At 40.6% G+C, this 274,944-nt stretch overlaps 8 protein-coding genes and 1 long non-coding RNA gene across 23 annotated transcripts; 5 read left to right on the forward strand and 4 right to left on the reverse strand.

The window, feature by feature from the left end:
- Positions 1–4,901: 4,901 nt before the first annotated feature.
- Positions 4,902–17,387, reverse strand: PSMA6 (proteasome 20S subunit alpha 6). 3 transcript variants are annotated; one of them, XM_061367596.1, is made up of 8 exons: positions 17,180–17,276; positions 16,755–16,875; positions 13,085–13,179; positions 11,744–11,825; positions 11,344–11,499; positions 9,338–9,516; positions 6,772–6,866; positions 4,902–5,093 (listed from the first exon to the last, which is right to left on the reverse strand). In XM_061367596.1, exons 4-8 carry the CDS (start codon positions 11,757–11,759, stop codon positions 5,036–5,038), a joined length of 504 nt encoding a protein of 167 aa, XP_061223580.1. In that variant the 5' UTR covers positions 11,760–11,825; positions 13,085–13,179; positions 16,755–16,875; positions 17,180–17,276; the 3' UTR covers positions 4,902–5,035. The 3 variants fall into 3 exon arrangements, with proteins under 3 accessions (XP_061223580.1, XP_061223578.1, XP_061223579.1); XM_061367594.1 differs by lacking the exon at positions 16,755–16,875 and having other exon boundaries at positions 17,180–17,386; XM_061367595.1 differs by lacking the exons at positions 4,902–5,093; positions 16,755–16,875 and adding an exon at positions 5,820–6,116 and having other exon boundaries at positions 17,180–17,387.
- Positions 17,388–21,269: 3,882 nt separating this feature from the next.
- On the reverse strand, positions 21,270–71,411 carry PRORP (protein only RNase P catalytic subunit). The gene is made up of 7 exons (XM_061367565.1): positions 69,864–71,411; positions 68,640–68,687; positions 63,453–63,585; positions 46,604–46,711; positions 25,017–25,165; positions 23,339–23,534; positions 21,270–21,681 (listed from the first exon to the last, which is right to left on the reverse strand). The coding sequence occupies exons 1-7, from the start codon at positions 70,859–70,861 to the stop codon at positions 21,553–21,555; spliced, it is 1,761 nt and encodes a 586-aa protein (XP_061223549.1). The 5' UTR covers positions 70,862–71,411; the 3' UTR covers positions 21,270–21,552.
- Positions 33,533–39,640, forward strand: LOC133219917 (uncharacterized). Its single transcript, XR_009727572.1, has 3 exons — positions 33,533–33,940; positions 35,487–38,759; positions 39,549–39,640. It is a non-coding gene; the product is annotated as an uncharacterized LOC133219917 (long non-coding RNA).
- Positions 71,412–71,925: 514 nt separating the features above from the next.
- Positions 71,926–87,956, forward strand: PPP2R3C (protein phosphatase 2 regulatory subunit B''gamma). The gene is made up of 13 exons (XM_061367591.1): positions 71,926–72,037; positions 72,811–72,938; positions 74,084–74,188; positions 74,736–74,848; positions 75,665–75,762; positions 78,517–78,587; positions 79,291–79,423; positions 80,600–80,655; positions 80,729–80,804; positions 81,427–81,563; positions 83,386–83,523; positions 86,810–86,869; positions 87,522–87,956. Exons 1-13 carry the CDS (start codon positions 71,926–71,928, stop codon positions 87,708–87,710), a joined length of 1,416 nt encoding a protein of 471 aa, XP_061223575.1. The 3' UTR covers positions 87,711–87,956.
- Positions 87,957–90,346: 2,390 nt separating this feature from the next.
- FAM177A1 (family with sequence similarity 177 member A1) lies at positions 90,347–105,162 on the reverse strand. 2 transcript variants are annotated; one of them, XM_061367597.1, is made up of 5 exons: positions 104,981–105,162; positions 100,762–100,938; positions 93,544–93,610; positions 91,848–91,945; positions 90,347–91,018 (listed from the first exon to the last, which is right to left on the reverse strand). In XM_061367597.1, exons 1-5 carry the CDS (start codon positions 105,065–105,067, stop codon positions 90,806–90,808), a joined length of 642 nt encoding a protein of 213 aa, XP_061223581.1. In that variant the 5' UTR covers positions 105,068–105,162; the 3' UTR covers positions 90,347–90,805. The 2 variants fall into 2 exon arrangements, with proteins under 2 accessions (XP_061223581.1, XP_061223582.1); XM_061367598.1 differs by lacking the exon at positions 104,981–105,162 and adding an exon at positions 103,007–103,113.
- A 2,559-nt stretch (positions 105,163–107,721) lies between these two features.
- Positions 107,722–119,397, reverse strand: SRP54 (signal recognition particle 54). 2 transcript variants are annotated; one of them, XM_061367588.1, is made up of 15 exons: positions 119,283–119,397; positions 117,722–117,813; positions 117,061–117,145; positions 116,023–116,127; positions 114,569–114,635; positions 114,428–114,485; positions 113,568–113,718; positions 112,592–112,740; positions 111,367–111,467; positions 111,177–111,263; positions 110,754–110,827; positions 110,404–110,512; positions 109,433–109,603; positions 108,840–108,935; positions 107,722–108,181 (listed from the first exon to the last, which is right to left on the reverse strand). In XM_061367588.1, the coding sequence occupies exons 1-15, from the start codon at positions 119,358–119,360 to the stop codon at positions 108,090–108,092; spliced, it is 1,515 nt and encodes a 504-aa protein (XP_061223572.1). In that variant the 5' UTR covers positions 119,361–119,397; the 3' UTR covers positions 107,722–108,089. The 2 variants fall into 2 exon arrangements, with proteins under 2 accessions (XP_061223572.1, XP_061223573.1); XM_061367589.1 differs by lacking the exon at positions 109,433–109,603.
- Positions 119,398–123,228: 3,831 nt separating this feature from the next.
- LOC133219918 (uncharacterized) lies at positions 123,229–146,667 on the forward strand. 10 transcript variants are annotated; one of them, XM_061367574.1, is made up of 9 exons: positions 123,250–123,348; positions 124,397–124,713; positions 134,019–134,140; positions 135,226–135,383; positions 136,232–136,353; positions 138,076–138,186; positions 142,354–142,460; positions 144,146–144,236; positions 145,267–146,667. In XM_061367574.1, the coding sequence occupies exons 3-9, from the start codon at positions 134,049–134,051 to the stop codon at positions 145,381–145,383; spliced, it is 798 nt and encodes a 265-aa protein (XP_061223558.1). In that variant the 5' UTR covers positions 123,250–123,348; positions 124,397–124,713; positions 134,019–134,048; the 3' UTR covers positions 145,384–146,667. The 10 variants fall into 10 exon arrangements, with proteins under 10 accessions (XP_061223556.1, XP_061223553.1, XP_061223558.1 ...); XM_061367568.1 differs by lacking the exons at positions 123,250–123,348; positions 124,397–124,713 and adding an exon at positions 123,412–123,619 and having other exon boundaries at positions 135,245–135,383; positions 145,267–145,402; positions 145,842–146,667; XM_061367572.1 differs by lacking the exon at positions 124,397–124,713 and having other exon boundaries at positions 123,229–123,348.
- Positions 146,668–178,822: 32,155 nt separating this feature from the next.
- BAZ1A (bromodomain adjacent to zinc finger domain 1A) lies at positions 178,823–241,458 on the forward strand. 2 transcript variants are annotated; one of them, XM_061367581.1, is made up of 27 exons: positions 178,823–178,966; positions 179,666–179,815; positions 187,420–187,698; positions 199,190–199,333; positions 206,966–207,067; positions 208,322–208,409; positions 208,998–209,132; positions 209,765–209,855; positions 211,925–212,091; positions 212,826–212,921; positions 214,732–214,870; positions 215,315–215,461; positions 217,853–217,948; positions 218,078–218,302; positions 218,952–219,117; positions 219,390–219,503; positions 220,664–220,788; positions 221,939–222,547; positions 224,945–225,108; positions 225,293–225,447; positions 227,838–227,986; positions 234,585–234,832; positions 234,939–235,165; positions 236,015–236,499; positions 237,595–237,740; positions 239,768–239,855; positions 240,406–241,458. In XM_061367581.1, the coding sequence occupies exons 2-27, from the start codon at positions 179,703–179,705 to the stop codon at positions 240,594–240,596; spliced, it is 4,689 nt and encodes a 1,562-aa protein (XP_061223565.1). In that variant the 5' UTR covers positions 178,823–178,966; positions 179,666–179,702; the 3' UTR covers positions 240,597–241,458. The 2 variants fall into 2 exon arrangements, with proteins under 2 accessions (XP_061223565.1, XP_061223566.1); XM_061367582.1 differs by lacking the exon at positions 217,853–217,948.
- Positions 241,459–254,102: 12,644 nt separating this feature from the next.
- CFL2 (cofilin 2) lies at positions 254,103–259,835 on the forward strand. Its single transcript, XM_061367578.1, has 4 exons — positions 254,103–254,241; positions 255,717–256,024; positions 256,125–256,201; positions 256,295–259,835. Exons 1-4 carry the CDS (start codon positions 254,239–254,241, stop codon positions 256,405–256,407), a joined length of 501 nt encoding a protein of 166 aa, XP_061223562.1. The 5' UTR covers positions 254,103–254,238; the 3' UTR covers positions 256,408–259,835.
- Positions 259,836–274,944: the final 15,109 nt, after the last annotated feature.

Raw genomic sequence — 274,944 nt, forward strand, 5'->3', positions numbered from 1 at the left:
TCCAACAGGATGGTAAAACATCAGCCTGCGCTAAACTGGGTCCTGCCCTCCCTGCTTCCACAAGATCTTACTCCTCTCCCTTCTACAAGCACTGGAGCATCCAAACTGAGGAAATGATTATTTCTCTGGATGGAATTTTAAATTCTGTTTTTTTTTTTTCTTTAAACATAGCTATTTCCAAATCAGGTTCCCTTGGGAATTTCTGAGCTGCACAATGGGTGTAAGAGCGGAGGAGACAGGGAGGAGCTGCTGGAACAGCACTGTCCCAGAGAAACCTTCTTCAGACTAGAAGAGTGCAGTCCTGCTGCTGCTCAAGTGTAGGCTTGTGCCACCTGATGACACAGGCAAATGCCACTTTGGTGGACCAGGTGTCATCACATTGGTTCAAGTCAAAGAGTAGTGAAGGGGATAACCAGCTACAGATACTCCTGTTCCTTTGGTGATGCTGGCTGTGGTTTCCACTGCAGCCTGTGCCAGAGGCAGTGCAATCCCATTTCCCTTTTCCCTCCTTTTCACCAGCACTACAGCTGCTTTTCAACCTGCAGTGAGCTGATTCAAGTCACTAATCAGAGAACTGAACCAAACAAAACAACGTTTTCCATCAGTTCAGTAAACAGAACAGCTCATTACAAATGTAAATGAGTAGAAGTGCTGGTTGCAGGAAGAGGGCGGGCATAGCTGGTATCAAAACAGGGAGCGTACCTGCAAACATCACAGCAACATCAGATGTCACTGAATGGCATCCTTAGTCCTGATCACGCATGCTATGTTCTTCTATCCACAACTACAAAGTTTTATTCTCTAACTTGGGAGAGGGTTGCTTTCTAGACTAAGAAATCCCATAAAGGATTAAATAGCTTATGTTCACAAGTCTCTTTGCCAGCGGGTGTCACAAGAGGCAGTTTCTGGGACAGAAACATAAAATTTGCCGATAAAAAAAACCACAGCCTGGCTTTGTGTCACCTGATCTGTCCTGCACACCATGCTTTAGCTAAAGCTTCACTAGAAAACTTTATTCCACAGGCTTGTGGTTCAATGTATGGATCAGCTAAGCTGCAATGAGTTGCACAGCAAAGCCATCTAGTGCATCTGCTGCACTTGAAAGCTTAGCTAGGGCTGTCAGATTCTAAAAAAAGGACCAGGAGAAAAATACCAACCCAAAAAAATGAAAACCCACACTTCTTTGTATATAACTCGATTCTGCCAGGTGCAGTTAGCTGGATATTGACTCGGTGATCTGCTGGGTCTGTTTATTTACCAGGTTTACTTTCAAGTATATTACAGTTTACATATCTAACACTGTAGCACAGAACATTCATAGTGAATGGTGACACAGGTAAGGCTGCTCCTAGAGAAAAGGTTATGTGCTAAAAAAAGCCTGGTGAACAGCAGTAAATACTGCTAATAGTTGGGGGTTTTATCAGTCATTTAAGAAATACAAGTTTACCCATACAGACATAGTACAAAGGACAGGATAAAGTGTTTTGGTGGTTTTCTTTTTTTTTTTTTTTTAGGGCTTTTGTTTTATAATGTGAAAATCCTGATAAACAAAAAATCCAGACACTATTTTCATTAGCTTGGCATAAGCGTAAGATGCTCCTTGGTTTAGTCTGGGCATGAAGAGGTTTAAGTTCACCGTTCCAACAAATCCTGAACTACAGGATGTCTTGCATTGTTTCCAAATAGTTTTGGTTATGGCAAAACAAGAGGACAGAACAAGCTGTTACTAGCAAGAACTGGCTGGAACAAGCTATGACAATTTAAGAACTTCCCATTTGAAAAAAAAAATTAAAAAAAAAATAATCACTGATTACAGAATGAAAAGCAATGCCCCCACCATTATTATCCCAGAACAAAACACGAATACTGCCATGGAAACACTTCAAAGAACTTGATCTCAAGAGCCAACAATGCTGCTGCTAGGAAGAACTCAAACCAGCGGGTTTTGCATCTGTGTAGGGGAAAAAATGGTGAAGTTGTTTGTTTTCAGGATCTAGTCCTTTTATCTCACTTCCCACAGTGTGCACTAAACAAAAATAATTTCTTATTAGGTACATCTGGACACTGGCTCAATGAAAAGCAAATCAGAGAAGGAAGAGAAAAATGCAGCATATTATTCCATGTGATTAAAATTGCTGTAATGTATCTACACACACTCACTCCACCTGAACTCCCCATCTGCCTCTCTGTACTGCTCAGACTGTCACCACTGGAGGCTTCACAGTGAAAAAAGATAGGGTCTAACGTTGTGCATTACAAGTCAATTCAAAAGAAGTCGATTCAAAGCACATGTTGCACTTGAGACATACTGGAAATCCTGGAGCAGTTCATTACTGCCCGCCTTAACATCTTTTGTTCCCAGGATGAATACACAGACAGCTCCTGATGACCCACAGACAATTTATGTTAAGATTCCCTATTAAGCTATTTCTGTCTGTAATACCTGCTGTTACTGCTTCTGAGACCCCCTTAGGGAGTGAGCAAGGCTGTTCAGAAGAAATCCAGATGCTTTGCAAATAATCCATCTGATTTACCTAAGCTGACAGCACGTCTGTGGCATTTGCATCCTTACACTCTACACCTCAAATAAAGAGCACTGGGAACATAACGTGGACAGAGTTACAAAGCTGTGCAGAGCCAGTCTGAGTTTAGTATGGTTAACACTGAACTGGGTCTATACGCAAATAAGACTTACTCCTATTCCTGCTTAATTACTTGTGCATTCACAACATAACTGCACCTACCAGAGTTTTCAACACTGGCAAACAAACCATGAATACATGGAGTGAGCCCAAGTCTGGTATCACTCCTGATAAGCTCTACCCGAACCAGAAGTGTGAGGATCACATCATGCATACTCTAGTTTCTCTGTCAGTGCCAGGTTTGGAACAGCAGGTGATATCAGGTACAGTTCAACACCAGTCATGGCTGCTACACAGTTGGGTTGCAGGTGCTATCTGCTCCAGGGCGTGAGGAATGCAATCATGTGTATGTGTAATACACGGGGTTTCCCCAGTAGGTCAGGTATCCCCATCTGCACAGCTGCCTTTATCTTAAATAACAAAAAGCTCTGACTGGAAAAGAAAAATCCCCATCATTAGTATGAAAAGAGAACCGTGAATTTCCACTACAGGACAATATACTAGCAAAAATGGCATTTCAGTTGCTGCAATTTTAACTTTTCTTATTAACACATGATGCAACATACCAAAGTAATATATTGTACACAGCTTATTTCATCATGTCTGAACACAAGGTATGACGTTCTGTATTGCAAAAGCGTAAGGTATGAACAAACATCAATTGCTCTCAGAACCACCATCTGAGTTATACAATCACATGCAAACTCCAAAATTTAGTATTACAGGTATTGCAGGGTGTTCAGCTACTAAAATACCATACAAACGTGCACTAGTCATACAGCTCCCTGATTGTCATCTTCCTTTTCATTTGTTTTGTTCAGTAAGTCATTACTGAAGTTTCATACACTTAAAGCTGATAGAGAACAAAGTATCAGTGGATTATATTTTATGGCAGAATAAATGATGACTTAAACCTACTAAAATTTCAAGTTATTATACAAGTGGAGTATTAGGAAGAAAGGTCCTGGGAGGTTTCAGAAACTCAGCCATCACTGACAGATGGAAAGACAGACCTTTCCAAATGTGCCGTTAGTCATGACAACTGTTGCACAAAAGCACACAGAATTCACAGATAACCAACCCAAAACCAGAAACAAGGGTGGCTTAACCTAGTCGCCTATACTACACATCTGACTACTACATCTGACATGAGGGAAGCTGAAATTTGGAGGCATTAATGGAAATTCAGGAAGCTTTGTAAAGTCAACAGTTCACAGTACATTTGAGTCTCCTCAACTCATTTATCACATAAGCTTAGCATTATCTTTTATTAAAGCCACTGAACACAGAATTACATCTCCTTTACTACAAGGAACTTGAAAAATACATGTTCAAGGGGCTTTAACTGTAAAGCAAGAATTTTGGAGTAATTAAAGCAAATACAGGACTAGCATGACAGAACTGAAGGTAAGGAGGTAGGTTGTATTAGCTTGGCATTCTTCCAAGATGACTCTCATGTCTACCCAGCAGCTAAAAATGCCTAGTATCTTCCCTTTCTCCTCAGTGTCTCCTTCCTCATAACTTCAAATCCCTTTTTGCTGAAACCTCTTCAGTTTCAGCAAAACAAAAGTACATTTTTCTTCACCTTGACTCTAATTTTGGCAGTATTCACTTTTCTCCTAACCTAGAACTTCAAAGGAGCAAGGGGAGTTGCTTCCCAGGCACATTCTTGTTAACGGACTTCGTCTATTGCCCCATCCAGCCCCAACATTGTTTTCTGCGCTGCTCAATGCTTCAAAACCAGGTAGGTGACAGGCAGCCAAAATCCCAAAGGATACTGCATATATAATCTGTTTCCCTAAATAAATGTTAGCTTCAAAGAGCTTAATAGCAGATGTCTGTTAAATTCATTACCTCCATCCCAAATAAATGAGTTTAAAGGAATGTACAGGGAACTGCAGCTCAAATTTTTTCCTTTAACATTTGTCCTATATCATCATACAAACCTGAGCAAATATTAGCCATCATCTTAATTTCCCCACAGTTAAACCAGTAATGTTACAAGCCTTTCTGTATCAGGGCAAGAAGAGAATACATGTAAATGTAAGAATTATCTCAAGACATACACACCACATAATCCGATATAAAACTTTATATCAGGAGCCAAATAGCTCAGATGAAAAATATCATGCAGAGTATAAAATTTCTCTTAAAATACAACTAAAAAGAAAAACCACAGAAACATTCAAAGTCATGAAGCATTTTGATGATTTCATAGAACTGAAAGTTAAAAAATTTACATTAAAAGGAGACACTAAGTATTTCAAAAACCTCTGTTTTATTTGTACAGAGTAAAATACATCATATAGTGAACATGGTTTTCCACCCATAATCTAAAGCCATTAATAAGTGTTTTCACCAAATATCCAGGCCAGAAGCACAGACAACGGAAATTAGTCTCTCTCTGCCAGAGCTACAAGATGCACATCAATCTCTGCTTCTGTAAGGATCCTGAAAGAACAAAATGAAATCTTAAATAGCTTAAATGATTCTTCACCTTAAACTCCAATATTATAACCTAGTACCTACACAAGTAAGTTACATACAATGCATCTTTAAGCCCTTTAAAGTCCTGCTGTTAGGGCCACAGGCCAACATTCCAATTCTTTTTGAAAAATAAAGGAAGAATCAAAGGCACAAAAAGCAAAGAGGTAACAAACGGTAAAACGACATTCCTCATTCCTTATGACTAATATATGTGCAAGCTGGGACCTTGTGAGAAGAATGGCTGTGGTAATTAGTATGATACTCCAAGGGAGACACAGGTTTTCATAGCCTTCTCCCTCTACTTGTTATCTATCCTTTCTGAAAAGGTCACAGAATGGTAAGTGAAGGTTGCCAGAAAGCTAGCACTTGACCCTTGAGCAGCAGCAGAAAAAAGGGGTAATGCAGCTCCTTGCATGCTTTCTCAAAAAAATCTATGCTATTCTGTTGTCCTCAACACACACCAAATGAAAAACCACCTGTCATCACCATGTCAACTTTAAACACATTAGACCCAAAGCTTTGAAGCCTCTCTCCAGTCCCCACCTACCAAGTAGCTAAACCAAAGCAGCAGAGGACCTTTCTTCCCTACTTAGCTGTCCCTCTCTTCTCAATTTTTAAAAAATAGTATATACTAAAATGTATATAATTAAAAGGAAAAAAAAAAAGGCTAAGGCAGAAATAATTGCACTCTTCTGCAGTAAGCCAGACTTACCTAAATTTTTGGTAACACATACCCAGAGGGTCTTTTTGCATTAACAAAAAAGCCCCAAAACTTATTGTCCCACATTTCATGCATACTTCCATAGATAAACATTGTGTTGTGCAAAGACCATCAGGGACACTGTATCTAATGCGAGGTACAGCCCTCAGCACAAGATTTCCAGGTGCTGTCTTAAAAGACTGACTAGTTTGTTGCACACAGTGCACTGCACTCAGATTCAGGCAGTACCAGGGGAGGGAGAAAATAGCAGGCGCCTTGTTTTCTTGCTAGGTGGGAATGCAGTGTACTCAGAAAGCAGAAGTTCAAGACAGTTTCATATCATTGCAGTGATTTTTAACCCCAGGATCTTTTAATCTTGCCAAATATATATAGCATTTCAAAGAATACAAATTCATAATGTGTTAACTATATACTGGAGACGTTAAAAATTGGTGCAATTACAAGATGAGCAAGAGTAATTCAAAGATCTCATTTAGAAGAAGATAAAAAACCTAAGTGATTTGCAAAATTTTCCCTAGTATAAAAACTTACACTTCACTGTGTTAGTTGTCCTAGCTATGATCCGGAAGTGGACTTCATATACTAGTACAAAGAAAAATCTTTACTCTTTTAAGTACGAAAAACCACCTATACCAGATGTAACTACATTTTAATCATCACATAAAGCAATACCCTTTTAAGAAACAAAAGATAACACTTTTGTTGACATCCTTTAACCTTGTCAAACGTTTTAAAGATGTGTTTTGTGTTTTTTAACAATGTTTTATACACCTACACATTTTGAAGAGTTACAAGGAAAAAAAACCTCAAAAACTTCAATTTCTAACATTTTTTTTCTTGACTTATCATGACAAAGAAGTTCAAACTAACTGCATATAACTAGAGAAACACACATCAAGTTTTATAACACTGATCACTTACCTGAATTTAGGATTTTCCACTGTAACTACACCAACTTCTATTTCTGAAGGTTTGAAATCAATGGATAGTACAGTAGACAGGCACGTTATTGCTGTCTGAAAGATGACAAAAACCCCTATCATTAAACAGCAGTAAGGTTTTGTTATTTTTTAAACAGACACAGCATTCACAGCTACCCTTCCTTCTAGTTTTATTTCCTTCCACCTCAAAACCTTAGCTGAAAAGTTTCAAATAGTTTCCCCTTGTTACAGAATAGAGTCCCGCCCCAGTCCTCTCCCTAAAAAGCCCAATCTACAAAAAACAAAGGGATATGTGGTTTTCATAGTACAAAGCCCCCACACAACAAAACCCAGACTTTGTCATGAGAAGATTAAAAGCCCAGGTCCCAGAAAGAGAACATGTTTCCTTAGTGGCAAATAATACGGACATCAGTATTACAGTCCAAAATTACCCAAAGCACATGTCACTTGTACAGCTTCCATCTCGCCTTTTTCTTCTGGTAACTAAAATTATGTTGTCTGTTTTTAAAAGCTGTATTTCATCATGGCTTAACTTATTTTTTGTTGCACCCTAATCATCAACTGTTTCAAAAGGTGTTCTTTGTAACCTCGCTCATACTTAACCCTGCAGTAGGGTCATAATAATGCTGTAGATGTATCCTTAAAATGATGACTGAGCACAAAAAGAAGTTTCATAGAACAGCTATATAGCTAGATGCTTATCAAATCACTTATTTTTACATGCTGCCATTTAATTCTGATCAGCAAAGTGTTAGTAAGTGTAGAACATCAGACAAGATAAAGTTTATTTTCAGTATGATAATATATCGATTCTGCAATAATTTCATAAGACTATATAGAAGATGTATTATCAGAAGACTGCTAAGTTGTAAAAAAACCCCACTAAAGTAAGAAAACCCAGAGTTCTTACCCTTGGAGCAGTACCTCTACTGCACCACAAGCTTTAAAGAAAAGAAAGGCAACGTATGTGCGTGTGCAAAGAGCACAACAAAAACATGATTCTTGTTTCTGCTTGAGACTTGCTTCTGTGTCACTGCCACCTTTTACAGTAACAGTGTCTAATTCACAATCTCAGCACTTTTAAAAAGACAACAAAAGGTACAGAAGCACATCCAGGATCTGACTGCCAGATTAATTACCAAGTACACATTTGCACCATATCATGGAGGTTTTATGAATTAAAAACAAGAAAATGAAAAGACTGTTTCATCTACCTCTCAACAAGAGGCATGCACAATGTAATCAAGCAGTGTAGAAAAATACATTTAATGTGAAAAATATTTAGCCAGGATAAGAAAGGCTCTCTGAAGTGATTGCAAATACATTCAATTTCAGTATGATATGATTATTTAACCCCCTCAGGACCAAGGAATTCACATACTAAGGAAATCAGTACTTACTAAGATATACACTTAAACCTTACAAATTTATGCTGAAGAACTTTCTGGTTAAATGGTACTTCCACAGCAATGTAGATTTCACAAGTAATTTAGCTGAAGGTCTAAATCTGCAAAGCACTCACAGGGATCTCAATACAACAATCTTACAATACAAAACTTACATCAGTTGTTAGGATGTTATTCTACATTTCAACTGCTCATCTTGTGATGCAGGAAATGTAACACAGAATCATAGAATAGTTAGGGTTGGAAAGGACCTTAAGATCATCAAGTTCCAACCCCCCTGCCAAGGGCAGGGACACCTCCCACTATACCATCTCACCCAAGGCTCTGTCCAACCTGGCCCTGAACACCGCCAGGGGTGGAGCATTCACAACCTCCCTGGGCAACCCATTCCAGGGCCTCACCACCCTTACAGGAAAGAATTTATTCCTTATATTCAATCTAAATTTCCCCCCCTTTAAGTTTGAACCCATTACCCCTTGTCCTGTCACTACAGTCCCTAATGAATAGTCCATCCCCAGAATCCCTATAGGCCCCCTTCAGATACTGGAAGGCTGCTATGATTATGAGAGAAGAACAAGGCCTGGCAGGGGAAATAGGTATACCACAAAAAAGGACTGCTTAGACAGATCTGTATAGCGCAAGTGAAAAATTAAGGATGATTTATAAACTAAGTTCATTGGCCTATTTTATACGTGGGATACATCTTTTTAATGGGCCCTGAACACCAGCTGTTATGCTTACTGTGAGAACTGTTATGTTTACTAAACTGACAGACAAGCACTACCATGTCCTGTTTGAAATGCTTTCTAACACAATGACCGTTTTAAGTGTAACTAAGTGGAAACTGCACTGGTATCCCCAGAATCAAACACTGTAGTAACCAATCACCCGCTACAGTGGAAGTGCTACAATTATAGATTCCGCTTCAGCTAAAGTAAAGCAGATTCGATGACCATTCAAACATTTGCAAAATACCTCCGAAAGATTCTCTGGTTAGAGCAGCTGTATTTGCTCTGGCAGCAATACAGAACTGTAAGAAAACAGGAAATGCCTAACTGCATTCCTCTACATCAAAAGCCTACACACAGCGTGTTCATTAAAAATACTTTAACAGATCTTTAATTCCTTCTGCTGGCCTACCTCTACTGTTTGTTCGTATGTCCAATCAAATTTCTTCTTTACTTTCTTTTCAAGGAAACTGGTTGACTCTGTCTGCTTAACTCCCGCAGCTGTGGCCTTGAATCCACAGTAGTAACCTGCTGGATCACACTTGTATACCTGAGGGCCATGTTCTTCATCGATACCAATCAAAATCATACCTTCAAGAGAAAATTTGTTAATTTATTTCTTACCCCAATTTTAGCAATTTCATTAAGATGAAGAACAGACTAGATACTCCCCCCTGCTGTGAAAATCGTGCATGCACAGCAGTACATTTTGGGAACCAGTCCCATACCAAGAGCTGCTATTTCCTCTTTATCTCCAATTTGCCTTTTGTTACCAGCATCTTCTGGACATGCATGCAACTCCATTTAGTGCAAACTAGATTTCCGTCATTATCAAAGAAGGCTCCTCATTAAACGTACAAACAGTTTTGTCATGTGTGTAGAGAACCACAAAGTCAGGAAATACAAGAATTCAGCCCCAATACAAAGTTAACCCAGCCACAGTTCACATCCTGCTTACCACATGGCATTTTTAAAAAGTGTAAACAATAGTTCTATTAACAGGTGCTTTCCGCCAGAAAGCAACTTTACAAATATGTTGAAATTAATGGAAATATTAAAAGATCAACTTTAAATTTCCCAACTGCAATCCTGAAAAGCTCTGCATTACACCCCTTTTCCTCTCCTCTTCATACTAAAAATAAATATAAAAATCTGGAAAAATAATAGAATGTGGAAATAACAGAACATAGAACTGAGCCTTTGAAGATCATCTGATTAAGTGCTTCAAGTTGGATGTGACAAACTGGTCACATCACTGAAATGCATCTACATTCACCCACACTTCTACATTTGTACAGACTCAATAGGCATATTAAAAATAACTCAAAAGCAAAACAACAACAAAAAAAAACAACCCAGAACAGGATTAAATTATTTTTACTTTACACTTGTGAAACTTTTAACTAGTGGTTACAGCTGATAAGCTGCTGAGCCACTATTACTACAATAGATAAACAATTTCCCAGCATCTTCTAAAAAAAACCTTAAAGAAAATTAAGATGTTTTCATTCATCTACTTAAAAAAACAAACAAAACAAAACAAAAAACCCAATACCAAAAATCACTTTCCAGTAGTATGAAGGCATGGGGAAATGCCAAGGGAAGAAAGAAACAATCATTCCTGAACATCACAAACATAGGAAAATTGCCCCATCATGGAAACTGTGGTGCAACCATGACTGTTATTTCTGTAGTGAGAAGTGCTGCTGCCTACTATGATTACGTGAAACGATTCACCAATTCTGAAACTATTCCACTTAGTGGAGAGAAGAGAAAAATAAAAAAAAACAACCAAAAAACAAAACCCACCCCCCCCCACAAAAAACCCAAACCCAAACCAAAACCCACCAAGCAAGCAAAAAGAAACCCAGACAGTCTAACAGTACAGTTATAATTTGCCCGCAGCCAAATGTAAGAGAGAAAACAAGTCAGAACCAACCTCAGACTACACAGATGACCAGGAATACCTACAAAAAACAACCCTGCACACATCTGTGTAATTTAAACTTCATCTACTGTTATTATACAAGACTGATGCAGAAATGCTTGCATGTGAAATATTTTTAAGCACTTCTCTACGCTACATATACCATGGTTAAGAGCAAAAATCATGCAGATTTTCATCCTTAATCTGCAGAAAATCTGCACAAGCACAGCCCCAGAAGCCAAGGTGAAATGGAACTGCACATTTTAAAGATGCTAAATCATTTACTCCAATTCAAACGCTGACTCAATGGCAAAATCATGGCTCCAATTCAAGACTTCCAACACTGCTCTCTCATTTGGCTGTTCATCTCTCTTACTTATTCAGTTACATCTGTATCTTGTACAACTTGAAAATGGGTGAGAATTTCTTATACTTTAAGTTGCAAGCTTAGACAAGAAACAGAAAAGATTAATTTAATACACTATACTTACAGCAACCAAGAGGCCTCATTTCAGCATTTTGCGTATAGACCTGAGAAATATCTGCAATCCTTTTACACAGCATATCCACAGGGATGTCATAGCCATACTTGTACTTCCAGTTAGCAGCCTCATAGCGAGCTCTCTGCACCTGAGATCTGCTGTCAGCTAGAGAGGAAGAACCAATATTAATTTCACTGAACATGTACCAGGTTTATTCCTAGCATCGCTTGAGAATGCAAATTCCAGGGTCAACCTTAAGTCACTTTTACATGCATACATCAGAACTAGACAAGTTTTCCAAAACCAGACTGAGTGGAACGAATCTCTTAGAGCACTCATTTGTTTTATGTGACACAAAGTTGGCAAACTACACGCTTCAGATACTTAAAAAAGATAGTGAAATAAATACCTGTCATTCCTGTCATCACACAGCCAATGTTTTCAGTAATTCTGAATAAATGAGTCACTGTGTTGGAATCCAGTAACTTGTCCTAGGGATGAAACAGAAATAAACTAATAGAAAACACTGTCCTTTGAGTAAAAAAAACCCCAACCCAGACTTGGAATACTCCTGTATCTACAGAAAAGCCAAAAAGGATCAACTAACAGCTAAAAATTGCCTTTCAGGCTCACCACTACTTACTGCTATAGGCATGAAAAGAAGAAACAGGAGAATAGGGAAGATAAAACTGCAGTATCTGGAAAAGGATGACAGCTAGAGATGACCAACATCAAAGTCCTTTTCCCTCTGAAAAAACTTAAAAACTTTGAAAACACAAAATACAAAAACTTGTGCTTGTGTCTTCAATTTGGTTGAGATAAATTTCTTCCTAGTAGCTGGTGCAGTGTTGCATTTTGGCTTTAGTCTGAGAACAATGCTGATAACACACCAATATTTTAGTTGTTGCTCAGCAGCGTTTACCTTGATCAAGGACTTTTCAGTGTCTCATGCTCTGCCAGTGAGGAGGGGCACAAGAAACCGGGAGAGAGCAGAGAGAGGACACCTGCCCCGAACTAGCCAAAGGGATAAGTCCTTACTACAGTCATGCTCAGTATATAGTTGAGTGGCTGATCGCTGCCTGGGAACAAGCTGGGCATCTTCCTTGGAGGGGGTGGGGTTTATTCCTTTCTCTCTCTATTTTCTATTATTATTATATTACATTTTACTTTTATTTTTCTATTATTAAACTGTTCTTACCTCAACCCGTGAGTTTTTACACTTTTTTACGAATTCTCTTCCCCATCCCACTAGGGGCTGGGGAGGGAATGAGGGTGAATGAGCAGCTGCATGGTACCTAGTTACTGTCTGGGCTCAAACCACAACACAGCTCTTATTGCATACTGCCCGTCAAACACAAGGTTTTCCCGCTTTGTCATCACCACTCTACTGAAACACTCATGGAATAGCTCTACTTGCTATTGGTACAACATTGAGTGGGGTTATGGAACTTACTGCCCTTACAAGCCAGAGAAATGCATGCATGCTAACATACAGCAGAACCAACTTTGTGTTTTAGCTTCATCCCTCCCACAACTACAGAGAAAACCAGTACTACAGTACTTAGTGAAGAAATGTACAACTGAGCACTAAATGGATCTAGAACTTGTAATAAGCAGAATGATAGTAAGATAATCAATCCAAGCAGCTATACAGGTCAGTGTTAATAAATACAATATCAAAGTCTCACCCCCCACACCTTTTTTCTCATCTCCTTCCAGTCTCCCCCACTCCCAAAACCAAGCTACTTACAGGTACTTTCTTCTGTGTTACAATTACTGCAGAATCTTTCCCACGAACAGCGACAGATGTAAGTCCACCTTGGTTTATGGCCTTAAACGCATATTCTAGAAAAACACGTAAATGTTAATACAATTACGTCTGACACCTTCCCCTAACACAGAAATCTCACCCAGTTCTGGCTTTTTTTAATACTTTAATGCTTCACAACACTTGGCGTCTTTAAGGTCTTTAATAAAATGCATGCAAGTTTCTGATGGGAATTGAAGTAATTGACTCTCTTCACAAAACCACTACCACTGCTTCCTTCAAATATTTCTAATAACTTGCCTTTTTGTTCGCTTGGAATGCTTAAAAGCAACAGGATTTGTTTTAAAACAGAGGTTGTTTTGTGCTTGACCAAAGTGGTCCAACCTTTACCTACAGTAACTGCAAATCCTCAGTTTCTTTTAACATGCAGTAGCTTAGTATTACAAGTGTTGCTATCAGTGCAAAGATCTAATTTTCTTATGTAGATTTTAACTGATACAGATGAAAAAAGAAATGATGGACCAGGCACAGAAGATGGGGTTTAACCTTACTATCACATTTTCAGACTTGACATTCAAACCCTGCAATGCTTTTGTTCACTTTTTAAAATGAAACCTATGCCCATGCCAACTAAACAGCATTATTCAGATAAATATAATGGATTATGATTTATTTTATGTGATCCATGAAATAAATTTCCCTTGATTAATGGTTTCAAAAGCCTCAGGAACAACAACTTTATAGATTGTTTATCCAGCAATATATGATAAACATACAAAACTTCCTACTATTTGGTTAGGAAACGCAAGTTTCAGGCTGTAGCTAAATGCAGATGAATTCTCTCTTAGCTATGTGAATGCAACTTGAATTTAGAATACGTCTAGATGCTAAAACTATCTTCTAAAATAAGGGAGGCAAGAAACTACTCATCTGTTTTAAAAGCTGCATTCAGATCTATGGAAGAGACTGCACAACAGACGAGGAGTAATCTGAAAATTATAACCTACTCTTGCAATACCAGGGTCTTGATGTTCAACCTGCTGAGTCAGTGCTGTGGAAGAGCTGACTGCCATGTATTCATGGCACTGTATTTATTACTTTCGGGCACCAGAGCATTTACTGGTTACCCAAACATGCCATAAGGAATGTTCTCCCTTTCTGCTAGATGCACAACTCCACTCACCTGCTCACTTGCCTTGCCCAGGATGATCAGTGCTAGCCTGCAGCAAAGCACAGAACCCAGTGAGACATGAACTAGCACTGCCCACAGACTAGTCATGTTTGAAGCCCCAGGCCAGGGCTCTGCAACACTTTTATATCTATGTGTACAAATACCTGAAGGGAGGGTGTGAAGATGGACAGAGCCAGGCTCTTTCCAGTGGTGCCCAGTGATATTACCAGAAACAATGTGCACAAACTGAAACACAGCAGAGTCCATCTGAACACGAGGAAACACTTTTTTACTGTGAAGGTGACCAAGCACTGGCATGGGTTGCTCAGGGAGGTTGTGGAGTCTCCCTCCTTGGAAACATTTAAAAGCTGTCTGGAGGTGGGCCTGGGCAATTGGCTCTATGTGGCTCTGCTTGAGCAGGGGTTTGGACCAGATGATCCCCAGAGTTCCCTTCCAACCTCAACCATTTTGTGGGAGCAGGAATAGGTGCCCTCACAAACTGGCTTTGCTCACAAGTAGTGGTAATCAGGGTTGTTGACTGAACCACAGTCCCCTCTTGCGCCATTCTTAGTATCATCTGCATTGCTCAGTTTTCAGAGGCAAGGCAAAAAGTGAAGTGGCTCTTAAAGTATAACCAGTGCAAATGGCTAGTGGTGTTTTAAGTATGTTTTCTGCTACTTTAAGTATTTCAGTAGCACTGCATGTTTTCTGAGAAGAGCCATCACTCGGTATTCCCTGAAAACATCACAAACACTCACAAATTTGACCATAATTATTTTCTTCACCTACCAAAATCCCATTTAGATGAAGCATCACACTTGAAGACAGGAACTAACAGGTGGCAAGATAACACTGATGCTCTGACGGATTTTAAGAAAAGCAATGAGAAATACATACAAAATAACTTATACTTTTCTAATACATCTATGTTGTGATAGACACTGGATCAGTGTACTGATAGGGGTAATGGGTTTAAACTTAAACAGAGGAAGTTCAGGTTAGATATTAGGAAGGAGTTCTTTACTGTGAGGGTGGTGAGGCACTGGAACTGGTTGCCCAAAGAAGTGGTAAATGCTCCATTCCTGGTGGGTTTCAAAGCCAGGCTGGACAGAGCCTTGGGTGACATCATCAGGGTAAGGCACTGCCCATAGCAGGGGGATTGGAACTAGATGATCTTAAGGTCCTTTCCAACCCTAACTATTCTATGATTCCATAATATGAGATCACTTTAAAGGCACGTGAGCTTCATAAGGGAAGGGAGGGAAGAAAGACAGGTAGCTAGATGATGATATCTGACCAAAAGCAAATGTGAGCTTTCTGCGCATGCAGTGGCTAGATGCTGACCAACAGAGATGCTAGCGTGGCACCATGCCAGAGTTACCAGCCTGGCACTGGGAAAAGTGAGCTTATTCTTCCTTGAGGTTAACTATGCACATCTATGTATTTTAATTCCCACAGCATATTAGTACTTAAAATATCTTTAAGACAGCTTCAGGCTGCGTGCAGAGGTTCTCAAATACACGTGCAGAGACTTGGTTCTACAAAGCTGGTAAAAGCTATGGAGGTAATGCACGTCCTTCATACATTAACTTAATTGCTGAATATACCTAGGAGGTAGAAAACTAAGGCTCGGTTTCCTCTGCTACAGGATGCAGAAACCATTCCCAACACAAAGTATGAAACAGAGAACAGCCAGAAAGGTGATGCAGACCACCCAGCCTGTTTTAAAGGCAACAGAAGGTCTGAACCACTGACATCCTCTATGAGGAAGTACTGTCCCTACCATTGATATGTATGAGGCTTACTATGCAAGTCGCACACAAGCCTTATGCAAACTCCAGCTACCTAATACAGGTAACTTTCTACCTGTGTATAGACACCAGAGGCACTTTCCTAGTTGCTCCTTGGAAAAAAGTCTGCTCAAGACTGGGCTGCCAGCCCATGAAGCCTATTTCACATAGCCTTCTTCCTGAGAAGAACTCAAGGGCAGACACAAAAGAAACTACTGACTACCATGGAGAATTCATGCAGCCTGGTCCTAGCAACATCCTTTGCTGGAGAACAGATGGCAGTATGGACATGCCACACAGTGAAGCCACTACAACTGGGGAAGAACCACTAAGCTCCAGATAAAAAAGGCATCAGGATGATGCCACCAGAACAGTTCATCTGGCCCTGTCACGAGGATCCTCCAGCTCCACCCTCAGTGAACTGCTGTTCGAGACTGCAAGTTGACTATGCTGGTATAAAGTATTCTGCAGAAGAAGCACCACGAGGCTCTTCTGCAGAACCTGGTGCACTGTAAAAGAATAGAAGGCTTAAGCCGACAGCAGCTACAGAAATAAGCAAGATGAACCTATGCTGCAGCTTAACTGCAGAATGCTCAAAGATGCCTGGAAATAAGGGATGCTTGCTGCTGTCTCAGGCCATGATGCACAGAACACATGGCACTCAGGTGTAACAGGAGAAAGAATGGGCTACCTCCAAAACCTGGCTTTGTTACTCTGGTATGCAGGATTTGAGGCAGCCCAAGTCCTAATTCAAACAGCTATGTAAGTTCATGGGTTCCAAAACACAATGCTCGTAAGTTTAGCAAGAAAAACTGCAAAAAAAAATAATAATAAAGACACTTCAGGGAGAGCAAACAGGCAGTTTCCCAGGCCCCCACGCTGGCACGGCCATGACCGCAGCTGCTCCCGGCTCCCACCGGGGGCCAGGCAGAGCGGGAACAGAGACACCTCGGCCGCGGGCAGCGCCACACTCCCACCTCCCCAGAAGCAGCCAGGCTCGGCGGAGGCAGGCTCTCCGGGCCGGTGCGGTCCCGCTCGGCGGGAAGCGGCGCGGGCAGGCCGAGCCCGTGACGGGGCAATTCAGCAGCAGCAGCATCCCCGTGTCCGGACACCCACCGACTTGGTAGAGGCGCCCCTCGGGCGAGAAGATGGTGATATGACGGTCGAAACCGGCGCTGGAGCCTCGGGACATGGCGGGCAGTGTGAGGAGAGCCGGCGCGACCGAGGGGCTCACAGCGTGCAGGGCCCCACCGACACCGCACACACTGCACCCGGCGGAGAGCTTCCGGGTCACACGAGCCGCGCAAACGCAGAGGCGCGCTCCACTCGCGCACCGTCACGCTCCACCACCCTCACCGCGCACGCGCATGCGGCTGAGGGCCGTCCTATGCCGATGTGTCATCTGTGTCGCGAGGGAAACGCGGCAGCTGTAAGGAGTTTAACCGGAGGGGCTGCGAGGGGGAGGGTGGTTAGGAATTGGCTGAAGTGTTTCTGATTTATCGAAAACGCCAAACGCGCTCTACGTGCGCTAGAGAACACGCACGGAAACGGCAGAAGACAGAGAAAAGAACCTTCAGGAGCCAGCCAGGAAAGCAGAACCGCGCTTTGTTTCCTAAGCACAGTATTTCTACGTCTCCTCCTCAATGAGTGTAGTGTTAAAGCACAGGGATACACTAACCTCAAAAAACGTTTTTAAGATACTCGTAATGAAGAATTGTTGCCGCAGCTGCATTATAATGGGGTGTTTGAAAGATTCTTTTTAATCGGTGGCCAGAACAACGGGAAATTCCCCAAATTTAAACTCGAGAATATACGCTCTTTTTGCCTTTCAGCGTCTTGGATTTCCCCTACTCCCTGTGGGAAGGCTGTTACAGTCGGTTATCAAAAGAGTTCAAAACTCCGTGTTTTGATATCCACACCTCTGTTTTTAAAGATGATAGTTAGATGAGCTTAGTCTTTGTTGGAACAGCTTGACTATTTCTATATATTTTACCTTGCTTTCTAATCTCCTTATTTATTACAGGACACGGAGTTTGACTCCTTTGTTAGGGAAGCACTTTGTGGGCAGACATGAAGTGTTTAAAACTGATGCTTCTCACTGGAACACGGAGAACATGAAAATGCAAGATGGTCTCTGCCGGGTCAGAGGCAAAGTCTCCATAGCCCTGTGCTCCATCTCCAGATATGAATGCCCAAGTATTAGGACTATATAGAGCCTTTAATGAGACACCAGCTGTCTGGAGGGACTTCCCAAGGCAGAGGTTGTATCTGGTTATTTAATAAGGTATGCTGGATTTCTCTTTCATGAACTTGCTGGTCTCCCCTTGAACTCACATGAACTCCTTGTATCCATAACATGCCATGGCAAAGAGTTGCTCAGCAGTTCTGTGTTGTCTGGTTTCATGTGAAACCTCACCTTTTATCTGAAACTTCTATCTACCATCACCATTTGGTGCTACTTTTGTACTGTAAGACACAGTAATTAAACAATCCCCATGCATCCCTTCCACAATACTCATGATTCTTATGGCCTCTACATCTCTCAAAGTTCTGTGTTTCTCCAGGCTGAGGATTTCTAGCCTTACATGCACAAAGTTCTCCCATTCTCTAACACTGGAGTTTAATGTCAAATTATTTTTTTTCCACTTGAAAAAAAGGGGATAGGAAAATGGATGTAATTATCTAACATTCAGCCTGATTGCCATAAAGTAGCCAAGCGAGAAAATTTGTGTTTGCATCCAGAGATTCCATATTTGACTTACACCAAGGAAAGACTAACAGTTGCTCAGTACCATGGACATGATGGAGTGGAAACCATGCTGCTCTCAGAATATGGCTTCCAGAAGTCTTCTCCATCTACATAGCAATTCCCTCAACTTGCAAAGTATGGGTTTGTTTCAGCAGAGCAATCACGTATATTTGGTTTACTGTTGATCACCTCTGATCCACCACAAGTCAAAGTCTGTGTTGCAGGATCCTGAGGCAGACTGTTCTCACCGATGTTTTTTAACAGTAAACAAGTCTGTGAGCTTGGAGAGGAAGCCGTTCACAAAACAGCTACAGTGCTGGCTGAATCAGTTCAGTCTGCCTCAAGGCTATCTTGCCAGTGAGTCTCCATCTTGATAGCACATGGCAGGCTAAGCTGAGCATTCTTCCTTCTGATTTCTGTTATCCTAACCCAGAGTACTTGCAAAGGGCCATCAGTGTCATTTGCCATAGTTTTGCTGCAACATTGGAGCACTTGCCTTTCCAGCATTCAGCATGGACCATTAATCTAATAAACTACTAGACAGATATTAAAAATCCTTAGATTTTTACTGGCCTACTGCATACAAAGTAACAGATACCAAGCAGATTCTGTTCTATCTTCTAAATACACTAAGAATGTGTATTGAGGAAGTATTACTATGTAGAAGGTATTATGGTCATTCTAAGAATAGTTTCTGAGATGAAGCCCAAATCATCAGTATGAGGCATGTTGTTCTCAGTCAAAAGGAAGTAGAGGATGCATTTATTCCAATTAGATGTTGATACTATGCATGTCTGTTAGTGACCAGCGTGAGGTAAAAACCAAACTTCAGTGGACGAACATGTCTGGCAATGAAGTAGATAAAATGCCAATTTCTGGTCAGCTAAAGTTGACCTAAGGCAGAGCTGCAGGGACCCATGTTCTGCAGCCTGACATTTCAGCCCCCCTCCTACACACGTACTTGTGCAATGGTGCTAGTTCAGTGAAACAACGCTAGTCTTGACCTAGCCAAACCCAGTTTTTCAAGTTTACATTCAGCAGACCCAGCTCTGAATTGCTTAGGACTGCATAAGCAAAGCACCAGAGCTAGTACCAAACTGTGACTGTAACATCACTGATTCACATCAGCTTATGCTATTATGGGGCTTCATATACAGGGTAAGTAACCCTCTTACAGAGCAACAGTTGCTAATTAAGCAGTTCTGTAGAGGAGCAGATGTTTACTTTAACAAAGCAGAATTTGCACTTTCAAGGAGATGTGGCAGTTCTCCAACTTACAGAACTGCAAACCCATCTTCTGACAAATTAGAATTAAATCAGTCTGATGAGTGAGAGAAGTAGATCCAATCTCTCTGCTTTCCCTGGTGGACTCCAGAAAGCAGGTGACTCATAGGAGCTGGCATGTTCTGTCAGAAAAGGGGTCTATGATGAATGCTGTCAAGATGATGAATTTAAAACCAAGGTTCCAGATTACCTGAAGGAGTTAATCAGCTCCTCTGCACTTTCTGCACAGTACCTGAAGGATATGAAAGTATGCAAATCACACCTGCTGGTTTACAAACTGATACCTGGAGTAGAACAGGTGACATTAAAAAAATAGCAGGGAACATGTTTGAATGCTAAGAGTCCTGAGGAAGCTTGTCATGGGATACTGCAAAAGCTCAGAACTGCAAGTACTATACAAAAAGATCTGTGTGGTTCAGCTCAGTTTCAAATAAAGGATTTTTCAGTGCACAAGATAAATGCAACAAACCCATGATATTTTATCTGAGATTAATGTGTAATCTGTGTTTTGGGGGAAGAAAGGCTTGCATTAAAATGGCAAGTGCAAGAAACGAACACATTCACTATATACTCACTTAGAAATAATGACTTGGAACACTTTTCCTGGAATATATACTTTTTTTCTTGCTTTATAACTTGGGATAGGTTTTACAGAAATCTGTGTTCAGAGTTCTGTTTTATCCTATTGTTGCCTGTAAAAATTTATAGTTATCATCAATTTTTGTTCCAAAAATTCATGCATTTCTTTAACGAAACTATTCCAGTGACATGAAATCCATCAGAACCAGCAAATTAGGAGTGTGAAAGAGCCACACAATATCCCACTGGTCATTTCCTTACTCTTCCAATCAAAATCTTAATCTATGTTGCTGTAACAAATCTCTTGCATTCTATGTGATCAAATTAATTATAATTAGCATTAGCCCTATTAGGGCTATATGTGTCTGGCAAACAGTATACGTATCATCTGGTCCCGTTAGTTTCCTTTACTGGTGGCAGACACTGTGTAACACTTGTGCAAGGTCAGCCCCACAGACTTTGAGGTATCTTGCAAGTCCTGCTTAGTTTATTTGAAGTACAGAGTTTATGCATTTCAGTGTAGGTGAAAATCTTGAGGGGGAAAAAAACCCCAAACCCAACAATAAAACCCAAAACCAAAACAAAAACCTTACATTGCAAGAGGAAAAATCAAGTTTTAATTCAGATCACTTTGAGAAGCCACAGAAATTACCCATAAAGCTGGAAGTAATGGATGTAATTCATCCCTGCTGGACCACCACTGATGTTAACAGATTTACTGCAGGCATGATTTTGACAAAATGCAGTTACTGAATTTTCTCCAGTTCTAGGCCTCACACATTAATCCCATAATTGTATTGCTGAGTCCTCCTGGTCAGCAACAGTGATAAAAAAGAAAAAAAAGAGGCATCTTCAGCGTGTGCAGTTACATTGTTCATCATTTCTGCTGGATGCAGAGCCATTTTCTTGGTACTTCATAGGAATATTTTTCCTCAAAAAAGTCTTTATAGGGGATATGCCATGTATCACCTGTAGTCTGTACCACACAGTCATAACGTAAAGCAGGCTGTTGAATAAAGACAGAGAAAAGAAGCATTTTTTTAGAGATTACCCAATATATGACTAAAATACCAGTTACAGGGAGTTATCCAGCATTTATCATATAAATCTCCATAGGTTCATCTCTTTAAAACTCTCATTTATTTCCTTAGAACAAACATTCTAAATTTTAGTACTGGAGGAAAAACTAAAATATCTTTTAGTATTCTGTGGTCTAGGAGTCATTATAAATGGTTAAAATTCTGTCTTCAATCTCTACCAGATAATAATGATTTGAACGTAATGCATTTAATTTCTAGAAATGGCAAAATTGTTGTTTTCCTGTGCAGTTAAATGAAATCATTTGGGAACTAATTCAGGATGTGGAGTTTATAGGCTTGAACTGATAGGATTTAATGATGTCTTGTATTTGTTCTTCCAGCGTACCTGTTTAAAGACTGTCTTGCTCTGGGCTGAGGAGGATGTAACACTTTCAAGAGAGTCTAGCCGAACAAATATAATAACCTATTTTTCTAGTCTCTTATGTTACAGGTGTACTGACTCAACATATATGACACAAATACAAAAGAAACATTATCAGTTGTCAGCTCTGGTTCTCAGAACATACTATATATGTATAGTTTTGGATGTCTACTTTCCCATGACAATGTCCAGAATAACCTATCAGACAGCTGTGGCTGGGAATGTCAATCATCTAAGTCATTTCTATAGGAATTAAGATGGAAAATTACCAGCCCTTTTGTACAAAAGAAAGGAACAAGGTGCAGCTAAAGCCGTGTTACTCAGGTAACCCTACATTCAGTATTTGGTTCCATAAAAGGAAAGGTATGTATGGCAACACGGAACAAAAGACTGTCATTCTTTTAAGATTGTATCTCAATGGTCTGTTTGTAATGATGAATATTATTTTACAATTTTAACCAGAGCAGCAAGAAAAATTAATCTGCATAGATGCAATATTCCTTTAAGCAGGCAATAACAGTGTAGACAGACCAGATAACAAAACCCTGCCTGATACGAAATACCACATGATGAATTTTTCCCTAAAAAAATCTTAAAGCAGTCTCACTCCTGTTAATGTACTGCTCATGGCTCACGAGGATACATGTCTCCTAGACAATACCAGTAGTATTCTACTATAATATGATACTATGCTTGGAAGACTGTAATCTCTGCCACTGAATACTGACTATAAACCTGACTGTTCTGGGCTTTCCTTCATGAAACTTCCTATGTATGTTAGGCTGATATTACAGTGGATACCGAAATAACTGTATTTTCCTGCTTCTTTAAAATAAATGTGAAAGAAATTCGATTAGTTATATTAGAATTTCTTTAGCATTAGAAGCACAATATTTTATAATAGTACTACAAAGGAGATAGTTCAAAGTTTAAAATAAATGAAAACATACTGGAACTTAGGTTTTACAGAAACAGAAATACACAAACTTGTATTTACATTGTAAACATTACAGCAGCATTTCTTGTCTTTTTGAGAGTTTTCATGCTTGTGGCATGCTTTGTGAACACAGTGAATTTTTGAGTCCATTGGTACAAATCCATTTCTTAGATAATTTCAAGAAGCGTTTTGCTTCCAGAGTTTGCAATTGTGTAGCTTTAATGAATGTGCTCTGTGTGCTTTCTGACTGCAGCAGAAAACTTACCAAAAAATGTATATGCTTTCCTTCTGCAGAAGGAGAAAATGCTATTTGGCATCCACGCTGCCACTTACGGAACAGATGACGTGTCAGGCTGTCGGAAAGGCAAGCCTTGTGATCCCGGAGGAAGTCTCTAGTGACAAACTTGCAATGCCTGCCTGATCGAAGAGTGGCATATAACAAGAAGGCATCATCTTCAGAGCTTAACAAAACAAATGGAAAAGACAGACGTCATTCACAAGGCAGTGAGTGGTTGCAGGAAATGAATCAAATGCAAATCTGCTATTTATTCATCAGCAACACTGATGAATATCCCATCACCATTCCAGTTCCCTGGTAAAATAAAGAACTGCTTACCAAAGGGCACCAGAAGTTAAGAGTGCAATAAACACTGACTACATGCTACACAGAGCATTCTTCCCTCTTAACACAATTTGATAACACAACAGTATAGTCTTTTGCCACAAAACTTAATGCAGTGCTATGTGGAACAGAACTGCTAAAACTCGTAAGCATATCCCCAAAGTGTTGCTGGAATACAATCACCACAACTGATAATAAAGTCTCATGTAGGAAACTTCACAGATCTGTGAGTCTTTGTCTTTACATGGGTAAATATACTTCCAAAAAGTACTATGGTTATTTGAAAAATATATTCAACAACTGGCTACTATTGAACTGAAACAGTTTTAGGGAAAAATCTCTAAAAATACATTGATAGTGGGCATGACTTGTCCTATACCTGGAGAAGCTAAGCAGAACTTTGCTTGCAACCATTTTTGATTGCTGTGGATTACTGTAATAGATGAGATTAGCGAGGATCTTCATCATGGGGTAACAGTGTCCCCTTTGCTGGTGCGCAGACAGCAGGGAAAAAAAAGCAAAGTAATTCAATAGCAAAGAGAACAAGAGCTAGAATTGGAATTGGGGGTGTGAAGGAGAACAGACTTGGAACAAGGAGGCAGACACAACAGACTTGGTCTGGCTGTTGGGACAAGGAATTTGGTTAGAAGTGCTGGAAACTAGGATGACAAAAGAAATGGCAAAGACAGGTTAAGGATTAACAAGGCCCAACTTGGAAACTTAGGTGAAGCTGAAACTGAAGGAAAACTGAGACTCATATTATAGGAGAAAAGCAGGGCATGGAGAGGGAACACTGGGCTAGATTCAATCACCTAGTTTAGAGACAAGGACAGCTTGACTGGACAAGAGCAAGGGGTCATGCTTCCTAAATTAGTGAGGCAGAGTGTCTATTTCCATCCACAGGAATAGCCTCGTCTGGGAGGAGCAAGGAAGTCAGCGCTCCAGACTCTCCATGCTCCTGGACTACCAAGCAATAGTAGCCAAGCACAGACTTCATCTCCTTGCAGGGCTTACACAGCTAACTACAACTGTACACTGATGCTATTAGGTACTCTGTAAGTTCAGGCTACTGTTTTTTTGGCAGTGGTTGTAATGGTTACAAATCCTAATAAACCATACGGTTTACATGATTCCAAGCGATGACATTCTTCATAATGCAACTTCTAATCTGTATTGATTTTTGAAGAAAGTATAGTAAGGGATATGATGTTTCTCTTTCACACACAGAATGCTGGAGATACTGGAAATGGTACTAAAAACTACAGGAAAAATTGACATAAATCAGGTGTTGATCTCTGTTACGTCATTTTCTTCAACTTACATATTTTCAGCAAAGAAGAAGTGTGCCTTATTCTGCATCTCCTCCATAATCTCTCTTTTCCAATTTGAAGAGTTTTTCAGCATGTGCTTGCGGCCCAGCACAAGCAACCGGGTATTCTTTTTTGCCAGGTAGTTGACAGCATTAAAGAGCTGCAGAAAACAAAGCAAACCCAAAGATTTTATTAACCGTAAAAACAGAGTGACAGGAAACAATTTCACATCTGTGTCTCAGTGAGTGGGACTTCTATCATACCCCCATTTCCCACAGTTCTTAACTGCAATACGAATGGAATAAATAACTAATTTAAATCCCTAATGACAAAGAAAAAAACAACAAACCATTGTAGGAAGCTGCTCTCAACCACACAGAAAATGCATTGCTATTATAAACTTTTCCCAGCTCTTACAGCTTAAATGACATGAATGAACTCAGGAAGAGTTGTATGGAGATTTCATAAATTCACAGTCAGCCAAGGGAACTGAATCATATTGGGATTTAGGTAATATCTACTTTTGGAAATGGTTCAGCACTGGAACCTTTGTTGGTATGAGAGGAGGACCAAGCTCTAAATCATCCTGCTTTTCCAGCCCCACCTGTTGTCGAAATCGGAGAACTACATGTGATCTGAGCTGCCCTGTGGGGAAGAAGCAAAGCAGTAGTGAAAGGGGAAATCTGCGGCCTCAGGATTAAGGGTTTATGAAAGCCACATCCACACCAGCCTCCCACTTATGAACCAACATCCTGAGGTGGCAAAGTCACTGCTGCGCCAGCTTCTCTTCAGAGGGACTTCTCACCAGACTCAGGGATATGCCTGTTTGGCAATAAATGCTTCTTAGGACCGGCACTTGTGCCTGCAGCATTCCCTCTCTGCTTCACCCAGTTTGGCTGGTATTCAGCTTCCAGGTTATTCCTGTGGATTATTCACAAAGCAATGACATTTCAATTCTGCCCAGAAAGAGAGAACTGGTTTTTGAGACTGAAGCATCATGTTTGAAGGCCAAGGACAGTGCTCAACCACCAGGGAAAGGCATTTCCTAATTTTTACCTGCATTTGCTGCTGTTATTTGTCAATACACAGCCTTCTGATTTTTCTCTAATCCCTCTTCCTACTTTTTCTAGCTACTTCCCTCTCCCCTATTTCCTTTCCTTACAATACCTCCAATTGTCTTTCTCCTTCTCTTGCTCTTTTCTCTCCTTCCCTCCTATTTGTGATCTTGATCATTATTTGACATCATTATCTTTTGTCTCAGTGACTACAAAGAATTGTTATTCTAGCTCTTGGGTCTAATTTACAATGCATTTAGTTTGATCTACCTGCGAGTATCCCTGGAGAGGGATGGTCCCACTCAACCCTCTCTCCAGCTGCACATTCCCACTACTTCTGTTGTGTTAATCTAACAATGTCACTAGGGAATTGAGTGTACTATCAGCAAGTTTGCTGATGACACTAAGCTGGGAGGGGTGGCCGACACGCCAGAAGGCTGTGCTGCCATCCAGAGGGACCTGGACAGGCTGGAGAGCTGGGCGGGGAATAACTCGATGAAATATAACAAGGGAAAGTGTAGAGTCCTGCATCTGGGCAGGAACAACCCCAGGTTCCAGTATAGGCTGGGGAACGACCTGTTAGAGAGCAGTGTAGGGGAGAGGGACCTGGGGGTCCTGGTGGACGACAGGGTAACCATGAGCCGACACTGTGCCCTTGTGGCCAAGAAGGCCAATGGCATCCTGGGGTGTATTAGAAGGGGGGTGGTTAGTAGGTCGAGAGAGGTCCTCCTTCCCCTCTACTCTGCCCTGGTGAGACCTCATCTGGAATATTGTGTCCAGTTCTGGGCCCCTCAGTTTAAAAAAGACAGGGACCTGCTGGAGAGAGTCCAGCGCAGGGCAACTAAGATGATTAAGGGAGTGGAGCATCTCCCTTATGAGGAAAGACTGAGGGAGCTGGGTCTCTATAGTTTGGAGAAGAGGAGATTGAGGGGTGACCTTATTAGTGTATATAAATATATAAAGGGGGAGTGTCACAAGGATGGAGCCAGGCTCTTCTCAGTGGCAAACAATGATAGGACAAGGGGTAATGGGTACAAATTGGAACACAAGAGGTTCCACTTAAACTTGAGAAGAAACTTCTTCTCAGTGAGGGTGACGGAACACTGGAACAGGCTGCCCAGGGAGGTTGTGGAATCTCCTTCTCTGGAGACATTCAAAACCCGCCTGGACACGTTCCTGTGTAACCTTATCTAGGTGTTCCTGCTCCGGCAGGGGGATTGGACTAGATGATCTTTTGAGGTCCCTTCCAATCTCTAACATACTGTGATACTGTGTGATACTGTGATACAACTACCCATGAGCTCACTGATCCAACAAAAGAAATATTTTTGAAGGGTTGAGCCTGCAGCCACACAACTGATAGACCTGAGTCAAAGGTGATGACTGACGTAAACATGTTGCTGGAGGCAGTGAGGAGAGGAAGCTTGGGACTACCCCTCTCTGCAAAGGACCTGGAGATGGATCAAATTAACTGTGAAGCTCGATCTGAGGATTTGAGAACAAGATATTTTCTACATTACTTTTAGCTGTTGACCTATACTCTGCTGTTGCCAGCCCTGACTTTGATGGACTGAAGCCTGTTTTCATGGAAACACAGGGTCTCAGTGCTAACGGGAAGTGCAAGAGCCTAACAGTACCTATCAGAATCAACTTCCTGCTTCTGGGAGATTGCACTGGACATCAGCTATTCATGCATGCACTCTACTTTTCCCTTGTTAAAACAAACAGGACATAATGTGAGCAGGAAAAGGTCAAATGCGCTAATTTCTGCCTATAAAACAGCACGTAAAAATAAAAACTGCATTGTCTCCAGTGCATGACCTGAATCTTTGGAGATACATTTCAGAATTCTCACTGGAATACAGAATTGAAAGATACAAACAAAAGCCACCATTTTTATGTTACTGGAAAGCTTTCAAGGTAACTATATTATGTAATAACATATCTCCTCATCTATGTCACATAATTTATTTGATTATTAAATGAGGTGGTTATTAAAAATTGAAAAACCAAATTTCAGTTTTTCAATATTGACATATCTTTTTGTAATGTCTCCTCTGGGCAGGGGATCATCAATTTTACTTGCTTACAGTCAATTTTATTTTCCAGTTCTCATGCACTGGCCCAGTCCTGCAAATAGTTGGGATATCAAAGGAGAATTAAGTTTGTTAAGCTGAATTCATTAAATTTAATAAAAGCTAGGAATGTACTACTGCATCCACACACATTTTCATGTAGAGAAGTCAACCACGAATAACTCAAGCAACCCCTTACAAATTCCAAATGAAAATACTTTCTCCTTTTGCCTAGTGTTTTGCTACATTAAGGGAAGGTTAGCATGTGAAAAAAAACCCAAAACACAAACTTGACAGCAAGAGCATCCTAATGGTACAACAAAAGAAACAAGTCCTAAAAGCACACTAGGATTCAATTAGTCTCAGGAATGTAGCTGCACTAGTGGTATTGCAATGTCAACAATGAATTGCCGGGATTTGAACTCCTGGAGTTTACCCCCAATAAAACCCATGGAAACACCTTTTAATTACACTTATGGTTCAACATAAAGGCAGCTGGATTTCCAGATACAGATTGGTCAGTTGGGGCTATTTCCAAGTTTATAAAAAAAATGACTGGCTTGCATCCAGATCCCTTAAGTCTTTCATTCTGAAGGGTGTAACCAGTGGTACTTTGTACCTGGTTGCTCATATGGACTTTCTTCTCCTACGTATCATCAGTGTATGAAGTCCTCTAGTATGAAGTGCTTCTGGGAGGTTGGCAGAAATTAGCTACAGTTTTGCAATGGAAAAACTCAAAATAAGCTTAAATCATAGTAAAATTAATGGGAATCACATTAAAAAATTCAGAAACTCCTGCTAGCATGCCAGCACACTGTCCCTCCTCTGCTTACCACAGAGATGAACCTTTACTTACACAACTAAAACACAGGAGATAGAAATTATTTTTGCTTTCACAAGTTAAACATAATTTTGTTCTGCACACTCCCTGGTCTGATGCAACTTTACTACAGAGCATTTAACCTCATTTTAGGCTTAACAGGGGTGGTCTAAGGGAGTCGCAGAAGTTACATGGGGGGTTTCCTAAGTGTGTCTACTCCCACACCTTGGCTGCTTCTCAAGAAAGGAAGACATGAGACACACAGTAACACTTGTTTTAGTCATAGAGGAAACTGAACATAATACTGCTAACAAAAACCCAGCAGTCGTGATTTCTCACTTAAAAAGCACAAGTATTTTATTCATCTGGTATTTCCAAAGGTTTCCTAAAAATTGTTGTCTGCCACTATGCAATGCAAACATACTATATGCCGTAAGCTCTATGTAGATGCACCCTTTAAATGTTCCCCATTATTTAGGCAGCAAACATCATCAGATGCTCAGTTGGATAATCTGTATAAAACATTAAAAAATACACAACATATACAAGATACACACATTCCCTATGCTATCGATCTTCCTGAGAAAGAGGATTACAAAATCAGCACAAAATTTCCCCCTCTCCGCCTGTTGTGCAGATACAATCCATTTATTGGGCCGTGTTGTCAACTAGATCATGGCACAATCACACACCAGGGCAGGAGCCTCTGGATCAGAGGAGCTGGAAATAAAAAGAGGTGGAGAGGCAGAGCATTCTCTGGCAGTAGGTCAGAGAATGCTTACTCCACAGGATCATGCCGATGTTGAATTCCTCATATCATATAAAAAGCCCAAGCTTTGCAAATATGAAATAAAGGAACTGAAAATGCTGTAACTGGGAGCATTTTAAAAATCAGCAAGTTATACCTTAAAGAACCACTCTTCAGTTGAGAATAATATTAACAGTTTTCCATCAGAAGGGAACTTTTCTATACAATTTCCTGGAAATTGTTTTGCAGTGACCCACATTCATAATTCTTCAGAATTTAATGGAGATCAAACACTGGGAGAAGCTGGGAGAGCAGGGAATACTATTCACACTGCAAGATTAATCCTCATTCTTCAAATTTCACAACAGCCTTATGAAGTAAATGCATCATTACATCTCCGTTTTACACAAGTGCATAATGGAGCACAAGGAAGACAGATTAATTACTCTACCTCATACAAGGAACTATGACCAGAACACAATACAAACTTCCTAGGTCTTCACTGCCCATCACCTGTTTGGATCACTAGATCATGCTGTGCCAACATGTCTCAGTTTTAAAGGTTAGTTAGTATGTTGTAGGACAGCTTTCTCCTTGAACACTACTAGTGGTTTCCCACTTGTTAGATGGGAAACCCCTAAACACTGCTGCTGGGAGACACACCATTCAGTGATTCAGCAAAAAGTGGCTCACCTGTATACAGGTATAGCATGGTGAAGTAATCACCCCCAGAGTTTAAATCAGATTTGTTATTAACAAATCATGTTTGCCATCCTCTAAACATCTGGTTTCACTAACTGCCATTTAAAAGCAAAATACGCCTACAATCAGATTATCTGCTAGTAACAGCAACAAACTCCTCTATCATTGTTATTTTCATCTTTTACTATTGCTGCCTCCCACCCAACACTGTAGCTGTGAAACTGTAGAGGAATCCCCAGTGCTGGCCACAGGTACAGAGCTGCCAGAAGTACACTGTCAGGTGGGGCTGAGCACGAGCTCCAAAGGTTAGCCAGGAGTCAATTCCCATCATCGCCACATTGATTTGATTTAAAGTGTCATCATTTTTAGTTCCCATGTTACATGTTGTAGCCAAAGAAACTCAAAAACCCAAGGGTGCTACTTGCAAGAAAGGCTGGCCCTTCTCACTGAGCCTGGTGATTTCACCAAAGCACCTTCAACACCATCATCACAACACCAAACACAACAAAAACGGCTTCTTACATTCTCTACATTATTACTGATAACACAGTGTAAATTAGTCTCAAAGTCTTTTTTACTCAAGTGCAGACACAGCATACACATTTCTTGACCTCCCTAAAGATTATCTGCCCATGACTAGTAAGGGGCAGCTACTTAGAAGGGAAAGAAAGAAAAAAAGAAGGGAAATGGATGAGTAAGTAACAGTGACTAAGCTTAATCAACCATGTTTACTTTACACTTTTGAGACAGCCAACAGCTAACTCTTGGGAATTATCCCTTACGACACTGGGGATCTCTCAATACTTCAGAAACAACATCTTTGAGAATGTTCATATCTTGTGTTACTGTAGAACTATTTAGATTGATGAACACCCATTATCATGCAACTTCATACACCAATGACAGTAATCATGCAATGTTTAACATGTTTTAACCTGTCGACACTGACCCCACACCTAGAATTGACTTATCCTCTCTTGACGCATTCACTAGAGATATTTCTTAACTCCCTACCTCAAAGGCAGATTATTGATTGAAAGGAAAACTAAACCACAGAAGTGAAGATACCTGAGCTGATTTAATATAGATTGAGGATGGTATGGTAGCTTCATTTTGCTCAGATGAGGTGGTGTCTAAATATAGCTCTGCTGCTTGCAAGCTAAGTTTGTATTCAGAGGCATCCTGAGGATGCTTTTGCAGCCAGCTCCAAACTGACTGTGTACTAAGGCATCTGGTGCTTCTTCACAGCCCAGTGCTCCCAACAACTGGAGGACCTGGCTCAAGTGTAGCAGTGGGTAAATGTAAACATATTACTTCCAGGTCAAAATAGATTCTGAGGATACTCCATGGACTGAGCTAATGGACAAGCTAAGGAGTCCTCTTGAATCCTCGATAGTGGGGAGAGTAAAGCAGAGTAACGGTAAGCAGATTTAGATCAGGTACAGGGAGGTTTGGAAAGATTCCTCTTCCATCTTCTTTCTTGCAACAAAAATACCAAGATCTTGACAATACACATGGACATCTTACATGGATTATTTTTTTTATCCAGGCCTCTCCAGAGTGCTTACTGGAGATCTGCAAAGTATTAAACAGAGTTACCAGTATCAACACTCCACCCCAAGGAGATGAGCTAGGGAAATGTTTCTTGCCATGTTTATACAGGAGTAGAAAATCAAACGTGTAAAAGCTCAAAGGACTTGAAGTGTTAACTATGCATTTCCACATATCAGTACTATCCTTTGTTCTTATCCTCAAATTCTTTCTGCCTGCACTTCAACAGTATTTTCTTAATGATCACCAACATTGCTTCATTGCAACAAGTACTACATATACATTATCTTATTTCCTTGAGGAAGCAAGTTACATGGAAATGAAAAGGTATGAGGTTTTACTTATTTTTGTATAGACTTCAGAAGTGAAATGTTACCTATCAGAGCCATTGACTAAATGGAAAAACTGTCCCAGCTGAAGTCACAGCTTCAGGGATCTGCCTTCTCTCACTGTAAATCCACTCTTTGCTATTAGATTTGTACTCTTGCATTTCTACTATTATTGTAGCAGCTGCATACAATAAGTTAAGGCCATAAGATAACTTCTTTTATCATTTCTTATTCCAGAAAGAATCACAGAATGGTTTGGGCTGGGAAACACCTTAAGATCACCTAGTTCCAACATGCCTGCAATGGGCAGGACACCTTCCACTGGACCAGGTTGCTCAAGGCCCCCTACAGCCTGTCCTCGAATGCTGCCAGGGATGGGGCATCCACAAATTCTCTGGGCAACCTGTGCCAGTGTCTCACGACCCTCACAGTAAGGAACTTCTTCCTTATGTAAAAAGTTAGCTAGAAGGGAACATTTGTGAATTAAATGCAGCAGTGCCAGTCTTAAGACTTTCACTGTGTGGGTCGGAAGTTATATTTAAGTACTGAAAATGCAAAATGTGAGCAGGATCCCTGGGTGGTGATGGCAGCAATGGTGATGGGATGTTATGAAAATGAAAGCACAAGCTTGACTGATCCTTTCCACAGATAGGAAATAACTTAGTGCAGGACTGAAAATGGCTTTGTAAGACTGAAACTGACAGTTTAAAAGATACCAATATTTTAGCTCTCACCACTGACCTATGCAGATGTCTGCACAGCGTCACTGACCTAAGTCTGATGTTAAGTGTTTTCCCACCTCTCCAACCTGTGGTTGAAAAAGCCCCAAGTGGTACTTTTATTATTTGAGAAAGGTGCTGCAGCAGCTGGGGAGATCACTGTTACAGAAGGCACAGGCATGGTGCTGTTCAAGGCACATTAAACCCATGCTTCTGCAGTGACATCGTGTTTTAATAAAATCTTGTCAGCTCCACAAAAACTTTAAAATAAAGACTATTTCTATGCTCACAGGTCAACAGACATATCATCCAGGTAGAATGACATGATAACCAAGGAAACCCATCAGTAAATCTTTTGCTTGCAGTTGAAAAAAATACCACATTAGACTACAACCTGCAGCAAACATTTATAACACAGTTTTCACACTGCTTTTCTTCTGTTTCTCATTAGTACTATTTTTCAGGTGCCTGCTATGGATTATTGTTCAGAGATAAAGAAGCTACCTTCAAAAACAACTGTTCCAGTAAGAACAATTTTGTATTTCTTAACACAAATTAATGCATTAATAAACACTACTTGAGTAGTGATTGCTCTTTGAAGGTCAGAAAGATGAAAAAAATGCTTAATATGAAAGAGAACACATAAAATGTTCTTCTTCAACAGGACAAAAGTCTGAAAGAAGCAAACTAAAGCACAAGGGTCTGAAGTGGAAAAGAAGCTGTGTGGTCAGTCAGGCCCACCTACCCCAGGTAGACCATGCACCAAGGCCTTCAGCAAGGAGGGACCAAGGAAGGTTAATACTGGTAAGAGCATAACTGGTATTCATCAGGCTAGAGAAAACTTAGGGGACTCTCACATACAGCAGTACACCTTCCCTGCCAGTCCCATGAGGCAGAGGTTCAACTGTCTTATTTGGATCAAGGCTTTATGCCCTGGTAAGCAACAATACTGTTCCTGCAAAACCAGCAAAAATCTGATGCAGACTGTACCTGTGATGTGTCACAACCGAATGCAAACTATGGGTCAGCATTATTTTTCTTAACACAATCATGATTGTACGTCACTGCAGACTCATGGCATTTTACTACTACCACTGCAGGCAGTATCTCAGCCTGGAGATCCTGGGCAGTGAATGTCTGAAAGCCCCCCACAATAGCTACAACCCACAAGACCTAATTTACTTTGATGCTTTTAATATAAGTTTATTGATAATGTCCCACAATACTCAATAGCTGGACACTGGGCAAAACACTCTTGTATTCGAAGTACTCTTCTTTCACTCAGAAGATACATCAATTTGACAAACAGATAATATCGTCAGCTCCTACAAATTAATTATGGATGATATCTGGCATTTAGCTAAAAGGTCCACCTCCTGGGAACAAGCATTTATATGAAAATCTTTGTCTACTTAGTCATTTTTTGACCCTGCAGTGAAGATAAATAAGCTTGAGAATATGAAAATATGAACACCAAAATGGCTTAGACAGCCAAAGCCAAATAAGAACCAACCATCCCCTATTTCATAAAAGGATCTATCTTTTTAAAGCAAATTCTGGGTTGGTGACTCAGCATTGCAGTTTCCAGATATCTGTGTATGACTATACTGACCAACATCTTGGAGGAATCCTTTTGTGTCTTTCCCTCCTTTTCCATTTCCATGAAAAGGATGCAGATACCCCCCTAACAACTCTTGGGGCACCCCCGACCAAACAGCAGTGCTTAAGTGCAAGAGAGAGCTATAGTTTCAGGAGTATTTTGTTTAAGGAATTTATCAGATAGCTAAGGGTTAAACCACTGTGTTGTGTTACTGGCTGTGTTAGCTAGGCTGCCAGAGTGAAAGAGCTTGTGGAAATGAGAGTGCGTGTGATGAGAACAAAGAAATCCCTAACCTCTAGCATTATTATTTCTGAAAGCCTGTCTGGGGACATCTGTTCAAAGGAAAGTCAGAGCTTTGCACTCTGCAAGGCATGAAATATGAAGATACATACAAATCAATGAGAACTGAAAAAGTCAAAAGCCTCCAATTCTTGTTTTTAAGCCACTTCATGTAACCATTGAGGCTTAGGGCCATCACACATAAATGGACTTAAACAGTACAGTGCAATGTTGTACAGGTATCAGGTAAATTACCTCAGATGCTGAGAGCAGCATAGTGACATTAACACTAGACAAGCCCAGGATAACTACTCCTAATAAGGAGCATGGTAAATCAACAGCATTAAGACTTGTTCAGCTCTATAATTACCTCTTGCAACCCCCTTACTACTCCTTCATTTTGTTTATTCAAATGTGTGGCAACTTAGGGCTGTGGTGGAATTCCAATCAATCAATCAGGTAGTAGTGTAGGTAGTATTCAAGGAATACCTATCTTTCACTGTGCTCTCCTCAAACTTGCACTGAATGTGGAAGTTCAGATTCCAGTGAAACACAGCTCTAACAAACACCTGCATTGTATTTCTACTACTTTCTTTTTTTCAGCATATAGTGTAAGCACTACCTCATTTACGCAAACATCACACAATCAGGAAATAAACAAGGAGAGAAGGCACCAGCAAGGTCCATCTTCCCACACTGGTGTATCACGTAAGTCAAGAACAACTCCACAGAACCAGTGGAGCTGAACAGGCTTTTAACTTCTGTTAGAGAGCTTATGGCACACCATGTACACAGCTTGCTCACGGAGCCATGTCAACACAACTCCTTAAAAGCTCAAGACTCAAAATATTAGAGGCAGAAGAAGTACTACTGCCAACTCACTGTTTCCTTTTTGGCAGTCACAGAAGCGAGTGGGTAAATGAATGAATGCTGGATAATGATGAGGACAGGCATAAGCATCACTAATATTTTCTGATTATGTAAAAGGTAAATTGTCATCATTAGTGTGACAGAAACACAGGTCCAGTTTTAACAGTCATTACAGGAAACACTGTGCAAGCATATGACAATGCAGCAGCTGGAAACGGTAGAAATTATTCGGAAATATTCAGAAGTATCAGTTAATACTTCACAAAATTGGTTGGAAAATAGAGTATATTATGTTTATATAATTTTGACAACCTCTTCAGCTTTTGACTCACCTGACTCATTATAACTTCAACACACTTCCAGCTAGAACTGTGAAATGAACTATTTGGATCATAATAGGACTGGTGAATAACAAATCAGTAAGAAACAGCACCACAAGCTAGTATCTCTGTGTGTAAAGGAAAAACCAGCAGACAGTTGTAAAGATTAGTATGAAATATGTAAATGATTTGAAGTAGAGAATTTCTCAGGAAGAAGGTTCCCTAACAATAAGGCACTAAGCACAATGCCGGAGATTAACATTCAAACTTACTTTATATCTATTTTGGGGACCATATTTAGAAAATAATTCTTATAGAGAATATAAAAGTTTATTTGATAAATGCATATAAAAAGGAGAACATAAATGATGCTTTTTCAATGACTAATTTTTAAGATCTTGAGGTAGGCATATTTCATGGAGGATGGGGAGTGGAAATGTCTACTTTATTACAGTTAGGACCATGGGTACTAAGAAGTAAATACATACAGTTTTAAATTTTTAGTTCATTATCATTTAGAAAATAGAAGCCAGATCTAAAAAGCTGTAAAATCATGTAAGCAACAGGGAAGATCAAATGGGAAAGCAAATAAGGAAGTGTTTAGAGATTTTCCGCGACTAAAAAGGAAATTACCTTGCTTTACAAATGAAGATAAGGATGACCTTACACACAAGATCAACCTCTGTAGCCACTGACCTGCTACATTAGCATGACATGCATATGAGATGACCCAGCAGATACGAGGCCCATTTTCAGGGAATCCTGCAACTCAGGACTTCCTCTGCAGTTTGTTTCAGCTTGGGTCATGTTATTATGACATTACTCCTAGAAGCATCCCCCAGATCCCCGTATTTCCCAGAGTTCATTCTATATGACAGAGGAAGAACCCATGTAGATTAGCACTGCCTGTGCCAGAAATCAGCCTATGGGTTGTACTTTTTTTTTTTCTTCTGAAAATTGGAAGGACAGCAGCAGCAAAGGTAGCCATAGCTTGTTTAGTATGTTCTTGGTGCTTACATTCTTACTGCATCGCTCCTGTTCCTCATATGGCAACAAGCAACACAATCATTTACAAGTCCCAGCATATATGATAATAGCTTAATTACATTTTGCATGGATAGATCAGGTCTGATTGTAACCATTAACAGACATGCTTGCAAAGCTTCTAGGCATTTCACATCTTGTACTACGCCAGATCACATTTCAATTGCATTGGTGGTGGGGAGTTAAGATAGATGATGCCAAATCACTGTTCCCTCATCCTGCTCTCTCTGTTGCTATGTTGTAATTTAACCACAGCAGAGGCCCACCACACAACATCCATGTAAGACTGCAATGGATTACTGCAGTGGCACACACAGCCTTTATGAGGTGCAGTTAATTTTTTATTTTATTTAAAATCTATTTTATATTTAAAGTCTATTTATCATTCCATCTCTACACTTAAATAAGGAAAAATAGTAAATTTATTAGGAATTTTCATTCTGTGACAAATAAGTGAAAAATTCTCATGAAACTTTGGCTTGTTATATTAAATACAGGTAACCTGCAAGACAAAGATACTTCAAACTGAGTTGCTCACAGTCAAACAGAAGATCAAGCATGGAATTTTAATTCTGGTGAAACCAGTCTCCTAGATTCAAATAGGAGTTCCTATTTCCATGTTCCAGACAACACAAAACAATCAGTTTATGAGGAAATTTAGATTAAAAGCTGTGGATAATTGTACTTGACCTTCAGTAAGTGTAAGATTACAAAAAATAAAATTACTTTAACTTTGTTTTTAAACTTCACTGCAGGTTACAGTAATTTTATAACCTCAATTTAAATGTTTAATTACCTATATATAAATGTCTTTTTCACTCTCGCTCTATAAAGCAGAATGCAACGAGAGGAAAAAAGCAACAAATGCAGACTAATAGACTGCCGAATCATTAATCAGCATGTCAATATACTGAAATCCCTGGGAATAACCTAATGGTCAAAAAATCTAGGCTTTCATAACTTCATAAATAAATCCAAATGCAGTTTAGGCTCCTTCAGACAACACAGCTTCCAAATATGTTTTCTTTCCTACTTTTACTGAAAACCAGCTTATCAGATGTAAAAGCAATGTGTGAACCAAAAATTTATTGCTTTTCAAAATACAGAAATAAATTCGGAAGTACATGAATGAATGCAGACATTGTTCTGAGGATCTTATCTATATTACCTTTAAGACAGCACTAAACCCCAGCATTTCTCAGGCTCAAATAAAATACTTATTCTTACATAAAATTGGCCTTCACATTTTTTAGTCTGCTTCCCGCATCTTGATAGCACTATAGTCTCTCACAGTTATGGAGACCTTTCCTAAGAGAATCACTTCTAAAGAAGCAGTTCAGTTCCCTAAGATCAGGTTTCCATTTTGGAGGCCCTGTACACCTCTTACTGCCACACTGATAACAGTTCCACGATTAGGTGAAATCAGTTGGGCTGCCCAAAGAAAACTCATCTTGTGGTTTTGAAGGGAGAAGTGAAAGACCAAGACTGAAACTCATCCAGTTCAGAAGATACCTTAATGTCATGTTATCATCCTGATTTTAGGAGGTCTTCTGTACAACACAAAACAAACAACCTGTTGCTACAGTTACCAAGTTCACTGGGACATGAATCATCAAGGCATGTTGAAACATGGAAAGTTCAGGTTAGATACAAGGAGGAAGTTCTTTACTGTGGGGGTGGTGAGGCACTGGAATGCGTTGGCCCAAAGTGGTAAATGATCCACCCCTGGCAGTGTTCAAGGCTAGGTGGAACAGAGCCTTGGGCGACACGGTCTAGGTTGAGGTGCCCCTGCCCATGGCAGGGGGGTTACAACTAGATGATCTTAAGGTCCTTTCCAACCCAAACCATTCTGTGATTCTATGATTCTGCTCTGCTGAATTTCAAGTTTATATTCCTAGAGATTAGAAGAGTTCTTGCTATGAAAGATACGATGCAATTCCCCTCATAAAAAAAGGAGCACTTCGGTGCTCCTGTCCTTACCTTTTGATTTACTGTTATTGCCAAATACAAAGGTAGAAATTAAAAATACCAGACAGAAACCAACAGAGATAGTCAACTGAATCACGCTGTGTTTATTCAGTTTTATAGCCCAAACCAGAGGTTACAAATAGTAATTAAGGGGAGGCAACCCCAGGAAGTGTCTAACTTCAGGAGAAAACAACAGGGAGTTGTCAAAATGCCTGACAGTCAGATTTTTTTAACCTGCTTAGTTACTGCAGCTCTATTCTCCTTACCAGGAAATGCAAAACCAGACTGGAAACCTCTGAAATGAAAAGTAGTAGCTTAGAGTCAACCATTGAAGCATTTAGTCAGGGAATCCTGCCAGCTTCCCCATTCCCCTATTTCAGAATGTTGGAGGTTAAAAGTTTTGATAAAGTTTCCCTGCTGTATTCACAGGTAGCCAGTCTGACTTTGTATTTCCTTTCTTAAGAAGTCCTATCTACCTTCGACTCTCTCCTCCCAGTGCTGCAGAAGCAGCAAAGGATGCTGGAGCATACCCTATGGGAAGAGCCAAACTTGGTGCTCAAGTTATGTAGTCAACATGTGTGTTTCTTTGATTGAAGCATACATGCCAACCACTTGCAGGAGTACCTCTAGAACACACCATTTGTATTGGTATACAAATCTGAATGTATTAGACGAGCTTTTATTTTTCTTTTAGCCACAAATGGAAGCTGGCAAGTTTCAGAAGAGAGCAGGCCAGGCATTTTCCCTAGGTTTCACAGGCAAGTGAGTCTAGTCTCCACCTCCCCTGAGAAGCTTAACACCCTTGCTTTTCTGGATCTAGTCACCGAAGTTTTTGAGCTTTATCTATTCTATTTTAGGATGCCCCAATATAGGAAAGGAGGGGGAAGATTTCAGCCTATCAGTATCAGTCTCTTAGATGTGGCTTCGCAGAACGTGCTTCACTCCACCTGCTGAAATATTCAAGGACCCTCAGAAATTAACTGATAAGAGATGAATACAATGCTGAATGTTCCAGTAACACATCTCTAAACCACTAAAAAATAGGTGAAGTTTCAAGGGTACCCCTTAGTGCTTGAGCATCTTTTTCTCCTAAAATATTACACAGAGGGTGAAGGTGATATTCAGTGAAAACACTAAAAATCTTCGTATTTATGATTTGTGCAATACTTAAAGGAAATGAAAGTACAGATCTGAAGAATGAAACACACATTGCAAAGATAGAAACCTCTCCAATCTTGGGCAAATGCTTCATTACTGTGGAAATGCAAACTTGGACTACCGTTAGAAAACAGAATAATAAAAAAACCAGAGATGAAAAGGCTAGGAGCAAATGAGCAAACATGCCTGACTGCTTTGTTGAGTGGAAAGACAAGAATTGGTGGGAGGAAGAATTGATGAATTGTCACAGTATGACAAATAAGACCTTTGGTGGATGTATTGATTCTGAACAGAGAATGACTCATGGATCTACTTAATTCTTGCTTCATTTACAGACAGTAAAGTACTTGAACAAATCACAGATGCTGCCAAATGAGCCAAAGAAGAAAAAAATTCTTTTCCAAGAATGACTTTTTTGGGTTCAAATTTATTGATACCTGCTTGTTTTTGCAGGACAGCTCATACAGCAGAGCTCATATTTTGTATCGCTGATTGTGCAGTTGATCTCTCATAGGCATGGGCACGTTGCACAGTTAAGACAGACTTGAAGACTGGAAAAAATTACCACATGAAAACCTGAGCATGTTACTACATGTATTTGTCAACTACATACATATGAACAGGAGTTGATTTCTTTGTTTCATCACCTCAAAATAATTTTCAATAAGCAGGAAAGTTTTATTTTTACTCTAATACTTTTTTCCCCCTTTTTCATCACAGAAGATTTATAGGCACAGAAAAAAAATTTCGAAGAAACAAAATTATGCTTCAAAATTGATTTGGGTTACTAACCCAAGAGAACGATGGGTCATAGGTACCTTCTTTGCTTGGAGTCTTTTGTTTGTTTCTCCTCTTTTTTAACTTTAACCTTATTTGAAGAATTATTTCTGTCCTGATATTTGGAAAATGAGCCTTGAAAATGTGAATAAAGTACATACCAAAGCAACAGTTCTGAACTGAACTTTCATGGCAGCAACCTCTCTCTACCCACTCTTTTCCATACTGCTAAAGTAGGCATGGAGTCCAAGAATAATTATTACAGAACCACTAGAATAACTAAAACTGCAATATTAGTTTGAAACTTTAAATCACCTTGACAAATATTATTTTTAAAATAATTAATATTTGGAAAACCAAAAGGCAATAATGTGTTCACGTGATTACTATGCTAGTTGGGACCACGTAATTTCTTTAGTCAGCTCTTCCCCAATTCAGAGCAGCCTTCACTCAACAGGTCTGCTGCTGTTTCCCTGGAAGAGAAAAGGAACAGTTGCAAGGCAAGTCCTGTCCCCTCTGCCTGTCACAAAGCATCCCAAGTACAACAGGCACAGCCCGTTTTTTTGTGGCAGCCTGTGAGAGGTGTGGGAAGGCAAGTCTGGTGGCTTTGCTGGCAGGGCTGGCTGCTGCTGCATGCAGGAAGTGCAGTAGGGGTGGCATGCCTGATGCTGTCACCAGACTGGGATGGGATGGGAGCGGAACAACAAGGATCTGGCTCTGTCAGCTGTTGTACAGGCATACTGCAACTTACAGGGGAATTATATGAACTTATGTAGTCCATTTATAGAGATGCTGATTAAGTTTGGGAAGCAACCACTTTGAACAATCTGCCAAGAGCAAAAACTACTCCTTTTGTCAGCCTTATGAAACTCAATCTGGAACTATTTCACCAGTCTTTCAGATGTCTGAGTTTAATATAGAGATCAGAGAGGGTAAAGTTAGGGCAAAGCTGACCCCAACTGCCAAACTATTTGAAGAAGGGAATTGTGAGTTAGCTTTGATCCAACACACATTTGAAATGCATATTCAGTTACGTCTAGCACCAGATGGGTACCAGCTAAAAAAGGAGCTGACTGATACCTCATTTGCAATGAACTAACCTCAGTGTAAATTAAAAACAGCTAAGTATTTTCTAAATGGCACTTGCTGATTGTGCTCTCTTACCCTTCCCTCATCCCCTACCTAGGCCCTTCAAATTCTAGGGGTAGCTGGAGCACAGCTCCTCGTAGTCCCTTCACTCCTCACCCACAAGCAAAGTGAACTGCTCCAGAGCCTAGATATCCTGCTTGCATCTGGATTCCCCCTCACTTCCAAGGAATACTTCTACAGAAAATTGTGATATCCAGGAAAAAAAACCGCACTTAATAATTATGTAACAGTTTGTGTATAGTAAGAGAACTGAACAATTTGTGTATGGAAATTCCCACTCTTGACCTTTGCAAGGTGAAAGGTGGGGGCACTACAGGGAGTTACGGCAGCAGAGGACAGGGAGTTCCAAATGCCATTGTGCTGGCTAGGGATTTACGTAACTAGGTACTTCTGGAAGAAAGGATTAACTCAGAGTCATGATACAGCCTGAATCAACTCTGCTTAGTTAAACTTCAAGAATTCCTCAGTTTATAAACTACCATTTCTGCAGTACAGTGACTAACTCATCAAGGCAAACACACATCAGGTACAGTTTTGGACAGCATCAGAATGCAAAATACCCCAAAACTGAAGAAAAACAATATTTAATGATTTTAGACTTTATGGGAGTTTGTTTCTATTGTCTGGATTATATAGCAAAACCAATTCCCAGTCTATAATACTTTTAATTGGTAGTTAACTTTCATGTCTAATTTAAAATGCTGCAGTAAGGAGGCAAATTGCTGACACAAGGTGCTGGCTAATACCCAGTGTTACAGTTTTACAGTGCCTTCAAATCAGATGCTCTCACCATTCCCTAGCCCTCAAAAATCTTTGTTCCCACCCTCATGCTACCTCCTCTTTTTGTCAGTAATTGATGCTGTCACATGGTGATTTGTACCAGGAAGCAGACCTAGTATAAAACCAACCTGGAAAAAAAGGGACTGTAATTACAAACTGACAGTCTCATGTACCAGAGAAACTACCACAGGATGTTCCTGTAAATCTGCCAAGTCAATAATATTCATGATGATCTGCTAAGTGCTGGCTGTGAGGACTGAGGTTGCCTGGGGCTACTGGAAGTCACATATCTAGTTTTCCAGAATGTCAGAATACTCTGGGAATTGAATGAGCAAAAATCATTCCTTCAACTTCTGCTTTTTTAACTTCTCCTCATCCCTCAAGGTACTTGTGCCTTGTCCACACAGCCCAGCCCCTCTCCAAGATGCCTAAGGAATGCCTAAATGGAACTACAAATGTTAGGATGTTTGAGAACAGAAAGGCATATTTTATCAATTTTTTCTTGTTTTAATCATATGACTAAGAGTTAGCTAGAGTTGGTCTTCAGCAAAACAGTTACAGTTCTTAAAGCTAAATCACAAAGTGGAACAGTACTTTCTGTTAAATTGTCACATAATCTTAGGCCTTCTGTGTTTAACAATGCCCTTTATTTTGCTGTTCACTCTAAATCATATAAGGGACACAATCAAAAAAAGCCCTACCAAATTGCAAATAATAATGCTTACAGTGTGTTATAAATGGAGAACAGTCTCATTTTTTTTACTCTTTCAACCATTGCTTCATATTAACTATACACTGGAGCAGAAAAGTATAAAACAATATCCTGACTGGGTCTGACAGCTGCAGTAATGAAGCCTTGGAAAGAGCACAGACTGACTCCCACCTGGAGACTTAATTTAGCTTTTAGCCAAGTAAAACATGGCTTGGGCAGCTTTTAACACAGATCCTTGGAAATCCTGCTCCATTATTATCTCTCAAGTCGAACAGAAGAGGTCACTAAAGAGTCACAGCGTGCCCCTTTCAAAATGGGGCGGTCATGTTATCCTAGCCGGCAAGTTTGACTGCAGCAGCCTTCACTCTTGGCTTTTCCCATCCTTTGTGCTTTGTCGCCAAATTCTATTGCGTTTATTTGCCCTGTCCATCCTCTCAGTTCTGCACTATGTTTCCCTGTGTACATTGAAGAGTTTTATTAAAGGCTGTGAGTGTCCCAGACCTGGCACTCCACATTTTTCATTCAGCTGCCACTGGTGTGAGGACAGCAGCCTCCAAAAGAGGATGTTTTGTGGCAGTCAGCCCCTTAAAGGGCATACGACAGCATTCCGCAAGGTCAACAGTGGCATATAGGAGATTACTTGGCAGCAACACCAGTAACCAGGGAAGGCAACACATGCAAAGATTCCCGTGGCCTTCCCTCCCTCATCTGGAAGAATAGTTTAGAGACAGAAGAAGGGATTGCTCTGCTTTGTTGGTCTAGGGTTTTTTTTTTCCTTTCTGTTTTTAGCAGTCTTGAAAAAAGAGCAAGAAAACACGAATGCATGCTTGTTGTCAAAAGTATCCGAAATAAGAACAAAGACACAGTCCTTTCCTGACATGTTACAACACAGGAGTTCAGCCATGAAGAAAAAAAAACCAACCCAGATTCGCTAGTATCCAGCATGATCTTACGTTTAAACAATGTTTCCAGTTGGAAAAACAGTTAACTCCATAGTTAACACTGTAATTGTGTATCAAAACTTCTATCATGAAAACAATTAAAAAGTTATTTCAAGTAACAGAAAGGCTCAATACAGGAAAAAATCTTCAGTAGTTCATGTGTTTAGAGGAGTATTACTTTTGGGCAGGGAAGGAACTCATTTGTTGCTCAAAGTGCAAATACACATTTCCCATGCCAAAAAAGGTACTATCAGCCAGTGAATATCTACAGGTATAAGGCAAGAGTAATGAGCACGTCCGTCCTAGCTCAAGTAATGACTTCACACTCTTAAAGACAGAATACAGGTAACTGGAGCAGCAAAAGATCCACTGGCAGAAACTCCAATAATTAACATATTTTGTGCATGACAAAATGCAGTAGTAATTAACAGCAACACAGCTCATAAAACAAACTTTAGCTAAGAGAATCTTATTCTGGAGGTAAGATGAGGTGAGGCCATGTTTCTGTTCTGTTGTGCAGGAAGGAAAGGCAGATTTTCCTAAAAACCCTCTTCACCTGTAAATAAATGGGATTCAAGAGGGATCTGACCTGTATGTGTATGGAACAATCTAAATGGAAAGTTGATGTCTCCATACAGTCCTTCTGGAGCTCCATGGCAACATTGATGCCGGAGTCCTTCCAATATAGCATAAACTAAGGGGGAACTCAAAGGCAGATTATGCTGCTCAGCATACTGATACCTCCTAGTAAGATTTCTGGTCAGAAACCAGCAGTAATTATCTGTCAAAACCAGGCTGTCTCTTTGTTCCGCTGCATACAGCTTTTAGAGACCATTCAGGATCCTGTTCAAAGCCCCACACTGGGAACAGGCATGCACTGAGGAAGGACATTCATTTCTTCTCCCCTTCTTTGGCGACATAGATCTATCTTTCTAGATCTTAAAACACTGTGCCACTACATGCTGCCTGGGATTTGTCCCAGATAATCAGCACTTCCTCCCTGATCCCATCCAAACAACTTGTAAACTTCCTTTTCTATTTTCATAGTAAGGAAAGTACCCTCTTCATGAGCCAGTACCTCATGAAACTTCTCTGCCTCTCTCAAACAAGCATCTTCCAGCAAGTTTATCTAACCTCCCTAGCTCAGCTGCATTTATCTACATATATGAAAGCACATCCTGCTTAAGATCAGTTTTAAAGCAAAACTTAGAACAAAAACTTATTTCTTTTATCAAGTTAAAACTTATTCCTTTGTTATCAAGTTCATTTATAACTTAGTTTGAATTACAAAAGCATGAAAATTTAAATTCTGCCTTTGGAATTTGAGCAGCTACTTTGTTGCTCCTAATTTAAAGTAAATATTTGATTGACCAAAAAAACCCCATCCTTAAGCCCCTTCTTAGTGAAATGACAATATGCAGTACCAAGAATTCTCAAAAATAAGTATTGGTAAAAAAGCAGGATTATTCTTCTACAAATCACCAAGTGAACAGAACTGAAGCCAGCCTGAGCTGCCCTTCTAAGCACAGAACTCCAGAGCTTAAGGCAATAGGAAGTGAAATAAGTTTAAACTTGTACAGGATGTGGTTTGAAGTCAGAAAGGTGTTATTTTGAGAACTCTTCCCAGCATAACTATATTAGACTAAATTTTCTATATGGTAGATTAAGTCTATTCCCTAAAATCCTTATTACTATGAAAACACACATAGAGTGCATATCCTACTAACACTTACCTCAGCTCTAACTATGAGCACTGGATACATGAGGAAATTTAGGTATGATTTTTTTTTATGGGTAATGCAGTTAAATATGTAAGAAAAAACATCTTCCCATGGATAATTTTTAATTTATGAAATTTAGATAACTTTGAACTTCATTGTAACATGTGCTACAAATTGCCTCATCAGTTCCTCAAGAGGATAAGTAATAATGAGGCACTCACTGGTTTACAATACAATCAGCATACACAAAACTCTTGATGAATATTTAACCAGCACTTACATTTTCACACTGCATCTTTCTGGTGTTTATGTGGGAAACATTGAGTCCATCAATAACAATATCAAATGGAAGTCGATTTTCCACAAATTTTTGAAAGGCTTCAAATTCCTGAAACAAAAAAAGAAAGAAACACATACAGGGGAAGACTATGTTAACAGAAAGAGGCCTCATTCATTTTGTAGTAAAAGAAAAGAAACAAAGCCTAATCTCTCACTTTCCCTTTGCTGGTTACACCTTACATGTTTACTTGCATATTTAGTAAATCAACTGCATACACAAAAAAATCTTTAAAAGCCGTGTTACAGTAGGTACTTCCAATATAATTTTAAATTACAACTAAGACCCAAAAGTTTACAGTCATCCAGATTTTCAGAATTATAATCCAAACTGTACACTTTTATAAGGATACATGCTATAGTTACTGTTACACAACAGCTGCAAAACAAAGCAACTTTACAAACTAGTAGTGTAATTCTATTACTCTTAACATTTCCAAATGTAAAATAAGCATCATACTTAGTTTGTCTGTAAGAATTCTGAGATCTCTGAATGCCATCCAATATTTATATAAACATACATTTTATAAACATACATTTAGACACACAGCATTCCATTTGTGAGAAATATGCAGCTTTAAGGCTAGCAAAACAATGGACTTTCTTACTAGGTCAGAAACATAAGGCAGTGATTGAGCAAACCAACAGCATCTATCTAGAACTTCCAATGGAAGGAAAACCGCAATTGCTTAGGCTTGAGACCCCCACAGGAGGAGTACAGAATATGAAGTTTTAATAAAATCTTCAGGAATTTCTCCCTTGATTTGAGGAAAGATTTAGTGTTTTTAGCAGACCCTTGTGTAAGATTTCTACTTCCTGCTTCTGACTGTTTTTAATAGGCATAGGAACCCTAAGCCATCCTGGTGGGCAGTGACTGATTTCATAAATGACCTTTTTACTAACAAGAAAGACTTATTTATTGGTAACAGAGGTCTCAGAGCCCCAGGCTATAAATGAATTTTTATAGGAACTCAAAACAATTGCAATTTCATGCCTTCTGCTCTAAATTGAAGAAGCACTCTTCTAATCCTGTTTTCTCTGATGTAGCCATATGGCAACATGTAAGTCTAAATAAAAAACATCCCCTCAGCATCCAAACAATATATTTAATTCCTCCTCAGAGAAAGGAATGAAAGAAAGAATTTATTTGTCCAGAAAATACATTGCTGTCAGGCAGTAACAAATGATCACTGATTTCGAATTTAGTCAGAATGCTTAAGACAAACTATACCAGGAGAAGAGTGACTTGTATTAAAAGCACAAACCACCAAGTAAGATAAGGATGTCTCACTCAGATGTTAAAATTCCAGGCATAATTTCCAAGTGAACAGAAGCGTACTGGTCAAAAGCACACTGATGAGAACACAGACAACACAGGGCTCAGTCTAGCACCACCAGAATCAACTGCTTTTTATGTTGTCTTTCATTTTTTCATGGCTTAAATGTTATTATTGAGAAAGTATAAAAAGCTGGGCAAGAAAATTATCATCTCAAACAAAAAGAAATTGTTGGCACTTGTGAAGTGTTTCCTCTTAACCCCCCAGCCCCAATCTTAATGTATTTATATAGATGAATATTCTTATTGCCGCCTGATAGAGACACCAAGACACAGAAAGTCACTAGCAAAGGCAGTGGCAGGGAGGGGAAGTATAAACAAATGCAAACCCAAATAACAAGGATTCCTGACTTCAGACTTGTGCCATTCAGTAGACTTCCCCATGGTTCAAAATCAGAATACTGGGTGGCTATCTGAAACATGGGAAAGATAAAAGGATGGAAAATTCACAAAGACTGAATGAAGGTAAAATAGAGCTTTGAGACAAAGATGAGTGAAGATAGAAAAGTCAGAAGGAAGTAGAAGCAGACAAAAAACACACAGTAAACAGTAACAGAACACTGTTTTCCTAATGTCAACAAATGCCAGTATTATTTGAAGTAACATAGTTACAGTCAAGTAGCCATTTTTATAAAGTATAGTGTACATGTAATCTTGTTTTTAAGGGCTTGGTTCAATACAAAACAAACATTTTGTGGAGAACTTTTAAAGTGGTATTTTATTTCAAGTGACAATAGTTCTAAAGCAGTTCCTGAAGGGGTGAGTTTTCTCTGATGTGCAGAGTGGAGTGCTTTGTCAAGGGAACACTACAGTACGAGCTGGGGGAGCATCAGAGGAGCTTGGTGGGTCAGCCCTCCCTTCTGCCCACTCTGCTTGGCTCCCTCTCTCCCAGCAGGGCAGATGGAGCAGGAGCTGCCAGGATTGTCCTGCTGAGAGGCACCAGGAGAGTCTCAGCACCTCTGAGAAACCAGCTCCTGCTTCTCTCGGGTTTACTTTTAGAGGTGGGGAGATGCTGCAGCTTTTTCAGCATTGTAACCTTGGCCACCCTGCTTTTTCCTGCCATCTCCTCCTGTTCATGTCTCCTATTCCATTCTCAACAGGTACTTGGCAGTGTGTTCCTGTCAGCTTCCCAGATCTGCTCAATTGCTTTGCCTCATTACCAGTAAACTGTTCAGTACACAGGGAGAGATGGTTTGCTGGTATAGGAGATGCTTATCCACACAGGGAAATGAGGAGTTAACAGCAGAGTAAGTGGAGAAGACAAATAGCCAAGTTTAATTTATGTCACCAAATACAGAAGACTCCAGTGAGAAGCCTTAGATGGACTAAAAATCCCCAAGGATTGGTTCATTTACTCTTCACTAGCCATATTTCCACAGCAACACACAAGAGTGCTCCTTTCCCGAAAAAAACAAAACAAAACATAAAGAATGACAGAGAAGTTCCAGGCTACTCCCCTGAGAGACAATTTTCAAGTGGCCATATTTCCTATCCTCTCTAGATACAGTGAAGGAAAAGGGCAAAGCCTGGGAACAAGCAGCAGGCTACATCATCCAGATGCAGCAGAAATGGTTATTCAAACACACACTATAAGAGTGTATTTTATATGCTGAGGCAGAGTTAATTTGTCCCATATCAGCCCTCACAGTGCTATGCTTTGTATTGGTAGCTAGAAAGGTGGTAGCTGACTCTCCAACATTCCCGCCTCACCAGCAGGCTGGGGGTGTGCAAGATCTTGGAGGGGACATAGCCAGGACAGCTGACCCAGACTGACCAAAGGGATACTCCATACCATACGGCATCTGCTGAGCTATGAAAGCTAAGAGAAAGGGGGTGTGGGACATTCATTATTACGATGTTTGTCTTCCAGAGCCACTACACATACTGAACCCCTGCTTCCTGGGAAGTGGCCAGACATCACCTGCTGATGGGAAGTAGAAAATAAATCTTCTGCATTCCTTTGCTTCTGTACACAAGTCTTTACTTTTGCTTCATTAAACTGCCTTTATCTTGACAAGTTTTTCAACTTCTTTTTTTCTCTTCCTCCCTTCCCCACCCCAGTCCCCTGTCTTGTTGAAGAGGGGACTGAGAGAGGCTTGGTGTGCAACTGGCATCCAGCCAGGGTCAACCCACCACAAAGAGAGAAAGTAAGCAATGTGAAGGATGCTTACCATTCAAAGATCAGGATTTGTCTGGATTTTATGCAGATCTTACAGCCACAGTAATAAAGAGTTGATTCACCCACAATTCTCTAAAGATATTTCCTAACCAACTGTAAGATGTTTATAAGCAGTAAATGAAGTAGAGCACTGATGCAGCTAGGGTACAGCTGATCACGAGAAACCAGACACAGTAATTGTAAATGCAGTACAACAGTGACATGAAGGTTGTCCTTTAGGCAAAAAGAAGTGAGCTATTCATACAGGCTTCCCCTTCCAAATGGACAATGCAACACATCGTTTACATACACCCCTACATACCTACAGGGAAATGTCCTGTGAAACACAACAAGGGGCTCTTCTGATGAACCCCTTCAACACACCAACAAGTAGTAAAATATTTCTGTCTAGCGCAGCAAACCTTACACTGATTTCTAGCCTGATCTGACTGGGTACATGTCACAAAGTTTCCAAGGAACAGTCCATTCTCCCAGCCTTGGAAATGCTACCCAAATTTGCTTCAACAGAGTTCACAACTGAAGGGCCAAACCATAAAAAAACACATGCATCATTGCTTACTGACATGAACCTCTTAATGCTCGGGAGCCACAGGAAAGTGTTGCAATGCATCCCGGCTGTTACCTCAGCAACATGCCTCCCCGCAGCAGGAATATGTGCAGGATGCTCATGGGAGCCTCCGGCGATGTCCGGTTTCACACCATGTACAGAAGAAAAGGGAATTTAAAAAAATACCACCTGATTTCATTCATTGCCTAGCTGGGAAAATAGGGGAATGCCAACTACGCAACTGTTAGAAATGATTCACCACACCTTCTGCTAAGAAAACTTCTCCTGGCAAATCAATTTGGAACTAAGAGTGAACCATAACAAACCTATGATTGAATTAAAGACATTTAAACCAACTTTTTGTTTAACCACTAGCATGCGGGTGGCTCAAGTCCACTCACATCTCAGCAAAAACCCAAAACAGTCTCACATTTCTTTGGTATTCCACACCAGCTGGATGACTCATGCTATTTCACCATCATTTTATATTGGTACATACTGGTGCTGATACAGAAAGAGGTGCTTCTATCTTCTCCTTTCTCTCAGCCATTCATTACTAGCCTTGTCCCCTTCTCTACCGACACATACGTATTTGTTGGCACATGGATAAAGATTGAAATGGGTGAACTGAGCCGATATAACAGCCTTTAGCCTGCAATAGTTCTTCTGTTCAGGTCAAAGCACAGAGGTCTGTCCTGGCAAGAAAATCCAGCCAGGACATGGAATGAGAATAAGCCTTGTGAGACTATGGAGATCACCTTTTAGCATAGCCAGGGCAACCTATGGGAACTGACTGGATTGTGAAACTACAACATTCTGTATCTCTCAACTGAGGGTACTCCAGCAAAACAAGAGATAGAGGTTGGTTTTAAAAAACAGAAGTATAGGAATTATCGTTTGAGAAGGAAAGAAAGGAGAGGGAGAGGGAGAAAAGAGTAAGAAAGGAAAGAAGACTGGCTTTGCCATTTTAAAAAATTCACTGAAAAACTCAAAAAAGCGTGACCTCAGACTTCAAAAGTCTGGCTTACAGAGCCAGTAATATTGGCTGTGTGACAGCAGTAGTAATAAATCTGAAAATAGGACTTTTCTGTAAGAGTATTAATAGTATTTCAACTTCTGTAATACCTTTATAAAAGGAAATGTGTTTTTCTTCCAATACCAGCACACACACACATGCTACAAGCCTCAAAAGCACAACAAAAATGAGGAGTGGAATTTATTATTAGTATTCACAGATTTACTATGTTAAATATGGTTAATAAACATTACAATGAAGACAAAACAAAGAAAACATAGCTAAACAAGCATGTACTTTGATAAGAGCAATGAGTAATTCAAACAAATATTCTGAACTAATTTTAATGTCTGTAATGGATGTAAGGGTATGACACATTTCAGATCACAGGAAAGTTAGGTCACTGGAGTGCTTTCCTCCTCAAGCCTGAATATGAAATATGTTGGCAACTAGAAATAATAATCATGGTATTGTTAACATTCTTCAAGAATCCAAAACATCTACTAATCTACATGCCAAAACCCAAAGCAATATAACAAACATTGCTGGTGGAATTCAGGATCTTGTGTGGTAGGACCAGTAGAATAGCAAGTAGAATTGCAACCCTGGACTTTAGCAGGGTAAACTTTGGCCTTTTCAAGCGATTGCTAGGGGAAATCCCATGGGCTAGGCTGCTTGAAGGGAAAGGGGCCCAAGACAGTTGGTTGGCATTCAAGGACTGCTTTTTCCGAGCTCAAGATCAGAGCATCCCAACACGTAGGAAGTCAAGGAAGAGGGTCAGGAGACCTGCGTGGCTAAATAGGGAATTGCTCGGTATGCTCAAGTGGAAGAGGAGAGTTTACAGGTCATGGAAGGAGGGGCTGGCCACTTGGGAGGAATATAAGGCTGCTGCTAAAGGATGTAGGAAGGCAGCTAGGATGACTAAGGCCTCCTTGGAATTAAAGCTGGCGAGAGGGGTCAAGGACAGCAGAAAGAGCTTTTTCAAATACATGGCAGATAAAACTAACACCAGAGGCAATGTAGGCCCACTGATGAACGGGACGGGTGCCCTGGTGACAGAAGATACAGAGATGGCAGAGTTACTGAATGCCTTCTTTGTCTCTGTCTACTCTGCCGGAGGCAGTCCTGAAGAGCCCTGTACCGCTGAGACCTCAGATGAAGACAGGTCAACGGAGCGGTTTGCCTCAGTCGATGAGGAATGGGTTAGAGACCAGTTGAGCAATCTGGACATCCATAAATCCATGGGTCCAGATGGGATGCACCCACAGGTGCTGAGGAAACTGGCGGAGGTCATTGTTAGACCACTCTCCATCATCTTTACCAAGTCTTGGGAAACGGGAGAGGTGCCTGAGGACTGGAGGAAAGCAAATGTCACTCCTGTCTTCAAAAAGGGCAAGAAGGAGGACCCGGGTAACTATAGACCAGTCAGCCTCACCTCCATTCCTGGGAAAGTGATGGAACACCTTATCCTTGGTGCCATCTTAAGGCATATCAAGGATAAGAGGGTTATGAGGGGCAGTCAACATGGTTTCACCAAGGGGAAGTCATGCTTGACCAATCTTGTAGCCTTTTATGAGGAAATAACACAGTGGATGGATGATGGCAGAGCGGTGGATGTGGTCTACCTTGACTTCAGCAAAGCGTTTGACACAGTCTCCCACAGCATCCTTGCAGCTAAATTGAGGAAGTGTGGTCTGGATGATTGGGTAGTGAGGTGGACTGTGAACTGGCTGAAGGAGAGAAGCCAGAGAGTTGTAGTCTATGGGGCGGAGTCTAGTTGGAGGCCTGTATCTAGTGGAGTGCCTCAAGGGTCGGTACTGGGACCAGTATTATTTAATATATTCATCAATGATTTAGATGAGGGAATTGAGTGTACTATCAGCAAGTTTGCTGATGACACTAAGCTGGGAGGGGTGGCCGACACGCCAGAAGGCTGTGCTGCCATCCAGTGAGACCTGGACAGGCTGGAGAGTTGGGCAGGGAATAACTTGATGAAATATAACAAGGGAAAGTGTAGAGTCCTGCATCTGGGCAGGAACAACCCCAGGTTCCAGTATAGGTTGGGGAACGACCTGTTAGAGAGCAGTGTAGGGGAGAGGGACCTGGGGGTCCTAGTGGACGACAGGGTGACCATGAGCCGACACTGTGCCCTTGTGGCCAAGAAGGCCAATGGCATCCTGGGGTGTATTAGAAGGGGGTGGTTAGTAGGTCGAGAGAGGTCCTCCTTCCCCTCTACTCTGCCCTGGTGAGACTGCATCTGGAATACTGTGTCCAGTTCTGGGCCCCTCAGTTCAAGAAGGACAGGGACCTGCTGGAGAGGGTCCATCGCAGGGCAACTAAGATCATTAAGGGAGTGGAGCATCTCCTTTATGAGGAAAGACTGAGGGAGCTGGGTCTCCATGGTTTGGAGAAGAAGAGATTGAGGGGTGACCTTATTAGCATACATAAATATATAAAGGGGGAGTGTCATGAGGATGGAGCCAGGATCTTCTCAGTGGCAAACAATGATAGGACAAGGGGCAATGGGTACAAACTGGAACACAAGAGGTTCCACTTAAACTTGAGAAGAAACTTCTTCTCAGTGAGGGTGACAGAACACTGGAACAGGCTGCCCAGGGAGGTTGTGGAGTCTCCTTCTCTGGAGACATTCAAAACCTGCCTGGACACGTTCCTGTGTAACCTTATCTAGGTGTTCCTGCTCCGGCAGGGGGATTGGACTAGATGATCTTTTGAGGTCCCTTCCAATCTCTAACATACTGTGATACTGTGATACAAAGGAGATACATGAGGAAATCCATAGAGGACTTTTAAATACAAGAAAGGCATATTATGTTCATGCCAACACATGGTATTTGAAAAAGAAAAAAAAAAAAGGGGTGGGGGACACCATAATAAAACTTATTAAAATCACTGCAGAAGAGGCTGCTTGTCACTGTTTCTAAACAATAACATTTATGATCACTCATCAGGAATGGTGGACACACTGAAGTCAAACTAAGTGCAAAACTACAGTATTCAACATATATTGTTTCCAGAAGCATTCAGAATAGTTTAAGCTTTGTACAACAGAAAAAGCACTGTTTCCCCTCTCCATATTAAATAACAATATATTCAAGTGCAAGAAAAGAGCAAATTATAATTAACAGAATATTATACTGCTCTTAAGTACTGTGTATCTCTACCCTTATTATCAAACAGGGTGTTTTGCAATACCGTAAGAGCAGCTTTTAGAGAAGTGAAAACATTCACTTTTTAACAGTTGTATAAAATACAAAGTGAGGGGGGTTGTTTTGTTTTCAGCACTGTTTCTTGGTATCAGAAGAAAAACAGGAATGAGCATTAGCGTGAGAAATGAAATTCAGCTGTCAAACTGAAATCCAGCCAATTATTTTTTTTCCAGGCGCCTTGTTGGAGTACTTTTAAATCTGTTTGTTGCTATGCCTGAAGGGTTTGAATATTTCCCTCAGTTTCAAAGCCTGGAAATCCCCTTCGAACCCTTATATGCAGGAAGGCTTGTCTCAGTACTGTGTATGGTAACACTGTGTACTCTGGATTGCACACTGTTTGTTTGCCCTCTGTTACATGCTTTTAGAGCTAACAAATACTCCAGGAGTCACAAACTCCTGTGGCTGCAAGCCTTCAGAGACACTGTCACAAACAGGAAGGTATTCACAGGCACACTGACATGGCCGAGATGTGCCCTGTGTTGCCTGCAGACAGTGCTGCCACAGGACTTGCTCTTGCCTGCCTACCTCAGATGGCAGAGGGTCAGTCACAAGGCCAATGCAAAACCTGGCCTCCAACAATTCAGGCAATGCACTTCTGAAATGTCCTTCCTAAGCACACTTAACATGGAGGAACAAGCAGTTTCTGCTGCTGTCCTTAGGGGAAAAATACTCTCATCTTTGCAAGGCTGCCATCATAAATACAACAGTATAGAAACACATCATGCCAAGCTTCCTTTTAAAACAAACAAACAAAAAAACCCTTGCAGAGGCAGAAATATTCTGAATTCACAGGGCTTTCAAAATTAAAAACACTATTGCGCTTGCAGCCCAGAAAGCCAACCATGCGCTGGGCTGCATGCAAAGGAGCATGGCCAGCCTGTTAAGGGAAGTGACTCTTCCCTTCTACTCTACTCTTGTAAGACCTCATCTGTAGTACTGAATTCAGCCCTGGGGCCCCCAACTCAAGAGGAATGTGAACCTGTTGGAGCAGGTCCAGAGGAGAGCCATGAGGATGATCAGAGGCTGGAGCACCTTTCCTATGAGAATAGGCTGAGAGAGCTGGGGTTGTTCAGCCTGCAGAAAAGAAGGCTCTGCAGAGACCTTGTAGCAGACTTCCAGTATCTAATGGGGGCCTACAAGAAATCTGGAGAGAGACTTTTTACAAGGACATGTAGTGATAGTGACAAGAGGGGATCACTTCAAACTGAAAGAGGGTAGAGCTAGATTAGACATTAGGGAGAAATTCTTTACTGTGAGGGTGGTGAGGCACTGGCATAGGTTGTCCAGAGAAGCTGTGGATGCCCCATCCCTGACAGTGTTCAAGGCCAGGTTGGACAGGACTTTGAGCAACCTTATCTAGCGTGAGGCATCCCTGCCCATGGCAGGGGGATTGGAACTAGATCATCTTTAAGGTCCCTTCAACCCAAACCATTGTATGATTCTATTCTGAAAACCTTTTGTCTCAGGGCAAGCAACCCAACAGCATGATAAACCAGGAAAAGATTGACTTGAATGCTTAAACACAATGTAACAGGCATTATAGAAAGACAGTGGAATAATATAAAAGCAATGTATGATAAACTTCATAGATATGATACCATTTGAAGTTAAGTTAGCCAGACTAGCACTTAATTACAGACAGTCCATAATATCCACGTGGAGAAATGCAATCAGGCAGTCAGATATACCTCCATGATGCTTACTCTGCTATGCTGGTACAAATATTTGAAGCGAACCTGAACAAGGAACTGATCTAGCTGAAAAAACATGCACAAGAACACAAAACATTGTACTGCCATCTAGGTTTGTACCCTGCTTTCCATGGGGCTGTGCTTGTTTCCTGCCACACTTGCAGGGGCAAGAGGAGGCAGGAATGAAGAGCTGGCAGTGGTAAGGCTAGTTACACTAGTTTCAAAATCACACTGCTACCAAAAGCATATGCTAAGATTTGCAATCTCAAGCAACTGTTCTGGGGAGCTGAACAGCACTACATGTTGTACCCCTATTTTAATTTCTATAAGCAATCCAGAAAAATTAAACCCATGCACCCAGCAATATGGTTGAACTGATCACTAAAAATTGCACAAGCCCTCTAGAATAATATGATCTGTCAGAGTTTAATGTGCACAGCTTTTACAGAAGAGTACCTAAAAATTCTTTCCTTGTGTCAATGAAAAAGCAGGTAAAATAGAACCAGATGGCATTAATTAGATTTAAAAAAGTGCCAACCCTGACACAAGACTCCATTAACAAGCTACTAAAATACTGAACTAAATATAGCATTAAAAAAAGGACAGAGAAGAAAAAACAATTGGTCATGCTAAAAAATTAGCAGCATCTTTCAAAGTTCTGTATAATTCCCATATATATGAAGTATTTTACAGATATTTAGGAAACGGGATGGCACAGAAGCCAAGCCAATCATGAACAGCAAATTAAATTTAGCATCAGAAAGATGAAACAATGCATGATACAGGAAAAAAGTGCACTTATTTTTACAGATTTCTGAAGAAACTTAAAAAAGTCTCACAATGTAATGAAAACATCTGCTGAAATTGCTTATGTTCCAAAACAAATCCAATCAAATCCTAAGAGATAAAGCATTGGCTAGATAACATAAAATTGTTATAAACTTGTTAAGCTATTGTAATTATCATATAGTATAATGAAGCTTTATATTAGACAATTCCACATAGGCCTCTGCAGCATCAGAAGAATCTGTCTTTGACAACAGCTGGAGACCAGCTCCCCAGCTTAGAAGGATTTTTGGTAACAGATCAAAGATGGTCCTTTACCATTTGGTAAAGGACTATTTGGTAATGCTGAAGTTCCACAAGGTAACACTTCAAAGTGTCTTAAATCAACAGTTGCTCACACTAATTTCACTTAGAATTATTATCACATAACTTAGCAATATCTGGAGACACTGAACTCTTAACTGAAGGATGGTGGTGTATGAAGTCTGCATTATGTAAACATGTCTCAAAGACTCTCCTTAGTGGAATGCATGAGCTGCAAGTACGGGACCGGGTGTGCAAGAGGTTCTTGATAAATTAATGTCAAAAATCAGCTATTCAGATAACTCAGACTAGTTTAATTCTTTAGTTAAAAGTTACTGTTCTGACTTCAATGTTATGGCCCTGTTTGCCCCTGTGATCAGCTAACGAACAGGAAAAAAGAAATACTTTATCAAGGTATGCCACTCTAAAACCTTCCCAAAATTCTTCAGGTTTTTCTATTTCTCTCAATTTCTTTTTAAGTTCTCATTAATGTAAGGAAGATACAGATCTGATAAAAAAAAACAACCCTGCATCAGCAATCCATGTCTGTATTTTCCTTAGCAAGATCTTCAGTTGATACACAGTGGAAACAAGCTAAGGTTAGCAACTGCACTTTAACCAAGCAACTGGTGTTCAAAAACAAAAAAAAAGACTAGAACCAGTTTCTTCTTACTTGATTGCACTAACTGGAATATGAAGAATTCATCACATTAGAAGAATTTCCAAATACAGATTTGACAAAGTTTAAGAAGACTGCAAAGGACAATGAAACAGGTTTAGACAGTGGACTGGAAGAAAAGAACATTCTTGTGTTGCATGGTGGCCTAATTTTAATGGCAGAGGAGACCAAGTGACCTGAATGAAATCCCAACTCATTCTTTGCTATGTGAATTGAGAAAAGGAGGACTTTGGACCACCCCAGCAGATCTGACCCATCCCCAGGAAAGATTCTCTAACACTGAGGTAACTGAGGGAAAGAAATATGTGCTGAATTTATAATGTTTTCATCTAGGTCTACTTCTTGCTGTTAAGGAAGCATCTAAGTTGTTTATCCTCCTGCCAAATGACTGTGCTTCTGTTTGCTTCCAATATCGGGAGCCTCTGGGGTAAGGGAACACACAAGAGAAACCTTAGAAAAATTACAACTGCCTTTGTCTCTCACCAACCATTTCTCATTTGGTCTCCTCTCTTCCCCTCCTTTTTCTTCCTCAGAGTTCCTTCTCCACTAGTAGGTCATATCACAAGAGAAGTGTAATATCCACCCTGAACTAAATGGAGGCAAAAGGACAGAAAGTAAGCAGGATGAAAGTTGCAACTTGGCCTGCAGTGCTCTCAGACTCTGAGCACTCTGCTACTGCAATTGTCTGAACACTGGCCATAACCTGTCTTTATTCTGTGCTTACTAGACCTACGAGACTGAATACTGGATCAAGCTCTGAGGCTAGTGTTCTCTCTTGCCCCCAGACTAACTTCAGTTGTAGGCAAACTAAAACTGAAATGAACCCACAGCTCACCCTGATCCCCACTCAGACCAGCTCCCCTCTATCCTTGTGGATATTACAAGATACAGCAGCAAACCTGGCTCTAAAGGCAATGCAGGATTCTGCCCTACCAAATACCAAAACTCGCCTAAGTCCAGTGGCCCATACTGACAGAGAACTGGGCAGGGTAGAGGCGGAAAAGCAGCAGCTGTTCAACCCTATCTGCAAATGTTGTCTCATCTTCGCAGGTTTCCCTAGACTCCTATGACTGCACATCTTCATGATTCAAAACCCTTCAGGCTTGATATCAATGCACAGAATTGCAATTGCAATACTAACCCTACCCTTATCTCTTTACCTATAAGCTAATGACCATATCCTTCCCACAACTAAAAATCAGCAACAAGGCAGCAATAGACTTGGTCATCACTCTTCTATTCTGCAAAACCCGAGGAACTAATGTGTTCCTGCCCAAAATGGCTCCAATCCCAGTGCAAGGGGCCTTGTAGCATTCAACAACATGCCAAATTTCTGCACTCCTACTCTAGAGGAAAAACACTTATCCAAGGAATCTGATCCCTTTACAGCAGTGTGGCACACATGTGGCAGGTAAGGGGGCACATGAATCCACAGGAGAAATCCCACCTCGCCTTCCCCTTCCTTCCATGCTTCCTCCCCTCAGAAAGTTGTTTCCTGGCAGTGACCAAGAGGAGCCAACATATGTGGGAATAGAGGGAGAGGAGGCAAATGGCTTACATAGCCTGGGCTGTGGCACACACTATGCACACAGTATCAGCTGTTTGCTGGGAAGGTGTTTTCAGGCCCTACCTTCTCAGGAGACTCCCCAGGCCTAACTGAATTAACTAGCCTTCTTTTTCTCCCTGAGCAAAGCAGCTATGACATCCAGGTGCAAGACTGACAGCAGTCATCACCCAGGCATCTCAGGGTAGCTCACCTTGGAAACTGTTCAAGTGTAGGCAATTTAGCTGACTGACCACAAGTTGGGTCAACAAGGCAGGCAGAAGAAGTTCACACTAGAAGTTGGGAGTGAAAGCTCTGCCAGATGAAGTTAGGGCAGATTGTGTCAGACATGGTCTTAAGAGTTCACAGTACATAGGGGGTTTGGAAGTAATAAACTAATCCATTCTGAAGGACTGATATATACTAAACAGGGCTTTGGGGCAAATCACAGAGCTGGGAAATAAGCACATGTGGAAGGAGAACTAAGGACTACAGAAAAGGCATCAAATCTAAAAGTAAGAGAGCTTCTTTCAAGGCTCCTTGGAAATAGCACAATCTCATTCAGTTGCAAAGTAACACTGACATGAATGGGTCACTTTCTTTTCCCCCTCCAGTCTCTTATGTTCTAGAAGAATATGTAAAACCCCCTATACATTTATTCCAGATCTAATGTGGGGAATTTACATGCCCACAAACCCATCTCTTCCTGCTTTCTTGACAGCACATACACATCCCCCACGTTTCCTTCCCCCTGCACAGCAGTCCTTTCAGGTTTATCATGGGTATGAGGTAGTCATAACAGGAATGAAATTACTGTGGGTATTTGAGAGAAACACCTGGGAGCAGCTGTCACATGAAAGTCATCACAGTAAAAGTTGATTCTGTCCCTCAGTATACCAGTTATATCATCTCAGGCTCAGTGGCACAGCTCCCAATTAAATGCAGTCAGAGTAAACAGGCACCTAACTGAAAATATCATACAGACACTGGTACAAAAGGCGACAGTCTTACAATTGTTCTCTTTCTACAGCAGCCTGCAAGGTGGCAGCTCGCTGTATTAGATCATCATCCTAACAGGCCTTTCAGTAGCTGTGCATAAAGATCTGAATTTTTAATGGGTAACAGGTATTTCCTTATCATTCAGGCAAGCCATCTTTCCAATGTATTTGTAAATCGTGTTCACTACCATTCCGATGTACAAATCTAAGTTGTTTGATTTTCCTTCCTAAAACTAATTAGAAAAAAAGATTAGGTTGTGGTTTTTTTTAAATCACAGCACAACAGACCCAACAGACCTAATCTTTCTTCTTGATTTCCTACTGATTGCATTTATTCTTAGGTGAGAGAAATAAAATCAAATAAACCCAAAATCAAAAAGAATCCAATGCATTACATATTCCATTTTAAACACTGGAATAAAATTTTTACAGCTCAAACAACTCAAACTGTTTCCCTGAGTAATAATTTCCTTGCAAGGAACACAGGCGCACTAAATAAAACTAGTTAGGAGAAGAGAAGGAATAGAAAGCTAAAATCCTTTCTATTTGAATTGTGGCTACTATGAAAAAGTAAGTAACTGGAAAATGGAAACCCCCCTCTCCGATGTACTTGCTTACATCCTATTTTCAGCCTTTTCACCTAGTTTCCCCTCTGGAAAACCCTGGCTACAGGAGAAGTCACACTGTCTGGCATACCTAAAATGGGCAGCATATTTTCATCACCACACATCTGCTTTCACAGCACAAAGGCAACTAAAAAGTCCCAAATTTATTTCTGGAAACCTCTGACACATCACAACACTGTTTTGCCTCTACCCATACATCCATGCTCAAAATTCATTGAGGGATCAGACTTTAAGCTGTACAGCTGAGTTCATCTCCATTCAGCTGCCCCGTGACTACCTGCTGATAAAAAACTAGCAAGTGGGTGGCCCCAGAGTGGTAAATGACAGGATTTCAGCTATCACATGGACTAACAAAATCTACTTGACATCAAAACAGAAGAGTGTATTGAGTCTTTGTTTTATTAGATTGCATTAATTTGATCTATCAGGTTCTCAAACAGGGGGAACATAATTTCCTCTACTGTGTAGCAGGATGCGAATATCCTGATAGCCAGAGCTCCCTTTCTAAATCTCCTGCCTTCAACAGGTATTGCTAATCTAACCCTGTGTACCTGACAGAACTTTCAAGACAGCTGTCTCCACAGGAACAGAAATGAAACTTCGCAGACTAAGACAGTTAACTGGTTAAGGAAGTAAGAGTTTTGTTGTTGTTCCTTTCTTTAATAAACCAACAGTAATTTTCACAAAGGCATTTAGAGAACAGATATTGTTGCACAGTGTGCAATAAAACACATCCTTTTGTTTATCCTTTTTTTAATATTATAGAATACCAGTACCCATTAAATACTTAAAATTATTGCTGTATTTTTAAGGATAATTTTAATCCCTTGTACAGTTCACAGACAGATCAGCTAGAAGTCCTGAACTGAGAAGAAAACCTGTGGGGAAATTAGATTTCTGAACAATAGGCTACACGCACAAACACCCCACACTGTTTCAAGTTTTTTCTGTAACTGTTATACAATGTCTATGCCTGCAGAAAGCCTGAAGAATTAAACCTGGTGTCTTTCTGTATTTCCAGAAGGCAGGCAGAATTGAGGTGCCAGTTGCAAGCAAAATGACATCAATACTCAAAAGAGGTAAAGGAAAACCTTGCTGAGATGTGGCGTGTGCTCCATCTAGCGAAGCTCAGCTTCATTGCATATCGCTAGGGCTGAATCACCAACCCCCAAGCAAAAGGAGTAAGAAATAGAACTGCAGTATATTATAGTGTCTGAGAATTATGCCCTATCATACGTTTACAATGAGCTTTGAAAAGCTTCATACTCCTGATGTATATTGTAATTATAAATATGAAATTGTGTATTTAAAATTGTGGGGTAGTTGGTTTGTTAGTGGTTGTGAAAGTTGACTGAAGTGATGATTTGTTCATTACTGTTTCCGGCAAACAGCTTCCCAATTGAAAAGTCAAATACTCAGCACATGAATTTAAGCTTCAGGTATGATACTGAACTTCAGAAACACTAGGACTCCTATTTTTTTGCAAACTCCAAGTACTAGATGTTTAATTTTTGTTCTTGTTACTAGGGTTTATTCTGTATTTAAAATTTAGCTTTTGAAGGGTTAAAAGATTTCTGTACCTTTTATATTTTTTAATGTAAAAGAAAAAATTATATTTTAATTGTTTCAGTATCCATTAACAGCTGACTGAAAATGTAAGAGTGAAGACAATATGAATGAGGTCAAGATTTAGACCCATTTTATTAACATAACTAAAAAAGATACATGGATACTTCAGTATCTAACAGTTTATCAATGTTTAAAGCAAAAAAAACCCCACAGATTTGTGGTTTCAAAGTACTTGAACATTAACTGTATATAACCCCCCCTAGCCAATGAACCTGACAGTGTGAAAACACCTACCTGTGGGCTTGTCTTTCTGAAAGTGTCAGTTCCATGTATCACATCCCTTATTATTTTTTCTCTGAGATTATTATACTCCTCTTCAGTGAGACTGCTGTCCTCCAACTGACGGTTGCAAACTGGGCACTGACCACTGTAATAGTAGTGAAAAAAAAATAAAAGGATAAAGACTTTTAAAGAAGAAATACCTTAAATTTTACTAACTTACTGAGTATCTGTGTATGAGGGTAATTCTTTACAAGAACTCCAAACAGTACAATCATCAGAAAATTATTGCACCCTTTCTCGCATGCATCCAAAACCTACTAAAGTCACTAGAAATCTTTTTATGTGATTTAGTTGGATCAGTCTAATGACAAAGGGATATACACACATATACACAGGCTTCATGGGTACACTTCTTGACTTATACCTGACTGTGAGTTAAACCTAGAATTTTTTCCAAGCTTAATTCTTTAATATCTACATGAAAAGGAAAAGAAATGGCCAGATAGGATACTGACATACACTAAGGAAACTCACAGTCAGTCATGTCTGTTCTTAAGCACTTCTGCCAAGAATATTACATGTGAGATTCAGCCTGCATCTTCATCACCAGACTAGACAGTCCAGCCACAGTACCAACAATATAAACAGAATCTAATAGCTTCTCCACAGGCTATAAAACAACATTTAGTCTGAATGGGTCTTTGGCTCTTCCTGGCTGACGAACAATGACTTTACCACTTGCTCCAACTTAAAGCTTCTCTTATATGCAGGATATGTTGTTGATGTTCCACGTTTTTCCTGTCTGTCGTGCTCTGTTCAGAATTCACCCAGTGGGCCATAGTCTGAATTGAAGGAGTAACCATTTTTTCTCTAAATCCATCCAAATATCTTATTTTCACAAACACAATTTTAAAGCTCAAATCCCACTATTCAGTTCTTAGTTTTAAAACAGAACAAATTATTCTCCCCTGGCTAGCTCCAGAGAGATAGCCTAAAGATGCTGATGCTAAGTCATTGTAATTCTCCAAACCCATGGCAATCAGAAATGTTAAATTCTCCCAACAACTGATGTCTAGTATACATTAATGCACACACCATAAGACAAGACTGCATTAATTGCAATGTCGACAGAGCACTTACTGAATCAAAACTGTTACACATGGAATCCCAACAAGGGACGGTCACTGCTACAGTTGGTGAAGCCACTGTGGCCACTGCAGACTTAGCCTACACGTTCATATAACCAATGAGACTTACATGTCTCATTGCTTATATTATGAGGCTGATCATATAGATGTAAAGTTACCATTAAATACATCTAATTGCATTAAGGAACTCCACAGTTTGGCAAGAGAAGAAAGGCCTAACAAACTGCTATAAGACTAATTCAAAATTATTAAGCCTAAATTTCAGGTCCTGTCTGATAGTTAATTTGGATTCTTTTGCAACTACCACTTTCAGATTACTTAAAAAAACCAAACCTTCCCATACCCCAACAAATCATCCCCCCACAACCACCCACCAACAACCAAAGCTCCTGAAGAAAGTTTCTTCTTGTGAATTCTGAATGTGGATTCACAAAGGGAGCAGAGGCGAAACAGCCACAGGAAACACTCAGCATCTTGCAAGACTGGATCCTTTGTCTAACTGCTGCTTTTCCACAACTGTAGCTTTAAAATTACTTGCAGTTTTTGTAACCTCTCATGGATCATTTTATGATTGTATGCGAAGAAATTCCCATACAGGCACCTCTTGCATCTGTAGGATAAATAGCTGTCCTTATAGCTAATTGACCATTTAACTACTTTTTTGAGGGTCTATTTTTTTGAGATAGATTTGAAGTATCACAACACCTACATATCAAGCATAGTCTGACACGCTACAGTAATCTGAATGCAGATTCAAAAAACCTGAGCTGCAGCTTTCAATAGCTGACCTTGGAAATGTAAAACTTTTGGAGAAGGCTGAAGTTCTGAATGACTTCTTTACCTCGGTCTTCACTGGCAAAGGCTCTGACCACACCACCCATGTCTTGGAAGGCAGACGCAGGGACTGTGAGAATGAAGACCTTGGGCCCACTGCAGGAGAGGAACTAGTTCGAGACCATCCTAAATATCTGAATGTGCACAACTCCATGGGTCCTGATGAAATCCATCTGCAGGTCCTGAAGGAGCTGGCGAACGAAGTTGCTAAGCCACTGGCCATCATATTTGAAAAATCATGGCTGTCAGGTGAAGTTCCCCACCACAAGAAAAAGGGAAATATAACCCCATTTTCAAGAAGGGGAAAATGGATGACCCAGGGAATTACAGACCAGTCAGTCTCACCTCTGTGCCTGGCAAAATCTTGGAGCACGTTCTCCTGGAAGGCATGCTAAGGCACATGAAAAACAACAAGGTGCTTGGTGACAGCCAGCATGGCTTCACTAAGGGGAAATCCTGCCTGACCAATTTGGTGGCCTTCTATGATGGGGCTACAGAACTGATGAACAGCGGTAGAACAGTTGATGTCATCTACCTGGACTTGTGTAAAGCGTTCGACACTGTCCCACACGACATCCTTGTCTCTAGATTGGAGAGACATCAATTTGATGAATGGACCACTTGGTGGATAAAGAACTGGCTGGATGGCCACACACAAAGAGTTGTGGTCAATGGCTCAATGTCCGGCTGGAGACCAGGAACGAGTGGTGTCCCTCAGGGATCCGTGTTGGGACTGGTCTTGTTTAACATCTTCATCGCTGACATGGACAGTGGGATTGAGTGCGCCCTCAGCAAGTTTGCTGATAACACCAAGCTGTGTGGTTCGGTTGATATGCTGGAGGGAAGGAATGCCATCCAGAGGGACCTTGACACGCTTGTGAGGTGGGCTGATGCAAACCTCCTGAAGTTTAACCATGACAAGTGCAAGGTCTTACACCTGGGTGGGAGCAATCCCAGGCACAGCTACAGGTTGGGCAGAGAAGAGATTCAGAGCAGCCCTGCGGAGAAGGACTTGGGGGTGCTGGCCGATGAGAAAATGAACATGAGCCGGCTGCAGTGTGCGCTTGTAGCCTAGAAAGCCAACCGTATCCTGGGCTGCATCAAAAGGAGTGTGACCAGCAGGTCAAAGGAGGTGAACCTGCCCCTTTATTCTGCTCTCATGAGACCTCACTTGGAGTACTGTGTGCAGTTCTGGTGTCCTCAGCATAAAAAGGACATGGAACTGTTGGAACAAGTCCAGAGGAGGGCCAGGAGAATGATCAGGGGACTGGAACACCTCCCATATGAAGATCGGCTGAGAAAGTTGGGGCTGTTCAGCCTGGAGAAGAGAAGGCTGCGTGGAGACCTCATAGCAGCCTTCCAGTATCTGAAGGGGGCCTATAGGGATGCTGGGGAGGGACTCTTCATTAGGGACTGTAGTGATAGGACAAGGGGTAATGGGTTCAAACTTAAACAGGGGAAGTTTATATTGGAGATAAGGAAGAAATTCTTTCCTGTTAGGGTGCTGAGGCACTGGAATAGGTTGCCCAGGGGGGCTGCAAATGCTCCATCCCTGGCAGTGTTCAAGGCCAGGTTGGACGAGGCCTTGGGTGATATGGTTTAGTGCCAGGTGTCCCTGCCCATGGCAGAGGGGTTGGAACTTGATGATCTTGAGGTCCTTTCCAACTCTAACTATTCTATGATACTATGATTCTATGATAAGTCTTAAAGAAAAATGGTCAGCAAATGTCAAGGTTTGTCTGCAGGGGGTTCAAGTTTCTGACTGTCACAGGTCAAAGAAACTAGGAGCTCAGTGATAGAAGATGATGTCCTTAATATGAGCATCTTAGCTATAAATGCCAGCATTTATACAAAATCAGAATAACCTATGAATAAGCCTATTAAATTGTCAAACTCGATTTAGGAAAAAAAAGTTCTTCTGGCTGCAGAGACAAGTCTAGTAATAACCAGATGAGTTTCAGAGATACCTTAAGGGCTTCAACCTTTATGATTAGGACCAAAATAAACCCCAACAAAACCAACAAAATTTTTTTTTTTTTTTTAATCCTAAGGATCTTTTCTGTCAGCAGCATTTAACTTAAACATAACAAAATTCTGGTCCTCTTTTTCTTTTCTGGAAACTATTTTGATTTTATTCAAATACTTATCCAAGTAGACTACCTAAAACTTGTTTATTTCAAAACAAAGTGTTCATACACTTACCACAAAATAACTACCACACTGCACCGTGTCACCACTTTGTTCAGATTCTTAATCCATGATAAAATACGAGGTGATCTAAGTTAGTTTAACTCTCAAAGTCTAGCAGAGTTTACAGACAGTAAGATTATTTCTTAACCAAGATAATCAGCTTTAGAATTTTAAATGTCTAAAGGCTGAAAAAGGTTGTCTAAAATGTGGTGACTTATCGTAATATAGTATAGCAACACACTCTACATAATAATAATAATAATCCATTTTACAGTGAGCAACCCCTACTCTTAGGACAGTCAGTTATGCTGCTCAAAAGCAGCAGACTGCATTTGCTTCAGAGTATGCAATGCAGTATATTTTTATAAACAACCATAAAAAAAATCATAATCCATTGGAGACATTCTTATAATTAATACACTTATAGTTGCCTAATTGCTACAAAAACACAGAACTAGGTTTCAAACAGAACAAACATCTAAAATAGGAATATACTGTCATTAACAAAACTGCTGTAATAGAAATGAATATCCAAGTTTTCCCTGTGAAAACCTAAATTCATTCTGTCTTCACTGAAAATCAGGTGGAAAGGGAGAACCCTTCCATTAACTGCAGTGTGTGAACAGTATCAGTTTTCAAGACATCCATTTACACATCAACGCTGCTCTGTTGAATATTGTGTTAAACAACGGATATTAAAAAGCCAACCAAAAAAATCTTTAATTTCTAAACAGTAAACAAATAAGCCCCCCAGTAAAATGGCAGCTCTTATTTTTGTCTGTGTTTTTCTGTCTTATCTCTGCTTAGCATAACTCCTTTCCAAATGTGCATGTTGGGTCTTGTTTAATGCACAAGAATGAGCTGGAAACCGGAGTTTGGGAATCCTATGTACACACAAAGGTTCGTATTCTCAAGGATTAAAATATTTTTTTATATAATGAAAGATACTTTTTATACTTATAAGAAAACAGTTCAAGATAGAATAATCAAGACAATATCTCACTTTTAAACAGAATGTTGTGTTTACCTTTCTTTAATGTTGGTTAGATGTCCTTTCCAGTTCCTTTCTGGTATGCTGACATATACAGAGGGAAAGATAAATAAAATAATTAGATTCTTATTTAACAATATCTGAATTACAGATAAGGAATAATTCTATTTTGGTCAACATTTAGAAATAAAAGACCAATCGATCATCTACTCTGTAAAGAAATCATACAAAGATTCATATATAATTGAGCAATGGCTGCAAATATTATATAAAGAACTAACATTTAATAACATGCAAAGAAACACCACCAGTCTCCCCAGTTTATGTTGTTCCCAAGTTTGTCTAACTTTCTAACTTCAGCTTGCAGGACTGTTTTGCCACTATACACAGGCAATATATAGCTTTTCAATGCACTCATCGCCCATGCAGTCTCCTTGTCAAGGCTGTTTTATTATACTGAGTTTCCTGTGCAAATAGCACACATCCACAGGTAAGTTCTTCTCTACTCATCTTGATTGAGGCCTACTCTGTCTGCTCCCTAGCTATTCCTAGGAATGAAAATAGCTAGGAGACAGCAGAATAAACCATTCTAATAATGGCAGTGCATTCCACAGGCACATTTCCCGTCCAAGAAGACTAACTTGTAAAATGGCTCTGTAGCTCACATAAACCAAAGCCAAGAGTTAAAAAAATATATAGCATAACTAGTTGTCATTTGTGGAGTCTGACCATCACTACTTATGAAAAGAAACTGCATGGTCTGCTAAATATTGTGCTTAAACAAAGCGCCTCCTATAAAGATTATTCCTCTTCTATTATTCTACACAAAGTTAATACTTAAACTTCACTTAATCTAAGCTAAATTTGCTGACTCTTTCTTTTAAAGAAAGAAACTATCTAATTTTCAAATAACTTACTACTTCTACTCTCCAACAGATTATAGGCAAATTCCTTATGTACCAGCCCCAGAAAGACACTGTGGACAACCATGACCCATCACAGTTTCCCACTTTCTATACCAAGGAATAACATTTAACAGGTAAAATCTTTGAAGAAAAAGTGAAATCAATAAGAAATTTACATGTTTATACTAATTTAGGAACAAACATAAATAAATAAATAAAATAAAATGCATCTTTTCATGATAATGTATCTGTCATGGAGAAGCAATAACCAAAATGAGATGTTGAAGGATCTATTAGAGTTAATCTGTCAATTTGAAACCCATCCTCATGAGCTTGCTGTTGAAAAATTATTTACCTTTCAAACCATAGCTTTATACTCTGCATAAATGTTTTGTGAGGGTATAACTGGTTCTCTCTCAAATATAAAAGGACACCAAACAGCTCTTTTTGTAACTCAGCACCTTTCATACCCCTGCTGAAGTCAAAAAATGCCTGCAGGATATCCAAGGTTGGGACCAAATCCTTAGCCAGCATTTCATGGTAAAGTTCAAATGCAAGGTTCATTTCTTGATGACGGCTGGCTGCTTTGATACAGGACTCATAGTGTATTCGTAAGGGAATCATAATCTTTTTTACTTCTTCCAAAACAGTCAATGCCATCCTCCATTGATCTGAATTACTCAGCCCCCTGATAATAAGGCTGTAAGCTCCACTTTCAAGTATCTTAAACCTGCCTTTCATTATATCATGCACATCTAGAATTTCTGAAGTCTGCCTCTGCTGGACACACAACATCAGATACTTGACCAATAATTTATATTCAATGTCACCATTGCTCATTGCCACATGGGTCAGCAAGGACTTAGCCACATCAATGGGGCTGTTGTATTTGACCATACTGTTAAGCATCACTTCTTCAAATACTTCAGGTAATTGAAAGCTTTCCCTCAGCCTGCTCCATTCCTCAGCCTGCAAAGGTTTTTCTGGAGGCTGTACATTGGTAAACTGATGATTTAACAAAGCACGACTCGGTAACTGTTTCTTTAGAGCTCTCACAGAGGAAGAAGAGTGGAGTTTCCCTTCAAATATTTCTTTGGCCTCCTTATCCCATGCTTTTTCTTCATAATCAATTTCAGACCTTTTCTTGGAAGGAATGACATCAGTTCCTTTGGGATCCACTGGTAACAAAGCACTGGAAGATGTCATAAAACTGAAACAGTTTAACTTCTCCCTACTGGGGATGCTGAAAGAGATAGCAAACAGTTGTGGACATCCTGTAACAGGCGAGAACATACGGCATTTCCGTAGCAAAGTCTGAAAAACATGCAGGCTGGTTTGAGAAAACCGTGCCATCACAAGAAGAAATTCTCTCGTTATTAACTCAATGTACCTAATGAAGTTATAAAAGAGAAAATGCAGTTTGTATGGGGATGTCCACTATAAAAGCCCAAGGACTGTTCCACTGTATAAGCCTCACGTTCAAAATGCTTGTTCTTGGAGTTCCTTTTGCCTGTTACGAAAACAAAAAAATGATGAAGTCTTTTTGCACAAAAGTCAGTCTCTTACACTGTGAGAACATTCATCCAAAATCAGGGCACCTTTCTTCTAGAGAAGATGTTTTGCAAGTTTGCAGCTTATCATTTCTGCTTGTTGGTTACAGCAAAGCTGAGTACACAGGCAGGTAACTGATGGCAGCTAGGCAAAAAGCACAGGTCTTTTTCTTCCTGACTTTATCCACGTCGAGTCAGAAGGTTTCCTAAAAATAACATGGCAACATTAGAATTCATCCTGTGCTTTCCTGTCATGTTTACATTTGCATGCTAGCAAACACAAAGGTCAAGGTACCCTGACAACTTCAGGGGAGAAATCCCAATCCTGATCCCTCAGGCAGTCCCACCACGGGACCCCTAGCTTGGCTGCCTCACACCTTTCAACATGTGACAGACATTGGTCGAACGGCTTTCCCCAGCCGCAGATTCCTGGTTACACCGCTGCCGAAGAGGAACAGCGACACCACCAGCAGTAATTACGGCGTTAGGCTATAAAGACAAATGCCGCAGATTCGCCGACAACCGCGCAGGCGGCCACCGCCGCCGCTCATAAGGAGGCCCCACACGCCCCTCCCCCGGTGCCCGCGCGCGCGGCCCGTACACTACAACTCCCAGCAAGCACAGCGGCGAGGCAAGACCCGCACGGCCTCCCCACTCTACCCTGCCAGAGTGTAAAGAAGCGAGGGCTGCGCCCTTACTCCCCCGGTACTGACCTACCTCGGTCGGTGAGCGGCGGCCGTGGGCCCCTCGGTGCCCCTCTCACTTCCCGCCAAACCGGAAGCGCCGCCAAGCCCGCCCCTGGGCTTGGAGCCAATCGCGCTTCACTGGGTTAGCTGTCACGTGATCTCTAGCGCCCTGTCAGGGCGGATGGGGTTCCTGCGCCATATTGGTTGTGGGTACAGCAGTTTGAACGCCAGGTGCGGGGCGGGCATGAACTGGCAACGGAGCCTGAGGAGCCGGCTGGCTGCCCGCTGCGGCCGTGAGTTCCCCGGGGTGTCGAGAGGCGGGCGGGCAGGGAGAGAGAAAGGGAGGAAGCATGGGTAAGGGAGAGAGCGCGGCTGGCGTTGCCCTCAGTGAGGAGGGGTTGAGGGGTCAAGGCTGGTGGAGTGGTGGAGCGAGCACGGATGTATGTGGCCGTGGTGCTTTAGTTCCCTGTGTGCAGGCTGCCGCGGGGGTCGGGCACGACTGGATTCCTTCTGCGGAGAAAGATAACCCCTTTATGCTAGCGGTTAGTGACAGCAGGGGCGGCTGAGGAGCCGTGTGGAGGCCGGGGCTGTGAAGGCCGGCTGGGTTGCAGCGTGTATCCCTGTGACTGTGCGGCTGGTGGCTCTTTATTCGTGAGCCGTCAGAGAGCCTATGCAGGCATGCAGTGATATCCCTGGTATTACAGAGTGAAAGGTGGAGTTCATGCTGCTGCTTGCAGTAAGCAGTATCACACAGTGCTAACTCTGCAAGAGTACTGCTGCTTTGTCAGTCGTAATTGTGTGCCTGCTACAGTCACGTACCCTACAGAGCATCGGGTAGCACTATGCCGCTGCTGAAAGAGGTGCTCTGTAGATACTCAGACAGAATATATATGTGACATATTCACTGTATCTGCTATACAATTGACATAATAGGCCTGTGCTCCATTCATTATTTATGTTACTTAACAGCATGGCTGCACCAATGTCAACATGAGCTCTTACTTTCAAGGTCCTTGTTACATTAAAACTGTGGAGTAGAGCATAAATTCTTTTCTGTGTTTATCAGCCAAAAAAAGTGAACAAGAGCTAAAAGATGAAGAAATGGAATTGTTCACAAAATATTACATGGAATGGAAAGGAGAGAGAAAAAGTGGCAATATGTCATATGTGAACATACCACGATTTTACTACAGGGTAAGTAAGGCATCCAGATAAACTGCCAAAAGAGGCTGTTCTGCGTTATACGGAAAGATATGCTTACTCAAAGAGACACTTCAGCTTCAGAAGCTTAAGTAGATTGAAATCTGGATTGCTAAGTGTAACTTTTTGTTTTGTACAGGTATGGATTTCAGCAGTTTCAAACATTACTAAGTATCTCATTAGAAGCTATAAAATAGTTTGCTAATTGGGCAGTAAGCTTGGTTGCTTACAAAAGACAGGAAGTCCTTCTTTTTCAGAGGAACTTCCTGCTCTGACTGAATTTTGACATACCAGCATTATAAATACATATCTTCCTCATTCTGTTAAGGTACAGTGGGATGCTGTTTCATGAAAATGGTCAGTCATTGATCTTGCAGAGTAAAGTTACGTTTGTTGCCTGCATAATCCAATAGAAATGCTTGGTCTGGCATCTTATGTGTGAGATGAATCAGATTGGGATGGGAGAATATGGGAGCACAAGTTCAACATCTTTATATTCCTGGCACTAGTCAGCTTGACCCCTCAGCTGCTGTCTAACCTGAAGTGGTCCTGTATTCCTTAGGATTATGAGTTTCTGTCAATTAAGTTCTTAAGTACCTGTGTTTCAGCTGATGAATACATATGCAACTTCTGGTAGTGCTGTACAGTTTTGCATGTAAACATCGCCAGAACTTTCATACCAAGTGTATGGTATCCATCTGTTTCATTGGATAAAAAAAGTCTAGTAGATATTTACTCTTGAGAGTCAAGCATACAACAAAATAGGAGGTACTGCACTCTCCTGAATAAAAACACAGTAATAAATGTCTTTTATGCATGAGCACTCCTATCTTGTTAATATGGGAAAGCGCTTATTGGGTGGGTTATCAGGTATTGGGTAGGTCTTTGTCTCTCAAATTAAAGATGTCTTGCTTTAAATAAATATTCCAGTACTGAAATAATTTAAGACAGTATACAAGTGATGTCCCTGTAGAAGAAGCAGGTGCTGTACAGCATTCTGGTAGATAGGTTGTTATTTTTTGTCAAGTAAAGAGCTTCATCAAAGTGTGTGAGGCAGGACTACCCAAGAGTACTTGCTAAATGTGTAGGTTTTTAATGGTACCACTGGACAGTACACTAAAACACCAAAATGTTTCTAGCTGCCAGCTGAAGATGAAATCTTGCTTCAGAAATTAAGAGAAGAATCTAGAGCAGTCTTTCTGCAAAGAAAAAGCAGAGAGCTGTTGGATAATGAAGAGCTGCAGGTAAGAAAATATTTTCTGTATGTCTCAGAATGGCTTCTGATGAGACTTCTTTCTGCAGAGTTTTACTATCTCCTGTCTGCACAGTGAGGTGCTTTGTATTTGGGCTTGTTGGCTAGTTGTGAAGTACTAGCTAAAGCGTTTAATATAGTCTTGGGCTGGTAATGTTAGTGTAAAACTTCCTTCTTATAATGTATATGAGGACTAAGTCAATGGCTTCTGGTTTTCCAGAACATTCCAACAATTTCACTAGTGTGCTCAGAAGAAGAAATAAGTTCTGTTTGCACACCACTGAGAAGACTTCAAATATGATTGCATTTATTGCAGTGCAAAAGGGATGTGAGTAAGAGAGAGTGTGTGTTTAACACCAGTTTAGAGCAGTGGAAGTATCACTTTGTTGCTTTTCTGGTGGAACTGATGATGTGCATTGATTAAGAGGTAACCTTGCAGCAAAACCACTTTTTTTGATGCATTTCTTTGATGCTCTGTCTTAAGCACACTGACATCTCTAGAGAAATACCTTCTTAACCAAATATACATGTCTTTTAAGAATCTGTGGTTTCTACTGGACAAACATCAGACATCACCAATGATTGGGGAAGAAGCAATGATTAACTATGAGAACTTTTTGAAAGTTGGTGAAAAAGCTGGACCTAAATGCAAGTAAGGCTTTCTGCTCTTGCATGTGCTTACTTTGGCTCAACCTAAGTGCTGCTGTAACTTGCAGTTGCTAAAATAAATGGAAACAGTTTAATGGCAAGATAAAATCATGCCTGTGTAGTTACTGATGAACTAGTTGCTTTGCATCCTTGTAAAGGTGTATTGCCCTACACCTCTGAGGGAACTTTTGATGGAGATGTCTGCAGGAGGGGTAGGTACTTCATCTTAAAGAAATTCTTGCCAGCATGAGGTTTTTTTTATGTTAGTGGCCAGTAAACAGCATACTTTGTATCTGAAGAGGAAATCATGTCTCCAGTGATATTGCTCAACCTTCCCTAATATCTACTAATGGAAAACGTTCTGCTAGATGTTCTGTGTGCAGCATATATTGAATGTTTCTTCTTTATGCTCCTGTTGGAGGCTGCTGTTGTGCCCATACCTTTGTCATTGAGTTTTAGGCAGATTAGTTATCAGTACTAGTGATCCCTTCTATGTGCATATTGTTGTAGAAGAATGTAAGCCACTAAATCTATTGTAGTGAAGAGAAAATAAATTGAATGAAAGTTCTTGAAACCCCCATATCACTGAAGTCTCAGGAGCAGCAAAAGCATCTGCTTTTTATAGAGTTTACCATTGTTACTTGGTAGGATCCCAGCTGGTGGTTGTAGTGTAGCAAATTAATCTTTTTGAATACACAGAGCACAGTCTATATTGTTAAAATAGTATTTTAGAGTGTCTAAGTTTTTGAATACCGTAAGTGGGTCTGTCAGTGCAGTGCAATTGGATGCATAGAAGCAGCTTTGTGTTTATGTTTTACAGGCAGTTCTTCACAGCTAAGATCTTTGCTAAATTACTCCATAATGATCCTTATGGGAGAATATCTATCATGCAGTTTTTCAATTATGTCATGCGAAAAGGTTAGTTGGTGCTTTTTCTGTCTTAATGAGAAGTTGTTTTATTTTCAAAACTAATTTAAGCTTTATTAATTACTTGCTGTTCTCTTCAGCAGCAGTGAGATCTATCATTTGATTGCTAATGCTGTTTTCCTGGAGGCTTGGGACTTTTCACTGTTTACTAGGAAGTGGGAATTCAGCCTGTCTCTAAAGTCCACCTCTCAGCCAGAGATATCCTTGATCTGTTTGTTAAATACATTGGTATTATCATTTTCTTTATTCAGGCAGTACTGGGAAGAGCAAAAAACTAAAGTTACATGACGAGTATGGTCCTAACCACTGTGATCAGATTGTCCTGCAGATAGCTTTGTTTACTGTTTTTCCATCTATAATGGCGTTACCTATTTTTTCGAACCATGCTTGTCACTATAGATTCATATTGTGACAAGTATTTTCAGCTATATTTTTATTACAAATAACCTGAAAACCTGGGCTGAAAAATGCACTTTGATTTCTTTTTTAAAAAGAAAAAATAAAATCAGTCTCTGTTAGATCTTGTTTAAAAAAACAAGACTGGCAAGCAGGAAGGAAGGCTGCCTCATTGCCCTGTCCCCTGGCTACTATGTTCCTAGGTTTGGTAGGGCCTTGAGGCAGGGAGAATGGTAGCTTTCCCCAGAGCAGCTCAGCTTGTCTAACTTAAAATCTTGTGGTGCAAGAGATGAGAGATGTGTTGAGCAGGAAACCTGGTGAGTTGACGTGCAGAGTATGCAAGAAAGAAGTAATAGCGCCATTTGAAATAAACAGTAAACCCAAAAGCTGCAGGATAGGAGACTCCTGAAGAAGTCTATGAAAATTGTATCATTTCAAAAAGGCCTATTCAGATGCAAACAACAGAGATTCTTTCAGAGCTCTTCATTTGTTTCACCCAGAAGTTTTAAGTCTTGTGTATTTATGGTGGTGCCCTTGTTCTAACACCACAACAAACAAACAAGCACCACTCAATTTAGAGACAGGAACCTTGTGGCATGTCCCATCTCATTCAGATTTCATTTGCAGACTCTAGCCAACATAAAGTCCCATGCAGTGTTTGTTTGCAGTCAGTTATATAAGGATCCTTGTTTTTTCTAGCTTACAGCATTGACATTGCCCCGTGGCATGTCTGTGCAGTAGTAGAGATAATTTCTATTGTCTGCTGTACAATGTTCCTTATGAGGGCTAAAGACCAGGCCAGGTATTAAAGGAAGAAAAGATTTAAATACCTGTAGAAACTTTCAGTTCATACTTGGGATTAGTGGATTGGATTGGAATTGGTTTATTTGAATTTGTGAATTCCATCTGTATTTCCTGCTAAGTGTCCTTCAGTGTGGCACTGAAAAGAGAGGGAAGTAACAGATGAAGAAGGGAATTACTCTGCAGCAGCTTAAACTGATCCAAGCTGGGGCAATGCAGTCCCTGTTTCACCTGTTTTGATGAAGTTCGTGGACTGGAGAGGTCAGCCTCCAAAACATTCTACAGCAGGGAAGAGACCCTATCAACCTGAGCTTAAAACATCTTAAACACCTGTGCCTTGGGTTTGTGATGGTATTCTCTAACCATCTTAACTCATTAATGAACTTTGGGGTTTATTTTTATTTATTTTTTTAATATGCTTGTTAAAGTTTTAGGAATAGCTGAATAAGAAGAATCATGTACTTGTGCTGAACATGTAGGATTTTGTCTTTCTCCTTCCTTCCTCCAGCTGGAGGATTTTGTACAGTCCATGGATTACAGCCTTTCTTACCCCCTTTTAACAATCTGCACAGTCGTTTTGTGAGGGAATGAGAAAAATGGTAACTAATAATTGAATAATGGTGAAGGATTTCTTCTGCCTCCAGTAAAGCTTCCCCTTCAGGAGGAAAGAGTCAGGGCTGTTGACATTTTCCAAGTAAGTCAAGCTTAGTAAAAGTGTCTTGAATCGCTTCAGGGTACATCACTTACCTTTAAGCTTCAGCCAGCAAAGAAACAGGCTCACTATTTAACCTCTGTCATCTCTAAGTGATACTTAGTCCACCCTAACAAACGCTTACCTTGAACAGATGAATGTTGGTATGAAGGACAGGTCATATTTTGTAAGAGGAGATTTTAAACTGTTTTTTCATAGAATGGAAATTAAATTTAACATGGAGTATATAAATAGTTTTTATGCCTATTCTGTACTCTATTATTGTACTTTAACGATGGCCTCAAGCATGTTGTCCTATAGTTTCTTTGATTAATGTGCCTTCTTATTGCAAAAGTAGATACTTGTGCTGTACTAATTCTCCTGCTGTAACTTGGAAGTGAAGGCAGGACCTTTGTCAGTAGCTACAGTGCCTCATGATGCACAAGGGGCTGTAGCAATTTGAGAAGCACACAGTATATGACATTGTACAGCTGTTTTTAATGCATTGAAAATACACTGCTTCATTTATCTCTAGGTCAGCAGGAACAAATGAATCCATATGATTCCATGTACCAGATAAAATGTGTTTGCTCAGCCATTTCTCACTAGTTATTATAAGGCAGCGTTGGCCACAGTGTAGTATATATCGCCAGGGACTCTTACTAAGAGACTGAAAGGGTGTTTCTAATCAGGACTGGTACATACCATGGCTTCATTTAAATCTCAGAAAAATGCAAACCAGAGAGGTACTTAACATCCAACAGTGCCCTGTGGCCTTTAGAATAACTTCAAATTTTGGTGATGCCTCAAAAGCCCCCTAGATTTCTTGCATTATGATTCCATTTTCTGTTTTACAGTGTGGCTTCATCAGACAAGAATAGGTCTCAGTTTATATGATGTGGCAGGACAGGGTTACCTCAGAGAATCAGTAAGTAAATTCTTGAGTAACTTAATTTCTGTCTGTACTAAATGATAGAGCATCAAAAAGGTTCAAATTTTCTTCCAGTCTTATGTCATAAAATCTTGTATTATAATCTAGATTTGGGGTGAGCACATATGTTTAGATAGACAGCAATCTCTGTATTCTAGAGATTTGGTGGCTGCAGTGCTGCTAGCCTTTTTATAATACTGGTAATTATTTGAAAAAGAGATTGTAGCTACCAAGGTTTTATGTCATTAGCACTTTACTAGATTTAGTAAGATAGAGTAGAAATCCCAAAAAAGGATGGCTAGAGTGGGCCTCAATGAACTGTTCTAACGGGAGTTGATATTACAAAGTAAATGAGTTTTAGTTACCACTATAAAAGATCTATTGAAGAATATACAGCAATAGGAGAATTCAGTTAGGGGTCATGCACTGGTATTTGCAAAAGGTACAGTTGAATGCATTTATATTTACATGTACATATCTCCTTTGATAACATTCTGGGTTTTTTTGTGGACTGTTTCAGTCATGGCATCACATGTGCATGTATGTGACTTAGGCTTTCTGCCTGCTTTCATGTGCCTTTCTGTATCATTTCAGGGTTGTATTTTTAATAAAACACACTTGAAAGCCAGGGTGGAGTATAGCAAACATGCAGTGATAGTAGTGTTTAAAGCTTGTTTCTTTTTCTTTCTTAATTCTGCAGGATTTAGAAAACTACATTCTGGAACTCATCCCTACTTTGCCACAGCTGGATGGTTTAGAAAAATCTTTTTACTCCTTCTATGTCTGCACAGCAGTTAGAAAGTTTTTCTTCTTTCTGGATCCTCTCAGAACAGGTAGGTCCATGTTTTCAGATGCTAAATATGTGGGTCTGTTTTCACTTTTAAAATGTTTCCACTGACGCTACTTGTGTTTTCAAAGTAAAATGTAGTTGTCTTTGTAGTTTAGTTTGGGTTTTGGGGGTTTGTTGTTTTTGTTGTTTTTTTTTTTCCAGCAATCTTGTGTTTGAACGTTAATCCCCATTGAAGACCAGGAGTCTTTATGTGGGTCCAGTAATCTACAGCTAATGAATTTCTATGATATAACCATCAGCTGTGATACTATAGAATTATGTCACAGAAACCGACAAATAAAATATTGTTTCATCAAAATGCATTATTAGTGGGAGCTAATTTTAAGTGTTTAGTTTCAATAGAAAGCACAGCAACTTAACAACAGAACTGCTTGGCGGAACATCCACAGAGCTGCTGAAATGCTCAAGAATGCTTATTGTGCTGTGCTTCTCCTGTTATTAAATTTGTGTGCACCATGTAAACTCGTTACAAAAGGTTTGCAGCTATGGCTGCTAATCCTTATTACAGCTGTAGCTCCCTTGGACAGCAGCTTGCTTTTTCATAGGCCCTTGATTGAAGTCACAAACTGCATGTGTTTTCAAGCTCTAGCTGTGCCACTCAACAACGTCAGAGTTGTGTGGGCAGTAGACTCCAGTGGAGGTAATTACAAACACTTAGAGAGGGTGTGTGTGAAGTTACAATGCCATTATTTTGCACAGCTGTTTCCGCAGCATCTGTGCTACACCAGCAGAAGTGCATTCTGCCACCTTAGCTTTGTGTCACATCTACTGTTTCTGAACATGTAAAAATATCACATCACCTAAGAGACTATTATTCCAACAAATGTTTTAAGCATGATTTCTTTGCATTTTTTATTTTACTCTTTGAGTTGATGTTGAATCTAACTTTCTGGTTTTTAGGCTTCAGGAATACTCCTTATAGCAATATCAACCTAGTTTTATTCCGTCATTTTAAAAGCTGGTTTTATTTTGTCTCTTAAATTACAGCTTTATCCTTGATGTTAAAAGTTGGTTATGTTTAATTTTGCCTTTTTAAAAAAGGTAAATATTTTCCTGCTCAGGATACTTCTTTTGTAAGGGGAACCACCTAAATGAGAGCAATCAAATGGATATATTGTCTGTGTGACTGTTAAAATGTGGTGTTTTTTTCTTGCTGCAGGGAAGATAAAGATACAGGATATTTTAGCTTGCAGCTTCCTGGATGACTTACTAGAGGTAAAGATCTCTCAGAGTGCACTATTGTATTTCAATTTAATCTTTCAAAATTCTAACTTCATGTTTCACTTAGTTAAGGGATGAAGAACTTTCTAAAGAAAGTCAGGAGACAAACTGGTTTTCTGCTCCTTCTGCATTAAGAGTTTATGGTAGGTTTCTTTATTTGTGAACCCTTTTTTTTCCCTATCTCCTCTCTGCCCTCTATGATTTGATCACATTATTGGTGTTACTTTTCTTCTGGTTCTGTATCTAAATCCTGATAACTTTTCTTTTCAACTCCTGTATATCTTCAGTATATTTCCCTGACTTTTATGGTTTCAGTTCTCCACTGTTGCTCTTTACCATGGTTTTATCCTCTGTCATTTTGTGCTTGTTGCACAAGGTACAAGGTTCCTCTGTAACCTTCTCTTTTGACTGTTCTGTTCATGCTTTTGCATGTTCTTTTTTCATGCTTACAGTAGATCTGTTTAAAATAAACTGGTCTTATCCTTCAGCTCCTTTCGCTATATACACAGCTTTTACTTTTGAGCCATTACCTTAGAATTATTAGCAGCTTGTCATGGGATTCCCACTTTCTCTAACCCCATGTTCTGTGTTCATTTATGATGCTCTGTGAATGTTATTGTGGATCTAGCATATTCCCACTTAACTGCATTAGCTTTATGATGATTAAATAAATATTTAAATAGGTGTTAAATTTTCTTCCTCTGCTGAAACGGTTCTTTGCCGACACAGGTATATTATGTTTTGCCCTCTCTGTCTCCACCCTAGGCCAGTACTTAAACCTCGATAAAGATCACAACGGCATGCTCAGCAAAGAAGAACTGTCCCGGTATGGAACAGGCACTCTGACCAACATATTTTTGGATCGTGTCTTTCAGGAATGCTTAACTTATGATGGTGAAATGGTAATCACATATTTTCACTTTGTTATATTTATATATATATATGGTATAAAAGCTTTGGCTTGCAGAGATGTGAAATGTCTCATAATCAGTATTTTTAAAATAAAAAGTAGCCAAAAGAGGTAAAGTAACTTCATTTATCAATTTGCACATAAATGATGATGCAGCAGATGAAGAAATGAATTTTCTTAACAGCAAGGTGGTTGCAGCCTGGCTTAAAGAGAAGTTGCTTGTTTTGAAAAACAGAGGTGATATGAAATCCAGACAGCCTAGGATAAAACTTGTAGATTCAGTAACATAAAACACATTTTGAAAAAATGTATAAATGTAGCAATACTTTTTCATTGAATAGAATCATAGAATAGTTAGGGTTGGAAAGGACCTTAAGATCATGAAGTTCCAAGCCTCCTGCCATGGGCAGGGACAACTCACACGAAATCATGTCACCCAAGGCTCTGTCCAACCTGGCCTTGAACACCGCCAGGGATGGAGCATTCACAGCTTCCTTGGGCAACCCCATTCCAGTGCCTCACCAATTCCTTAAAGAGAACTAAAAGCAAGTGGCACACTTGACAGGTTAGCTAACTTGCTGTACTCTCCACTTCTTTGTGAAGGCAACAGTGGTTTTGTTGTGAGCTTTCCATAGTTGTGAGAAATGGGAATTCTAAATTAAAGTTAAAATGATATTTTGAAAGTTTTTCTTAATGTATTGTTAACTCTTATTGTCTGCATTCAGATGACTGAATTCTGAAATTGATAAATTACAAATTCGCTATGCAGTCCTGCCACCTTAGCAGTTTTCTGTAAAATCGCAGAATCTTCAAGGTCATAAAGGATCCTCCTGGTTGCCCTTTGCTGGACTTGGTACAGTAGGTCCACCTTTCTCTTATACTGGGGAGACTAGAACAGGACCCAGCACTCAGATGTGGTCCAAGCACTGCTGAGCAGAGAAGGATCACCTTCCTCAGCTTGCCAGCAGAGCTCTTCCTCATGCAGCTCAGAATACTGTCAGCAGTCTTTGCTGCGAGGGCACGTTGCTGACGTGTGTTCAATTTTGTTGCCTGTCAGGACTCATAGGTCTGGCTATGCAAAGCTTCTTTCTCACCAGTTAGCCCCCAGCATGTACTGGTGCATGGAGTTATTCCTTCCCAAATGCAGGATTTTGCATTTCCTCTGGTGAACTTGATGAGGCTTCTGTCATCCCATTTTTCCAGCCTGTCAAGCTCCTGCTGAACAACTCTCTGTTTAAGATAGACAGGATTATTATATACATAGGACTGAAGGATATCTATCCTTGTCACTACTATATCTTGATCAGGAAACCCAGAATCAGTCCTAACAAAAAAGTGATACATGTTTTTGATGCCTGCTAATGCTTCTACCATGTTTTTTGCCAAACTACCTACTCAGATCTATAAAGAATTTGGCCATATAGTACTGTTTGGTAGCGGTAGGCTTATTGCCACTGGATGTTTAATTTGTGGTAATGAAAACCTTTTATACAGCTCTTCTTCACTAGTTGTGTATGTTCAGCAGTTTAAAGGTATATTAAACATTGTTTAAAATATATATAGCATGTTTAATTTTGATTTATGCTTGGAATCCAAATTTTTTTCTAAAATGGCAGGATTTCCTATTGTTAGCAGTCATTAAAAACTAACTTTTCTGTTCATGTTGGTGGTAGCAGCCATTTTCTATTTCATGTTGTCTTTTTCAGAAAATAGACTGATCCCCTACAATGAAATAGCTGCCAATTATAGAGTTCCTGCTTGCAAAATCAATTTAGAAAGAAGACTGTAATAAACATGATTGTATCTACTTTTAGGACTATAAAACCTACCTGGACTTTGTGCTTGCATTAGAAAACAGAAAGGAGCCTGCAGCTCTGCAATATATTTTCAAACTGCTTGATATAGAGAACAAAGGATACCTGAATGTCTTTTCCCTTAATTATTTCTTTAGGGTAAGTTTCTTTATACAGGTAGGCCATTTTCTGTGTTTGTAGTGTTACAGCCTGTGTGCTTCTGAGTGCAGAACTGCAGGAAATCACTTTAAATTACCGGTAGCCACCAGGAGACCAGTAACTACTTCTAAGAAGATTTAAAATATTAAGAAAAGAAAATAAAAAATCCCAAACTTGGAAAGAACTCAAAAGGTTTTTCAGCATTTCATCTCCAGTTGAAATGAACTGGTTTGATTTTGTTTAACAAAAATATTTTCTGTTGAATATTTTTTTTTTAAAGAATATGAAATTGTCTTAAAATTGTCTAATGATTACCTATTAGAATCTCTTATGATGGTTCTCGTTGGCTCTTGCCCATGGGTTTAATTTCCACTGTAATTCAGTAGACATTAAAATAATGAAATGCAGTGATGGGCCTGTATATCTGTGGGATTCTTCATTCAATCTATTGATTGCAAAGAGCTTCTTGCATTTCTCATTTTCTGTATTGTTATCTGTTACTTCCAAATAAGTTAATTTTAATAGCAGCTAAAAACAAACAAACAAACAAAAAACAGAAAAAAAAAAGTAAAAAAAAAAAGAAAAAGAAAAGCTTCTTTTCAGTCTGAGGCTTGCGAAGTCTTCCTCCAAATAGTGGTTTGTGTGAGTGGGGTTTTGTTTTTCTTCTGGCTTGTGGTGGTTTTGTGTCTGGGTTTGTTTTTAATTTGTGGGGGGAGGAATGTTGTTTTGTCTTTTATTGTAATAGATACCTGAGGTATCGTGGAAAAGGAAATGTTCTTCAGTAAAGTGTTTTTGTTGTAAATGATTTGGGCAAAGTTACGAGTGTGATGCTTTTTTCATGTACAAGATGCCTTCAGTGATTATCTATTCAGACAGAGGGACAGGTACTTCAGTTTTCTTTATGTGGATCTTTGTATTATAACTGTAAAAATAAACAACAGCATTGTAGTTAGCCATATGTGCAAAGTGTGACAAGCAATGTACATGATTCAGCTCATTAGGTAAAGCTTTCAGGCCTGTTCAAGGCATAATCTTATATCCACGTTGTTTCTATATTATAGTAAGTCTCTAGTTGAACATGAACTTTGATAGTGACTACAGCCGTACCATTCTGTAAAAATAAGACGACTTACCTCAAAAACCTGTAGACCTTTTCTGAAAAGCAAAGGCTTTTTTAAAAACAAACACCTCCCCTTAGAAACGGCCAAAAAAACCCCTAAAGCAACCCCACACACACTCCACACCCCCCAAAAATACCCCAAAACACACCACACACCCACCTCTATTTTCTTTTAGTGCCTTTGAACCATCAAATAATTTTGGGTGAAATGGACCTTTGGAGGTCACCTGCTCCTACCTCCTGCTCAGAGCAGGGCCAGCTTCATGGTTAGGTTGAGTTGATCTGGGCCTTGTGCAGGTGAGTTTTGAGTATTGCCAAGGAGGGAGACTTCAGCCTCTTTGGACAATGTGTTCCAATGTTTGCATACCCTGAATGGGAAGACTTCTCCCCTCAGCTTTTCTGCTACCTCTAATTGGAATGCCTCTTCCCCTTTCACTGTGTGTCTCAAAGCAGAGTCTTCTTGTATTGTCTCTAGCCACATGCTGGTAGTTGAAGATGGTAATAATATTCCCCTCACCACCTCAGCCTTCTGTTCTTCAGGTGGATTAATCTCCATCTCAGTTCTTTCCTCTCAGCTGTGCTGTGCATTAGCTTTCAGAGCATGTTGGTAGCCCTCCAGTGGGCTCCAACTAGTTTGCCAAGGTCTCGTAAAAGGAGAGCCCAAAATTGCAAGGCTGCATCTGAAGTACTGTGTCCAAATGTTGAGTCAGGAGGCATAGTCAGCCGCCTAAACCTGCAGCTCAGGATTTATCTGCCTTCATTGCTACAAGGTCATCCTGCAGATTCTTAGGCAGTGCCAAGACCTCCACTCCAGCACCTTTTCTGTCAAGGTGCTTCTAGCCAGTTGGCTGCATAGGGATATTCTGCCGCAGGTGCAGGCAGGGTCATTGCATGTGGTTTTTGGACTTTGTTGTGAGCTTTGTTCAGCTTTTGTAGCTGTGTTGTATGCTTGATGGATAGCTGTCAGGCTGGGATTTGGCACTAAGGATCCTAGAGAAATCAGGCGATGACTTGTCTGATCTCCAAGCTTGTACAGCTCACCGTTCCCATCATTCTCTCCACTTTTGTTCATACGGCATTAGGATGCAGGGAAGACCAGGGGCCATGTCAGCTGTCTCTGATTTTTGTAAAGGGTATTAATTTGCAGTTTTATATTTTACAAAACGTGAATTTTAGTGTTGTCATAGTACATAAGTGATTCTAATACAAAAAGCAAATTTAACAAGGTAATTCTGCATAAGCTACTGTGGCGTAGCTGTTTTTGTGCATGTCTCCAGTTACATACTTACTCCATTGGCTTCGCTATTGAAAAGATTCCTCAACTGCAGCAGATGCTTGGTCATACTCCAGAGTGTGTCCTTTCTTTAATCTTTTGGAAATTGAATGTTCTAAGTTTTCCTTGAAATCAGAACATTTCTTTTGACTCTGTGAGTAACCACTTTTCTGTTAGCACAAGCAAGAATAGGTTTGCACCTACAGAGGCCACGCTGATACAGACAAGGATGCACAGCCTGTGTTTGTGAGACAGTTTTGTTTGTAGTTGTTACAGTTGTGCAGGCAGAGGTTTGGTGATGCAGCTTTAAATAGTACCACATGGAAGGAACTAATAGTAGGGAATACTATTCTGCTCAAAATGAGAAATGCCCAGTTACAGCATGGACAAATGCTCAAACACACAAACACATAGTCTCCCTCATTATTATTTGATCGACTTGAATACAGGCTCCATTTTCAAAGAAATGAGAAGTGTGAGTAGCTGCACTGCTTTGCCTGTCTGCTGGTTGATCTTTCCCCTTCTGTCTTTTCCTAGTGTGTATTTTACACTTTGTCAGAAACACTCAAACCAGAAGGTTCAGTTTTTGTAAGTATTAAGTGATAATATTCAAATGTCTACATATCCCATTTGCAGAGTGCTCAAACACTGGTCATAATGAAAGTTAGATTCTTATCATAGTGACTGAGAACTGTGAACCCATGCATCATTTGTAATACCTTAATTCACCTCTGCCTCACACTTTGCTTGTGGAAGAGAATTGATTGCAGGCTGTGGCATTGAATGCTTTGTCACAGGGCAATATGGCTTAAGATGCAGAAGCATTAAAAAGTTTGATACAGTGTCAGTATAATACCGCACTAGCTATTTCTAACTTTTTTTTTTTCCCCTAGGCTATTCAGGAGCAAATGAAAATCCATGGACAAGAGCCTGTTTCTTTTCAGGATGTCAAAGTAAGTTTTACTGAAAAGAGTACTGTGTGAAACACTTAAATGAGAATTTCATAATTTACTTATGTTACATGTCTAGGTTGTTGTATATTTATTTGCAGACTAGTAGAGATAATATGACAAGTCTTACTTCTAGGTTGGAAAATGTTTTTATGTTGTCAGTTGCTCTCTAAGAAATCCAGTGTGTAACTGCTCTAGTAGTTTCCTTACTAATAGACAAATTACCTGTTTAATACATGTTGCTGCGTCTTACACTAGGGTCAGGATCATCCGTTTGGAGCTTGGAGCAGACTGGTGACAAAAACCCATGTCTTACAAAGCTCTTTATTACGGCCTACTTTGCATTTAGCAGTTGTAGTACTTTATAGAAGCTCTGACACTTTCCAACTTCGCTCATAAAAGCTGAGTTTCATGTTACCATTTTGAGGCCAGAGCCTCCCCAGAAAAAACAAATTCTTCTTTGAGAAGTGGGAGGGAGCTCAGCCCACTGCTCCTATTACTGTGCTTTGTGTGGGACTTAACAGCTTTTATTTGTAAATTGGTGAGGGTAGCACTAGTTACCCAGAGATCACTCTGTATTATGGTATAAAGTAATCATTATTCTGATCATTAACGTGGGGGGGGTTTTCCCCCAATTTTGACTTTTCTTTCATAGGATGAAATCTTTGATATGGTGAAGCCTAAGGATCCTTACAAAATCTCCCTTCAGGACTTAATCAATAGCAGTCAAGGAGACACTGTTACCAGCATTCTAATTGATCTGAATGGATTCTGGACATATGAGAACAGAGAGGTCCTTGTGGCAAGTGATAATGACAACACTGCTGATGTTGATGATACATGAGTTTGAACAGGGGCAGACTGTGTCCACAGAGATACCTCAATCTGATGCACTAACTATTGAAAGCTAGAAGCACTCATTATCTGCATCAGTGCCTCTTCCATTTTATTTTCCTCCCAATATAAAATGTGGTACATATGGGAATTGCAGGACTAATTTCTGAAACCAAAAATGCAACTGCTTAAGAGATAAAAATTACCTGGTTTTTTTTTTTTCTTTTTTTTTAATAAATATTTTTGGACTTTTTAACCTGTGTACGAAGCCCTATTCTTATTTGAATACTGTATTGTAAATTTGAATATAACCCCAAAGTAAGGATATGATCCTTACTATCTTCAACAATGGCTTGTATCCACTCCACAAACCCAAGCCCCCCACTGCATTCTGTGTGGCTTCCTCTAACGCACTGTTGAGCATTCTGTTGTAAAGGCAGAAGTCTTCAGTATGAGGTAAAGTTTAGGCCTCTTTCTTCCATATGTGTCCAGCTTTAAGTGTCTAACAGAAAGGATAAGTAAATAACTATTGAACTGACTGAATGGTTGCCCAGTTCTCAAGAGGTTCATTAACAAAACTGCACTAGCTTTATATATAGTTAATCCAAATAACTGTCTAAAATCTTTCACCAATATAACCTCCTGTGCAAGTACGTTATGTAATTAAACTTAATTGTACAGCTGAGCTACAGCAGTAGTTAAAGTAGTGAATTTAACAAAGATGTAGAAATGTTTCAACTTTCAGATAAAATTACAATTGTACAATAGTTATTTATTACTGTGAGGTATTAGCGTTATTTATTAGCGTGAGGTAGTGCTGAGCATACCTCACACTAATGATGAGTGTGCTGAACATACATCAAGTATGGTACCAAGTGCTACATGAGGCTCTAAGGCAGGGGTACGGGTACTTACTATGTTATTTGAATTCCAGCAGGATGGGCGACTGCGTGAAGATGAAAAGACTGAACAGGCACATGCACCTGCACGCAGGCATAAAGTTGCAAAGACAGCACAGTTTTTGAAGAAAACCCATAGCCAGCTTCCAGTTCAAAAATTATATTAAATATAAAATAACCAATTAATGCATTTACAGGAAAATTAAACCATTATGAAAGTAACCACTTTCATACATTTTGCAAAAAAAACTGAAGGAAGGATTAAGTTAAGGCACAGTGAGTAACACAGTATTTTATACAGAGAAGTTTAAACCCAAGGCAGTGACAGCATTTCTGAGACAAGAGATAGTGTGGTGGGGGAGGACAGCCAGTGCTACTGATACAAAGCAAAGCATCCTTCAGCTTTACTCTTGAGCTGTGTGAGGCTTTCTATCTGTAATGGTGTAAGAACTCCCAACACATGGTTGTTCTATGTATTCCCCAGGTGTTGAACTAAGATGTTTGAGGCTTTCTGTCTGTGAGTGTAAGAACTCCCAACACATGGTTGTTCTGTGTATTCCCCAGGTGTTGAACTAAGCTCTCCCCTGCAGCTGTTCAGGCTAAGGAATGATTTTATACAGCTGTCAGCACCCTGTGTCTTACAATTAAAGGAGGAGGCAAAGAAGAGGGTATCAAAACAGATGTCATGGAGCTGATGATTGAATCCTCCTCAGAAGATTTTCTGGTAGTGCTGGAATGCTATGAGCAGATGAGAGGAGAAGGGATTTGTGCTTTACAAGACACTAGTTGAGCAGAGGTTGTCTAAAATACATAACTGAACTCTGGAAACTAACAGCCAAGTTATGTGGCTTCTGATGTTACATCAGGTTTCTCAGTTAGTTGGTAGTGGAACCAGGGACATACAGCAATACCCAACACAATTTCAGTGGAGACTGGTTTTGTTTTTTTTTAGAAGTACTGTTTCACATGGTAACTGGTGCAGGTTTTCTTCCCCTTGATCTAAAATGACTGTAGAATAAAAGTGACTGGGGCACTGACATCTGATTGTCACAACGTTAACCATTCTTTCACAGGCTGCGTGTAGAACGAGGGTGACTGCAGTAAACTAGACTTCATTGGCATCTGAGCTACTTAAAAGCTCTGGAGCCATCTGTGTTTCACTTAGCTAACAATCTCTGTTGTTGCAGTATTGCTACAAGTGTTTTGTTGTTTTTTTTTAAGAAAAAGGAGGAATCGTAAGTTTGGTTTTGGGATTTCTAGTTATTTATGTATTCTGGGGAGGGGAACATCTGTAATGGCATGTCCCTTACAAACAGTCCAGGTTAATTAACTACACTGAGTCTGGTAATCTATGTCTGAAGAAGTTCTTGATTGGTTCCATACACTGTCCAGTAGATTCAGTATCATTTAGCAGGACGTTAGTTTACTTCTCTGGACGATTCAGAGCATGTGAAGTATTAAAGCAGGTGGATCTCTTAATTCTTGGACTTCGAGTGAGAACATCCTACACAGATAATAGTTCTGTACTTTGCTAGAGCACTGCGTGGAACAGCTGAACACTATGGGCCTCCAAGAATGCTGGTACTTGTTAATAAGTCCTTTAAGATATTTATGCCCTCCTTTAAAGTTGTTTTTTTAAATAAAAATTAAAATTCAGCGGACCCTTAAATCTCATTAACATTAAATGTAACATTATCTCTTGTGTGAAACAACAGGAAAAAGAAACCAAACAACATGCATACAACAGTGATAATAAATAGGGGAAAACAGACACTATTATAATGACTTGTGAGTTACAGAATATTGATTCCTATTAATCTGTTCATAGAGAGCTGAGTTGCAAACAATGTGCAAATCAGAAATAGGTGTTTAGAAGTAGGAAACAGCCTGCATCTGCAATCCACAGGTGTAAGAGACACAGCAATTCAAGGGAAAGACATTTTTGCTTGCTTTACACAGAAATTAGCTTACACATTCAATTGTAGACCAAATGTTTCTAGTGCAATTTTCATTTTACCTGAAGTGCCAGTTCAGCAGGATGCCTCAGCCTTCCTTAGGCAGACTGAACAGACATCGCCAAGCTCTCTCCTGATCAATAAGAATGCTAGAAGTTGTATTTCACTGAACAAGTATAATCCTATTTTTCCTGCTTCTTATAGTCAGAGCGTGACACCTGACACTTCCTACATCATACAGGACTTTACACTTAAGGAGGGACAGGAACCACATCCTGTTCATCTTCTCCAATGGACTGGCAATCTCCCTCGTGTTCAAAGTTTACATTCACGAATGAAGTGCATGCTGTTGCTTCAGGCTGGTCTGTCTGGACAGGAGCTTCAGCTTGTGGCTTGTTCTGCTGTTCCTGGTGCTGTCTTTCTGCTTCTTCTGACATCTTGTTTTCCTGTTCCTCCTCTTCCTCCTAAAAATGGATAACCAGATTCATAACCTACTCTTTACCTCTTAACACCCACTGTAAGGCTTTTCCATGACAGCGTAGCAGTTCCTGTCACAAGGCAAGGACATTTGTTCCATTGGTCATCAGCTCATGATAAGGTATATTTCAGAATTCCCATTATAGAAAAAAAAAGGGGGGGGGGGGGTGAAGTGAGGATTAAGCTATGTTAAACACAAAAAAGTCACATATCCAGATCCAGATAAGCAGTTTTTAAGTCAATAGCAATAATGATATTTCACTATCTGCTCTAAAGCTTTTTCGATTCTTACTACTAAAGAGCTATCAAAAATAAAAACTAAGCAGTAAAGCTGTTTCCCATCTCTTGCAAATTAAGATTATTAATTGTTGGGTTAGGGTTTTTTTTTTTGCATAAAGCACTGGCTACCTATCAGTCATTTCCAGTTATGGTTTAGAACAAATGGTAACAGCGTGTTCAATTTACCCGTGACACTTCATTGAACAAGTTCTAGAGTTGGAAGGTACGTTCATGGCAGCTGCCTCTTTACAGTGTCCAGCAACTGCTTTGTCCCAACTTCCTCACACTGTTGACTTGAAAATGCATTGTGCAAAAAGAACAAATGGAGCAGTGGTCAGGACCCAGCCAGTTCTGAGACTGAGGAGCTTGTGGGAAAAAGGCTGATGATAAGCAAGCATAAATCATGAGTCAAATGGAAACTGAAGGTAAGCAGAAACAAAGGTTCTAAAATTTCATTTTAATGCTGGAATACAAATATTTTAAAATACCAGGGAAGGCAAGTTGGGAGAAAAGGAGTGCAAGAACCCCATCACATACCTCTCTCTTCATTCGGTAATACTCATCAATGGCATATTGGTATTTTGGTGTGCTTATCCCCAAAACAGATGCAATCTTTTCCCCAAGGAAATCACACACTAAAAAATTGAGAGGTTTATATATGATTAGTGTCTAGAAGGAAATTTTAAAACACAGATTTATTTTAAAAGGTGTAGTTGTCTTTCCTGAAAGGTTTACCATTGTATTACTTCACTCAAAAGACAAAACCAGTATTTATTAGGCTGATCTACTTACATGTAATTATTAGCTTAATATATGAGTAATAGTTCTTTAAGATAAAGAATGAACAAAAGGAGAACATGGAAATCAGTGAATGGTGGTGGTGTTTGTTTGAATTTTACTAGTTTCAGCTTTGGATCTAGGTTTCTTTCGCTAAAGTACAATTTTAACTGAATTTTAACTGAGTATTTTTCAGTTAAAAAATATATGGCTACCAACCATAATTGCACTTGAGTCTAATGGTATCAGCAAACTAGAGAGTTATTTATTGAAACATGCATACACTATCAGTTTTAACAGTGTTCTATGTTGCATATTAATGGATTAATGAAATACTGAGGTTTTAGCTGTTTCCATTTCCAAGCTGGAGGCTACGTGCAGCGCTACTTTGCTGAAGCAAGTAGCTCACGGAAGTATGGACCAGGAGAGCTTGTGACAGTCAGTCTCTTTACCACAATGATAGCTACAGCACTGGTTCTTGAGTAAAGGCAAGCAAGAAGTAAAATACATTGCACTTCAAACTGCAAATCTGCCCCGAGAATGCAAATGACTTTGTCATATTTAGGCAAAACAAGTTAGAAGTTAGCAATTGACTACTTCAGTGAATGTTCACAATAACTCATTTTATAGATTTCCTGGCATCCAGAGCTCTGCACAACAGACCAGTTCAAATTACAAATGTAAGAGGCAAAACTGAAGCGGGAAGAAGGAAGTGCTAATCTTCATAACAGACTTCTGAAAGAAATGAAAGCCGTATCTACCTCTCTGTATGAAGAACAGGTATGACAAAGAACAGAATTACACTGTATGTAAGATTAAAAGTGTTTCTAAAAGTGAGGATAGGTTAATTAACAGAACAGACTGCCAGTAGTTTTAAAAAATACTCAAAATTAGGTGTACAATGACAGAAACTCCACATTTGTCAAAGAAAACCCAACAATAAATACACTTTACACCTTGGGAAGAACACAAACTAGGACAAGGATTTTTAAAATGTCACAACATTTTATGAGGTCCATAGGTCAAATAAACTGCAGTGAGTTTAAGACGCCTGACAATAGCCTTATTTTTGTTTATTTTGTAACCTCAGAAGCCTGTGTAAAGCACCATGACTAGATGTGTTCCTGGGGTAATTCCTAGTTGTCTTCTTCATGAAAACAGTCAGTTTAATTACCCCAAGCAGCATTCTTTTCAGGTAACACCACACAAAACAATTCCATACAAAACCTAACAGAAAGCTGATACTCTCCCTTGCCAACACCACCCTGTCTACATATGGAGAAAAAGGGGGAAAACAGTGTTCAGCAAAAGGGTATTTTCTGTTTGTTCTTCCATTCAAGAGTTGTTGATTCAAAGCAAAATACAGGTTCGTAACTCACAAAGATGATTTACAGTCTGTCAGTGCAACTTTCAATATTCCATTACTAGTTTAGCTGAGAATTAAATAAAGCAATACCTGATAAGGTTGATGTGGCAACTCGCAGCATGTGAAACCACAAGTACGGTCCCCACGTGAGTGTTGTCTGTAAGAACAAGAGTAGTATGAATACATGATCACTATATGTTAATGGCACACGGTAATACATGCAAAAGCTCAAACAGACTGAGAAGAAAAATATGCAATGTTTCCTGCTTGTCAGCTACCACAGTATTTTTGATTTAAAATAAGTCTAGACCAGACGTACATGAAGCAAAGTGTCAACATAAGATATAAATATAACCACAGTTTACATCAGGGAAAATCTGCTTCACTGGTTTTTGTTTTCCCGTCCTAGACTAGGAAATGACAAACGTCCAACTCAATCCCAAGGTAACTCCTATAACTAGAAAGACCTTTCCATAATGTTCTGAATTTCATCACGCCAAGAAGAGAAGTGGGTTAATCAAATAGCCCCTTTACTACAGTAATGAGAGAACTGCAAAAGACTGTTTACAACCACACCTTCGAAGTGGTCCCTGAGCAAGAGGCCGCTTCCAAGTATTTACAAGCAGATATGAATTACCATTTGGAATTACCATTCAGAACTGTTTGAAGGACAAAACCAGGAAGCATGAGGGAGGGAGACAGTTACAGCATCCCTCTGAGGGAGCAATGGACAGGCTGCCGGGCAAAGCACGTGCGGTGATGTGAACTAGAGGAGCACAAAATGAATGAAACAGTACTTCAGTGGCATCACCTCAAGCATTTGCATGTAAGCAAGGAAGTCTCTCTGAAGTGCCTGCACACTGAGGCACAGAGCATGGGGCTAAACCGTGTGTGGTAGTCTGTAGAGAGCTGCAGCAGTAGGATCTTGTTGAGACTCCAGAGATGCAGAGGATGGCTCACATCACTGGAGTGCAGTGCAGTGGAGGGATAGACACTCTTTAGGAAGGACAGGCTGGGAAGACAAGGAGGGGGGAGCTGCCCTTGGCACAACTATGGTGAACTTGCAGCCAGAGAGGAAGTGCTGCAGCATCCAGACAGATTGGGGTACTTACACATAGGAACTTAAAGAAGATTTAGACATTAATGGCCATGCATAGACTATCCTCTTCACTATGGAAAGAGGCTGTATATCTTAAACAAAAATAAAACAAGCCACGTAATAAAAAGAAGGGGCAAAACAGATTCCAAACTATCAGGGAAAAAGCTGTGGGTCTTCACTTTTGTGAAAAGGCAAACTAAAATTTCACAGTGAACTTACGACATGTTTATAGTTAACAGTCTTCAAAGAGATTCAGGAAAGCTCTTTGTTATGTATTTCCCCTCAATAAAGATCTCTCTAGAGGTACTTTCCTTGTGGAAAGTAGCAATTCAAAGTGTCAGCTTTTATTAAATAAAACCCATTAGCTCCACTCAGTTGCATATGTATTTATAACTTGTTGCTAAAAACTGTCTGATAGTAACCATTTTCAGTAATCTTATTTGATAGATATCTGTACAGGACACCAATATTACTGTAATACAGGTACAGACTAGTTGATACACCTTCAGTATGCACATACATACACAAGCTGCTTGGCTTCAGAGCTTTCCAAGCATAGCCTCTAAAATCAGTGCAGCGAGAAATCGTCTGTCAAGCCAGAAACTCAAGTTGGGCAAGGCTGAAAAACGCCAGATGTTATATAGTTTTGGCAGTGGGAATGGAAAATGTCCTGCCAAGGTGAAAGTAAGCAAACCCAGCTGCTATCCTGCCTGCACAAAAGCACCTCCAGCTTGTGGATTACGTGCTCAGTTGGCAGACAGGCTAACAACAATCATTTTGGAGTTTGCTCAGTTGAAGAAGTCAAGGAAAGTGCTGTAAAAGCTTGTTGCCACAGGTGAAAAATAATGACACTAAGGAGGCTCTGTACAATCCTTCCTAACGAGGTGAACAAGGCTGAAAACCATTCACACAGCACAGGACAAACAGGGGCCTGCTGTGCCACTGTGAGCAAGAAGCTACAAGACATTTAAGAGTGAAAAAGCAAGCTGAACTGCAACGTGACAGAAGTAGCTCAGAATATTCTAGGGTGTTTGTGGTATAACACAAATGCAGCTAACACCAGAGGCTCGGCAGACACAGAGGCTCCATCTATTTCTGCTCTTCCCCCCCAACAATTAAATAACAGTTTGGTATGTTATGAACACTTCTAAGTTCTGCTTCATGGAAACCTCTGCTTTCTTGACAAAGCTCAACTGGAGCTTTTTCACCCCCACGATGAAAGGCTTTGCCAGTCCCTTCAGTTTAAAAAAGGAGCATTCTTTTGGGGGTCTCAAAAGGCAATACAAAACTATGAGAGAAGCTACTACACACAAATTCAGCAGGGGAAAGGAGATGGCAAGAACAACCAGGAACAAAGGAACACATCCAAGAAGTATTCCCCTCCTTACTTCCTCAGTGCAAGCTTGGGTGGTTTCCCAGAGCACCTTGGGGATCAAAGCAGGAATGGTGAATGTGGGGCAAGGAGAGGTACTAGAGAAAAACCGAACTGTTCAGGTGATACGAACAGGACTGTTAGGCAACAGCTCAGTATGAAGTAGCTTTAATACACTGAGTGATACTGGAAAACAGTACCCAAGTCAGACCCTATTTGCATTCAGTAAGAACCACATACCCAGATTCTGTATGTCAACCTCCTTTGGCCAGAGAAGCCTTAACATTCAGTCTTTAATCAATGCAAGGATACTGTAATACTGTATTTCTTGGCTGGAAACAAGGAACAGCAGTATGGAACACAGGACACTGGTTTATTGTAAGGGCACAGTATTTTTCCTGCCATCAGTCTCTTCAGTATTCATTTCTACAATGCCTGATTATACAATTGAGCTATCCTGACTTTACCTTGTTGTCTAAAATTGAAAACACAATGGTTATGATGACTGTTTTTTAAACTGCAAAAATTCTCAACATACAATTTTAATCCAACTACTGCATTTTAAGTAGGAATGAACAGAATGGATTTGACCGTTGATAAAACCAAGAGGGCTCTGGTTCAAGAACTAAACATGATTTTGTTTCCTAGTATGGGGCTGCTGAAGGGAGCAAACACCCACTTCCTTGAACTTCCAAGCGCTCCATGTTCCCAAACAATCCACATCTATATTTATTTCTGCCAGATTTCAGTCCCTAATAACACTTGAACTTTCAAAAGAATGTAGGGTTTCTTTTTGCCAGAGAAATGAAAAAATGAGGAAAAGAATAATTTTCCAAGTCAAGAAAAATCAAATCCCATATTTAAGAGTTAATACATGCCACCAAACAGATACTTTCCCATTGTTTACTGTGCCAAGATGCTTTTTAAATTAGTTTAGTTATTGAGTGATCATTGCTATAATAGGTCCTTCAGTGTACGCACCATGTAAATCTGTGGCATCTAACACAAGCCAATGAAACCAAGATCTGAAACACACACCATCCTCCATCAAAAAGCTTCTACTATATCACGAGTTGCTAGTACTTGGTCAGTGACTATGTTTCCCTCTCATCCACAAATTCTTAAAAGAAAATTAGAGTTTGACAGTCCTCCAGAGAAGACTTTTTGCTATTTGAAGTTAAGCTCCTTTTAACTACAGGACATCAAGATAATCTTCCTTTCAGAATGTGATTCAATCTTTCTGAGCACTGAAGGTCAATAAAATTAAATCTCTTCTGGAGCTCTGTTGCAGAGGTGTACTCGGGATGAATTCTAAGGTTACCACCAACAGCTACATTGCTTCCAGTTGCTCTGCAAAGACTTACTCCACTTTCTGCCTACTCATGTAGTAAGTGAATGAAACAAAGAGTTTATAGCAAGTCGCACTCCAGAGATGAACAGAAAAGAGTATCTTCTAGAACAGGTTAGAGAAATTTAATTACTACAAAATAAAGTTTTGGTGGACAGAAGCAAAAACAGATTTGTGTATAATGTGTAAGCACCTACATTTTAGAATAGAAGACTCATTTAAAATTAAGGCATTTATGTTATTAAAACATTTATATTATTAAAGCATTTAAACTTTGAGAAGACTCAGATAATACTGAGTGCTGTTATCTAAAAAACCCAGGTAAAAATGTATTAAGCATACCATGCGTTCTAGATTCAACTCGCTCTAAAAAAAAAAAAAAAAAGATAAACCAAAACAACAGAATGGCCACTCCAGTCCAAGAATCTTCCTGAACTCTGTGCTCACCTATACAACAAGAACCAGAATCATTGTTTCAAAGCAAAATTTAAGACCTACTAGTTTCTGAGAACTTGTTTCGCTCTGAGTGGCAGCAGTCCATCACACTGCTTTGGTTATCATATTACCAGGATACATACATGTTACTTTGCTTACTAAGAAAGGCATCATCACTGCCTGCTTAGCTCTGAAACACAATTAAACCAAGGTACTTACTGAAGACATTCTTTACAATGTGGCAAAATATTTATTTCCCTTACAGTCATTAGAAACTGCCAGGATGCCAATACCAGCTGAGCTCTGAAATTTCATGATGCAGTTTCTATTAAAAATATTAAATGAGCATTTTCTAAAAATAAATTGGACCAAAAAGAGCTATTACTTGCAACATACTTTTTTGTGTCCCAACTGAGATAACAAGTTTTAGACATGCTGGTCTCAGCAAACTGACTGTTTAATTGCTTTTATAGAAATCCTACAATAAGAACATTTTTAAGGCAACAGTTGGCTAAAACATCAAAGCTCAGCTTGGACTAACATTTCTTCATTGAGTGGCTCAGCTGGGATACATGAAGCAGGCAGCAGATAAGGTAAACTTCACTTAATGCAACCCTTGGTCTAATCAAGTTTATTCTGTCAGGGTACAAAGCAAGATATATAAGGCATACTGTGCTCCACAATAAACTATTCTGGGTTTGGGGGTCCTTTTATTAAAAAGCATAATAAAATTAAGGATTTCATAAACTATACAAGGAGAATAAAGCAATCTTAACTGTGCCATACAATGTACTCTTTAGTATTCTGAATAAAAAAAACAAAAATCCTTATTAGGTAAGCAGGAGAAGGGTCACAGAGCATTCCGGGCTGCTGTGCACGTTTAAGGGCTCTTCAGTCAAGTGTCGATTTGTACAGCACGTCTCTTGCCTCACAACATGTGAGTCAAGGCTTGTGAGCCTCCCACCACTGCACCACAGTGGAACTCTTCAACTGAGAGGAAATCGCACAAAAAATTACACAGATCTGGTCCCCTGCTAATCGTAGTTGGGAAAAAAAATAATCTCATACATATCCATGGATATCTGACGTGACCTGCATAGTGGGGAACACATCTGACCTTGAAAATACCTGGGCATTACCATGATATTCAGTAAGTTTCACAGTTCTTGCACTTCTTGGAGTAGGTCCTTAGGGAGGAAAAGAAAAGCAAACCCAACACCCAGCAAGGCAGCTTAACATCTAGTCACTGGTTTTGAGTATTTATTTTCAGACTATAGCTGAAGTATTTATTGAACATTTATTTTCAGACTATAAACTTCAGGTGTACTTTATACTGATAATATCCTACCTGCTCAGCGGCTAATACTACTCTTTGTTGTACACCAGAACTACCTAGCAAGAAACAGAGTCCATCAGTCCATCCAAGATGAAATGCACAGCTTCACCCATAAATCACTAGCAACCCCAATCCCAGCTGAATTCCCAGTCTCACTGCAGCTCAGCCCTCAAACCACTTTTTGGGCTTTTTTTCCCCCTGTCTTTAAGATAAGTTCATTTTACAGAGGGGAAAAACAGAGGAACTGATTGATAGTCCTTCCTAAAGCAAACTCCTTACTGTTCCCCACTTCTTCAAAAGAGAATCAGCAGAAGGTCAAACTCTTCACTGCAGCTCCTTCAACAAAGCCAAGCTCTCCCAGGATGGATATACATATAAATAAATACAGGGCCTACTACTGTTCAGTAAACAGAGAGCTTCAACCACATTTCTTAATTATGGATTTTAAACCAATGGTGCAGAAGTCACTTCAACAGCAATATGAAATAGATAGCAGGGTACTGGTTTCGGTGCATACAAAGACTCGTATCAGAAGCATCAAAACAAGCAGCTCCATACTGGTATCTGCTTCCAGCATGCAAGCAGGCAGGACTAGCCACTGCACAAAGGAATGACTCACAGCTGCCTGACCACACTCCAGCACATCAGAAAGGATCCAGCCTCTATCTCAGTACAGGCAACAAAGCCCAGAGAGTGACAGGAAGGGAGCCCCACCGGCAGGCAGGGAGTAGGACTGCAGACCCAATTCACAGCGGTAAGAATTGTTGTAGGAGGGAAAAGAAGTTTGCAAACTTAAGAAGTTTGGGACACCAGTCTGTGGGGGTGTCATGAAAGAAACATGAGACTAGGGATGTGCACAGATGAAGAGAAGGATGCAGATCATCTCTGGGACCAGCTGCCAGAGGGCAGAGAACTGCTGCTGCCAATGCTGGCACACATGGCTGAGAGCTTTGCAGATAAACCATCACCACAGAATAGACTGTCAGACACACAAGCAAAATAATACATTATATCTTTCATTTTACCTCTAAGCATAGATCCAGAATCATTAACAAACAGGAAAATGTATTTCAGCAGCTGTAATACACACTACTGGAGACAGTTTTACCTGTCAAAACCTCACCTGAATTAGGACCAATAAGTGGAGACTTCTCCATTCACAGGTTGAACAACACCTTAACAGCTTAGAAGGCAGATGAAAATTACATACATAGACTAGGCAGATGTTCTAAAAGCTGTTCTTGATACATCATGAATTACACCAGTTTTCCTTTATTTCTGCAAGTCATCTGTTTCTTTTCCTTCTAACATTTTTAATTATATCAAATTGCCAGTATGGTAACATCATATTAGAGGTTCAGCTCTCCACTGTCACCAAACATAAGGAAACAACTGCCTTCCCTGCCCATTTTTTAGACAGCAGTACAAATCAAGGAGACACCACTCAAATATTATTAGAGGAAGACATACTGGAGAGGACACACTAGAACCGTGAAGAAATTAAACCCGCTTCTAAGTAACACGGCTACTTCAGTGGAGGACAACTCCAAGACAAAACTTCTCAGGAATACTTCTCACAGACTTCTCAGTGCCTAGAGCCAATCAAATTGAGGGAATGTTTAATAGTGCACCAGATTCATGTCACAAAAGTTAAAGTATGAAATGTGGGCAGTTACCCAGTAAACCAGAAGTAGCAATTTATCAAGTACAATACCTACAGGATCTACAGGTGGCAACAGGTCTTTTTTCTCTTGTTCATCTTCCTCTTCATCTGTGCTATATTCTTCCATTGTTTCTCCACTTGCAAAATGAATAACCCTCCTTGGAATTTTCTTCTTCTTTCCTATGACACCCAGCTCCACATTCTCAAAGCCTCTGTCTCCATTTGTAAGTTGCTATAATGAGGGAAAAAAAGAATCATTATATCAGGTACATACTTCTGGAACTGGAAAAGTTCCCCCTTAAAAAACTTAGTGAGATATTTACATTCTTTTAAAATGATTAGTGTATACAGGGGACATTTGCAAGAGCTTGGCTGCAGGTAAAAGATGGAAACATTACTGTTTGTAGACACATAAAAACTGATCTCATCATTAAAAATAACCAGGAGGTAAGTGCTTTCACTTCAGCATGGACAGGGGGTATCAAAAACAACTGTTCTGGAAGAGCACTGTGTTATGTGGGAGTTTCTTAGTAGCACACTTTAAATATTTTACTGAGCACCTAAGTGTTACATTTAAATCTCTCCTTGGGTTTGGAATACCTAGTGAAATTAATCACGCAATTCATAAGCTGTGGCCATCTTTTTGCAGGCTTAGACAAACACCTCTAGCACTAGAATTGAATGAGGATAATGAAGCAGCCAGGCTCAAGCTTTAAAAAGATGCATCGAGGAATCTGCTTCTTTGGGCTTTCATCGGCAATCACAATTAGTACACAGGACCATGCTAAAAGGACAACACGCACTTTTGTGGCTAAGGACATATAAAAAGAGAAGTACAATGTCTGGTTTTGTTCTTCCAGCTGCTGAATACTACAATGCAGTCTTTGGGCCACAAGCACTAAAAAAGTATACTTCTAGTTCAAAGGCCAATCAATAATTCTTTATGCTAGTAACTCCTGCAGCCAGAGAATGTAAGTGAGGTTTTGTGCTGCAGCTATCGAAACAGAGCCTTCACCTTACAGAGCTTTCAGACATTACTGCATCAAATGCATAAAACCCCTCTGAAAACACTTCTGTCATGCAGAGAAGGACACAGAGACCAGGAAATGCCAACCACATGTTTTTAATACACTGTGAAGGTTTTTAAATATGCACGAGCTCCTGTAATTGGAAACCATATCATAAGGAGTGAGATGTGTGTACGTGTACATAGAATTCAGGTTGCACAAAACGGGCACATTCCAATTTTCGAATGGCAATTGCCTATGCAAACTTCACAGTCTCCACAGGTTGCAATCCAAAATTATTAATGAGAATATGTATTTTATCACATAAAGATATCCCTTAACTGTTGCAAGTGCAGCATCACCATTCCCATCTCTTACACTAGATTATATGAATCAGCTGTGCAACACAAACAGGCTTGGTTAGCTGGGAAAGCCAGTGGGACAGAAGGGGGCTGTGGGGAGCAGAACAGCTTCCTTCCAGGCACAGATTCTTCCCGTGCCCATAGAGAAGAGGGAGGGAAGTTAAAAGATCACGTGCGGAGCTCTACAAAGCAGAGAGGGAGTGCACACATTCATCATCCTTAGCCTTTGTACCACTGCTTCTCAAAACTGCAAGTCATTTCAGCTTCCCTTAGCATTTCTGTAGCTACTGTGGCACATTTTGGGCATTTTCCTGGAAGAGCAGAGCAGAATGAAGCAGCAAGTTCTCAATGGGGTAGTTCAGCTGAAACAGCATTACATTTTCATGCAGAATTACATTTTCATGTAGAAAGACAGAACTGACTACATGGGGCCCAGCGTACTCTCTCTGCTCATACCAGTCTTGGGAACATAGCAGGAACAGAAGAGCAAAGCTGCAAAAATATGAATGCTAAAAACAGCGAGGCAACCTCAGCACAAGGAGCATGCCTTGCTGCTCCTATAAAAGCAGGCGCCACTTACTGTGACTCAGTTCTGTATTTTTTGGAGCAAAGAGCACCATAGAATCAGCCTTTTATGAACATTTCACTCTTTCCTTGGCATTGTACAATGATGCCATTTTTCATGTTTAGTCACAGTGCTGAAGAGCACTGTATCTTGAAGCACGGCATCACAAATATTACTGTGATTAACAACAGCAAGCAACATGAGCCTCTCCTTAGAGCTCCTCTAAAGGCAGTCTGATTTTGGTTAGTTTAACCCAAATGCTTCAAATATTTTAACTTAGAAAAAACCTGCAGATAACATTTAAAGTTGAAAAGGCAGCCTTCAATTCCCTGCATGCCCATCCCACACTCCATTTACTCTACCTACAGTAAACAGCTCCATATAGCTGGTACTGGTACAAAGTTTCAGGCAAATGTAGTTGTTCAAGACAGTAAGGATTCATCGAGGAATGATGAATCTTGTTTCCTTGGTAATCTGGTTCAGAGTCCTAAATTATCAAATAAAAGTAACACATATCAGCTGTTGTTCTGGTTGTTATCTAATCAACAAACCTGGATGTGGGTTTCAGTCATCACTGTAGCATTTGTCCTTCTAATTTCTACATGCATGATCAATAAAAGCCAGCTCTCCCAGCTGCAGGCAGAAAGTTCATCAATGGTAAATTGTATTTATCTTCCCAAAACTGTGGCAACACAGATGTACTCTAGAATTGGCATCTAGGCTCACTTTATAGCTCAAATGATACAGTATCTCCTGTCTAAGGCTTTACACTTTTAATCTTCCTTTACAAACTTGATCTTTTCCAATTTAAGAAGATGTCACAAAGATCATCCTTCTACTCCACACTTTGGTCAGGTTGCCACCTCGCTTCTTCCACACATTTCTTTCCTTTCCAACACATCACATGGGTGTTGAAAGACAGCCTTGTCTTAACCTCATGCTGCATAAGTATTGAATTCGGCTTCTATTCTGGCAGCTATCAGACACAAAGGCCAGTTACCCTTGCACTTTTGCCACACCAGGCTATGCTCTTAAGGTGCTCAGTGAATGCTGTAAAACAGCTTCCTTTTAGGCGTCCTTGTGGAATTTTTCTTGACTTTACAGCACCCATACAAACCTTGCCCGTCAGGAAGTCAGCATCTGAAACTGCTGCTCCTTGTTTACCCTCCTTACACCACTCTCTTATCTCACCCTTTGGACAGAGACTGAGAGAGAGCACGTCATGCTTTGACAGGAAGTACAACACTGAGCACAATAGAATGTCAGTCCACATCCCAAATGCCAAGATAAATAAATGACAATTAAGGATGGGGTGTGTCAGTACACCTGCAGGTAAGCTAGCAAAGCTCACACAACTAGTATTAGGTGATGCAGTAACACAAACCTTCACCAAGGAGAGGAAAAAGCAAAGCAAAAAATAACAGGGAAAACAGACTATTCACTTCAGCATCTTTTAATCTGTCAGACTGGGGTATCCTTACAAGAGCTCATGACCCGAAATGCCCAAGTCTGCGATGTCCGCTCTCCCTCAGACAGATGAGTAATTCAATTTGCACAGATCTACTGACCTGACAGTGCTACTTACTAGAAGGCTGGCAATAGCTAATGAGAAACAACTCCACCCATGCATGCAGTTTTGACTGCCTTACTGATTTCATTTGGGTTAATTCTGGAGCTGGGGTTTTTTTGGGGATATGGTTTTGAGGGGGTTGTTTGTTTTCATACAGCTTGACTTTCCACCCGTGTTTCCCCTGACATTAAACAGCGTGTCTATGAAAGAAGGTAAGACAGTAACAGAGCCACAGGAGGACTGTAAGAAAAGACAATCCTTTGAGAGGCACCACGATCGGTGAAGGTGCAGTGCATAGAGCAGGCTGTGGCAGGGTGTAACAGCTCACCAGGTTACACTTAATTAAGAGCTAGCGTCCCTGACCATCTCCAACGCCTTATCCACCTTGGCAGCGCGGAGGGAAGCTGAAACCTGTCTCAATTTAATATTCATCAGGCTCGTTTGTAAGAGGCGTTATGTGCCGGTGAACAAGTGACACCGGAGACACGCGTGCCCGCCGTGCCGACTGTAATTACCGAGCGATGGAGAACATGCTGACAGACCGACCTCCCTCCTCCGCGGCCAGGCCCCACCAGCCACAGCGGACAACCGGCCGGTGCCGGGACCACGCTCCTGCACACCCGAGAGTGTCAGGCCGTGGCCGGGCAGCGCCCCCGCCAGCCCGCCGCGGCCAGAGAGGCCTCGCCCGCTCCCCGAAGAGGCCTTCCCCGGGCGGCCCGGCCGGGACGGTCCGGGGAGAGGCCGCCCCACCAGCCCTTGGCCCCGCTCACCTGCTCAGGCTCCATGGCGCAGGCAGCAGCCGCGGGGCCGACGGCGGGCGCGCAGTAAAGGGTGATGGCGGACAGCCCCTGCTCCATCCTCCCGCCCGCCGCGGCGCCGGGGGAGGGCGGCAGCGGGCCCGCCGCGGCCCAGGGAAGCGAGCAGCCGGGCGGCACCACCCATCACCACCGCCCGCCGGGGCGGTGCTTCGAGCCGCTCTGCGCCCGAGGGGTGGGGTGCCCCAGGGACCCGCTGTCCTCCCATTGCTCTCCAGAGCTCGGCAGCAGCTGGAGACGAGGGGTGGAGGCTCGGGGCAACGGGGCTGTCAGGCACAGCCGTATCTACACACAGCGGGAAGCTTACTTCCTCGGTGAAGAGATGAAACTATGAATGTTGTGGGGAAATACACACGTCATCCTTCTCCAGTATTGTAAAAACGTGCAAAATAACAGAAGAATGGTCCGAGAAACACACAAGGTTACTTGACAGGATATAGGAGTTCTGTCTCAAAAGCCAAGTTGCTACCTAAGCCTTTAAGTATGCAGTCATTTTACACATTTTAAAGGCGAAAACCACAGAACAAGAAAGGGAAACCAAAGGTGCCCTGGCCCTGGGGATGTGCCCGTGTGAGAAAATAACATTTATTCCCAGCAGGCAAGAACGACTGTTTGCCAGGCAATTGGTTTGCTTAGCTACTCCAGCCCAGACCTGGAGTCCTTTTCTCTCCTGTTTATGCTGAGGCCTCCTTGCCGCTGGTAACGGCCACCAAACCTGCCAGAAAATGGTTCTCGAGTAGTTGTTACTCATGGCACTTGCTGGCCATTGCCTCTCCTGGGTTCCTGCAGACAGGTCGCCAGTTCAAAATAATAACTCGAGAACATACAGACCATGATAGCTTCTGTTCTCCTGCAACTCCAGGATTTTCTTCTACGTGGTGTGCTCTGCAGGGTCCATAAGCATGAAAGAAATTATGGCCATGCTCCCTAAAATGTTCTCCCATAAAGCTATGAGAGCATTTTATAGGTGCTCCTATATAGTAGAATTCTTCCTTTTAAATGCCTCTGACATAAACCTGCATGTATATATATACCCAGACACACACATACATGCATTATATATATATATATAAATAAAACTTAGTAACTTTATGCAATCATACCAAACAGGCTCCAAAGTTGTTTCTACCTGTCACATTAACGTAAGAGCAATATACTGCTGTTTATTCCAACCTATACTTTAGAAATAATAATTGTCATATATAACACTTTAAAGTATGCCCTTGCCAACACACAACTAGTGACAGTATGCTTCCTGGCAGGTAGCAAGCAGCAGTAAGTTTGGAAATGCTGAAACTAAAGTCTAAATGTATGCAATGAATCGAAAATAGAAATTAATTGTTGGTAACTGAATAGTCTGAGCCAGTCCAGAAGCACAGTGCTTCACCATTCATCCTCAACATACCTACTCGTGTTTAATCTCCATCAAAAGCATTCAACTTAACTATCCAGTTCCTCCTATAGACTGCATTCCTAACCAAGATTTATTTACTACTCTTTGCTGCATAGCTTTGTGTGTTACATTGGTTCATACTGCTCAAGAACTGAAATAAAAAGATTAAAAGAACTGAACAGTTTTAGTAAACACCACTTAAGTAGCTGAGGCAGCTGTCCAAGCTGGTGACATGAAAGGCTTCATGCTTTTGTTATATTTAAAATACTTATTTAAAATACCCAACTTAACTGGTCCTTTTACAGACTAATGCTATTGCATTAAATGATGCACTGTAGGTAAATAGCATAGATGAAGATTTTTCAGCATCACATACATTGAACATACGTATGACTAATTGTACACAAGATACTTCCACATTATAAACTAAGTTACCGCGCATCTTGTTTTATTAGCACAGGAGCATAACTACCAATAGAATCTATCCTCTGTCAGCTGTGTTAGCTGCCACCTCAAAGAACTGGCTGACAGAGGGACTCACCTTTAATCACTGCATTTGAACACCTCTTAATTACTGCATTTGATTGTTATCTAAGCAACAGAGATGGGTGTCCATTTACAACCCAAGCACTCTCCAGTATATTAAATTCTTAATATAACTCCTTGCCTTAAGATAAGGCTGAAAGATCTTACCATATTTGCCAAGACGTATGTTGGATTTCAAGGTTCATCTGGTCTACCTAGTTTCTCAAGTGTGCCTGTAGATTCCACCCTTTTGAGATCAACACAGTAAACTGGAATATTAAAAGAAAAAATGCTGTAGGAAACTAAAATCAGATTGTAGCCGAGTTGGGGTAATACGCTCAGTCAGATACAACTAGCTGGGTCTGGTTTAAGTTCAGTACCAGCACAGAATTCCTACATACAAAGTACGTATTAGAACTTATCTCCATGATCAAAGAACCGCTTAATTGGCAGGCTGGTATGAAGATTAATCCTCAGTATGGGACAGCTTGAGAACTGCGTACCCATATGGCTTTAGTTACTTCTGTGTGTACAGGGGAAGAATAGTAATGTTCTGAAGCACAAAGGTTTGTACAAACCTGAGCATAGCACATTTCTACAAATGCTTCAAGGAAAACACCTGAGCAGCAACAGCACATTTCAGATACTGGATCATTCTTACAGTATCAATGCCAAATATGAGCTAAAACAGTCATTAGAAACAACTCAAACAAAGGAAATCATGCAATTATATACTGATAAATGACAGTTATGAAAACTGAAGAAACAGGCCATTCCCTTGTTTATAACCACTTAAATTTTATTTTACAGTATATTTGTGACATTTTATGTTACTATAACCAAAGATCAGGGTTGTTTACAAATATAATGGCTGCCATTTGATGTAAACAATTAGAAAGTCTCTAAATATTAAAATTTTACATAATGATTTTGTTCTATTAAATTTAATTACTCTTTGTGCCATCAGTTATTAGTGGAGAGGAACTAATTTAAGCAAAAATAGTTTTCAGAAATTAGATGTAGAAACTGAGAAGCCTGAATAAGATTTCAAAAGACTACTCCCCTAATCACTGTAAAAAGGAAGAAAGCAAATTCTTTCACTGAAGTTGCCATGAAGAGTCAAAATCTGCTTTTATTAAGGCTTCTTTACATATTATTGAATCCCATCATGCCTTTCATATTTCCAGCAGCACCTTGTTGGAATTGTCTCATCATTGACTGCAGTCCTGCCATGCCACCTGCAGAAGGTAAGTGAGAACACAGATGTGTTAATTAACTCTGAAGCACAGCTATCTTGCTTGGGGCCTTATCACAGTGAACACACTATTTCAATAACACACAAATGCAAATGCCCAAGACTGAAGCTAGGTTTCAGTGGCTACTGAAAAGGGACAATTGAGTAATTACAGGAAGGTCTGCAAAACATCAGGCTTGAAGTAGGTTTTAAGATGACCTGTGTATGAAGATCTAGACAAAAGAAAAAACCTTGAAGTAGTGACCATTATCAATTAGTAAAGTTCCAGAATGGAGTCTTTAAATAAAGATACTCCTGTCAAATTGAGGCATTTGAGGCAAAGACTACAAAAGAAGGGAAGTTTAGGAATAGATGTGCTTTAGCACAGTCATGCTTACAGTCACCACTTTACTACTTCGGACACCCCTCCAACTGATCATTTTGAGAGCCAAATCCCAGTGAAGAGACTAGATTAAGCACTGGTAAGTGCAAAGCATTCATAACATATGGACTAAGCTTTATGATTTTTGTCAGGAAACCTAGAAATACTTTGTACTGATATTAAATGCATGCTTTGTCATATCACCTTCCTCACTGCTATATTTCAAATGCTCCACTGTAATTGGTAGTCCTCTACTGAAGCTGTAAAAGCCAACACATACCCATATGATGAAGAACTCTTGGATCCATCATCTTTGCCATCTGTTGATTCAGTTTGGCCAGCTGAGATGGATTTACATTCTTCGACATATCACCACCTAAAAAAAAATTACAAAAGAAGCAATTGTAAGCAAGTGGATTAACATATGGGGCTAAAAATAAATCAGACTTCTACCTCCTAATTTTAGATTGAAATCCATTTGAATCCATGATCAAAAGTTACTGTATCAGGCACTCTAAAAATATTTTAATGATCAACAGTCCCTGCACCCCACATAACAGACTGAAGTGTCAGTAGTGTAGCAGTAATGAAGTCTACATTGATGAAGCCAAAATACAGTAATTTTCACCACTGTTGTACATTAGTGTCGTGAAGAACAACGCAGCTCTCACCAGTTACATAAAAGAACTTTCAAACACCAGGAAAATAAGCAAACTACAGCTCATTTTGTCCTCTCTCAACACCCGATTGACATTTTCACATTACCTCTGTGTTCACACATCACATAACCTCCCCACTGAGTTACTAAGTGTTGTTTGGGGTTTTTGTTTGTTTGCTTTAGGTTGTTGTTTTTTGGTTTGTTTTTTTTTTTACCTTTGAAAAGCCCTTTGATGCCTCCCATCTTTTTCACCATCTGTGCAAACTTAGTATATTGAGTCAACAGCTCTTGAACATCTCTGGTAGAAACACCTGAACCTCTTGCTACTCTTTGGATTCTTCCTGGCTGCTTACTGAAAACTTTGGCACCATCTGTACTGTCAAGTTCTGCAATTACAGTGTCAGAAAGAGAAATCCATTCAGTTACTGGCATTAAAATCTACTACAGCTGGTAGCAAACTTGTTCTCATTATTGTTGAGAACTGAAGTTTTGAGCCAGGGATCAAAAACCTTCGTTTAGAAATGACAATGCAGAATTTAACATAAATAATTGAGAAGTAATATTCTAAGGAGTAGTATAAAAACATTGTCATGTTTGTATGTTAATCACCACAGCAGCAAAAGTCACATGAATAAATTACGCTTTCAGCATACTTGGTCTTAAAACATATTAAGGGTTTTAGGACAAAGTTAAGAGCATACTCCTGCAAGAGTTATAAATGGATTAGGAACACCACCTTGAATTCCAGAGACGAGGCTATGTTACCAAGTAAATTTGAGGGTGTGTAGGAAAAAACACAGCAACGACAGATTAAAGATGAATGTAGCGTTTTAATTTGCAAGTGTAGCATTAATAATTCAAGAAGCACAGCTACAGGATGAAAAATAAAAGTACATTCATTTCCATTACCCTACAATAATCTCCAAATGCTTCAAAATCCCACTTATTCTACACAGATAAAGCAGCAATAGGCAATTGTCAAGGTATCTCTAAATATTTAGACTTATTCAGAAAGTTGAGACATGTACTCTTCGCCATTTCTAAGAGTGATAAATGCTCTTTGTCATTTTCTGTCACTGTAGATGCTGCCTTATGTCCAACTTGTTTCCAAAAAGATCTCTGTAAATAAGCTTACTCAACAATGGAGAGGAAAAAAAATAATAATAGTGGGTGAAGTTTGTTTTACCTTGGTCATTCATACTGTCCATTATAGTCATCAGTTTCTTTAGCCTTGCCATTGATTCCTGTTCATTTCCTTTACTCATAAAGTCAGTTCCAAAACCAGGGATCATACCCTTGTTTTAAAAATGGAAAACAAATACTGTGTCAGAAGAGGCAGAACTGATTTCAATTAAGCAGCCAGAAATATGGACAGCAAGCTTTAGTTCAGTAGTTATGTATCGCAGTAAGCAAGTAATTTCATATTTCTGAAAAAGCACAGACTCAACATTAGTTTCAATTAAGAGTTTTAAGTTTACAGCAAAGTTTGTCAAATAGAAATGAAAATCTGATAAAAATATTTTGGGGATAACTAACCAAGATCTGACTGAACGGTCCCATTTTCATGATGTTTTGGAATTGTTCATACATATCTCTTAACGTAAATTGACCTGAAGAGCAACAACAAAAAAAAAGGATTAGCAGAAGTCACACTAGCATTTTGGCCTTGCTGTCTTTTCTCAGTTATTCTTTATATTCACAAGGTAAATACTATACACTGCACAGGTAAGTCAACCTCTTCACTATTACCATGGCTAAACCGTTTTAGATGGTACATGCTTAAGCATTAAACTAATTATTCTGCGGTCTGACACACTTATCACTCAAAAATCAACACAACTATGTACATGAAACAAACTACTTATCTACAGATTAATTCAATGGTCTACATCTCTGAGACAACTTGTCATTATTAGGTTACGCTAATAACCCACAATTCAGTTCTTGGGAATAACATACCATGTTTGAGCTTTTCTATGAGTGCTTCATTATCATCCAACTTTAACTCGTTTACTTTATCTATCAATCCTTCAATATCACCCATACCTGGAAAAGAAACAACCCAGCTATGAAGTTAGCATTAAAAGAAAGTGACACTTCAACTTCTATTATCCAATTCAAAGTAAGTACAGCTGTACATAGTACATACCTAGAAGTTTGCTGATGAAAGGCTGTGTTTTAAAGGGCTCAAAGTCATCTATGTGTTCACCAGTTCCAATAAAAATAATAGGACTCTTTGTGGCAGCAACTCTGCAGTAAAATGAATTTTATGAAATGGCCTCTCAAAAACCACCCCATCTTTTGTACCACCCATTAACACAATCAGCTAGGCATCAACACAGTGCATCCTCTCTCCTCAACTGTTCATCCTACAAAAATATCCAGCATTAGGATAGGTAGCTGGGAGAAGCTGACAAGATATTTCTCTAGTTTGTACTCTGTAAAATACAAACTCTACTTTGAAAAATATCCACAGATATATTCTCCATTTTATCCTAGTGCTCTCCTCGCTAGCATTGCAAGGACAGATGAGACAGACATTGATTACATTTTCTTCAAGGTACCTCCTGCAACAGACAGCAATCTTGTTTCCAACTCACGAAAAAAAACTTAGACATAAGAAAACTTTTTCACCGATCAGTTATTGGCACTAGCTTTTACATTAATTCAGCTTCCAGTCTACAGACTGTATAGAAGAAACACAGCAGACTTCACACATACAAGCACATGACAACTGGAACAAGCTTTTGGAGTTTTTCTTGGGGTTTTTTTGCCATAAATAACAGCAAAATAGGTATGACAGTTCATGAACTCTAATACTTAAGATCAAAGTCAGATAGCAGTTTAGTAAGTCATCAACTTGACTGTTTTGACAAATCATCTCAGCTGCATACAAGCTGTATCACTGAAGCACAGCTGATGATTAGTCTGACATGCCATTGTATAAGGCTGAAGATAAAACGTTAACATTTTCTACTCAATTGAATTTGTCAAGATACAGCACAGGGAAATCCAACAAGAATGTTATTCAGTAAAGTATGAATGAATACTAATTTTTTATCAAGTTGCTGGACACTGGCAATCCAGAAGTTTGATTTGCATAACAGTTTTAAGGCCATTACATAAGACTAGCTAGAGTTTTTCCCCTTCCGGAAAGGGGAAGTACATCAGAAGATCTGATACTGACTGATGTTAAACAGTCCATGGTGATGCTATCCACCAGAAGTAGGATAAGAACATAACTGCTCCTTACTTAAGATTCCATGCAGTGTGACAGTGACACTTTCATAGGCACGCTTTTTTGAGACACTAACATATTTCATGGTTGTCCATGCATGGCCAGGTGCTGGACACACCTGTAACACAGTACTTACGCACTAAGAGCTCCACCTCCTTTTGCATGTCCATCAAGCTTAGTAACAATAACAGAAGCTACATCTACTTTATCTTTGAAAGCTTTAGCTTGAGCTTCACAAGCTTGGCCAATGGAAGCATCCATCACATAAACAATGTTATCTGGTTGCTAGGAGAAATAAGAGATTCATAAAGTAATTATTTCCTTCTTGCTTAGACAGTGTTCATGTGTTATGTTTAATAGCAGAACTAACTGCAATAAGAGCATGTAAGGGCTGTGCAGTTTAAAACAAAAGGACAACTGTTCTACAAACAGTATTGTCTTAACAACCATTTGAAAACTGATGCTGCACTACTATGACTAATCTACAGCACAAAATACTACAATTTTATAGGTTTACAGTGATTACTTATGTTTTGAGTGATTTTAGCTGGTATCTGAGCCAATAAGCTAATTAGGATCTATGAGCAATTAATGGCTAACAAAGTCTTCCCTTGGCTTTTACATTAAAAGCTTTAGGAAATCCATTCCTCTGAAAACAAGTTAGCTATTAGAAACAGTTGTGTGGGAACTATCATATTGTCATGCAAGACCACAGAATCAAACAGTCAGATTTTGAAAACCCATACAAGAAACACCAGCTTCATTTACATATCAAAGCTGTTGAAAGTTATCCAATCATCTTCTTTGTTTCAGAGAAATTATTTGTGACTATCACAGAAAATTCAGTACATATAGCTACAGGAAACCAGATCAGACTGGTTCTTTTATCTAGTTTTTCAATATAGAAAGATCCTGAAAAGGAAAAGTGAAAGCAGGAATGGCAGTCTAGTTACATGCAAGCATCTTCTTGACTTAAAGATAGAAGAATTAAAACTATCAAGCACTGATCATCCAGCCCTGGTTTAACCACACAGAACACCGGGAGATAAACATAAATTAATTGTATTCAAATTACTATAACAGAAGTTATTGTATTTCTTGAAACTACTCACTATGGCATTAGCAACTTGTAACATCTCTTCAAACAAAGAATCCTCCTGTTTGTGACGTCCACTTGTATCAACAATGATTATTTCAAAGTTTTCATTTTTAAATTTCTCAACACCTTCTGAGGCAATAATTACAGGATCCATTTCTGTATAACTGATCACAAAGAAAAACAAAGAAAACAACAAGAACAATAAACAACAACAAATCAGCAAAGAGTTACCAAAGAAACTAATTCAAACTTTCATCACCTGACTATAAACTGGTTAATGATCTGGATTTCAAGAGTGACTTTCTCTGATGTCAAGCAAAAAAATTGATTTAAAACATGTCTAAGTCATTTGCCCTTACTATTCAGTAACGTGAAGCACAAAGGACTGCCTGTCTCCCCTGCTGAAAACCGCACTAAACAACCCTTCTCTAGCCCTTCTCTGAAATAAGATTTAACTGAGCACCTAGACAGTACATTTCCAATGAAGCTTAAGGAAAACTTACTTCTTGCTTTATAAAAGCTATTTTAGGTTCACTGCTTGACAATAAAAATTAAAGTTCCAAAAAACATTCCCTTTGATCTGTAACAGTACTTTCTGAAAATCTGTCCAGTAAAGACCTATAAACTGCCACTCACTGAGAGAGCATTCAACGGAATCACCCCCAGATGCCTGATCTCTTAAGCTATCCTTACCTTCTACTACTGGCAGACAGCACACTGGATTAAGCAGAATTTTCACCTGATCAGAGCAAATATTATAAAAATCTAAGTAATTACACAACACTGAATGGAGCCTAGTGAGAGATGTTCAGTAAAGAACAATACATCATTGGAATTGAATTGTTCTCTGAACTGATTCTGAAAGATGCTTACCTCCCATAAAAGGGAATTCTTGCTTTTGTGGCATTCTGTTTTAACTGGTCAAAAGCACCTGTAAGACAGGTATAGTCAAGGGGCTGTTAAAAAAAAATAAATCTGGAAGTATTAAAGAACCACATCATTAAAGACTATTACCTGCTCTGTATGTGTCTGCACATATCAAACATGTCTTCCAACCTTTCCTCTGATAGAAGTATGCTAACTGTGAAAAGAAATCCAAAACAAGTAGTTACACTAAAATCCCATAAAAAAGCATGACACTGTATAACAACTTATATGCCACTGAAGTACAGACTCAAAAAAAACCCCAGAACCTCAAGCCAGCTATATATATATATATATATAGAGAGAGAGAGAGAGAGAGAGAGAGATAGATCTCTATAACTGAGACTACTTAGTAACACTGTACAAGTATCCAATGTTAGCATCTCTGTTGCTTAGAAAAGTATGTTACACAAATCATTATTAAAGGCAAGACGGAAACAACTACTTGCCTCTGCTCCTGATTCCAGTTTCCTGAGCTAGGAATGACTACAAATAATTCCAGTTCCCATTTTACTAACTCCTGGATTCTGCTTACTGTTAATACTGGAGATAAAACTAGCTTTTAGAAACTACCTCTTGTAGTAGTTATTCTCATACTAAAGCTAAAACATAGCACTGTACCAGCTACTAGGAATAAAATTAACTCTCTCCCAGTCAAAACCAGGACACTACCCAAAGCAGTGAGTACTTCAATATTAAGTACTGTAATGGCTACAACTTGTGCAGCTCTTTGTTTCTGTACTTCCAGAGGAGCAAAGATATTTCCATTTCAGGGACATGTTTTAAAGGATTGAATGGAATCCTTACTTTCTTGTAAAAGTCAGCTTCATTGGTACAATGTACAGTCACAGAATATTTGGTTGACCAAAGACAGACTTCCAAAACACAGTTTGCCTACAGAAGCACTAGAAGAGACTTATAAAATCAGAATAGTGGTATATTTGGAATAGACTTTGTGTGAATCTCAGAAGTAGATGACTGAAAAAAGCAACAATGATGCATCTTTTTCCACAGGGTATTTTTTTCCTCCCAACAACTATCATAAACAAGTTAAACACTGAATCAGAGCATTCTTTTTTTAGCCTTAAAAAAAACCAAATCTGAATCTTCTCAATGAGTTTGGGGCTGGAAGAGGTTTCACATCACCCACTCATACTTAACTGAGATATCTAACACAGATGCCAGCTCCCACTGGTCTCCCTAAACAGGTAATTGAATGAGATCAGTTCCATTCATAATACCAGTCTTAAACCCAGAAAGAATGGAATTTCTTGTCCATAAACAGTACTGTTTCATCAAGAGTTTAGTTAAAAAAATCTTGAAGGAAGTTCTACAAACCATAAATTGCCCCACAAGAATATTACTTTGGACATTCTTCTCATCTCAGAAGAAGATGCAAAAATATCTTTACACTTTAATCCTACTAACAGAAAGAGCACTGATCACAAGCGAATCATACCAAAGCAGTCCAATGACTACCACCTTCCCCAAGAAATAAAAAACATTAAAAAAAGACATGCAAACAGATTCACAGTGCCAGTTACCTTTGAACAGGTTGTTGTTTTACCACTTCCTTGCAAACCAACAAACATTATAATATTCTGTTTTCCTTTGGTAGGTGTCCACGCTTTGACTCCAGGATCTACAAGCTAAAGAATAATGTATATTGCAGAACTGAACTTCAGAAGCACAGAACAGTGTCACAATCATGCTAGGTGCCTGGTTTTATATTCAGTGCAGCAAACCAACTTATGCATAGTCTAGTCTTATTTTGGCTTAGATGCTTGCTGATTTACAGTGACAAGCAACAGTCTGTGCAAGCTACCTAAAAATACATAGTGTTATGCATAATAATTCTGTAACAGTAACAGTGTTATTCTTAATACCAAGTACCAAAGTCAGGGTGGCCTGTATACATGGCACAAGTATAACAGACAACACAGAAACATGACCTCAACCCCACCATCACTGCTCAAGATGGACCTCTTCTGGTGAAAATCCTACAGTAAAGAAGACTTCTTAGGGTTACTGCCTCACTTCTTAAAAAGTAAAAGGTACATACATTCCAGAGAACTATCATATGGGTGGGCACAGACTACAGGAGAACAAAAGACTATATTGTTAACTGGAAAAATGAAAGAATACTGATACCCAGGTACTGATTTGACCCAGCAGGCAGATTAAAGAAAAATGCTGCCATGACTGCTGGGTTGTTAATTAACACTTTTTCAAAGGATTATAAGTAGTTTGAGCAAACGTTTATTAGGGTAGCAAAGGTGTGTTTCTGGGACAACCAAAGATATTCCAGAAGCTAACAGTACTTTACCCTTATTTTGTATTTAAATTTCAACCGAAGATTAAGAACAGCTGAACTTGAAGCTAAAATTGAAGTTAGTCAGATTGATGCCCAGGAAGTAGCTTCAATCAGAAGAATATTACTGTTTGCAATAGTAAGAAGCCTTACATCAAGAAACCTAACTGCAGGTTCCACACAACCACCTTAACGCTTGGCCTGCTACTGTACTGATTCTACAGCCTAGACTGTACAAGAAAAGTGACATAATACATTTTTGAAGTCCTACCTTAACAAGTTCCTTAAACACAGCATGCTGAATCATTTTTCTTTTGTTAAGGCCAGATGCCATTTCTTCCAGATCAATCGCAGACCTGAGTTTAGGAAAACCACGAAACACTAGCATAACTTACAGCATCACTTTAACCTTGGCATAAATGCAATCTTTGCAACTGGAACAGCACTCTGATTTGCCTTGAGTTTTCAGACAGGACGTATTTAAGAAGACATGCACTTGAGACATTACTTTTATATGCAGGACAAAAACAGGTTTCTAGAATACTTGGATCTTTCAGACTTGCATCTACTTGAATTACACATCTGATAACAGCCAAGTAACAGTACTGGTCTTATACAGATCTACTTACATCCAGCACAAAACATGTGAAAACGAGGTGTCTAGGAAGTAACAAAGAACTTGTTTATCATACCATTCAAATGATAACAGGAACATTATTTTGAAACAAGCCTAACAACAATAACTGGCTAAACTTCATGAAGATTCCTTGAAGGAAACTGGCTAGACATTTAGTTTAAACTGTATTTTCCTGTTAAAGATAAAACGTGTGTGTTTAAGAAAACCATATAAAGTTAGAAGTTATTATTCTGTAACCTTGAATTACAACTTTTACAAACATCAGAAGTTTAAACATTTTGATTAGTTTACTTACTTGACATTTTCTCTGAGTTGCTTCACAAGTTTAATATTAACATCAGCTTCCAGTAGTGCTGTACATACTTCTTTTAACATAGCATTTAAAACCTTTAAAGTATAAAAGAAAAATGGTTTTACAACACACAGTATTAGTCCAAAATAAGATGTGAAAGTATTTACCGTATAACCAAGGCTTTTATAAATTAAATGCATGCAGTCCTATCATACTGACTGCCACAAAGAAAAGTCTATGCATTTGTTCCTATGCAAATTCAATTTAAACTTGAAAGGGTAATATGGGAAAAGAAGGGTCCTCAATTTGTAATATGCACACTATAACAAAGTACCAAAGAACACTTCCTATTGCATTTAGCACAACAGCAGCTTGCATGATATCAAGTCTTCCTAAACTTCCCTAGAGGTACTCCTTAGAGTCAAGTGTAACAAAAAGCTATAAAAAGAATCTCTTAACACAATCTGTAAAAGTACCCCTTAAAGCAAAAATGGACATACTGTCATCTGCATTCTCAGAAACTGGACTGCTGCTCTGGGGTGTATCTTTTAGGCAAGTAAGTGCCTCAGTTAGGACCCCAATTTAGTGGTTTTCAATGTGAAAAGCCATGATCAGAAAGACTTTTTTCTGAAAGTAACACCTGCATAAATGGTTTCATTTGCACAGCTTGAGCTCTTGCAGGAGAAAAGTTTCTACTGCTGAAAACAAAAACCAAAATCGGGCTATGTTAGATTCAGTTAAGGATTTGTTGTCTCCCAGCTTGAGATTTTTTAAAAATCTTTCTTCTGTGCACAAGTTCCAACCCTATAACCCTTGATAAGCTTACTTTTTAGCTACTTTAAGCCACCTGTCTGCCTACCCAAAAAGAGTTTCTAACAATTTATTTACTCAGAGGCCATTCTAAACCATCACACCAATTAGCTTCCACCTTGCTTTTCAGTCCATATAACAGAAAATACTTATTTATAATTTCAAACCCTAAATTTAAAAGAAGAAAAAAACCCACCAAAACCCCAACAAAAAACAAAACAAAAGAACAGACTATTCCAAGACAGCCTCCTCAGTCACATACTGTATTGGCTTGAATATAAAGACAGCAAAAAAACATAATCCTCACATTTAAGACAGCAAAGTTCACACTGAAAGCTATTTGCTCTTTTCACACTTCAGCTGCTTGCAGCCATCTCCACAGTTCAGCTGCACACACATATAAATAAGAGCACTCTATATAGTCTCACAGCCTATCTTCCACCCAACCTTAGGCACATTTTGCCTCCTTTAGTGTTAGTTCCTCAGAACGCTAATCTCCCTTAGTACAGCTACCATGCCCAAGGACCCTTTGACCACAGGACGCACTGTACCTGAGGTGATTATGTATGTCTATATCTGGTTCTAAGTTTCGGCAGTAGTATCAGGGGGTTAAAACCTCTGGCTAAAACTTCTACCCGAGAGAAAAGAGCCTCAAGATAACATCAACCTACTTCAAGCTTCTCATAAGCCTTTGAGAACTTCTCAGAACTTTGCTTTCTAAGTGTTAGTGCCAGCACACATGCATACTACATACCTCTTCATTGATAATCGTAGCATTGCTCAGTGAGCGTAATGCTGAAGTTATTTTTCTTCCAAGATCTGCTAGAACCATTTTGGCAGCTTCAAGTACAACTTAGAAGAACCTGAAAAACAATTAAAAATTAAATTTAAACCTAGTTGAAGCTATGCCTTCACAAAGTAATTATTCCAGTATCTTTTGGGTTAAGAAACCTGCTTTCTACTCTAGAAAGCACACAAGTTTTTCTTTTTTAAAGTTATTTTTAAGAAATACTGGCCTGAAGCTAATTTTAGGCTATCCTGATGGCCTACTTGAAAATAGAAACTCCACACTGCCATTAGGAAGCATTTAACTGTCTGGAGTATTTGTGCATCGAGTTCACTATGAAGAAAACAGTCCAGTCAGAGTTCCAGAAAGAGTGCTAACTGCTTTTTATCTTATCAGCAATATGCTACAGGACAGAATAAAACCAACCAGAATAGCCTAAAAGCTCTGCATCCTACAAAATATTTTGCTAGCAAAATTGAACATTAACTGTTGGTTCTACTTTATTTACCTTACATTAAATCAAACTGAATTTCCCATTCTAGTAACTCCTCAAATATACTTCAATTTTAATAAGTAAAATTCACATTGTATTTTTTAAATGTTTGGGGGGAGGGGCAAGGTTGTTGTTTTGTTTGTTTAAACAAGGCTATTTTTGCTTACTACAGACACAAATTTACATATAAATCTAAAGCATACCACAACTTGTACTTAAGAAACCACAAAGAGTTAATTTCTGAAGGGTATGCATAGCTTAGTCAACATGCTAAGCCACTCTACCTCTTATACAAGGTGGCAAGTTATTCAGGAGAGCACATGGCAGGAACAGCAACCTAGAATTGTGAAAAGGGCAAACCAAGATTTGTCTAACAAGCACAAAAAGTTGCAACATCATTGTTACTGCTGAAATAGAGAACTTCAGACACTTCTTGTTTATTTTCCAATTTCACAGGGTTTTTTCTTCATACCCAACTCAAACTACTCCCTTTCCGAGAGCTGAATTCAAAACCACACATCTGAATTCCTCCATCCCGAACGGAAGGCAAACTTGCCAATGATGAGAGCCTTTCTAAGCAAAGTAGCTAAGAGTTTTTCAGATTCTGGTGAATTTTCCCCTTCCCTCTTCAAATGACTAGAGGACTAAGTATACAAGAGAGGTTGGTCTATTTAGTAAAATTAAGAATACATCATTAACTACACGTATATTTTATTTGAGAGTGTTTCAACCTAGGTAAAATAAAAAGAAGCCCATTATACACACACATCAAGATTTACCAGCTGCACAGACCCCAAGAAGCAAAGCTTATGATATGCTTATAAATAAGTATAAAGATATATTCCAAAGTATATAAAACAAATCACACACATAAGCCAACCTCCTGACTGCTTTGCCTAATTGAGAGTTAATATTGTTATGAAGTTGGCAGTTTAAGAAAAAAACCCAAGAAACACAACCGCCAGTCCAACCCCTCTGATATTGAGGCCACAACCCAGAACAAAACCTCCAGAAGGTTCAAGATAAATACATTCAAAGTACAGGCCTCATGTGTAGCTAATGATGCAAATAAATATATGTACAGATTTTAGATTAAATGTACATTATAGGAACAGGCAATTCCAAAGTGACATCTTGACATTTCATTTAAGAATTTGTCTATGCTTCCTAAGAAACTCTGTAAAATATTTGCAGATCAGTATGCTAACAGATATGGATATCCAGCTTCTTCCTTTGCTGGAAGAGGATTTCTACATGACATCTGAGGCAGGAAAACTCCAAGTTTTCCTTAGAAAACACATAAGTCACATTCTTGCAAAATAGTTCTGAAAAAGCATTATCGTCAATATGATCTACTAAAGGGTACCAGGAAAGCGGATGTTCAAAATGTTTTTCAAGCTTGTTCCCCAGGAAAATCACAGTAATTGTAAAAAAAACCCTCCAAACAAAGAAATAATAAAACCTTTAAAAACAGTATTCCATCTCAGAAAGATCTGAGCTGCTAAAACTGCAGCCATGGACAACACTTAACTAGAACACTTGGATAGAAGAGCTTAGAAATTTGATACCATCACCATAATACAGCAGCCAGGTGAACACTCAATATTTAAAACTAGTTTCAAGAGCTCTATGGGTCTCCAAATACAAAAAATTAATTATGTCCTAATAAACAAATGTTTAACACCAAAAGCTTCTTCCAACAGCCTTACAGTACAAATAATACAAACAGTATACTAAGGGAAGAATTTAAACATTTTACTATCAGCTCTAGCACATTAAGGATTTATAAGCCATCAGAATTACTAACAAATGCCAACTACAGAAAGTAATACAACTTTTCACACACAGTCCATCCAAGAAGATGAAAAGACTCATAAGCTGTGTTAGCAGGCAGCCAACTTAAATTGGCAGGTGCCCAGACAGGCACGAACAATGACTGCACTGCAGAATGAGTATAGGCCGCATTCAGAGCATCTGCAGTTCTGGAAAAGCTTTTTAGCTTTGATGCAGCACTCCATAAACTCACTGTACAGATCTGAACCTGCCAGCATCTCACAGTAAAACAACCAGGCTGCATCAAGCAGGCCTTGCGCTGAGGAAGGCCATGAATGCTATACAGACTAAGCCGCCTTAAGCAGAAGGAGCCTGGGCACCTTGGCACTGAGCTCCCAGGTTCCACTGCAGAGTGTAAGGCCTCCCCACTCTGAAAACCTGCATTTCAGGAGTAAAGGGGCAGCAGAAATAGTGGGGGCTTTATTAAGCCATAACAAAATAACAGTAAAAATTCTCAAGAGACAGACCACCTACCCCTGCCTACCCATCTAGTATAAAACTCAAACCAAAAGTAGTCCAGCTCAACTAGCAGGACTCTTTAATGCATGAAATTTGTAAAAGATAACAGCTTTAGGAGGTAACAGCTGTTTTAAGGATCACAAGCAAAGGAAATACTTAAAGTCTACACAATAAAGTGTACACACATGGGTTAAGACCCACTGTAAGTCTAATTTCATAACAACAAAGGTTGATTCACAGGTGGGAATAGGTTGAGCTGCTGCAGCGGCACTCAGCCCCAACCTACTACCTCCACCTTCTGAAGTTACCCGACAAGAGGCAGGAAAACACCCCCAAAGCCGCAGCAGGGACTGGCCATCCTACTTTTGGCCCTACACCCTTGTGTTCACGGTAAAGCCAAAACTGGCGAAGGGACAGCCCTACTAGATGCCCGGCCCCAGCTTTTTCCCCGCGCACCCAGAGATAGCGGCTGCCAACGGCAGCGTATCGGGCCAAGCCAGCCCTGTTCCAGCGACGGCCTGGGAAGGCGCAGTAGATCAACAGCAGCCAGGGCAGCGCGGTCCGGCAGCTGTCCAGCAGGCCGCAGGGCAGCCCCGCCGTCCGCTCCCCAGGGCCAGCAGGGCGTGGGTGCCAGCCCTACCCGCCGCAGGATCGCCGCCGGGGTTCGGTCGCGGTCCCGCTTCGCGCTAGCAGGGAGCAGGGCGCGGGGCCCAGTCGAGCCTCCGCGGCACAGCCGCCCAACGCTCCGCACCCGCCACTGGCTATCACAACACACAAGCAGCCGCCGCTACCGGTTGGCCAGCGAAACGTCACCACTCGTCCTCACTCCGCGGGCCACGGCTCACTTCCGCTTCCGGGGCGCGCGCGCTCCCTCTGGCTCGTTAAGGTAGTCCCAGAAAGACCCACAGCGTAGACGGAGAGCGCCCCTAGGAACCGCGGCGCGCCAGCTTAAGGACACGGCTTCCCTGGGGGCGTGTGCACCGAGCGGGGAGGCGGGCCCGACGGTCTGAGCATGCGCAATAGCCCGCGGCTGCCCCCTTGCGCATGCGCACTAGTAAGGAGGTGCAAGCCCCCTGGTGGGTGGGGCGGGGCTCTTCTCCATCGCTCAACTCCCGGGGCACGCGGCGGCGCCCCCCCGCGGCGGCTGCGCGATGGAGCTGGAGGCGGCGCGGCGCGCGGTGCTGGCCGCGGTGCGGGGCACGCGCGCTGCCGACCTGCCCCGCCTGCTGCACTGGATGCGCAACACCAGTAAGCGCGGCCCGGCACGGGCGCTCCGCTCCGGCTGCCGCGCCCCTGGCAGCCGGCGGGACCCCGCGGGCAGGTCTGGTCGATGGGGGAGGCCCGGTGGGCGTAGCGGGCCTGAGCCATGCGCCGCCAGGGTGAGGGTCTGCGGCCTGGCTGCCCCGCTCCGTTATGGTGCTGGCACCGCGGGAGCGTGTTTCCTCCCCACCGGCGTCAGGCCAGCGGCCGGCCTGCGAGAATGTCCCGCTGGCGAGGGGAGGCGGGAGGGGGGGAAGCGGTAGGGTGCGGTAGTCAAGGCAGGAGGCGTGTCCCCTCTCCCCCGCGGGGCCGCTCAGTGGCTGAGCGTGTGCCCGCCTAGCGTTCTTAGGGCTGTCGGGCGCCGTTTGTGGGCCAGGCGCTCTTCTCCCCGGGCAGGGATTTGGCTCCGCCGGTAGCAGAAGGCCGGCCGGGAGCCCGAGTCCGTCAGTTCCGGGGCGCATAACGCTCTGTTACCGGGCTCGGCCTGGCAGGGGCTCGGGGGCACTCCGGGAGCGAGGCTGCCGAGAGGCGGCGTGTGTTGCAGTGCCCAGGGAGGCCTTAACCCGAGGCCTGTCCGATGCGTCTTCTCTCTGGCTCTGAGCAGGGGTTCCTGGCCCTGAAGCTATCTCTTGGCACCGGCCCACGCTTCTCAACTGCCGTAGCCCTCAGGTTGTCACGTCAGGCTAAACCGCAACTGATGGTGTGCTCAGGGTTGCCAGTGTGGCGGCAGAGCTGCGGTTCGGGGTTGTTCTGCCAGCTGTGCAGCAGAAGCAGGCGCTCCCAGCAGAAGAGCAGGACAGACAGCTGGGTGGTAACCTCTTAAACTCCCCAGTTTCTGAGGTCATACAGAGGTAGTCTGCTGCTGGCGTATCTGTAGGGGTTTAGAAGTTTGCCTTGTCTTGTTCAACTTCACATATGTTCACAGCAACCTTCCAGAAGCTTGAAAAAGGTGCCCTGAGCTATTACCAAACACTGTTTTCCCCACATAATGTCCTCTTAGCATAGCTTTCTGTTTACTTTCTTGTTTGTGCCTCAGTATAATTTCATCGGCATGCTGCAATCAAGCATCTTGTGGCAGATGAAGATAGGAAATGTGGGTCATTTGCAGCTGAACAAAAAGATGATATGGAAACCCCAAGTATAGGCTGTGGCCCATGACAGGGGGTTAGAACTAGATGATCTTAAGGTCCTTTCAAACCCAAATCGTTCTATGAGTCTAAGGCTGTAGGCACATAGTGGCGTGCTAAATAAACTAAGTGCTGCTTTGTCTGTGGGTGTATTTGCATTTTGTCATTGCAGATGAGAATTTGGAAGCCCCCCCCCCGGATCCTTTGATCCAGTCTCAAGCAGCCAGTAAGCGTCCTGTTCATTAATCATTGCCTGCTGGGGTGATAAACCCACTCCCTGGTAATCATGTGTTGGGTCTGAGAAAGTGGTCATATGCTACCTTATTTCCCTAGGTCATGCCCAGTGTGGGCATGGGTTATTCTTGTTCAGGTCTTTTGTTACAGCACCTCCACTGTAGAAGGGAAACATCTTCATAAGCAGTCACACGGGGATCGTTGCAGAAAGGCAAGCTGTGACACCCAGAAGTTGTCCAGGTAATTAAAACTGGAGACTCGCTGTTGCCCTGTGGTTTGCAGCTCCTGCGGCCGCTCATCAGAGAGGCGGGAAAGAACCTTCTCTGGCTGAACGGGCCCTCTGCTGGCATTACAGAAAGGAGCACATTGTTCACTGCTATGAGCAGCAGCCCTTCAGCCTTAACTAGGAAGGACATTGCTGGGTGTTTCGGAGCATTTGTGAGTCAGCCTTCACTATTAAAGCAGAGATGGGACTCTCCAACAGCTGAAGGCTGAATTTTGATGGGTGTTGTTTGTGTTAATTGTAACTAAACATTCTTATTTTCTCTTTGTTTATGTACACATGCATATAAATACACAGGTATATGTCTACACATATGTGTGTATGTCCATAATGGTAGAGCAATCTCCTGTAAGCAATATTTCATTCCTTTTTGAGTCCTTGTCTGGATTCAGTAACATGCTCTGCTTGCTAAAGAGTGCCTGGGTTACTGTAAATAATCTTGTTAGAAGTGGGTTTCTTACATCCAATATGCTATAATTTAAAAATCTCATTGAGTTTCATATGCAATCATTCATATTGCTTGTTCATTTCACAGAAAGCATTTCAGCTCCTTCTACACTGTATTGGTTTATGTGGTGTGCATATATGGCTTTCTGAGCTTACTGACTCCTTTACAAATACAGTAAAGCACATGGGAACTTATTTGTCAAACTGAAAATGCTAAACTAAAAATGTTTCAGTTAGGAAACATCCTTACTATTTTCCTCACTTTGATTCTATGATTGTGCTTTATCTTTTTCACAGGAATTTTTAGCCAGTGGCATAGTTTATGCAGACTTGCACAAATCCTTTGTCAATGAATAATTCTTACAATTTTTCTACTTATGCTGCAACTTCCAAAAATTCTCACAGGTAGATAGTTTCTGTGAAAGACAAGTATGCTGTGGTTCCTAGCCTTTATTAGATCATGAGCTCTCAGATATTTTTTTCTGATTTTTAGTGGTTTAGATCCATGCCTAGGTCTTTCAGTGAAAGGAAGTATATACTCTTGCTTCATATTTACTCTTCATATTTAAGATACAAGCTAAACTGTAGATAAGGTTCCAAATTTTTAACTACTTTCTGCTTGATATATATGAGAAATCTTTGTCATAGAATCATAGACTCATAAAATAGTTTGGGTTGGAAGGGACCTTCAAAGTTCATCTAGTCCCACCCTGTGCAGTGATCAGGGACACATTCCTGGTTTTTTTTTGCAGTTTCCCCAGAGTTGCAAGTATTTGGGGTGATGTCCTCAACACAACACACTAGATGTTACTTCTCTTTGTATTGTTTCTCTGAGCTGCTTCTGTGGCTGCATACTGACAGTAACTTTTACTGTGGGTTGTTTTCCCCTCTCACAATTGTTGTGTTTTGAGTAATTATATTGCCCATTGCAACACCAAGATAGTGCTGTAATAATTAACACTGGTTGAACAGAGGATAGTGAGGAGCTGCTGGTGAGGTTGCTGCTGCTGTACCCTGAATACAGCTAGGGAATTTGGGGATTCTCTGTGCAGAGAGGAAACAGTTTTATGAGAGAAGCTAAAAAGGTACCAGACCTCTGTACCACACAGAAATAAAAGCCCGGTCTTCGGCAATAGTGATGGAGGAAGCAAACAAACCTCTAAAGAACAACAAAAAAAAGCTGTAGGGATGGGGGGGGGGGTGGTGTTTAATATTCTGAATGAAAAAAAAAACAAACAAGGATAGGATGAATGGAAACAAAAATAGAATGGCATCCTCACAGACAAGTTGGTTTTCTGTGGTGTGTGGGTTCCCCACACACCCCCCCACCTCCTACTGCCATCCTACTCCTGTTTCTGTCAAGATGTTAAGCTTATAGTTTTATTTCTAGCTGAGGAGGACTGGGCATTATTCCAGTGTTAGCTATAGTCAGGCTTTTTTCCTTTCTCTCACATAAAGTGTACATGCAGCCTTAGAATAAAGACCTGCGTAAAGTGGTTGCCCTTTAGGGTCAGTGTTGCAAAGACAGCCTGATTTACTAGTTCAACTTAATCTGTGTTTTCTGACTTGCATGCAGTCAGAAATGACTGCATTTCTCTCCAGTGTTGCTGAGAAACTTTTTCACGGAGGAGGCAAATTACTTTATAGTAAAGCAAGTTATCTATAGTAAAGACTCTTGTGTATGTGGAACTGGAAAAACATTGAACAGGTTCTCACTCTTATGATTTTGAACTAATCTTCCTTAGTAATTATAGGAATGTAAGTGTATACAAGATGTTAATAATTTTCTTCTTTGTACAAATACAGAATAAATGAACTAGTCATGCTTCCCTTCCCCTTCCGTCCACCCCCTTGGTGCTATTGTGAGTTTTAGAAATCCAAAATCTTTACATATGATGGAAGAAGACATTACTGTTTTAAGGCAGCTGCTTAGCAACACTGCTTTGGCGTTTCGCAATCAGCCGACTCTTCCCACACACTGCAGTGAAATGTACGTCATTTCACGGTGACTTGCATTCCAGCCTTTTTTTTGAGTTAGGCTTAGATCTCAAAGAAAATGAAATAATAAGAGTTGGAAAGAATAACAGGAACCTTTGGTGTCTTTTTTATAATAGAATGATTAATGCTTTAATATCCTTCTGCAATAACGACGTTCCAGAAGTTCTGGCTAGCAAAACTTGGGTGAAGCCCAAGAGCTAATTCAAACCACTTGGGGACCCCTTCTCCCTCCTGAAGATCCCCCTCAACTGGATCCCAGCATTTGATGTATAGCTTCTGTATAAATGTTGTATGGTCATATTCCCTCTCACCCCTCCGCTGCCCAAACTCTTAAGAATTTCAAATAGCAGCAGAGGTTGCATTTGTTACGAGTGGGTGCTGAAGGAGATAAACAGTGAAAGTAGAATTGATCAAGATATATGTGTGTATGAACAGAGATACAGGAACCAGAGGAAGTAAATACATGAATCTAATTTCAAGTTTGAGGTTGACGTCACTAAACCATTCTACTTACTGGCAACTACTGAACACTTTTGCTTTAAAGCAGATTACAAAAGCCTCTCTTTCAATTTATGTCAGTGAAGCACAGATAAGGTGGTAAAAAGGCCCTTCATGGTTTTTCATGTACTGTCATGGAGTCTTAAGATAGAAATTAAAAAATATTTTTTCAGCAGAGCTAAAACTTCTGTAATACTGGTGCTTTTTTTTTTTTTTTTAGTCATGTAACAGTAAAATGAAACAATCTTACAAACATTTCCCATTCTCTACACTTCATTAGAAACATTTAAATACAAAGCTAAGATTTCAAAGTGATGGACTGGTCTGAGTGGCTGATTGTTTATACAATAATGTATTACTCAAAACAGTTATTGAATAATAAACCTTTGTAAATTCTCTAAGTTAGGGATAAACAACATATACTTAAGTGCAAATCTTTTTTCTTGTGGATTGACTCGTACTGGGGGCAAACCATTTTTTTAAGACATTGGCATAGGATTTAGTCTCGTGACTCAAAGTTGGGGGCAGTCAGGGTGTAAGTTCAGGCTTTTAACAGGCAGTGTGAGGGAGGTTTATCTGACAGAATTAACTTGACCGGACAATGGCAGATGTGCTGCTTTACTACAGTGTTCTGCATATAGATTCATAAAATAGTTTGTATTGGAAGGGACCCTCAGAGGTCATCTAGTCCAGCCCCTAAGCAATGAGCAGGAATGTCTTCATCTAGATCAGGTTTCCCAGAACCACTCCCAGCCAGGCCTTGAATGGCTCCGGGAAACTTCTCAACGTACTATTAGGAACAGACCAAGTTTGTCCAGCTTTTTCTATTATGTACTTAAAGGTGTAGTCATTATTGTGTTCTTAGACCTGCTACATAAAATTATTGGATTATGATTTTCACACTACAAGGATAGAAAATAGTATAAGAAAATTTGTGGCTCTTTTACAGGAAATGGTCTTTAAGGTTTACTTTTAGTACTGTTGCCACTGCAGGTAGAACTAAAGTTGAATGAGCCTCTTCAAAAGGATGAAGGCGTGAGTTTCTGCAGTGTGACAAATATAGTATGTAAATTCTGTGTGTGTGAGAAAGCAATGTAGTACAAAGCTTCATATCCAAATTGGTAGAAGTGATTTATCCAAGTAAGATAGCCTTTCAGAAGAGATCAAAATAGTATTGCAGAGCCACATTAACTAGAATCTATTTCTTGTTAAAATTATGCTGTACTGAAAACCTTTTCCACTACTTTGTTGTTTGGTAAACTAAAATGGGATGATACCTGCAATTTGATGAATCACCAACTTTGGGAACTTGGCATTAATTACTTTTGTTGTGACAATGATACTGCTGGAGAAGGGTCTCAAGAATACCAAGTACTTCTAAGTTGTTAGTCACTGAAACTTAATAATGATGAGGAGAACTAGTGATTGCAAAATAGGTATGTGACTTACCTTGTTTAAAATTTAATTTCGAAGCTTCTTTCAAATGAACATAAAAGGCTCAAAGAGCTAATAAAATAAGCTCTGGTTATATTCCAATTGAAAAAGCTGATTGCTTTCTACCAATAGTTAAGTATGCTAGGGTTAGAAATAGTCCTTAGAGTTCCTGAAGAAGTTGTTACACTGAGGTCACAGTTTGCTTCTTAAACTGTTTAGCCAAAAAAGGAGATAGTAAGGTTTTAGAGATGTGAGACTTCCTCCTTGATCTGTTTGTTCAGTATCATTAAAACACACTGAATGATTAAATTAACCTCATATTAAGTAACATGGATGTTAATATTTGCTTTTTAGTTCTATGAGTCTGGATATAGTCCAAATATGTATCTAGAAGACCATAAGGTGCTTTCTGTTATGGTTGCCTTTACTAAATCATCTTCTTTCCACGTGACATGTAATCTTCTGTTGTTATTTGGAAATCATGCATTGCTTATCTTCAGTCATGTATTTCACAGTGCCAGGATGTTTAGATGTTGTTATAGCGGTGTTCTCTATCCCTTGCGAGGCTTTGTGAATGTTTTCTTAGCTTGTGTTACATTTGCTGTAGAAAGGCCTAGCAGCACCAGGGTGTTAATTAGGCTTTTTGCAATGTGTTAATTAAATTTTATAAATGCATGTTGAGTAGATCCAGTGGAACTGGTTTTTGAAGTAAAACACAAACACTATGCACTCAGACTTCCTCCACGAACAATGATTGTGATTCATCTTGCAGTATTTCATGAACTGTATGTTTCTTTCCTGGTTAGTTGTCTGTTCAATGAACACAGGGTTGGCTTACATGCTCTCCATTTAATACATGTAACAGCACTAAAGTAATATCAAAAATAGTTTTCTATTTTTGTTTCTTATTTGAGGATCCCTTTTAAGGTGATACTGAGATTCTCAAGTGGGAACAGTTTGTTAAACACAGGGGTGGAGTTGATAAAACTGTACCAGAGGAGGCAGAAATGCATATTTTCATATCTGGCACCTGTGTTCTGTACTTGATGGCAATCTATAAATATTTGCATACTGCAAAAGTGAATGAGATATTGTGGTAGCTGTTGCTGTTTCTTGCTTTGACAGGAATGAGGTGACTCTCCACATCTTAAGTTGGGTCACAAACTATATGCGCAAGCACAGAGCATTGCATGTGCTGCTTCTGCTGAAGCTGCCATTTTGTCATCTGAGGAAGAGTGTGTTCAGAACTTCTCTTTTTGTGTTTCTGCATGCTTGCGCTTTACAGGACTAACTTGTAGTTGGGAAATAACACTTCCATTTGTCATTTGATTTTCAGTATCAGTGTTCCAACATTTTTTCATTGAAGATGCATATGGGTAGTAAGATTTTCCTTAGAACCTGTTTCATACAGAGCATCTACAGGAACTCTTGTGTATCATACTTGGTTTTGTAAGATCTCAGAGACTCCATGTAAGATGGTCAGTGTTGTGACAAGTATTGTACAGATGGGAGTTGAGGCAGAGAAGGAGCTTTCTGGATTTGAGGAAGATGGGTTTGCTAACTGTCTCCCACTGGAAGTACCTATTTTCTCTACTGTAGAGCTGTGACACCGAATAGCTTTGAGAGCTGTCCACTGCTGATGTTGGCCAGAAAAGGTCATCCAAACCGTGAGGGAGAAGATCCTATTGATGCACCAGCCCCTGAGAGAAAGGGAGCTGAAGTTCTGCATTTACAGTGTGATGCGTCTGGCCTGGTGGTCTATGAGCACTTCCTGTATTTCATTAAATGCTATATATGAATTTGATACTCTTAACAGGCAGTATAACAGCTGGATGAGCTCTCTTGCATAGTAATAGTATTGTTTTAAAGCATGTGCAGATGTGAGGGCTTATTACCCACAGGCACTGGTCTGTACAGCTGTTAATATCAGTTTTCTACTCATTCAGTTTGTAGTGCGATTTTTCTCCTTCCTTCTTCACATGTTATCCACCTCAGCAAACTGGCTCCTTTGCACTCTGAGGGCCTATTGTGGTGCTGATGGTCCTGGTTAAGCAAAGGTTAAATCTGTCCATCCTCTCTTCCCATAATGTCTGGGTTTACTCCTGTGCTGTGTCACATCCACAGAAATCTTTGAGCTGATCAGAAAAATCACTCACTGCTGCTGAGGTATTCATAACAAATCTGCAAGTTGTTGGATGGACCGTGAAGTTAACAGGAGATGGGTGCTTATTAGAGGTTTCACATTAAAATGCTGACAAGCTGGAGCTGCTGCATTGCACCTGTTGTGGTGTTGGTGCTGCTGCTGTTGCAGCTGCCACCTCTATCCCTCGATGCAAAGTCTGCATCTCTTTAGGAGCTGAGGTTCTGGAGAACTTAACTGTGAGCTCTTTGGAACAGCAAATTGTCTTCCTGTTGTGTAACAGCTATCAATGTTGTGCCCATCAGGGCCTTGGAGTGTTACTGCTATACATTTAATAAATGATAAACTAAATATATGTTAAGGTAATCCAGACAATTTAAAGTTTCTGGTGCTTCCAGTGGGGGATTCAGGATTATCTGTTGGAATCAACTGTAATGTGTTGAACAAACCGTTTACATTTACACTCTTAAGAAGAGAGTGTCTTGTGCGAGTGAGTGAGAGTTTCTTTAATGATGTTGTTCTCACTACCTTGCTTAAACAAAAAGCATTTCAGAAGCTTTTCATAGTCAAAAGTTAGCTGGTCTTTGTTTCTTATACATTTCTCACTGTTTCTATCATTGCCTGTATTCTACAGGCAAGATTAAGTATATAAGCATAGAGAAACCTGTAGCATGTTTTACAGATTTATTTTGAACCTGCTTGCGTCAGACTTGTCTATGCTAATGTTCCCACCTGGGAAAGCAATGCTAACAAACATTTAACTTTTTTTAAACACCTCTGAAATCTGTCAGATCTCCTTTTGGTGAGTGATATATGTAAGCACCACACTACCTGCCCAGCATGCTAGCAGTCTGAATAGAACAAGAAACAAACCAGAAGGTACAGGGAAGAGAGGACAAACATGTCTATTTTTAGACGAGAATCAAGAGGTGGGTTTGGTATATTTTTTAGGATTAAGTTTGTGGCTGCTTTTTGTTGTGCATGTTTTGTTTCTTTTACAGGTATATAGTTTTGACCTGAGGTGTGACTTTGTTTAGAATCAGTTCAGTGTGCTCAGAGCAGTGAGATGTCCAGGCAAAAAGAAGTTTCATCTAGTGCTTCATTTGAGGAAAATGTAACAGAAAAGGAACAGAGTACAGGTTTAAGGCAGATCTTACACTGAATGTCAGCTAGGAACATCAGGCCCTTCACACAAAACTGGCATGTGTAAGCAGGATGTTGGCTGCAATATGTGAAAAGTCTGGTTAGTGCAAATAAGCCTTTAGCTGGAGTAATGGGTCTAGTTCTTGATACTGCAGGGCAAAAAGGCTGAGAGAGTCCAGGAATTCCAACAGGGAGTGATGAGAATGATCAAACTTGTAGAAAAAATGCAGGAAAGGGCTGGATTAAGTGGATCTTGTTTCTTCTAGAAGAGATGACTGATGGGACACATGATGAATTTTCAAAGAAGTTAGAAGTTGCTACATAGAGGAGAGCAAGAAACTTTTATATTTCCATTGTGAGTGGGACAGAGAGTACTGAGTTGAAATTGTGACAGAGTATATCTAGATCAGTTATTAAGAAGAGTATTCCTTAATAAGTGTAAGTTAAGTAACTGTAGTCAAGCAGTGGAATAGATTGCTAAGGGTGGCTGTGGAGTCTCCAGCATTAACAATCAATTGAAAAAGAATAGTTTGTAGAAGTAGTGGCACATTGGTTCAGCCTTGGAAGAAGAAAGGATTGGTGACTTCTCAAGGGTCTCTCTTGATGTTTTTTTCTAGTTAAAGTAATGCAGAGATATGCTGGAAAAACAGCAAGATTTTACAGTATGCCTCTGCAAAAACGTACTATTTTACATCCATTTATAGACTCATAGAATAGTTAGGGTTGGAAAGGACCTTAAGATCATCTAGTTCCAACCCCCTTGCCATTTGCGGGGACACCTCCCACTAAACTATGTCACCCAAGGCTCTGTCCATCCTGGCCTTTTCTTTCATGTTTGAAATAGTTTGATAGTTTAAGTCATGTAAAATGTATTCTAAGTTGAACTGTTGAACTGTGCAATATCCCTGATTTTTTTTTAAACCACTTTATTAGAAAGATGGTATGTATAAAAAGAAACTTGTATATATATATAAAAAAACCCTGCGTTGAGGCAACTATGAGTTTTGTAATTTCTTCAATAGTTCAAAAACATCTTTGATGTTTTTATATCTTAAGCTGAAACAGTATCACTTTGGTGGCAGCCCAGACCATCATATGTAAGTTGTAAGTTTATAAATATGAAAATAATTTGAGATTTCAAAAAAGCGCTACATTTATTTTAAGTGGCAAAGTTATTACACTCCAAATCTGTCATTGGCTGGAAAAGCTAACAAAGGCTGAAAAATGCATTTCTAATAAAAACCTTATCCATCTGGTATTGTTTATGTGTTTCAACTGTATTGTACTGGTCATCACTTAGTCCACATGATCTACATATGATTATTCAGGGGGTTTTGTTTGTCTTGATTTATAGATGACTTTGATGAGCTTGTGGTGACTAACAATGAAGTTGTGCTTAAAAATATCGCTGAAGATTTGCGGAATCGTTTACCCATGGAGGCAATGTTTAATTCGGAACATCAAGCTGTACAGAAAGTAAGCTAATTGTTACTGTCTGCTTTCACTGAACCACATCATTTATTTGGGGACTGATGCTGATATCAGTTTTCGTAGTAGTTCATAATAGAGAATAAGCACTGAATTGAGGTATAGGAAATCTCAGTTTGATTCTCAGGTCTGTTGCTGCATGATTGTGTGACACCAAGGAATGTGCTTCATAGTTCTTAATACTTTGTTCATAAGTTATTTGGCATAGCTTTCATTCTATGTGGTATGGCACCTGTCACACTGATTCTTTAATGTTAACTCCGTAACAGACTCTTAACAGCCCCCTTAAAGAAAACAGAAATACAGGGCCAGTGTTTCACTGTTGCCATAATGTGGGCAGTGCAGAAATGATTTCCAGCTCTTTTCAGATTCTGATGGCTCAGAAAGAGGTAGGCTGTGAGTCCTGTGGGAGGGGAGAGCACCTCTTCTACTTGAGCTGTCAATAGATGTGGAAAATTAACTCATTTTGCAGAAAAGTGACGTGTGGCTCTTAAATGGGAAAAGTGGATTGGCCACATGCAGCAAGCCTGGGAGAGAGAGGAAAGAGCAGTAGGAGGATGAAGATTATACCCCTTGAAATGATGAGAAGCAAGCATCCCAACTGGTCTGCTTTTGATAGAAAATGACACCCATTTTAATCAGGAGTGTTTCTAGTTTGCGGCATAAAGCATGAAGATGAAAATATTCAGACAGTTGAAGTTGAGAAGTAGTAATGCCCTTTCTCCTAAATTTAAGTTACATTCTCCTCATCAAAGTGGAAGAGAAAAAGCTTCCTTTACCCTGTACCACCTCTATAGCCAAGCAAGCAGTAGGGAATCCAAATTCACAGCGGGTCTCCTTCCTGACTGTCGAAGCGAGCTTGCTTTCTTTTGTCAAATTCCACTTCATGGTTATTTCAGTGGAATTTGATTATCCAGTTTACATGCAGGATTTTTATAGTTTTATTTGGATATGTAACTTTTGAGTAGGGAAAAACTTGTATATCATGGATTTTGAGGAAAGATAGGGTGGTGGGACAATTAATTGCGTAACAGTGTAGATTAAATTGAGAGACTTGGTTATGCCTTTCTTAGGTTTTGTTCCTCTTCTCAGATACACCAGCATCCACTGCCCATGATTCATGTTGATGCATTCCTTTATGATGATGATTTTGTTGATTCATTGTGTGAGGAGGGGAAAATGAGTAGGAGCTACTGCACAGAGTGTGGCTCATACAAGACCGCATCTTTGGGTAAGTGCTCTTTTGGGAACATGAGAAACAAATTCAGTTTGACTAAACTGGTTTGTGCAGTGACTCAGCTAGACAATGCAGTGTCCAGCTGATGGAGTACTTTGTCCAGACTGGTGCAGTACACAGGCCAGAATTACTTCCCATAACCAATGGAAAGAGACTCCTATACACGTAAGTTGAATTAATTTGCAGTGTATGAGTGACACTAGTTGCCCACAAAAACTGGGCAGGTAAGAAACAGGGCTGTGTACCACTGAAAAGGAAGATGTAAGAGGAAGACAATGCTGTAGGAGTCCATGCAGTAGACTTAGATTTCTCTTGCACCCTGAAAAGCAGTATAAATCACCATCTGTCTTAAAGCTTGTGTGTGCTGTGGTATAAATCAGTGCTGTTGCTAGTATAGCACAGCATTGGAGGAATGGTTTATATGGAAAACATTCCATTCCTTAAAACCTTGGAGTTGAAATTCAACATATTGTCTGCCCATAAAAAGGTTTGTGTGAATTGTGTTGAGCTTTAGGTACCATGTTTCCTTTTTCATTTAAACAACCCGAAGTTGTTTTCTTATTCTTTAATATACGTCACTGTGCAGAAAAAGGTAATTCAGTTTCATGAAGGATTTCAGAATTCTCCATGTAAGGGAAGGAATCCCCAGACTCAGGACAGACTGCGTGTCAGGCTGCCTCTGATCTGCAATGCCTGAATATTCGGGGTTCCCAGCACTAGTTCAGACAGGAAACCATACAGGGTTTCAGTGATGATAACCCCTCAGATTAGTATTTCATTGGTTAATAACACAGTAGTTAGTACTGCCCACCCAACACCTTTGTTCTGTTCTTATTTCCCAGAGTTTATTTCGCATTCCTTTTCCCTCATGGAACTGAAGTTTCTTTATCAACATGTACTGCCTGACCTGACAGGAAAGGTAGTGGTTGACGTTGGCTCCAGACTTGGTGCAGTGCTATTTGCGGTAACTTCCAGCACAGGAATTCATATTTTATTACTATGACAAACATTTTCCCTCTTCTCTGACTGCCTACTCTTGTTACTCCACCTTGGATGGGTCATTCTGAGAGGCACCTCAGATTTGACTCTGAACAATATAAGGTGCTGTTCACTAGTGGTTTCAGTTCTGTTCCTCAAAGAAGGAATATAAATGATCTTGCTTATTGAGAGAAAAAATCTGTTGTCCAACAGAGTAGCATATTGCTGTCACACATGCTGCTCATTTGCTAGTTCCTGCTCTCTCTCTTCTTCATAAGTAAGTTTGTCCTCTTATGTCTTGACCATGTCTATATATAGATTAGTTATGTTAAATTATTTTATGAAGCTGACAAACTGTTAAATTATACAAAGGAAGACTTTGATATGAATTTGTCTCCAAAAACATATTGTCCTGCTCTGCATTTTAAAGTGCACATAAAATACTTCATCGAGAAACTTGAGTACAATTTTGATTGCTTTTGGCATGGCTGGTGCAACATATGGCCAAAAGCGATGCAAAACACACATTACAACTTTCTTACAAAAGCCAATGGCTGTTTAGGGCTCAATCTTGGAAACACTCGAGCATGTAATTTTACTCGTCTGAATAATGTAATTTCGGACTACTCAGATGAGGAAAGTTACTCCCATTTGTAAGTATTTGCAGCATTGGATCCTTAAATGGTAACACTTTTGCTAGCGTGAATTTGTTCTGAAGTACTTAAACACTCGCATGGTTATAGCAGAAGATAGTCTTAACTAAAACAGGGGAAATGTTTTTGAAAAGAAGAGTTCTCCTGTTTAATCATGTTTTTGCCTTGCATTGGAGGAGGCCTGACTTCACCTTCACAGGTGGATTTTCTGCTCTCTGAGTTGAATGGTTTCAGAAAACATTAATAATTAGTTTGTAGTACATAGATAGCTCAGATATTCTGTATCTTTAGCATAATTTATTTGCCTTTACCATTGTTGGCAACATGTAATTGTGGTGTTCAGTGGAGACAATGGCACTTAGAGCAATGTCTTCATTACGGCCCTGTAGGCTCAAGTATTTGTACTTTTTTTTTCAGCATCTCCCAGTAACTTTCCAAAAATCTCAGTCTGAAACTGAACCATTATTTTGGTCTTATTATTGAAGGATAATTTACCTTTTTTCATATGTACCTGTCTGAAGCACCTGGAAATGGCCGTAATACCATATTGTAGGTGCTGACAAAGACTTTATACCAAAATACCCCCTTATATTACTGGTACCTTTTCCTCCTCCATTTTCACTCACTTTGACTTTATATATCTTCTTTTTTTTTTTTTCCTTCTTGTTGTTTTCTTCTTCCATTCTCCCAAGAAATAAAAATGTGCAGTCTTTTTGCTTTACCCTATTTTTGTAACTTGGTTTGTACTGCTTTTTTCCTTCTTAGACCATTTTCCATCTGTTTTGCAATTGAAGTGAAGCTAGAGCTTTCCTTTTTATTATTTTGACATGTCATTTGGATTTCCTATTAAAATTCGTGAGATGTAAGTGGGAATTGCCACATCAGGGGCTTAACTCTGAAAAACATGTCACGTCCACTGAACGACATTTCTCAACTTGCTGTTTTAAGATGCTTTCTTAATCTTAACCTCTGTTCTGTTTTTTCCACTTTAATTGATTTTTTTAAAACTTGTTTTAAAGGCATCACAGTTACTAAATTTCCTTTTCCTAATGTAGGGTTATCTTTATAGCTCAGCATCCCAACTGTATGGAGTAGAAATGAATGCAGACTTTTGTCAGTTGCAAGAAATGATGGTTACAAAATACCAGTTCATTGACAGAATTAAGGTAACTCAATACATGGTTTAGTGTATGTTTTTTTTAACCACTGTGTACTAGGTATCCTGTTTATGTGAGTGGGTGGTAAATCAGCCCGCTGAGAAGTTTCTGCTTTTGCTTGTTTTGGTCCTAAATAAAAGTTTTGCATTAGGTAGAAAAAACCAAAATCTCATAGCAGAGAGGAATGAGGAGATTATCAAAATAAGATAATTTGTGTTGAATTGCTTAGCCTTGTCACTGAATGGATTTACCTACTGACTTACACAAACCAGCTGTTTCTCCCAGTGAAATCAGTGACATTGCCACTAACTTCTGTGAAACTGAGTGTATAAAAAGTTTGTCACGAATAACAAAACTAAATATCTGTGTTCCATTAACATTAGCAGAAAGATACTTGTAGAATTTGCAAATTTGTGTCTTAAGGACACCTAAAGGACTTAACAGCTGTTGGCATTTCCTGTGATGTAATGTCAGTGTGTATGTACCTTTCACAAACAAAATGGATTTCAAACAATGTGTTGTCATTATGGGAACCATTTCCCTAGTCCCTGTATGGAATTACTACTATTTTAATGAGATTTTTTTTTTCTTTCTTGGGAATAACCAGTTATTTTGTTGCCAGTAAAAGTTGGAAAGTATGGGTAGAGTACTGGCTTTAATCCTGTGTTATGTGTATGTGTTCTTGAATGGAATCACAAACTGCTGGCTGTAGTAATTTCTTGGGAACTAAAGTAACCAATTTTAAACTGGATAGAAATAAGAAACATAACATATTTGACACAGTGTAAGCAGTATCGTTGGGTTGCCCAATTCAATCCCTGTTGCTGTCAGTTTATCTGTAACCTTTGGGTCTTGCCTGTTTTGTGTTCCTAACAACTTATTGTGATGGGACTGAAAGTGCAGTTAGGAACTCTGTCAAATTAATTCAGTGGAGCTGGAGATCTGTATGTATGCTTTTCAGCCTTGTATATTCTTTATTATGAGCCTTTTTGTTTTTCCTTCACACCTTGTAATTCTGCTGAAGTATTCACTTCAGAGCATAAAGATTAGAAGATAATAAGTTTTCAAAGCAGTGCCTGAGGACTTAGCTATTTGAGTCTCATTAGATGCTAATTTAGTCATGTGACTCCTGTTATCACACTGCTTTGAACATTTCAATCTTAGGTTTTATTTCACTCCAAATCACTCCTCTCTGGGATTCTGGACTTGAAACAGTCAGAATCCAGTAACTGCTATCGTTGAAACATAGTCAGAATCCAGTAGTTGGTGATAATAATTTATGACACAAATTTGAAAAAACTTTTCAGAGACCCTTCTTAAATAACAATTGTTTTTTCAAGATATTCTGAATTTTTTTAGTATGTTCCCCAAGGACAGCAGGGTGGGTTGATATCTTTAGTGGCTAAATCTCTGATTTTACCCTATGTTCCTTTGGTCAACATTTGGTTTGTTAAAGTACATAGAAAGTTGCTCAGCATCTTTTGCCATTTGAATGGGAGGAAAGTACAGCAGGTCTTAGGAAACTTGAGACCTCAATTCAGAAATTGCCTGTAATCATTAAAGGCTTGGTGCAACAGAGCAGTTTTAAAATCAGTTGCTGCCTTCTCTGTTGTGCCAGCACACAGCCAAGCAGGTCAGGGAACTGGTCCAACTGAAAAAGAACCCAGCAAAAAAGTGCTGTTCTGGTTGGAGCAATACCTGGGTCAGGCTTGTAGTGCAGCCACACATGCTTATGTGGTTCCACATTCCCCAACAGGGATGAGGATGTGTTTTGGGAGAATGGGGTACTTAGGTCACTACAGTCAGCATGGTCACTTACTCTGTAAATGTGGACTAATTGTAAGGTTCAAGGTTTATTCAAGTCAAGGAGACATCAGCACAAGTCCAGGCTTCCCCAATAGTTTAAGCGTCTTTCTGAACTGAGGCTTGAAATACCAAGTGTGCCACTAGTAGGGCATTAAGAAAATTTAGTGCTAATTGTGATTTCTTGTGCTGCAAGAAGTTCACTGACTGAACAGTCCACCAGTCACTTGTGTTTGGATTAAAGGACTGTTGTTTTGTTGGATTTTTGTACAGAAATTATGTGATTTTGTTATTTTTGCCCCTTGAAAATAACAGAGTGAAATGAAATGTCTCCTTAGCCTCAGAATAGTGGTCCACATCCCACTTACAGTCGAGGTAAAATCTAGGTTCTGGTATGTGAGTTCTAGCAGATGTAGCAGAGGCATTTTTTGCCCCTAGCTGTCTGTCCTGCCCCACTGCAGGAGGCTGTTGCCTATATAACAGTGCAGCAGTCAAGCCTGTATCCAGATCTTTATCACCCCATTTTATGGTCTTTCATTTTAATCAACAGTTAGCAGGGGCTTTATGCAGAGGACTTGAGTTTACACCCAGGACCTGCTGGATTTGGTGGTGGCCTAAGTGGTGTGTCTTTCTCTGCTGCCTGAATGCTTAAACTTTTTTATCAGTTTCTGTACTGCTACATTTTACAGTGCACTGATTGAAGATAAATTGTTGCCAATCTTAATTGTCCTAAAAAGCTCTAACTTTCATGAACTAGTGGCTAAGTAGTTTAGGTGTCCACACACTAGAGGTGAAAGAAATTTGACCAGTCATTCAGACAACTAAACTGTCCCTATTTCTCAGTGAGCCGGAACCTGCCCGTTCTGGGTAAGGTACGAGACGAGACCACAGTTGCTTCCTTTCCACTCACTACAGGCAGTGGTGAACAACTTGGCATGGTAATGTGCTTAAGGAGGTAAAGGTGTTTGTTTTACTGATTTGGAATACTTGCAGAGAACCCATGGAATACATCTCTCAAAGATGAAATGCTGCAATGCCTAATATTTTATGAATGATAGAGTTTGGTTTCTGTTATTACTGACATTGAAATATTTGGCTGTAGTTGCAATTGCTATAATGCATTCTGGTAGCATGGACTAGAGTCATAAACTGTGACAACTCAATATCTTTTCTGCATTGGACCCTTACAAGTTGCAGGGGTCAATCAGAACAGCATGCTTTGCATGTTTGTTAAGAGGAGGAATACATAATTTACCCTCCCAACAAGTACTGATGTATTGTTAAGTGGGCAAGATGTTTTTCAACAGATAATTGTTTTTAACCTTTTGTACTAACATTCAGCTTTCCTGTCAAAATTAAGAATTCCTTCTTACATCTGTCCAATACTGGAAGGATTTGACAAAATGTGAAATGTTGAATACATCAGGTTAGTATGTTCCCAGTCCAACCTAGTAGTAGGTCACACAGGAAAGAAGAAAAGTTGTTCACATTTTCTGGGGTTTTTTGAACATATAGGGATGAAAAAAAAAACTGTGGAAAGCAAGTAATATTCAGATGGGCTTTCTCTCTGTTATCCCTTCAAAAGATGTTCTAGTTGACGTTTCTTCTCAGATTTGGGTTGTGATATATTTCTTCACGTTTAAGAGGAAATCAAACACATCTTGTCAGAGTGCTAATGAGCATCCATATTCTCCTGTCACTGTAATCTCACCTGTTTGAAAATGACATGATGTGCTAATATCCTTTTTGGTAGGTGAAGGTAGATGAAATCAAACCAGCTGCTATGCTGACTGGAGGGACAGTTGTTTAGTAAAGTAAAGCACTTTCTGTCCTCCAGTGCCACCAAGCATCCTGCCTTTCCAGCATTCCCAGTCCCAATACATGTTGTGAAAATTCAGCTGTCAAACCTGGGTCTGTAGTGTCTTTTCGAGCTGTAATACTTTAGTAACCCACCGAGCCTGTGAGATGTCATTTATTATCCTCAAAAAAGCTTTATCTGGTTTAGTTTCTTTCCTGAAATTAATGATCATTAGTGATAAAATACAGATAAGTGAAATGTAACAGCCATCACATACACAATCTCCTCCTTTATCGCACACAGTGTTCTAGACCAAAAGTCGGATGTTTATTTCACTTAATGTAATAAATCCCTTATTTTAATTAGAGGAGATAAAACTGATTTTTGTTTGGGTTTTTTTTTTTTCATTTCTTAAAGCTTCTCCTTTTGATCTACTGTGAAGCCAGTGAAATACCTGTTTTGTGGCTGGTTCAAAATGGTGGTAGCAGGTGCTGTATCAGGTTGACAGGCTTCATGGCTACTTGAAGGCAGTATTTGTCTCTTAATTTATGCCTTGTGAATTTTTTTTCCTTCAGGTGGTTCACGCAGACATCTGTACTCAGGCTTCACTTCTTCAGAAGGCTGATGTTGTTGTAATGAATAATGTCTTTGAATATTTTCTTGACAGACAGGAACAGGCTAGGTAAGCTATGTGTCTGAACAAGTTATCTATTAGTTTGGCATTGTCTGTGTAACCTTGTGAGCTATGGAAAACCTTAAGGTTGTGCTTTTTGAAGTCACATAAATTACATTAAATTAAACTGCCTACACTTGTTACACTTAACTGCTGAAGTGTTATGGCAGTTGTTTGTTGTTAAACCCACTAAACACTGCTGCTTTGTTTACCCAAACCTTGCCCTGAATCCTTGCGCTGATCTATTAAAACAGTATCTGCTGTTAAAGGACCTGAAATTACTATATTGGCATAAGCTTAATCTTCAGAAAGAATACAGGCCACTGACTTGTGAATGGCACAGCTTTAATATAGATGCACTGCAAAACATGGCTATTAATCCTATTTTCTAATACATATTCATAAGGACGCAGTAGCAAACAAACGTATGGCTAAGGTTCTTCTCTTTCAGGTACAAGATACAGATGAGCTTTTGCTAATCCAACAATATCAGTTTATACCATAAACAACTTTATCGTCCAAAGTTGCTTTGCCTTTATAATGGACAGTCAAAAAGAAAGTGTGCCTTCACCATCCCAGCCAACAGTCTGACATTTGCTAACAGTTTCAGCTAAGACTTGTCTTACTACTGCCCATGATACCAGGCAGTAATGTCAGCCAGAGAGGTACAGAGTGGATGAGTGAAGAGTAGTGGGTGTTTCAAATTGCCAGGAGATTCGTTTCTGAGCACATGTCTGAGAATTCATTTGATTCTTCAAGAACTCAGGGACAGCGGTTTAATGTTGCATTAGTACCATGAAGAAAAATGACAGTTGAAGAATACTGGAAATGTAATTCTTTTTAGTCTGAGTTGGCATGCTGTGAAAAATTACCTGACTGGCAAAATCACGAGAAAAGGAATGCTGGAGGCAATATTTAAATACTTCGATTGCTAATGTCTCAAGAGAAGCATTTTGTCACGACTACAGAGTGTGTATGCAAAGAGCAGGTTGTTATTAAGCTTAATCATAGAATCACAGAATGCTTTGGGTTGGAAAGGAGCTTAAGATCATCTAGTTCCAACACTCCTGCCATGGGCAGGGACGCCGCACACTAGACCATGTAGCCAAAGGCTCATTCCAGCCTGGCCTTGAACACTGACCAGGGATGGAGCATTTACCCCTTCTCTGGGCAACCCATTCCAGTGCCTCAGAATTTCTTTCTTACATGTAACCTGAACTTCCTGTGTTTTAGTTTGAACCCATGATCTCTTGTCCTATCACTACAGTCCCTGATGAAGAGTCCCTCTCCAGCATGTGTGTAGGCCCCCTTCAGATATTGGAAGGCTGCTATGTGTTTAATAAAACAGTGTGCTCGAGACTGGATTTTCGTCAAAAGTTTAAAGGGATGAAATGTAAATGTTTAATCCTAGTCCAAAGTGAAGGTGTTGACAATAGAAAATGACTTGCATGTATGTTAAAAAAGTTAAAAAGTTAAAAATCTTAACACTGTAAGACCATTTATTCCCTCTGTTTTAAATACGAAGCTTGATTTTGTTCATACAAGGTATTTGCTTAATAGTAACTGATAAGCATGTAAAGCAAGTCTTTATTAATCTGATCTCTGCCCAGTAAACTGTCGAAGTCTTAGATCTGATTTACAATCAAATGTGGTTTGTTCCCTAAAAATTGGTGACCTGCTTTTTTTTTTTTCAGAGCTTGGGAATTTGTTGCTTGTAATGTAAGGAAAACAGGGTCCTTATTAGTGACGGTTCCAAGCCTCACAGAATCACTTTCAAAGGTCCAGGTAAGTTCCCTCAGCTGCTTTTAGCCAAGACATTTTGTCACTTTCTGTGAAAGTGCCAGTCTGGTAGCTGAGGTCAGCTGCTTGCCAGTATTGATGTGAGGGAAAAAAAAAGTCTCTCAATCTTCCTTGAAAGGCTGCAGTAAGGTCTCCTGGGAGCCTTCTTTTCTCACAGCTAAACGAACCCAGCCCTCTCAGCCTGTCCTCACAGGAGAGGTGCTCCAGCCCTCTGACCATTTTTGTGGCCCTCCTCTGCACCTGCTGTGCATGTCCATGTCTTTCTTATTCTGGGGTCCCAGGAGCTGGAAGCAGTACTCCGGGTGGGGTCTCATGAGAGCAGAGTAGAGGGGTAAAATCACCTCACTTGGCCTGCTGGCCACACTTCTTATGCAGCCTGTGATGCAGTTGGCTTTCTGGGCTGCACACATTGTGGGCTTATATCCAGTTTTTTATTGACCAGGATCCTCAAGTCTTTCTCTGCAAGGCTGTTCTCAATACATTTATCCTCCAGTCTGTATTGACCATCAGGTCCCAGCTGCAGGACCCAGCTGCAGGACCTTGCACTTGGCCTTCAACTTCATGACATTTGCATGGGCTCACTCCTCAAGCTTCTCAAGGTCTCTCTGGATGGATTCCCTCCAGCAAATACACTTCATCGCTTGGCTTGGTGTCATATACAAACTTGCTGAGCGTGTACTTATTCCCATCTATGTCATTCATGAAAATATTAAATAGTATTTGTCCCTGTACAGGCCCTTGGGGGACAGCACTTGTTACTGGTTTCCACTTGGGCACTGAGCCATTCACTGCATCTCTTTGCATCTAATCTTTATTTTTTTGTTATCTTTGGATCTTTTCTTTATCCTCTCCCATTTAGGTTAAATGACATTTCCAGAAATTAATTTATCATTGCTGCATAACCTGGAATGACTAATCTCGCTTATTATGTCTTGCATTTTTAAAGTTGTGCTGACCTTTAAACTCCTGCTATGTTTCTCAACATTGTGTTAAGAATCTGTTTGCATTGTTTCAGACAGATATACAGCTTGGCCAATGGGTCGAAGAGATGCAGCTGAACTATGATGTGTATGTGGAAAAGGATGTTGACAGAGAAGCACTTGAACAGATACATTTATACAAGATTCTCTAGTAGCTGGAAGAATTTACTAGTATCCTTGTAATATCACATATTTTGGGTCTAAAATGAATTTGGATTGTTTTGTGTGAATAGATCAGGTCAGAATTCTTATTGTGAGAAATCTGAGGTTTGTAATGAAAGAGTCTTTTGAAACAGTTTTTTTTATGGAGGCATTCTGTATCAACGGCGTATATTGATTTTTAACTAGGAGATATCTTTATGGTTTAATTTTTGCAGACATTTTGGAGAGAGTGGGTATGTACTGATGCTAAAAGAAGTTTTATTCACTGCTAATGTTTGCTAAATGTGTCAAGAATAGCAAATAATAATGTGAATGGTAAGAATGCATTTAGCGTGTCACTTGAAAGCTGCAGTATGTTAGAGTTTGCTGTTTTGTTTTGGTACGGACCATTTATTATCAGTAATAATATTTATTATTAACTGTATTATCTTCAATGTTCCTCCTGTAGAATTTGTGGGATTTCTTTCCAGGGTCTGTTTGATAACCAGAGCATCCACTGGCATCAGTTATGAGAAGCAAGTCCTTCCGTTTAGTTAGTTATCCTTAAGGTGGGTATTAACATAAAAAAAGCAAAAGACATCGAGGAGCCATTGAGGATTAATACAGTGAGTCTGGGACAACAGAGCTCTGTTCCACTTCCTGCGCTTCTGCTGGGGATGGTAGGAAGTGTAGTAAGGGGTTAAGAAGCTGAAAATTCTGAACAGGTGTCACAGCTTAGCGGTGGCGTAAAACATTGGAAATTCGTAACAGAGCCTCCTCAGAGAGGAAAGATCCACATACGCCCACCACATTTACATTTAGATTGTACGTTCTAAGGATGTGAAGCTTTTAGTCAGCTGAAGAATGTTTCAGTTTTTAGCAAACGTTAACAGTCTGAGTGCAAAAATATGAACTTCAGGAGTTTGGACAAAGTGTGCTGGGAATTTAGAAGCACTGTTAAAAGTTTGGTACACAACTTAGGTCTAGTGTAAACGGGAAAACTTTAAATGGGTTTCAGGTCTTCAAATGATTTACAGGTCAGTGAACTTAATATACGCTGTAAGCAAAAGGGAACAGTGGCCATTAGGCCCTCACAAACGTAGTAAGTAAATGGTACTGTAGAAGGGATAGTGAATTTTAACAAGTCTTATTTTCATGATCTCTTTGAAGTGGAAGAAGATGTTTTTACCTTTGAGTGATACTGAACCACTATGTTGAATCTTGCATTTAAAAATTAACAAAGATGGAAAGCTTTTTCTTAAAAATGTTTATTTTATTAAAGAACAGTAACTGAACTGTTGATTGTTTCATTGTCAATGAGACAAATGCCCTAGAAAAGGAACCTAGGAGAGGCTAGGCATGGGGTGGAGGTAATGCAAGGCTAATAGATCTAACAAGGAGAGAATAAAAAATGAGAAAATAAATACACGTGCAATTCAGAATGAGGAAATGAGCACTATAGTAATCAGTACAGTGGAAGCTGTGACTGCATTTGGAGTGTATAAATAGGCTGCTATAAAAGGAAAACTGACTGGGTCTTAAAAAGCTACTTCATAACCCTACTATCATGTGAAAAGAAAACACTGTGTCAGAATGTTGCTTACTTCTTCCAGACGTCCTGCAGGATCTCCTGAATCAATTGTCAGGACTTTTGGTTCATGGTATACTGTGCCCTGCACCTTGGTTTGGTAATAAGGGAACCATAGCTTTCATTGCAGTTGTTTCCCCTCTTCATGCTGAGTCTTCAAATACTTTTTCTGGGTGTTGATCTCAGATAAAAAAAATTCAATAGACTGGAGCAGATCTCCAGCATATTTAATGACATCTGTATCCTCTGACTCTGGAAATAGCATGCAAACGTCTGGAGCTCATATGCAACAGAGGGTGCAACAGGGAAGCTCCCTATCTTTTTTTTAGACATCAGGAGAAACTTAAGAGGTGAGTTCCAGCTGCTGAAACTTCTGCCTTCCTCTCCTGCTTTTCATAGGTCCTTGATTTAAACCCTCACCCCAGCACGCTCACAGAGGAGAGGTGGTGGTAATTCAGTTTGCTTTTGTTAAACTGGTACTCAGAATTACAACTCCTCTGTTCTCCCTTTAGACATTACTTCCTAATTTGACTTCATAACAGCTCATAGGGCCATTCTTAAGGATGTTATGAGCTGCTTAACTCATCTATCAAAGAGATAAAAGCAACTAGTGTGTGAAAGAAGGTATTAATTGTATGTCTCTTTCCCAGCTTTAACCTTTGTTATCTCACTCGTTTTAGCCCTGTTATAGATGCCCACACATAAGGAAGGTGTGAGGAGGTTTGCAAAGCTCTGTGTGAAAGTGGGCAAATTGCTTTTCCCTGGGTACACTCAGGCGGCCTTGGTTGTCAGCTGAAATCCTCCCAAGAGTGAATATTGCCTCAACTCAGGTTTTGCTTTGTTGGCTCAAGGAAGCTTCCACTGTTATATCCAGCATGCCAAGGCCTTGTTCTCAGCTCTGTTATATTGCGCAGTATTTGGCACATGATTGAACTTTGCCTCAGTTCTATAGTGAAAATGGGAATAACAAATCCAAAATCAGAGTAAGGTTGTGAATTCAGTGAGTATCAATTGCTTTGAGATCGTCATATGAGTGCTGAACAGCCATGCTGTTCTTTGTATACTGACCTAATTTAAAAAACCTGAAAGGCAAAGAAAATACCAGTACCTGTCCGAGATAAACTTTCTGGCCCTTCACAAGACAGCTTTGAAAAGCCTGGATGAACTACACTGGTGTTGAAAATGCATGAATTATTATTTCCTAGTTCCTCAGTTTTTACAGTGTCCTTGCTGTTAGAAGTCCACTGGTGTTGGGAGGAGGGGAAGGAGGAAAACCAAACCCACAGGTACCCAGGTTTTGGGGTTTGTGTGCAGGGCAGCTCTGTGACAGCTACTGCAGGTGGCACAATGGCTGTTGGAAACTGCTCCCAACAGCTCCTGGGCTGCATGGCCTGTGTGCTACATCTTCGCATGAAGGGACAGCACCACGTATGACCTAACCCCAGCTACAACACCGAAACCCTGTGGTCATGAACAGTTCATAAATCAGAAAATTTCACATCTGTAGGCCTAAATTAACACAAATTAAGCTGAGGGAGATGCGCATCTGCAGTGTTTGTTGTAATCACCAGGAATTTCTGGCACACACGGAAAGTGGCTCTGCTCTCACACGCAGCAGTGTAAATTTCCATGTAGTATTATGCCTTCTGCAGAACAAGCTATCTGAAATATGAATCCATCAAGAACTACTTCTGTAAATTAAAGAAGACTTTTTGGATCCACTGTAACAGCACAAAACCTGTCAATGTCAAGCTGTAAGAATGGTGGATTAACTTTGCAAACAGGAAACATCGCAGATATTTTTGCTTGAGATTTTGTTCTCAAAAAATCATCAAATGCCTCATGTGGGCAGCTTGGCTCTCAAAGGTGAATAATTTTCCACATGTCCTTTATCCCAGTAAGCAGTACTGGAAGGGGCTAATGTCCCATGCCTGGGGAAACCTGACAGTGAAGCAAGCCTAAAAAATCCAAATCTCTCTTTCCTGGTTTCTCCTATCTCTTGTCTCTTTTCAGGCATCTTTCTTCTCCCTCCTGCTAGTACCAGGACCAGCCTGTGGTGCACCAGGAGACACTCAGAGAAGCTCTGCCTGACCATGGCTGCAGCCTGAATGTTTTCTCTGATACTGGAAGACAACTATAGTGAATGTTTTCTCTGATACTGAAGACAACTTCAGCTGAATGACTTCTGGGGGTCAGTGCTAGGTGGGATAATGATGGAAAAGTTTTAAAGGGCTGTTTTGCACTCTTAGGAATTCTGGACTCCAGAGAAATGAGCAGAACCAGCTTCATCTCCTCTCTGGGCTGTCACAACAGACTGGGACTGTGGCTTCCCCCTGCCATCAGTAAAGCAGGAGCTTGGCATGCACAATGCCACCTCTTCTTGCTAGGCTTTTAACAAGCGGCTTCTCAAAAGCCACCCTTGGGCTGTTACAAACTCTCTTGTAGTAGAGGGGCTTGTACCTGTAGAAATACAAGTGCAAAAGGAGGCAATGCTGTTTGGCCAACAAATGCATGTTTAACGTTCTTTCTGTACTTCCACTCACTCGTTACTTGAGAGGAGGTTAATGTGGCACAGTGTTTTGGGGAAGGGAAATGGAACATCATGCTTAAATATGTATTTTTATTTTTATTTTTTTAAATTCCTGCAACTCAGTGCAGATTACATCATTTAAAAAGATGACATGTTTGTGTGGCCCTAGGGGTGAGTCTTTTCCAATGGGAACAAGGTAGCTGTATGCTTGAAGGCTTGGAGCTGATCACCTACAGAGTTCCTTGTACCTTGTAACGTAGGAGCCCCATATTTGAACACATGCTGCAGTCACTCCCCACTTGTCTCTTTCAGGAATACCAACAGAGTTCCCTATTAGTTGCAAGTCTTTTCCACTAAGCATTTTGCATTGCCCCCTTTTTCTCTGCTGCATGATCTGCATGACATCCCAGCTCTTCCTGCATCTGTGGTATTTCTTTAGCTGTAGACCCTATCTCAGGAGGTTTTGGATTCATGCCTCTTGGGAAGCGCCTTGCTTTCCTCTTAATAGGACAGAAAGAAGAGGAAAGCAGTTTTCATTCTCCATCACAGGGTACCTGAGAGCCCTTTTGGGTTCTTCCTGATCAGTCTCTTTCTGTGTGAAAATGACTGTGAGGGCTCACTTTTCCATCTCCAGCCCCAAGCCCCACCAGAAGCCCACAAGGCAAATGCAGGAGAGGGGAGGCTCTGCCTCTCTGCCCAGCTGTGCTTCGCCAGGTTTGCTGGAGCGTGGAAGGCAGCCAGCCAAACTGTCACCCTGGGCTGGAAATAGCAAGGATGGGGAAAGTCGGCAGGAGATTTCACACCAAAATCTGAAGCAGAATATTTTGGCAGAGGTGCCAACAGCTGCAACAGAGATCAGGCCCCAGTTGTCTGCAGCATTGTGTGAGCATGGGTATTGTGTATGTGTGTGTAAATAGCCACCTGTGAAATGAGACTCTGCTTATCCTCAAGAGTCTAGTATGTACATGGACAAAGGCAGAAGAAGGAAATACTATTTCCTATCTTCCATATGGGGCATTGAATTTTGTGTCGTTATTGTGATTGTGTAAATGAGGTAATTGCACACACATGGTCTGCTATAGGATTGGTGGGCGCACTTTTTATAGTCAGTATATTCAGGAACTTACAGTTGTGAACATGAAAATACACATATAGCTGTTAAAGTAAATAGCCTCTATTTGAAAAATGACATTAAGAAGATAAATAGTACACAGTTTACTGGAGAGGAGGGAGGGGAACATCACTGCTGGCTTCCTGGCAAAACATTTAAGATACTAGAATACTGGCACCAAGCTGCCACACAGATAAACACTGCAAGGGCACTGGTGTAATGAAGAAAAGAATTCGGGTGGAGCTGCCTGCTTCCAACTGCTTGAACAACGAAACAAGGGAGAAATTAACAATTTTAGTAGTAAGTTACATGGAAAGCTAACAAAACACAAGGTTTTGTGTCCTAAAATGAAAATAAGCATGATGTTGCAAAAGCACTTGCCAGCTAACTGGGCCTGGATGCTGAGAAGCAGTATTCTGTGCTAGAGATAATAGATGCCTGCATGTTTTGCTTCAGTCCCGTGTAAGTTCTGCAAACTTAGAATGTGCACAAACTGGTACATTTTCATGGTAAGTTTGAAAGCATTTTGAATAGTAAGTACATTTCAGTTAGGAAATGTGACAATTAGAGAAAATGATAACCTGAACTAGTAGGTTCAAGAGATCTTTTACTACTATGTATGTGTACTAGGGCCATCTCTCTGAAGTCTGCACAGGAGCATCTCAGGCATTCTCACTGGTTCTTTCTCACTTGGGCATGTTAGAAAGACTGGACCAATGACTAGTCATTCTCAGAGCTCCATTCCTGCTGGCAATATAACCCCGAAGGTCATAGCAAAAAAGTCCCAAGCAGAGACAGGCAATGAGTGGGTCACAGCGAGCATTCAAGGATTTTGTAATCAAAACTACCGCACATGTAAGTACAACACATGATGTTGCAATACTATGAGTCTGTAATTCTAATGCACTTACTGGAATTAGTAAGGATCTCCACTGCATGGTTAATGTCTGTGCTCCAGAGACTGACTCCATTTCAGTGTCATCAAGGTGTCAGCCAAAAATTCTGAAGCTGCACTAAGATTTGCTGTGGAAGAGAAGACTCCAAAATATGTACAGCTTTTGGCCCCCTTTCAGGAGGGGGCTGATTGTGGAATACAGTACATGTCAGGCTTTTTTATGTTTTAATGACTCATATTCTGGACCTTATTCCTGTTTGTCTTGCAACGCCAAACACAAGTTGCTGTTTAGCTCAAACTGCTGTTTTGGTAATAGAAGTAGACATCAGTTTTATCTATGGATTTTACAGCTATGCATTTTTCAGAGTGAAGTTACCTCTTTAGGCTACTGCTGACGTTTGGCTGTGGCAGTGTTATACCAGGTTTTAGTGCTACCACTGCCACATTACTTGTGCATTCACAGTTGTAGGATATAGCTGGTGTGCTATATCATATAGCTACTTTTTTTTTGTTCATGCAGGCTCCAAATGCAGCACCTTCTCCTCCCTGAGAGGAAAAAGCTCCTTCTTTCAGACCACCTCCTCCTGCCACCACACTGTCCTGGGGCTTATCTTTTCACCTTTTCCTTCCTTCTGGTGTGATCCTGCATCTTGGCCCATCCCTGGCTGCTACCAGCTGTGATGTGTCCCACCTCTTTGCAGGGCTGTTCCCTGACCCCAGCTCCCCACACTCTTGCTTACTGCTTCCTGGTGAGTGCTGGCTTTGAGGGGGAACCTCAGCTCATGCCTCACAGAGGGGTTTAGTCTGTATTCTGCTCTATGCCTCATCTTGGATGCTGGTGTGCGTTTGTGGTGCCTTAGAGGCACATGTGGGAATGAGAGACCTGTTAGCTCAGGTGCCAGAAGTCTGTCACCAGCAAATGAGGTTGCTACAGGCCATAATCCCTTTCCATCAGGTAACTGAGTGAGCTGAAGCATTTCTTTGCAGCACTAAGTCTGCATAATTTGAGCATCTTCCCTTAACAAGAGCCGTGGTGACCTATCAGATGGTGCTGAGCACAGAAATTGTTAAAGTAAAGGGGAGTGTGCTGGTTTGGGTGCCTGCTGGTATAACTCCATATGTGCAGGACTTCAGTGGATTTCCTTCAGTTCTTATCATCTGAGTATGTGGCTCTCCACCTTCAACTTGAAGCAGCAAGAGTACAGAAGATGGATCTTTAAACCGATTTGTGCATACTCAGATCCTGAGCTATAGCCAAAGGTGTGGGTTGAGGGAGAAAGTACAAAACTGGCTTTAGGCTACCTTTGAATTCTTCCACATCCGTATTATTTTGCTTTCTCTGATTAAATAAGTAAGATTTTAACTTGCAGAATAGCCAAATATGAGTTGGCTATCAGTTATCTCATGGTCTCTACTACCAGCTAATGTCTAGAAGGCTGAAAGCATCTCTTAAGGCTACTGTTTTCTTCCTTCCCAACTTCATAAGGCTTTCCTGCAAGTAAGAGGAACATTAAAATGTCTTGTTCTGTTATTCAGTTCTGAGGGGGCTTTGCTCACGAGAACGGGACAACTGAGCACAGCATGAGAATTAGATTCATTTTACTTACATAGATAACAAGGTGGCTTCTGTGAACTTTTCCAGTCCCTTTCAAACTGATCCTGTTTCTGCAGTCAACATGGTTTAACCCCAACTGGCAACTAAGTACCATGCAGCCACTCTCTCAATTGTCCCCCTGTGGGATGGGGAAGAGAACTGGGGAAAAACTAAAACCCATTGGTTGAGACAAGAAAGTTTAATTGTCAAAAATAAAGTACAATATAATACTACTAGTAGTAATAATAATGAAAAGGGAAATGAGATAAAACTAAACGGAGAAAAAAACCCAACAACAAGCAGCAGTGATGCACAATACACTTGCTCACCACCCACCGACTGATACCCAGCACAACCCAAGCAGCAACTGGTCCCTCCCACCCAGCTCCCCCCAGTTAATATGCTGGGCATGATGTGCTGTGGTATGGAATACCCCTTTAGCTAGTTTGGGTCAGGTGTCCTGTCTCTGCTTCCTCCTGGCTGCTTGTACCCCTCCACACTGGCAGAGCATGAGACTGAAAAGTCCTTGATCAGGGTAAATGCTGCTGAGCAACAGCTAAAACATTGGTGTGTTATCAGCATTGTTCTCAGATTGAAGCCAAAGCACAGCATTGCACCAGCTACTGGGGAGAAAATTAGTTCTATCCCAGCTGAAACCAGGATGGCAGTACATACAATCCATCACTGCATTCCTTTTCCTCTGAGCTGCTGTGGTCTGCCCTTCTTGGTTTTGCCTTTGGTTTTGTTTGGTGTTTTTTTCTGGTCAACTCTTTTGCCCAGACTTTCTATTCAGGACAGTTCATACCCACCTGAAAGACTCTGGTAACAGAAGAATGTTCTTACTACTCATTGGTTTGAGTTGATACTCATGCTCTGAACTAACAGAAGTTAGTGGCAGCACCCACATTTCATCATAACTGTACATATGGTTTAGCTCTCACAAATAACAAATTAGTTTTTATTTAGTAGCTAGAAAGTGGTTATTTTACTGAGACTTAGGAGCAGACCATTCAGCCCAGAGTTACTGGCCTTTCAGTATTGTGGATTTATGGTTTTTTATTGTCTTGTAACTACAGTGTTATACTATCCAGACTTGGGATTATTCCCTTGTCCTTCCTGCAAGTGGCTGCAGGGGCATGGAGGTAATGGAGAAGACACACCGCTGGTCAGAAACAACTTCCCCTGGTCCTCATGCAGGCCTTAATGGTGATGAAGGACCCTGGCAGAGAGGAGAGTGGACAAGCACCCTGTATGTATGGGTAGGTGATGCCCACGCTCACAGCCTGGATTAACTGGCAGAGCTATCTTAGCTTCTAAGCAAGTACTTCCAGCCCATGGAAATGGGCTTACCTCACTGTTGTGGTCACAGCACAAGAGAAACAGGACGCAAACTTCTCAGCATCTCCAGAGCAGCCTGGTGGTCATATGGTAGGGAAAATAGCAATATACTACTCAGTGCCCCAGAGAGAGGAGGTAAAGCCTACAAACCCCAATGGTGGCCTGAGCCTAGAGATGAGCCCTCATTAGCTCTGCAGCCTATCTGAGCCCTTTCCATTGCTCACAGCCCTGAGAAGTTCAGCCCTCTGCTCCTGCAGCCACTGGGTTTGCTAAGTTAGAACAACTTTCCATAGCTTCCCACTTGGCTTCTCTTACGACCCAGCCAGTTTTCTCTCCCCTGCCTTGCAGAACTGTTCCACCTCTCCCAGTCGTGTTCCCCCCTTTACTCTTCCTACAGTGTTTTCAGAAATGCACAAGGGCTGTCCCGTTACCCTACCCCTCAGTAAGGGAAGATGGAGTACGGAGGTCAGCAGCCAAGATCTGTTTCTGCCCAAACTGGTTCACCTGGATGCTGGTTCCCAGCCAGCCTTCTTGTGAAGTGGGAGAGGGGAAAGGTGAGAAGGAAAAGCAGGAGAAATCAGGAGCAGCAAGGCTTGTTCTGAAAGAATTAGAGAAAACTGCTCGAGGCAAGGAGGCTGGTGTGGGCTGTTGTTTTTGTGTCTGTCCCCAGGAGCTGGGTGATGCATGGCTGGTGGGACAGCCTTCCCTTCCTCCTCTGGGTGCTTCCCGTTCCCAGGCCAGTTTTAAGGCACCGAGCATCCGACACAGAAGTGGATTAGGGTGAAGAGAGGCCAAGGAGCTGATCGGCAGGAGGAGGGCTCTGCCAGCAGAGGTCTAGCAGCACTGAATGTGGACACAACATAAGACAGCAGCCAGCACTCATCCTTTTGTGGGAAACAGCCCCTTTTCAAGTTCTGTTCTTTCATTGCTGTGCTCATTGGTCTTCACCTGTTACCTGTGTTTTCCATTAAACCTTGATCTTTCCAGGCTGGCTAATGAGAAGGCTCCTTCCCATCTTCTCTGTGCTCAGACCTTGGTATCCGAAGGAGCTCTCCCTGCGAAGCCTAGGCTCAGCCTAACACTTTTATCCAACCCTAAAGCCAGTATTTTTTCAGAAGCCATATTTATGACCACAGATGAATTAGATACAGATTGCTTAATTTGCATAGATGCCAGACACAGAGATGCGCAAAACTTGGCAGGTATGCCCAGACACAAGGCAAGAAGGAGGAGGCAGGGCCCATGTTTGTGTTGCTGTGAGGATTGCTGCTGGCAGGGCAAAAGGGGTTTACTGGAACCCGAAAGCTTCAGATCAAAGCTGTGAAAGGGCTTTTAATTCCATTCTGCTCTCTGCCTGTGCTGCACCAGTACTCTGTTATGCTTTTCTTTAAGCAAAAACTTCCACTGTGGTCAAATCATTATGTGTGTGGAGGAGCTGCCAGCATGAGGCAGCTACAGGAGGTTTTGGCAAATCAGCTGAGTTTGAGACATCATGGTTGGACACTGTCAGGTTTAGCAGTGATGGCTACACATGGCTCATGTCCCATCTCCTCCACCTCACTGCAACAGGCTCTGTACCAGTGGTGGTACAGAGGCCTTGCTGCCTCAATCCGCACAGGCCCTGGGCCAGGCTCAGTGGCAAAACAACTCTCGCCAGCATCTACTCTTGTTTCCAAGCTGCTGGGGCACACAGCACTGGGAGAGGGTTACAGCAGACAAGGGGGAGGTAAAGCGTTAAAGATTGCTGCTGTTCAGTCCAACTGAGCCCACCTGTCAGAGCCCTTAACATGCATTCACTCCCAAGATGAAGGTTTCCGTTACAAACTAAGTAGCTTTAGTTCTATGCTATTCAGTAGAGACTGCTTATAGGGAACTGTAAACTTGGACAGGAACCCTCAGCCAGACAGCTATGCAGTTTAATGCATTAACACCACCAACTTGCTACTGTTCCCACCAGAGCAGAACAGGATGGTTACCACATCTCACCCCTTTTGCAGCATTAATACAGTGATAAAGGTGGGCTGGTGCTAAGAGACCAAGCTGTAAGTGAGGATGTCCTTCAGAAATGCTTGAATCCTGCTCTACTCGCTGGCAAAAGAGACAGTAACTTTTCATGACTACCACTTTCTTAAACCTTTTTCGACGAAGGTGACATTCAGAGGGGGAGATCCATCACAGCTCTGCAGCCCCTTTACTCCTGAGCAGGAGATCTACTAGGGTTTAAAATGCCTTAAATCATTTGCACTCTTTGTATCTTTCTCTTGAGTTTTCTAAGTGGAAGCATGGCAGAAATTTGCTAAAAAGTCAATGGAAATTTTGCCTGCAGGCAAAAGGCCACCTACAAGTAATTACTGTGAAGTCACCTGCTAAAGAGTTACATCCCTTTTGTTTTCATCATTTCTCTTCGATAAACAGAAAGCACACCGGAAATTCTGCTGTCTGAGGAGGACGGCAGATTGGGGATGTGGTTATCTGCCTCCACTTACTGCACTCTCAACACTCCCTCTCAGAGGCTGAGTGGGATGGCTAGAAAACAGGGAGGATGGGGTTTCCGAATTCTGAATCATGACAGTTTTCCCCCAGTAGCCTTATCTGTGGTAATTAAAAAATCCCAGCTAGTAATTATACTGTAGCTGGTCTCAGGCTCTGTGGGCCTCTTAAATTTCAGGATTAACCAGAGTAATCAAATTAAGGGTTTTTTTTTATTTTAATTAACAGTTCTACTACAGTGATACTCAATCGGAGGCCAAGCTGAGCAACAGCATTTTAGGAGTCATTCTGTTATTTCCACTCCTGTTTTCAGCCCTTCCCCGGAGAGCTGTAATTCTCACACTGATTCTTTTTGTGGAACCTTGTAACAGAGTCAGACACAGGCTGCATACTAGACACAGATAATGTGTGTGAAGATATTCCAGCAATTTGATCTTTGCTGTTTCAACCTGCCTTAGAATGGAAATGGATTCAGAGTTCCCTCCCAGCCTTATTTCTTCCAGTCTTCATAATATCTATGGGAACATGATGATCAAAAAGAGGTGGGTGCCTCTTGCTTCCAAAGATTTCTTTCCAACTGATAAAAATATTAACTACATATATAGTAAAACAAAAGCAAGAACAACCCAAAAAACCAAAATAGCAAAAGAAGAAAATAAAACCCCAACCGAAGCCAAACACCAAAAACAAACCCCAAAACAACTCACAGGAAACCTTAGGAGCCTTCCAGAACCTTAAATATATAACTTATGAGCTCTACTTTAGACAGTAGAGATGTGATTAGTATTTCTTCTCAGATCAGGCTAAAGCAGCTGGAAGGGAACTTGTAGTGGTTTGTCAGTTTTTACCCTAATCCGACCTGGCTGAGGGTTTCAGCTGGTACTTGGGTCCTTTCCCTCCTGTGTGTGGGTAACAGTGAGTGAATAAAGCAGCAGGTGATCAGTGCTCATTCCTGCAGGACCCTTAGGAGGTGCCTTTCAAGATGTCTTGGCAGATTTCGGTTCTCTCTGGTGACAGGATTATTTTAGTCCCTGATCAAGACCAAATATGGAGGCACCATATCCCACAGATTTTGCCCATGAGATCCTGTGCTTACAGCCTGAAGTTCTGTTGTGCTAAGCACCAACTCCAGTAGTATGTACAGGATCAGATACTGGAGTAATACCTGATCCTTTATACAGTTTGACACAAAACTCGAATTCATTCATACATTCAAACTTCACTTTGTTTAATGATGACCTTGTCCAGTGTTTTTTTTCAAGTTAAAGATTAGCTGACACATATGAAATCGTAGTTACCGTAATATTAACCTTTTTCCTGACTACTTCTCAGCTTGTCCCTGAAATTAATCTTCAGGCTCTGGGCCACCCTTACCCTGAAAGCTGAGCAATACTAAGCCACAACAATCTCAAATACCATCACAGCACATCTTAAACTGCCTATACCTCATGGGAAAATCGGACAGATGCCTTACTTAGAAATGCTTTGGTTTAGGTATGTCATTCTATTTTGTTTCCTCAATATGTTTCTATGAAAACAGGTTTATGATTTAGGATTTAATCTTCTGTGTATTCCTGACTTCAGTCATAACCTCTGTCCACATCAAAATCATCTGGGATATCGTTTTCACAGCACATACCAGATTTGAAAACGATCTTTTCATCTTTTCTTCTTCTTCACTTTTTTTCTTCTGTAAAGATCTAAAACCTAAGCAGAAAAATAATGAAAAGAGTCTACCTTCATTTCACTGATGTGTTACGCTCAAAGTTTTCTCATCCTTTTTAAATTATTCTTAGTGTGAATTGATTTTGCGGCATTGATTCTAGGAATACTGTCTGTAAGTAGTTATGTTTTGTGCAATATATTAAACAGTAAAAAGGATTTGGGTGCATGTGTTTATAAGGAATAGAATATTTTTTTATACATACAACACATACACACACACACACACACATAACCATGGAAAATCAATCAAAAAAGATGTAGTACTGGTTACAATAACACACTTTTTTCAATTCTGTGTTCTTACTAGAAAAGATTAAAACGACCCCGCAGTTGTCTTCTCCAGTGCAGAACAGCATATACATTGAAAACTTACCAGGAAAAAACATCACGTGAATTTCCATAAGTAGCTGAAAACCTGAATAACAAGACCGGTGAAAGATGCATTGAAACAACGTACAGAATAATAAAACTAGTGGTTTATACTAAAGTTACATATTCAGTACAGGAAAGTGTATTTCAGTTCAATGTCATACCGCTGACACCTGCCCTCAGTGCCTTATGTTGGTTTTACGAGGTTGTATCTGAGCTATTGAAAAAAGAATCTCAAAATAAGCAAATCCACTCTTTCCTTGGAAAGTTGCTCATTGTTCCTTGCCTCAAAAGGAAGCAGTGAACATATCTGTACTGCAAATCAAAGACAAGAGTGTGATTAATTGTCTACCTGACCTTTCCCAGGGAAAGACAGCTAGGAGGGCTAGAGAGGGCTGGTGCAGGGAAGGAGGGCTGTGCAGCTTCATGGGGCTCTCCTTAGTCAAGGCAAGAACTGCATTTATATATCTTTCCAGAATAAGTTCTGAACCATGTATTCACCAGTCTTTTATAAGTTGTCTGCTAATGCTGAAAGGTTCACCTACATGCCAGTTTTGGGATTAGTTTAACTGTAGATCATCAGCTCAGAAAGATGTAGCCATATGGGTACAAGCTACAGTGATAGAAGCACCGTTAGTCTAGAATAACTACAACCACTCTAACAGAGTGTGAAGTAATTGTAATGATATTTGTAAGTTAAAAACGTTGCAAAAATATGTTTAAAGAATCTCTGAGAGCAAAGATAACAGAGAGTGAGCTATATTGCAAGAATTGGTTGGAATACTTTAGTGTCTTATGTACTTGAGAATAATCTGCATTATAACTTAAAAACAATTTGACGAATCAGTGTCTTAGTTGTGACCAGTCAGTCTTTGATTCCCTTGTCAATGTCTGTCAGTTAAAGCTGAACCTAATGAAATACATTTATTCAAAATGGTTTCTTAGAAATCTTGTCTTCCCATCAGTTGCTTTAGCCCACTTAGTATCGCAGATCAGGACTCATCCGCCTCAGCAGGGTAAAGAGAACAATTTAGATCATTTTACTTAAGGACTCAGTTAGCACTTTTTACCACTACGGAATGCTCTAAGAATTAAAGGATGACAGAAAACTTCTTAAAATCACATTTCGAAAAGCATTTTCCAAAAATGACTATGTTAGTAGACTTTATTGTCACCAGAAAGCCTCTGTTAATCTTATGAAGCATCTGCAATGAATAATCTTCCCCTCCTCCATCCATATTTGCTGCCAGAAACAGCTTATAAATGCTTAGTTCAAAACGCTGCCAAATTTTGCTTTTAGGCACACTGTTGTAAACAGAGAATATTTCTACTGATTTTGGTAGAATTTCTCCAGATTTATGTGGATGCAAGCAAAAGCCAAATTTTGCCTGGGTCTTTCCTCATCACCTGCCACTTTGTGCCCTGATCGGCATCAGAACTGCCACCTCTGGTGTGAGGGGAAGGCAAGTGCTTGAGCTGAGTCTGCCCATCATTTGACAAATTATTATAAACAGATTTGAACAAATGTTTCTTTACAAAACAAACTGGTCAGCAGGCTCCAGGCTCTATTCTGATGCATTTTACAGGAAATAATATCAAGTTAGTTATTCTGAAACTACCCCCTCCTCACACACACATAATTGCTTCCAGCTTGCTGATTATTACCCTTTCCTTAACTGATAGAGTGAGAAGAGAAATAAAAATATCTCCATACAGTGGGCCAAATCCTCATCTGGTATAAATCAACATAGCTCCATCAAAGTCAATAAAACTATGCTGATTTACACCAGTTGAGGAGCTGATGCACTATAATTTTTTTACTTGCTTTTAAAAATAAAACCTTATGTGATTGTGTAACCAGCATTGCAACAGAAACCGGCATTTTCTTTTGTGAAGTCAAACATGTGCCCTCCCTTTGACTTCCAAACATTTTCACTTAGATAGCCCTTCTATAGCTTTCTTTTTCCTCACCTTTCTGTCAGAGTGCTCCTACAGCCCTTTTTACTAGGCTGGCGTCACGACAGAGGTACAGACTGGGCTGAATGACGATCAGACACAAAATGACAATTCCATAGGGTAATGAGGCTACAGAACAAAGTGCTACCACCACTCTTTCACCCAAGAGAGGAAAAAGGGCTAAGCAAAGCACAAGACAAGAAAATTGCTTCTCTACTGACATTCTCTCTGATCTCCACCACACTTTGCAGTTAGCTAACACATATTAACAATACTAAGCAAGCAGTAATTCCTACCCAGGAATGACAGTACTGTAAACTGCTATTATAGATTAAGATTCTTAAAATTTAAAATAATATGATGAGACTTATTACAAGGTTTACTAAAAACAATAGAAACTATGTGCTCTGCCTAGAAAACTCAGATTTCTAAGGTCTTTCTTCGGTCTTCACTAAGGGCTGTCAAACAGATGGTAAATTTTTGGGGAATAGTCTTTGTCTCTTGTTCTGATCAACAGCACAGACAGATCTCAGGAAATCTTTTACATCCATTGTGGGGGTTCTAGGCATTTCAGTGTGATATTTCGTCAAATAATGGTCTGGTCTTTCCCCAAACCCTCAAATTGTTGACTGGTTTTTTTTTTATTGATCTGTATATTCAGAAATCTGTGATAATTTCAATAGCATCCTGAAACATCTGAACAATTTTACTGCTAATGTTGACAAAGTTTTGTACTTGTTCAGCAAAGACTTTTAAGAAAACTTTAGTTTATTAATTCTTGGTATTTAGTAGCCCCTAACAACGTGCTGGTAATTTTATGGAAGTTAATGGTGATCTTTGCAGAATCACAGACTTTAATTTCCAATAGCTTTTTGAACACTGTAACAGATTAAGGTGCAATAAAAAGCTGCAATAGCACGCATTTCCAAATGATTTTGTGCAAAATCTGGGCAAGATTAAGCTTACTTTAAAATACATTTTCCATTGCTTTGAATAACATCTTGAAAATCATTCTATGCTGTCTGGAATACAGTTGCAAAGACTGAATCGGAATTCAGTCACACATTCCGGTCTCTGGTTTAATATACATATTTTAATTCAAAGGCCAGTGTGAAATGCATTCAGAGTTGACTGGAAAACTTTCTATAGTCAGACCTGTAAATTTCCTTGTCATATTTGGTAGGTACCATTGCACTACTTGTTTTGATTTGGAAAAGATTGCTTATCTATCTCTATTAAGCTGTGAACCCTTTCATTTTGGAACCCTGCTTTTACTGTAACCATCATTTTGCAGTGCAGCCTTTATTTTGTTAATGGGTTTTTGTCACCTGGTTGAATGAATGACTGAGATGTTGGTGCAGAGGAATTCAGTTCAGATTCTTCCTTACCTGTCTGTTTCCATGGCAAGATATGACTAGAAAACACAATCTAATCTCTGGAGAAAACAGCATTTCCCCAAGCACCCTTTAAATAAGTACTTATAGGCAGACACTCTCCAGATCTGTGCAGAGGAAATTAAAATAAAACACAAATTGGCAAACACATTACATTCAATCAGGATTGAAAAAGCAGCCCTGTCTGTAAAGAAACTGGTGGTAGATCTTGCCAAACAGTTCTGTCACATGTAGGTAGGACGGCCTTGCATAACATGGGCAAGAAATGTCAAGTTCTGCTGGGGACAAACAGAAGTTACTCAAAAAATCAGTTCCTGTCCTCCCTGGTACTGATGGTGGCACCAAGTCACTCCAAAACGAAACCACGCTAAAAGACAAGGAATCAATAAGGGGCTCACCTAGCTAGAAAGTGCAGTCCTCCATCAAACTGCAGTTCAGGCTCTCTGACCCTCAGGAGGAGGTTTCTGGGGCTGTGGGAGGTTGGCTTTCAAGCTGCCAGTTTAATAACCCAGAGCAGTCAAAAGGCTGCTTTTTACAAAGTTGACCCCATTTCCTACACGACAGCAAGAGTAACAGTTACATGCCAACATTTACACTTGTGAGGCTTGCGCTTTTCCTGCTAAAGTCACAAACTGCTGTTTGAGGAAGTTGTGTCAGGCAGTATCGAGATAGATTATTTGGATGCTCTATCCGCTCACCATTTGACAGTGGGCCAGAGAATAGAGACCTGGTCTCTGTGGTGCCTCGTTTTGGGGAGCTTGGCTTCAGCTCTGACTGCTGAAAGTTCATCAAAGCAGAGTGCTTCTAATCAAACACTTCAAGCTCAGAGCTTTTTTTCAGTAGAAAAAGCACATCTAACCAGTTTGAATCCAAGGGTTCTTCCTCTGAGCATAAATCATATGCAATAGGTGTAGAAGATTTAGGTCATGTCTCAGATATGCTTTTCTTTTTATCTACAGCAAAACTTTTATTTTATTCCAAAGTATGGCAAGAAAGATTTAAAAAAAACTGCTTTGCCTTAAGCATGCTGAAGCTTTGTAGCATCTTTACACTGGATTCTTGGCTTTGAAGACTAGAGAAACCTGAAAATGTACTGGATATGAAGTCAAAACAGCTTGTTACCCAACTTGCTTTCTTCCACAAAGTATTGAAATATTAAGAACACAGGCAAATAATGCTTGGATACAGCTCCCTTTGTTTGTGTCGAGTTGAATTTGTTTGTCTGAAGCCAAACTGGGCGGATAATTTTGCATTCTTTATCTCAGTGGTGAATTGTGTGGTTCTGAAATTTGAATAAGATAAGATCACGAACAAGTGAAAACATGTGTAGGGTGAAAAATCAATACGTTTCAAAGTAACAGTTGAGAAACAAATTATTCCTGTGCTAATATGCTGAGAAGGTTTAGGCATTCTGTGAGGGCTGATAGCATTACTAACAGCTAACGCAGTATTATAAGGAATTTGAGCTGCCTTCATAGATGCTAATCATGCTCTCACCTAGAAATAAGGTACTCAAAAGGTTGATAATGATAAATTGCAACATGAGGGATTTTTTTAAGCTTCTCAGTCTTTGCATAATAATTAGATGTTAACAATTGCAGTTCTTTTTAATCACTCACGCTGAGGTCTGTTCTTTCCATTTACCCTGAGATTTTCTAATGTTTTAGTTGAACTATTCAGAAGATGTACACTCTTGCTAAGATATTCCTATTTTTTCAGTTCAGGACTCAACGTCATTGTCACTGAAGAGTGGCAGGATTCCTGCAAACTTAATCATATTCAGACCTATATACTGTGCCTGACATGAGAAAGCCATTAATAACAAGCTTATACCAACCAAAGTCTGTTCTGTCAGTGATGACACATCTTAAAAATAGTTTCCTCTGAATGAAATCTACATTTCTGTACTGAATTATTACTTGCTGGGAGTAACTCTTTTGGTAACCCTTACGCTGTGCTGAAGCAAAACATTCATTGCCCTTGAGAAACACCTGAATAAGCCATGCCTAATATGATACAATTCAAGGATAATTAAAGGCAATAACTGAAAACTTTAGGCTAGCAGCGATATAAAGACTTCCTCTGCTACCAGAATCTGACTTTTCTTCTTTCAGCCCTGCTTCACTCACTTCATTTAGGAATGGTGTACGACTCATACACACTTGACTGTTAAAAATAATCCTCAGGATCCCCAGTCTCTGTGTCTGGTACATACATTCACACGGACAGAACCAAAGATCTCCTGTTTAAGTTTCTCTCTACATGCTGAAGTCTCCTGAGTGCTGGTGTTGTCTACAAGCAGGCCATATATGTATTATAAACATCTGTGCATTTATAGCACAGAATTCCCCAAATTCCCACCACCTCAGCAGATGATTGACTTCTTTTAAAAGCTACACATGCAATAGCAGTCTCATGCGCTGTGCAGGTATTTGTTTGGTAAACAGCATTCTTTAAGAGAAATGTGTTGACAGGAGAAAGGACAGGTTGCTGAGTTATGTGGCTGTGAGATGATGGTGGTAGGCAGGACTCAGCAGCTACGAACAGAGCTGTAAACCAAGACGGGTGTCAATTCAGTCCTTCAACAAAGCCCGAGTGACTCAAGGAGCATGTCAAGGCACACCACACAGAGACTTATCTGCTTAGTTTTACATTAATGTATTAAAACAAAATAGCAAAGAAACACCCCACTCAGAAATCAGCAGAACTACATCTTCCCAGTGAGGATCATACTAACAGTGCTTAAGATGGAGTTTGGACTATACGCCTTAACCGAGAACACATGAGAAGCTCCCAGCTCAGTTTCTTTGGTTTTTATGTGACGAAGAAGTGGTGATTAAGGCAGCTGTGTAACTTACAAAGAAATTTCCTTACATATGATGCTAAATGGCAGAGGAAAGAGGAGAAATAAAAGAAGAATTACCTACTTTTTAAGCCATTTAACAATTGTAAATAATTTTTGTATACATGCCCCTGAAGTTCCAACTGTATTTTCTTGGAAGTTTTAAAAAAAACTGTGAAATCACTTGTTACTTGCAATTACAGTGTAACTTTGAGTAATCAGTAGCCACAGCCATTCTAGAAGACAAGTAAGCTGGCAGACGAGCATATGTTAAAGGGGATGTTTAGAACTGGATGATTAAGAGCAGCACTTGGAAGGGATCACGGCTCGAAGCAAAGGTGAGGCCAGAGACAGTAAGTGGGACTGGGGCATAGAGGACAGAAATGTGTTGTGAATTGATACCATCACTTACAAGTCAGTAATTCCTAACTCTGTCTTTCTAATGCATTGCCAACTTTAGCTCCACATCTGGGATCCTTCTGGAGCAGTGGGACCTTGTTTAGAGCCCAGAACTGGTGTCCCAGCCTGTCTGAGTTCCCAGTGGTCCATTATGCCCTTCTTGCACCTGTAACCCAAGCCAGGATGTGCTGTAGCCATGTCCCTGTTTTCTGGGGCAGCAGTCCACAGCCTCATACCCTGGGGGAAGAGAATTTGCTAGTGGGAATGCTTCCTAGCAGTGGTGGGAGGAGGTAGACTCCTGTGAAATGGAAGAAGGGGCCAGCATTTGGAAGAGCAGGAATCTCACTCCATGGGCCTCTTGCTCAGGCCATTCAAAGGTTAGTCCTGTTTAGTAAGTCCATTTTCTACCCCATGGTAACATGGGGTAAAAATTCTAGGAAGCAGCTGAAAAGTGCAATATTAACAGAAATGTTATAAAGCTGGTGGGGGTTTTTTTTAAATTGGGCAGTGAAAATGGTAACACTATTCAGTGTTTCCATCAATACCTGTGTTGGAGCTTTAAACATAATCCACTGAAGTCTGTCATGTGTTGTTATATTACCAACTGTTGGCTAAAACCCCACTTAAGAGCTCTATTGAAGACAAAAAGCTAAATACAATGTGGCAATAACAAAATCCAAATGAAATTCATACAGTAATACAGCCATGGTCTTTATTTTTTTCTACAAAGCTTAATGTGGGCCTAGCTTGAAATGTACCATAATATGCGCTAGTTGTTATGAATAAGAAAACCACTTATGACAGAATACCCAATGGCATCTGCTACTCCAAGTTACTTAAAAGCATTCTTAAATACTATAAATATCCCAAGGAACTGTGACTTCTTTCTCCACTGACAACTTTTCATAACATCAGAGCAAGCTAACTTTTGATGTACAGTATTGCTGTAAAACTGGATATGACAGTCCAGCGCTGAGCTGTGTTTCAGATTGATAAGGATGCACTTAAAGTAACACTAGCAATTTATTTTTCCTAATTATCTAAATTATTACAGATCTAGAAATTCTAGGGAACAGCTGAAAAGTGCAATATTAATGGAAATGTTATAAATCTAGTATTTTTTTTAAACTGGACAGTGAAAAGCAGGGTGAAATTCACCTTGTACAGGTGACATTTATATACCACTTTCCCTGCAGAGTATCAGAATAGGGAGTCAGCTGAATCCTTTGGTGAATAATTTTTTCTTATCTTTTCATGAGACAAAGCTCACATGAAGTGATAAGCAGATGGAGCAAATTAGGAGAAGGTGAGTGCTGAAATGATGAAAAGAGTACTTTCAAACAGGTACATGTCCTCCCTTTTAATTTTTTGGCTGTCAGGTGTTCATTGCTGTAGCTGCCTGACCTTCCAAAATATGGTACTGGTAAAAACCCTTCTTTGAAATAGGGTTTCATGCAGCTGCAAAACCAGAGGACAGGACACGATAATCACTTGTGCCAGGGAAGCAGCTTTAAATAGGCTGAAATCAACATCTTTCTCAGGTGTCCTTGTTTTGTTCTCTTTTCAGTCAAACCTGGAAAGAGACTAGCCGACATTTGGGGAACCTTAGCTGTCATTTTATTTTGCTAAGCAAACCCTGCAAGTTTATGGTGTCTCTAGATAAGGTTTTTTATGTGTTACCTACTATACTTTAAATTACTATGAACCTATCTCTGCACTGTTTAGGCTGCTTACTGTACTGGCAACCAAACTAGTTTAGTTTGAGGGTGTGAAGTCCTCTTTTCCTCATAGCTGGCATCACCTATCTATTAGATGCACATTGAGTGTTCCTCCCACTAAACATCTGATTGTCATAAAAGGGGAAAATAACATTTTCTTCCTGGCTTTAGAAGTTATTATTGGTATCTTTGAATTAGTATGTCTATCAGGAGGACAAAGGAGTAGTACCAGCTCTAACCCTTCCTCTACAGTTTTTGTAAATAAGTAGTATGCAATTTCTTGTTTCCAAGCCCTGTGCTAGGCCCTGAGGCCCATTCAGTGCCCCAAAGGTCTCTTTCTTCTCCTCTTCTTCCTCCTTCTCACACAGTGTCATACTCAGTCAGCCCCAGGTTTTGTAGGTAGTTGTAAAAGGGCAAAGGTTTTAGATGACCCTAGGCAACAGGAAGACAAAACCAAAATTTCTGTCCCCTTGTTCTAGGCAGCTACTAGTGTTGGGGTTTTTGTTCTGCTTTGTTTTGGGGTTGGTTTTTTTAGTTGCTCCTGGGGGCAGTGCCTTTGCTCTTAATTCACTCACATCAACCAGAGAAAATCACATGTCCTGCCTGGACTATTTCTTGCTCAGGCCTTAAGATTCAACCTATTGCTTTGGATAGTTGCTACCTCAAGGTTTCCAGAGTTATCACTGTACAAAGACACATGTCTCGGAGCACCCTCCGTTTAGCCTGAAAGAAAAGTCAGTAGGGCAGCCAGCTGTATAAATCAAATACATGACTGTCAACAGATTAAAGCCTTTTGATGTTGACTATTAACAGTTTTCAGCATTGTAAAATGTTGACTCTTTTTTATTACTCCACAAATTCTCATTACTTCCTCACCAGACAGAAGCTTGAGAGGGTGTCTGTATAAAACAAGCCACAGGAACTCAAAAATGATACCTTGGATGCTTCACTAGAGTCCAAAGAAAAGCAAACATGCCTGAACCCTATCAGTTGACATTAAAAAATAATAGTTTCACAGTGCTGATCCTATCCTATCTCCAAAGATGAAGAATTAAAATAAAAAACGAAGAAAATTTAAAAAAAAAAAGAAAAAGGAAGGTGCAGTGAATATTTTATTGTTTCTGGGGCAGAGAGACACTGCACAGCAGGTACATGCTACCCAAGCCATTTGTTTCCTTGCCTGTGTCCTGGGAGTCAGAGTTCAGAAGCAGGGAAGTACAAGCTGTCTCAGTGGGTCTATGCCCTGCAGAGCTGTTCCTGGAGAAGTGAAAATAGTCATGTTCGGGGCAGTTAAGCTGGCTCCAGACCTATTGGAGTAGAGCCAAGGACCTGGTTCAACTGATAGATTCTGTTTTCAAGTTGCATAAGCACACATAACCTGCAAGAGTTGATTACTTTTTTTTAGTATAATGCTTAAGTTCAGATAGGATTATTTAAACAGCAGCTAGAATGGGACCCATGTAAGCATTTTCCACTTTGCCTTAATCCCCCTCCCAGGTGCTCATCCTTGCTTGTAGGCCCTTGGGTTTGGATCTTACAGCTGCTCAAGTGTTTTGACATACTGAACACCACTGAATCTTTAAGGATCCTGCTCACAAGGGGTTTGTATGTGTGTGTATTCACTTAACTCCTTTAGAAAGATTTCAGATGATATTAATCCATGTTATTTTTATTATGAAAAAATCAGGTTTCATAATGAACTAAAAAACAATTTTAGTATGATTGAACTTAACAGGGGTAAGTAACATCCTCTCCTTACAGATACGTTTTCACCTTACTTTCATGCTACCTTTAATTTCTTTAGAAGTTCAAGCACATCAATGAGCTTTTCCTCTCACAGACATTTTGCAAAGGCTGCAGAACATACTCACATGGGAGAACATACTTACGTGTTGAAATACATAGCTATTGACTGGCAAAGGGGTTAATAAATTACATTTAAGTGTAAAGAAAAGAGCATGTAAGTCAACTGATAGGGATGGATTTTTAGCTTTACTACTAATATAGGAGGAAAGCATACTATGTCACATATTTCAAATACTTCAACACAAATCTCCCTTTGGTGGGACAAGTATATACTTACACCAGTCATCTGATACAGAATTAAGCAGAGTTCCTACACAGGCAAACTCTAGACAAAAGGAACTTAATTCCAAATAATGCTAAAGCTAGTCTATGCACAAAGCTTGCACTGGCTCAATCTTGATCACTTTTTATGCCCACTTGACTACATACCTTTAAACCCCTGTGTTTATGTGCTAAAATAAAGTTCACACCTTGTTTCTCAGTGTGTCCACCTGACAGTTCAGAGCACAGCAGCTAAACCAATTCCAAAATAACTCTAGTTAAACTAGTGCATGGTCTGGACTATATGCAAAGCTCATGATACATCTAAGAGCAGGGTTTAAGAGTAGACTGTGTTAAAAAAAGAGGAGTCAGGAAAGTTCCCTCCTGCATTTCCTCACACTGTGAATCTGTTAACAGTTTACAGGAGCTTTTATCCTTCCCTAAATCCTTGTGAATTGACAGTTTACAGAATGAAGGGGCAGAAGGGACAGACCTCATTTTACAAAAAAGAATGGTCAGATGCACAAGGTCTATACACCATGGAAATATGAAAGACTAGTTACATAGATTAATTCTAGTTTAACTGAAGAAACAAAGTCCAAATTATGCCCAGCAACACTTTGCTGTTCGACCCTCACTGGAACTGATTACATTTTATGACACTCAGCAGAAGGACCTCTTAATTTCTGAGAGGTTTTATACCTGTACCACGCACCACTGCTGAGCACTGGCCATGATACGGTGTACGAGAAGCAGTGCAGCTTATGACACCAAACTGAGTGCTGCTTCTTCACTGTTGACCCAAGGGGTGGCCAAACCCTGTGCTCACAACCCACATACTTCAAAGCTTTCCTGTGGCTTGGAGCCAAAAGGTTCTTCCTACTGAATTTGGCAAAGGCCTGAAAGGTGGGGAGGGCAATGGGCCTCCATGGTGACCTGCTTCATGGCAGGCTGCTGGTGTGCCACTATTGTGCTGGGGCTGGTGCCAGCCCTGGAGGTTGCCCAGGCTGCCAGCCTGCCATTTGGAGGCACATGCTAGATATGCAGAGGAGGTTGAGGTGATGGACTGCACAGCCTTTCTACAGCAGCCACAAACCCCAGCCTCCATCCTTGGGCAGAAACTTTCAGCCTCCCGCACACCCCTGGGAAGACGGGTCAGACAAATGTTGAGGGCTTTCCTGAAAACACGTCCTTCCACCAGTGCGCACCTCGGGTTAAGTTTTAACCAGCCTCCTTATCTACAGGTGAGAGCACAGACACTCCACCTGCCATGAGGCTGCCCCTGATGAGCAGCTTGTGGAGGGCTTTGTTGTAAGGGTGCCACTGCCCATGCACAGACCCCACAGCATGGGTGCCCACCATGCAGGACCCCACCTGCTCCTGTCACTGCCAGGGGCCATGCTGGCTGGGCCACCTGCCTCTGCTGTGCACCCTGGCCCTGGCCCCGGCCCCAACCCCAGTTCTGGCCCCAGCCCCGGATTGCAGGGCCCATGGCTGGGTTGCTGGCAAGGCTGGTGCCCATGGTGCAAAAAGCCTCAGGCGGTGGCTCACCCGCCATTCTGGCTTCCTCCCTGTGAGTGTCTTTGAGGGACTTGAGGCCTCTTGGTAGATGGATGTCCCTATCCCACCAAACAGCTCATGGTTTAGGCTGGCTCTTCCTTAGGGAAGCCATGAGCTGAGTGTGGAAGCTCCCACCATCTTGCAAGCACTGCATCGGTACCTGGCTGTTAAAACATGGCTGGTGTAGGAGTGGCTCCAGCCTCCTACACAAAATGCAGAATTTCCAGAAGTGTTTTTCTTCCAGATCCCCCAGTTAGTGCCAGACTCTAAATCCCACTGACAGGCCAGCCAGTGGAGCTGGTGCACACTGGGGTGGCAGTGTTGGCCGTTAGTGTTAACTAAGAACCAAATTGACAGCAGCAAATAAAACCTCTCTGGCAGCGTTTACTCATTCATGCATTCGGACTGAGCTTTGACAGCAGGAAGAGCACAGCTTCTGTTTGCTTCTGCAAACTCGTTTGGAAAGTCACAACTTTTTGTTACCAGGTTCTGTGTGGATGTTAAGAATTTGCACGTGTTGGTATGTGTCAGACATGGGCTCTAGTCACAGGCTATTGTGGAACTCATCAAGAATCCAACCACCGGCACAGACCCGAGCAGTGTTTCCTGGCATACCTTTCCCTTTCCTCCTCCTGATTTTTAACACAAATTGTCCTCCTGCCAGGAGGTTCGTTCAGACTGTGTGAATGAAGTATTATGAAGTATGACTTGGGGGGAAGGGGGGCAGATTAGAAGTGTTTTATTTCAACTTATGTCAGCTGTTAAACATTTTTATCCAAGCATGTGTGCATGCAATATGCACAAGAATTAGATAATGCTGAGGTTGTAACTCCTTTCGCTGCTAAACTTTCAGTTGCACAACATGCAAGAAATGGAGAATCGAGGTCACGCGTATGCCTTGCATGGCTAAAAACCCTGTCGACGAAGAAGGAAATTCTCTCATTGACCTTTAGTTTTGTCACAGAGGCACAACACACCCACTCACAGACATAAGAAAGCAAAAATCAAGGTAGTTCAGGGCAGTGATGGGAAGGCCACAATTTGACCTTTTAAACCTTTCTCCTTGGTACTGACCTTAGTGGGGGTACTTACTGGGATAGGGTATAAAAGAACACTTTTATACTTACACACGTTCTCCTTTTTCTCATTATTAGCTGCATTTCTGTCACTGGACCTCATATGAGTCGGTGGTACTGAGTGTAACAAAGTTTTCTTTAAAGGAGGGGTCTGACCTGTTGCTTCCTTTAGGGACTTTGTAGAGCTGTAGGTGACCTTTTGTTTTGCCTTAAAGGAGGCCTGCAATTAAGAGTAACTTTCTGATTTCTGGGACAACAGGAAGGTCAGTATGCTGTCTTAAGTATTACTGTCTCTGTAAACTTGGATTTACATACCTTTTTAATGACATTCTGTGATTATGATAACTAGGGTACAAACAAATACAAAAAGTATTTTAGCCTGATATATTTATACCAATTAAACCTTAAACATGGGTACATTGAGAGATGCATAATGGTAAACTGCATCACTTCAAAGTGCTCCTATAGAACAATAAACCAGGTGGGTATTAAACATTTTTACAACATTGTGTCCATGCTGTGGGGTTGTACTGAATAAGGTCTCGGGTACTATAACTTCCATGTTTGAAGGTGGTCTTAGGATTGTGAAGTCTTGCTCTTGCTTTTTGTTTAGAAATTTCTTGGGTGACTGGAATATGCAACTGAAATAATTTTCAGTTCTTAATTCACAAGTTACTGAATCTTTAACAATTTAATTCTGTAAATTGTTGCAGTAAATTGGTACCAGTAACAAAAACATTTTATTCCTTCCTATGAATGCTTAGCAACTTAATGGTAACAATCCTACTGTTACTGGCTGTCCTAAATCTTCTAAAGCCAGCAAGAGACCAAAGCACACACTGGATCTACCACCTTTTACATCATTTTTCCTTTAGTTTTGCTCTACATAAACACTTTATATAAACCAAACACACTTCTGAGTCCCTGACTTTTAAGAAATGTAGAAATTCCCTCAATATCTCTCTTGGGTGTGGGGACCCAACACAGGCATCATGGGACACAGGTGTGTTTACTAATGCATGCCTGTCCCTGCACCTTTGGAAGAGGGAGAATGATTATGTAGGCTGTGCCTCAGCAGTTCTCCTTTTGGAGTATCTCCCTTGTGTATAGCATTCCCCTGAGGAATATATTCTGTGGCCGTGATGTAGTATGGTGGGCTTCCCTCTAGCTTTAGGACTCAGCACACCAGGCTTTGATCACTCTGCCAGCACCTTGTTAATACAGTTATGGAAAAGCAGTGTCCTACAAAGGCATGAAACTGCAGCTTATTTTTTACCAGGGCAAGCTACTGCTTCACTCCAGCCCTCGCTTATGTGGGCTGAAGTGGTGGCCAGGGTCTAGGCACATGCAGGATCATCATAGTGAGGCTGTTCCACCTGCACACGCCACAACTCACCCATGTGTCATTAAGTGGGGAGGCATCCAGAGTCTTTGCCAAGCCAGCTATTGGCTTCTTCAAGTCTCCCCCTATTTGATATCTACCATCGGAATAGTGCCTAAATGGTTAATCTCCTTGCCTCATTCTTCCTAAAGCCCCCTATGAAAGATAAGTAGCAAGAAGAAAATAAGGTGGGGGCCAAAGGAGTCTCATATTAAATGGATAAGTCAGAATACTAGTCACAGTCGTGAGTCATCACATTTGTCCAATGAATGACTCCATGAAAATCCAGCGTGGTCTGTCTGTGAGTAGAATTATGTTTCAGATTGGCTCATAGCTGTGATCTTTGTCTAAATAACCCTGTGATCAGCTACTGTGCCAACTTCTGTTATGTGCTCCTCAACAGAAATTGCATTTCATGGGATCTCTTTCAGTATGCAAGCAGGTTTGTCCAATCTCAGTATTACTGAAAAAAATAAAAGTTGGGACTATATAGTCATAGAACAAATCCATAAAGTAACATCCTTGAAATTACTGGTTCTACTCATCAACTGGACAGAGAGGTAGGTGTTCAATATAAGTATTTCAAATAAGATGAATGCAAACTCGGTAAATGGTAGGAAGTTAGTATTATGCAGTTCGAGAGTCCTCAGTCTTAAATTTGACTGCATAAAGACTGCATGAATTTGACTGTTATTGATTCAGATCTAGGGTTCAAGCAGGATATTTAAATCTATTGTAAAAGCCATACACGCTTCAGTAGTGACAATGTGCATATGTAGCAAAAGGTAGCAAATTCACCCATCACTCTTTGAAAATCATTCATCAGTCATTATCTATTCTAAATATTGGTTAGCAATGAGAAATTCAGTATATTTTAGTGTCAGAAAATTACAGTAGTGTCAATAGTCTGTATCCTGTGCACTACAACTGTAAGAAGAAAACACAGTACCAGTCTTCTCAGAATGTAAGCTGGTTTCAGAGACACTATTAAGAAATGAATAGTGGTTTCACAACATCATTCTATCATTTTGTAATCAGGCTACAGGCCAATCATACATGATCATCGCTGCAAAGTAGATGAGGATGGAGTTCCTCCTCATTAGTATATCAGCCTAAATACCTTTAATAGCCTAGGTTACATAGGGTACAATAGGTACAAACTTCAGAGGAACATCTCTATTTCTGGTGTTCCACAGAAATTAAACATGCAATATCCGATAAAAGCAGTGAGAAGTGTATGTCTAAATCCTTTTAAACTGTGAAAAAATTGATGATGAGAGAATGCCTTTAGGTAGAATAACTCTGATGATATAAGAAACATCTCAGTCTTCCCTCCCCAAGGTCTTTGTGGAGAGATAGGCCCTGCTGTATCAGCTGTTGTTTAACTTTAGCAAAAGGGGAAGCAGACTCTGGCCATGACTTACTGCCCTCTAGGACAGCAACAGACCCCAAGGTTATGCATGCATTTGGAACTGTGGAATGCTCCGGTTAAGACTATTAAGGAATTACCAAAAACATGTGACTGTACCAAAAATTTACTGAAAACAGGGATTGATTCTTCACCTTTATTTGTGACTCCTGTGAAAGCAACAAGCGTTGAATGTGTCTAGCAACTGCAGAAAACAACATCCTAACCTTCTGCTCCAGAACTGCTTTCAAAGCATATTGAAGCACAACTGAGCTAGAATGAAAGATGAAAATATTTGTGAAAAATCATCTGTGTATCTCTTTGTTTTTTTCTGACTGAAATATGTTATTTATAAGTGAGTGTGTTAGTAAAAATCAAGCATAGTGCTTTACAGCCAGTGAAAGACAACAGACCAAATGTTACTGCTACCCACAGCTGGGGTGGGTTGATAAAACCAGCATGTTGTCTTTGCTCACGTAATTTTAAGTCTAAATAAAGATATATGATCAAAAGAGTATACTGGCTCAGAAAAATGGCAAAGAAAGGGCAAATGTTGAAAGAAAAGCTCTATCGGTAAATTATAAAATGCATAATCAGATAAATAATATGTTTTTGCTGGGTGCCGCAAGATGTATAGCTTGTTTGCATTATGGAAATGGTAGGACTTTCAAAACAGCATTTGGAAAGAAAAGGAATGATACTATTTCTCAAAAATCTACTCTGTGCATTAAAATAAGTAAACGCTCACATATATGTTACACTTTTCCCTTTTTACATGCTCCAGTCAACTTAGAAAAAGGTAGAGATTACTGATGTAACTTGACTGAACAAATAGCAATCTCCCATTTACACAAAGAGTTGAATTTTTTCACATTTATCTTTTCGATCATGTTCTTGATAATAATTAGAGTTGAGAAGCTAACATGCTGTTCAAAGTCCAAAGAAGTTCTTTATGAAGAAATGCAGTGAAGTTTTCTCTGACTTCAACCAAACCCTGCGAGAACAAAGTGGCAACTTTGTGAGTAAAATAAAAAGAACAAAAAAGCAAGCAAGCAGCTAAACATACTGTACAGAAAAAAACCCTCTCCCAATTGTATGATAATACAGGTAAAACTGATTAAAATTTTGCTTTTGCATGGTTCCAGGTATGTGATTTCGCTTAACATTAGTTATTTCAATGTAAACTTAGGTGTGAATTTAAAGTGGCAATGATCTAGTAAAATGATTCCATGTGCTCTAGTTGTTCCAGAATAACAATGGTATACATGTGGTATAGATACATTTGGGAATGGATATAGCTGAATAGATACTTGGGAATATCTGAATAGATAGTCAGGTTATCTTTGCGTAAAGCAGTTGTTGGTGATTTCAAGAAAGGAAGAAACAGGATAGGACAAGGAATGATATCTGTGATAAAGCAAGGAGCAGGTGAAAAGAAAGAAAGAATTTGTAAAGTGTGGGGAGAGCTGAAGAAGCAGCCGGGGGGCTGCCCCAAGCCTGGGCTGACTCTGTCCTGGGGAGATCATTCTAGCCTTGTAAAGCAAAGAGACCAAGTGTTTTATAAGGTTTTATGTTCCCAATATAACTACTTTTAAAGTTCCATGAACTGCCATGAATAAGAGGCAGTCTCCCTGGCTAGGGAACTCTTGTTAGTATGGCTGTTGGTTGTAAGTCATCTTTTAAAAAGAAAACAGCTTCTTTTTTGCTGCTTTGTGGCAAAATATACATCAACAACCCCAGTTATTGTCATCAATCCTAGTCTTGTACCTTGAATCACAGCTATACTTTCAGTGATGTGTTAAAAAAAATCCACAGAAATTATTGCAAAACTTAAACACAGTGTAAAACCACAATATTTCCATGGAAGGAAAGCAACTTCTTTTCTGATTTCTCAGAATTAAAACCCAGTGAATCCTCAATAGACTTAATAGACATTAGCTGCTGCTATAAACATTGTTCTAGTTCCTGCTGACCTTAGTGGGAGCAGAATCAGAGCGTGGATTTATGGATTTCAAAGAACAGAGCTGAATTTGGAGGTGAAAACTGAATGAACTGCTCCTGTGTATCCCATGAACATGAAAACAGAGTGCAATCTTATTACTCAGTGAGGATCTGTTCTCTGGAAAATTGCCGAGGGAATAATGAGGGAGGAAGAACAAGAGGAGGAGGAAAAGGTGAGAAGAAAAGAGGAAGAGGGCAAGAGAGAGCAAGAAGGCAGGGGGAATTTGCTTTTGATGTCACAGTTCTATCAACTCATGCATTTTTCATGGGTACCAACTAGTGCTAAAATAAGGCTGTGCTGACAACGTGAGCACAGAAACAATCAGCTAAGTTCCCAAACACCACGATACCAGCTTAAAAATAATGAGATTTTAAATAATGAGAAATTCAAAGCTCAAAGCTTTTATTTCCCTTCTAATTTGTGAGTCTTTCGGGTTTAGACATTCAAGCTTTTCTCTTAAACTTGGTATTTAGAGATACAATTATTTTTAAGGAGACCTGAGGTTCCAATTTAATCACATCTGCTGAAGAGCTAGAGCTTGAAACAAAGCTCAGTGTTGTGAAATCTTACTGTAATCATAAGAGCTAGCAACACTCAACGTCATAACCACGGTGCGCTGTGCAGTTTTGACACAAAACTAACTAAAAATTACCAGATGTTAGGCAGAAGTGCATTAACTCAAGCTGTGTTTGTGCCCTTTGCTAGAAAGTAATTAAAAACTGAAAGTGAAGGCAGCTGGCAAATGTAAATAAACCGGTGGGACTCCGGAGTTAACCTGTTTCGTAGCTCAAGCTTCGTATTTCGTTAACGAGAAAGAGCCAGAATTAACATTTCTTAGTGCTTTTGATTAAACCTGAGCACTTTTTAAACCAAGTAATTCACGAATTGGATGTAAACACTCTCTCAGGTTCTAGCCATGCATGCTACAGCAGCACCGATCGTTGCCTTTACTTGCAGAGGTAAAGAAAACAACCTGTGTATGGGTGCAGGAAACAGCACGATACCTTTATTTGCAGGAGCAGCACTTGAAGTTGTAAGCTTAAATTATTTAGAGCTCAGCTTTCAGATACTATTCACATAAGAGTTCTGTGGAGTTCCTACAGTTATTTTATAGATTTTTTTTCATGTAAGCTCTGAACCCTGCAATAGTGAACTATAATGGATGTGAACTTTCTGTCTTTGTGTCTTCGAGCTGACTAGCGCTTTTGAGAACACAAATTAACACCCCAGTTTTAATTTTTAATTACCAATGGCACTGTAAATGCATTAGTGTAAAACACACACACACACAAGGAAAAAAGAAAAGAAAAAAGAGGGGTGAAAAATTAAAACCATGTAGTGATATTTTTGGTGAACAGGAAAAAAATGTTAAAGGGCCCACGTACAACCTTTACGCTCAACTGTATATAACCTCACTTTCAGCGAAATCTATCCGTGTGCCCCTGTGCGCTCTGACAGGACTACGCTCCTGGCTTTTGGGCTCTCAGACAGAAATGTCTCCGGAATTGCACTGTCAAACGCCGAAACCACGGCAGACGAGCCCGAGCGGACAGCCAGGCAGCCAGCCCCATCGGGGACGCGCCTGGCCCTGCTGGGCAGGGCAGCTACTGGGGACAGCGAGTAGGTCGCCCGGGGCTGGTGGTCACCAGCTGCTCGGCTGCTCCTCGGCGCCCGCTTGGGAAGCGCTGGTCACGCCGGTGGCAGGAACCGCGGCCGGGCGAGCAGCGCCGCAGGCTGGGCCGCCCCGCATTGCCTTGCCGTGCCGTGCCGTGCCGCCCGCAGCCTGGCCGGCAGCGCCGTGCGGGAAGAGCCGCCTTCCCCAGTGTGGTCAGCCGACCCAAGCCCACCCCCCGCACCGGAGATCTCAGGCTGATCATTCAAAAATGGAGGATGCGCCCTCTCAGCCATTAATTAATAATGTAGCTCGCTGTCTTCCTGTGTGACACACGCTGGAAGGCACCGAGCGGCCAATAAAGATGTAGGGGAGAGCAGTGGAAGGCTCCTCCCCGCAGCTCTTCCTGATTGAGGGCTTGAAGAAGTAGATCAAAAACTTCCCAGGAGCCGGGGGGGGCAGAGGAAAGGGCAGAAACGCGGCGAGGGCACGGCGCTGCGCACCGGCCGAGCAGCGAGAGCAGCCTGCAGCCGCGCCAGGTGGGCCCCGGAGCCGGGCGGGGGGGGGATCGCTCTGCGGCGGGCCGGACGGCAGCAGTCCCTCGTGCCGCGGCCGCGCTGCGTGCAACGGCAGCCCTCGCGGCCGCCGGGCCAGGGTGCGGCTTGGGGCGGGAAGGGCGAGGACCCCCATCGGGCAGCGGCCCGGCAGGAAAGGGAGGAAGGAAGGAAGGCGGGCGGTAAGTGGTCGGTGCTGCCCCTCCTGAGTGTTTGCTTTGCGGGGAGGAGGCGGAGGCGGTGGGGGAGTGGAAGTTGGTGTCCGGCCCGGCGTGTGTGGGTCAGAGGCGGGGGAAGGGGGCGGCCCGGGGGCAGGGGAGCCAGAGGAGACAAAGCGCGGCGGCGGTTGGGGTATCCCCGAGCCGAGCACATTGCGCGGCTGGGGCGGGGGCGCCGCCTCCGCCCGCTGCTCGGCGTCATGGCCCCATTGTGAGGCAGAGGGAGGCGGAGGCGGGAGGAAGGATCCGCCGTTCGCTCCGCGCTCAGTCCCAGGCAGGCAGCGGCGCGTCAGGCACACAAAAGACCGCCGTGCCGCCGCCGCTTTCTCGCGCTTCTTCTTCGGCCCCCCCGGGGGGAGGGACACTCCGAGCCCGCTCCCTCCTCCCCGGGCCGGGGGCCGCCGCTGCCCGCACTCGCTCACTCTCTCAACATCGTATATTTTTATTTTTTCCTTCCCCCTCGAAGCGGGTCCTGGGGCAGGAAGAGAGCGCGGAGTGGGGCGATGCCGCTGCTGCACCGAAAGCCCTTCGTGAGGCAGAAGCCCCCCGCCGACCTTCGCCCGGACGAGCGCGTTTTCTACTGCAGGGTCACTAATGAGATCTTCAGGGACTACGAGTAAGAGACAACCCCTCTGTCTGTGTCCATCCTGCCCCCTCGCCCTCCGGCGGCGGCGGCGGGAGCCGTTGAACGCCCAACGGCTGACACCTGGGCGGGCAGGGAGGGGATTCCCCGGCAGCGCCGCGGGGAGCCCGGCCGGGGGGAAGCGCGGGGCGTGAGGGGGGGCGCGGCTGACGGCGAGCCCGCTGCCTCCTGAGGAGCGGGGGAGATGGGCGGATCTCTCGCCCGGGGCAGGGGGAATCCCTGCCCCTCCTCGGCGGGGTATCCCACGGCCCCCTCCTCTCGCAGGAAAGGAGGGGAGCCGGCTCCTTCCCCTCCCCTATGCCCCACTTCTTCCGCGTTGTTGCCCCTGCCCCCTCCGGGGAAGTGAAAGTTGCGCTTGTGGGAGGTGGCGGGCGGCAACGAGCGTCTACGGGGCCCGGGCTCTCCCCCTCCCCGCCTCTCCAACGGCAGCCGCGTGTCGGCGGCGGACGGCTCTAGGCCGCCCCGCTGAAGCGGCCGCGGCGGGCCCGCGTTCAGCCGGGGCAGCAGAACGGCCCCGCCGGCATGTGCCGACCGTCCTATTGTGGTGGTGGCGGCCGGGCGGGGGGGCGCCGCCGCCGCCGCCTGCGGATCCCGCTGGGCTCTGCCGGGCTCGGCTTCCCGGCCGGCTCCCGCTGCAGTTAACCTCTTGTTACCGGCCGTTGGCCGGGCCGGGGAGCCGGAGCCGCCGCAGAGCCCAGGGCCGCTCTCGCTCCGCATTCACGGGGAGCCGCCGCTCACCCGGTTGGAAATGGCTGGCAGGCCCCAAGGCCTGGCCAGGTAGGGGAGCGGGGGGTCAGTGCACCTGTCCGGCCGGTTTGGGTCCCGCAACGCGAGCCCTCCCTTCCCACTGCCAGAGCTTAAACACGGCCTGAAACCGAGCGGGAACACCTCTCCCCTCAGGACCTCTCAGAGAGGTTTGCCCCTCTCGTTCCGTCCGTTTTTACCCTTTTCCCCTTTCTCTGTGTCTAAAGAGACTAGTAGGGATTACGCAATTGTCGTTAACGGCGTTAACGACATCCGAGCGTATTGCACTGGGAGTCATGAGCTTGCTGCGCTGACTTTATCGCTTGTAAGAACAGCGAATAGGAAGTATTTAGGGAGACGTTTTTTCAAACGCTGGTAAAAGTGTTTTCACACACACACACACCCCCAGGCACCCACCCCCATCCACCCACCCCAGTCTGATCCAGCCGCATCCCTGCCCTCAGAAAGGCCCCCACATCCAAACTCTCCTTTTTTTAAACGACGTGCAGGCTAATGAGATTAAATCTGAAATACTTTTCATTTACAGCACATGAAATTAGAGCACACCTAAATCTTTTTCGTGTTTAGGCTTGTTTTTCTTACTCAAGTACACTTCACCTAATAAAATTTTTAAAGAAGCTGGATTAGGTAGCTTTGAAGAGTAATGCATTACTGTTTCCTGGACAATATACTGGGGGGGGCAAAGGGGGTGTAGAATGTGATGTTGGAAGCTTTGTAAGGAGTGTTTTCATTATAGGGTGTGTAAGAACCTAAGGAGTAAGAGCTGATAGCCTCCTGTCCTTGAAGGAATTAACTCTCCCTCCCCCAACTTCCAATATTAGGAAAGCTGCTTTTCTGGTTACAGTTATTATTATCACATAATTAGATGAGTTTCATGTATTTGTCGACACTGCTGAAGTATGCTTCAGGTATGTGTAGCTTTGTTAGAATTTCAGCATGAAAAGTATCCTTTTGAAATATCTTTCTGCTCTCAGAGGGTTTGGTGAATATTTTAAGTCCTCTGACAGCCTTATTTATACTGCAAAGATGCTGTCACTAAGAAGTAGTATGAAAGACTGAATTCCATAGTTAACCAAAGTTCACAAACTGAGGGATAAATTTAGACTTGTGTTCACAGAGGCAATACCTAGAAATGTCAGCAGGCGGTTAGCTCAGGGATCAGAGCTTAGAATATGGTATTTGGGAAAACTCTGCAGAAAATTCTGCTATGCCTGAGTTTTTTGGATGTGTGGGGTGGGGTTGGTTTGTTTGTTGGTTTGTGGTATGGTATTTATTTTTTTTTCCTTTTTTTTCCCCTTTAATTCACTTCTGGTTTTTTTTTTGGTTTTTTTTTTTTAGATTAGGTAAAATTGGTGCTTTAGATTGAGAAGTTTAGCATTTTTTATTTAGCAAGGTGTCCTGGAACAGATGAGTAAGTTTAGATTGATGTTAGTTGCTCGTGGCATAATCTACTGGAAAAAATAGGGTCACCTGTCAGCAAGTTTTTCTCTGCTGCTTGCAAAGGGATGCTTCAAATAGCCAGTGTCTTCTGGAAACAGCATTTCCCATTTCTTTGCCTAAGCAAGGGCAATTAGATTGATAGGTGTAGGGAAGGCCCACTTTTAAAAATTGTATTAGCTGTTTCATGAAAGAAAACCATTGTCTAAATTGGGCTGAATCTACTTTTGCTATAGAAACTTGATTTTTTTTTTGAGGGGAGGATTTAAAAATTACAGTGACTAGATCGAAGTGGGCTGTGAAGAATACATGTGGTAACCCGGATTTACCCCCTTCCTCAACTGTATTAACACACTTAATTGTGACAAAGGTTAAGGCTTAAGTTATTCTCTATTTTTTATTGGGTTTTTTTATTAGCTTTCTTTTTCTCTTGTAGACCACAAACTTAGTATTGAAAAGATTTGTTCATGCCCATGACAGCTTTAGTAGAGATGAATACAAATCTTACATCAGTATTGTTATCAATGAGAGAGCTAATCTTGTTTTAAAACATGCTCTTCTCTGTATAAGAAATCATTATGCTAATGTGAGGAGAATTTGATAAGATGAATATTTTGTAAAGTGACTTTCCCGTTAATCATGTATTTAGAATCACAGGATAGTTAGTGTTGGAAAGGACCTTTGGATCATCTAGTTCCAACCCCCCTGCCATAGACACTGCATACTATACCATGGAACATTTACCATTTTGGGCAACCCATTCCAGTGCCTCACCACCCTCACAGTAAAGAAATTCTTTGTTAGATCTAACCTGAACTTTCCCTGTTTAAGTTTAAACTCGTTGCCCCATGTCCTGCTGCTGCAGTCCTTCATGAACAGTCCCTCTTCATCATCATCTTAGGCATCCTTGTAGGCCCCCTTCAGATATTGGAAGGCTGCTGTGAGGTCTCCAAGCAGCCTTCTCCAGGCTGAACAGCCACAGTTTCCTTTATAATCTGAAATGCCATCACATAATTTTGTAACTCTTCAAAAGGGGGTGCAGTGAGGTGGCAGTGTTTGATTACATTTATCAGGAGTAACAGGAACTAGAGGAACTTTGTGGTTGGTTGTACTCCTGGTTAGAGGGAAAGACCTTAGGACAGACACAGTAATAGTCTCTGCAGCCTCAGTAGTAGCTGGAAATGCAGATACGGGGGATGTATGAGAAACACATTAAAGCAGTGGGATGTTACCACCAGTCTTTGACACCTCGTCTGTGAAAGTTAATAGCTGATGGAGACGTGTTGGGAAAGCAACTATTAGAGTATGAGAAGTCTTGCTTATGAAGGCAGCCTGAAAAAGAAAATGATGAGTAGTAAAGATACATGGTAGGAACATTCCTCATTCTAAAATGCAGGGGGCAAAGAGCTGCTTTGCATCTTCAAAACTTACTGAAACTTCTTTATAGATTGGCCTGTGGGATTCTCGGTTACAGTAAAGAACAGATCTGTTCAAAAGATGTTTTCAAGTGCCCTATAGTTAAATTAGGTATTTTTTTCTGTTGTTGAAGAGAAACTTATAACTTGAAATATACTCCTGAATGCATGATTAACATGTAAATATTAAGGAATAAATGTTCTCCCTTTGCCCCTCCCCTTCTTTTCTTTCTTCCTTCCTTTTTTTTTTTTGTTTGTTTTGTTTCCTTTGCACATTATTTTGTAATATGTGTTATTGATCACTTGGCAGAGTACAAGAATACTTTAGTGATACAGAATGACAGGGTTGGTATTCTGTGATGACCCTCCTACCATAGACTAAATAGACTGTATATGTTAGGGGCGCATAGGGGCTTCAGGATTAAAATTAACAATTATTATAAATTAGCCATTCCATTGGGGTTTTTCTCCCTGCTTTTTCTTCTAATTTCACTTGGTGTGACTTTCTCATATTTTACATTCTTTCTCTATATAATTCTTCTGTTTAAAAAAATAACCTCCCAGTTTGTTTTAAATACATGCTAAGAAAATGAATAAAAGTAAATGGTTTGGAAGAAACTTGTTCTTTGCAGCACACTAAAATTAAAGTAGGTCTTGGACTCAGTGGAAATACTTGGTTAGTTCAAGTTATTTCTAGGCTGAATTCTTACATCCACTGCAAGTCAGCACGGAGATTGCATGTAATGTATTTCTGTTAAAAAACTGCCTCCTATCAAATACCTATCAGTATTAAACTACTTCTCAATGATTTGCTGACAGTTTTTCTGTTTACACTACCTTGTATGGAAAACTATAATATAAACGAAAAAAGGCATTCAGCTGAGAAGTTAGCATTAATTACTACTACAAAGGCAACTCTGTTGCCTTTAGTCCCTGCGCCTCCAGTACTTGAGCTGATACCGGCACCTTCACCAGGGCACTGCAGTCCCATTTGACTGCTTGCAGGCAGGTGGGACCATGCAACTGAGCTTTGTGGACATGTTTTATATAAACTTCCTTCTCCATGTTGTCAAGAGTTAGATCTTGAACCAGTGAGGAAGCCCCAGAGACGGTAATACCTTGGTTAAAGATGTATGTAAGGCTTCAGATGTGACAGCAGCAGATGCATTTGCTGTTGTGAATTTAAGTTGAATGTAGAATATGATCAAGTGCCGTATTACCCTTTAAATAAAGGGAAGGGGTATAATGGCTGTTGCTACCATTCACTTGGTTAGCTAGCTGTTGTGTCTGCTCTTCATGAATAGTTTTGTGATAATGGACACTGAGGGACAGAAAGAGTACTACAACATCTAGTGCTCTGCTACTGTTTTTTGTTCTCTCTCTTAAACCAAGTTAAAGTAAGATCCTTAAAGCATTGGAATAAAACTGTTAACACAGTAAGCCACATGGTTTTTGATGTGCTATAGGTAATGACTAGCTAAGGACAATGCTTTCAAAATAGAATGTATTTTTTTTCCCTGTAAGTTGACAGGAGAAAAATCCACACAAAACAAAAGAGGAAGTGAGAGAGAATGAAACTAGAGGCACAAACTATTTTTGTATGCAAATGGAACAGGTTTTCCTCAAATATGTTTCAGTTAAAGGAATTTTAGAATTTTGCACTAGTGATAATAATGGTCAAAAAATTTTCGAGAGGGGGTTTGTTGTGGGGTTTTTGGTGTGGTGTTTTGTTGTTTTTTGTTTTTTTTTTGTCCGTCCCGTCCCCCCCCCCCCCCCTTTTTTTTTCTTCCTGTAAGTTCAATGCTGTTGCTTTAAATAGCATGACTGCCCGGTGTCCCTTCACAAAGAAAAACAGCAGCTCTTAAAGGGACACTGCCAGCATCAGCCTCAGCCTCTCTGAGACAGGCACTGCTCATTTTCTGAGCGCCCTTCCTCTTTTTTTTTTTTTTTTTAAATTTCTTTTAATGTCAGTTTTTGAAAATTATGTTCCAATGCTTTTTTTAATAACTCTCAGGGTGTTTTTCACTTTTCTAGCTAAAGATAATGTTCAGGAGCCTCTTTGGTGAGACAAAAATATATGTAGAGGCACAAAGCTGCATAAATGAATAAATGTTACTTCATCGACTGAGGTCTAAGACTACTGAAATTGTCAGTCTGATACAGAAGTATAGAAATGTTGGGCAGGAAGAGACCTGAGGAGATAATGTTTTATGTATTCTATCACCTAAAAAAAACCCCAAAAGAAAGATAGGTTTTTGTCTAACCTGTTCTTCAAAATATTAAAGTAACTATACGTTAAAGGTAGCACACAATAAAATGCAATAAAGATACATAAAGAATGAGTGTCGAACATCCATTCTTTGTATATCAAAGAATAATTTCTCTCATTCTCTCTCCTTTGTTATTCTCCTTTTCTTGTTTAGAATAAGCAAACCCAAATTGTTCTGTGTTACTTATGAGTGTTGGACCCAAGTACTGTAAAATATTTTAGATGCAGGTAGTATAAAAATCTGGAATTTGGTAGCTGTTAAATATTATTCAGGTAATATATCTCTTCTGTACTTTTCCCCTTCTTGCAGCTGATATTCTTCCTAAAGCATCTCTCACTCAGAGGAATCCTGTGCTCATACAGAAAGGATTATCTGAGCCAGGACCCTCCATTGTCCTCAATCTGGAATTTCCATTTTCATTTACAGAATGTTATGGTTCATCTGTCTATCTGCAGTGAACATTGTTATCTACAAACTGATGCACGTTTTCCAGCTTGAGTTTGCAAGGGAGCCTGCAAGAAAAAAACCTCAGTATTACCTGCCCAGTTCTCCAACCCCACTGCTGGGAACGATTTATGCTGCTCTACCCTGTTAAAAATGGGAACCCTGCACAGTGTATTTTTATTTTTTTTGTAAATGAATCAATTTTCAGTTTAGTTATCTTGTGTAGCATTCAGTGTTCTGGAAGTACTGAGTGTCTCCTATGAAATAACTACATTGGACTCATACAAGGCAGAGCAAACCTCCATTTGTCATGTTGTGTGTTGCCTACTTATCCATACTAGTTCATTAAGGTTTTTAAAGGAGAGCAGATAAAAATCATTGTCTGAATTGGAGCATATTGAAATATTGCTCTGCTGTCCGATCACTGATCCATAGCATATGAGATGTTTTTAAAATGGTTTTGTGAATAGCTATACCATCTACTTCATCTACAGTGTTTTAACTGCTCTTTGTCTGATACTTGTCAAAAATTGATATTGACTAACGAAAGCTGCTCTTTCTTGATTCCAATTAATAACTAGTAAGCAAGCAATAGCAGTGTAATTTTAGCATTAATTAGAAATACAGGTAAGGAAGAGAATCAATATTTGCTAATGGAACAAGGGAGGAGAAGAATCTAGTTAAAAATACTTTAATGCTGCTTCTGAGAGAAATGCAAACACTGAAGGAATAAAAACTATTTGGAGAACTACTTGACATTAATATTTTACCTCTCCCATCTTTTCATTTGTGAGCTAGGGCACTCAAAATCTGAAAGTTACTCAAGTTTCAACATGTTTCTGTGATCTTAGGGTTATTTTATGTTTGTGCACTTTTAGACCCTCCTCCTGAAAATATTTGTGGAAATGTGGGGGATGTGAGGAGGATGTGACACCTATTAAACACAGTGTGATAATTCTCATGTGTCAGGCTTCTTCTGTATGAACATTTGTTTGCAGCACTTCCAGGTCTTGATATTAGTGTAGCCTGTAGTGAGAGGAGACTTTGGTTTTACAATAGCAATTTACCATGCTGTGGCTAAAAAGTGGTAAATAACTCTTGATTATCCAAAAGCCTGTGTAGGAGTAAAGCTGCCTTTTCATTTCAGCCTTGTAAAGGAAATTTGATTTTGTAGTAATTGTGAGCAAATTGAAAATGTTTCTCAGAACTGAACTGTTTTCTTTCTCTCTCTTCCTTGCCTTTTCAGTGATTTTTTTGAACGCATTATTCTGTGCAACAGCCTTGTGTGGAGCTGTGCTGTCACAGGTAAACCAGGACTCACATATCAGGAAGCACTGGAATCTGAGAAGAAAGCCAGACAGAATCTTCAGAGTTTTCCAGAAGCACTCATCATTCCAGTTCTCTACTTGGCCACCCTTACGCATTGCTCCCGGCTGCATGAGATCTGTGATGAAATCTTTGCTTATGTCAAGGATCGTTATTTTGTTGGTGAAACAGTGGAAGTAGTTAGAAATAATGGTGCAAGGTAAGTGTATTTAAAAATAAATACATCTTTCCTTTTGGTGAGGGTAATTTTTGTGTGTCCTTCTTTTAAAACAAAATCAGGATAATAAACTCCATCAAATGCATCCGAAGTGAGGTGTGATGCTTAGGCTAGTGTGGTACTGTTACTGTACCTCCCTGCTCTTAATTGAAAGTAGGATTGAATTGCTGGGCTTGGTATCTCTTTCCTTGGCTTAGAAGCAGCTGTGGAAGCAGGACAGCTGTCTTGGGTCTGGGCACTGCAGTTTTTTGGTCTGTGTGGTGGATTTGCAGAGGAATGTCAGCTCCCAGATGTGAGAAAGGTGGATTGTTTGTAGAATGGCATTTAATGAGAAACTAGGGGAAGCTATGAATTAGAGAATCATACGAAAGTTTTGATGAATTTTCCAGAATGTAATTCATCACATGGTGTTTTGTGTACTCAGAATGGCCTAACTACTAAAAGCTTTGAAGTACCAGTAGAAGTCGGAATTTTTCTTTTTAGGTAGTAGTGAAAATTGTGACTGCATTCTCAGAAGTTGCGAATTGATTGTAAAATGTTTGTAGTAGGCGATTATCTGGTACTTAGTGTGATGTTTTGGTTTTTTTTCACACTTGGGGTTAGTGTTGTGCTTACTCTTACACTGATGTTTATATAGCAAATGTTTTGATTGTTATCCTGGTTTGATTAAAAACATGGAAGAATTTTGAGCTTCAGATGTGTGCTTTCTCATGTCACTGGTACATGTGGTTTGTAGTATAAAGAAGTTGTTTTACAGCATGTAACTAGCTTGAGTCTTTTTTTTTTTTTTTTTTTTAAAGCATCTTCTGGGAGAGGGGGTAGAGAAGGTCAGTGTTTTGTCTAAATGAGTTTGTAGTTTCACCTAACACATTTAAAATGGAAAAAGCTCAACGTGCTCAACTTGGAAGTACCTGCAGAGCATGTGCTAAAGCCTTTGTGGGTTCAGCTGTTGCTGTTTTGTTGCTTGTGGGGTTGTTTTGATTTGCTTTATTCAGGAGGAATAGTGTACCAGGTTATGCTACAGAGTCGATGTGGTTTGTATGGGTAGCCTGAGGTCTCAGCACATAATCTGGTGATAAGAATGGGCTAGTTCAAAATGGTCATTGAAGAACAGTTATTCTGTATGAGACTTCTTAGCGGCTAATACAGATTTTATTTGAGGCAAATTTTGTACTACTCCAGGAATTAAAATTTGTGGTGGGCTGCAGGGTATAAGTTGTATGGAAATTCATATGAGCATGTACATAAGGTCAGTGCTTAATAAAAAGCTTTCTGTCTCTTCCGTGCTCTATTCCTTTCAACCAGTGAAGTCACAGTCTGCAGAGCCAGGACAAGAATAAATTGAGTGCTTAAGTTGTTTTCTGAATTTCTTTTTGAATGTATTTCTAATACTGCTTTCTGAATGTATCTGAATATTTGTTTCTATCTTTCTCATCTTTGTATAGATGAGACTAGACTCAGGTTACCACTAGTATTACAGTCCTTTTGCTTGAAGGTGTTTTGTTTTGGTGGTGGTGGTCTTTTTTTTTTTTTTCTTTTTAACTAGAAACCTGAATATTGTGAACTGTCGATGTAATTCAGGTGCTGGTTTTTGTTTGCTCAGTGAAATGCCTTTGTTTTCAATCCTTGAAGATACTGTCAGTTCCCAAGCTAATGGCAAAAAGAATGCTTTAGAAAAACAAACTCCTCCTACCCCACAAGAGATCAATGTATTACTTTTCTAAACTCTTTTGCTAAAATATTTATGCATATGCATCTTAGCTTTTTTTTTAAAAAGTCTGTCTTGTTTTTTCATCTTTTGAAATTCATAATTATTTTGTTCTTCTTTTTAGACCGCCATTAATAAATTCTTAAATTTGATTAACAAAATGGTTTCTACTTACCATGTAAGCTAAATTCTGTTCAGATAAAGTTGTGACATGATTATCTCTCATGAGAATCACTATAATTTATTTTTTTCACCAGACTTTAATTCCATCTTCTTGGTTATTCAAAATTGTGTTGAAGTATGTATCTAAAAATTTTGTGTTTGTGTTCTGCTTTCACAGATCAGTGTATTCATAGAATATAAGCTAGATTTCTTAAGCCTTTGGGGTAGGCTAAATAACATTCAAAATACTGAAGATACAGATAGAATCTATTTTTATCAAAAATTACCCTCCTAGAGGTTATATGTTTTAAACTACATAAGTATAAAATTCTGTCTACTGAAATGAAGCATGAAAAATTTGCTGAAGCTGATTGTATGCCACTGATATTTTAGCCAGATGACAGTGGAGAGTTAGTTCAGACCTTTAATACTAAATCCAGGAAACAGAGCAAATAACACTAATGCAGAGGGATTTGTATGTTTACAGATACATAATTAAAGAATATGAAGTGGGAGGAGGTGACGCGTTGTTATTCTGCTCAATTAACAGTTGACTTTGACCTGTATTTTGAAGTACTATGTTGGGGATTAAGTATACCGACTCATGTTACTTGTAAGTAACATGGCTGTCGAAAAGAGCAATTTGCATGTCTGTCGTGCAGCTACTTTTTTGTGATCTTTTCTAGCAAAAATGACCACAGTCCATCTACAGTGTAGTAGCATCCTATGAAACCAACAGAATTTGGCAGATCATGAAAACAGAGTTGTGTCATGGTGTTGTGAACTCTTCCACTGAATTTATATATGAAGTTTTTTGCACATGTCAGCAGGATCATTTATTTGCATAGCTTAATGCAAAGCCTACAACATAATGTATATGTAACCAGTGGTGGCTCAAGCAATTTAAGTATTGACATTTTATAACCCCTAACTTTGCACATGTAATATTCTTGAAGGATAGATTGCTTTGATGCAGCTTTCTAGATTTTGAACCAAGTAAATTGGAGGGAGCCAAACACTAGAAGGGTTAGTATTTTGGTTTAAAGCAGATGGTTTTGTCTTGAGCTTATGAAGTGGTCTGTAGTACTGTAAGCAGTAGACAGGTGATCTGTAAGTAGTAAGAGGACAAGTGCTTTGTGCAGAGGCTAGGCAGAAGATGGTTTTGGTTGAAACTTGTTCTTGTATCCAACCTGTGAGTTCTGGTTACAGAATCTGATGTCCCATTGTTTTTTCTGGCCTTGTATCTCTATCAGGCTCTTTGAGTTTCTAGCCTTTTGTTGTGCTGCTCAAGTTTGAATTTGGCTGCTTCTGTCTTGTTGCTGAAGTCTGGTGGGAGGAATTCATTCTGGGAGATGTTCTTCTCTCTTTTGTTTTGGTATGTCTGGTGTCTTAACAGACCTTATCAACCAGAAGTAAATTGTAGAGAAATCTCCCCCAGTCCTCTGATATGTCTTGTTCAGGTCATCTCTGAAAATGATGTGCAATTTGGTAATCAGAAACAACAAAGAGAGAATTCTGCATCTTTTTAACCCTTACTGATGATGTGTTGATTAAAAATGACCATGTTTTGTTTGTTTGTATGTGTCCAGCTTTTCTGGCCAAACTGGGTGTGACTTTTCTCCAGAGTGGCAGCTGTGCTATGCTTTAAAACAGTAGGCACTTGAATTTCCATTTAAAGAACTGTAGGAGTTGTGTAACAACATTTCTCTAGTAGTGTCTGTGTACAGGACAAAATTATTTGAAATACTGGTCTGAAACATAATAAAAACATAAAACCTAATCTCAAGTTTGTCTGGGTTGCCAAGGAACTGAAAACAGCTGACACTGTAAATACTGTTATTCAGAATGTCAATTTGCTACTTATGGGAAGTAATTTATTGCAAAAGGCATGGAAATCATTATTATATAATATATAAATCTCAAATAGTTGGGGGAAAAATAGAGCAATATTTCATGTTAACCATGATCACTTAGGATGTAAAATAAGTAGCCAGTGTTTTAGCTTACACTTTATTGAAGCAGAGGAAAATAGTGGACCACATCCCTGGAATTGCTTTCTGTATTTGTGCATCAGAACTTAGTTGAAGACCCATAACATACTAGTTGTCTTTTTTTTTTCACCACAAGGAATGGCATCTTTTGCAGTAACCTGTCCATCTGTTGCTGTCTCAGAACTGTGTTGTATTGTTGGTACTTAAAATTTGTGAAACTGATTTTCAACATCTGGGCATCTGAAGTCAGTTACCTGAAAGCTGGAACTATGTGGTGTGGAAGGCGTACCTGAAATAACCTCAGTGAATGCCTCAGGCACACCAAATAAAACCTTCAACAGCCTAACTCAGTCAGCTGTAGGACCTGTTCTTTCCTGTTTGAGGTCAGCAGTGTGCTTTTTTTTTTTTTTTTAATGATTGTAATTTGTTGGAGCAAAAGGTAGATTTAAAGCATGGGTAAACAGCCAACTCTGATTTCTCATCAGTGTTCTGAGTCTGGTGCTATCACAATAAATAATGTCTGTCTTTATTAGGTATACAAGTGAGCAATGTAATAATTAGCTAATTAATCTATAAGCTTGCAGTCTGACTTGAGCAATGAAGAGATCTGAGGTTTTAGGTTGGGCAACTCTACTAGCTCTTCAGCAACCCCCTCTACCCGCCCTTAAAAATAGCTTATATTACAATGCCTTCCCTTCCCCACGGAGGTTGGGGGACAACCAGTTGTTATCCATCAATTAATGTGCAACTTAATTAAAATTCGTAAAGGTTGCTTACAGGTAGTGTATAAGAAAGAAAAAATCATACAGAACATGGCAGATACTAAAAAGGAGTATCTTTTTCTTTGGATTTGACCACTAGATGACACCACTGCGAAAATGTATTTGCCTAATGCTTGTGAACGAGCAGCAGCAGAATGCTTTAAGATAATAACAGTGTTTTCAAAATGAGCCTACTTACAGAAGTAGTAGACAAAGTTCTCTGTTGGGAAGATTGCTGCATCTGATCATACATTGGGTATAGGTTGACATCCTTTCTCTGCTCTGAATGATCTTACGTCAACCACTACCAACCTGTAGGAAACTTAAATAATGGTAGAGCAGCCTTCTCTGTAAGTGAAACTTACTTTTTTAACTCATCAATTGTTTGGCTGGTGTTCCAGTGCTTTAGGTGTTTGTAGTGGATTAACCACTGCATTAGGCTAATTAAAAGATTTGCATACTGATTTAATCTCTGTAAGCCTTAACTGGGGCACAGGAAGTGTGTTGCTAGTCATGACTCTGCCTAGCTGATGAGTTAGGATGGTAGAAGACAAACCTTGTGAGAGATAAGGATACAGCTGATTTTCCAGCTTTTTCATTCAAACTGGCAACAAGGTATTACTGGCTTTTATATATAGTTGTTTTCTGAGCATTGGGATAAGTTAATATGAGACTACTAGGTAGCGGAAGGCAGTGTCTTCCACTCTAATGAGTTACAGTGAATGTGTTGGTGGACCAGAAAATAATTTACATTTTCCCCTTTTACATGCAGGCTGCAAAGCTGACTGGGGCTAATGTCTAGAGAATCAGCAAGTTGTTAGAGTGTTTCTTGTAGTGATAAGGCTTAAGCATAAGTGCATACTAAGAAAGTTTCCTACTTTATTTAGAAAGGTGAGTTTAAATTCAAGTAGCAAAGTTAGCGTGGTGCTCATGCAACAGCATAGCTGACATTGCAGGAGAACAGCTTACACATTCATAGAGCAAGGACAGTTTCACTCTTCTAGCATTGCTGTTTATGGATCAGTAAACTCCTGGCTTGGAAAAATCATGCTTAAAGATTTTACTTTCCATTTCCCTTCAGTCCTTTGAGATAGAAATATATTTGTCTTTGTTGACTAATAATTATATTTGTGTTTGACTGATGGAAGCTATGAGATGATGGTATCTGGGAAAGAACCTGCAACTCCTTTCTTACAGATTGTTGAACAGCTGTTATACAACTATTTGGGGGCGCTGCCACTCTGTTAGCTTTCATTTCTGTGCACACACTCTGCTATTTTAACTATAAATTTAAAGGTACAGGTTTTGGTTTGTGTTACGATTTTTGTTGTGTGATTTTTAAATCATGCTTCTTACTATTTTCTTTGAAACATACGACAGCCAGACAAATGAAGATGCTAGAACTCGAAAATAGCAGCTCTTGCCACACTTCAGGGAGCCACTATGTGCATAAAACCTGTCTCCCTGTGTGCTTTTGTTATGTGTGTGCATTAAACTGTGCCAGTTAGCTTAGTAAAAGATGTCACTTCTTCAGATTTTGTCTCGCTTTTATCTCTAATTGTTTTCAAGTGTACAAGAATTGTTAGGACAAAGATATGAATTGCTGAACTTACCTGACATTTACTTATTAAAAACTTACTAAAAACTGACAAACAGAATGAGGCTGTAGCTTTTTTGGTTCTTTGTGGTACTAGCTGCTATAACTTCTTGTATTACTCTTGGGGTTTTCTGTATTTAACTAACTTTACATACTGTTAGAAAAGGTGTGCTTTTAAAATTTTGGTATTTGAAAAACTTTTTATTTGGGTGTCTTTTTAAAAATTATTTTTCTTTTTCATCTGACCTGCTGATCTTGGTTTTTATGTTAAAGTTGGCCCCAATGAATTCCAGTATCCCCCCCGTCTTCTGCATCCAAGGGATGTTTTTTTTGTATGCTTAATACAAAGCATAGAGGTATGTTTGTAACTCATCTGAGCCTTCAAGGGATCTTGGTTTTTTTGACTTAAAATGAGGACATAGCAGAGTGCCAGACTATTGTATCACAGTAGTTAGCATGAGCCAGATCAAAAGCTGTTGTGCAGAACTCTGAATTGATGGGCAGTGGTCTCCCTTCTCACAGCTTGTATCTTCAGTCTTGGTTGGATGTAAAGGGGCCTACTCAGCATTTGGGAAGAACTTCTGAGGAAGTGCAAGTGCATATAATGTCAGGGTCAAGGTTTTTGCTCGACATCCTGTGATGGCTGGTTTTGGACTGTTAGAATGGAGTGCATCTTTTCTTTCTCTTCAGATTGTGGTGTTCTACCGCTTCAGCAGAGGTAGATGGAGATACCTGCTTGTCCTATAACTTGTAATAGGTTGTGTACATGCTTTTGAGTTGTTGAGCTGAATGAAAGAAAAATTTGGCAAGTAAGTTACAATTACCCTTTGTTCTGGGTTTTCCTGAATCACTCTCATCTTGGGCTGCTGGTGAGTTTGAAGCATGTACCATGTCTTGCCCAGCTACCTTGTTAGGTGTGTGGTCTCCCTGGAGCAGCCTTTCCTGGTATTCCAGTGTTCACTTGCCTAGATGTCACTTTCGGTTAGTAAGCATAAACTGCTGAAATCACTGAGCTACTCAAGAAGTTTGGAAGTGTTGGGGTTTCTAAATGAATGAGGTCTTGCTACTTCTTCCTTCCTTCTCTGCTTTTGTCTGTGGCCAATATTTGCCTTTTGCTCTTAGTTCTCATCAGATCGTTCAGTGAGCCACTTGATGTAGCTGATATGACAGCTGATGTGGTTTGGGCTTTGAGTTTTGTTTTTTTTTTTTTGGGTGGTGGTGGTGTTTTGGTTTTGTTGTTTTGCTGTTTTGGGTTTGTTTTGTTTGGGGGTTTTTGTCAGGTGGTTGAATTCAGTTTAATGGCAATAAAAAAATGATAAAGAGTGCCTGAGCTACAAAAATAAAGCATTGCACCAAGTATGTGGCTGGAAGGAGGAATGGCAAGGGAAGATTTTGGTGGTGTTGAACTATTAAGTCATCTCTGCATCTTGTGGAGCAGCAGCCAGAGGCTGCAGAAGCAGTTTGCTTTTATACACCTTCACCCTGCTGCTTCCTTACCATTCTTCTGGCAGTGACAATGTTCAGTCAGACTTAAAAGTTTTCTGCTAGTTGTGTCAAGCTGCTTGTCAAAGCAGAGCCCAGAATTGTTCTTCTAGAGAGATACTGATGGAGTTAGGTTTTGAGAGAAATATGCCCTGTGCCACAGTTTTCAGTCAGTGTTTCTTGCCCTTAGATGGGTGGAATCAGTTACGTTCTTTTCACTTGTGCAGTTGACCAGCCATACCCAAAATTCATGGAAGTCAGTGGAAAATCTCGTAGGTTTTTGTTGTTGTTGTGTGGCTGTGTTTTTTTTGTTGTTGGTTTTTGGTTGGTGGTTTGTTGGTTTTTTTTCATTTGAGAAAGGTGTGCCCTGGTATTTTAAAAAAGGTTACATTCATGTTGGTGGTACCTCCTCTGGCTTTGTGTTTAAAACTTTTTGGGGCTCCTGTGTTGTTGTTCTTCAACATATTTCCCCTCTCCCCTTAACATAGGCCAAGCCCTTCTTGGGACCTTTCCCATAACATGAAAAGACCTCGAAGAGCTTGGTTTCTGAGCATAGCATGAAATAAAGCTGCAAGCATAATGGCCATTATTGGGACAAGTCAGAGGACATGTACCCTGTTGTTGCTAGCAGGCTTGTAGTGCAGAAAGGGTATGCAAAACTGCATGAGTATAGAGTAATTTTATTGCAGGCTTACTCGTCTAACTTTTGGCTGTCAGTGTGAGCTAGTTGCTGGGACTATTGTGTAAAAGTTCATGATAGCTGTATTTTCAATCTGCCTGATCATTTTCTGAATACCTGTGGCATTCACATAACGTGGCTCTTAAGTTTCTCCATGTTTATTATTGTTTGAAGAAAGTGCTTCCTGACTAAGGGAGGTATCAGAGTATGTATTTACTTTAATGCTGCTGTTTAAATTCAGGTGCCCCCACTTCTTTTTTTATGGGAAATGGGGAGTGGGCATGGTTTGACTTTGACATGAGTTCTGTAGAGATCTTAAGGCATCCTTTCTAGAAAGTATTTTAAATAGCATGCTTCATTTGAGGGTCTTGCTTCAGCATTCATCTCTACTGTTTTTCGTGCCCAATAGAAGAAGAGTTGTAATAAGTGAATTTGGGGAACGATTAGGTTATTGGGAAAAGCAGACTTTTATTCCCACTAGAAGCAGAGTGTTTGTCTCTTTTAGCCAAGGGAATTGGCTGCTACTACCCATGGCTTGACTGTAGCAAGGCTGAAAAGAGTCTTCATTTGTAGATTATTTCTTTAATGCCAGAAGGAAGGGTTGAATCACTTTCTTCAATCTCCTATTAGTAACGGTTAAAGTTCATTGAATTATGTTTTTATTGAGACAGGTAATGTGTGTTTCACTTGATTCCTTCCCCAAAGATTTATGGTAATGATTTGAATGAAGGCATAGATGATGGAGAATCACTTGCTTTCTGTGATAGCTGGTTCCATTAGTCATTCTTCCTGTTTAGTAATAAAAAGGCGGGGGAGGATGGGGGGAAGTAGCTCTATTGGTGATTTTGCTGCTTACTGAATCAAGTGTATAGAATAGTTAAGTTCTCACAGAAGGAGATGGGATACCCTGTAAATTACAGGGCTGTCCAATGGATAAGCAGGGAAATTAAGCTTTGGAAAAACACTTGGTGGCTAAATATTCAAATATTTTTGTCCAGGAGGATTGATTCGCGTGTGTGTTTCAGCCTCTTTGTCCTTTCATGGCATTGGGTAGCATAGGTTCCGATTTAGCCTTCATGCGGCTGTTTTACTGGGATTGCGAATTGAGCGTGTATGCGCTCCCTCTAGTGGTCTTCTAGTAGTGAATGAAATTGAAGAAGTGTCTGTAGCCTTAAGCACTGGTACTTTTGATTACTTTCCATTAGAAATTAATTTTAAAGTGTTATTACAGTTGAATTGAACTTCTAAGAAACGTACCTTATAATATGGAACAAAACCAATTCTACTAAGAAGTGGTTTTTTTAGCAGGTGATCTTTGTTGGATTTTAAAAAGCCAGCCTAATGATACACATTCTGCCATGCAGTCAGCTCCGTATTATTTAATATGAAAGGGAAGCTGTGATGTTCTCAATATTGAGAACCGAGATACTTTAATGATAGGCTTTTCTCTTAGGACTCAGGCAAAGTCTGGTGCTGGGCCAGACCTTAATAAGTCCTGTTGGACTTGGCCTGATGTTGTGAACATCCATGAGGCTCTGTCTCCATTACATACTTGGGTGCTCTTGGTTCTGTTCATAAAGCCTATTTATTTTTGCACGGTTAATTAGTTTGGGCTCCATTCACCAGGAAAATGTGCCTTCCAGACCAGCTTTGGAAACTGGCTGCATTGGACTGGCAGTGTGCCTGTGGTCATTGAGGCCAGTGGGTTTGGGCTGCCTTCTGTGTGCAGGCAGCTCTGGTGGCCCCATGGTTGTATTGTTGTCTTTAGAAATACATAAGGATATTAATAGTTGTTTTGGGATTTTAATTTTTTTTTTTTATTTTTCTAAATAGCATACCCCATTGGAGCATTCTGGAGCTCTGTTTCTGTTGGAGAGAGGCTTGGGGAGGACAGCTATGTACACTTAACTGTGTTACTGCTCCTAGCTAAGTTCACAACTGAACATGACACAGGATATTTTAATGTTTTCATTTTTTTCTCCCTATGCTCCCCTTCATTTCCTCCTTCCCCCTCTCTCACCCCCTCAATATCTGCAGGTTTTGGATGGTACTGTCTGCTTACAGAAAGAGGTGTCTAAGAAATATTTTGACCTTGTTTCCTTTTTGGCAGTGTTTGGATGGAAGAACACTTAGAGTTTGCCTGCCATAGATTTGTTGGTATTTTTTTCTGTTTGTTTCTGATTTGGGCATGGTGCCACACTAATTCAAAGCCCTGTGCTTCATGTATTCTCCATTTTCTTCATTTCTATTGGCAGTGCTTGATGCTCAGAGAAGAGAATCACTGTGGTTTTTTCTCCCCCCATTCTTTGTGTGTGACAGCATCCATTGACTGTAATAGTTTTCATGAGGCAGACAAGGCTTTAGGAGATTAAACTAAAAAATATGTACCCTGGAATTCCAGAATGGGGTGAAAGTTAGTGTTCAGGAACCAGCTATAATACAGTTATCCAGCATGAAGTGTCGATTAATTATACTTTTTAATATGTAGTTAATTCTGCCTTTTCTAACTAGCATTCAGGATGGCGAAGGGATAGACTTGTTTTGTCAATTGTGTGCATGCCAGATGGAGCCTTAATATGTGTCAGCAGATAAATGGGCCATTATTAAGATTAGATGCATAATGATCATTTCAGCCTTGTTTATTTAGGTCATCAACAGCAGTAGAAGATGATCTCTTACAAGTAGAAATATGTTGGGATCTGAAAATCTTTTGCTTTCTTAGTCTGCTATCAAAATAAATTTAAAGATTTGGTGTCTAGTTTTAAAGAAACACATCAAGTTAACTTTTTAGTTTGCTTAAGTGAGAACTGGAAAAAAAAAATACAACCATAAATTATTCTACCAGTGACTTGATTTCTTGTCTTGGCTAGTTAAGCTGATAGCTGTGAAAGCAGATGAAATTGTTCATCTGTTAGATGAAACTCATCAAATTAATATTTTACCTGGCATTTCGATGCAAGGCTCTTAAGGATTTATTTAGTAGACAATACAATGTTCAGTTGTAGATGTAATTTAAAGAGTATATTTATAACTTTAGACTCCTTTCACTAGTGAAAGACTTTGATAGTAATAAATGTCTGGGTTTTATTTCAGGTTGCAGTGTAAGATTTTGGAAGTCATAGCTCCAGCCCATCACAACGGAATGGCAAATGGCCACGCCAGCAGCACTGACGGAGACACAATTGTCATCAGTGACAGTGACGACTCAGAAACGCACAATAGCTCTGCACAAAATGGGTAAATGATATTTTGACAGTGCAAAGCATGTGGGCTGGGTGGAAATGAGACTAAAGCAGATGTGGCAGGGTCTCACTGAAACAGGTTACTTGATCTGTATGGATCACGAGTGTTCAGCTGAAGGTGACAAGCTGAACATTCACAGGTGCCAGTTGTGCTGTGCGTAATCCACCAGAGAACTGTGTGTTATGAGAAATGGAGTACCTACATAATAGTCAGTTTAATTTATTTGGAATGACAATGATAGTGTTTCTGTTGAGAGATGGTGGAAGGGCCATGTACGCCTAGTCTTCTCTGTGCTGCAGAACCTGTCCTTTTGTAGCCTGGAAAATGCAGTTGTGTTCTGCATTTCTGCAGTCTGGTATGACTTAGCATGATGTATTACTTGACCTCCGTCGTAGGGCTGAGTTGAGATTGCTTTACAGTAAGAGGATGTGCTCTTACTGAAAATCTCTGCAAAGTCCTTCCAGAGACTTAATGTGTTTGTGTAGAAAATATCAAAATGTACAAAGCTTTCTTCATTGTGCATGTGTCCATATAAACATATACCATTGTGTTTAATGAATTATGATTTTAGGTGCAGCAAAACAGCAGTGTATGTTTCATCTTAAGGAGTTGCCTGTAGGCTGGAGTAGCTTAATAACATTGAATAAGCTTTTTGGCTTCAATTGTGATGTTTCATTTGGAGTATCCCTTTACTGACCAATAATTGAGTTTATATATGCAGCTTATCCTAGCAGTATAACAAGAGGAAAGGTTTCTGTGCTTCACAAACACAACGTTGATGAAAGAGGAGGTTTTTGAGTGGGCCCCAATTTTGTATCAAGAAACATACAGGCTTTACATGAACTGTTACATGACTTTGCGATGTCATGTGGATGCAGAAGTTATTCTCGTTGGGTGCAAGAGGACTTCCATGTCCTGACATGCCTTGAATAAGCAGGGTGGAGCTTCTGGCTTGGCTAAGAAAGTAACATGGGATAAATAACCTGAAAAATCCTCTACTGTCTCTTGAAGGCAGTGTCCAACTTGTTCATGAAGACGTCCTACGTCTTTGAGAAAATAAATGCATTTTCTGTGTTCCACAAGGCATGTGGCATTTGAAAGGAGGTTATTCTTGGAATTACGCAAGCGTGCACAGAGCTGACTGTGGGATTGATCCCTTTATGTTGCTGTGAGTTCCATGCATACAGAGCTGGTAGTAAGACTGAATCTTGCACTCTGTGGTTCTCCCCAGCTGATTATTTATTTTGACAATGCAGAGACAGGAGGGAAGGTCATTTTTTAGGGAAGTCTGGTGAGAATAGACAAAATTCTGAAGCACTGTTTTATGGCATACATAACTGACATTTATGCTACAGACTTAAATTGCAGTCCTCTTACAAACTTCTCACTTAAGTGAGTCTTTAACAGATCAAGAGTGTATTAACAGTTAAATTAGTTTCTGGATATATTCTAGGTATATGCAAACTTTGAAAGTATTTGTTGTACCTGTACAGCCTATCTAAAGGTAGAGCATTGTTGTTAGGTTTTGTATATTGGCATTTATGGTTCTTTATACCCTTATTTGTAACAATAAGAAATCCCACCGAATTCAATTACATGGTTTTGCAGCCCTAATTCTTCAGGGTCTGTATTTTACTGCTTATGGAGAAACTGTGAAGAGTATGGATGTTACTTGCCTTGTGACCAGTATTAAGCTGATATGTGCAGAACCACAGTTTTGCCTCCATCTGCACACAAATTTCCAGGTTTTGAGACCCAGCCTTCGTGCAAAGCTGCAGTGCTGTTAAACAATGGTACAGCAGATGCCCAGTGTGTTTGTGAGAGGGGGGGAGGGGAGCACAGCACAGATTGATGGGCCATCTGCAAATATTTTTTCCTAAAGAGTCTGTAAAGCTTGAGAATCTTAACTGAAAGTAGATGTTATTAGAGATTCCAGCCTTTCTCTGACCCTACTCTTGTCTGTGTGGGGCACAAATAGCCATGTGTTCAGTACTAGTGTTCCTGCTGACCTGTTCTTATTGTATTCTGCAGTAAAAGCAAGATATATAGGTATCATATTCCAGCAGGACTCAGTTATATACGTATTATAGTTCCATCAGGATTCAGGCCAGATAGTCATGTCCTGGACATGAGTAACTCAGAAGAACAAGGACTCAGACATTTCTTGGTAAAGCTACCTTAAGACCACAGTGTCCTGGGTTCAGGGAGGAAGGGAGGGAGCGAGCGAGTGGCTGAGTGGTTCTGAGTTACCGGCTGGGCTTAAACCACAGCAGTCCTTTGTGGCACCCAATGTGAGGCATGAATGGTTGAGATAAAAACAGTGTCTCCATCAACTAATAATAAAGAAACACAAGCTTTCTTAGGTGTTGTGGAGTTCTGGAGAACTCCACATCCCAACACATCCCAAACTGCAATCTGATTGTAAGACCCCACTGTCACATGACCCAGAAGACGAATGATTTCAAATGGGGCCCTGAGCAACAACCCTTTGACCAAATTAAATGAGAGAGAGTTCATGCAGTAGCTCTTGGACCAGTCCAGACCTGGCCAGTTGTGAAAATGTACTCTATACCGCAGCTGGGGAGAATGGTCCTACCTGGAGCCTCTGTAAGGAAGCTCCAGGGGAGACTTGAGGTTGACCCCTCGGCTTTTGGAGTCAGGGATACAGAGGATTCAAGGCCAGCTATACCCCAACTGAAAAAGAGATACTGGCAGCCTATGAAGAGGTTTGAGCTGCTTCAGAAGTGATTGGCACTGAAGCACAGCTCCTCCTGGCACCCCGGTTGCCTGTACTGGGCTGGATGTTCAAAGGCGGGGTCTCCTCTACACATTGTGCAGCCAATGCTGCGTGGAGTAAGTGGGCTGCACTAATTACACAGTGAGCTGGAAGAGGAAATCCCAGTCAGTCATCCAGGAATTCTGGAAGTCATCATGGACTGGTCAGAAGGCAAAGATTTTGGAATGTCACCAGAGGAGGAGGTGATGCGTGCTGAAGAGGCTCCACCATATAATAAACTCAGAAACCAAAAAGTAGTATGCCTTGTTTACTGATGGCTACTGCCATATCGTGGGAAAGCATCAGATACGGAAGGCAGCTAGCTGTATGGAGTCCTTGACGACAAGCTGCAGAAACTGCTGAAGGAGAGGGTGAATTAAGTCAGTTTGCTGAGGTGAAAGCCATCCAGCTGGCCCTGGACGCTGCTGAATGAGAAGAGTGGCCAGTACTTTATACTGACTCATGGATTGTGAAAATGCCCTGGAGTGGTGGTTGCAGCAATGGAAGCAGAGCAATTGGCAACATAAAGGTGAATTATTTTTGGCCTGGTGGGTCATGACGCTTCAGGCCATCCAGGCAGAGATGCAACATACAGACGGGCTCATGATCGAGGGGTGGACTTAACAATGGACACTATTGCCCAGGTTATTCATGAATGTGAAACGTGCTGCAGTTAAGTAAGCCAAACTGTTAGAGCCTCTCTGGTATGGAGGGCGATGGCTGAAGTACAAACTTGGGGAGACCTGTCATATTGATTATATCACACTGCCACCAACCTGCCAAGGCAAGCGCCATGTGCTTACCATGGTGGAAGCAACCACCGGATGGCTGGAAACATACCCTGTGCCCCACGCCACTGCCCAGAACACTATCCTGGGCCTTGAGAAACAGATTTTGTGGTGACACGGCACCCCAGAGAGAATTGAGTCAGACAGTGCAACTCATTTCTGGAATAACCTTATAGACACTTGGGCCAAAGAGCATGGCATTGAGTGGGTATATCACATCCCCTACCATGCACCAGCCTCTGGGAAAATTGAAATGGGCTGTTAAAAACTACACTGAGAGCAATGGGTGGTGAGACTTTCAAACATTGGGATACACATTTACCAAACGCCACCTGGTTGGTCAACAGGAGGGGATCTGCCAACTGGGCTGGCCCAGCCCGGTCAGAACTTTTACATACTGTAGACAGGGACAAAGTTCCTGTGGTGCACATAAGGAATTTGCTGGGGAAGACAGTCTGGGTTATTCCTGCTTCAGGTAAAGGCAAATCCCCTCGTGGGATTGCTTTGCTGAGGGACCCAGATATACTTGGTAGGTAATGCAGGAAGATGGAGAAGTCTGATGTGTACCGCAAGGGGATTTAATTTTCAGGGAAAACAGCCAGTGAACTCAATTATATGCTGTTGCCTGCTATATAACACTTCTATAGCCCATCAGTTAGATGCCCATCTCTGTCACTCTGGGCTTTGAAAGGAAGATGCGTGCTGTCATGATTATCAGCAGAGAATAAAATCATGGGAAAAGCCATCATCATCAGCAGAACTGTCCTCAGGTCACCACTGACTGGCCCTGATTTCCCTTTGATCATAACCCCAACAAAGAATAAACTTTGAAACCAGGCAAGTTCAGCAGTGTTGTCAGCAGGCAACAGTCCAACACTACACACCGTCTCTCCTGCCCTGAAAGACTGTTACAGCACATGAAGCCTGACATGAACTGAATGAACTCGGTGAGCTTTGTAGGGATGGTCCACGGACTAATGAATCATAGAATATCTGTCTCTTTGTGTGTGTGTATCTATGTGTATATCAAGAGACAAAAAGCAGTGGTATATTGAAATAGGTGGGATCTGAGCATGACGTGAATGGTATGAAATAAGGGGTGGATACTGTCCTGGGTTCAGCTGTAACAGTCATTTTTCTCCTTCTTAGTGCAGTGCAGTGTTTTCGACTTTAGTCTGAGAACAACACTGAAACACTGATGTTTTAGTTGTTGTTAAGCAGTGCTTACCCTGATCAAGGACTTTTCAGTCTCATACTCTACCAGGGGCACAAGAAGCTGAGAGGGAGCAGAGAGAGGACACCTGACCCAAACTAACCAAAGGGGTATTCCATGCCACAGCAGATCATGCCCAGTATATAAACTGGGGGAAGTTAACCTGCAAGGCCCAGATCACTGTTCAGGGTCCGGTTTGGTGGTGAGCAGTTGTATTGTGCATCACCTGCATTTATTGTTTTTATTTTCTTTTTAGTTTTATATTCTCTTATTATTTCCCTTATTGTTATTATTGTTAGTGGTAGTAGTAGTAGTTTTGTATTGCACCTTACTGGACTGTTTTTATCTCAACCTGTGAGATTTACATTCTTTCAATTCTCCTCCCTGTGCTGCTGGGAGCTGGGGGGGGAGGGAAAGGGGAGGAGTGAGCAAGCGGCTGCGTGGTTCTGAGTTACTGGCTGGGCTTAAACCACAGCACTCTTAAGTGGTTTATGTAATGCTTTATAAAGTAAAATATAGCAAAACAGAATGTGATGGCTTTTATGCTGAAGTGACTAGATACATAATTTTTAAAGCTTTCTATAGGTACTGAATGATCTTTTTCTTTCTCTCTGCACTAGGCAAAATTTTGACTTTAAGTTTGGGTCTGTAGAGAAGGATTTTGGAAATATGTTTATTTCTTAGGATAATCATTGGAAACTCAGAAACTAAGCAGAAAAAACTAAGTGTGTTTGGAAATTAGGTTGGGGCTATTATATGTGATCCACTAAAGGTGACAGAAAGATTTACTCAAACTAGAAAATAAAGGTTAATGATATAAGAGTTAACCATTTTATTATTCTTTGAGCCCTGCTTTTGACTACAGATAGTATTGGAGCTTAAAATCTATTAAAAATGTATAAATCAACTGATACACCTTTGATATTGCATTGGTGCTCTGATGCTTTTTATTTTGTACCTGAACATTATCTATTTAGGCCTTTCTTTAACTTATTAGACCAAAGGGCTGGAGATGCAGGTGTGAATGGTGAGGGAACAAGTTAGTATTTGATACTATCCAGAAGTTCCTAAAGAATCAACCTTCGTTGCTTTAGCTTTCCTATCCTGATCATGGAAGACCAAGTCACAGTATGAGCAAAATATGAAGCCTCATTTAACAAATGTAAAATTATAGGCAGAGATGTTAAAACCTTACCAGTAGGTATACTTACTTCATGCAACTTATCTCTCTTGCTAATATGACTCACTGGTTTAGGGGGTTTTATTATTTTTCTTAAATTGGAGTTGGTCAGAGTGACTCAGCCTGGGACTTTAAGTTGGATAGCATTATGCAAAGCAAATAGGGTATATCACAGTGCTGATCTATAGGTCCAGTAGATGTGTTGTGGTTTCCAAATCTGAATCTTCTGTCCTTTCCTTTGTTTTTAACTGTGTTGATCATTTAATCATTGTAAACTATTTTTATCCATAAATCTGCAAATTATTCTAATCTAAAATGACACTAACTGTGAATAAGTACTGTTTCTTTTACATTTCATTTATATGAATTAATATGTTTGTTATTAGGCAACTGAATGTTGCAATTTTTTTTACTTCTATTTCACAGAGTTAGTGGGGAAAAACTAAGAATTGAAGCAAATTGCATGTTCAACAACCTTGCAAAGTACAGTTTGCTGCATTTTGTGTGTTCTTAATAGGGGTAAAGAATAACAAATGGTACATTGGTGTATTTTGTTTTGTCGTAGACTGCACCTTCGGGCATTTTGTAAATGCCACAAGGACTGTTGATGATGAAATGCGTAGCTGTAAATCTCCTGGTTCATCCACATAACTTTTTCATTGTCCCTTACTGATGAAACGAGATGACAGTTGAATTCTTCCTGATAAAGCAATATGACTTCTGATAAAAAAAATTACCATTCAGTGATGTTAGTGCTATTTAACAGCAAAACGTAGCATTATTTAAAGAAAATCTCAGTAGTTCAGCTCTGTTCATGAAGCTTGTCCATAAATGTATCACACTGTTTAGAGTATATTGTCTATGGCAAAAACCTCTGTTTTTTAAAGGAGTGAATTCTGTTTTGGTAGCACATGAGACTTGGGTGGTTATTCTGCTAGGAAGAGGTGTAGGAAAACAGTTACTCTTATGTTAAAACTGAAGAAATATTTTTCATGAGGGAGAAAAAAAATCTAGTTCTGTGTGGCTGATAGCTGTAAAAGGGAAGTATGCTTTGGGGAAAAAAATATTTAACTTGATAAGCATTTATTTTAAAGCATAAATTTATTGCTTTGTGATCCCTGTGATTTTCAGAATGATGTTGGTGAGGGTGTCTTTTCTAAATCGGTATTTCAGAAAAATGTGCTGTCTGTTTTTCATTCATTTGATATGTGATCCACAGGTCTGTGGCTGCTATTTTTACTCACTGTATTTAACTCTGTCTCTCATCATCTCTTTCTCCATTTTCCTGCCTTTCTGTTGCCATCATGAGTACTGAGAGTATTAAGAAGATGATTTTCTAACAGATAGGGGCGTATTCATGGTTCATCTCCCTCTTTGTTCTCCCCTCCCTTCTTATCTCCCATCTTCCCGCTAAAAAAAAACCATCCTCTATCCCTTTTGCTGTTCTTTGCAGGAACTGCCTATGATGCAGATCTAAATGTAGTGGCAGGAAAGTTGGCAGAAGTAAATAGGTCTTCCTTGGTACCAGTGGAAGTTAAAGCCTGTATTAAATATGGCTGGGTATTTTGAGGAGTTCCATTGTGTCTGCAAATAAAAATATTAAATGTGTACAATGTAAGACTGGTGTTTTGTCAATGTAGTTAACTTATTTATTTATTTATTTATTTAGGGAGAAGAAAGCCATAACTGATCCTTCTTTGTTTAAATACAAAGTCCAACCTATTAAAAAAGATTTATATGAAACTGTTATCGTTAAAGCATCTCAACTAAGGTAAAAATTACTATGTGAACGTTAAAATTGTACTTTATAACTGTGAGTTAAGTCACTGTAAGTTGTTTTTGATATGACATGGCATTTTAAAATAGTATGTTAGAGCTATTAATTAGAGGCACTGCAACAAAATACTGTGTTTCACAGGCTTTCTGTAGCAAGGGTTCTAAACTTTACTAATGTTAACACAGATACCCGTTCTTTACAACTCTCTGCTTCTGTTGGCAAATGGAAGAGAGCTGGTTTTGCTGCTGATACGTATACTTACTGCTGTGTCTGATGGTAATAGATGGAAAAAAGTTTGAGAACCCTTTTCTCTAATATTGATGAACTAATGGCATTGGGAGCTTGCTCTGTCTGATAGCATTACTGGTTTAGAAATGTTAGAGCAGACACAATCGGACTGCTTTGCTGCTTTAAAGTAGAAGCTGCTAAGAGGTTTTGCTGCTTAAGTAACGGTTGTGTCTTGAACTTAGTTAAAACTGTTTTTAAGAGTAGCTTGTGTATCGAAACTTTATAAACAGGATACTTTGGAAAAAAAAACCAAACCCCTTAAGTGATTTCATGTCTTTTAGTTCCAGCATGAATAGAGATGAATTTCTTTCATTATCTACTCCTGTGTAGTTAATTTTCTCCTGCTCAGGAAGTAGTGCAGGTTCCCTGGGATGCCAGGAAGCATTTAGAGCACGTACTGTCCTGGAGTGAGAGGAGTGCCACAGCCTGATAAAGTAGTGTATGAATTCATCCCTCTCACTTGGTGGCCTGAAATGTCCGTGCCTTATTTCTCCCTTTGAGAGATGTGAATTCTTCTTTCCTGCTGTTCTTGTTTGCTTGTTTGTTTTCCTTGTCTTCTGAAGCAGTTGGACTTCAGTTTTTTATTTGGGGATTTTAAAACCTATTGTGATACAAAAGAATGTTTGGAAGACCTAGCAGAGATGAACAGGCTGTGGAGTTGGTCTGTATCTTTGTATACAAGAGGACATACCGGATCTTCCAAACCAAAATTACAGATGTGTAAACCAATTGTTTAAGTATTACTTGGGTTTTATTTTATTCATAAGGAAATTTTTAATTGAATTGGGGTTGCAAAGAATGGCTATTTGTTACAATGGTAAGAGTGTAATTTATAAATAGGAAAATGAGGGAAAAAAGGTCAATCCTGATGTTACATGTGTTCTTGCACATGTTGTCAGCTGTACTTAAACGATAATTAAAGATGTAGTTGATAATGCTAACCTTTCTTTCCTAATACAGCCGGAGGAAACATCTCTTTTCTCGTGATAGACTTAAACTTTTTCTGAAACAACACTGTGAACCACATGATGGAGTCATTAAAACTAAGGTAAATAAGAAGGAATAATCTGTGGGATAGAGCTTTCTGTAAGCATAATATAATGAGTTAATATTTTACTTCTCCAGAATAAAAGGATGAATACCGAACTCTGTAAACCTCTAAAACCAGGTTTTTGTTAACTTTTACTTGTAAACAGGATGGTAGTTTTTCTGTACATGAAGCAGAGTTCTCTGTCCTCTAATTTATTCTTTAGCTACCAATTTAGAAAAGTCCCCAAAATAAAAATGGAAGCGTTTATCTAGAAAAATGTTGCTTATTAAAACATCATATGTTTTTGCTTAGTCTAGCACATGAGTTGTTTTCATTCTTCAAGGTATGAAGCTGGTATTTCTAAGTCAAATAAAAATTAACTATTTCTGTTTTGGTACAGTACGCTGGTACTATCCTGTTGTACTGTTTACTGTAGGTAGAATTCAGTTTCCATTTCTTCAGTGAGTCGAAAGTACTGAAGAGTTCTGGTGGCTGGAATGGGCTTTTACAGTCATCTTTTGTGAACTAATGATTCATTAATTAGCTTAAGTCTATGAACAGGTAAAAATTTCACAATGAATATCTGTTTTCATCTTTCCTATTAAGGCAACATCAATTGCAAAATATAATCTAGCAGAACAAAATTTCTCCTACTTATTTCCTGATGACCCACCCACATTTATCTTCAGTCCTGCAAGTAAACGGCGAGGGAGACCTCCAAAGAGGGCAGCCAGTAGTCTTGTAAGTAATAACAATTTTAATTCTATTTGAAGACATATCAGCATAGTCTGTAAGTTCCTCTGCTTTTTCTGAACTTTCATAACAGTCGGAATATAAGGTTGTCAATCTTTTTTTTCCTTTTTTCCAAGATGAATTGGGATATATTACATAATTGCTATTAAAGTAGATTGCTTTATAGTTAAGCTGGTAGAAGGGACCATAATTGGTATGTATCTTCTTAATTTTATCTATCTTATTTCTGTGATCCCAACAAGAAACTAGTTTTTCAGTGTGTTGTGAAGATGTGTAGAGTACTTGTACCTTCTGGAATTTGCTAAGAAACTTTAATTTTTACTGCTATGTCACTTGCCCTCAGCTGCAGTTATGTGTCTTGCCTTTCTTTAAACTCAGCAAAGCTTAGTGCACTGAGCTATTTGAACAGAAAGCTGGAAGAATAAGGTTGTGTGTCACTGCTCCCCCGAACTATTAATCAAAATCTCTGAGGACTCGGTGGGAAACTCCTAGAACCTGCTTTTATTCTTTAGAGAACTGTTAGAAAAAAATTGGAGTATCTGTTGTTGGTCCTTTCGCTGTAGATATTATGCTCTTTTTTGTTTTTTTTTTTTCCACTTCCCCTCCGAATTCTCTATTAGGAGGACAAGATTGTGGCTAAACGAAATCCCCAAGGAAGCAAAGCTAAAAAGCCAAGGTTCCAGAAGCAAAAAGAAGATATGCAAGCCATGGGTAAGTTGAGGTTTAGTCTTATGACTAGGAGAGCCAGTTTTTACAGGTCTGCAAGGAGGCCATAATTAGAATATTTTTGAGGTTGTACTTTTCAAAGGCAAAATATAAGAAGAGTGCACTGCCACAGCGCTATTGCAAAGTGCTCTTTTTGGTGTTTAGAATGGTTATTTCCTGAATTAGTGTGTGTTGTTTGGTTGTTGTATTTATTTTACTGAACTGTGGAAATGTAGGAAGCTTGCGGTGCAGCTGTGTTGCTTTCTATCTCAGGTAAAGAGCAACATAAATTTTTGCATAAGTTTGGATTGTGAAATCATTTATATCAAAACACGAACATTTAACACAGTCTGTTGTATGAGGAAAATACGTAAATGGAAAACCTGCCTCAGAATTTAAAAAACCTGCAGTTCTTCCTAAAACTATAATGATCCTTAAGGGAATCATTGAGTTTTTCTGAAGATGTCTCTGTGTAGATATTTAAGGTATGTCTAAGTGTTCTCCAAGATTACTTAGAATGTGTTTTCTTTTTTTTTTCATAATTAAAAGAGCACAAATCCCTTATGATGCATTTATTTTGGATGGACTGAATTATTTTAGCTTGGTTTTGACCTGTTTCAGATCTATTTAAACTTGATTTCAAATGAAATAAGGCCACCCACATGTCTTTTGTATGGGTGTAAGTAGGTAAAGTGGTGCATCTTGAGGAGATAAAGCTCAGAAAAGGAAATATTCTTCTGGATTTTAAGCACTGATGTCCTTCCTAAGGAAAGGCTTTCATCTGTAGAAATACTTCAGAACTTCTGGTTTTTACCTCTCATTTCCATTATCATAGAATGCTTTAGGATGGCAGGGACACCTGGAAATGATCTGGTCCAGCTCTGCTTAAATAAATGCAAAGTTGTTTGGGGCTGCTCAGGGCTGTTTTCCTCATAGGAGACTGGGACACGAGGCTTAACGGGCTTCACTAAACTTGTGTGTCCACTGTTTTGTACAACTAGCATCTATTTGTTTATGTGCTGGAAAGAACGCAGAACAAGGTAATAGCTGATCAATATCAAAGGTGCTTCTTTTCTTGTGTGTTGTTAACACCAGCTTCTAGAAAGCAGGTTAAGAAGTTCTGGCTTAATTTTATCTTTCTGTTGTGCTGTTGTACCTGAAAACCCAGTTTGCTGAGCGAAAGACATTGCTGGCGTGTGTAGTAGCTATCTGTAAAATCAATCTAGTCCATTTTCAGAATTTTACAGGAAAATGTAATCAAAATCCTTTTGGAGTGCTATCCACTTGGTAATAGGAAGCAAGGTTTAAGTTTGTTTTTTTTTATTTTCTTCACTTCTTTCTTGTTTATTCATTTAAAATGTTAAGCTCCCTGACCCCCTTTTGTTTGTTAGCCTGTCAGTGGGTTGACATTGTCTGTCCACAGAAAGTGGAAATTTGTATCCTGCTGTTCTTCTGCAGACATCTACAAAGAAATCGGGGTTTCCTCAGGCAGTAACATCTATTACTAATTAGAGTTCCAGTTAAACTGTGTAAAAAGTGAAACTTAACACAAACCCCACTGAAATACTAAGTAGGTTCAAACATACTGATTTTTGAGCAATTCAGCAATAATTAAATATTTAAAGATCACTTATTTAAAGGTTTCTACTATTGCAGGTATTTCATGGGCTTATGCAATACCTAGTTTTGACATGCTTTTATTAAGTAGTCATTACTAAATATGAAATATATTGCTGTAATTATATGTGGTTGGAATCAGTTCTTATCTTTATATGTCACTTGATAGAAACCAATAAACAAGTAGTAAACTTCTGTATACTCATAAAACAGAAATTTGACTTTATTACAGTGATGACAACCTTATAAAACGTGTAACAGGCTCAAAATTCTGATTCTGTAAAGAACTTTCAAGTGATTGGCATAGAAATAATTCAGTCTTCATAACAATATCTTCTTCATATGGTAATTATAAAAACGTCAGGTTATTTAGCACACAAATAAGATTAACATTTTGTAAAAGAAAAAATAACTGTGGTTTGTTTGGTTTGGTTTGGTTTTTTTTCTCCCTTTTATAGCTTTTGAAAAAGCTAAACTAAAACAAGAGAAGGCAAATGCTATAGAAGCTAAGAAAAAGGAGAAAGAAGATAAGGAAAAAAAGAGAGAAGAATTAAAGAAGATTGTGGAAGAAGAAAGGATGAAGAAGAAAGAAGAAAAAGAGAGACTCAAAATAGAAAAGGAAAAAGTAATGCATTTGCAGTCTATATATTTCATAAGAAACAGTACAATGGCTTTTTGTTTACTTATTTCTTAGGTGCTATCTGCTTCAAGTTATTTTCCTTTAACTGTTTTGAGTCAGAGAAATGCACTTTAGTGGAATAGGCAGTTATAAGATCACATGGATTTATATTTCTGGATAAAATTCTCTACATTAAAATTTTAGTTCGCAAAAAGTTCTCTTTGAACTTCTGAAGTAATGTGGTGGGGTTTTTTTTGTCAATAATGCATGATAGTATTTGGTTCGATCATTGTCTTCTATTTAAATGTTAAAGACTGTACTGGATCAGATTCACAGTATGTTAAAAAGTTGTGGTTTTCGTTGCGTTTTCTCTTTGGATGGAAACTGCTAAATAACTGTTTGTCTCCTTGAATATGAAGAAATTACTTATTCCACTGTAGTTTGCCACATCCACTACCTATTTTGGTGATCTTTTTTTGTGGCAGCTTGCATAAATACTTTTATTAGATCTTTTTTTTTCTCCTCATCTGCTTCCAGAAATAAAAATCAAAACAAACAAACAAAAAAAGACAAAACCCACCAACAAAGCCCAAAACTAACCAAACAACAAAAAACCCACCAACATTAATTTAATTTAAATTTGATATTATTTTTTGATTGAGGTAGTAAGTGATGCAATTCTAGAAACTGTAATAGGGCATTCTGACCGTATTTTATATACAATTGTGACACCATTTCAGGAAAGAGAGAAGCTGCGTGAAGAAAAAAGAAAATATGTGGAATATCTGAAACAATGGAGTAAGCCCCGGGAGGATATGGAGTGTGATGATCTTAAGGTATGACTGAAATCCCAAGGTAGATTCCCAAATGCAGAGGTGGATCTAGATCTGATCCAAATGCAGGAGGTTGTGCATCACCTGCAGTCATGTAGTATTTCCCAGTGGTGATGCTAGTAGGATCATCTGCATTTTCACCCTCCAGAAAAACTTGACAGGCTGTTCCCAGTCTTAACGTGGAACAGATGCATTCTTAAAACGCTGACCTTAGTGTGGAGGGTTTTGAGCATGCCTGACTTTTCTGTAAATATACACGATGTGTTCACCTCAGATAGACCTGTGCTACTGAAAAGATTGGAGTAGTGAAATGAAGTTTTTGGCTGCAAAAGGAAGAACGACTCTGGCATTCTTTTGATTTATACTCTAGCAGTATCCTTGCTTAATGAGCATCTTTCTGGATGATCCTGGAAACACGTACAAAGTAACAAGAATTTACTTCCCAAAGAGCATAATGTTTTAAACAAGAATATTCTTGTGCGGTTGTACATAATAGAAGATTGTCTACTGATATGTATTTATTTACACTTTATTATGATTAATTTTGGCAGGGGATAGAAAAGGTAGGAAAAATTGTCAGAAACATAAGAATGGGGTTGATTTGGAATACACATGGAAACATGAGAAGTATAAGGAGGACAAGTGGGACGAGCGTTGAATTGAAAGGGTAGCACTGGATGGGAGCAATATGAAAATTGAATGTATTTTCAAGGAGAGCTGTGTAGTCCCTTGAAGATGAGAGTGAAAACTCTTGGCTGTGTTTAGAATGGGAGAAGAAACAAGAAAGGGAAGAGCATTGCTGAAACAAGACAAAGCTGAGCAAAACAATGCTGCTGTGTTTCAATTGGATAAGAAAAAAGGAGGGGTGGGAAAGTAATACCACTACAGTGAAAATTAGCAAGACTATAAATAAAGATGAGTTTAGGTAAGAACTGCTTTTCAAAAAATTCCCTTCTCCAGAAATGTGTGAAATGCCTTACTGCGTTCTGAAAGCACAGGGTTTGTGGCATTCTTCTCATTGATGTTTGTGAACTACCACCTTTGTGGCAAGGAGCCATCTTTATTGACATTTTTTGACTCTGTCCACTAAGAAACATTAAGTGAAGACAAATCTTGGAGACTTACATCAGGATGTTAATTTGAAAAATTAGACTTGTTATCACGAACTTCTGTCTTTAATTTGGATGTGGTGTCTCTGTTAAGTAGCCTTGATACATGGTTACATCAGCTCCCTTTAAAGTGTCTGTAGCTATCATAACTGCCTTACCAATGCAAAAAAACAAATACTAAAACAGTCATTAGACATGATCTTGCATATCCTACTACTAGATGGGTGTGGTTTTATGTGAACATGTTGGGGTTTTGTTTGCTTGTCTTCGCAAGCAATAGTGAGTACCTTTTTAAGAATATGTTTATTTTTACTTGTCTGGGCAGTTCCAGCAAACTTAAATACAAAACTCTTGTGAAATAATACAGGTTTAAAGGAAAAATGTTGGCAGCCGGTGTTCTTAACTTGTAGTGGGTTTGAGCTCCTTTAAACAAATATACAGAGTCATTCAATTTCATGAACATGAATAAATTTTTATCCCAAAAGATTGAGTTATCATCCAAGTGGCATGCATGCCAGTTTTTAAAGTTAGTACTGTCACAGATGTTACCGTAATAACTGTTTGTGTCTTGCAGAACTACTTTCAGTAAAATGTAAAGAAACCTGACAGGTACACTTATTAGGATCGTAGACTGTCTTGTTTTAATCAGTTGTGTACTCTGCAGAAACCAAAGACAATATTAAGTTGTCCCATTTGGATTGCAGGAACTTCCTGTTCCAGTGCCAGTGAAGACAAGGCTTCCTCCTGAGATCTTTGGTGATGCTCTGATGGTTTTGGAGTTTCTGTACGCTTTTGGGGAACTTTTTGATCTTCAAGATGAATTTCCCGAAGGAGTGACTTTAGGCAAGTTGTCATTTATGTGGCAAGGTGCCCTAATTTTTTTGGTGTTGGTTCTCCTACCAAACAGCCAAACATCTTAGGTGCACCCAAGTACCTGTTCTACAAAATCTTCTGCAGCTTTAATATGTCAGTGCTTTCATGTGCATATCAGTGTAGTTTTCTCTTCATGGTCAAATTCTGCAATGTTTATAAAAATCAAGATTTCAATATAGAAGTTGTTAATCTACTTATTAAAATGGATACTTGTACTTTACCCTTGTAGTTATATATTAAGAAAATAATGTTTTTGTGGGACACCATGTTTCTGACACGATCACCTTAGGAATATTTGCAGTAGGTTATGGAAAAGTAACTTATACCTGAAGGAAAAAAATGTTTTCGTTCTTCAGTACATAATTGTTTTCCAACCTTGCGGCAAAAGTGACGCTTCTTAAACTTTATTCACAGAAGTTTTAGAGGAAGCTCTTGTAGGAAATGACACTGAAGGCCCACTATGTGAATTGCTGTTTTTCTTCCTGACTGCCATCTTTCAGGCAATGGCCGAAGAGGAAGAGGAAGTGGCCAAAGATCAAATAGCTGATGCTGAGACCAAAGGTCAGATCCTTAATTTTACTGTTGAAAAACTGAAATTCCACTGGAATTAACTTTTAAACTGCATGATTTATGGCATTCCTTTGTTTAACCTTGTCTTATTATGCATGGATATTCTATGTAAATGGACTTGTTTTTTCTCTGTTGTCTGAAATTAAAGCTTAAAACTGGGCATGGAGGGTGGGTTCTGGGGGAAATAGAGAAAAAACAAGCTTACTGCTGCTACGATTGTATCCAGCAAAGCATAATAAGCTTTTAACAGCACTGCTTATGTCTTGGAGGTGAGGAAAACGTGTCTTCACCTTCCTCCTCTTCCTTCAGCACTGTGAGATGTTTCTCCTGAGGGTCAGGAAACAAGGCGTTTTCCTAAATCTTCTCAACAGTCTCTAGCTAAAAAAAAAAATAATAAAAAAATTATTCTGGACCTAGCTGGATTAAAACTTAACCGCCCCCCCCCCCAGCATGACTGTAATCAAAAACTCAATATTCATTGCCCTTCAAGACTAAAAGTATGCATCCATAACTCCCAGATGCTACCTTGTCTCCGTGTTTTTCCAGTGAAGGATCTTGGAGTCCCTCTGCCTTTGGGCTGAAGTTGCCCACTTTTTCAGAGGTTTTTACTGTATGATAACCACTGATGAGAAGAAAATACAGGCTTTATTCCAAATTTATGTGGTCCTGTGTTTATGGACTGCCAGATTTTGCTGACTAATTAAAGCAGAAGTTTTGACCCTTCTGCTAATCTTTAGCAGTAGATAGGAATATCAGAGCCCTCCCCATTTGAGGTCAGTTGAATCCTGTGGTGCCCTGGTAAGACAGATACATGAGGTACACAGAGTTCCTTTAATTCCTTCCTTGAAAACTAGGAATAGTCTCATTCTTAAGATTTATGTCTGGTCTATAAAATGCCTTTGTATAAAATATGGGCAGTATCTTCAGCAGTGGAGTCGGCTCTTTTTAATTGAAGAAAGTTACAGATTTGATATGGTGTTAAGAAATTTAAACTGAATGTTAATTATTGTTGCATTTAGCAATTAAATGGTATCTTTTAACTACTCGGAGTAATGCTTGGGTAATACAAGCAAGGATCCCATTATCAGGTAATCATAGAGTAGTTGATTTAAATCCTTTACTACTCATAGGAATGATCAGAAAAATGGTAACTTTCATGTTTTAATTTGATGATATGGGGCTGGCAATTGCAAAAAATCTGCTGGTTCTAATTTAGCAGAGCTGTGGGAAGGGCACTTTATCTGGTACTTGCCTTGGAACTTTCATGTCTTGTCACCTTTAGACATCTTCTTTCCTGTAAAAGAATTACATGTTCTTGGCTTTATAATTCTGGATAACCAAACTAGTAGTAGTCAACATATTTGCTCAGTGCAGTTTTGTACCAATAGTGTTTCTGCAACAGGAAACACCATGGTTGTACAGGTTTTGGTGTGTGCAGTACTTTCTCGAACTGTGTTATACAGATACAGCAGGAGGCGAGGTGCACAGGTTGCTTTCGCAGTGTCTGGGTGACAGTTGGCAAACATCAGTCATCGTATGAGACTCTGTGGATTTGCTTTTTATGTAGTCTTAGTTGGGTTTGTGGCTCTTCACTGACTTGGTGGCTGTATAACTGCTTAATGATTTGGATTTGAATAAAGTGAAATTGATGAAACCAAATACAACACTGTAAAAAAATCTGCCAGCCCTCTGGAGAAATACCTGTAAGTGCTAAGGAAACTTTTGTCTAAGAAACAGGAATTTTGCTGTTTCTCCCTTTCACTGCCCTGCTTTCCTGGTCAGTTTGCTAATGTGTGATGCTCCTTATGAAGTGCAGATGCTTGTTTTGGTGAAATATGGTTTCTTTGTAATGCCTTATTAATTGTATTTGTGCAAGACAGTAAGGCTATGTCTGAGTTACAGATTAAAAGTATACAGTGAAGGGTGATAACCAGTATCAAAATGTGTGATTGGTTTGGATGGCCTTTCCTAAAAAGCAGAATGATGATAGGAAATAACGGTTAATGTGAGGGAATGAAATACAGGTTTTCTTGCATTGTTGGTTGGTTTTGCTTTCAAGCGTGTTTACGGATTTGGTTTTGCTGCCTTTTATGTTGCCATTTTGCATGTTTTGTGCATTGTGGTTGCTTTAACAGCTCATGGCGAAAACAGTGTATAGCATGTGGTGCATGTCCTTAGCTTTTAGTTGGATTTTTAGTTGCATTTAAAGACATGTAAATTCTAATTTGGATGTTAAATTGAGTTTTGAATACATCGATGCTTTTGTAAATATTTGGCCCTCTTCCTGCTTTGTCTGCAACTTACAAAAAACCAGCTTGCTTTCCTCCCCACCACAGTACAAGTCTTAATTTGCACTGGAATAAAGTGTTTATTTCCTTAAAGATTTAACAGAGGCTTTGGATGAAGATACAGACCCCACAAAATCTGCACTGTCTGCAGTTGCAACTTTGGCAGCTGCATGGCCCCAGTTACATCAGGGTATGTGTGGGTTTCACTTCTTATTTTGTTGCTGTTATTAATTTGCTCTGTATTTTAAAGCACATTTTAAAATACACATATACATTTAAATGCCTATATAAAATAACTGTTCATTCTTCTCAACTGTAGGCTGCAATCTGAAAAACTTGGATCTTGATAGCTGCACTCTTTCTGAGATTCTCAGACTTCACATTCTAGCATCAGGCGCTGATGTAACATCAGCCAATGCAAAATACCGTTACCAGAAACGAGGAGGGTTTGATGCTACTGATGATGCTTGCATGGAGCTGAGACTAAGTAATCCTGGTCTCTTGAAGAAACTTTCAAGTACTTCAGTGTATGATTTGTTGCCAGGTAATGCAAGACAATAAATGTTAGAGATTATTAGATTACTCATCAAGCGATCGGTTTTGTAACTGCTTCAGATCACTAATGGTTGACATTTACTGTATCATAGGATAATCCAGATTGGAAAGGACCTCTGGAGGTCACCTAGACCAACAGCCCCCCCCTGTGCTCTGACCCCTACAGGCAGATCAGAGATTGCAGAGCTAGGCAGTCTCGTTACTTCTGAGTAGCTTTTTAAAATCCCACTTAGAAAAATGTTAGTTTCACTTGCAGAAGGGGATCTCCCTGGGAAAAGCATCTGAGTGTTTCATTCAGCCCCTGCTTTTTACTGCTGTTCTGGTTTAGGTCTGTTTTATGTTACTTGGAAATGGAGAAAAGAAATACTACCTACTGTTACTTATGTCCATTTTGAAGATAATACTGCATTTTAGTTCTTCCAGTGCTTAAAGTTAATAAATTAAAAATAAAGGCTTGCATCTCTGAGCAAAGCATATCTTTTTCAGGATATGCTGCTTAGCAAGTACACCTGGTACACTTGTACTACAAATGTTTGACTCTTCATTTTTTCTCAACTGAGAGCCAGTCATCAGTCTGGAGTGTGTAAGCATAAGGCTTATTTATCAGTTTTATAATGAAGTGGTCTAAATTTTATTAGGAGAGAAGATGAAGATCCTTCATGCCCTCTGTGGGAAACTTCTGACTCTTGTCTCCACTCGAGATTTCATCGAGGATTCTGTTGATGTGTTACGACAGGCAAAACAAGAGTTCAGAGAATTAAAAGCGGAACAGCATCGCAAAGAGCGAGAGGCAGCAGCGGCAAGGTAAAACTAGGATATGGAAAGCTAAATTTTATTGCTACAACTTAGGTTAATTCCTCAGCTACAAAAGGTACGTGACAACCAATAGCAGTGTTTGTGTTCTGTGGTGATTTCCTGAGACCCCTAGGTTTTCACAATGAGGAGTGAAACCTTGCATTGTGCTTTCCCACATTACTGTTGTTTTTTTAGATGATGCTGTAGTATAAAAGAAAATAGATGCAGACAGATCAGGGACTAGATTAATTGTAACTCGTTTTCTATATCCTTCTTATTAGGATACGTAAGAGGAAAGAAGAAAGGTTAAAAGAACAAGAGTTAAAAATGAAAGAGAAACAAGAAAAGCTGAAGGAAGAGGAGCAAAGAAATGCTGCAGTAGAAGTATCTGTTGGGTATGATACATGCCATTACTGCGATACATTTGATAGAGCACTTAGTGATATGGGCAGACCTTCCTTACTTAGTTTTAATTTTTTCAGTCATATACAAAGGTATACTTTAAGCCTGTAGTCATCAATGTTGTTTTCATTTTTCTTCCTAGTGTTCTAGAATTGCTTTGTGAAAGAGACTTTTGTTTTTAAAATCAACTCATTATTATTATACTGATAATTCTATAAAAAGCTACTGACATGAGAAACTTACAAAATGTTGTAGTGATTTTTGTATTACTTTGTCTTGTATTGATTTCAGATTTATGAATATCATCATAATAGACCATTCTAGTTTGTGGAACTGCTCTGATCTGAATTGCATAATACTGATCTGAACATGACAATTTATAAATCAAATTAAATAGTGGGTTTTGTTTGTTTTTCAAAAAAATGCCATGCTATCCCAGGTGATTTCCGTAAAACTAAGACTTTTTCCTTCTGTTAGTGAAGCTGTATGGCTTCAGATGGTAAGATTCATGCAGGTGCAGCTGTATCTGATTCCAAAAAAAAAAAGCGAAGTGTAAATACAACAGCGTATCTTTCCCTGTTTGAGGAAGGGTGTTAGTTAAGTATATTTGCTTGCAAAAAGTAAGTATGGGCCAAAGGCAGATCTGTGCTATGTTTTTGAAACTCCACTTGGGGGAGGGGGGAGGAATATTATCCTGTAATGATTGCATGTAGTTCTTCAGGTTTTTCATTATATTTGCTACAAGAGGGGGGAAAATGTGTAATAAGCATTTTATAGAACAGTGTACGTTTTACTGAGGAAGCATTTTTTTAAGTCATGAAAAAAATTGAGGTCAGCAAAACTATAAAATATCTTGACAAAGGGTCTGATTTTAACAATGCTCTTCAAATGAAAGAGTGAATACCAAAGGGCAGGTTTTTGTCTTTAATACGGAACTTTCCATTTACAGTTCAGTGGATTTCTTTTGGGTTTTAATATGACTTAAAATACTTTTTTTTAGAGCATTATAGGTCTTCTACTAGCTTAAGTACTTATGAGAGGAAAATGCAGTGTTTGTTGAAAGTGCCATATTGTGTATTTTTTTTCTTTTCATTCTATTCAGCTTTTAATGGCTGGTCAGTTAGTCACCTTTTGGTTATTTTTTATGTGTCAGAGATGAGGAACGGGAAGAACTTGATACTAGTACAGAGAGCAAAGAAGTTGAACGTAAAGAGCAAGATGCGGACACGGTGACAGAAGATGAAGAAGAGTTGGGACCAAACAAAAAACGAAGAAGGGGTAATACTATAATGGATTTTTTCATTTGTGTACACGTATATACACACACGTGCGTGCACCTGGGAAGTTCTTGGGGTTTATAGTAAACTTTTATAAAGTATCAATCTTTCTTGTAACCTCCTTAAAGAAAAAGAGGAAAAAAAAACCCTCAAATGCACAAGCAAAACCAAAAAAACCCCACCCAAACAAGATCATTATGGGCTGTTAAGTGCATCGAGCTGGCCTGATGTTGTCAGCATTTCCTGAACAACATTGGGTTGTATGTCCTTTCACGCTCCAGTTTCTTCCGTTACTTGATCTCTGGACTCCTCATTGTCTGAAACCCAGGCTGTTGCCTGACAAAGTTACGAGTAGTGCTCTGATCTTAAATAGAATTTCAAGATTCTTGAATGCCCATGTTTGAGGCATTGTGATGGGAGGGCAGATAACTGTTGTTTCACTCCTGCAGTTAGGGAAGCTGAAGGTGACACTGAAAATTGGTAGAGATTGAGCACCAACAGCATCATTCACTTTTGCATGTGTCAGTTATAAGATGTACTTTTCTAAATGACTGTTAGGACCTTATTCTTTGGTAAACTAAAATGTAAACTGGAGTATATTCAGCTGGTGTCAGTTTAGAGGACGTAATAGTAGTATATATATACTGGAGAAAAAAAAAAGGCGGTAACCTAACTGAGGTTGTGATAAAACTTCTTATCTAGGGATTCTGGTATTGCTTGAGGCCTTTGCAAGGCTTAAGTTTATCATTTTGAGTATGATAAATTAAATCCAGACCATTACTGCATTCAGTAATGAAATGGCTAGAATTTCACTTTATCATAATAGAGTACTTCTATAACATACTTTTCTTAAAATTCTAGGCTTTTTTATAGTGCTAAAAATGACAATGTCAGTAAATGAGACTTGGCCTAGGTTCTGCAAATTGAAAGTATGCTAAAGATTGCTACCCCTTTATCAAGGGAAGGGGAATAATCACTTGAATTTTTCTTTAACAAAACTAGTATTGCTTCTTGACTAATCTGATAGTCTTAGACTGTGAGTTTTGATGATCACAAAGGGACAGCTCAAAACCCCACCCTTTCCTTGAGTTTTTGGTTAAGGAAAGAATTTTTAAGTGCATTGCTGTCATACTTCTTCCTTTAACTTTTAGGAAGGAGAAGGCAAAATGGATATAAAGAATTTACAAGACAAGAAGAGACTGCTTGTGAAAAGAGTGAACCTCTTACTGCTGAAGATGAAGAAGCTTTAAAGCAGGAGCAACAAAAGAAAGAGAAGGAACTGTTAGAAAAGATTCAGAATGCAACTGCCTGCACAAATATCACCCCATTGGGTCGTGATCGTCTGTACCGACGCTACTGGATTTTCCCCTCTGTTCCTGGATTGTTTATAGAAGAGGACTATTCTGGTCTGACAGAAGACATGTTGTTGCCTCGAACCTCTTCCTTTCAGAATAGTGTACAGTCTTGCACAAATGAACCTCAGGTATTCAGTAAAACTGGAGAGTCTTTGAAATCTTCCGAATCTACCTCCAATATTGACCAAGATTCACACACCAGTGTTGTTGTAGAGGTGCCAAGGCCAGTATATAAACCAAACCGTTGGTGCTTTTACAATTCTCGGGAACAACTGGACCAACTCCTAGAGGCTCTCAATTCCCGAGGACATAGGGAGAGTGCCTTAAAAGAAACTCTTTTACAAGAGAAAAGTAGAATATATGAACAACTAAGCAGTTTTCCTGTGGAAAAATTCCATATTCCAGGTAAATGAAATAAAAAATTCTTGGTCTTGCTTATGCAGCTCTAACTCCTATATAATATTTTTAGAAGCCCCTAATTCTCATGTAATTGCAATTGCTAAGATATAAGAATTATTCTTAAGAATTCACTCTGAAAAATGGATTTGGGTTTATTTTGGGGTTTTGTTGGTTTTTCTCTGATGGATCTTTGGTATTTTTCTGGTGGCTTATGCTAAAAAAAGCAGTAATTTTTCAGTTATCCCACTGCTTAGTAAAATGGGATTGGCTTTTAAACAAACGTCTCTAGGAAGTAATTTGAGCTTTGGGAAAAGATTAACTGGGGAATAAAGATTACTATCTGCTAAAGGTAAATCATAGTATTGATCATCTGATGTCCTCATTTCCAGTCTGATGAAAGCAGACACAAGATACGACACTGGAGACAGAAACACTGCAAAGGGAGGCAATTACTATTACCTTGATTTCTGAGTAGGACATGCTCTTTCATAGCATCATAATGCATGAAAATCTTTCTAAAGCCTTTATTGGCCTATTGTGAACAAGGGAATGCATACTGCAGGGTCATACTAATTCCTTTGGGAGGAATGTTTACGAAATTGCATTTTGTTTTGAATTATGCAGAATTACAGTGAAGACTTTGTGTTAGCTGTATTGGGGCAAGGGAGAATTACTTGTATCAGAACTGAGTTCTGTTTTACTGGAGTGCATATATGCCAGGGCATGCCATGAACACATCACGTATGTAAATTCATACCGGATCTACCATTTCTCTCAGTGGAAACTAGTATGGGACAGAGTTTCTGCATAGTAATTAAGCTTTATTTGGAGGGTTATGGCTATGTTTGTGGGGTTTGGTGAGAAAATCTCTGTAATTTTCTCATAAATTCATGTATGTGTGTGGTTTCTTTTGTTCCTAGTTGCTGCACCTTTATCAGTATTTTGTGTGTTGCATTTCATGTTGCTTTCTGCCCTGAAGCAACTTGATTTTCACAGCCATAGATGTTTCATCTCTTGCTAATTGTAGAATAACACTGATTTTTTTAATTTATTTTTTTAAGTAGCTTTGAAGTTAAACAGAAATTAAAAAAAAAACATCAAATGCAGTGGTTCAATACCAGTGCCGCTTCGTCTGTGTGACAAGCAGTGATAAGTGGCGGTGTGTAACTGTACTTTGGAGGGAGCTTTACTGCTGTGAACTCCAACTGCTACCCTATTCCCTTCACTCAAATAACTTGCAGGACAAGTGAGAATCACTCTTAGGCTGTAGGCTGCCCTTCTCCCTTTTTCCCATTCAGGAGAGAATGGAAATAAAGTTGATACGTGCTATCACTTTATTCTATTCCAGTATCCATTAACTTTTCCTCATCAATTATTTGAAATCTTATTGATACTGTTTCAGTTCTGCTCAAGAAAAACCAAGATTTTTAATCCAGAAAGGATATTTCCCACGTCCAGACATCAGAATATGCTAGTATGCATTTTGAAAACATTTGCATAGTTACTTTCACTTACAGGGAGTTGTTTCCGCAATTGAGAGCATCTTAGAAATTCATCCTGTACTTCCTTAACAACAGTGTTATGGTAACTTTTTATTAAATACCTCCAAGTTCTTACAGATACCTCCTCATTACTGCATTCCTAGGATTTAAGGTAGATCCTGTGAACAGGAATGTTTGCCACCTATGCAGATTTGCAAGCACTAATTTAGGATCTGGGCATCCTTTCAGCTCTTTTTGGCTTTTGAGGTTTTGCATTAATTTTGAGTTATTTTATGCAGGGGTTTTTGCTTGATAGCCCATCATCAGCTCTTTCTAATAAAGTATCTTGCTGTCTTCTTCCTTTTTTTCCCCAAAACCTTCAATTAGAGGGGACAGTCAGTCTAGTCTGTGCCTGTGTCATGTTTCCTTTCTGTTTTGTTTTAAAGTTAGGTTTTTAAAAGGGATTACATATTGTTCTGTTAGTTTTTGTAGCTGTCAGTTTCATAAGCTTGTTTTAAATGTTGCCATGATAAAGATCTGTGCAGGAAAGAAAGTTGAGGAGCTCTCCTCTAAAGTAAGGGTTGTCAAGTGAAATGGACTTTATTCCTTGCACTTACAACAGAGTTATGTATTTTAAGACAAAGTAGTGACTTTTAAATTGACAAGGATTTCTTATCTTGTGTATTGGGATGAGTAGATGCTAATCTCTAGGTCTTCCCTTAAAATTGTACTCTGCTTGCTTGGATCTGAATCCTTAGTTGGTGTGGAGATGCTGGTGTTGGCAACTGTCACTACATATAAGAAGGGAGTTTTGAACCTGTGTGTTTAGTTTGTTCTGCCCTGTACTACTATTGTTCTCTTCACCAGTGGTTACTTTAAGGAACAAAGTCCACTGACGTGAAGTTGCTTGGTATTCTTACAGACAAACCTCAAAGTGATGTCAGGCCTCCTTCAGGACGGGGAAGGATGCAGAATGCCCATGATGGATCTCATATATCTGCAGAGAAGCAGCTTGAACTGAGACTTAGAGACTTTCTTTTGGACATTGAAGACAGGATCTACCAAGGAACACTGGGGGCTATTAAGGTATTTGTGAGTTGTAGAATACCTAAAAGTACAGTGGTGCCGGCAAGTCTGTAACTTACATGAGAACTCTTGCATATTACAGGTTTTACTGAGAGCATAATTAAATTGTGTAGACAGTAATTGGCACTAAAAGTTTTGTACCCTTTGATTCTTCAGAAACTTCAAATTTGTATGTTTGCTTCAGGTTACAGACAGACAGGCTTGGAGAGCAGCTTTAGAACATGGGCGGTATGAGTTTCTGAATGATGAAAACAAAGAAAATGGTATAATTAAAACTGTGAATGAAGAATCTGAAGAAATGGAAACTGATGATCAAGATAAATTTATTGTGAAAGACAGGTAAGAGCTGTGATTTAAATAATGTCTCTTCCCTATGTAGCAGTGCTCTGTTTTTTCAACTAATTGTTTTTACCCTCAAATTCTTTGGAATGGTATTTTTTTAAGATTTGAGTTGTAACGTGAGATTTTTGCATTAGTTTATATTATTTAAATTACATTATTTATACTTCTATATAAAAATAATTTCATATATTTTCAACATGACACTGTTCTATTGCCCTGTAAAACTAAGGCAGCAATTTTTACTTCTATTCAGATATTACACTGCTCAAAGTGGATGTTAATTGTCAGACAAGAGATACGTGAATTTATCATGAAAATGTTTAAAATGCAAATAAAATTTAACCTAGCAAATTCTGTTTTGCTTACCAGAAGGAGGGGAGGGAAAAAAAAGTAACAGTCTGCTTTGTAGAAGAAGTTGAGTGCTTAAAAGGGAAAATGGGAATAGTAACAAATCGTTGGTTGAACCGTCCAGTGCACTTTTTCATGTGTCACAGTAAGAACCATCAGTGCAACAGGCCATGGTCTGCATTAACTTTTAGCACTGCAGCAAAGGGGAGATATCTTCCAACTTCATGAATTACTGTCCTTCTGAAGAGTGAGCTGCAACACAGTAAAAGAGAGGAAACGTCAAATCATATAGTGTTGCTACAATAAAAGTGTTTTGTTGGCTTTGTTTTGGTATTTCTTTGAGACAGATGTGTGAGTCTCCGTATCAGTGTGTGTTGTAAGTCAAACTATAGAAACTGTGAAGATTTCAAAATACTTATTTCTTAGAAGTTACCTACTTTTCAGAAGTAAAGTTCTACCTTAATTTACTTAATGCATCTAATTGTATACCTTGATAGGGTGTGAATGTTGAAATATTGCAGGAAAAAGATTCACTGAAGGCTATCATTGTACTAACATACTACTTGCTTGTGTATTCTGTGAAGTTTTTCTTCGAGACAGGAATTAGATTTTTATTTTATGAAAACTGTACTTTTGGATGAACTGTTGAATGCGCTGTTTGTTACAGGAATTTAAATTTCTTTCAGGTTTTCCCCTTTTTATTTCAGTTTGATGAATTAGTATTTTCGTACAACACTGCCTTTTGGATCTGAGTTCTCTGGTTACGTGCAGAATGGATAGGGTCAGCCTGCTTTATATTAATGACACAATTTGCAGACATTTGCCTCATGAAAGCCACAACATAGAGATATTCCACTGTTTTAATTAAGAAGCTAAAATTTATCTGTCTTCAGTTATGTTGGGCACTTGCTCCATTGCCAACCTGATGCAGCTGCAGAAGCTTGTTGCTTCATTTTTTTTCCATTTGATACTGACTCTGTCAAAGTTTCTGAATAAAGTCTACTTTAATAACGTCTTGCATATTAAAAGAAAGACTTTGGGATTCTGAAATCATGTGACAGATTGCTTTTGATGCTGGTCTTTTTATCCACCTCAGAGCTAGTGACATCTCGTTAAGACCTTGGAGTCTGACTAGTGAAATGTAAATAACTGTGCAGCTTTTTTTCCTGTTTGCTTTCAGGCTCTCAAATTGTGTGTGACTGCAAAATATAATGAACAGCTTTTAAGTGGGGAAAAAAAGAACAGGGACAACCAAAAGCATTGCTTATTCACCAGAATAAAGCAGATTCCAGACAGTCTAATTAGCTGCTTTTTTTTTTTTTGTATAAACCCTCAGTAGAAATTGAATTTTATTTTCGTTCGTGTGAGTTCCTCTCCTACACTATGCTTAATACTTGTGGTTCAGGAAAATTACACTTTAAAATGATTACTTAGTCTTTGGTGAAAAAAAGGCTGTTTTATTGGAAACCTAACTTCCCCCCCCCCCCATCCTCCCCCTTACTTGAATTGTTAATTTAGAAGAATCCTCCAAGGATGAGAATGTATAAGTTAACAATTCTTGATTTAACATTCTGAAATTGCTTCCTGGTTTTACTTAGTTTATTTTATTTTAAAGAATCTTATTACTTGTGGGGATATATGTAGCTGAACTTCTGCAGATGGAAGTATTGTAAAAGGCTACACCTCACCACTGGAAGTGTTTTCACTGAGGAATTATTGAGACTATAGTCTTCACGAAAATCTCTCATGAGCTAGCCGATGGATGTTGCATCCAGTCTTCTGGAAATCTACTCTATATTTCAATACAATTATTAACTTTGTTGCCTAAAGATGATTTATCTAGATTAACTAATTAAGCAAACTCGAGAACTGGGATAGCTTAATCACACCTGTGTAGTATCTGTTCAAGTCTATAGTCCGTGCACGTAAGCAAAAATAAAAATCTACTGTGGATACAGACTTAAAGAAGTATCTGTGGTGTTTAATTCTAACTATGTTAAAAAAAAACAGTAAGATCATTTACTACATTTCTGTTCTAGACTCGTTGGGTTAAAAACTGAAGCTCCAAGTGCTGCATCAACAAGTACAAGTACTCCTCAGCCAGTTAATAATGTTGTCCACTGCTTGGCATCCGCACTGCTTCAGATAGAACAAGGAATTGAGCGCAGGTTCCTCAAAGCACCTCTTGGTAAGCTTTCAGAATTGAAACTGTATGTCTGTAATTTTGTGTAAGATTTTGTACCAAAAAAGAAAACAACCCAAGCCCAATGGCTTCTTATGTAAGACTGGATGCTTTAGAGGGACATGTTGGGAAAAGCACAAATAACTAACCTATGACCATCTATCATTGTAAAATATTGAAATGTCATTAAATTAAAAATTAAAATTTTAAAAATGGTCAGTTTATAAGGCCTTAGATCATGAAGCAATATTAATATTTCTCTCATTATTCTCTGTGTCCTGAATTACATGTATTAAGTAACAGCATATTTTACTCTTAAATATGTGCATATTTAACCTGGATCATTTCAGTGATCTTGTTTATGTCGCCCTACAATCATAATGATCACTGGGAAATGGTTATGCAGAAATGAGTAAGCTTTCTGGGGGAATACTCTCGAATTAATCTTTACTGTTGAGGCCAGTGTGTTGTGCAACTGTACAATCCGTTTATTCTGTGTTTTTAGGTAGCAAAAATGTATGTTCCTTTTTATACTGTTTTGGTGAAAGCAGTATAGGTCTGGTTTGTCTGGATCACCTTGTTCATCAGTAGCAGAATATTTATGGTATAACATAGTAAAGATTTACATTACAAACTTTCAGATCCTAAGGTTTTGAATTCAAGCTGTAAAACCTGGAAATAAAAGATTGTAAGAAAAATATAAACTAAAGATTATAGCTTGACTTTAACACACATTCATTGTTTGGACTCCTCTGATGTGCTCTGGGGGTGAGAGTCAAAGTCACTTTGTTTTCTGGGGAAAATGCAGCTTTTGGTACATTAACATTAGACATTAGTGCCGCATGGCACAGTTGACCTAAAACTGTTTCTGCACCTCTGCTGCTGCCACACAGTCTAGTGTCTGGGTATCAGTTGCCACTGAAGATGAGTTTGAGCTAAATTTGTGCCAGAGACTTTTGACACGCAGGCCTGGGTTCCCTTCCACAAGATTTCATTATCATTGTGATGACCTGTGGAAGAGGGAAATGTGGCAAATAATTGAGATGAAAGGGGAGAGCACAGGAGTAGTTTAAACTGCGTCTGTTTGAAAGTGTTACTTGGCAAAGTCATCAGCTCAGGTATGTCTGCCTTTTCCAAGCCAGGCATAACAGGACTTATTTCCTGCTATATGACTAGATTTATAACATGTGCATGAGGCAGTTAATTAAGAGTGCATCCAATGTTTGTTGTATTTACTTTGCATGTGCAGGTTGTAAGTATGTTGTGCAGTGTGTGCCTGCACTTCCAAACTCTCTCTGAGGGTATTTTGGCAACAGCATCTTGCTGACAGCTTTAAGTGTACTACAGTGTGCCCTTAAGGGGAAAGACATGGTTATTACTGGGTTATAGCTATAGACTGGGCATCCTGACTTAAAGGAAACAGATTAAAAGAGAAATGTGCCTAAAGTATTGGAGATAAAGGGTTTTTTTAGCAGTCCTCCTGCATCTTTTTTCCAGTGGGCCAGACTCTGCCATAATCTAATAATGATGGTTCATCTTTTTGCCTGACCCTTGAATGATGCTGGGGTTTCTTGTTTGTTTTTAACTTGGGAATCCTGTTTTCCTTTGGGTGCCTTATACTGTGTGACAAAGAAAGTATATAGGGAAAGTAATACTATATTATTGCATGTCTTAAATCTTGTATATTTGTATATTGTACTGTGCCTGTGCATCTCTTCTGCTCTGAAGAATGGTAATGCTGTAAGCTTGCAGTGATATATAGAACAACCTGCATAGCTGAAGGAGCAGGAAGGATCCCAGGTGTGCTCTGCTCAGGCTTACTGGCCTAACCATGAAGGGTGGTGTCATGTTTCCTCTTCCTTGCTTTACCTTTGGTGCTAAGTGTCTCATGTTTTTGCTTGCTTAATGAGCTGCTTTTACCAGGAGATGAGTCTGGCTGAAGGCAAGGTTTTGGTTTTGTCATTAGAGAGCTCTTGGAGGAGCTGTGGCTTTGCGTGGCTCTGTAGCAAAAAAAAGCTTAAAAAATCTACTCACTTGATTTTATGACCACTAGGCAGTTAGTTACATGAAAAGTGCTCAGACTTGGAACTTGTGGATGTGACCAGAAGGTGCGACTGCAAAATGTCAAGGAAGCCTGTGTGTTTGAGAGGTATCTTTCAAACTTGGGCACTTAAGTAGTCAAGCAGCAGTTCTGGATGCACACCTTTCTGGATACAACTCTTCAGTTTTTCAGACTTTTAAAAAGCCAAGAGTGTAAAATTTGCATCATCTTATATTGAGCTTAAGCTTCCCAGTTGGAAAGTGTCTTCACGTGCTACTGCAGCAGGTTCTGTATCTTGGATTGCAACTTTTGTATGTAAAACAGGCAAAGATAAGTTTTCTTCTTAGCTTGACAATGAGCTGTTAGTAGTGTTACTAAAACTTTGTATACAAAGTGGACACTGCTGCTTGCTGGGGAACTGCCTTATGCTCAGAACTGTGATACCCTCTTTTGTTGGCCCCTCTAGAAAGTGGCCAGCAGTGCTCTGACAATAGAAATTAACTTCTGGTTTGTAACCACTGGGGTTTGGTTTGTGGGGGTTTTGGGTTTGTTTGCTGTCTTGTTATGCTTTGATCTTACATAGTCCATTGTGTCCATACACTCATTTCTTTTTTATAGTTGTTCCAACTGCTTAATGGAACCATCCCTAGACCAAATGCATGCCGATCTGTTTCTAACGTTAAACCTGACAAGCGAAATCTGTTTAGGCTGATTTAATTATCATTGAGGTAAAAACACTGGAAGTCAAGCGAGTGCTAGGAGTTCTGTTTGGTAGCAGTACAGGGGAACACTAGATAAAAAGAGTACCCCTGCATTTCTGCTTTAAACCAAGTTGAACCTGCTTTGTCTTCACCGTTACTTCAGTCGTTCCCTTCACTGTGGAGTTTCTTTTCCCTCTCTGCTCCCCCTTCTCTCCTGCTGCACCCCTTCACTGACCTCAGTTCCTATTAGGGAATGGAGCCATAATTCAGAATTTTTAGTTTTCAGTCTATTTACAGCTTCTAGTACTAAAGACAGCACAGTGAAATTCACTGCAGTCACTGGCAAGTTTATCCCGGTGGCCTCCAGGGTGCAGAGCAGACAAAGGGACCCAGCACATCAATAAAAGGACCAGCTGCTCCTCTCTGCTCCGTTTTTGTTCTGAGGCTCTATCAGGCTGCCAAGAGCCTCACTGGCGATTCTGATAAGTTTAGAGTTGGGGTGCATACCAAATATTCAAGTGGAGCAGCAAGAAAAGACTGGCACAGAAGATAGCAGTGCAAAAGGAGATCTAGAAACCCCAGAAACTGCCCCCTCTGCCTTGCAGAGCTGCTAGGTGGCCCCTAATCTGCTGTTTGGTGATTAAATGTAACATGAATTATATGCATTTCTTAGTTCTGAATTGCATTTTAGAAATCATTTCATTACACATAATTTTAATATCAAGAGCACTCCTGCACAAAAATGTCTTAAGAATGTTGTTTCACATGGCAGGCGAGCTAGTTCTCTTGGTCCGTGAGAAGCGTGCACATAAACTGGCTATGTTTTCAAGATGTTAGGAGGCTTGTGGTAGCATAGGCCAGGAAAGTGTTTGCTGAGAGAGACACCAGTGGTCAGTAAGCTGCTCCTATAGCTATTTGTACTGGAGAGGGCCAGGAAGATAAGGGAGGGTAGATTTAAGCCTTCTGTTTGTGGTGGGAGTCACAGTAAATCCTGGGATGAGCAATTCCTTCATGCATGTTATTCTCTTACCCTTCCCTGCCTACCTTTCTCCACATGCACATGTTGGGAAACACTGTTCTAGTTATATTTTTAGATTCCACAAGCATGGATGATAAAAATTAATAAAAAAAGTAATTCACCACACTTCAAAAAGGTATTTGAAATAACTGCATTTATGTTGGGTAATGCAGAAGATGTTGAACGGAAGCACTGAGGGGATAAAAAGAGGAGAGGGAAGACAAGAGTAGTCAGAGTTATGGTAAATTTTAAATGTTATGGTAAATTTTAAATTTTAAACTCTTAAATATTTTATCAGATTTTCTTTTTGTTTGTTTACTTTAATAATTTTGTAGCCAATTCCTTAAACTGAAGAATTTTTTTATTGAAGCCAAAGGTTTAAACATGGATAGTAATATAAAACGTTCGTTTTATACTAAAAAACCTTTGTTTTATAGCTTTGTTTGTAGTAAAATGCAACTCAGAGATTTAAAAAAAACCCAGAAAAAACAAAAGCCCCACAACCCCCCGTGTATTTTCTTTTTATCAATTTGGAACAGAAACTTGCATGTTCACATAATCCTTTCCCCCCACACCTTTAATGCCTCTGGGTGTTTTGGGGTTTTTTGAAACTTTGCAGCATTGTGCAATTGCATATCCTTTCTAGGAATACTAAAATGGAAACCCTTCCCTGAGCTCAATAGCTATTGATAGATGAGTGCATAGATCTGTCAAACAACTTAATTTGCATTGTAGCAAGGCTTGGAGGGCTTAACTGACAGAGGGGTATCCCACTGCGCAGTGTAGAGCTGCTGAGACACAAAGGAAGAGGCCGTTTCTCCCTCCAAGTTGCCAGTATAGATGAGAAAGATGATGGATGGAAGAAAAAAGTGTTATTTTTATTTTACAAATTGAGATCTGAAACACTGGGTGTTGTTTGGCATGTTTTAGCAGCAGGACGTGCTGAAGCAGGTCGTGGTCAGTAATTTCTATCTCTATATTGCATTTGCAGTTTTGCAGTGCAAATATTTGTTGTGTTATGTCATGAACTATATTGGTGAACCAATTCAGGCTAAAAATAACCACCAAAACAAAAAGTAACTATGCTCAAGCTGCCACTGTCAGCAAAAGAAATGCTTGCCAGTCTGATACATACATATACATACATCCATATATATATGCTTAAGATAAAGTGTCTTTGCCAGAGTTATAGTAGAAATTTGCAGCAGAACTGAATTGGGTCTCATGTTAGTCTAGTGTCCTGACAAGTGGATTTAATTTCTTCTTGCTGATTTTTAAAAAAACACCAGGAAGATAGAGTGTAGCGTTGCTTTTGCACTTGGCCACTATCCTTAGTAGACTGAACTTCAGACAGGAAACCTAAGGATAAAGTAATAGGAAATTTTAGGAAATCGAGGTTTGAATTTACAGTTCAGGAGTGGCTGCATTTTATTTATGAAGCTGTGTTGCCTGTTTATCCTTTGCTTCTCCCATCACTCCTCTTGTGCTGCTTGATGCTAATGCAGATGTATGCAAGATTAGGCAAATCCTGGCAGCCAGTTGATGAGAGGCAAAAAGGCCTTGCCAGGAGAGCAATTAGTCTCATTTTTGTTCTTTCAGTCTGGTTGTTATTAGATGTTTTCTCATCCTATTGCTGAGGAGAAATCATTTGGCAGATGGATCATATGCCTTCCTGTGCCTACTGTTACTATAGCAAGTCAGGCAAGGTGGCATTTTATACTGGAGTGCAACATTAATCAGCTGGAAGTCACACAGTAATAACTGGACTATCCCTTCTAGAAGGGAAATCTTTGAACATTTCCATAATCAAAAGTACTACTAAATTGTGTCTTCCTTTCCTTAAACCTTCTTGCTTTAAAATGCAAGAAATGGCTTTCAACATTCATAAAGAAATACCCTTTCTGCTCAGCAGCAGCAGTGCACGGTGTCGTTTATACCTTGTCATTTCTTCAGCTCCTCAAACAGCCTATTTGATTCTGTAATTCTCAGCTGCTCATTCCCATTCAGTACCTTCTCCCTCACTGTCCTGTATGTGTATTTGTGTGGCTGCTTTGGTGTCCTGGGTTGCAAACCAAACCTGTGAAAATACAGTAATCTCTCATCCCCTGCCCCTCGTTTATTTCTAACTGAATTAGGATCCCAGGTCTGACTTGGTTTGCCGCTAGGTGTGCACCACAGATTCATGTGTACTGCATTGCTTATAAAATACCAAGAAAACAGTAATATTTTCAACTAGAGCAGTCACCCAGTCTGGTTAGCTGGACAGACATGCGGGTTCTTGTGAAGTGCAGGACAGGAATAAGGGCATTGAGGTGTGCAGAGAGGTCTAAAAGATTGTCTGCTAGATATGCTGAGAAGTGCAGGTGAGAAAAGCCCTTTAAGCTGTTTTTTGCCAGCAAAGTCTCTGGTTAATGCTAGGTACAATATTTAAATATAAATAGTTTTGTGGTTTCAAAATGTACCTACAAGGGAAAGTAAATTGGGAGTCTCCCTTTTTAATCTGAAGTAATCTTCATTTATAAATTTAATCAAATTGTTAGGTTTCCAGGTTGTTATCTGATTAATACTTTTATGTCTTTCTCATGTCCTATGTATGTGCAAGTTGAAATTGAAGTGGTATTGAAGATGAAATTCTTAATGGCATCAGCAGCTTGGAAACTAAAGGGGAAATATTCAAGTATTGAGGAGATGAGACAAAGGTTATAATATTATCCCAGTTTACAACTGCTGTCTTGAGAACCAGAGCCTTACCTCATAGTCTAAAATAGCGTGGATATTTGACAAGTTTGATCATTCTGGTGTTTTGTTTTTGTTTTTTTTTTTAATACTCCTCTTTAATGGAAGATGCCAGTGATGGTGGACGGGCCTATAAAACAGTTTTGGATCGCTGGAGAGAGTCGCTTCTTTCTTCTACTAGCTTGTCCCAAGTCTTCCTTCATCTGTCTACACTGGATCGAAGCGTCATCTGGTCAAAGTCCATCCTCAATGCTCGCTGTAAAGTGTGTCGGAAGAAAGGCGATGCAGAAAGCATGGTGCTGTGTGATGGCTGCGATCGAGGCTATCATACTTACTGCATCAGGCCCAAGCTAAAGGTATCTGAGGAAAAAGAAGCGCTTCCTTTTCACACAAAACTTGAGTAGTTTTTACAACTTAATTGCATACTGCTAACACTTTTTTTTTTTTTTCTTTCCCTTCTAGGTCATTCCTGAAGGAGACTGGTTTTGCCCAGAGTGCCGACCAAAACAGCGCTCTAGACGCCTCTCCTCCAGGCAAAGACCTTCTGTGGAAAGTGATGAAGAGACTGCTGAACAACTAGGAGAAGGGGAAGAAGAGGCAAATTATGATGAAATGGGGCAAAGTGAGGAAGAGCATTATGAAGAAGAGCAAGATGACGAAGATGAATCTCAAGAGGAAGAAGAGATGAGGTAAATGGAAGCCCCTTTAGCAGATGTCTCACAGAAATATCTTTATTATTAGGTGGAGTAATTGTTCACATAAGCACATATCTTGAAAATCCAGTCTGGAAAAATGTTTACTTAAAAAAACGGCAGCTTGTCAGGAATTTGGATCTTACTTGATGGGTTTAATATTAACAAAACTTAAGTCCAGTGCACTTAGACTAACTTTTCAGGATGAAAATTCCAGCCTAGGATGTATAGATGAGATGGCCATCAGAGCTGCAGTTCTGTACAGCTACTATTTCAATGTAAAGTGGAGAGAGTTTCAAACAGTAGAAAACTTGTTGACTGAAGCAAGACTATTGTGGCTCTGACAGTTGGAATGCAATAGTTGGAGAAGTAAATTTATCTCTGGGATCTTCCTTCTGTCCTGTAATGGAAGGAGAGTCTTGACTATTAGTTGTAAACCCTGTCTAGAGCATAACTTCTATATTGAGTATTTTACAACTGCACTTTATTTACATAGCTGGAAATACAGTTTAAAAATCCTAGTTACTTATAGTTGCTGTGAAAAAGAAGCAAGTGATTTAAAGAAATTGATAGCTGGTGCTCCAGTTAATGAATTTGTATTGCACAAGCTGCAAGGATGATGGAACTTCCAAACATTTCTTTATAGTAGGTGCTCCACATAGTATCTACTTAAGAGACTTCAGTATTTAAGATAATGGTAGCTGGATGGCTGCATCAGCTTGAAAGGCAGCTGCTTACCAGTCCAACCTTGAATGGTTGGGTTTTTAGATGCTGAATTAGAAAACTGGGGGAAGAGAGATACAGGGAATTTGGGGATAAATAAACATAATTGTTCACTTTTTGTAGCCTGTCAAAGCCAGGAAGACCCCAGGTGAAGTTCCCATTAAAAATGAGAGCAGCAAAACTCAACAATCCATTCTCAAGTCAGAACAGCCAGCGTCAGGCAAGATATGCTTCTCGGAGTCAGCAAAACATACCTAGGCAAACTGAATCTTCATCTAAAGTTACCAGGAGGAGGTTGAGAAAGGTAAAATCAGCCCCTCCATCAGTGACGAAGCCTTCTTTAAGACTTAATAGCCGGACCACTCGTCAGACCCAAAGTTCATTGCAAGCAGATGTATTCGTGGAATTACTCAGTCCTCGAAGAAGACGAAGAGGAAGAAAGAATGCTGATAACACACTGGAAAACAGCCCTTCCAATTCTCTCGGATTTAGAATTGTTGATACCGTAGACCCGACCGAGCGGCTTCGGAAATACCCAGTTTCTACTTCAAAGCTTTCTCTTCCTGTTACTGAACCCAAGAGAAGAGGCAGGAAACGACAATCCACAGGTGAGAGAAATATGTTTGCCCAGAATGAAAACCATGTTCTGTTCCTTGTAAAAATATTTGTGTGGTAGAGCAAGATGACTAGAAATGATGCTTGAAGGCAGTTTTACCTCTTCCAACAAGGCAGATCCCTTCTTCTGCACTGGCAGAAATGAACCTCAAAAAGAAAAAGTCATCTAAAGAACAAATACTTAAATTGCCAGGGAGATTTATCATACCCATATTTGAAGGTTCATATTTGCTAACAATATGGAGCAATTGCTAATAAGTGGGTAGAAAATGTGAAAGTGATATTTATGCCTTAACCCTTAAAAATGCAAATGCTTACTTATAGCTTTTATGGTTTTGTTTTGTTAAGCAGTGCAGAACACGGATGTAGGCAAGGTAGCGAAATTTGGAATATACACAAACCACAAGAAACTGCTGCCAGAAGAAAAGTGTCATCTGTCTGGTATAGGGCTAAGAGTGTTCTTGCCTGCTAAGCTAATAACAAGTATGTGATAGTAGGGGAATACTTGGCAAGCTACAATAACCTTTTAAAAACAGAAAGGCCCCAATGTGAGACTGAAGAGTGTGAAAGAGCTTGCACTCCAGTGTGGCAGCCTTGTATTTTGTGCCATTTCTGTCCTTCACCATTGGGAGTTTCTGGGCTTATCCTCTAACCACCCTGCTGACTACTCTTGAAAGCAGATAAAACCACTCTGAATAGAGGTTTTGTGGAAGCAAAAGTTATGAGCAGGCAGCTTATTCTGTTTTTCTCTAATAGGGCTTTTCTTTCAGTGTTTAACAAATTGTCTTAAAATTGAAATCAGTGGAAAAAAATCCTTTCCAAAATTAATGTGATGCAGGAGAATGGAGGAGGAACCCAGCTAAGTCCTGGTACTTTGCATTTTGTACTGCAAGAGAGACATTTAGTGGTTAATAACAGGGCTGCAGTATAGTTAATACCTGAAGCCAAACTACTTGAGTTTCATCCTGAAACTACAGTTTTACTACCCAAGAATAATGGTGTTTTACTACTTTTTGAAACTTTTTTCTTGTCAGGTTTTTATTTTTATCTGGGGTGGGTTTTGATTTGTTTTGTTTTTTTTTTCCCAGAATCATCTCCTCAAACCTCATTGAACAGAAGAAGTTCAGGACGTCAAGGGGGGGTCCATGAACTCTCAGCTTTCGAACAACTCGTAGTGGAACTGGTACGACATGATGACAGCTGGCCTTTCATGAAACTGGTTTCCAAAATCCAGGTAACTGATAGAACTGTAGAGGGGAATGATAATGGTTGATAATTGTGTTTGCTGCCAGTAAAAGTTTGGGATTTTATAGTCTTGCTGAAACAGGGTGATACAGATAAGAAATGTGACTCAGGAGAACGCTTGCATTTCAGCTCAAATATGGTGCCAGAAATAACTTCTACAGTTGACGTGTTGTTGGGAAATTTTGAAATATGCTTGTCAGGCATTTAAAAATATGAAATGCCTTGATGGGGGGGGGGGAAGTAGAGCATGGGACTGCTAAAGGTACGTTTATGTTAATTAATTACTTGGAGTAACCTTCAATTTACACAAAAGTATTTTTGAGAACAGACCTGCAGTAATATAACAAGATAGGAACAGCTTTACTCTGATGTTAACTATAATGCAGTGAAACAGAGAATTTCTTAGCTTAGTTCTTAATTATTTTTTTCTTGTTTAGCTTTTAAAATACTTGATGGTAAGTAGGTACCCAAAGTAAGCACTGCTTTACAGGTTTGTATTACAGTAAAAGTTCCCAAGGCACATCTGCTTTTCTGCAGGCGGCAAAGGTTTGTCTGCTGGAACTGTCATACCCTAACCAAGTGCCTGTCCTCTCCGAGGCCTCTGGAGCAACTCTGCACAGACATTCGTGCAGTATCTAGAGCTCAGTGTTCAAGTGCTCTATTAAAATTAACAGTGATAGCTTTTAAATGAAGACTTGAAACTGAATTCAGAATCACAGATAGCTGGAAGGTTTAATGTATCTGGACAAAAAGAATGATGTTCAAACGTGAATGAAAGATGTAAGTGCAGAGGAGGAGGAGAGGAATCCTGAATGAAATAAGAGATTAGTGTCTGCCTACTTATGTACAGTAATTACACTGGATAGTGCAAGAATCTGGTGAATGTAAGGAGGGATGGAGAATTCAACTTAATTTCAGTTCTAAAAAGAAACTGCTAGAATTCAGTGTGTTACTGTTTGCCTGAATCAGTCACTAAGGGACAGTCTCTGTATAGTTTGGAAAGAAATATCCATTCCTGAGTAGTTCAAATTTTCTTTATCATGACAGAAATTCTGGTTTAATTTTTTTGCTGCCTTTAAGACAGTGTAATGAATACACTGAATGATCAATGCACAGCAAGCCAGAAAAGGGAAACTCTCTTTTTAGTCCTCATGTGAACTGCACTTCTAAAGGGAAAGGAAGGTAAAATGTGTCAGTCTAATTCTGTATCTCTACCAATTCTTTAGGTTCATTTGCTGGTTGCACTTCATATAGTAAAGTTACAGGCCATAAACAAGACCTTGGTTTAAAAACATACATGATGGTGCATGTGGGTATCTTTTCTTGGGGGAGAAGTCACATTTGGATCAGATACCCTTTTCTTTTACCCCCCTGCCCTGCTTTGTTAATGAGACACTCAGTCTAAGTTTGGTTACTTACATGGAATTCAAAATCTGTGGTCCAAATGATAGGTTAGTCAACCCTTTTCCTTCTCTCACTTTCATCACATAAACGCTATTTCTGTCTGGTACTTGAATACTGTGTTCTTGCTAAAGAAAGGTTCACTACTTCCTGTTCAACACAACTAAATGGAGCATCAGGATTTCACTTCTCCTGCAAGACAGTGAATAGTAGTGGAGTGAAAATGGTCATTACTCATGACTGAGGAGCTTTTAATATTGTAATATGTTGCAGGAAAAATGAAAGGTTCTTAAATCTTGGAAATCATTTTGTGCTTGACAGATGGGAACACTGTAATGCTTATCTGTTCATGCAATTTTCTTACAGTTGTTCACAGGGTATTTAGGGTTAGATTTATTCACTGGCTAATATTTGCTGTGTTCTACTATTTGAATAATACAGAAATGAAGAAGCAATACCTAAAAACTAACATTCAGTTCAGGAGATTGAAGTGGTTGCTTGTGACTCCTCTGTTTAGAAGCAAACCCAAAATGCTTTTGCTAATACATCATTTGTTTATAGGTAGAATTTTAAGCTTCCATTTGTCTATGGAAATATTTTTTATTTTTTTTTTAGGTACCAGACTACTATGATATCATCAAAAAACCTATTGCCTTAAATATTATCCGTGAAAAAGTGAATAAATGTGAATACAAGTTAGCATGTAAGTATTCTTGATTGAAAGAGGTAATGAACCCTCTTCTCTCACTTTAAAATAAGTTCTTGTCATAAAATAGAGCTGTGTCAAAGGATCAGGAAGCTGAAATTGTTTGCTTTGGGGCTTCGTGGTGTGTTTTGTTGGTTTTTTTGTTTGTTTATGGGGGTTTTGTTTGGTTTTGGTTTTGTTTTTTTGAAAGAGCATTTACTAATATTTTAAAATAAGATTTGTTGAACGGTTCTTTTACTCCAAGATGTATGATGTACAGATAGGTAAGAAATGAGCAGCTGAGGAGCCGCTGGTAATTTCTCAAGCCTTTGATGTTAGTGAGTGGCACTGAAATACTTAGAAAAGGTCCTGTTGTTACAGCTGGATTTGTAGTTTTTATTGACAATAAGAGAAATTTCAAGAATGTTTACATGGCACTAATATAATGATAGACGCTTGACACATGCAAAGACATTTTTGTGTTGTGACTGTAGTGATTTGGTGGTGTCATACTGCTTTATCGTACTGCTCTGAGACATGCTCAGTTGATTTACTTCTTCTTTCCTAGCGGAATTCATTGAAGACATTGAGCTGATGTTTTCAAACTGCTTTGAATACAACCCTCGTAACACAAGTGAAGCAAAAGCTGGAACTAGACTTCAAGCTTTCTTTCACATTCAGGCTCAAAAGCTTGGACTTCCAATCACATCTGGTAATGTGGACCATGCTGCTCCTGCGGCAAAGAAGTCACGAATCTAACCTCTACCTTCCAAAGGATATTTTTGAGGAATCTGCTATGTTCGTTAAAATGAAATGTTAAACCTTAAATCATGCAGTCGTCATACCTGTCTAAAGCAATAACAACTGTTTAACCACCTTGAAGTGTGGCCTGCACTATATTCTCAATGTAATATTAAGCACTCAGGAGAACGTAGGAAAGATTACCTTTGCTACAGTTTTATTCAGTGTCTGATAATTTTGATAGATGTACTGGATACAGTACTGGTTTACAGAGGTTTTGTACATTTTTAATACATTCATGTGTCCAAATATCTTCCAGAAGAACATTGTTTTTTTTCCTGCACAAAATGACCTTGTTTCATCCTCTAGATTTTGTAGGAGCTGTGGTATGGAGGGCTTTATCAACTCAGATAAAATCTTCTGCTGTAGCACAGTTGAGGAAACTGTGTGTGTGTGTGTGTTTGAAACTTCTTTGAGCATATCTTCTCAACACTACACATGAATGAGTACAACTGCATATCTTTTCAAGTACTGTACCAGTGCTGGCTGGAGGTATTCAGTCTGAGTTTATTAAGTAGATATTTATTTAGCATTCAAAGTAATTTGTGAATTTGTTTTGTATTTATAAAATTTGTACTTGGGGATTAAAAACAAAAAAAAACAAACAAAAAAAAAAAAGGAGTTCCATTAACTTTTTTAATTTTTTTTTCTGGGTTTTTTTTTGTTTGTTTATTCCCCTCTAACTTGATGATCAATCAATAAACACCTGCCCATGGCCCTGGCAGTTCTTCTAGCAATGAGTAAATTTATGGGACTGTACTATAAGTTTCTACGTACAACTTTGGAAGTGCACAAATAAAATGACACGTTTTTCAAAGTATTTTGAGCTTCCTGGCATTTTCTTCTGCGTTACACTGCTGCACCATCTTCCCCGGTCACCTACCAGGACAAGCTGCTGGAGAGAACATGGCAGAACTTGATTTCCATGTGAGTAACCCAGGCAGCGGTTTCAGCAACTGCAGCCACTGTGACACTTGGTCTTTGAGTGATGCAAATGTTCACCAACATATAAGGAGTAATGTGAGAAGTATGTGCATAAGTTGTATAGTTATTTAATTTGGATCTTTATCCTAAGAGTGTAAAACCTCATAGCTGACCAGCACCTTCTTTAAACTACTAGCTCTTCTCAACAGTTTTACTTTCAGTATTTATTAATTTAAATGTATTAAACTGTGTTTGAATCAGTACCTTTAAGACCCTTTAAAAACCAGTTTTGCCCACCTGGAGTTACACCACACTGAAAAAATGGCATGGATCAGAAGTTTGGGGGTAGCAAGAGGTGGCTAGAATGGGCATTCCCTTGAGCCTAGGGAGCGGATGGCAACACATACGAGACTGATCAGGTTGAAATGCTGGATTTGGGAGGGGGTGTTTTCTTAAAAAAACAAACCCAAAATAATCTAAGGCTGAGAACAGTGGGGATATTGTTTAGAAATGTCTGTTGCTACTATAGAGTTTCTCTGAGAGCCTTCCCTTGTTCAGAGCTGACATCTCTCCCGTCCAAAGATGCATTTCTTGTTCCCACCACAAAGAACGCTAACTCCACAAGGAACTTGAGCAGCAGAAGACTTCTTTGCATGGTGTAGGTGGTACTTGATATCCCTGCATCTGTCTAGTCCCACGAGGATGTGAACATCCTGACTAGCAGTTGCGCAGACACTTGTGCGAGTTCTTGTTCACATGAATAGTCCCCATTGACTTAAATGTGAATACTTTGTGTGGGGGGAGTGCTGCAGGCTGAGCAAGTCCATCTGTGGCAGATTCAATTTAAATGGTTACTGTCCCCAACCTCCCAGCTGTTCATTCCTATCGCTCTTCCACCAAGGTTATTTCCTTTGAAAGCTTCCCCTCAGCCAGCACCATGCTAAGTCTGAGTTTAGCTAGAGCCGGTAGGAACGGTTTAACCCACCTGTCTGCTTGTGACGTGGTGTTTGTATGCTTGTGCCATGAATTAAATTAGCAATTTGTCATGAGGTTTGCAAGCCTTACTTGAACACACTGAAGGTGAAATCAGAGAAGTGGCCACTTCTCCTTTGGTCAGCTGTGTTTAAGTGTATGCTGCATGTGCATTGGAGATGCCCTCAGCTTCAGTGGTGCTCACAGGGCATGGGCCCAACCTTTGGTTCCTGGCAGTAGACTGCCTGAGTCAGTACTTTCAGTGCAGCATTTTCAGACTTCAGCTATGTTTCCCCTGAGTTATGTCAAGATGTCTTTCTATGGCTGTTTATTTCTCCCAGGCATATCCCTTTGGAAAAAGGGGAATTGCTTAGTATGTCCTTCCTGGTCATACTCACAGCATAGTTGTGCTCCATGTCCACCTTTCCACAAAAACAAACTTGCATCATACCATGACCAGCCATGCCATGTGCTGTTACCACCAGGCGAAGCGTTGTGCAGTATCTGCAGAGGGCTCCAAGCCAAAGTCTCACAAAGGTGCAGAAATGGATAGGGTCAACGGCTTCATCTCCGATTCAGAGCTGCAACTAATCAGGCTGTACCAGACACCACAGGAAAACAGGCTCCAAGCAACGTTTTGACAAGATCCAATAGCGAAAGTCTTTCCCTTCTTGGCAGCTCCAATATATCTTACTCTGGCAGGTACCCAGAAGCTGCTATACCTGCTGGTTTTCCTGTTGTGCAAATTCAGCCCCTCTCATTCATGTCAGGGCTAAGAATTACAGGGTAACCCATTTCTGATGGGTTTTGTATGTAACTCATAACCATGGGGCAAGGTCCTTTGGAGGAATCAGGCTTCAACCCAAAGGATTCTCTCTTCCAGCAAATCTCGGTGTTTCCTCAAATACCACTTGCTCACCTCCTGGCCACCACAGACTGATGAAGATGCAGAAGACAAATCTCTGCAGTGGCTGCTGTTACTGGAAGCTGCCCTTTCTACCCGAGGAGGGTGAGGTCAGGAGGAGAAGGCTGGATGCAGCCTTGTTTGATGATTGATTGCATCAAGCCAATGCTGGCTGTTCATGCTTGGGTGTCAGCCAGCAGCACCAGAGAACCAAAGTTGTACTCAGACGCAGGTGATCACCTTGGCTGGCATACTCAGTGCCACATCTGCTTTCTGGAAGCTTAACTTCTGGAAACCTTAACAATGCTGGAAAGCTCGAGCTGCTTTGGGCTGGGAAGAGTGCATGGCAGATGTGGGCCAGCGTTCTTTTTGTGGGGTTTGGGCTGTGGCCAGCACCCAAGAGCTGGATGGCTCTTGTGTGGAGGGTGAAGTTTTCACTATCGTAGAAGAGAGCACATAAATGGCAGTATTAACAGTAAAGGAAGATGTTCTTAGCATAATTTAGCAAATAGGGGCATTAGAAACCAGCAAGAAGCAGCTGAAAACCAGCCTGAACTTACATGTGTAATTACAAGGAGGAAGAGATTGACAGACCCTGAACAGCCCAACAGTCACCAGCTGCCCCACAACCATCCATCCATGGAACAAGCACAGTCCAGAAGTGGAGATTGTGCTACGGATGTGTCCAGGGAGCAGATCTCTGTGGACACCACACCATGGCGGTGTCCTGCCCATCGCCATGCTGCTGCTGGACTGGTAATCTTGTTTTATCTGTGTACATTCAAATGAATAATATCTTGCCCTGGTCACGTTGCCTTGTGTAGATCACTGTCATAACAGCACCAGTTCCAGCTAACGCTTCCTGAGGCTACCAAGAACTCTTTTCTACCCTGTGAGAGCCATTCCACTGAAGAAACTGCCAGTGTCTGGATGACTGCAGGCAGTTTCATTGCCACAGCAGTGACTTCCGTGTCCAGCTCTGCAGAGGTGCTCCCTGTGCTTTACCTAGGGATGTTCTGAGGTTTCTCAGCCTGCTGCCATCAGGACCATGTGATGTCTTCTTCCTCCCACCTGCCCTTCAACAAGCAATGTACTTCCCTTAATTTGGTGCCTCCTTAAACAGCACCCTAGCAAAACTTTGCCTTTAAGAGCTCGATTGTATGTCTGTATCAGGCCTGTGTAACAACCCCTCTTGGAGAATCTCCGGTTACTACCAGTAAGAAAGTTCCCTGGTTTGGGGCACTCAGGTTTGAAGATGTTTGGATTAAGTCCAATGCAAAAGGTGAAATGACTTGTGCTGTAAATCAAAAGAATTGTAAAGACAGGTGTGTAAAACCATCACCTCGTTTCCATTCTGTTGCCTAAGAGGGATGCTGAAATAGCAACATCCCTAAAATGTATTTGTGGGTTTATGTGCGTATAATTGTGTGAAGTTTTGTATGTTTAACTGCTGTAAGCCCCTGTCTATTAAACAATGCTTATCATTAATGCTGTACTTCATCCAAATTTTATCTCCAGTACCTGGGAAAGTGCCACTGGAACTGTGACTTACTCAGACCATGAGTAGTGCTGGGAGCAAAGCCCAGTGTCCTCCTGCCTCCGTGCTCCCAGTGGCATCCCCTCGCCCTAGCTTCAGTGACAACATGTGGCTGGGCTTGTGCTTAAACTTGGGCTTATTTTTCCTAAGTAATCAAACATACCTGATCTCCTGTTGGTGAAGCACTCCATCATCTGCAGCTGCATTCTGGCAAACAGACACTGTTCCAAACCAATGGTTTTTAATACTTGGAGTGCATTAGAATGTTCAGCATCAGTACAGACTACACCTGACACGCTCACAGGGGCAGAAGGCCACAGGCTGCTTATGTTTCCCAAAAAGTGCACTGAGGCCAACTTTGGGGTTGTTTCTCCACCACAGTATATTGGTTTTCCAGGTTTGTGGTGCTGCTCTCTAGAAAATGGCTAAACCTGATTTTAGATTACTTCTTTCAGGTGCAACTCCACCTTTAACAGTTTTTAGGTATGAAAGAAGAAGGGAAAATACATGTTTTCTGGGCACACAGGAGAGCGTACCCGGGGAGAAGCTCTGGAAGAAGCCCCAGGTGAGGTCCCCCCGGCCTTTGCTGGAAGGGGAGAAGGCAGCAAGCCTGGGGCTGAGCCTGTGCCCTCCCCACTGCTTGCAGAGTGCATCCACCTGTTCAGCTCACTCATGTTTGATGATAGAAATCTTCGATTGGGCCAAGTTTCCTGCAGGGATGTAGGTGCCGGCAGACTCTCCACAGCAGTGGTCTTTATTCAAGCAGCAGAGTGCCGCTGCACAGAGTTACTCTGGCACAGTGTGCTGCTGGGCTTAACAGTGCCCTGTGGAGGAGCAGAAAATGGCATGCTTGTGCCATCGTTTCCCTTGTAACAACAGTTGTCTCGTAGAGGATATTCCTGCTCTGCTAGGGTGACACACGGTCCAACTCGAGTTTTGTCAGTTTGCTGTTCTTAGCTTACCACTTTCTTCACGCTTTATACAGGTATTTCCCAGGTTAACAGTCCTATAAGAACAGATATAATAATCTATGCCCTTTCCAATTTTTATTCTCCAAGCACGTCACAGATGAAATTAAGTTTGGGGAGGAAAGGACCCTGAAGAGACAGCCTGTGCTGTGGCTTGGCGGCTGTGCATCATGTATTTGAAACAACAGAAACATGAGCCAGGATGCTGAAACGTTTCGGTTTTAGATCAGTTCCGCACCTGATTCTCGACAGCGCAGGGATCTGCCTGTGGGATCAGGGCTTCATAGCTGCCTTTCGCGAGCATTCCAGTGCAGATCCCACCATCAGTCACATGCTCGGCCCTGCAGTGCTGGCACCGCTCAACCAGGCTGCTGTCACCAGAGGACACTTTCGCACTGACCGACAGGCCCTGCGATCCAGGAAGGGTTATAAATACTCCTGTGGCCCCGTCATCCTAAAGCCCATCCTCAACCACCAGCAAGTGATCTCAACTCATGTATTTAGCATGTTGGGCTTAGCTAGCGCTGTATTTTTAGATTGCTATCTGAAGAAGAAAAACATAGCGGTTTTAAAAGGCGAGATCAAGTTTCTAAGCAAGATGCTTTGTGAGGGTACTTCGGAATGCTTGAGTAGGTTTAGTCAGTGCGTCTTTTGTTTCTGCAGTTGTCCATCTCTGCTTCTAAGAGGTTTCTTAAGTCAGCCCTTGGGTTAAACCTTCAGCAGACAGAATTTCCTTCCATTCAGATGTGATGCTGCAAAACGGGTACTAGGTCTGTTTGTTTGGAGTAATTTTAATAGTACCAAAAGTGTCTATGTTCCTTTTTGTCTGGCCTTTGCAACTTCCAATCTAAGCAGGCCATATGCATATCTCCCCTGTCTTGGCACTTTCATGATGGCTTCCTCCATCTCCTGGAGAGGATTTGTTCTCTTCCTGGTGATTTTTTTTATGTATGGCAAAGATGTCCTTAAATCAGACCTACAATAGCACAGAAGTGCTGATCACGATTAAAAAACAGCCCATTTGACAAGGACCTTATCCCAGTACGAGAAAACACAACGCCAGTGGGAGAGGAAGCATGGAGCAATGAAAGGTTAGTAGCAAAATTGGGCCAAAGCTGCAAGACTTGGGATAAGTGCCCCAAATCTGCGCACAATCTGTGTACAGTGCTGCTCTGCACTTGTCTAGCCACAGGAAAACAAGGATTCCTTGTCCCACCAGGAACCCCGGATGGGATCATTTGAGGGGGGCTCTTCTGTAAAGAAGAATGTAACAAAGTTGAATCATTATATTCCTTATGTGCCAGCCTGCCCCAGCATCCCGAAGGTCTGCATGCATCTATCCAGAGGGAAAGGGCTTTCTGAAACCATTGCCACCTTTTCCTGGAGGGACACCAGTTTAAACCGTGTCATCTGCTGAGATGTCCAATCACATCCTAACTGTTGGCAGTCGCTCTCCTGTGAACCAGGCTGAAGCTGTTCAGGACATTAGCCCTTCCAGCTGTTCTGCTCCTCCCTGGAGAGGAATCCCTGCTCTGTGGATGGACAAGTTTTCAGGAACCTGCAGCAGGAAGAGACACATTGTTCAAGCAATGTGCACGACAGTGCTGCACACCCACTGTAGTAACAGAGAGCTTTCTTCTGGGGGCAAAAGCAAGGTGGTTTTGCCATAAATATGAAGAGGTCAGCAAGGGGTGCAATTGAAGAAGCACCTCCTGGGGCGCTCACATTGATGAACATCCCTACTAACCTTGGCACCCCAGCTTTATAGCTGCACTAGGAACTCCTGACAGAAACCAATAGAACTATTAACAGCATCTCCTCTGTGTGACTGGTGTGTGTGCTCTTGAACAGTGCCAGGACGGCGTATGAGGAGTGTGGGGACTCCTCTGAAGCCCTGAGTGGATGCCATGGGCAGGGGAAGGCCCTTGCAGGAGCTCCCAGGCGTGGGAAGTCGCATTACCTCCCCTGTGCAGCAGCTCCTGCAGACAGAGACATAACACGCTTCAAGCTACAAACAGTGTAGTTCAGCTGGAAACATGCTGGCATTGCCAGAGAACAGTTTGGGTTTTCTTCATACTGGTTTCACACTGGCACGCTATTCCTGTGAGAGATTCTCACTTTTAGGGGGCTCTGCCAATACCTAATTTTGTATGAAAAAGTCATGTATACAAAACAAAAACCCAAAGAGAATGGATTATCCAGAAGAGCTTTTCCCAGGTGACTGATACATCCAGCACATCGTGCTGTTGCGTTGTGGCTGCCTCAAGAACATTATTAGAATAATCAAATTATATAATCTTTATCTTGTTTAGTATTACAGCCCATTCTTCCAAAGTGCTCTGGCAGCTCTCCCCTTAATCCACTTACCCAGTGTATAGGTCAGCCACAGATGCCTGGTTTTCTAAAGGTCACTTTGGCTCCTTTCTTGCCATTTCACTGTAATAAACATTATTATGTGATGCACAGCAACTACCATGCTCCCAGAAAGCGGTGCTGCTTTTTACATTTCCTCTCTTTAGGCAGGACTTACCAAATAGCATCCACATCTGCTATACAGCAGGGCTATATACTGACACATCAGTAGTAGGGAGATAGCCAACATCAAACTCCTCACACCTACTCTTGTCGGAGGATGCTTACGAGAAGGAAAGGCTGACTTTGCTGTTTGCTTGAAACAGAGGCTTCAAGGAAATGATTGTGCTGCCTGGCCTCCATTTCCTTCCCTAGGAGGAGGGATGGTCTGGGGTGCCACTCAGGGATGGGGATTCAAGCCTCCCTGCAGCCTTCCTGCATGACCCCAGGCAACCCATCCATCAGGGGAAATAACACTGATCAGGCAGAGACACCTCATTAATGATGTTAATGAAGAGCTTTGAGACCTTGAAATGAAAATGCTACAGGTGAAAAACGACGAAGAAAAGAAGAAATTCTGTCTTCAGCTTGGAAGTGAAAGTTGCCTGGGGAAAAAAAACATGAATAAATTGAACAACCGCTATAGTCAGTGGCTGATCATATAAATCTTCCTTTCCCGAGGTTATGCTGTAAATTCACCTCAGCTGTGAACAAGAGGCAGCAAGAAGACTTGGGAAGAAACTGCTCATGGGGAAAATGGACTTTGCAGGGCATATGGGAATTCAAGAAGGGTAGCGGGGTAAATGGTAGTTACTTTACTTGTGCCATGAATGCGCAAACCTTTGTGAATGTCGAATACATGCCAGTTAGTTACATGTAACTTTTATCTCCTGTTTGCATTAACAAGGCTGAGCAGAGTTTCCTGTGTTTTAGACTTCAGGGGAAATTTTTATTCTGTTTGGCCAAATTTCTGCTGTCAGTTTCCACATTTCTCTCATTGGAGGAGCTTTTATTTCCTTTTTTGTTGTGCTCAACCTCCACCCCCAACATGATGTCATTACAAGACATAACGCTTTAATTAAATCTCTCTTTTATTGCCCACTGAGCAATGACAGCCCCGCGGCTGCCCGGCGTTATGATTCACCGGCACGTGTGACTTACCAGCACAGCGCGGAGAGTCACGGGGTGGGGGGGAAGCGGAATTCCACCCTGCCCGAGGAGCATGCGGCTACTGCTCCTCGAGCGCCTGTGCTGGCCATGCCGGCCTCACGCTGCTGCTGCTGCTGCCTCCTCCTGCCTCTCCCTGCCTGCTGGCCCGGCGGACGGCCGGAAGGTGAACTTGGCCAGGGGATGCGCACAGCTGAACAGCGTTCCAGGGGAACGAAAAAAGGCTCTTCTTCAGCCGCATCCCTGCACAGTCAGAAAAGCAGCGCCACTTGGCAGGGAAAGGGGCTGTTTAAACCAACTGAGGTATCACAGCACTCAAGCTGGCACCGCAGCTCGGGGAAATCTTACCCCACTTGTTACGGCTGTGTCTCCTCAGTGCAGGCAGGATCCCTGGAGTGCCGGCTGGAGGCCGGGAAGGCGTTGGGAAGGCCGGCAGCTGCACTCGCCTGGGCAGCCGTTGGCAGGCTGCAGCACCCTCGAGTGCTCGTGGTGGGAGCGGGGTGGCAGCCGGGCCGTGACTCAGCCGCAGGAATGCCCTGGCACCGGGAGCCGGGGCGCCCGGCGAGGGTGACGCAACAGCCCGGCTCCCATCCCCGCGGTGGGCAGGGGCCAGCGGGCACGGCCCGGCCCGGCCCGGCTCCTCGGGGAGCTCATCCTCAGCCAGCGCCGCCTGATAGCCCGGAGCGCCCGGGGGCCTTTGGGACCACACGGGTGGAAGAGGCTGCTGAAGCCCGCAGAAGGGGCCCTGCCAAGGACGGTGGAGCCAGAGCTCCCCTTGGGGGGAAATCCATGCTCTGGTCCGACAGCAAAACGTGATGGGGACCCGCGCTCCACACCAGCACATGCATCCTGCCCCTTAACGTGGGCTCCCAGGATCACTGCACATAGGAGACACTTGCAGCAAAATCATGCCAGGATCCACCACCTACAGTCAAATACATTTGCAGTATAATTGTTTAAAGGAAATGTGTCGGCAGTGTAAGGAAACACACAAAACCTCAGTGTCTGCCTTTCACCAGGGTTTTCTCTAACACTCTCTTACATTACCAGATATTAAGATTTTATCTGGCATTCTTTGCACTCCCACTGAAAATGTAGAATTATTGGAGGGAAACCAGACATTTTCCAGGGGGAGGCAGGAGAGGAAAGGGGTAAATCAAGTGCCCTGAGTGACACATCTCATCACATGCAGTCTCTTATGGACTTCTCCCACAACAGATCAAATCTTTTAACTGAATGGTATTAAGATTTCCTGTTATTTCAGTGTACACCTACACAAGTTCCTCTGCTTTCCCTCTGGAATCCTCTTCCTGAAGATAATCCGGCAACACCATAGGAGATCTGATGTCTCCTAGCAGAAACCAGCAAGTTCCTGAGTTGAACCAGCAGACATGCAGCCTCACTTTCCTCTCTCTCAAATGAATTATTTTATGAAACTTGATCACTTAATTAAGGATCTTAATTACTTTTGTGACCCCTATTCTTCTGCCAGCTTTAACTCAAATAAGCTAACAAGTTAAAAAGTCAGCAGGACAAGGACTAGCCCAAGTGAGAGGAGGTGCTCGAGGAGGCCAAGCAGATACCTTGCTTCCATGGGAAATGAGGCTGAAATGGTAATGCTGAGTTTAGTGACACTGACAGAGAAGCCAAGAGGATGCACGGCATACAGAAGGACTATGATTTCAGAGAGCTTCAATACATAAGGCAACTTGGTCCATTCTAATCACTTCACACTAAAGAGCATCCAGGAGTTGAATCCAAACAAACAGTGCCTTCTGCTTCATGGTGAGTCATTAGTTCCATCCACAGAGGGTGAGGGGAGGCTTAGAGGGCTTCCTCAGAGGCATGCGCTCCACACAGGGTATCATTCACAAAGCTTTTAGTGCTGCTGCTGCTGGGCTCTCTGAATCATAGGGCTATTTCAGTGGTGCCTGGTGGGATGCAGGCCTTGTGGCACAAGGGTAGTGAAACTTGATGCTTCCTGAGTGCAGCAAGATGCCAAGGTGAGGAACCAGCTTTGTCTGAGTGTGCTCCGGCAGTAAGATTTGCTTGGTCATTATTGCTCTTAGCTGGAGACTGGCCATTTCTGTGGCTTCTAAGGTCACCACTGGGCTCTACCACAAGCTCCTTCTCTGACTGCTGCAGTCACCAAGAGTCCATCGCTCATTTTCTTGAAAATGAGAGGCCCCTTCCTGTTCACCCCTGACCCATTTTTCACCCCTGAGAAATGCTCTCTGGTTCTTGTAAACTCATTTATTTCTTAGAGATGTCTGTAAAACCACAAAATCCTCCTTCTTCACCCTTGCTGCTTCTGTACTCTGACGACTGGCAGGCACTGGTCAGTGATGTGCAGCCGCAGCCCCGTGTGCCTGGGTGCCTCAGGTGTGCACCCTGGGAGGTGAAGAGAATAACAAGCACTTCTGACTCATTATTCAGTTTGCATGGCAGTAAAGCCAGAGGGTGAGTCATGGAGTCATCATCCCCAGAGCATCCACCCGGCCATGCAACTCTGGAGCTGGTAACTTGTTCTCCAGCCTGGGATGTACAGTGCAGAGTCCCTCCATGGGGGCATAGGGCCCTCACACACAGCGGTTTCATGGTATTGCACAAGCATTAGAGAAACCTGCTGAGTCCCTGGCAGTGGCTGTGGCCACTGGCACTGGAGGATGTACCACACATGTGCGTATCTGCTTACAGAGGTGAAGGAACCCCCCTGCTGCTGCTTGCCACAGTGGCCTCCTGACACTGTGTGTGGCTGCAAGGACACAGACCTCCGTTTGGGACGCTGAGAACGGCACGTGCCACATGCAGCATGCCATGCCACACTGCAGTGTCATGAAGGCTGTTTTGGGATACACTGAGCCATCGTGATGATGAGGATGCGTAACCACTTAAGTCCACCCCATGGAGCTGCACAAGAGCAGCAGATACCTGGAAACAGGGCTGTTAAAAGATATCCTATGGATTTGTGTTGGTTTAAACCAATCATAAAAGTTTATTGAGAGTTATTCATTTTAGGATTTGTGCTATTAATTCCCATAATAATTTTTACCTAACTGGTTACTTGTTTGATCAAAAAGCAACACACTGTATTTGAAAACTGACCTGGGTAACGGCTGACTCTAAATGCAAATACACAATAAAGGTCCTTCTCCCTGGGTCCCACACTGCTGGCACGGAACAGGCAGTAAGAATACATGAGTGGCCATCAGATGGGAAAAGGTAGAGTCTAACAGACTTAGTGGCGGTGGTGAGTCCTGAACTGTGTGGAGCTGTGTGGCTGTGAGGAGCTGAGGTGTAATACAGCTCCTGCTTAGTGATTTCAAGGCTGACGGACCAGATTCTCAATACTGATGAATGCAATTCTGTCTTGAATTCTGCATAGAGACAGAGCAGGAGATAGATCAGAACAGTGGTTAGGAACATAGTGGCTCCTCTGGTCAATGCGGTGGTGCATAGTAATGGATAAAGGGGAAAAAGTCCCACATCTCCCATGCAATGCAGCACAAATGTGCACATCTATGTATGTATATATGCACCTGCATGCTGACAAGCACTAGTTGGCTGGTTTCCACCAAGGTACTACTAGCAATCCAGGTGTATGGGGAGAGATGGCTGAGCGGCCACTGCACAGGCTGGGTGCTCACCTGTACGCTGAGATCCTGCACTTTCAGGAACTCTGGGTTTTCAGACACCACCAGTCCGGGGCGCAGAGCACCACACAGTGCTAACAATCCTCTTGCCCACTTCTATGGGCTAGAGATAAAATGTTCCGTGATTGGTGTCCTTCAGCTCAAGCCCCGTCCAGCTCAGTATGAACAAGTGACACACTCTCAGGAAGATTACCCTTCCTTGTTTATGTGTAAGGCACCTTCCTATCTCTTCATGTTCCTCCTTCCGCCTTATGACTTATGTCCCACCCCACTGTCTGAGCACCTTTCCCCAAACCACGGAACATGCGGTGTCTGGGCCAGACGCCCCAGGCCTTTCACTACATGGAGCAAGGGCAGCCATGGCAGCAGCTCATCTCGCGTTTCAGGGGGGGCAATGAATTGCGGCATGCTGCGACTTCAAAATACTCCATATGTATGCCGACGTGTCAGGCGTGTGCGGGCAGAGAGGCAGACAGTGCCTGGGCATAAGGGGTGAGCCGGGGGGTGATGCCACAAGCGTGACTGTGGAGCAGCACAAACCGCCTCGGTGAAGGGAGCCGCGCTGGGCTGGCCAGGGCAGGGCACAGCCCCGCTCCTAGCAGCCGTAGCTAACTCCAGAAAGGGCCATGTAACCACCGCCACGACCTGAAGCAGCTACCAGCAGCTCTGCTCCACGCCCGGCTGAGGGGCTGCGTCACCCGCCAACAGCCAGCGACACGCCGGGGTGGGCCTAGGGCCGGCCGAGGGGGAACGCCCAGGGCTGCGAGGCCGAGGCGGCGGGAGCGGCCCGGCCGGACGCTGGTAGCCGAGCCCGCCCGGCAGACGCTGGGACACCACCAGCACCCGGCCCGGCCCCGCCGCCGGGCGGTGGGAGAGCGGCGGATTCTGTCTGCCTGCAGGCCCGGCCCAGTCCGGCCCTGCCCCGCGGTGGACGGCGCGGCTCGGCGCGGCCCGGCCTGGCGGCACGTGGTGGCGGCGCGGCCCATGTGACCGGCCCTCCCCGGGCGCCGCGGCTCATCCCCCGCCCGGCCCGAGTCCCCGCCCGCCTCGCCCCCAGCGCAGCGCAGCGCTCTCCTGCGTGCAGTCACCCCGCACAGCAGGCAGCCGCCGCCGCCCTAGCACCATGGTAAGGGGGATGCGGCGCGGCCAGGCGGGGAGGGCGGCGGGGGTGGCCCGCGAGGAAAGGGGCAGTGCGGCCCGCTGGGGCACGGGGCTGAATTGAGCAGGCCCGGCTCAGCGCGACGCGGCCCCGAGGCCTCTCGGCGGCCATTTTAGTCTAATTTTAGCCGGGTGCGGGGGGAAGGGGCGGTGGGAGCGGCCGCGGGGCAGGAGCGGGCGGCGGGGCGGACCGTGGCGGGGCTGGGGCCCGGGCTCGGGCCCGGCGGTTGGGGTTGGCGTTGGGGCCGGGGCTGGGCGGGCGGCGCAGCGCTCCCTGCGGCATGGCTCGGGCGTGCGAGTAGCTTGGCGTCGGTGTGAGGGGCTGGTGCGGGGAGAGGGGATCCCGGCAGCCGCTACTGCGGGCCGGGCCCGAGGGTTGGTTCCCCGGCCGGCGGGAGAGCGGGGAGGCCGGGAGCGATCGTGTGGGAGCGCTGCGGGCGGAGCGAGGGCGGCCGGGACCAGGGCTGGCAGGCGGTGGGGACGCCCGTTCCCCGCGAACAAAGCCGGGGAAGGGAGCAGCCGGCTTCCCCGGGCACAAAGCCGCGGCTCCCAGCGAGCCGTGCACCTGCCTCCCGAGCAGCCTGCCCGGGCAGCGCCCGCCTCTTCGGATGTAATTGTTGGACTGAGAGCAAGCGCGCTGCGGATGGGCTCGGCTCGGCTCGGCTCGGCTCGCTCGCAGTAGGGCTTGCTAAACTGCTTGCTTTCTGTCGTGATCTCCCCGCTTGCCGTGTCAGTGTTCTGTTTCCTTTCTGCTTTAGGCTCGGGTTTGGACGGCTTGCGAGCCTTATGGGGAACTGAACACGTTGAAACTGGTGTTTTTGTGTGAAGGAAGAGCAGTTAAATAATGCTCTTGCTGTAGTGCGAAGTAAAATTGAGGAGTTTTTAAAGCGCGGTGTTGAAGCTGACACAATGCAGAAAACATTTTTGCTGCTTGTAGAGCCTTACCTCACCCAGCAAAATGACAGTGCTGGATGTGAGCTGCTGCTGTGGCGTTTGTTCCGCTCAAAAAAAAACCCAACAAAACCAACCCAACAAAAAGTCACCCCCCTATCCCAACCCGAAACTACAGACTCTTTTCTCTCCTGTGTTCAGTTTCCACTCCCCTCACTCGCCCCCTCCCCAGAATAAGCCATACGCATGGTAAGGTAATGGAAAACTGCTTGAGTAGTACAGCTGTGTGCCTAGCTCTATAAAACTGCTATCCAGAATCACAGCTGAAGATGCTGAGGTCTGCAACAAGCGAGTACAGAATTTACACCTCCTTTATCTCTTCTGCTCCAATCCTGCAAAGATTGCTAAATCCATAGTGTGTTCAGGTTGAGTATAGTATTTTTATTCTTACGGGGGCAGGCAGACTTGTTTATCTAGCACTGTGGGCTATCATCTTTTCTTCTGAGTGTTAATTTTTGCTGTTTACTGTATTCCTTTGATCTCATTTTGCAGGCTTCTGGAGTAACAGTGAATGATGAAGTCATAAAGGTTTTTAATGACATGAAAGTAAGGAAATCTTCAACCCCAGAAGAGATTAAAAAAAGAAAGAAAGCTGTTCTCTTCTGCTTAAGTGATGACAAAAAACAAATAATTGTAGAGGAGGCAAAGCAGATATTGGTTGGTGACATTGGAGATACAGTGGAGGACCCCTATACAGCCTTTGTGAAGTTACTACCTTTGAATGATTGCCGATATGCTTTGTATGATGCCACATATGAGACAAAGGAATCTAAGAAAGAAGACCTGGTATTTATATTCTGGTGTGTAAAAGCAAAGCTTGCTGTTAAAATTGAATATTCTGGAGTGAATGCTGGATGACTGAATAACTGCTTTGTTGCGGTCTTCTTCTTTCCTTTAAAGGGCCCCTGAAAGCGCACCTTTAAAAAGCAAAATGATCTACGCAAGCTCTAAAGATGCCATTAAAAAGAAATTTACAGGTATGGATCCAAAAGTGTTTTTGTTCATTGATTGTAATGCTGTTGTAGATGTTGAGGTTCTCACAAGTACATTGTTGTCCGTCTGTCTTCCAGGTATTAAACATGAGTGGCAAGTAAATGGTTTGGATGATATTAAGGACCGTTCAACACTTGGAGAGAAATTGGGAGGCAACGTGGTAGTTTCACTTGAAGGAAAACCCTTATAAAAAGACAAACAAGTGCCATCTGGATCAAAGGAGCTTCCATCTCTGCAGCTCGTTCAATTGGAATAGTATTAGTCTCCCCATCCCCTTCCCTCCTCAAAAAATAAGGCCCTTCCCCAATGCCCCTGAAGGAGATGTCATTGTTAAGCAGTCTACCAGTGATTGCCATTAGACTGTTTAATCCTGGTAGTTTTATGTAGGATCCAAGGAATGCTTTCACGTCATACTCTTAGCCAAAACTGACGTCGCAGGCATTCCTTGCAACATGTACAATGAATGTGATAGTTAATGTAAATAGTCTAGCAGACAGCAAAAGGTAAGCTAATGGAATGCCTTGAAAGTATTGTCCACTGGTCGGATGGTAGACTCTATACAGTATTACTTACAGTTGCACTTGATTGCAGTTCCATGAGGCTCTTGTGCATTCATACACCTCACCTGCCTTGACAAGCCTATTTTTGTGACATGGCAGCACACAACACTATGCATTTAAAGCACTTTTTTGTAATATGTTTGACCTGCCCCCCCAAAGGAATGCCAATTAAGTTGCTGTAACTGTGTCATCAAATTATTGTAGTACCTCAGTTTCATTCCTGTTACATGCATATCTTTACAAATGAAGTATCTGTTACGATGCCTTTTTGTTTTCCATTGAATGTACACTACTGAACAGGAGTAGAAGTTATCTGTTTACCATACGAGTCTTGAAACACTAAAGTTTTGTAAAACATCAGTCATGGTGGCAATTTCTGTATTAAAAAGAGCCTTAAATGGAACGTTGTTTTTTGAGATCAAAAACTGGCCACGTTGCAATAAAACTTGTGGCTTATTACAGAACGTTGCCTTGTTTTCATTGGAAAATACAGTTTTTAAGTATGTTTAATTTAAGCATATTTCAAATAACTTCTGTGGAAAGTATTGTAAGGGTAAACAGTCATTAATCTCTTCTTGAATAATGCAAATTTTTCATTCCTAATTGTGATTTAGGTACTGCTTTACAATATTTTGTGGCTCTGTTCCGATCATTTGATAAAGGACTTGCTCCTAGTTTACCGTTAAAGAAGCTACCACTACTAGAGACCACTTGCTCCATGAAACACTTGCGTCAGACGTGTACGAAGTAATTAACCACGCAGTGTGTTCCATACCTGAGTGTTCTTAAAGTTCTACATGTCAGAGTAAAACATTGCATGAAATCTTGCAGCTCGCCGGTTTTCTTTTGGGTAAGATGATTTGTAATGTGAGTTGTACACAGAATATGAAGCCAGTGAATAATCTGTGGATTTTTTTGAGTGTTGCATTTAAGACGGACTTGGTACAAGAAACAGCCTAAATTAACTGTTCTACTTGTTAGCTTCTATGTAAATAGAACTGGAAAGTGTTTGCCACTACAGAGGCTTGCACTGGGGACATGATTTGGCTGGGAGCCAAATAATGCTCTCCTTATAGAGAATTTGATCTGCTCTGTGTGAACAATCCTCCGTTAGCCAGAGCTATTTATGGCAAACACATGCTTTTGTATCTTGTCATCGTTATCCACAAATGGCAAAACTGGACATGATTCTCCTGGTATGCATGAAGGAGCGCTGTTAGGCAGCCACTGGCAGCTGAACTGTACAGGCTGCTGGAAGGAATGCTCTTTATCATTACCTTATTTTAAAAAGTTGGTAGAGTAGAACTGTGGAGCTTTTGAATGCAGGCCGTTTGCATTCAGTCCATTGCCCTTTTTCAGCAAGGAAGCAGATAATAATAAGTACCCTTTTTTGTAATAGCTCAAATAATATGGTGGTACTGTGTTTAGTCTCTCTTATCCTGTAGAACTTTAAGACTTTGCTTCAGGCTTCTGGCTGTCCCTATGACTTGCACACCTCATTGTGTTGGCTGTTCTACGTAGACTAAAATTTACTAGAAATTAACTAAAAAGGCATGATGACCACTGACTTACTAAGTGTATTAATGAGTCTTGGTTTTCTACAAAACTCTCCTTTCAGGTACCTTTTAAGGTGGAGAAGTAACTGATGGTATGCATGTTGTCTAGAAAAAAAAAATCAAGTTTTTATTCCTAGAAATAGTCTATTTCTGATTATTCACGTTGTGTGCAAAGCCCAGTTTAATGTAAAGACCTACTTTGTGCTTTATGTTTGACTTGAGTTCAGTATCATGATCTTTTAACTGACTTTTTCACAAGGTATGCTTTCTTTAAAAAAAGCCAAAACAGAAAATGTTGATTTTTAATAAACCATTTAAATTTCATTTTAGACAGTAAACTTTTTTAAGCAGTACTGTGTTTAAATTTATTGTTTGTCTCTGCTGCAAACAGTCTGGAAAGATGTCTGTGGCTTCCGAGTTGAATATTCAAGTTTATTTTTTTTAAACTAGCTTAGGTGTATATTCACTCAGTCCAAGTAGATAAAAAATTGAAGCACAAACTGTATTTATATAAGATTCCTACCAAAACAAGTTGTGGATCCAAACGGATCAGCCTGCCTTCAGTTTGTTCTTGAAATGACTGACTGACTGATGCGAGGTCCAATTCAGATGGCTTGCTTTAAAAAAAACAACAAACCAACAAAAACCAAACCAATAAAGTGCTACAGAACTGTTACTGTTTGAATTGTAAAACAAATGAGAGACGGCTGGCATCTGTTCCAAAATGGTTTGTCAGCTGTTGTTTTCTGTCATTATGCAAAATGGTGAGGGCCTCATTGTGATAGAGAAGTGGAGGAAAGTCTTCTCGAGTATCTTCTGTGTATCTCCATGTAGACGTGGCTTTTGGGTATCCTGGCTGCAGTTATTGTATTGATAAAGAAATTTTAGATGAAACTTTCATGAAGGTAGCTTGTGAGAAAATGGCATTTTTCTTCTTAAAATATACTTTAAAACCAGCAGCTGTTTGTTTGGTTTGGTAAATCCTGGAAGAGGTATAGACGTACGGGTTTGATTTCTCCAGAAAGGGAAATTGGTCCAGGACTGGGTGAGCAGGTGAGGTTTATGCTTGTGGCGATTTTAGAAATGCAAACTTTTAAATTAATATGGACTCGAGCGTAAGAATCACTCCTAGTCAGATCATGAAATGGATTTTGAGTGTGTTCAGTTAAAACCCAAAGTGTTTCTCTTAAGTGGGAGAGTCTTTTTCTGTTGTACCATTCCCTCAGAACGAGTGGTGGAATACAGCAGTTGCCACAGTTTGACAATAAGCTTTACTCTTATGCCAATTCCAGTATAAACCAAATTTTCATGTCTGCCTATTTTTTATAAACTTCTGTAAGTTCCCCTTAGTTTGTGGTGGCGAGTTAATGGTTGTAGAGTGAGAACATGGCACTAATGGTGGATCAAAGATCATCAATGTAGCACCTGTCTATAAGTATTGAATTTCTTTGAAATATTTCTGATTTTGAAAACCTGGTATAAATAAAATTAATTTAAATGTCCTCAGCTGTTGAGTGTGTTTGTGTGCTAGGCAGCACTTACACCATTCACTTTGCTGTTCTCTTTGGACTGGGAGCAGCCCAGGAACTGAAAGGAGAGATTGTGAAGTAAATGGGTGGAATATGTGCGCTTTTGTGACAGGTTTCACCTACAGCCTGTTCAGTTCAATACCCAGATGTACAAAAAGCCAGCACTGATGGCTCTGGAGGTGGGTATGAAGAAGTTTTTAGTTGGTTGGTGCTGGATAACCTTTTTCTTGTGTTGGGTCCTAGCTCATATGTTGACAAAATGAGATGGGTTGGGTTTTTTTAAAGGTAGCAAAAAATAATGTTTACACTGACAAGTCATTTTTGATACTCGGGAAGAAAGTGAGCTGATGTAGTGTGAAAATGGTGACTCCATGAAGAATGATCAAAAGGTAATCCTCTTGCTATCAGTGGTATCTCTCCTCTTAATCTGGAATTGTTTGGATCTAGGAATCACTTAATAGGAAGAGAGTTCATTTTGCAAACAGCTGTCAAGAAACAGCTACATTTGATTCTCTAGAGAAGACAGGCTTTTACACGGTAGAGTAACAGCCTTTCTAGTGTTTACCTAACATGCTTTCTGTGTGGCTGTAGGGGACATATATGGAAATATACATTACAAATGAGTGAAAGGTGTCTGAAATTATTTTAATACAAATTAGTGCTTAGTTAAATTATGTTCTTACTATTTTCATATGCGTTGAATTTGGGCATTTCCCTGCCTCACCTCCCATGGTGTTGAATCAACAATAACCCCCATAAACCTTACTATTTCTTGCATTGCGTATTTCCACAATCTTACTAAGAACATCTGAAAAGAAAAAAACTAACCCTGTAGTGGAAAATTAAAGCCTCTTGTAGGAAATTCAAATGTGTAGCAATTTATATTGTTTACTTGATAGCATTTTCCTCTTATATTGTAAGGCATACAGTAAAAATGTGAGGCACTGAAAGTAATTTTGACATTGCCTTTTTCATGTCTGATAGTAGGTTAATATTTCTGTTGTCACCTTTACTTCATAGTTACTTAAGATTGGAAAAAGAACTTGAAAGTGTCAGTGATTATTAAAGTTTATAAATGTCCATTCAGATGATAAAAAAATAACATACACAAACTTCAATTTCCTGCTGCTAGCTTAATTTTGACTCTTGTGTGAACAGGCTCAGGAATGTGTGTGTAGCTGTAATCATGCCTCTCCTCTTCCACCTCTTTATTTTTAAAAACAGCTGTGTCACTGCAAATCCCCACCAGCTGCCCTCCATCTTCTGTAAAGCTTTACAGACAATCTCCACTTGTACCTTTTAGTATCTGTTTTTACCCTCTCTTGTTTGTGATTGTAGGGGTTTGATTTAGAAAAACTAAATGCTGTAATATTATGCTCCTCAAAAGCTTTTCTATTATGCAGAAAGTTAAAAGCATCAGTTACTCTCTGGTGAGCACAGCTGCTGGGTATACATTGACTTGAAAAAAGAGATGTGATTCTGAGAACCGGTTTAGAGAGCCTTATTTGTGTCTGCTTCCTCTTAGTGGCAGCACTGCTTTCATCTGTGACCTTCTGTTAAGGCTAATGTGAGAGCTAAGCTTTTCTTCCATTTTGGCTGTTTCAACAGAAAATGGAATGTACGTGTTGCAAACAAGGTGCAGAGCAGCAGAGGAAGGTTTAGAAGAAGCAGTTTTTCAGAGACCTTTGCATCTACTGGGGAAAAAAGGGTTACAGCAGAGGATTTGTTTCCTTTCAGCATGAGCTTGCAGCTGTAGAGGCTGAGGTTATGTTATCTTTTACTCTGCCTGAACATACTGATTCCACAGTCCCACTGTCTCAGTGCTTTTAAGTAATGCAATGTGAACATTCAGCTCTGTAGTGGTGAAGTCTGTTTTATTCCTACAAGCATGAAGCCGTGCTATAATGGGGCTCTAGGATAGAAATACCATACAGGTGATGCACTTAAGCTGCCTTTGAACAGCCCTTTAAAAATGTGTATTTTTTGATTACACCAAATACAGTAATTAAGCTATTACATTGGTTGGGAATGAGGATGAAAGGGTGTAGTTGTTAATTAGGTGACTGCAAGTGACAAATACAATTTATGGCCATATTTTAGAGTCTTAGCCCTGTTATTTAAGCATGACTTATAGGTTACACTTCCCAGTCCACAGAATTCACTGCCTGCATAAATTCTTTTAAGAAGCAGTAGCATAATTTCAGCTCTTGGTTGACTCTGCTGATGCAGAATCTGTTACCTGAAGGTTTTTATTCTTCTGCATTGGTGAATTCCCTTTTTAGTGCTGCATTATTTCTCTGCATCCACACTTCAAAATGAGTTCCCAGAACTCTCCTTCCAAGTAACCAGAATTCCTAAACAATATTTATTCGGTGTGACTAAAGCAGAAAGGCATCTTGTAGAACACCCATAGGAAACAAATGCATGGCATTAGCCTGCATGGCTACTGAACATGTTTTGGCCCTGCGTGCTGTCCGTGACTGTTGGGTTATTCTGATGGGAACATCAACCCATTCAGGTTTGTGTGCAACAGCCCAACCCAGGAAATTTGTGGAAACAGTAAAAAATGCCTTAATGTTGCTCAGATAAAAGCTTTACAAGCTGGCTGAATGCCTTGCTCGCTAGTAAGGCTGAGTGAAACAGCTGTCAGGCTCACAGTGATGAACACTTCTTAAATGTTTTTCTGGAACTGTTCTGACAAAAACACCTGGCTTTGGTTCTAGCCAGTTTTATAGGTTCACTTCAACAGATGCAGTGGTTGTAAGTACCTCCAGGACAAGCTATATTTAGGCATAAAACCTTTCAATAATTCTGGTAGTTGCTTTGGTCTGATCATTATTTTAATTCAGTGCCTTTAATTCCATTACAGCTCTTTATTCCATTAGCAATGCTGGACTCTAGGCAGTTAAAGCTAAAGTTAACAGCATTTAAAAGTCATCATTGTCAAAATTAGTAGTAGTTTAAGGTGATTTTGTTTCTGTAGCTTGGTCTCAGTTTTGCAATGAGGATGACAAATCAAGCAGCCTTCCAGAGAGCTCCTGACTGAACACATGCCATAGATCTTCATGGTAGGGCTGAAGAAGTGTTGGAGCATTCGCATCAGAGCAGTTTGCTTTGCTTTCTTGCATAGCTGGATATTATTTCCTATCCTGGGACATGTTGAGGTTACTGTGGTATCACTGTCTAAAGCATTTCACCTCCTTTTTCATTCTGAACAGAATGGGCAGACTGCAGTTAACAGCTTTTTCTTACAGTTATTCAGTCAACCATTTCAGCTATGAGTTTTATTTTTTCCTGATTGCCAGAAGGCAAAAGAGAATGCTTCTCATAGCACTGTGCACCATAAGGCCAAAATACAGCACTGGAATTACATCTGGGCATCATAATTGTTTCCAGCTATTGTGGCAGGTACGAAGCACGACCTTGTCAAACTTGAGTTGTGTGCATGTCCTGGTGGCCTCCAGAAAAGGGCTGTGGTGAGAGGCTGAGTGTCTGGCACTCTAGCTCTGTCCCTGCAGCATTTCTGTAGCGGCACAAGGCTAGGCCTACTCTAGAATTTCTCTTTATGCAACTGTACATTGCTTCTCGACTCCAGAAGTCAGTCTGACTGACAGCTGAAGACACCTTCAGGAGCACTAGGACTGCTGTTGCTGTAATAGTGAAACGCACAGTTGAGGTATTTCCAGTAGTAGCTTTGTGCACACCAGACTCAAGAAGCACTTGGCTCTATGTATTCTGCAGTTACCCTGTGCACAAAGTAATTGTCCACATAAAAATAGATTTAACACCGATAGTAGTTTATAATCTTATTTTAACAGCTGTTTTCTTTGGAAAATAGGATAAGATTTTTCCCAAGGCTTACTAATTAATATCCAGGAAATGGAATAATACACTTTCATGCTTGTGCTTTAAATATTATTTATCCAGATATTCAAGGAACCTGGAATTAATAACCAGTCTTTCCACTTTTCAGCTAACTGTGGGAAGAGGAGAAGAGTTATTTCTCATTGCATCAGCATCTTACGTTGTGTGCAAATACAGAGCCTCTCAGTTTCTTCTCAAAATAGTGTTTGGATCACATTCAGTGGTTAATGGACAAGAACACAGGATTTTCATAAGTCACATTTTACAGTATTAATATGAACATGCACACGGTTTTGAGATATGAGATAAAAACTTAAAATTACCAAAGGGCATATTTTGGGAGGAACAAAAAAAGTAACTTCAAAAAACTTACATTTTTCTCTCCTAACAAGTTTCTTATGATGTAAGTTGCCCATGAAGGTCTCTTCTTTCTAGTTTTTTAGTTATTTGGGTTTGGTCTTCTTTCTTTCTCCACACTGTTTCAATCTAATACAGAGTGGATTAATTTGTTATCAGAGGAAGGATTTATTGTGTATATGAAATATACAGTTACTGTAGGAAAGAGTAAATTGTTTGCTTGACCCAGTTTTATGGAGCTATTACTTTTTACAGGGATGGGATAACAGTTAAGGAAAAGGGACTACTGGGTTTGCTGGGAGTATTTAGGAGTACTCAATGGGAATGAAATTATTATTGTAGTGCTTAATCCTGAAATAATCATAGACCATCTCATCAGCCTTGCAGCAGCATTTGAGATGAATATTCTAGCTACTTTATGATATTAGTCTGAGATAATTTCCCATTGTTATAAACCTGGAGCTCTCCAGATAAAGTATTGATACCTGTGATGAATGTTTCGATGTTTTCACCTGTTATGTTTTTAAAAAGATGATTCATAACTAGTGGAAATGTAGTTCTTCAGTGTCTTTTACGGGGCTGAAAAATAAGTGGATGTTATAGAAGCCACCAGCTTACTTAATCTGTTTTTGGGAATTGCTATAATGTTATCAGGCTTGCTTTTCCATCTTTTGGGCACAGTGTGAAAGAGTACATAGAAGGGTGTTGGTGGTGCATGAATTTAATGGTGGTGAACTTACAAGTCATGCTGTAAGCAAAGTGAATAAAAAATATTCTCAGATCAGAATTTGTCAGTAACATTTAGTTTCCTTTGAACAGGTAATTGTCCTGCTGTTTCCTTAACCAGGAAAATGAAATTGAGCCTTTCCCCTTCATTTGACTTCCTTTCTGTGTTGCTTCTCCAAAGCGTTTTACCCCCCTCTTTCCTACATGCAGAAATTGCTCACCTGCTGCCTCTAGTCCTCACATTTATCTCAGTTACCCTAGTCTCACCTCTGATCATCACAACCTTTTTCCTCCCTGTTAGCTCCAGTTCTCCTCTGGTCCTGTTCCCTCACATTAACAGTGTGCTTTAGTCTTTATTATAAACATAGAGCAAACAAGAAAAAAACCCAGACACTTTGGATCCATTTACTGGCTTCTCTTGTTAAAAATGTGTAACCGTATGAAGAAATTGTTCAAAGAGTAAACTTGGCTACAGTTTGCCAAAGTGGCAAACAGTCTGAAATAATCTTTCAGATGTTTGAACAGTTCCTTTCTGTCCACAGGATTTAACTCTGAAATCCAGACTCCACCATTTAGATGGGGAATTGCTGTATTGGGTTACTTTATGCTTTCCTCAGTGCCAGAAGCCCAAACTGTCCTTTCTTGCAATCATTAAAGCATCTAATTTCAGCTGTTAACGTTCACAAAAGTGGTAAGTACTTACAGTGTGGTGAGATGATATAGATGCATGAATTTAGAGTGTATTGAAAACTGAAGCTGTAGAAATAGTATAAAATAAACTGTGTATCAACATAGAAACCTGAAAGTTAATTGCATGCCTCATAGGTATCATAGTCAAATGCACTGCTTCATAGGCAAATCAAGAAAATCTCAGCATTATAAGATGTATAGAAAACTGCGACAAGGATTAAAGGCCATATTGCACCCCTATGTGTTCAAAAAATAAATAAAGGTTCCATAATCATGAAGTAGCTTTTTGTATAATAGTTATATAATATCTTCTAAGAGTTTTCTTCTGCTTCCTTTTCTGAAACCTTGTATTATGCTTATTCATCTCCTTGGGCTTTTCTCTGCAGTCACAAGCGTAAGAAACCAACAGCTTTGCAGTGAGGATTTATTTCCTTTTCCTGATCTTAAAAAGAAAGTAAGTCTGATAAAAAGAAATATGAAGTAGGGCCATCTGAGGGTGCTGTTCGACAACATAGTGAAGGCAATCTAATGACACATATGCGATGAGAGGGGGATTCCTCCAGACACTGGGCTAAATGCTCCCCCTCTTTTCTACCAGGTATGGTGCCCATACCTGCCTGACCATGCAGTGAATTTAGGAATCTGCCTTTCTCACTTATTTTGGAAAGGTTACTTTTTAGCTTGTTTAGGAAGGCACAATACCTGAAATATTCCAGATGCTTCTGAGAATTGCCTTGGTCTTGGTAATTCAGTATATGGTATGCAGGGTGTCTGTGGAGGAGCTGAAGTTGGTGTTCGTGACAGCCACTGTACTCCTGCATGTTGCTCTGTCCATTTCCAGGCAACACCAGGCTACTGTATTATATACATCTTGTGCAGTAAATGCAGTGAATGATTCTGACACAGTCATAGGCTAGGAAATCTCAGGCAAAAAGCAGGAAAGCCAGATGACTTTCATCTCAGCTTCTTGTCATGTACGTACTTTACAGTACTCTGACTCCTACTGCTTTCACTACTGCAGTGGTGAAATTCTGTTCCTCAAACCTCAGCTGCTGGTAATGCCGCACAGACATGTAAAGGCATTTTAATGTTTAACTTGTCGAGTAACTCCGTTTCACCTTATCAGACATGTGCATGCCTGACTCCAGCTCTTGCTTCCTCTCTTCACTCTTTCTAACAGTACTCTCACCACCCTTCCCCCCTGAGGATCTGTGATATGAATTAACTGAATTCCTCAGATTCTAAAGTTCTGACTATAAGCTTTTCAGAGACTGGAAGTCTTGCCATGCCATAGCATTCCCAACAGTGCCATGTACAGCACATCACAGAGCTCTGAATATCCAAGGGCAGCACTCCTAAAGAGTTTGGGGTTTGCTTTGTTAGTTGGTGAGACAAACTTTGTTCAACCTCAGGAGTCTGTTAGCATTCTAGATGAAATGTATCTAGTGGTGATTTGAGTGGAAAAGTAAATTATGAGTTTACTACAGACAAGTTAGAAAACAAGAGTAATAGGTGAAATGGCTCACCTGACGTGTATTTGGAATTCAGTTGGACCACGCATAAAATCATAGAATGCTTAGCGTTGGAAAGGGCCTTAGGATCATCTAGTTTCAACCCCCCTGCCATAGGCAGGGATGCCTCGCACTAAACATGTCGCCCAAGGCTCTGTCTCTGTTCTGCTGGCCTTGAACACTGCCAGGGATGGAGCATTCACAACTTCCCTGGGCAACCCATTCCAGTGCCTCACCACCCTCACAGTAAAGAGCTTCTTCCTTAGATCTAACCTGAACTTCCCCTGCTTAAGTTTAAACCCATTACCCCTTGTCCTGTTGCTACAGTCCCTGATGAAGAGGCCCTCTCCAGCATCCTTCTAGGCCCCCTTCAGATACTGGAAGGCTGCTATGAGGTTACAGTCGAACCTGATCCTCTCCTGCAGTGAGTAAATATAAGTATATATGTTGGGTTTTATTTTGTCAGGATTAATGTAATCCAGGCATAATCAGAGGTAGAACCATTAAAATCAGTGGAAGTTAGAAATGCTTATTACATGTTCATTAGTGTCTGGAATCATTAGATCAGCATGGTCTGATGTTAATGACAGCAGGGGAATGCTCTGGGTGTACAGTACATGAAGACAAATACTTTACATGCATTATGCATATTTCAGAGCATGTATCATGGATTTGCAGCTTTAGATAACAAAGACAGTATAGTCGAGACTGAAATATGATGGGTCTCAGTATATAAAGGAAAAGAAGCCATGATTCTTTTACTCAAAATATTATGTTAAATATGCGTTATTAATTTAACCTAATAGCGCTCACTTTTTAAATGCCTGAGATACAATGATAAATGCTGTTGACTTATCATGTGGCTATTTATATCTGTTACGAGCATTTTGGATCAGCATCCCTGCATTGTCTCCTCATGTCCTATATATGCACAGAAGTGCACCTCATTTTTGTGAGTTTATGTTCAGAAAACAGCATTGACATCAAGGCCCATTTGTAAGGCAGAAGCTGAGCTCTCCCACCCGAGTCTCCCCTGTGGCCCAGTGTAGTAAGGGTACTTTAAATAGGGCTAGCATATGCTGACAGCACTGGATTCAGCACAAACATTGCACAGCCCAATCTTATTGCCATAATAATTAGAAAATGGGTGAGTGCTCTCCATTTTTTATATGAAACCATAAGAAAACAAAATCTACCCATTATGGAAGAAGCTTGAACCCACCTCCCTCTTGAGTAGTTATGGTTCCAATTCGTATGTTAGTGCCCTAACCAGGTCTAACTCTAGTATCCATGGACACTAACATCTCCACACCTAACACATGCCTTACGCATGTCTGTTGAGTACTTCTCTTCAATAAGCCTGCTGGGTTTTTTTTAAGAATCAGATTCAGTTGTCAGAAGAATGTTTATTTTTCTGGCATAGCATCACTGCCATGTTTCATTTACTTCCTCCAGAAATGATCTTTCAAGCAGCGTCTTTGCGCAGAGGTGAATGTGTTTTTCTCAGCCTAAGTTCTGGTGATGAGATGCCAAGAAATATTTCCACATGCTCACAATCTGGGAAGTGAGAGGTGTCTCTGTAAGCTATAAAAATCACTTGCTGCTGCAAATACATCACTACCCACGCTGCTGGGTTTGCAGAGTGGACTCACTGAGTGGATCAAAGCTATTTTGTTCACTTCCTCATATGTGGGAATTGTTTGGTCTTGTGCGTTGCTGAAACATAGTGCTGCCACAACCAAAGGAACACAAACTTCCTCTACCCATGGCTGCATGATGTTCCGCACCACCTGAAATGTCTATGAGTGTGATCACAGAGCTCCGCACCTGCAGTAAGCAGGTTTGGTACAGGTCAGGACTCCATGCTGTGCATGTGAAAGTTTGCACATCCTTTCCCTATGCAAATCAGACTGACAGGCAATGGAGAACCTGATGCCACCTAATGGGGCTTTCATTCCAGCAACTACCTATTGCCAGTTATCAAGCCATACAGCCCTCTGCACTTTTTCTTCCTTCCAGATTTAGCAACTTCACCTTAAAATTAGTTATTATTTTTCTTTCTACTACTACAAGGAGATGATGTTCCAGAATCCTGCTTTGATGCTTTTAGACCTTATTTTAATTACAGACTGAATACATTCTTCATCCCCTCAATTGTTCTATCAGCACCTCTTGGTACTCGGTCCATTCTGAATCTTTCCTGAACATGTTTGACTATGCCTTATCACTACATGTTAGGAAGATTTAAATGCATTGCTGTCTCTGCATCACAGGATCGTATGCCTTCCTCCATTAAAATCTAATATATATCCTGTGACTGAAACCTCTACTTCTTTCTCTTCCTCTGCTTTTTCCTCACGATTATAGAAATTTCTTTTGCCCCCTAAGGTCATCACCTTGCATTATTTACCATGAAATTCCATCCTATTTCTATTATTGCAGTTCTCAATGGCATGAAGCTCTTCCTGCATGATACCCCAGTCCTCTTTTGTATCAGTAGTACCTTCTAGTTTTGTGTTGTTAGCAGATTTCATTAGCTCATTTACTTCCTATTTTTTGTGCCAAGGTCATTAATGAGAAGATTAAATAACGTTGTTCCCAGACTGAATCTAGGAAACTGCATTAATAATTCCCTTTTCTCCTGAAAGAATACCCCTGTCCAGTCAGCTTCTTATATACTTTACAGTTCATATATTAGTCTTGATTTTCATCTTAATTAATGTTATACAAAATACATTCAGGATTCCAGCAAGATTAGGTCTAGTGTCTATCTCAGTAAAGAAAAGGCAGTTATTTTATCAAATACATATATCAAACAAGTCTGGAATAATTTAACAATGATAAGTGGACATTTTCATCCCATGTCCATATCCTTCTTTATCTTTTATTATGTTTCCTTTCCAAATAGATCGTCATTCAGCTCAGACACCCATACTTTGGCAACTGCCTAGTTGACTTAGTCCCTTTCTTGAATATATCTAAAAATTAAGAGGTCAGTATCTCACTTTTATTGTTAATAAACTAACCCCAAACATTTGATACTTCATTCAAAATAAATTTGCTAAGAATTACAGCAAATTAAGGGATTTTCTAATATTCTATTAATTATAAAACAGTGTCTCAGCAATGTACAAAAGAGGGGAAATATGGAAAGAATTAAACAGATCTAAACCTTATTGTGGATGGAATTCCCAAATTCTATAAGCATCACTTAGCCAACTTTCAACTGTGGGGCATGCTGTTATTTTACTTGTGGAGCCCTATGTGATAGCCTTGTTGCCCAATATGAATCAGGAGCTGGAAACACTTCGTGCTAAGCTGTGACACTGAATACACTTAAAATGAATTTCAGTGTTGATATGTTTTATATTCAGAACCACATGTGAACTGCAGGTGACCCAAAGAGGAGGGAGTTGGAAGAATTGCTAGAATGCTAGGAGGGAACTTGAGCTGAAAACATGCAGATGTAACAAAGAGCGTTACTGAACCTGACTGAACCTTACTTGCTCTTGGTATTTGCTTTACCTCACCACAAAGATTATGCATGTCATACACAATCACATCTTAAGCAGCCAAAACATTTTATGATTCATGTGGAAGTCAGAGGCCTGTGTACCTTAGGGCACTGGTTCAGAATTGTTGCACAGGAAAGAACATCACCTAATGAATCAGTGTGACACTTTTTGCTGTCCTTTTCTATGATCTTGTCACACAGGTACTGACTTTGTGTAACGCAATTCTGTTGTGCTTGCAGGATTTGATACCGTATTGTACCACTACAGCACACTGAGGTATTTCATGGAGCAGAAATTAATGTACGTTCTAAGATAAAGTAGTTATCATTAAGCAAAAGTCTTAGCTGTTAGTGGCTCAGTGCTGATATTGTGACTGTATGACTGGGAGACAGGATTACATAAAGTCCAGAGCTAAGAAAGGTCAGCTCAGACTGGAAGGGGAATCCATTGCCAGGATGTATTACTGCAGCTCCTCTGTCTTCAGTGCCACAGTTGGGTGATTATGTGGAGATGTGAAATAAGAAATACAGAAAAGAAACTCTTTTTTTCCTATGAGATGTGAAAGGCAAATCTTAACATAAAACTTTTATGTGGTGCATTTGCAATGGGGCTTTACACTGCTGCCTACCTTTGTCCTACAGTACTGAGTCTCTGGGTGGGGAGATTTCAAAGTGCGAATTCCAAGAATAGCATTGCCTTAAATGGTGGGAAATGAGCTGCATTGCAGGTTTGGTAAATCTGAAGGTTTTGTTCAGCCACTTAGTCATAGCTGCCCCCTCAAGTGAGAAATAACAAAAGGAATTTTCAAGAGAAGGTGGGACTGGAGCAAAATACAATGATCTGAAACTGTACAGGTCCTTTGTGCTTTAGAAAGGAAGCAGAGGTAAAAGATTTCCCATGTAGAGTATTATCAAATGACTAGAGCCAATAAATTGTACATAATAATCTTGACTCCATGTAATCAGCAAAGCTCCATTGACTTTAACGGAACAATATTGATTTGCGCTAGCAGAAGAGCTGAGCGGATGGAGGTGCATTTCTGACTGTCCTGCTTATGTAGGTAATATCCCTGAAATAGTTCTCAAGAATAAAGATTATTAAGGGTCTGTGTTTCTTTTGTAGCTCCTTTCCTCAGGTCCTTTTACTTCAGTGCCAAAGCTGTCATTTACAGCCCTAGTGCAGAGTGCACTAGGCACCCACTCCAGAAGAGGGTCTGGATTTATTCCCTTTTTCCCCCTGGCCTGTCTCAGAATTCCTCACCAGTCCTGAGGCACAGCTCCCTGCTCCGCTCCTGATATTTATTGCTTTGTGAACTGTCTCTACCATAAGGGCATAACAGGGAGGCTTGGGAACTCAGCAACAATGAACAGTACTCTGAACCCCTGCCTTTTGCATGGAGTCAAACACTACCCTGATAGAAGAATTTTTGGTGCCCATGTTATTTCATGTATCGGCAGGATTTGGCCCTACATGTCACAGTTACTGTGATAATTGCGAACCGATCTGAACACGGGAGTTCAAACTAAACCTAAACTAATGTTCTGGATTTGATTTTGTACCTTGAGAAGGAGAGCTCATCCCAGCAGGAGGACTGGAAGCATTTCCTAGGCTGTTTCCCATTGCTCAGTCCTTGTTTGCAGGGCCACCCATGTATCCCAGCATTCCCTTTGCCCACATACAGAATTCTCAGTGAGGCTGGTTCACCCATTCACCATCAGATCCATGCACCCAGATGCAAAAATCTGTAAGTTAAAAGGCATGAGTGTGGAAAAACAAAGAACAAAGTCAAAGCAGCTCTGCTTTTCTTTCTTCCCTCCACCATACATTGCACAGCTGGGACAAAAAGCATCCGTAGCACTGCTCAGAGACCTGATCCTGTAACAGTGCTCTCTGAAGCACTGAAGAGCCAGTCCTGGACTTGCCTGTGGACATTACAAGTATGTGTCCTTCTGAACACATGCAGTGAAGGTCAGTGTCTCAAATATTGAACACTTCAGATCCCCACATTGCAACATGCGGCTTGTTTTCTCTCACAGAATTACAGTACTAATTTCTGGCTACAAATATACAGCCTCTCATAATATCATATTACCTCTGCCTTCAGCACAGGACTATCGCAACTCAATAAAGTGCTAATGGAGATCCAAATGCTATTCCATTAACCTTTATTTCAGATTATAGCCTGTCCTGGTCAACATCACAAAGCTGTGCTGGCTAGATGCTGATGGACAAGGGCCTTTGTTAGCTGTACACATGCATGCATTGTGCAAACCTCTGTTGTGATGCAAGCTATCCCACCTGAATTTGGGCTGAAACAGGCTTGGTGTTTGCCTGGTGCACATCCTGTCCATCAGTGAAGACTACCACACTACTCTAAAACACCACAGTAGGAGCCACTTGAATTTTTCCTGGTGTACTCACTGGGTTTTCACAGCAGAGTGCTTTACTGTAATGTACCTGTGAGCTCATCTTTGCTGACATGCAGGTTGAAGTAATCCATTAGTAATGCCACAAGGCTTCCTGATTGGTTTAAGCCAATCTAAAGTGGTGCTGCTGCTGCTGCTGAAATGTGGGGTGCTACCCTTCATATTCTCCCTTTGTTCCTATTGTACTGGCTCAAGTGAGATGGCTGGAAACTGATCCTACAAGAAAAGCAGGTAAATTGGATCAGCTCCCTCATTTGCCTGTCCCTGGGACTGCACTGAGGGAGCACTGGGGCAGCAGTGGGAGTAGGGGCACAGGGGGAGGTAGGATTTCCCCTCCAGCAGCAGCATGGCCTTTGATGGGTGCCTTGGTTTCAGCTGGGATACAGTTAATTTTCTTCCTAGTAGCTGGTGCAACGCTGTGCTTTGGATTTAGTACAAGAATAATGATAACACACCAATATTTTGGTTGTTGCTCAGCAGCGCTTACCCTGATCAAGGACTTTTCAGTGTCTCCTGCTCTGCCAGTGAGGAGGGGCAGAAGAAGATGGGAGAGAGCAGAGACAGGACACCTGACCCAAACTAGCCAAAGGGGTATTCTATACCTTGTATATAGACTGGGGGGAGTTGGCTGGGAGGGACTAATCGTTGCTCAGGGATGGTCTGGGTATCGATCAGTGGCTCGCAATTGTATTGTGCATCATTTGTGTTTCTTGTGTTTTATTCCTCTTTCTATTTTTGTTATCTCCCTTCATCACCACCACCATCATCCTCGTTATCTTTATTTCAATTATTAAACTGTTCTTACCTCAACCCACAGGTTTTACCTTTTTCTCATTCTCCTCCCCATCGCACTGGGATGTGTGTGCAGGGAGTGACCAAGTGGCTGTGTGGTACTTAGTTGCCAACTGAGGTTAAACCCAAATGTGCTCATTAGTTGTTTCACATTGAGCACCTCCAGATCCAGAGAGATGGTGTGATAAGCCAAACAAAATGGGCCTGTCTGGAAGATGGGCTGCAGCTCCAAGTGCTGGTGGCTGTACTGTGGGAATCAGTTATTCAGGGCAGCTACAACTGCCCTGCACATCCTGGCTGTTTTGCAGTAAGCACCATCAGTCAAATCAAGCTGTCCCAGGAGACACTGACTCATAACCATACAGCTGGAAGTAAAAGTGCAGTAAGCCTAACAGTGAGTGTTCTATGTGGCTGCATCTTAACCCATGCCTACTGGCTATCCAACACAATTTAAAATTAGCAGGCACCTACATCTCCATAGCTGTTAATTCAGGAAATGAGAACCAGAGATGCAGGTGTTTTTGTTTTTTGTGAGTTTTTTTTGGGGTTTTTGTTTGTTTGGTTTTGTTTTGTTTTTGGGTTTGGGTTTTTTTTGTATTTGTTTTTAATTTTCTTGGCTTGTGTTTGATCATTTGGAATGAGACCCCTTTGGTCCCTTTAGGATGATGGTCAGGTAGGCTCACCTGATACATGCAGGAAGATACAAGATGCACTGTTATTGTTTAGCCAACTTGTGAACGTTGCCTCAAGCAGACCAGGTCAGTGGCCATCATAGTGTCTTACGCTGCAATGATGCTCTAATATTACTGTCCTTTATGGGACATGCTAGGCTTCTATGCAAGGTTTTCAGGGGAGAACTCAGAAGTTTGTGGCTACCTGAAAGACATAAAAGGGTAACAATGAAATTTAAATAAGCAAGAGAGCTGCCTGGTTGAGGAGAGAAAGGCTGTAGATATTGCCTAATTGGACTTTAGTAAAGCATTTGACATTGTCTCCCACATCATTCTCCTCAAGAAATTGGCTGCTCATGGCCTCAATAGGTGTAATAGGATAGGTAAATTGTGTCACATCTAGTGGATGGCTGGTCACTAGTGGTGTCCCTCAGGGCTCTGCATTAGGGACAGTGTTGTTTAATGTCTTCATTAGTGATCTGGATGAGGAGATTGAGTGCACCCTCAGTAAATTTTTGGATGGCACCGAG

This window comes from Neopsephotus bourkii, unplaced genomic scaffold (genome assembly GCF_033783945.1).
Source record: "Neopsephotus bourkii isolate Nb327-2 ecotype Australia unplaced genomic scaffold, CSIRO-AGI_Nbou_v1 NB_1388, whole genome shotgun sequence".
In the NCBI taxonomy this organism is placed as follows: Eukaryota; Metazoa; Chordata; class Aves; order Psittaciformes; family Psittacidae; genus Neopsephotus; species Neopsephotus bourkii.

Excerpts from the sequence above, each read along its gene's own strand:
- PSMA6 (XM_061367594.1), bottom strand. The coding sequence starts at position 17,255 with ATGTCCCGAGGCTCCAGCGCCGGTTTCGACCGTCATATCACCATCTTC. Across the intron at positions 9,517-11,343 it reads AATGAGGCCTCTTGGTTGCT|GTATGATTTTGATTGGTATC; the intron begins GTAAGTATAGTG and ends TTTCTCTTGAAG. Across the intron at positions 5,094-6,771 it reads GTGGAAAATCCTAAATTCAG|GATCCTTACAGAAGCAGAGA; the intron begins GTAAGTGATCAG and ends TTGTTCTTTCAG.
- PRORP (XM_061367565.1), bottom strand. The coding sequence starts at position 70,861 with ATGGCACGGTTTTCTCAAACCAGCCTGCATGTTTTTCAGACTTTGCTA. Across the intron at positions 46,712-63,452 it reads TCAGAAAGACAAGCCCACAG|GAATTTGAAGCCTTTCAAAA; the intron begins GTAGGTGTTTTC and ends TTTTTGTTTCAG. Across the intron at positions 21,682-23,338 it reads GAAAGCATATACATTTTTTG|CCTGCTTTACGTTATGACTG; the intron begins GTAAGTTTTCTG and ends TTTATTCAACAG.
- PPP2R3C (XM_061367591.1), top strand. The coding sequence starts at position 71,926 with ATGGGGTTCCTGCGCCATATTGGTTGTGGGTACAGCAGTTTGAACGCC. Across the intron at positions 79,424-80,599 it reads TCTGGATCCTCTCAGAACAG|GGAAGATAAAGATACAGGAT; the intron begins GTAGGTCCATGT and ends TTCTTGCTGCAG. Across the intron at positions 80,805-81,426 it reads TTCTGCATTAAGAGTTTATG|GCCAGTACTTAAACCTCGAT; the intron begins GTAGGTTTCTTT and ends TCTCCACCCTAG.
- FAM177A1 (XM_061367597.1), bottom strand. The coding sequence starts at position 105,067 with ATGGAGCAGGGGCTGTCCGCCATCACCCTTTACTGCGCGCCCGCCGTC. Across the intron at positions 91,946-93,543 it reads TGCCACATCAACCTTATCAG|TGTGTGATTTCCTTGGGGAA; the intron begins GTATTGCTTTAT and ends TCAATTTTTTAG. Across the intron at positions 91,019-91,847 it reads ATTACCGAATGAAGAGAGAG|GAGGAAGAGGAGGAACAGGA; the intron begins GTATGTGATGGG and ends ATCCATTTTTAG.
- SRP54 (XM_061367588.1), bottom strand. The coding sequence starts at position 119,360 with ATGGTTCTAGCAGATCTTGGAAGAAAAATAACTTCAGCATTACGCTCA. Across the intron at positions 109,604-110,403 it reads GGACAGTATGAATGACCAAG|AACTTGACAGTACAGATGGT; the intron begins GTAAAACAAACT and ends CTGTAATTGCAG. Across the intron at positions 108,936-109,432 it reads CATCAAAGGGCTTTTCAAAG|GTGGTGATATGTCGAAGAAT; the intron begins GTAAAAAAAAAA and ends ATTTTTTTTTAG.
- LOC133219918 (XM_061367567.1), top strand. The coding sequence starts at position 123,514 with ATGGTGCTGGCACCGCGGGAGCGTGTTTCCTCCCCACCGGCGTCAGGC. Across the intron at positions 135,384-136,231 it reads ATACAAGACCGCATCTTTGG|AGTTTATTTCGCATTCCTTT; the intron begins GTAAGTGCTCTT and ends CTTATTTCCCAG. Across the intron at positions 142,461-144,145 it reads GACAGACAGGAACAGGCTAG|AGCTTGGGAATTTGTTGCTT; the intron begins GTAAGCTATGTG and ends TTTTTTTTTCAG.
- BAZ1A (XM_061367581.1), top strand. The coding sequence starts at position 179,703 with ATGCCGCTGCTGCACCGAAAGCCCTTCGTGAGGCAGAAGCCCCCCGCC. Across the intron at positions 217,949-218,077 it reads ATGGCCCCAGTTACATCAGG|GCTGCAATCTGAAAAACTTG; the intron begins GTATGTGTGGGT and ends TCTCAACTGTAG. Across the intron at positions 239,856-240,405 it reads ATGTGAATACAAGTTAGCAT|CGGAATTCATTGAAGACATT; the intron begins GTAAGTATTCTT and ends CTTCTTTCCTAG.
- CFL2 (XM_061367578.1), top strand. Across the intron at positions 256,025-256,124 it reads GACCTGGTATTTATATTCTG|GGCCCCTGAAAGCGCACCTT; the intron begins GTGTGTAAAAGC and ends TTTCCTTTAAAG. Across the intron at positions 256,202-256,294 it reads CATTAAAAAGAAATTTACAG|GTATTAAACATGAGTGGCAA; the intron begins GTATGGATCCAA and ends TCTGTCTTCCAG.